Genomic DNA, 252,852 nt, shown 5'->3' on the forward strand with positions numbered 1-252,852 from the left:
GGCCACATCTGGTGCAGAACGTGGACGAGCGCGGGCAGGAGGACGATCAGGAAGACGAGGAGCTCGAGGATTAGCAGGAGGAGTTCGAAGAGTCCGACGAGGAGTTCGAGGATAAGGAGGAGGAAATCTCCTCAGAAGATGGAGCAGATGATATTCATGAACTGGAAGATACGTTTGACGAGCTCGCTCCAATCCTTTAAATAGTTATATTTTTTAGTTGTATTTTGTTCGAGTTAAACAGTCGTGAATTTTGGCATTAATATATTAACGAGAATCTTTTTGGCCAATCGAAGAATACTTTGTTTCTTTTCAACCGCTTATTTCTAGCTGATCTTTGCTTATGCTAATTCACATTTTTCTGAAAACTATCTTTAAAATGCAGCGCACGTACTTGACACTCTTCTACTCTATGGGTATTCATGGGGTGAAAACGAGAGGTTTAAGATTTGTATTTTCCCGAAATAAAATACGAGGAGGGCTTCTACGAGGCTTCTTACGCGTCACAACTTTTATACCCTATACTCAGTAGAACATCTGTACCTTGGTAATTTTTTTTTCAAATTTTAAATTTTACATTTTTTCTACATATGTCATCTACATCTACATCACTTCTCACGCCAACACGCCCTTTAAGCGCGTCCCCTCTCCCCTAGAGCCGCACACTACACGAAGCAGACTGTGGTAAGAGAGTACATATGTGCAAAAAATAAAAAAAACTGTTGGACGGGGTGAGGCTCGCCACTTCAACTTTATCTCTTCATTCTGGCTATAATAATGATCCAATCTGATACCGGTGATCTGAAAGATGTGGTCATTCCCTTCGGAATGGCATTTTTAGTTTTCGTTTATTTTCAAAATTGTGGATACAGCAGATTTTCGACCTTTGTTGCGGTGGAAGAGGGTGGGGCGAAATTTTGAAATACACTTTTAACAGTGTGAGCATAACTTGGTCTGTGGGTACTAGACGCTCAGAAAGACGGACAGACGGACAGTCGGACAGGCGGACGGACAGAATGACATGGCTATATCGACTCGGCTATTGATGCTGATCAAGAATCTATACATACATATGTACATATGTATGTATACTTTGTGGGGTCGGAAACGGTTCCTACTATGTGTTACATTTATTCCCCACAAAAGCCCTATTTACTCTTCGAGTACCGTGTATGAAAAGTCCTGTAGTCAACGAATAAAATAAGACGAACAAAATTTAATGAACATCTCTGAACTCTGCAGGGGAATAGAAAATTGCGGCAATCGAGTGCTTTTGAGTAGTTCTGGAGCATTTTCCATCGAACAGTTTTTTGAAAAACTGTCCTACGCGCGGGCTAAAATGTCCCTCCCAACCAGCGTGAGAGAAAACCAAGTTAAAAGCGTTAACAGAGCGAGAGAAAGTTGAGAGTAACAGAGCCCTTGAGGAGCGAAATGTTATGTACAGGAAAGTTAATGGTAAAACGGCTCACCTCACCTTGGGAACATTCTTAAGCATTTAGGGTATGTTTGGTCCATACCTTATTTTTTTCTCAGCAACATCTAGACATTTGTATGCACCCTATCAGCACCTGCAACATTTGAAAGGCGGTCATATTCGAAAAAACGGCCATGCCGCTCAGCCTCAATAATTATGAAATTGATTGAAAAGTATTTCGGCCAGAGAAGCAATAAGCATTAGCAAATCTTGAATTTGGCGCCTTGTCACTTCTAAATTAAAAGTCGCTTCTAAAATAACATAACATGGGCGCTAAGTTGCCATGCTCTTCCACTGAACGCTAAAATGAGCTTCCTCGCTCTTTTTTCATATCTTCATAGTATATTAAGGACGAGGGTGGGTTTTTTCTGCCATGAGTTGAAATTTTTGGCATGTCTTACGCTTTGTCCAAACCTTTTTTTTGGACTTGTTAGGCAATATGTTTTCCAGCCACATGTGGCCCAGGGACATATTTCAGGGACCAGCAACATTCCAAGGCGGGCGTATTTAAACGAACGGCCTTGCCGCCCCAAAACTCGTAAGATTGAATGAAAGATGTATGGGACATGTCGCCCCAACTCGTGAACATGAATGAACGTGCCGCGGAAAAGGCAAAAACATAGTGTCGAGCTGTTTTCTGAATTCAGAAAAGTCCGTTGAAATACCACACAAAAATATCCATATTGATATTTTTGCAACAACATAAAAGCAGCTAAAATATAGAAAATAAAAAAGTAGATAAATATCAACATTCGATAAATACGGCTACCGGACGCAGCGACGGAGGTTGGCGACAAGAGGCGCTGCGTGGCGTAACGTAAACGAAAATGGTTGTGCTTGTTGTTACGTGAGAACGAGAACGGAACGCTTATTCCCGTTTATTTATGAATCAATTCCTTCGTTCCTTCGTTAGTCCCCGCCCGCCAGTCCTTCGACGGACCGGCCATCGCCTGCCTACTACCACCACCCCCCCGTCCGATACGCACCACGTACAGCGACAATACGCCGGCATTTTGTTGTCTTTTTTGTTACATTTTTTTCGTGTGTGTGGTGTTTCGTTTTAAAACAACAACAAACAACAACAGCGTGTTCAGCAACCACAAATAACTGCAGAACAAATTATTCAAAAAAAGGTCAACAATAATTTACAAAAACACAAATTAAATGTGCGAAATATTTCAACAATCAAAAGTCATTTACAACAAATAATAATTAGGTAAAAAATAATGTTTAAAAGTATCCACACAAAACTGGCGTCTAGAACGGCAACAACAACAACAAAAGCAAACATAAATATTAATTACAGCCGGTTTTTGTCCTTCTTCCCACTCCCCCACCGCGTCCTTCGCTTCTACCTCATTCTTTGTTGTTCTGTGTGTTACGTGTGCATTTACGTTGACGTCGTTTTTTTTAGGATTCTTCTTGGTTTTTCTGCCATTTGGAGCATGGATTGTTTTTCTTACCAATTAGCAGTCGATTTCTATTTTGTTTGTTCTAATAGGAATGATGAAAATCCAACAAAATAGTGCGATAAAACAAATATTCAAGAGTGTGACGGTGAGAGAGAGAGAGAGAGAAAGATGTAGCAGCAGCAGAGATAAGAAGAAGCAGGTTGACAAAAAGCCGCAATAAGTTGCACAAGAGAGCAACCAAGCAGCAGAGAGAGAAGGAGAGAGTACCACAAAGAGAGCGCTCACGTAGCGCAGAACGTGCTAAATGGTTGAACGATTGTCTTGAAAAGAGGGGTCGGGGAGACCGAATAATACGCTAACAAACTCGTGGACAGTATGTATTCTCTCTTGGTGGCTCTCTTGGTTGCTCTCTCACTCTCTCTGTGTGTGTGTGTTTTGGGCGACACATTCATTGATTTTTCGCACTCAAAGGGCAGGGGAAAAATGAAGAAGGCCCAACCTTGCTCGTTGAAAGGGAGCGGAGAGAGGTAGAATGAAATGATGAGCAGAGAGTGTTGTGGAGCGAGGGGATGAAGGAAACCGGCTGAGAGAGTGACTTACAGAGAGTGAGAGAGTGACTTTCGAAAGGAAGCAGCTGAGAGAGAAACAGAGATGATGAAAGGAAGCCAGAGAGCGGGAGAGCGAGGGCCAAAACAAAGGAAAAGCCGTGTGTGCTTGCAATTCATAATTACAGTGGAACACCCCCACCGTACACCGTACAGTACACCGAGCAAACGAACACCCTGCTGCAATTGCAGGTTACGCTCTCCCAGTAATACTATTCGACTCCACCCCCCGCTCTTCAACATACATAGATCTGAAACTGGTTACCCCCCTCCACAGCAAGCGAACCAGCATTCAACTAAAACCTATCCAAAAACGGCAAAAGCAACCACCAAAAGCAGAGCAGCGGCTCTCTCGCTGCCGCCAAGAAATACAACAAACAAAAAGTTCAGCTAAAAAGCAGAACAAAAAAGAAAAACAGTCAGAGGAATAGGGCAAACAGATAAAAAAAACAAAGAAGAGTGAGATAAAACGGAGAGTGGAAACATTGGACAGAGGACAGAAAGAGAGCGAGCGCAAACAGATAAAGTCGGTGAACGCATTTGTCGGAGGGAGACTTATGGTAAAGAACTGCACGTGTTGGAAGAGGGGTCGGGTGTCCATCACACAGGAAGCTGCACTGTGCTCCCTCGCTCTCTCTCAGCGTTTCGCGATCATCATTTTCTCGCTCTATCTAAATTGCATCTTTATTTCGTATTTCGTAACAAGCATTACCAACTGGAGAGGCGCTCCAAAAAACCCAAAGCGCTCTCTCTCTCTCTGTCTCTGCTGACGGCGACGTCAGCGGCATCGACTGTTGGCCGTCGACAAAAATTCGAATTGGAATTTGTTGACGTGCAATTAGTAAAGTGCGCGCCAGGTTGTTAAATGGTTAGCCAATAGCGGTTAGCGGTAAAAAAATAAAACGTGGTAAGAGCGCGAGCTAGTGGCAGCAACGGATAAAACGCGTACTTTCAACGGAGGAAAATCGTAATAATTGTAAACACCTGCTAGACGGAAAATTCGATGTTCCAACTTGATTTTGTATGTCTCTACTTGGTTCTTTTTTTGCGTCTCTGCTTGGATCTTTCTTTACGTGTCTGCTTGGATATTTTTCGTAACGTCTCTGCTTAGCAAAAACCCAACGAAATCGAAAACGTAACAACCAACAGAAACAAAAAGAGAACCGGCCAGTGCAAAGTGTGTTAATTAAAGGTGCACCCTTTCAGTCTCAAACATTTTATTCTAAATTCCGTGCCAGACACGCGGTGAATAAAACAAATGGCGAGACAGAGAATGAGATAGGGACATAGTAAATTGCAAAACAAATATTTAATGAGTGCCTCCACCTGATGTTAACACACCTTGGCAGTGCGAGTTACCAACATTGTGCTGCTTCTGCTTCTGCCAACGTTGCCGTTGCCGTCGCTGCCCCGCGTAACACACGTATGCCACGCCGGTTTTTTTTCTCTCCCATCTTTTCGAGTGTCGTGTTCTTTTTTTTATATACCTGAGTATATTTATTTTTTTTGCTGTTTTTGTTTGTTGTTCACCTACTGTTTTTGTTGGTCTCTCTCTCTCTCCCACTTGCTATTTTTGTTTTGTGTACTGTGAAAAAGTAGTAGCGCTGGAGAATTGAGAATTGCATTCACTGCCGCTCTCAAGCCGCACAGCCCAACAGTGCCAATTACATAAGTCGATCTTCGCGAGAGAGAAACTGCCGCTTTTAAGAGTGTTTCCCCTGAGAGAATTTCTCGTTATCAACGCAAAAGAAAAGTGAAGCAGAGAAAAGCTTAGAAAAGAAATGTCCCAAGTTTATAAATCATGGTCTTTTCACATGTTCACACAAATACATACATATGTTACAACAAATTGATATAATAACACATCGAAGAAAACTTTGATATTCTCTATACTCTCTGTATCAATAAAAAGTTGTTGTTTCACCTTTTTCATGAATTTCATAAAGAAGAAAAACTTGTTGTATGAAGTGCAGATTTTCTAACACAAAAATATTCTTCAAAGTGTCCAAAAACACTTCCTATGCTCTTTACAACGACTTTAGTAAATAGAGCTCTTGTTTTGTTAATAAATGTATTAGAATTCCCATCACACATTTCTCGTGTGTGTGTGTGTGCCTCTCTATATTTGGTTTTGCTTTTAGCATTTCTCTCGAAGGTTTTCCCAGGCTTTTCCTGAGGCCAATGGCCCTACCTTATCGCCGGTGCGTGACGGCAAGAGAGCCACATGAAAAACCTTTTGCCCAAGAACTACTCTTTCATAACGAAATCGATCCACAGATGAGTCAGTGTCAGGGGGAATAAAACAAACATACATAAATTTCTTTACTTTGGTTACTGATCTGAAGAAAAGTTTTGGCAAAAAAGTCTGTGCGGTTCACTAAGAGATACAAAAACGCGTAACAGCAGCAAAAATTATAAATGCACATAAATTCCCCCAGACAATTTTCCACTTTGGCCCAAGGAATGAAAACCGAATGAATAATGGGACTCCCTCCTCACCTCTCCTCACATGCGCCATCGAGCACACGTATTTCCCCTCAGTAAATTTACCCCCCTAAAAACCCTATCCTGCCTCTGATCAAACGAATATTTAGAATGTTTTACTTTCTGGCTCTGACAAATATGAAAACCAAGAAAAATACATGAAAATGAATGTAAAATAGGAATTTCCTTTAATATTCATTACATTTTAATTTCACAAAGCGAATCACGTACAGTGCGTTTCATAGTTGCTATTACAGTCAAACCTGCATAACTTTTTTAAAGTTAAGAGTCTGTACATATGGTTTTTATACCCGGTACTCGAAGAGTAAATAGGGTATATTGTATTTGTGCGAATAACGGTTGTATGCAACGCACAGAAGGAAACGTTTCCGACCCTATAAAGTATATATATTCTTGATCAGCATCAATAGCCGAGTCGATTGAGCCATGTCTGTCTGTCCGTCCGTCCTTCTGTCCGTCCGTCCGTCTTGTTTGTCGGCTAGTTCTCAGAGACTATAAGAGCTAGAGCCACCAAATTTTGGCTCCAGACTGCTGTATGCTCACACTTAAACCAGTGTATTTCAAAAATTAGCCCCGCCCCCTTCCGCTCCCGCAAAAGGGCGAAAACCTCCCAAACCTACAATTTTGAAGATAAAAGAAAATTAAAAACGCCATTCCGTAGGGAATGACCATATCTATCAGATCACCATCTGATCATCCCCACAATCGGATCCGATTGGATCATTATTGTGGCCACAATGAAGAAATTAATTTGCAGTGGCTAAACCCACTCCGTCCCGCAGCTTATATTTGTTTTTTACACATTCTCTCATTCACACTCTGCTTCGCGCATTTTGTGGCCTCTGCCTTTGCCTCGGCCGCGTCTCTGCCTCTGCCTCGGCCGCGTCTCTGCCTCTGCCTCGGCGAGCTAAAGTAGCGTGTTGGCGTGAGTAGTGTTGTTGATGTAGATGACAGAAGAAGAAAAAGTAACCGCTAAGGTGCAGATGTAGTACTGAGTGCCGGGTATAAAAGTTGTGACGCGTAAGAAGTGTCTCAAACGTCCCTTCTCGTTTTTTTTATCAAATGATAGGACATACATACTTTTTATGTTTTTGAATGAAGACAGTTAATTAAATAGAAGCAATATATTATTATCGATTATAGTTAGCTCAGAAAAATATATAAGTACATTAGAAGAATTTTCTAAATCGTTGGCATTCATAAAATCATACAATCGAATGTTATCGATAAGCTTCTTGAATGAATAAAATGTAGGCAAATTCTTGTATAACCCTGCACCGACCGCCCCATAGCTCTGGAAGCCACAGCGGCAGTGTCCCCCAAATAAATTCGCCATAGATCGATATCCTGGATCGAAATTTTTTGCATTTCTTACTCATGAAACCTTTTTTCTCTTTCTCCCTTTTTTGTATGTATGTGTCACCACCAACCACCACAAAAAATCAACCACAGGCGAAACGAATTTGAAACAAATACGAAACTTTGTCGCTCTGTTGTGCAATTAAAAATATAAAAGTTCATAGAAATTAATGTTAAAATAATGGGAATTCGGTGAGAGAAGTGCTTGAAGGCTTGCGGAAAGAGGAGTGTGTGTGTGTGCTGCTCCCTCCTCAATATGTGCCCCAAGAAGTGGAAGCAACAGCAGCAACGACAGCGACAGCCGCAAAGTGCTGCAACCTGATAAATTGGAGAAGTTTTTTTTGCAAAATCAAAATAACAACAAAAATCCAGCCAAAAAAAAAAATATAAATCTAAGAAAATAATATTTAATTTAATACAAAAAAATTGCAACTAATATTTTTGTTTCGTCTCCCCTCCAATTGCCTGGCAATATATCGTAAATTGTTTTTAAATATATATCCTATATAAAGGTATATATACTATATATAGCATTATATGTATTATATATCTGTGCTTCGTGTGTGTGTGCCGTGTATCCATTCGTGTGCATTCCATCCATTAATTTTATAACTCAATCTATGCGACAAAAAAATATCCAAACCTTAACATAAACATAAATTTAAAAAAAAAACCAAAAACAATAATACGCAACGCGCTGTCCATGCGTTAGAAATAATATTGAAAATTATTAAAATCTATAACTAAAATTCAATCAAAACACACAAAACGATAAATCGAATCAATTTAAATCGACAAAAATGGCGGACATCATGCGTCCGCCGTACAGCGAGATCAAGCGGCCCGACGAAATCGTCAGAATGACAACCGCCGACAATCTGAAGTTCGCCGTCCTCATCGGCCTCATCGAGGTGGGGCAGGTCACCAACCGTGAGGTTGTGAATACCGTACTGCATTTGGTAAGTATCATTTACATATATTAATATTGGTATGATGTCGGGGTCACCCCATTTGCAAAAAGACTTGCTTGTCAATTTGTTAATTTTTTAGTAATTTAGATGTTTAATCTGGTCCTTTTTTAATTTTTGGGAGTCACCTCCAAAAGGTTTAACAAATACCAGTTTTCTAACGCAGATAAATTAAACTTTTGCTGTTCCTATTATCATAAATCTAGCATTTTAGTGGTGGATTCCAAATCCACCAACTATTTGATAGGAAATAAATTATACATTTTGTTCGGGGTTTTCATAATCAAGCGGACAATAATTCTATAATTCAGTTAATTTAGCTGAAAATGTATCATTTTGCCCGTCAATTAACAGAAAAAGCTTACCATAATTATATTTAGTTAAAATGAAAATTGAGAAAAACATTTTGAGTATTTCCTGGTACAAATTGTTGCTTTCGTTTAAAGAAAAGAAATTGTCTTTTTAGCGGCTCTGTGCAAAAAAATCTCTGCTTGGAAAAGTAATTTTCCCTTAAACATGCAGCCACACATACCCCTCTGACTGCCCCCTCCCATTAGCAGGAAAATTAACATTTTCCAAGTAAGCCGCAAAATGCAAAGCAAACTCTCGAGAAACGCACAAGAGGGAGGAATGGTTGGTGCGGGCATTATGGCGGGAAGTATGCCAAAAATCTGGTCCTCCTGGCTGTGCTGTGACTGTGATTAGGATCAAAGGACGAGGACAGGACTAAGACAATGACACACACAAGGCACACACCTTTGTAAGGCACCAAAGAAGCGCATTTCTGAAGCCAACCCAAGAAAAACCCCCACTTTTCCATACCACCACAAACCATCCCTCGCTTTCAATGCGAACCCCAGCACCCGTCGCTTTTCAATGCCACCCCTTGGGGGCAGAGACACACACAGAGACACGTATTAATATTATTATTATTATGACATATTTAAATTTCTTGAAGCTTAATGAAAACACGACACCGTCGCTCATCATTACGGAACCCCAACCCCTAAACAAAAGGGAAGAGAACCCCCAACAGATTTCCCACCCAAAAACCGAAGCAAAATCTATCCACTGAAGGTGCCTCTTTTTGTATGAAAATTTCATCAAAAACGAGAAGGGACTTGTGAGACGCTTCTTTCGCGTCACAACCCGGCACTCAGTACTACATCTGCACCTTAGCGGTGTTTTGTCAAATTGACATCTAAAACACTTCTCACACCAACACGCTCCTTTCTCTCGCTCCCCTTCCCTAGACCCACACACTGCAGACTCGCGGCATAGGCAGCGACGCGGCACTGCGCGAAGCAGAGTGTGAATGAGAGAATGTGCAAAAAACAAATATAAGCTGCGGGACGGGGTGGGTTTAGCCACGGCTATGGCAAAGGCGGAGGAACGGCAGGGGCAGACGCCACACAATGCGCGAAGCAGAGTGTGAATGAGAGAATGTGCAAAAAACAAATATAAGCTGCGGGACGGGGTGGGTTTGGCCACTGCTAATTAATTTCTTCATTGTGGCTATAATAATGCTCCAATCGGATCCCAATTTGGTGATCTAATAGATAATGTCATTCCCTACGGAATGGCGTTTTTAGTTTTCTTTTATATTTAATCTTTGTAGATTTGGAAGGTTTTCGCCCTTTTGCTGGGGCGGAAGGGTGTGGGGCTCATTTTTGAAATACACTTGTAACAGTGTGAGCATATAGCAGTCTGGATGCAAAATTTTGTGGCTCTAGCTCTTATAGTCTCTGAGAACTAGCCGACAAACAAGACGGACAGACGGACAGACAGACATGGCTCTATCGACTCGTCTATTGATGCTGATCAAGAATATATATACTTTATGGGGTCGGAAACGTTTCCTACATACAACCGTTATTCCCCACAAATACAATATACCCTATTTACTCTTCGAGTACCGGGTATGAAAAGGATGGCAAAGAGGGGGGTGGAGGAAGGGGAAATAGGAGAGGAAAAAAAGGTTGGGAAAAGGAAATAGGAAAGGGGTAATGTAGGGGAATGAACAGATAAAGAGAGGGAGAGAGCGAGAGAGCGAGAGAGATGGCGGGACCGGTGGTAGGCGATAGGGGAATAAGAAATTGAAAAGAAATTGAATTGAAGTTCGTCATCCGCTCGCTCGCTCGTTGCCATCCCACCGAACCACCCAACCACTGTCTATGGTGCTGGCTTCTCCCTGATAAGATAAGCTCCAAACGGCAGATAAATTGTAGATACAGATACAGGTACAGGTACTATACCCCGCTCTATACACATATTTTTCCCAACGATCTGGAGATAAGCGTAAAAAATGCGTTGACGTGTTCAAATGCAGAGAGAGGCGGCAGCGGCAAAAACGACATCGACGACTCCCCCAAAAAATCAATACGTGTTCGATTAATGATTATGGATATGTAGGGAAAATTTTTAGATAATAGGACCACATATCTGGGATATATGTATGTATTTAGTACTTAGAGTGGTTTTCGTTGCACAGGTTATAAGTTAATGGATGGCACTCTAATGAAATGGAAGAGACATAATGTCTCTACAATGATGCGTGATAAATAAATAAGAGGCATAGCCTTAACTTAAACGTTAACTTTAAATTGTTGGAACTAAATCAAAGTTATTAAGGTTCCAAAACGAATATGAACATTTCCCGCCAAGGGAATTATCGATAGATGTTTTAGTAAAGTTAGCAAAGTCTCTCTGTCCCTCAAGTAATTCCTCAATACCCGAAAGTAGAACTTGAACTAAATCCTTGAGAACTCTGGAGACCTCACCTTAACCCCCACATTAACTGGAACTCAAACTCAAAGTCGGCGCACCCGATTTGCGGGACAGAACTTCCGTCCGTCCGTGGGTCAGTCGACATGCTGGCTTAATCGGTCATTGGGCTTGTTAGACGGCTCAATTATGCCCCGTTTTGCCATGTGGCGCATTTCTCTCTCTTTCTCTCTCTACGCCAAGCCACTCCACTCCACTCACCCTTGCCACCCTTCGATTGCCAACTCCATGGCCTCCGCCTGCCTGTCTACCTTCCTTTCTGCCACATCTGCCTACTGTTAACCCTCTAGGCAGCACGGCACTGCACAGAACTCCCCCGTTGTAGGGCCATGAGCCGTCTGTTGGTGTCACGTGCACAGAGAAAGAGAAAGAGAGATTTAAAAGCCTTTTAATCGATTTGCCTTCATCTCTGTTTGCTTCATCTGCTTCTCCTTTTTTTGCTGCTGTTTCCTTAACTAAACGTTTAATGCAAATCGCTTTTCTTTTGGATGGAAAAACACCCGGACATGATCCACAAACAAGAGGATAACCATAACTGAATTCGTACTTTTTACTGCCTCTGACTTTACAACAGTTTTCTCGTCTCTCTTTTTACCTAAAAGAAAGGAGGCGCCAATTTCCCCTCTCTTCTATCCAACTGATGATTGCTCCCAGACTCGCGACGCACAAGAGAAAAAGTCTTTGAAGATATATGTATGTATGTACATATGTATGTATGTATGTTGTATGCATTATCTAGAGATTTCTTTACTTGTGGATTAAGCAAAGGAAACTTTATTTTTGTGTCTTCGAAATATGGAATGAATGAATTCTGATGGAATTTGGGTTGAATATTGTATCGTTTATTCACGATTGGAAAAGAGATGGACATTTTTGATTTAAACTTTGATTTATGTACATATGTATGTATGCACATATGTATGTATGTACGTACATATGTACATACATACATACATATTTAATTTTTTATTGAAATTAAATTTTAATTTATAGTAGGCTTGTTAAATTATAATTTAAAATGTTTTTAACTAGTTAACTAATTTTTTTTTAACAATAAATATTAAACGGTGGAACGTGCTCTTTTATTTACATACATATGTACATGTATATACATATGTACATACATATATGTACATGTACATATGTATGTACATGTACATATGTATGTACATACATATGTATGTATGTATGTATGTATGTATGTATGTATGTATGTACATATGTATGTATGTATGTATATCTGGACATACAAATAAATGTCTTGTGTATTTTTGAAGTCCCTAAAAAAATATGATGTGTGTTTCATTCCCCATTAAAATACAATACTGACGAATACGAGTGAAAAAAGTATGGGAAAAAGGAGTGAAAAAAAGAAATGGGTATAAATATATTCAAGATAAATATTTACATGCGTTCCGTTCCACAATCAACAATTATTGTTGCAGAAAAAGAGATAGTGAGAGGGAGATGAAGAAAGAAATATTTCGAAAGAGAGAAAAAAGATAAAGAGTGAGGGAAAACGATGCAGAGAAAGAGAGAAGAAAGCTAAATAACCAAATAGAATGAAAGAGAGATTCACAATATTTAGTTAGCCACGGTCTTCACCTGCTGCTCCTCTTCCGACTACGACTCTCCGATAAAGTAATTCCGGTCGCAAAGAGAGCGGTAAAAAAATTTACCAAAAAGTAGTCGAGGGAGAATAGTGCTCAGGAGAATGAGTGCGAGAGGGTGGTAGAGGGGGAGACGTACCTAACTAAATAATTTACGGAACATACTTTGGTACTTTTACTTAATTTAATTAACGGCCTATGTCATGCAACAGCAACAATAGGCTAGGCACCGAAGCACAACCGACAACAAAGTTGACGTCGTCGCCCTGTCAGCTGTTCAAGTGTCAGAAAAGGGAGAATTCGAGTGGAAGGGGGAGTGTAGGGCGAAGGGTAGACAGGAGAGCGGGAGTTGGGGAGAAACAGAATGAGAAAGATGTCGACAAAGAGGAAACAATGAAAATAGGCTTTATATTGTTGGCATCCTGATGAAGGACACGACGCCAAGGCTTGACGGCACACACACATACTATAGTTGCGGAGTGAGTGGTTGAAGGAGTGTGAACGGTCAGGGGGTGCAAGGGATTGGCATTTAGATGGCGGCCGCAAAACAACACCAAAGTCACGAGCGCTGGCTAACGAAAGTGAAATGAAGGGGAAAAACAGAAGCAACGAAGAACAGAAGGCAGTAGAAACAGAAGGCGATCGAACTAGTAAACATTGAAGCCACGAAGATAAAATACCCTGTACTCTGTACTGCAAAACAGGTTTGTAGAACCTCAAACTCAAACGTTTGGCGTATGAGAGTGTCACCACCACAAGCGGAAATTCTGACTCGCTGCAAGAAAAAATCATTGGAGAAGAGGGTATCAAATCAACGTAGACAAGAAGAATCGAATTCGGGCTGTTCCATCTCTCTGTTATCGGCCACAAGCAGCAGCAGCAGACTCCACACGTCAGAGAGACGCAGCAGGCAGCGCAAATGAAACGTCACGTCACGGAGTTTCTCAGCCATGTCCTCTATCTTCTTCGTCTCCGTCTTGTACTTCTTCCTTCATTCCTACCGCTAATACAAAAACAAATACTTGGTGGGATGGCTGCTGCTGGTTGCTCTGCTTTCTTCCATTCTTGCATGAGCAACACAACCTTAAATGGAAAATTAAACAGCAACAAAAACTACCAAGAAAATCTACATAAACGCAAAAACCGGCGGTGGCGGCGGCGTCGCTCTGTCCCATTTCAATTTGCCTACGGCTTTTGGCTCTTTTTTTACCCGGTACTCGAAGAGAAAATGGGGTATGTACATTGTATTTGTGGGGAAAAGTGGATGAACAGAACGCAAAGAAGGAAAAGTTTCCGACCCCATTAGGGATATATATTATTCATCAGCATCAATAGCCGAGTCGATATAGCCATGTCTGTCTGCCCGTCCGTCAGCCCGTCTGTCCGTTCTTATAAGCGCCTAGTAGTCAACCAAGTTTTGCTTCCTGACTTCTGTAGTGATGTAGATGTAGATGAAAGATGTACATAGAAAAAATGTGAAATGTCATATGTAAAATTCGAATTAAAAAACACCGGGTATAAAAGTTGGGTCTCGTAAGAAGCGTCTCACACGTTCCTACTCGTTTATTGTTGCATTTGGATTGTCTTTGCGTTTTTCGCTTTTGCAGTTTCGCCTGCTGCGCTATGCTTTGCCACTGTAACCGCTCGGCCCGCGCGCTGCTACTGCTTGGATATTCCACTGCCATTGCGCTGCCAACGGTCTGCCATTATCACCGCTCTGCTACCGTTCTGCCTACGCTATGCCACAGCCGTTGTTCTTTGTGGTTCTCCCAAACGTCAGAATGAAATCGAACGGTTCTTTTTTCGGCTGTTTTTTCGCGTACTCTCGCCAGCGGGTGACGGAACAGTGGGCATGGACGAACTTTTAATTGCATACAATCTAAGACTAAAACTTTTGCCTCTAGGTAATTCCCTCACTGTGGATGGATTTTCGATTAAAATTTGCACTTGCAAAATTTAATATTAGTACTGAAACTATATCATGTTGTTCCACTGTGCCACACTGACGTGTTTAAGATTCCCATCTACGCTAGGAAAACGTGACTCCCACAGGCCTCTGCACTACTGCTGCTGCTCTGACGAAGTGGTGTGGTGCTAGTGCGGGTGTGCGCTTCAGCAAAACAACACAAGGGTGGGGTCTGTCCCGCTGTGTGTGTGTTCGTGTGAGAGAGTATGTGGATGGATGGTCGGTTGTAGGGGAAATGAGTGTGAGTGGGAGACGGAGAGGCAGAAAACGGAGACACGACAACCGCAAGAGATTTAACGACCAATAAAGAACAACGCAATGTTATTTAAGGACGACTACGTAGAGCAGTCGGCGACTGCTAAAGAGATTCTCGCATGCGCTGCCACCCCCCCACCCGCACACCCACATGCGGCCACCGTTACGGGGCACGTCTAAAACGTACCGCCGTATAACGTTAACATTGGAAGGGGGAACGGAAGCAGGGGGAACGGGAGCAGGCTAACGGACGGACGTACTCGTATTATGTGTAACCGGTAGCCATTTGAACGGTTCTTTGATTGCGTGGCTCGACCATTTCGTTTCAGTCATTCCTACATCATGGCAGACGGGTGTCCACAGTCGGTGAGGGGGACTGTGCGGTGTGTTGATGCGGAGAGCTAGGAGGAGGAGGCGTGACACATTTATGGGCACATTTTGTAACGCAGCGTGGCAAACTGATGAAAACTTCTGTGTGGAAGCAACTGTGGAACTTCATTAACGTCATTATCCCTCCCGCACATGTGTGTGTGTGTGTGTGTGTGTGTGTGTGTGTGCGTGTGTGTGGGTGGTACGCGACGAGAGTGGAAAAGGGGGGAGAACGTGTGAGGTGCATGCCAATGCCATAATCTGATTTTTGGGTTATTTCTGAGTCTTGCAGTCAAGCATCCTTCACAGTTTTCGAGGGTCAAACTTTTAATTCTTCTTTAGAGACACAGATGTACATACATATATATTTCGGGGTACCGTTTTGCGTGCTTTATTCGCACAAAAACGAAGCGCGATGTATGCGCGTCGAGCCGTTCTTTAAATGTATTCGCTTGTTATATTTTGTTGTACTACATATATAATTATTTTTCTAACTTCTAAATTCAAGATTTATAATTATTAAATTAACTTTGATGGGATAGTATGGAGGAAATCATGAGATGTTTTCTCTTCAGATTTTAATAACATTTTGAAGAACGGACAAACACAAAAGCAGTGGGGCCTGGTGCATGGATGTGCTATGGGCGCTATGTGGCAAATTACGTTGACGACAAATGTCGGAAAAAGAAAAGAAATAGAAACAAAAACAAAAACCCCCAAAAAGAATGAGAAAGATAGAAAAAAATCAATAAAATCCAATAGAGGGCGGAAGAGAGAGAGAGAGAGAGAAATGTAGAGGGAGAAAGCGCCAAATGGTTTTATGGTCGAAACGGTTCTCCATATTAGGGATAAAGCGAGCTTGGATCTGTGGCGGAATTAAGGGAGGAAAGGGGGAAGGAAGTATTGAATAAAAAAGGAACACAAATGTATTTTGAAAATGTGTTTCTTCTTCTTTTGTTGTCGTTTTTTTTAATATTGAAATGAGCCCTCAGTCCGCTCCTGGGATGGTGACCCCGACAAGCTGCTGTCGACTCTCCTTATTTATGTATGTGGCAAAGGGAAAGGTCATGCCACATCGAAGAAGGCGTTGACAAGGCGCCATACCCGACTTCCAGCAGCAGCAGCCGCGACTCTCTGACAAGGTCAATAGCTCTATGTGGACCAATTGTTTCCCCTCTTACGCTTTGTGCTTTAATCCGCCTGTCTGCGATTCCTTTTTGCCTTGCCATTTCTCAACGTAAGGGTTGTCAAATCCCCCCGCTGCCGTAACCGTAACCGAAACCGATACAGAAACCATCGAACAAACCATCCCATCCCTCCTTGGACTTGGTCTTTTCCTTTTGCTTTTCTTCCTTTCCGTGTTCCTTTTTTTTCGCTGTGGCATCAACAAACCAGCGCCGCGATGACTCCCCCCTGGAGACACATCCGCAGGACACTTTGGCGCAAAATAAAATTAAGGAATCCGAGAAACCGAATCCAGCTTTTGGGACCAGCAGGGCAGGGTACGGGGAAACGAATTGTCTGCGATTATGTAATTGACGAGAGCTGCGATTGAAAAAAAACGAGAAGGGACGTGTGAGACGCTTCTTACGCGTCACAACTTTTATACCCGGCACTCAGTACTACATCTGCACTTTAGCGGTTATTTGTCCAATTTTACATTTTTTCTTCATCTGTCATCTACATCAACAACACTACTCACGCCAACACGCTCCTTTAGCTCGCCACCCTCCCCTAGAAACACACACTGCAGAGTCAGGGCAGAGGCAGCGGCAGAGGCAGAAGCAGTGACGTGTCAGGGGCCAGGCCATAAACAGCGCGAAGCAGAGTGTGAATGCTGCGGGACGGGGTGGGTTTGGCTACTGCAAATTAATTTCTTCATTGTGGCTATAAAAATGATCCAATCGGATTCCAATTTGGTGATCTGATAGATAAGGTCATTCCCTACGGAATGGCGTTTTTAGTTTTCTGTTATCTTAAAAATTGTAGATTTGGGAGGTTTTTGCCCTGTTGCGGGGGCGGAAGGGGCGGGGCTCATTTTGAAATACACTGGTTTCAGTGTGAGCATACAGCAGTCTGGTGCCAAAATTTGGTGGCTCTAGCTCTTATAGTCTCTGAGAACTAGCCGACAAACAAGACGGACAGACGGACGGACGGACAGACGGACAGACAGACATGGCTCAATCGACTCGGCTATTGATGCTGATCAAGAATATATATACTTTATGGGGTCGGAAACGTTTCCTTCTGTGCGTTACATACAACCGTTATGTGCACAAATACAATATACCCTATTTACTCTTCGAGTACCGGGTATAAAAACTATTCAAGCGGAGATACTAGGGCTGCTGTTTCTCTCTGTTTGCCACACCTTAATTGTGTGTCGCGTAGATTGGAAATTCCAAGAGAATATATTTTTTTTCAAGGATCCTACACTCAATAAGGCTATACGCAAATTTATTTTTTAGAACATTTTTAAGATGGATTTTTTCTAGACACTGAAAACCCGAACCCCTAGTGGCAAAAGGCAAGAGTCCTGTCGCTTACATAGGTGAAACTTTTATAGAGCGTAACCTTGTCCTTCGTAGCCTTACTTGGAAGTGAATTGGGTGCAAAATAATTGTAATCTGTGGAAATGCTCTGCCCAAAAACATTGTCAGGACACTTTTCCTAGTGTTTAACTGCACTTTGATGAAGCTTAAATGCTGTGGAAAATCGATTTAGAATTTCCTTCACTCTCTCTCCATCTCTGTTACAAATGAATATCGTTACATACTTAATTGATTCTATAATACTTTCTGATGATGCACATGCACACACTCACACACAGAGATGGAGAGAGTGTGTGTGTTGGTGGGGGGGGGGGGGGGGGGGGAGGACGAGGAGAAGGAAAAAGCCATTCAAGGACACAATGACACAAGAAGACACACATCTACAGATACATCTACTTCTACATTCACATTCACAGATACAGATTCAGAAAGTCAGGCAGTCAGGGGCTTATGTGTCTCCCAGCAGGACCTGTCCTCTAATGGCGATTCGGTTGCGTCTTTAGGTCTGTCCTCTCTCCTTCTGATGGCTTTTCAAATAAAGTGCAAACATAAAGGCCAGCTGAGTGCAAATAAAAGGGAAAATCTTGCCAATTGAGTTGAACAGATTCTCCAGAGATACTCGCAGAAGGAAGTGGGCTGGGTTGCAGTAGCTGGGGGGCGAGGGTGTGTGTACCACTGGGAAGTCGTGACCCGTTGGATTTCCATTTCCAGGGAATGGGTTTGGACTTAATGATGACACGAGCCGACGGCAAAACAGAGATTTTTGCGGCGTGTAAATCTTTAATGATCTTTGACCTTCTCATCAGACAATCTACTTATTTTATTTACTCACACTCCTATCACTTATTTGAGATTTTGTCCCATCTCTTTCTTTGTCTCTTTTGGGAGTATTTTCACGTCTTCTATTTTCTTTTATTTCGCTCTTTCCACATATGTACATACATATGTATGTACATTATGTCTTTCTGATCTTCTACATCGCTATCTTAAGTATGTACTCGCATCTCTTTCTGCTCTTCGTGCCATCTTTTTCTGCTGCTCTTTCCATCTGTTGTTGCCTTCTATAGCTTCCACTGCACTGCGGACATTTTCATTTTCATTCCGCTGGAAAGGCAAATCGAATCAATCATCAAATCAGTTTGGGTCCGGGGGTTCTTTGGGTTTCTTGGGGTTCGTTCTTGGCAAAATGTTGTTGCATGCATAAAATGAATGGCATATATTTCATATCTCCATCTCCATCTCCACCCATATCTTTTCTTCATGTTTTACTGGCTGCGAAAGTGGAAAAGATGTTGCCTTATTTCTACCCCCCTGCTCGGTCAGAGAGGCTGGCAGGATGGAAGGGCCAATCAATATATGTTTGCACAGGGGAGCGTAAAGGCGTATTGCTGGCATTCCTAGGTGGTGCCGAGATGTCCTGCAATAGTTGGAAGAAAAAAAAATGTCAGAAAGTTATGATCATCATTTATAATGAAAGATGCGATGGAAACGATGCAATGATTATGATATGATGATGATGGTGAAATCTGTAGGCATTTTCATGAAAGGGATTTAACAAGGAAACCTTGATTACAAGAAAAACGATTAGAATTGATGGAAATGGAAAATAATCTGCAGGTGAAGTTTCCCTCAAAGAAGTCTTTCTTTTACCTCGATTTGCCCTTCGGTAGATTATTGCATTTCTCTCTGTTATCTGACGAAGCTTTAACTTTTTAAGAGATAACAAATTATAGGGAAAGACTTTCACGATGCAATTCGCTGTAAAGGCTAAAGTTAAGCAGAATCAACAATGAAGAATTTCCTCACATTATACAATATTCAGGAGATCAGAGATTCATATACTCGTACGAAGAGGATTCGGAGTCCGGAGTCGTCACGTTGTACAATCCCTTTTTCCAAGGACTCTTTTTTTGCGACTCATAATTTATACAACTTTAATGAACAACATTAATATGCGAATTATGACAACGCAGGACAATCCCTGCAGGACATTGGTTCGCACACCCTTCCGATGGAAGGACATGCCACAAGGACAATGTCCCAACCGCCCACATAGTTGCACCAAGCCACGGCAAGCCACCAAGGATGTGTGGCAAAAACAAAACAAAAAATAACTCAAAATAAAACAAAATAAAATTCGAAAAAAAATTCGACAACACTTTTGGGATAACATTGTACATTTTATTATGCTCCACAGAGAGAGAGAGAGGGAGGAGTGGAGGATATAGGATTGTCCTGGGGGGCGATGGACCGGGCACAGGGTTGAAGGTGACTCAGGGATTTGGTGCTGGGGAGAAAAAAAAACTAATTTGTCGGGGCAACTAAATAAAAAAATATGAGTCCATCCGCTGCCATGCCTGTGCATAAGTATATAAATTAGTTAACTGGATCCCGGAGCTTACGCCGAGGATTACAATAGACAAATGGAGGAGCACACGCACACAACTGCATTGGCAACCGAGAGTTGGATAATATTGTACGTGTATGTAAGTGTGCTTGACGACCCGCTTAGTTAAGTGTCCTTCGTACATTCCCTGAAGAGTGTGCTTGTGCTTCCCACGATTGTCATGATGATTGTGGGAACATTTTCTGAATATTGAATAATTTCAATTCCTCTTCAATTCTGTGCTGTGGTAAAAGAAGCAAGCGATAGCCGCATTAATTTTATAAAATATGTTGCGATAACTATCGATTATTGGCAAACAACTCTGCTGCATTTTGTAAAAAACCAATAGAAGATGCGTTAAGTCGATGAATGTGATTTAAAATTGCCTCTTGGATGAATGATAAGAGATCAAAATAGGTGATCCCAAGCAGCTCGATGTAACACATACACCGAAATATACCAATCCCGATTGCGAAGCGCTTTTCGATTTAAAATATTAATGGATTGACCTTTGACCTTTTCCATCTGATGGCACAAAACTAGACTAAAACGAAATTGAACATTTAGCTATTCAAATATTATCACAATGGATGGATGGTCGGAGGTACGACAAACACACAAAACAAGAACGAAACTCATTCAATGTCAAAGAGAGAAGCACTCCCCATTTTTGTGTGTCTGTGTCTGTGGCAGGAATGAGAGAATGTCCAAAAAGGGTTCCAGCTAAAACGAATATGTTTATATGTATGCATGAGGATACCATTTGACAATCAATACATACAATATGTATGAATGTACATATTTCCGCTGCATGTGTCCATCCGTTTGTCAGACAGCAACAACAGCAACAGAAAATGCAACAGGACCACAGCGCGACACAGGGCAACAAAGGAAAGGTGTGTTGGCCAGGTTGATTGTTGGCCATGTCCATCAGTTGTTGCCTCGCGGAGACTGGTTGGGGGTATTGGTAGATTGGGATATACATATGTACATATGTTATGGGGGCATGGGTGCCCCCATAACCATGGCAGGCTATATTTTGTGGCTGCAAACAACGACAAGGATTGGCCGCCACAACAAAGGGTTTTGAAAAACACTCCACCCAACGAGAGACTATGCAATGCCTTTGTTGAACATACAACCCATAGATATTTTTTGGACAAGATTTCATAAGATAATTTCAAGCGAAAGAGAAATGTATCTAGCGGAATATCTTTTCAGTTATCTGTGAAATGTGACACAAATTCACGACTGTTTAATCTTTTTATTTTGCCTCGCTCAATGTTTTTTTCCTTGTTTTTGATTGCTAAACTTGGGCTAAGTTTGGACCTCGTTCAAGTTCCATTCCGTTCCCGTGTTTTTCTCTTGCGAAATTACTCACCAAATTTTAAATGTCTTCTAAATTTGTGCCGCTGCAGGCAGAGGTGCCTAATAGGAGCTTAATTTAAAGGATTGTGTTTCAAATCGGAGTGTGAGATTTTTCGTCGTGTTTAGCCAACTATTCTGCCCATTGTGCTTTGTTCCTGCAGGCAGGCCTTCGAATGCTCTGAGCCCAGTCTATTGTCCTTCTTGATTCTTAACTGATTTGCCGCTTAATTGATTTTAAACTTGATTTAATACCCCTGACACTTGTAGATTGAAAAGGTACATTTGGACTTTCGGAAATTAAACAAATTTCTTCACCCCTAAAGGAAAGAGAATCTTTGCAAATCTTAATATTAATACAACTGTTAATTTAATATTGATTACATTAATTACTGGATAACTTCTAGTCGAGTCACATTTATTGCCTAAGTTTGAACCTTTTGTTAAGTGTTCTCCCTTCCACAGCCTGTACAGGCCAAATCAGGCTCTATTCAATTGTAGCAAAGATAGAGAGATATCGAGACAGAGGGAGAAGACAGGCAGAGAGAGATCGTCTGTACATGAAAGTTTTACTTGTTCTACTATTAATTACATTGAATTAAGTATATGCTGCCGTTCCTTTTGTGCGCAAGTGTGACAAGTGCTCCAAGTTGAAACAAAAATATTTGCTCCACGGGAAAGTTCATCAGCAGGAGCAGACTCTTCCGCCTCTGCTGCCGCATCCTGCGCACCACTGCCACTGCCACTGCCACTTTGCAACAATGTTAATTACAAACTTTCGAGTTGGACACAAAACTAAAACAAATTACATGAGCGTCGACAGCAACGCCAACGCCATCGCCAACGGGTGGCGGCGGTGGGCTTAACTGACAGCAGCACAGCAGCAGCAGATGTTGGTCTCGAACACACACACACACACACACCATCGCAAAAGTAAAGTTAACCCCAAAAACTTAAGGCACAAGTCGAGGCTGAGAATGCTCTCTCAATGGAATAGATACGATAGACCATTTGTGTGGCATTCCACGTAAATACATAAAAAAGTTGTACCCTCATGGAGAACTAACGAAATTGTATATTAATTGTTGCCCTGGCATTGGGTTCTAATAGAAAATAGAGTGCTGTAGGTTTTATGCCATCATTTTCCAGGACATCCTCTTCTCTATCAACACTTTTTGGCGACTAGGATGAGAACCAATCAGATGTCTGTACTCGTTGTTAGAGTATATACGAAATTCTCAATTCGGGACACTGTCTTCACAAATTGTATAGCAATGTAGGAATATTTAGCCAATAGAAAAGTTTGTGGCATAGATTGTTGTGCATGGAGTCTGTGTATGCAATTGTGGCCTGTGTGGCATGGCCTGTGTGCCAGCCCTGCCGTTCGTTCATGCAGTTGTTGCTGTTCCAAATTTTGTCCAATTATGTACCGTAATGCAGCGGCTGCGTTGGTTGGTCATGTTTTACATGCCTACACCATTTTCGGTACTCCACTTTGCTGCTGTTGCTGTGTGTAGAGCTGAATGCGTTCATTGGGTTCATAATAATATCTAATTGACGAATTGCCTGTGCCCTGTGGGCGCTGGAGCTCTGGCCAGCGATCAAGCTGTCGGGGTCACCAGTATGTAAAATGAAACTTTAGATGGATGAGGCATGCATGGCTATGACAGATTTGATTAGGAATATGCATTACCGATTAGCTGAAATGAATTTCACTCTGATGCGGCCAATATGCCTCATGACTTGATGTTGGCATTTATTTGCGGTTAATATTTCCTCTTCAAAGCTTTCTTATGGATAACCCGATAATTGTTTCGAAATTTTCTCGATTGTGGAAGATCACCTTTTCATTTGTGTGAGATGCACCTTTATGTATGTCCACATCTTCTGTTTGATTTGTTGGGGTAAAATCTTAGACAATATTTACGGCAGTTACAAATGGAATAAGTTCCAGGAAAAGGTTATTTAAAAGATAAAAAAACCAAAGATATATGAAATAGATATGAGATGTATCGAAATATTGCCCGAATGAAGTCAATTTGGTTGTAATGTAATTTGTCGGGTTCACCATTTTTGATTTTGCTTAGAGATGCTTAAGTGTTGGTTATAGAAACGATTTATCATTGAGAAGTTGGCCCCAGTAATCTTTATGTTTTGCTATTCATCGTTGGATCTTGACCGTGTAACTTTTGCTGCAGGATAACTTTTCCCAAAATATTTAGTGCTTTAGATTTCTTACTGCTACTCCTGATATGAATGTACATACTCGTATATACATACATATGTATGTATGTATATGTATATTTGGCATACAGTACGTGGCATTTGTTCTGTTTCTTTTTCCGCTTTGGCGCACTTAAAAAGCAATTTAGTCTAATTACATTAAGTAGTAGGAAACAGCCTCGTCCTGCCTCTACCTAACTTGTGCGTGTGTCCATAAACCAAACGCAAAAAGTACTCAAATATGCTACAGTATGTGTTTGTATGTGTGTTGTGGGTGTTCGTGTGTGTGCCTCAGGGAGTCAGAAAGAAAGAAAGAGAAAAAATATTGCGCTTTTAGGCCCATAATTACCTGAGAAGTTTTGCGTTCTTTGCCATCGAAGCTCTCTTCCGTTTGCCATTGTCCTTTGGTCATGCCTTTGGGCATCCTGCCTTGACTCTCGCCAGTCCCTGCTCCTTCTCTTTCCCCTCTCTCTCTGCTCTCTTCATTATTACGCATTATTATTACCCTGCCGCCCCCACCACCCATCGTCATCTCTGTATCTCTTTCCACCCCGAAGGCTCATCTTCCTTTCCTTTGTTTCCCTTGCTGTTGTTTCTTCTTTTGTTTTCAGTAAATAAATCAGCGTTTTCCAAGTAACTTTCTTCTCCCAGAGACGTGGTATACCGCGAGGGGCGTGCAAGAAACTTAGAGGCTGAGAGTAGATCTCTGAGGGAATTTGACTTTGCCTCTTGTTGTGTCGCCTGTTCTCGCATTGATTGGTTAATTATAATGAGCTTAGCCAAGGAAAAATATAAGAGAAAAAATTAAGGCCACTGCAAAGGATAGTCGGAGGAAGAGAAAGAGAGGAATCACTGTAACAATTATAGCGATATGCCCACAAAGATGCCATCAAAAAGTGAACAAGAACCGAAAAAGATTTATGTGTGTGTGCAGAGGAGATGGACAAACAGTAAGTTTCAATACAATAAGAACCAGGGATAAAATACCATCAAAACTTGAACTAATTATGAAAGTTTGTTTAACCTTTGAAAGCACTTCCTTCCGATTGATTATAAACCAAGTGGCAACACTCGAAAATACATGAGTGGCAGCACCATTCTGCTAGCTATCAAAGTTATCAAGTTCTCAAAAGAAGTGGAGAAACTAATTCTATTATTTTTCTGTATTAATAAATAATTGCAATCCATACTCATACCAGATAAATCCCCCACTTTTTCACCCAAAGTCTACCTCTCTCCCTCTCCGAATGTAAATGTACAACCGAAACGCACTGTAAGCTTTGGGTTTCGGTCTGGCCGCAAAATGTAGGCAACGACCGTCGGCTTTGGGTCGTCTCTCGGAGATTTTGATTTGATTTGGTGAAAATTGCCAACACAAAACACACACAAATGGCAAAACAAGAGAAAGGTCTGTCAATGGGATGGAACGGAACGGCGATGGGTGTTGTCGTCGTCGTCGTCGTTGTAGTGGATGTCGGGGGTGTTCGAGGATTGAAAAGAAAACTGGCAAATAAATCAAATGAAATTTGTGTGACAATTTCTTCCACGTCGCCTCCGTCACCGCCTCCACTGGAAAGCGGAGTGGAAAAACAATGCATCTGTGGGTGTCTGTGTCGCCTTCTGTATTTATTTAACGTTATTTTCTCTTGTCAAATAAACACACACACCCACGCACAATGAAAGCTAATTCAATGCGTCACTACCTCTCCTTCTGTTTTTGTTTCGGCTTTCCTTCGACGAAAATTATCCCTTAACAACCAAGAACAACGAAAGAACAGAAACAGTTGCAGAACAGCAGAAGGGCAAAAGGATGACCTGAAAGCAGAACAAAATGTATTACAAATTCAATTATCAAATATGTTCAAGGCTTTTTTGTTTTTTTAGCTGAAACAAAAACAGCATCCCAAAAAGAAAAAAACAACAACAAAAACAAGAACCAAATGAAAGGCGAACCCAATTTGTGTCGAGCTGATGCGATTCTCCTTGAGGCAATGTAGCCATAAGAGTCTTCAAAGAAAGAGCTTGTGCAGCCCAGGAATATTGTAAAAAATACAAAAATTGTCTCCTTTTTTCGTACAATATTATTTCGGTTAAATATCTACTTTGTTTGGCTTTCTCCCTTTCCCGTTATTTATTTTGATATACTTACATACATATGAACGAGTATTTTTCATGTTGTTGGCTAGACAATGCCAACGGAGGAAGAATTCTGTATAATTTTCTTCAGCATTTCTGTATTAAGGAAAAGCTTCTTAAAAATGGTAAATTTGCAATGCGAAAAAATGTCGCATTTTCCATCCAATAAAAGCTACTTTACCGACTATACTTTATGCCTAAAAGTTTTTACAGATTGCTGATGGTCTCTTTTTCTTGAGCGTTGCACAGTCGTTGCGCTTATGCTGCATTTACTTTAATGACAGTATTCAAATAAAATGCATGGCGAGGAAGATACAAACTCTGCGAAAGGTAGCCGAATGAAAACTCTCAAATGTACATATATTTTTTTTTGGGAAAATAACATATAAAAACGAGAAGGGACGTATGAGACGCTTCTTACGCGTCACAACTTTTATACCCGGCACTCAGTACTACATCTGTACATTAGCGGTTATTTGTCAAATTGTATATTTTTTCTTCATCTGTTATCTACATCAACAACACTACTCACGCCAACACGCTCCTTTAGCTCGCCACCCTCCCCTATAGACACACACTGCAGAGTCGTGGCACTGCAAATTAATTTCTTCATTGTGGCTATAATAATGATCCAAGACAATCTGGTGGTGATCTGATAGATATGGTCATTCCCTACGGAATGGCGTTTTTAGTTTTCGTTTATCTTCAAAATTGTAGATTTGGGAGGTTTTCGCCCTTTTGCGGAGGCGGAAGGTGGCGTGGCTCATTTTTGAAATACACTGGTTTCAGTGTGAGCATACAGCAGTCTGGAGCCAAAATTTGGTGGCTCTAGCTCTTATAGTCTCTGAGAACTAGCCGACAAACAAGACGGACAGACGGACAGACGGACGGACGGACAGACAGACATGGCTCAATCGACTCGGCTATTGATGCTGATCAAGAACATATATACTTTATGGGGTCGGAGACGTTTCCTTCTGTGCGTTACATACATTCAATTTGTGCACAAATACAATATACCCTATTTACTCTTCGAGTACCGGGTATAATGACAACACTAGTTTCGATCGTTTCTAGTACGATTAAGGGAATCTCTTTCTGGGTTAATTATCTGTTGAACTTAATTCTGCGAATTTTGTGACCTTCTGTTGTGCTGCTGCATGTGCCTTTCGTCATTTCTAAATTACCGATTCCCCCTATTGCTGCCATTCCTCATCTGCGATGCCCTCTTTTTTGCCTTTACTCATCTGCGATGAGGAAAAGGGAGTCCTTCCTCCCTGCCTTTAGCTATGAGTTATCCCCCTCCCCCATGAAATCGCTGGGACATGGAATAAGCGACATTGAATGGGGGTCACATGCGTTTGGCTGTAGAATAGATGGATATTCCAATCTCATAATGCAAGCATCGCTGCTGAATGATAATGACTTTTGTGGCAGAGGCATGGATGGTGGGCGGGGACTGGGTGGAATGGGGCATGACAAACTTTCCCTTTTCAGCTGTGCCACTCCACTGCCCCTGGCTGCTGCTCGTAGCCCTGCGGCTTATGCAAATCAAAGTGTTGTGCAATTTTAATGAGCCCCCGCATGTCCTGCGCTCCTGGTTGCTGGCTCCAGCTTCGCTTTCTCACTCTGGCTGCCACACCACACCATGAAATTGAGGAAAAACTTGTAAATGACGGCGGGAAAAAGTTAGTTCTTTCACTCACACACACACAGAGAGAAAGAGAGAGAGAGAGAGAGTGAGAGCGAGTGAGAGATTACATACACACATGCAAATGGGATGCCTTGGAATATGCAGTGGAAATTATTGGGCGACACAAAAAAAAGAAAAAACGAGAAGGGACGTGTGAGACGCTTCTTACGCGTCACAACTTGTATACCCGTCACTCAGTACTACATCTGTACATTAGCGGTTATTTGTCAAATTTTAATTTTTTTCTTCATCTGTCATCTACATCTACAACACTACTTACGCCAACGCCTCTTTAGCTCGCCACCCTCCCCTAGAGCAACACACTGCAGACTCACGGCAGAGGCAGAGCCAGCGGCCGGCGGTCAGTGTGCGGCCACTGCGCGAAGCAGAGTGTGAATGGGAGAATATGCAAAAAAACAAATATAAGCTGCGGAACGGGGTGGGTTTGGCCACTGCTAATTAATTTCTTCATTGTGGCTATAATAAAGCTCCAATAATGCCCCAATTTGGTGATCTGATAGATATGGTCATTCCCTACGGAATGGCGTTTTTAGTTTTTTTTTATCTTCAAAATTGTGAGGTTTTCGCCCTTTTGCGGAGGCGGAAGGGGGCGTGGCTAATTTTTGAAATACACTGGTTTCAGTGTGAGCATACAGCAGTCTGGAGCCAAAATTTGGTGGCTCTAGCTTTTATAGTCTCTGAGAACTAGCCGACAAACAAGACGGACAGACGGACGGACGGACGAACAGATATGGCTCAATCGACTCGGCTATTGATGCTGATCAAGAATATATATAATTTATGGGGTCGGAGACGTTTCCTTCTGTGCGTTACATATGTACATTCACTTTGTGCACAAATACAATATACCCTATTTACTCTTCGAGTAACGGGTATAAAAATATAAGACAAATTCCAAGCGAAACAAAGAAAGAAAATAAAAACCAAAATATATTGAGCGGGGTGGGAGAGATGGGCATTGCTCAACGATTGGCTTACCCTCCAGTTCTACCGACAACTATAAACAGTGGGGCCGGGAATTCATGACTTGGCAACAGAAAGAATAAGTCAAGCTAGGGGTCGATCCTATGGATACCCTTTTCAAAGATGATGAAGAGAAGAAGATAAAGTTTTTCCTTTACACTTAGGGGAATACAAATTAGATTTTGTACAACATTTTATTTTGTTTTTGAAATAACTACTAGATTAAAAATTTATAAATTTGCAAATGTATCCGTTCAATTTTGAGATTATGTTTTACTGCTGGCAAAAATCCTAAATTGTCATGTCATATCTCGATTTTTCTCTCTCTGCAAACATCTCCCAGGCATCAGCATACTCCTCTTCTGTCCACAATGGGTACCTAATAAAGAAACAAAGAAGTAGAACAAAAGTAAAACGAAAACTTCATGCGATGGATGATTTTTGATGGCAAATCGAAGAAAAGCAACTCAACTGCGGGGAGGGGGTTTCCAATGGAGAACCATCCTTTATCCTTCCACCATCATCTGCATCATCATCATCTTCTACGTCTTTTATTTTTCGACTGTAAAGTGGGCGTGGCAAGTGGGAGTGTGTGTGTGTGTTTGTGCGTGCGAGGATGCCACGGCAAGCGATTTGCATATAAATGATTACGGAAATAAAAAAGGAAGTTGAAAATAGACAGAACTTCTTCCAGGACAGGCAGAGATGTGTGGATAAGTAGAGAGTCAGTGTGCTTCAGGGAGGTTGGTGGGGTGTTCTAAAAATAAGGCTTAGAAAGGGGTACACAGCACTCCCTTCGCCCTTTAGTTGTCGTCGGAAAGGTTTTTTTGGGGGTTTCCATTCGACTGCCAAATAAGATGTCATTGCAGCACTGGATGAAGAAAAGGGCAGAAAAGGAGGAAAAATGCTGAAGAGTGGGAAAGGGTTAAGGGTGAGTTGTGGCAGGGATTTTCCGAACCCGGGGGCCAGAGTTTGGGTCCAACTTCGAATGCATTTTCGCTCACATTTTTGCAACATTTCTGCTAAAATATTTGTTGCAATGCAGCCAAAACGGTTTCCGAGAGGACAAACCTAAGAGAGCGGAGCCAGGCTGACAGGGAGAGAGGCAGAGAGCGAGAGAGCTAAGAAGGCTAAAAAGAGCTGAGAGCTCTTTGGCTTAGTTGGCACGCTGCCTGCTGTCCTGTCCGTCAGTCCCGCTATCCCGCATAAGTATGCTGTGCAAATGCTTCGGGATCAGCATGAAAAATGTCCCAACCCTCCGCAACCCCCGCCCACCGAGAGACCTCCTTCGCTCATCCAATGAAGAAAATTTACATTTTCGTTGGTCAAAAGAAAATTACTGAAAAAGAAAGAAAATTTTGGAAGCAAAAAACTTGTACTTAAAGTTGCGGCCGTTTTTTCAGCCTGAAATGTAAAGATATCTCTGGAATTGAAGGAGTGCTCCTCAAGACTCCTCATCTCCTCCTATTTTACGCATTTTACGAATTACGCAAATATTAAAGAGATTTCAATCAAAAGAAGCCAAGAACAACACTCTCTCTGTGTGTGTGTCACTGTTTCTCTCTCCTTACTACTTGCCCTTAAGATTGTATGGGAATTTGCTTAGATAGGATCCGGGAAGAGCTTCAGATATCTTATGCAAACGAAAAACGAAGAAAACTTTTCCATTGACCGAAGCCCAAGGGATGAAGCCTAATATAAATTCGCTTTCGCTTTGATTTGCTTACCTTTTGCAAACTAATCCTCCAGCTTCTTCTACTGCCTGTCCGGCTTTTGTTTTGTTGCTCCTTCTGTGCCTGATTTTTCCTTCTATTGAGCGAAACAAAAGCGTAAGAAAATAGAAGTAGAAGCGCAACAACAATGGAGAGATTGGAGATGGAAATGGAGAAAGCAAAACAATGAGACGGAATGACATTGATGAATGATGCCAACGAATGATAGATTGATGGATTGATAGATGCCGCCACGTGTTCTCTCTCTCTTTCTCTCTCTTCCAAAGTGGCCTCCGTGTGGTCTCCCTTCGGCTTCTGTTTATGCTCCTCCTTTTTCTTGGCCGCTCTCTCTTCTGGAATTGATAATGAGAGCAGCTTTTCATCAGTAAAGCTGCGTCTTGGCTTAATTAATTTCCCACCAGTCCACCCCACTAATTAAACTTTTCTTTTTCCTCAGGAGGAGAGCTCTTTCTTCCTCACTCTCTCTCTCTCTCTCTCTCTCTCTCTCTCTCTCTCTCTCTCTCTCTCTCTCTCTCTCTCTCTCCCTCTAGTTTCTATAGGTAGAACAACTTTCAAAAACTTTAACTAATTTCAAATGTGGCCTAGGAATGACGAAGGTGACGATTGACTAACTGACGTATTGCTAGAAAAACAGCAGCAACAAAACAGCGCCAACAAACGGCAGCAGCAGCGACTGTAGTGGGCTTCGGGCATAGGGAAAACTTTTAATTACCAAGCAACAAGGCGGCAATGAGGCACGAGTCCACTCCTAGAACCTGCCACAGCCAGAGTCTTTCAATTACACTGGCTAACCATGCCCGTGGGCGTCCAGCAGGAGCTGGAGCAAGAGCAGCAGCAGCAACAGCAGAAGACCAAGCCACAAACCCAGACAGAAAAGCACAACCGAACAAGTAGAAGGACCCAGAACCAGTGCCAGTTCTCTGGACCAAAGCCCGAGTTGTTTTCAATGTGGCCAAAAACTTATTGTGCCCACGTTCCCCCATCTTTTAGTTCCGTGGTCTGACTCTTCCTCTGTCTCTTTCACCCTAAAACCAGCAAAAGGTAAAGCCCACACAAAAAAGGAGAAAAAAGAACAAAAATATGGGGTAAAATAAAGAAAAAAACCTGGAAAGGCGAGAAAAACAAAGTTTATTTGAGCTGAGTTCTTGTCCAGGCACTATCAATGGGTTAAGGCATTTTGGTTACCCTGTAAGAGGGTTTTCCTGGAATCCAGACTGATGGAAAGACCAACAGAATCTGGAATGGTTATTGATGGAATAAAAAAGAAAGAGGAGTGTTGACTTGTTAAAAACTTCTCTGGGAATCTTATTTTCTTCGAATTTCGTATTAAAAAAGAAATAGTTCTCTTAGGACGGAAAATAACTCAAAAATTGGCACAAACTCTTAAGAAAATTAAGTTTTTATAGACTAAAAAATAAAGGAATAAAAACCAAAGAAAACTCTTCGATTTTCAAACTAACAAAATCCTATGTTAAAACGGAGGCACAACCCCTCGTCCATTATAACCCTGGCTATCCTCTGAGAGTACTTTGCCCCAAGGCAAGATGTTGCCAGAGTGGCAGATAGAGGCGAAAATTGGGGGCAGGCAGGGGATTTTGGTGGATGGAAGGATGGATGGTTGGGTTGAGTTGGGCGGACTACAGGTTGGGGATGTCTGTCAGGCAAAGACCAAAGTTATTTGCGAAGCCAAGGCTGGTTCAAGGCAGCATGAATTCGAAATGAAGCGAATGAACCACCTTTCAATGCTACTACTCCGTCCTCCGCCCAACAACCGCCACTTCTTAGACTTTTCACTCCACTTCCACCTCTCCTTACACTTTTCACCCCACTCCCGCCTCTCCTTAGGCTTCTCCCCCGCTTTCCCACGACTTTTCTTTGGGGCCATGCAACATTTTTATTTGCGCTAAATTAGTCAGAGTAAAAAAAAGACAAAAATAAAGATGTGCAATGCAAAAGAAGAGAGATGAAGTGCGGATGAAAGAAAGAGAAGGAGAGACGAAAAAATTGGGCTCGTCATGTTCACGACATGTTATTTGTTTTTAGAATTCTCTGGCATTCTCTTTTGAACTTTTCGCTTGTGCATCTTGCGAAGAATACATTTCTAAGCAAGCTGGGAGCACTTGGGATCGAGACCCTAACCTTGTTCCCAACAAAGTGTTGAAAGATACATGGAAACATGGTTTAAGCGACTAAACAAAGCTTTAAAAAAGAGATACAAACAGAGAGAGCGAGTGAGTGTCTGGGGTCTAAGGGCGAAACGTTGAATGGCATTTTCCGCATCTCAAAATTCAATATGCACTGCTGCTACGTGAGTGCAAAGACAGCGAGGAAGTTGATGGCTCGAAAGAGTTGAGAGCAGTCCAGCCTCCAGCCAGAAGAGGTTCTCGCTGAATCATACGCTCCACTGACCAACCCACAACACCCACACACATGGGGCTGAGGCTGCTGCAGAGACACAAACATTCGTGAGTGGGTCGGGTAGGTGCGGGCCAGTGGAGGGTCGCAGCAGAGAAATACGGCAAGTGTTCCGAAAGTTTCCCGGCCGAAAAGTCGAGACAGCAAATTGGAAAATTTTATGCCATAGTTTCCGCTCCTCTTAGCCCATTCCTGACCCTACAATCCTTGCTGCTGATGCCCCGGCCAGTCATCCAGCCACTCTTTCCCCTTAGCTTTTTTCTTCCTGTTTTGTGTTATATATTTTTTATTTGTTGCCGCTCATAAAACAGACAACGTGATGGGAACGCTTCGGTTCGCTTCGCTACGGTTTTGGGTCAGTCCCGGACTGTGAGTCCGGACTGTAGGGCCAGAGCAAGAGGTTTATACGATTTCGTGGGTTAAGCTAAAGAGAGCGGATGTGGGTTAAGCGAGAGAGAGAGAGATGAAGAGAGGGCGAGATGGGGGGAGAGCATGGTATGGCCTCAAGGAATGCACTATAGGGAATGTGACCACTTTTTCTAGCAAAAATAAATAACTTCCAACACAAAAAATATTTTTTGATTTAGTTGCTGACACTGCAAGTGTCTCAACTTTGTTATAATTGTACGATTATACACGAATTTAGATAACATGCATTTTTTCTTTCGAATTGTTTCAAGTTTCCCGTGAAATTCTTTAAATTAATAGAAAACTATTAAAAGGTGCCTTCAAAGAGTCTTCAAAGAACCCTTATCCTTCTTAAAAATAATGAAAAGTATTACCACTTAAATGCAATGCAAATTGCATTGTGCGAAGACGCACAGAAAATATAATATACATAGTACATATGATCAAGTATTGAATACTCAACAATATCCATTCAGTTTAATGCTTCCGGGAGCTGTTAGCCTGTATGCCTGTTCTAAGACAAATTTTCGTCACAAACATGTTAAAATACTAGCCATTAAACATATTAAAAATACCTGTCTGAATCGAGCCCATTGTAAAAAATTTACTTAAATTGATCAATTTACCATCTTTTGCAATTTGAACTTCATGAACAAAATTATTTTTCATGGTTCATAACAAAAAGCTGACTTTAACAGCTGTTTTCTCAACAGGGGTGAGCACTGTTAATTTTTTGGGTACGTGACGGTAATAAATGGTGCTATTCTTATGTACATAATTGGTTAAGAAAATATTATTTTTACGACTTTTAAGAAATGAATTTTGGCCAGATTAAGTGTGAAAATGCCCATAGTGCAATGGCTGGAATTCCGAACCTCCGCTGATCTGATTACCCATAGCATATTTTCTCGAGACGCTTCCAGGATGATTCCCTAAGGACCCAGCAGCTTCTGAGAGCATGTTAAATTCAGTACATTGTGGTTCTACTTTCACGCGCTCGAAGTATTCCCTTCCATACATTTTCCCACTACCAGATCAAGGGGAATATTCAAAGGGAAGATTTTTCCAAACATAATTTTCCAATTTTAAATGCACTTTCGCTATCCCTCTCGAAATTTTCACTTCAATATTTATAGATTCCAAATCAATAGATACCCAAAGTCTGCCCTCCATTTTTGCCGCTGTTCTGTCTGTTTTTCTTGGCACTTTTCCTTGCCCTCCGACATTCCGTTTGCATTGGGAGACCCTTTGAAAGTTTTTCTTGCTCTTGTATTATATTTTTTTTGTCCGTTCTTTCGGGGGAAAAAGTTTTGGCTTGATTTGAGGCTGGCTGGATTATGGATTATTTATTCTTTCATAAATTATTTAAAATGCCTTCAATCTGCCCACGAAAAAAGGTTTCGGATTGAAACTTTGTTGCCGCCACCCCCCATACGCCCTTCCAGCACGAACAAAAAAAATAAAGAAAAAACAAAAACCTGTTGCTAAAATATTTAAACTGTCGCAAAAAGGTGCGAGTCGCATTTGGAGTTGTAGTCGGAGTGCTGTGTGTGTGTGTGTTGGCGTGTGTCGTCTCTTAAATATTCAAGGGGAATATTTTCTCCAACTCGGATGGTGTTCCCCCTTTGCTGTGTTGCTGGGGTTTTATATTTATGACTCGGTGTGTAGCCCCCAAGCGGCCCAGCCCTCAGCTTCAGCCAGAAGTCATTAGGAGGCACAACTCCTCCGTGTCTATTTATCTGAACTTAGTCTAGTTTACGTCCTGCCCGTTGCTGCTGTTCCTTGGCTCTCGTGTTGTATACAAGCACTTTGATGTCCCTCGTCCGGGGCTAGTTTTTAAATAATAAATTGCTTTTTGAAGCTTGTGCCCCGAAACTATTGCAACCCGCCCCAACAAGCACCCAAGCACCAAAGCACCAAGCTCCTACAGCCTGTCAGCCTATAAAATTTCATTAAGAATTTAAATCAAGTTTGACCTCTGGCCTCTGGACAACACCAGATGAAAAGGTGTAAAGTTTTGTGTCCTCTTATATGGTACGGATTTGGGTTCCGTTTGAGCCATGCTTTTGGTTACGCCACTTGATATTCAAATGTTTTCATTTAGTCTGGGCAGAGGATTTTCCTTACCCCATTTTTAGGTAACTTTTTGGGCGGTAAATCGCACAAAGTCAAGTTAGATCATCATGGGCGGAAGTTTCTGGCATCCAATGAGAGCAAAGGAAGAACTTTAGTTGCCATAAAATGTGTAATACTGTATTTAAATTATAATTTTGAAAACTAAACTGGGAATAGGGCACATACAAGAAGTTTTCGGTGGATGATTCTTAATCGATTATTGTGCATTTAATTAAGGATCATAACCAGTATTTAATCACTGATAGTATATCATTTGGACATTAAAAGAGCGACATTTCAGATATTTTATTTGTAATTTGTCCACAAGGAAACTGCACAGAAACTTAATCAAAGCAACATCGAATATGTTCCTTCGAAAATAGTTTAACAATGTTTAAGTATAGAGAAAATGTACTCAAATTCCTGCTTAGGTGGTGGCATAACAAACAGACAAAAGGAAAGCCAAGGTACAGTCATGGAAGGGCGATAACTAATTTATTGATAAGGAGTAGTACAACTCTGCCTGTTCCTTTGACTTTTCCTTTGCCGTTGCCCATGCCCATGCTTTTGGGCTATGGCAAAACTATACCCAAATGCCATTTACCATTTTACCTACGTTTGGCTAATTGAGTGACGGCATCTGGCTTTGTTTCAACTTTAGTAATTCAACTTTTCCCGCTGTGTGTCTGTGTGTGTGTGTGGGTGTTTATTGTTGGTGCAACTCATTCGAGAACTCAGGAACCAGGAAAACCCAGGGAAAAGTTGTAGCACACAGTAATTGAAAATATGTTTCGCATAGAAGGCGATTCAATTCACTTGGCTCACAATTCATTCCGTTACCGATTCCGGTTTCCGACTGTACGATATGCATTCGCATTCGGATTCGCTTTTGCAATCCCAAAAACCCAAACCCAAAGCCAAACACATTCCCCTATGCTATGCAATGGCGATGGCTATGCCAACTTTGCAGCATCTCATTTTGACCCAACGCCAGCTAGTCCTTCTGATCTGCCTGCACCCTCTCTCGAGAGAGCAAGGCAATCGGTTTACAGTGGGGTTTATATTGAACATTCCAAACGGGAGCAGATGAGTATTGGATGCTGGAGTGGTGGTGGCAATGTCCAGAGGCAAGCAATAAGTGTTGTAAACCAACTGCATAGAGAACGGAAATTCTCCGGCTTCGTAGCCCTTTTAATATGGGGAGGGGAGGCAAGCAGCAGCAGCAGGAGTAGACGGCGTAGCTGCTCCTCCTCCTACGCATATGACAAAAGTTATGGGAGCTTGAAGAGGCTTTATGAGGAGTTCCTGGAGCTTGGTCAAAAACAAAACTTTGATTTGCACTCAAATGCATCCATCTCCACTCGCCTCTGCCCACTGTGGCGGTGCTTTCACTAACCACAAATGTAGGGAAGGAGGCATGGAGTATGGGGCACGGGACACGGGACACGGGGCACTGGGCACTGGGCATAGGGCACTCACTGTTTGTCAAGTTCTGCTGCTGCACATGGAACCATGAAGCCATGAGGCAAGCCAGTGAGACGCAGGGAGACGGAGAGAGAGAGAAAAAAGGAGAAAGCGGTTCTATTTGCGCTTTGTGGTTAGTTAGCTATGCGTACAGTGCTTCCCAAACCTTGTTGCGGAAGGAAGTGTGCGGAAGAGAGAGAGAGAGAGAGAGAGAGAGAGAGTGAGCGAGAGGAATGGGTGATGTGGTGGGATACAGTCCTGGGTCGGTCCTTGGGTCTTCCATTTTCAGATCGCCAGCGTGTACACAATGCACAAAACTTTATGAAAAATCCAAAGCAATGCATTGCAGGAAGTGGTGCTGCAAAAAAAAACACACACACACAAAAAAATAAAAGGCAAGGACGAAAGCCAGAACTGGATTCAAAAGAGACAAGGGAGACAGCGCAAGCAAGAGATAGAGACAGAGAGAGAGAGAGGAGTATATTCTCGTTAAATTTTTCACATTTTTGTAGATTTTTGGTAAAGGAATCTGTGTGTGTGTGGCTGGTTGTGCCAACAATTTGTAGGGGATTTCGTTCCGGGATTAAGTGTTGGCCAAAAAGTTTCCAATTTTATTTTTATTCCTGTTTTTTTTTTTTTATTTTAAGTTTTTTTTTCTCTCTTTATTTTTGTTCTTTGGGGAAGCTGCATTATGTGCTCGATTAAGGGAGAAATCTGTGCAAATTCGATGGAAAATATTTAAAATGTTGTTGCCTTTTGCCGCAAAGCTAAGAAGATTACACAGATAGAATGGCAGCAAAGAGAGGATGATAAAGGAAAAAGTGTGACAAACGAAATAGTTCTCAGCGGCGGATGAGCCTCAATCGTAGGAATTGCAGTAACCATTTTGTGACAAGCAAATCAATGCAATGAAAATATTCAAAAATATACTAATCTGCACCCACAGTTTTGTTAGCTGCGAAATTGTATAAAATTAGCTGTAGCTGTGTATGCCCGACCGTTTAGGATCTTCCAAATCTCTAGTGAATGGCAGATCCGCCTTCTGACTCCAAAATTTTACAGCAGCAGAAATTGAAGTTTGTTTAAGAGTTCAAGGACAAATTATTGACAAATAAAGTTGTCCGATTGGTTTACGCGTCCAATTAGAGAGAATTGTTTTTTGGGCTATTTTTATATGGATGATTGCAATGTGTGTGTGTGTGGGCAGAACAATACAACAAAATGCTTCGACGCAGAGTTGGATTTATTGCATCGTAAGCGTTGGTTTTAAAATGCAATGCACATATGTACATTGATGTTTAATTGTTCATTGTTTTATCATTATTAAAACAGAATTGTTCTATTGAAAATTCAATACATAGAACCTGCAGTATAGTGTAAATAGCCTTAAACATAAGTAAACGCAGCTGCAAGAGCAATAATTAAAATTTAATTTTTCTCTTGTAATGTTAATCAAATTAAATGCCATTTCGCTTGCGCGAGAGTCATGTGCATACTGAAAACGGCGCCCCCACATGTGGCAACCACATGCACGTCTGCAACTTCTGTACAAATTTGGAGTACCTAGACTTAATTTACACCCCGCAACCAATTCGTAATTAGCTCAGTTAGAGAAACCAAACAGAAACTCAAGTGAATGAAATCTAATTAAAAATGAGACAAAAAAGAAAATGAGACGCCCCCGCCAAAGCCCTCACATTACAAAATGCCAAAAATTAAATTTTCGTTCTTTCTTCTTCGTCTCTTTTCAGGTAAGTTCCACGAAACGAAGACCCAAAAGGAATGTCCCGTTGAGGCATTACCAGCAACAGCCCCAACCCCAGCGCAAGTCCCAATTTGGCCAAAGGCCTTGACATGCCCGCCGGCACAGGTCCCGGGGGCAGTCTGTGCGGGGTGTGCGCTTCGGGGACCTTATCAGCGGACTGAATGATTGAAGGGGCTGCTCAACCGATGTGAGCCAAGTGTGCAAAGTGTGCTGCACATGGATGGTGGGATGGTGTGCAAAGCAAATGAGAATCAATAAAAAATACACACACCCACACACAGCAACGGCATCCCCCAGGTGTACCTACTGCGATTGTACAAGTGTGAAGGTGTGCAGTTGGTGTGAGAGCGTATGTAGGTTAGCCCAAAAAAGTATGCTACAAAAATAGTTCGGTTTCTTTTGGTTTCGCATACCCTTTGACATTGGTTGAGCCAAGACGAATGCCGACAAGGCAACACAATTAACTAATCTCTTGGTGAGCATAAGCTCTGGTGTATTGATGTATCGGAAAAAATGTACACGCAAAGTAATTCTTTTCTGAAGAGAAAACTTTATCGTTTATCGATACAAAAATCATTTCAGATAACTCTTAGAAGGGTATCCACAGGTTCGGCCATTAATGCTGCACCACCTATTAAATTCCTTCTATTTTTTTTTTTTGCTAAGCATCTGACTGGCTCGGGCGCGTCCGACGGTTGGGCGGGAGGGACGACTACGTCCCCGGCAATCAGTGAGAGAGAATTTTGAGTGCCAACGTGTTAAACAATACAGTCAGTGGTGCAGTGGGTGGGTGTGTACCAGATGCCCAGGCAGGTATGTGCCAGCCTGCCTGCTGTGGCAGAGGGGCAGAGAAAGTGTAACAAAATGAAATTTGCAACAAAGGCAACAGAAAAGAAACAAAACAAAAAATCAGAAAAAGGTAACACGGCACACAGAAGGGGCAAAGCAAGAGGCAAGAGGTGCCAGGAATACAAAAAAAAAAGTGAAATTAGTCATTTGTAGCAAGCAGTAGCTAAGGGCGTTGGTGGGTGTGTCATGTGGCATGAGGCATGAGGCACGGTGGGTTATGGGCGGCAGAGACTTATAGACGGACACGGCTGTTGCACATTCTCATCGCATGCAATTTGAGCATGTGACTGGGGGGCAGGAACACAAGGCTTAAACCCTTCCCCTTTCCATCTCCATCCGTCCTCGCTCTGAAGCATTGTGTTTGCCATTGAACACGCACATTGAATGGCTGTAACACGGCCTCTGTCTATGTGTGCGCGTGTGCTTAGAGTGTATAATCGTGTGTGTGTGTGTGCTTAGAGTGAGTTACAGGGTATGTGTGACTGTGTGTGTGAGGCCATTGTTCAGAGACACTAACATACACAAAAAGATACGACACTCAGACACCTCGACATGATGTACAAATGGGCTCACGGGCAATATTCTTGTTGTAATTGTTGCAATTGAGCGTAGTTTTCGGGAACAAAAGATAGATAGAGATAGAGCGAGAGTGAGATAGAGAGAGAGAGAGACACACCCACACACACACACATCTATGTTCCTTTGTGTACATGTAACCCAAAAAAGAAACAACAAGAACCCCCCAAGCACACAATGTGTCACGCCAGGACCATTCGTGTCTCGTTTCACTAATGCTTTTTTGGGGGCTTTCGGTTTTTGTGTGACGCCAGTAAAACGACACATACAAATGGGTGGCAACTATGTCTCTGTCGCTCTCTCTCTCTTTCCCTTCCTCTCTCTCTCTCAATCTTTCTGTCTGTGTGTGTGTGTGCTTCTTCAACACTTGATATCGATAATTGTTGGGAAATGTTCAAAGAATTCCCATTTAAAGCGGAGAGACAGCCACTTGAAAGAATTTCAAGCAAAAAGGAAATCTTTAGATGTTCAAAAGAACAGTTTCAAGTTGCTAAAAATGTATTCCATTTTCGATAGTCGATAACAGTCGATATTTTATTTTGAAAAGCAGTTATGTGCATCATAGCAGAGAGAATAATTTTACACGAATTGGATTCAAAGGTGAGAGCTTTCAATAAATATTATTCAAACGATTTCTGTCTTTGGTTAGTTTCTGCGATAATTAATAGTTGGCTTAGTAAAATATTGTATCGATAACCAAGTGCTAGAAAGAGCCTTTTATTCCAATCCATTTTGCTCTCAAGCCCACTCTTCAAGCTGAATTTTATTTTATTTTTTTCTCTGGCTTTCATCTAAGACTGCATATTCGACACAGATGCCCATGGCCTGAGACATGGGCCAGGGGGCAAGTGCGACAGGTAAAGGAGAGCAGGAGAGCAAGTGCCAGAGCTGGTGTGGAACATGAAGCGAAAGCAAAAGAGAAAGAGAAAGAAGTGTGTTGAATGCGGTTGTGGATAACCTACAAGCAAAGCATAATTTACACGCCAATATCATGTCGTTTCACACTTCGAAACGTATAGTGGTGGGAAATACTTGCACACAGATACTCACCAACACATAAACGCATAAAAATGAGGTCAATAACAGGTAGATTATCAAATAACTATTACACATTGCGTGCTGTGCACGAGACATGAAACTGCTGTACGTCGACAACGAGGAGCCTGAGAAGGCATGAGAGGCTGCATTGAGAACATATTGCCACACACATACACATGTGGCACATCACACTGGCAACCATCTACACTTTGTGGCACATGCTCAAGACCTCATGAGTTGGCTTTGGACGCCTCCCCCCCACTTGCTTTGAGGATTTAGGCAAGTGGCCAGGCCGGCTTATGTGGTTAGCAATCAACGCCTTCGCGACGAGCTGACAGACACACCGACCGACAGACAGACAGACAATCCTCCTTGAGTCTAACCACACAGCAGCCTACCCCCAACGTCACAGTCATTCCCTTTACTGTCTGTCAGCCATGCGTGAAGGTCAATTTATCGCCTAATGATGTTGAACAATGACAAGGGATATACTCTAATACTCATACGCGTAGCTGGTACGCCACTTAAAACTCTTCAAATTAGGGGCAGAGGCAGAGGAGTGAACGGAGAGAGAGAGAGAGATAGAGGCATCATTCAAATGCATTCATCATTACTTAAAATCAATCAATAAAGCTGTCGGATTTGCTTTTTGAGACTGTCAAAGAAAAAAAAACATTCTCTTGCAATCAGCGTTGTGAAATGCTTATAATGGCAAAGATTCAGTGACAGAAAGTGGTAGAAAGTTTCGGGCAACAGAAAAGATTTGGTTTCTTCAATGATTTCTGGCATTTTTAATTGGAGTTATTTATTGAAAAAAAAGGAGAGTACATTACACATTTCTGCATTATGTACTCACGTGTGATGCGGCAGTGCCCATCGATCGCCTTGAAACCAGATTCGAAGACAATCTTTCGTACGGCCACAATTGGTTATTATTTTTGATTTTTTTTTACGTTTGTATCGCCATCATAAAGCTGTGTGCAAATGGTATGTATGTATGTATGTATTTCAATCCATTGAATGTTGTGAGATACATTTCACTGAACATCAATCGGATCAGTGCGGGGCTCTGTGCACCGCTTCGGCTGCATGCAGGGAAACCCAATTCCAAATGAAGCATAATCCCAAGCTTCAGCTACCGGCGCAGCCATAACCAAGTAAACAACATCCTGGCTGCCGTACAGCAGTTTATATTCGTTTAAGTCAGTCTGGAGCAGGAGAGTCTGCAACGACTTTCGACCAAGGATTTTGACTTTTCCAAACTCCCACCCGACGATGAGATGTGATGGCTGTTGCCGGAGTTTTTCGGCTGCCAAAAACAAATACTCCAAAAACTGACAGTACAAACAGAACGACAAAGTCAACAAAAAGGAGAAATAAAAAATGTACAGGGGTAAAGGAAAAGAAGGAAAAAATAGAAAGCACAGAGAGATAGGTAGAGGGAGGGAGAGAGACTTATTGCTCGGCAAAGCGTGAAATGTTTACGAGCGAGTGACGATGGCGACTCAAGTGGAGCAGCAGCAGGAGCCAGCAAGCGAGATGAAGGAACAGAAGGAGGCACCCGTAGAGGGACTTGAGTCATTCCTGACAAATCTTAGTAACACCACCCCAAACCCTCTTTCTCTCTTTCTTTCTTTCTTTCTTTCTCACTCACTCCCTCTGTGCTTGGGCCGTGTGCACAATTGTAAAGAAAATGTTATTAAGGATTTTCTATTATATAACAAAAAGGCATACTAGGCGCATTTGTCCTGCTCCTATTTGCGCGCTCTCTCTATATATATATATTTATGTGCGTGTGTGTCTCTCTTGCTCCCTCTCTTGCGTGTGTGAGTGTGTGTGCGCGCATTAAGCACTTGACATACACATGGTTCTGGGCCTGCAGCCATCGTTCATCATGTGCCTCTCCTGCCTCATCATTATGTTGGGTCTTATATACCCTAACCGGAAAGGTGCGATTCACCAGGGTCAGGTGATCTGTGTACAGATCTTCGACATATTGGGGAACACGAAAATTGTTTGGTAAAGAAGAGACCAAAGAAGCTTTTTATTTCGAATAAGTTTCATACCCATAGTATATCTTACAGATCTATTGGGACTCCATTCTTGCTATTCCATAAGCCAAAAGGATTCGTACTAGAGTATATTTGAAACGTTTTGGCTATGATTGCTTGCTCGCTCTCTTTGGGCATTTGACGGGTTTTCATCTACTTAGTTTTCAATGCCCTCCTACTACTCTCTGTGTGTTTGTGTGTGTGTGAGAGTGTGAGCGTGTTCTGGCTATCGGAAGACGCGGAGCGCTGACAAGTCGATGATGGTTCCGCCTGCGAGTGTGTGTGTGAATGTCTGCTCAAGGTTCCAGCTGCTAAACATTAGTCAAACCCAGCCCAAAATGAGCGACCAAAAGTAGCGCAGTCAAGCAAAAGGCTCTCGTTGCAACGAGTGAATGAATGAGTGAATAAGCAAGCAAGTGAGTGAGCGAGTGAATGAGCGAATGGTAATGCGAACCTAAATGAATGCCAAACGGGCTGCCGTTCTGCCGGACTGCTGGACTGCCTGCCTGCCTGATGGGTGTAAGGCTGTTTGCAGATCCTCCCATGTACGTACATATGTATGTATGTACATACATATATGTAAATGTGGATGATGACTGGTGCCGTCGGACCTATAGCACTTGAATGCAATCCTTGCCATCCTTCGAGACGCCATTCCTAAACGCTTCGCTTCGCTCTGTTACTTTCCATACAGTCCCTAAGGAATGTCACCACATGTCTGCACAGTGGAACAACTGGCTGATTGCTTGGCAAGTGCTAAAATTACGAATGCTCTGTTACGAGTGCCATGGATATATTTTTGCTATCCAACTATTTTTCTTTAAGTTAAACTGTATTTCTCTCCTCTGTAACATCTTCAATTGCATTTTTCTATTTGGCTTTAGCTTCCTTTTTAGCTTTATATTTTGATCCATCTTTCTTTACTGATCTTCTTCGACCGATATATTTTCCTATTTAGTTTTTTCGATTGCTCGATTGTTTTTCGTATTTTTTTTGTTGGATTAAAATCCAATCTTATTTTATTTTCGAGAAAATTCTTGTCTCATTCTCCCTCGACTATTTTCTACTGCATTTGGTGCCACTGTCTGTCTTGAACTCTGAAAGGGACTCCCGACTGAATGGCCACGGAGTTCCCTCCAGCTCCGGAGTTCCCTCCAGCTCCGGAGTTCTGTTCCGTTATAAACATGTTTTCTCGTCTTTCTAGTTTTATTCTTATATGATTTTTCTTCTGTCTCCTTGTGTGCGCAGTTTTTATTTATATTTTTTTTTTATCTGCTATTCTCCTATTCTGCTTATTTTTTATTGCATCTTGCAATGTTGTACTTTGGCTTTAACAATGTCAGCCAGTTTGTTCCTTTGTGACGCTATCGTCGGGGGAACAGCGTGGCAACGGGGGGCGGGCAGAGTGCCATGACAGGACACCCAAGAAACATCAGGAAACAGAATGACTGAAGGCATGGACCAAGGAGTGGGATAGGTGTTTCGATCCACCCCAGACCTCCTTCAATTTATCTTGTGTTCCACTCCGGGGTACGCACTCGTTAATTGAATATTTATCTTTGGAGGAGCTGCTGGCATAGCCATTCATCCATCCATTCATCCCCAACCCCCCTCACCAATTCCAACGCTCAATCCCCCACCCAATCCTGCATCCCATGCCCAATCTCAATTGCAATCTCAGGCAACATGCTAGTGCCTGCATCTTCCACTTATTCTGCTTCTGCTCTTCCACTTTGAAAACCCATTCTTCGCTGAGTGTCTCCTTCGTTTCGTTTCGTTTCGGGTGCAAAACTTGTCTCTTCTCTCTGGCATCGCCGCGCCGCGTGTCCTTGTAATTGCAACTAGAGCAGTGCAGCACGGCACAGCGCCTTATGTCATCCTATGTGTCTACTGCTGCTCCTCCTCCTACTCCTTCGACATTGGTTATGCATTGTTGCATGCAACCATATCCATATCCACATCCCAACTGCCGCTGCTACTGCTGCTTCTGCTGCTGCTGCTGCTGCTGCTGCTTCTGCATATGCAATGCATCTAAATTGCTTTCGAGTTTTGTTTGTTTGTTTGTTGTTTGTGGCTGAGAGTCGTTGCTGCTGCTGCTGCCGCTTTGGCTTTGAGATTTGCAGCTTTGTTGGTTTGCCTGCCGCCTCAATTCATCTCGTCTCATCTTATGCCCCATGCCCCAAACCCCATGCACTATGCACCCAGTCCTGTCCGCCCCTAGCTACCCTCTCCATTCAATTTCTTTTCCACATTAGAGCCATGGAACCTCTTGGGTCGTGTGCATCCTTGCTTTGACATTTTAAATGTTATTTAATGGTCTCCGACCTTCTTTCACGGGCTCCACGCTGCCAGTCGTGTAGCACCGCCTGCTGCACCACCATAAATTCATTATTATTATTTTCCTTTATATACCACCGCCCACAATGAAGGAGGCTCCACCAGGTCGAAGCAGCGGCAGTTTGCACTTGATTTATATTGGCACTTTGTGCGGAATTTATAGTCGTCGGGGCTGGCTGACTGGGTCGGTGACGTTCTAGAAAGTGACCGGGCGGAGATGGTCAAGCACTCTCCTCCTCATTTTGCGTATCTAAGTGGGGCATTTTCTTTATAGACCATATTCTATGGCTCAACATGTTCATCGATATGTTGATTATATGTGGCACAGTTCCCGCTAAGTAGCAGTTTTCTTATTCATTATAATTATACAAAAAATCGCATTGCACATATTGAACTTATTTAAGAAGGCAACACCAGCCGTATTTCAATTAATATTTATGATTTTTAAATATAGAAATTTTTAAATTAAATAGTCTTTAATGTGAAATATTTCAGGTCCTTGTTTCTATATGGAGTTTATCAGCATTAAAAAACGGGAGACGTGATGTTACACCCTCGGTCAAACGATTTGAAAAATGTATTCACAATTTTTCAGCTTTTTTTCCCATCAATTAAGCTGCATTTATTCAAGCGGTGTAACCTTTAAAAAAGCCATAAAAAACATAGAAAAAATTATGTACCGTGTAACCGTGTAATAAAATGTACAACTCGCTTTTCCATTTAAATTTTTGGAATGCAAAAGAAACGAGAAGGGACGTGTGAGACGCTTCTTACGCGTCACAACTTTTATACCCGGCACTCAGCACTACATCTGCACCTTAGCGGTTATTTGTCAAATTTCACATGTCAAAATCACGCTAATTTTTTAAATACACTGGTTTCAGTGTGAGCATACAGCAGTCTGGAGCCAAAATTTGTTGGCTTTAGCTCTTATAGTCTCTGAGAACTAGCCGACAAACAAGACGGACGGACGGACGGTCGGACGGACGGACGGTCAGACGGACGGACGGTCGGACGGACAGACAGACATGGCTCAATCGACTGGGCTATTGATGCTGATCAAGAATATATATATACTTTATGGGGTCGGATACGTTTCCTTCTGTGCGTTACATACAACCGTTATTCGCACAAATACAATATTTACTCTTCGAGTACCGGGTATAAAAAAAAACAATCCATTGAATAGGTGTCCAGCGGTCGCTCTGGCTTTGGCCAACCAATAAATATTTTTCCACGAATCCGTGAGAGTTCTTTTGCTAGGATTTTTATGTCTATTAACATTTGCATTTAAAGGATAAAAAGGTTTTAAGGAAAAAAAAAAACCAGCCAGAAGTCGAAATTTAATTGGAATTGAACCCCCCGACTGGCACTCGCTCATTCTCGCATGTTTTATCTTCATCATCATTAAAGTTGAGCCCGCAGCAGATGCTGCTGCGCCATCGAACTACCGATTTCACCCCCGTCGTTTAGTCCCACACACACACACCCATGCCTCCCACTTCATTCATCTTGAACCCCTCATTTAGTAACCGCAGTTTAGTTCTTTTGCATTTAATTTGCGGTGTTAATGCGCTTTACTTTTTGCTATCGTCAGGTGAACACTCGTGCCGTTTTTTCTTCGCCCATTTTCCTCTGTCCCTCGGTCCCTTTCTGTAGCTATCACAACTCTAATCTGTGACACGATACTGTGGCAACCCTGTCACTCCCCTGGTGCTTATAACAGCTGTTAAGCTCCTTCAGCCGGCGACCCACCCGCACGCAGCGTGTCTCTCGCCTTTCTGTTAGTAAATCAGCAAACAAAAACCGACACACACAAACAAAAAATGGAGAACAAAGTAAATAATTTAAAAAAATAAAAGTTGTACAAATTAGCGATGGGGTCCTTTGGTCCTTTGGCGATGTACGTCCCTTTCGCTCGCTTTGACTGTAATAAAATGTTGTTTATTGACCGTTTCTCCAGCTCATTGTTTCACCCATTCACAGGGTATGCCAGGTTGATTGTTTAAGGCAGGGACACCATCAGAGGATTGACATAATCATTAAAATATTCATTAAAGTGATATCAATTAAAATATGCTTTCCACTTCGACCGTTTATAGTTTTTGTTGTTTTCTTTTAATTTATTATTGAGTTTTCAATGGGGTGATGCCATTTATGAATACTCTATGGGTCATTCGAATGCTTGCTCTGATTTTTTGCTAAATATCCTTCAAGATAACAATATTCCTACTTGGAAAAGTGTCTAAGGGGTATGTTTCTGGTCGTTTTTGAAATGTTTCTTAATTTTCTTGGACGGGTTGTGAAATTAAATTTTTTTTGATGCCAAGACAAACAAATGCGCTCAAAGTATTGCATCCATACGAGTGTGCGTCTAAACAAAAGTACGATTATTATATACGAACATGACAAAAAGAAATTCCAGGTACCACGAAAATTTGAAAAATATGTTGTTTCGGTTGGGACACATGCCCACACACACACACGATGGCAGGACCAGAACACGTCAGGGGTTTACCAACTCTACAAAGGTGGATCTACACATCCGCTTGCCCTTGCGGCATTTCAGCCCCCTTCCTGTCTTTTTATCTAACACGCACTCCAGGGCCACAGAGAAAACGAGGACCAGAGAGAGAAAGAGAGAGAGAGAGAGACACCGGTGCGAAGAGAAAGGTGAATGAAAGGGAAAATTCACTGCAAAAAAATAAAATGCAAAAGAAAATACCATTTCCAACGGGGGTCGAAACTTTTGATACCCTTGCAGAAACGAATGCAAGAAATAAAATAAAAGCAAAAGTCGTTCATTTATGGGAAATTTTATGCAGTGAATTTGCTCGAAGGACTGGCAGAGCTGCTTCCTGCAACATCCAGAAAAACATTTGTTCGAAAATTCACACTCAAAGAAAACTCCTGGAAAAGCGTACGTGGATATGGGAAAAACGAGCGAGAAACGATTGAGGAAAAGGGTGGAACAAAAAAGAGGAATGAATCCAAAAAATACGTAAATTAACAAAACCTGACGCCAATCATGAGTGTGTGTACTGACATTGGCACTTGAAGCACGAGTCAGAGCAGGAGCCACAGCAGGAGCCAGAGCTGGAGATGGAGCTTAACAGGACGGCGCCCTTCGCCTTGATGTGGGGTTAATGTGGAGGGTAAATGGATAAAGAGCTTCTGTAGGAAAGGGTTTCTGGATGTGTTGTGCTCTGCAGAACAAACTGGAAGCGAAAACCATCTCCCAAGAGCATCGAAATACACTTTCGCAGCTAGCGGTAACTGAAGACTTATTGGGGGTAATGGAAAAGAATGCAGTACATGTGAATGTGTAACTAAATGTATGTAAATAAACATGGATAGATAGTGATGCCATCCATTAACCCCTCATTGATTCATTTTGAAAGATGGATGGATTAGTATGGGTCTCAAAAGAATGACTGAAAGGAAAAGTATTTGCAAAAATTAGCAACTATTTGATGCAAGTTTGACTGGGAACCAATGCTAAACACCATGACAGTAAATCAGTTGAATAAATTACATATGTATGTACATATGTACATATGTGTCTAGATTTGTGTTTGAGATAAATAGATGAAAGATAATGATGGATACATCAATGACAAATATTTTTAGGTAATTTTCATATTTGGATAAACCACAAAAAATGTATAATGTAATGAGATTGATAAAATGTATGTCTTGGATGCGTAAGTGAGAGTATCTTCCACTTCGATTTAGCTGATGGACTTCGTGTGGCCTCCTTTGTCGGGATGCCATCTAAGCAGCTCTCCATGAGACAGCAGAAGGACTAACTCCTGCGGCTTGAATGCGTGTTTGAGCCTGTCTCGGTTCTGGTTTCGGCTCTGTTCCGTCTCTGTGTGCGTGCGTGTCTGTGTTTGAGTTTAGGTGGAAATTAGTTTAGGGCAGCGAGGCGCATTTTTCAGATTCATAAACTTGCGTGCGTGTTTACTCTCGAGCACGAGTGCGAATGTGCCAGTGTGTGTTTGTATGAGGAAGGGCAATGTCTGTGTCTCTCTGTTCATGTCCCTGCCTGTTTCTGTGTCCGTGTCTGTTGTGTGTGCTTTGGGGGGAAAAAGTGTGTGTTAATTTCAAGTTGACTCCTCGTCTCACTCGTTTAATTGGCTGACACGCACACACATACACACACCCATCGCAAACTAAACGGAAATTCCTCTCCAACGCCCCCCGAAAATGACTCGTTCAACACGATGGAGAAGGATAGAAAGCAAAGCCTCAAGTGAAATGAGGTTCCTGCTTATGAATTAATGACGCAACAGTGGGGAAACAAAAAATGGTAGACATTAACACAAGGAATACACACACACGCACAGAAGCAGAGGAAAGAAAAGAAGAGAGCCAGAGATAGCAAAAGGTGAGCCTTGGGAAAGGACATGCGACGCTGGTTCATTGAACTTCCTTCATTCAATACCGAAATGGGGGGAGGACGGGAAACCCAAACAAATTTCAATTAATTAACTCATTTCATATTCATCTTCATTAGACAAATGATATGTGGCTTTGGCATTCAATTATTGATGATTAGATAAGTGCAACCAATTTGCGAATATATGAGAATTAACATTTGTATTTAGAGAACATTTTTGCAACGATAAAGAGCGAAAAAGTCGGCCTAAAATCCATAGTAGATTTTATTTAAATTTGTGTATTTTCATATGTAGATTATCTATTGTTACATATTTTTGTAAATTATTTGCAAACGAAACTGAAACTGTTATCAAAACTGTTATTATCTCTGTGCACATTTTTCCCTAATTTTCATCCAAGAAATCTTTTATGTCTTTATTTCTTGGAGTTTCTCGGAAATTTGTTTATAAAAATAGCTACAAACTGCTTTCAATGAAGAAATTTCCAAGAAATTGACAATCAGAAGAGCCATAAAAACCTCATATCCTTCCTTTGAGATATCGACCATAATTCATGGGGAAATCTTTAAATTATACGAGCATTTTACGTACATTTCCCTTGCAAAATTTATGTTTTATACCCATATAATATTTATGAGGCGACACTTAATTAATGCAAAGCAAATATCGTCCACACACACAAACACAATCCTGATTCAGGTGCTGGTCCTCATTTTTCCGGAGTATAAATTGAAGGAAAAACGAACAAAATATTTCCGCTGATGATGTTTAAAAGTCAAAAGGTGATAATTTAATTTACAACTGTCGCACGCAACCTATGTACATACAATTTTATTTTTTTTTTGTATTTTATGTACATTTAATATATGTATGTACATAATTCCCCTTTTTACCTGGCGAAGCATGCCCCATTCTGCTGCTGCTGTGTTTGCTTTGGTCGACGCCAATTTATTGATACCCGCCAAAAGCAAAAGAAAAGTCATGAACGAAGAAAAAACAACAGTGGCACAAGGAAATGCGACGCGCAGCCATAAAAATGAAACTGAAAATGAAGGAAAATTGCCACAAGAGGTGACAGGCGGCACCCAACAGAACGTTGGGTGAGTGGTGCGGTGGAGTCGTTGTACGATGCTTCGGCAAAGGCATTTGTCAACAGAACGCTTGCAATTTTTGTGCTTTTTTATACCCGGTACTCGAAGAGTAAATGGGTATATTGTATTTGTGCACAAAGTGAATGTATGTAACGCACAGAAGGAAACTTCACCGATCCCATAAAGTATATATATTCTTGATCAGCATCAATAGCCGAGTCGATTGAGCCATGTCTGTCTGTCCGTCCGTCCGTCTGTCCGTCTTGTTTGTCGGCTAGTTCTCAGAGACTATAAGAGCTAGAGCCACCAAATTTTGGCACCAGACTGCTGTATGCTCACACTGAAACCAGTGTATTTCAAAAATTAGCCCCGCCCCCTTCCGCAAAAGGGCGAAAACCTCCCAAATCTACAATTTTAAAGATAACAGAAAACTAATAAACCATTCCGTAGGGAATGACCATATATATCAGATCACCAAATTGGGATTCGATTGGATCATTATTATAGCCACAATGCAGAAATTAATTTGCAGTGGCCAAAACCCACCCCGTCCCGCAGCTTATATTTGTTTTTTACACATTCTCTCATTCAAGTTCTGCTTCGCGAGTTCCGGGTATAAAATTTGTGACGCGTAAGAAGCGTCCCTTCTCGTTTATTCTACCATTTTTGCTTTTGCTTAGAGAGTAGCAAAGGGTAAGTCGGGAAGCCGCTCAAAATTGGTTTGAGTAATCCCATAACACGAAGATCCCAGGGTGGAATCCTTAACAAAAAACACTGATAAATCGGAGTACCGATAATTTAGCTAAAGAGTAAAATGCTTAACACGTTTTGTTCTTATTTTTTTTATACCCGGTACTCGAAGAGTAAATAGGGTATATTGTATTTGTGCGAATAACGGTTGTATGTAACGCACAGAAGGAAACGTTTCCGACCCCATAAAGTATATATATTCTTGATCAGCATCAATAGCCGAGTCGATTAAGCCATGTCTGTCTGTCCGTCTGTCCGTCCGTCCGTCTTGTTTGTCGGCTAGTTCTCAGAGACTATAAGAGCTAGAGCCACCAAATTTTGGCACCAGACTGCTGTATGCTCACACTGAAACCAGTGTATTTCAAAAATGAGGCCCGCCCCCTTCCGCCCCCGCAAAAGGGCGAAAACCTCCCAAATCTACAATTTTGAAGATAACAGAAAACTAAACGCCATTCCGTAGGGAATAACCATATCTATCAGATCACCAAATTGGGATCCGATTGGATCATTATTATAGCCACAATACTTTTCAATGGCCAAACCCACCCCGTCGCGCAGCTTATAGCAGAACACTCTGCTTCGCGCAGTTTATGGCCTCTGCCTCTGACACGTCTCTGCCTCTGCCTCTGCCGTGACTCTGCAGTGTGTGTATAGGGGAGGGTGGCGACCTAAAGGAGCGTGTTGGCATGAGTAGTGTTGTTGATGTAGATGACAGATGAAGAAAAAATGTACAATTTGACAAATAACCGCTAAGTTGCAGATGTAGTACTGAGTGCCGGGTGTAAAAGTTGTGACGCGTAAGAAGCGTCTCACACGTCCCTTCTCGTTTCTATAATATACATGGTAGATCCTTGGGTATCATTTAGTATTTAGACTTCCAATTTCCACTGCTTATTTTGAGAGTAAACTCTACAAGCCCTGCCTCTTCCTTGGGAATCTTTTAGTCTCTAAATTTCCAGCTCTCACCTTTATTTTTCTTCTTTATATTTTTTACGTTTGCTTTTTTATAGTTCTTGATTTTATTTACTATTTGCTACGACTGAAGCTCTCGATGGGACCAACCCATGGGGATTGCGGGTAAAGTCAGTCTGATGCCAGGACAAGCTTATCCTTTGGCGCCTTGGCTGCTGATGCTGCCTGCCTTGCCCGTCTAAGTTCCGGTCGACAGAGCTGGGGAACGCTGGGCAACAGCGTAAACTACAAATTGTTTTGTAGCTGGCTCAAATGTTTCTTGTTCTTTTTGTTAGCGAAACAGCAATTGGCTTCATTTTTATTGGCATTTATGGGGCGGCATCAGGTGTGTGTCCCCACATACACACACACAGACAGACACAAGCGCACGCACACGTGGCACATGCCACATGCCGTCTCATGTTGAAGTCGATTGGGGCCACTACGTTACGCTCTTTTTATTTTTATTTTCATTTTATATAATATATAGAAGGGGGTGGGGGGGGAGGAAGGGCGGTGGAGAGGTTGGTTGGTTTCCTTTTTATTCACTTCCATTCCGACTTCCATTTTCTTCGACCTCTTGCGACGGCTGGGCCACCTTTTCTCTCATCTCTCCTCTCCTATTTCGACACGTGGAACGTGTGTTTGCTCACGTAATTCCCTAATTAAATACTTAAATTGTAATTGCTTTCGAACGTTTCGCGTGGCACCAGTAGCAGCAGCCGGCCTTCCTGGCTGTCTCCATCATTAAAACACCCAGAAAGGACTCTCAGAACACTCACACACACAGAAGGCAATGCACACACAGCTCATTGGAAAGAAATAAAGTCCAGTTGTTGGTTTTGGAATTTCTTGTTTTTCGTTCGTTCTCTTGCACGTGGATCCCCACACCACAGCCTCAATTCGTTGCACTTAAAAAATGTATCGCCGCGAGATACCATATCGGAATCGTATTGAAACGAATCTAAAACCCAGCATTCATCGATTCAAAGGAAAGAAAATGGTGATCAGAAGTTAATCATATTAATGACTTTTTATTTTGGTGGGAATAAAGATTAGGAAACAAAATATTATAATAATGTCTAAAAATTAAACCAACAAGAGAATTACTTCTTATTTTTTTATATCAAAGTAGCAGTAAATTTGTGAATATATCCTCAAGTATAGTCTTTGCATGGAATTACATAAAATCTTCCATAAATGGGTAAGTTAAGTGCCAGGTAAAAAATAAGGAATAGTTTTTGGGATTTTGTTGCTTCATCAAGAAAGTTTATTCCGAAAATGATGCATCATTGAACCAAGAAACAATAGCTCCTCGAGCTAAAAGTCAAATAAGTCACTAAAGCATCCGAATCAGAACCCCCACTTGATGTTTGGAAAGCAAATCAAGGACCTGTACTTAACACAGTAAGGAGGCAACATCCATTTACTGCACGTTAAGCCGTATAAGTAAACGCTTTAATTTTAATTGTGCCTCCTACTACTGCTACTCCATATAGATACAAGACCCACTCCGGGGTAGCAGCAGCAGCAGTGTCCGGCAACTTGGACCTGGCCACGTTTTTATGTACTTTTAAGTGTGCAATTAAAGGTCAATTGCCGGTTTGGTCCGAGCACGTCGGAGACGTTCAAGGAGCTGCTGTATCCCATTACAAAAGGAGAGGCAAAAAACAAAACAATATCAAAATTACAAGTTCAAATTTTTGGAAGATGAAGAATCTGATTGAATACAAGGCCGGGCTGATGGTTAGCCGTGACCGTGTGATCGAGCCGGATAGTCGCAAGGGACTGCTCTTTTTGCGTCGCATCGAAGATGAGGTGCACATATGTTGGAAAGATCGTCAGTCGGGCAAAGTCGACATGGACATTGTGGCAGTGCCGGGTGTGCCCCGGTTCCGGCGTGTCATCGAATGCAACACGGGTCGTGTGTTTGTCCTCAGATTCGAGGGCGTCAGGCAGCGTCACTTCTTTTGGATGCAAGAAGCGTATCCCGAACGTGACAATGATTTCTGTCAGCGTTTCAATGAACTGATTATGGCTTCCCAAGAGCCGGAGAAGCCAAAGATCGTTATCTCTGCCGTTGCCACTGAACTGGCCACTGACCGTCCACGCGATGGTGGTGGCAGTGATGTCCCTGCGCCTCCTACGCCTCCTACGCCACCTCCGCCTCCGCCGACACCTGGCAAAGGTGTTACTATGGTGACAAACTTATTGGGGTTCTTCCTCAAAATGGGTCAAAGTATGATCAGTTTGGCCAAAAGTACTCTGTCACCCGAGGGTACGATGCCGCAGCCCTTTCAGGATCCTTACCAGCGGCAGACCAAAAGTCTGGCCACCACGATGCACCATCAAATGAGTACTGTCATTGAATTGAATAACTTTTCGTCGGAGAGCCTGCACCGCCTAGTCGCACGCCTGCCGATGGACCCGGATCGCGAGGAGATTGAGCGCCACACCACGAGTCTGCCTGCCACAGTAGTCGACACCCTGAAGGTGGGCCTTGTGGCGGATCATGTGCGTTCGCCGCAGTTCTACGAGGCTCTTATGGTGTTTCAATATGCTTTTCAGCGATGTCAGCTCTTTGGCAGCCTCCAAGAATTGTCAGTGGGCCCCGAGGCACTGGAGGCGGCACAAGATGGCGATTTTGAGGAATTCCTGTACATCCTGAATAGCCCCGACGCTTATAGGCAATAACAGGAAGGAGTCTGCTAATTGAAAAAAAAAACATCGGATAAAGACCATTGTCATAAATAAGTCAGAGCCAAAAACAGAGAAAAATACACACCCAACAAAAAAAAAAAACAACAAAAATTACAAAGTACAAAATGCAATAAGTGCTTGACTCTCCACTTCGGTCTTCTCCTCTCCCTGTGCCTGCTGGGCGTCCTGGTCGTCCTCGTCGTGCTCGTCTTCCGTCTCAAGTTACGAAGATAAATGAGATGCCATAAGTTAGACGACAACTTGCACAAGGACAAGAGGGAGCAGTAGATATAAGCAGAGAGCAGCAGCATCAGCATCAGCATCAGACACAAAATGCAAGTTCCACCCAAAAAGAAACAAAACAAAAAAGGAAAAAAACACTAAAAATTGATATAAAATACTTGTGCACAAATACTAAAACAACTGCAGGCAGGGTTGGGGCGAAATATATAAAAGAAAGAATAAAAAAAAATAGTTTTAAACTGACATTTTTTCTTCTTTTTCTTTTTGGTGGAGTCTAGGGATTGGGACCCAGCTTAAGAATAGTTTTCCCGCTGCCACAGCAGTAAGAGTTTTTCTTTAGTCTCATTTGTATAGCTCCGCCGGTCTGATCTTCTACGAGCAGTATATCCCAGGCCATGACAACTTTTGCCGCCAGTTGTTTTAATGAATCTAAGTGAGCGGAACCCGAAAAGCGTTGGAAGGGTCAGCAAAACGAGGCAGCAGCGGCGGCAAAGTCGGCTTTTTGCAGATAAATCCCTTCGAAAATGCCACCCAAACAAAAAAAAAACACTCAAATCAAGAGGAAAACTCACCAGAGAAGCAAAACAAAATGTGCGCAAAAAACTGGTTTCCATGTCATGGGGGGGAGTATCATTCTGTGAATCATTTTATATTATCTCTTGGCGATGTTCTCTCTTTTTGTTAGCTTAAAACTTTAATATATAAAAATACGAGTACTGCAAGAAAAAAACGCTTAAATAATAGATCGGAGAAAGATTATTTAACTTTGTATTTACAAATTTCCATTGCTTCACATTGAAATTAATAAAAAGGGTCAGAATAAAGAAACATTTTTGTTGTTCAATTTTTAACTTCTAAATCCATTGACCAGGAATTGTTTCGTATACTTTTAAGTGTGACTGTTCTTGGGTGCTGCTGCAATTAGTTTTGTTCCGGCATTTGCTTCTCTCTGCGCTTCATTCCTAAACAAAAACCAACTCCTGTTTTTATGCACATTTTCATCGTATAAACTTAATGGCAAATGGGCAAACACAAAAAAGAAGAACGAAAGAATGGCTATAAAAATTACTTAAAACCAAACCAACAAGCAGCTTAAATATGCCGCTTATTGGTATAAACCCCTCCACACGCCTGTGCGGAGTCTGCACACACACAAACAAGCACACACACAAGAAAAAACATCACATAAAAGTTAAGCCATAGAGACAGAACGAGACAGCAAACGAGCGTTAAACAGAGAGACAGGGAGAGGGGGTGAGAATGAAAGGCAGTGGCAATGCCATTCCTGCCACTGTGATGCGTGTTGCATACTAATTTCAAAAATTTGCCATTACATTTGTACTTCTGGCACTTCCTTGCATTTCCTCGCACTTGTGCCACCTGCCTCCTGCCTCTCCACGTCTGTTCTCCTGCCTTACCGGATGTTGGTTTGCTGCCATCTTGGATAACACACACACACACACACACACACCCACCCATAGACGGAGAGGGATGTACTCTAGTTTACCTCCATTTTTGCGCTTGATTATCAAACAGCTGAAGCAGTGGAAACTGAAGCTTTCACTTTGCTAAAAGCAGGAGGAGAAGGGGAAAGGGCAGAGAGGTGTGGGGTAATTCACACACAAAATTGTTGGAATATTTTTCGTGTAGTCAAAGGTTAAGCCAAAGCATCTTAACTACACATGCAACGTGCAGCCCACACACACACACACAGGCAGAAGAAAACAGCATTTGTTGCTCAAAGAGAAATTCCAGTCTATTCCGTAGATGTGGGAGAGTAAAAGCAGTTCGAGAGAGAGAGAGGGAGGGCGAAAGAGTGAGACAGCTGAAAATGTAAATAAAAGTTAGATATTTATATGTACTTTTGCCCTTGCAATAGAGATAGAGATTGAGAGAGAGCGAGAGCGAGAGCGAGACACAGGGTACGCGACTGCATACTCGCACTTCAATGAGTGCTCCTCGTTTTGCTGCCAACCTAATTCACTTATACACATTTAAATGATGGATAATTGATTTAAGTAAGAACTGATAACATCTGACCCCATGTCAGGACCCTATGTCACAGTTCAAATACCTTTGACATAGCCTAACACGAGTGCACACACTGAAATGTACCTTAAACATTCCCCTGTCAACAGGGGAACAACAATTAAAATCTATTTTATGTTTTGCATCTGCTATATCTTCATTTATTGGTAAAAAGTTTATTCACATTGAATAAAACTAATTCTAAATATGCACAATACATGGAGAAGAAATACACATTGTGGGTAATTTTCACTCTTTATTAGGAATAACAGAGGGATTGATCCTTGACTCTTGCTTACAGCAGTGGGAGATCGCCTCAGACCAAGTCTCATCTACATGAGAGTACACCCTTCTCCTACACTTCCTCCTCTTACGCTTTTCCTCTGTGGTTTTCCGCAGTGATTTGTCCATCATTTGGACTTCTCTTGAATGCCTTACTGATTTCCTAATCATTATATGAATTCATTATCTGCTGGAAATCCTTCTGTAAGCCTTCTGATGGGTGCTCCAACTACACTACACCGCCTTCTGACATTCGCTGACTGCAGTTTTGGTGGGTTGATTACCTCCCTATGATTACGCAAAGTCAGCATCAAAGGAATGCTCACAAGTTCACACAATGTGCAGGGTATTCCATGGCATCTAGCTGCCTTTTTCTACTCTTAATAAATATTTATTTAAAGTGCTGTTTATTTGTCGGAGACTGACCTCCTGCCATGCCTTTAATTGGCAAGTGTTTGAGCTGTAATCAAACTATGAATTTATTTCGCAATTTAATTAAATCTCAAGTGGAATTTCCAGTGCATTTTGAATCAACAAGCTGCAATAGCAAAGCCTTTCATGCTCAGGTTCAGAGTCGGGCTCAAGTTCAAGATAGACAGACGACTCGGCGCTTCAGTGGAGCTTCTAATGAGGATTTCCGGGAATCCGCCTAGAGACGCAAGTCAAAAGTTTTCTTCGAGCCTTGAGCACGTGTCATAACTGTCAATGTCAAGTGGCTTTAGGCGGTAAATTTATTTATATATACCCGTCCATATACTTACATATGTAGTTATATCTCAGAATTTGAAGTGCTATGCGACAAACGGAAGTCACATAGACTCCAAGAGAGACAGAGAGCGAGATACTGGCGAGAGACTGTGACATTGAGCAAACATTGTCGCATTAAGGAAACGCACTAGCCTCCAGCATATCCTGACCAGAAGCGACACATCCCCAATACACCCAACAATTCCCATACATGCATGCAGTCAAAGAAATTTTAAATAGTAAATTAGGCTAAAAATATTTAAAACAAATATAAGCATACAAAAAGGGTAAAATTAAATGGAAATCGCTTGGAGTTACATCCAAAAAAAAAGGCAAATTTTCTTTTTCCAATCTTTTGGTTTAAATACTCGAATCTAAGTGTAAATGTTAGATTTTCAATATATGTAGTTTCTCTGGGTGTATCTATAAGTATGAGTGTAAGAGTGTCAAACATATCCGCACCGCTCCGCTCTCTCTCACTCTCTTTGCCTCAGGAGACGCCGCAAAAGTACCGAAAATGGTGGGGGCATAAAATGGGAATAAAAATGACGCCAGAACGGGGGACCAGGCAGTGTTGCCAAAAAGGCCAGCGACAGCTTGGCTGGCTACCCTCTCGACCCTCTCTTCACATCACCAATCAGTGGCCTAGTTCGCATTGAAGCCGCAGAGTCCACGAGAGACAATAACTCATGAAATGCGGCAAGAGGAGAGCAGAGCAGAAACCCAAATAAAAATCAAATAATAGCGTAAAAGCTCACATCGGAAAAAAAAGAAACCCCAAACCGAAGAATGGAAGAGTGTAACAGTATGGGAACGAAGCACATGATACCCTGGCTAACGGATACATTTATCTATTTATGGGTATATGTACATACATACATATATCGATTCGTGGGATATACATACACACCCATTGGACTTCGAAAATTCGGATAGTGAGCTAAATTTCAGACGGTAAAGAGTCCGAGCTCACCCCAAAGAGTTAACCCACTTGTAGGCTGCAATGAATACATTTTCGCACTGCAAAATTGGGGAAACGCAGCCAAAAAAAAAATGACGTAAAAAAAAATACTTTAAATAATGCGAAATGCCAGACGAATATTGTTGGAAAAGCGGAAAACCAAACAAGATGCGCAGAAATGGAAAGACAGGAAAGACATGCATACGGAAAGGAAAGAAACGAATAGTGTTCAAATAATGAAATTGCATTAATTGATTTTGGTTGCTGCGAAGGCGAAAGTTGTTGCGACTGCCAGAGAAAATCAGTTTCCGAAGAGAAGGAGAGAGAGGAGAGAAGCAAACATGAATTAATGTTTCAGAGCAAGAAAGAGAAAGAGTGATGGGTCAGGGGTTTTTAACCCAGAGGGACACGATGGGATTCAAGTGGAGGAAACGGAAATTATTCATAGATACAGAAATTGTTGTCGTACTGAAAACTTAAAAATATTTTTATTAGAGTTTATTAGCATAAAAAATGGATAGTTATGTATTTATTGTCAAGAAATCGTATATCTACTTTAAACATTTTTCATTTCCAGCCTTAAAAATATCTTATTTTTTATTGAGTTTCTTTATTGTGCTAAAAAGCTTGACCATTGCACTATGGGTAAAAAAGCACATTTTTTGGCATTCATTTTTTAATACCCGGATATCAAAATAGAATAAAATTAGTTTTAGAAGACAACGTCAGATGATTCAGAGGTGCTTTGCATTGATCAGATGATGTAAATTATTTGTTAATACATATTTTTTTATAGCTCTGTATGTATGTATGTATGTGTTTGTTTTTGAAATATCCAATGTTTTTTTGGCTTTATACAAACACATGTGGGTTCAGCGGAATATTAATTTTGTATAGAAAACCACTTAATCAAGGTTCAAGTTACATATTATTAACCAATTAATACAGCATCAAGTGGTGTGAAATGGCGGAAAATATTAAATTTTGCGGATGCTTATAAGTTCACTTATGCAGCTCTGCTGTAGGTCTGGAGCAACAAAAGTCGCGAAGCAGACGCAATACAATTTTGTACTCTAGAAAGTATTGACGAAAACTGTCAAACTGAAGACAATACCATTGAAATTTCTAAGAAAATTATCAAATTTATTGCTTTGATCAATAAGTACTTGGCGAAATGCATATCAAATCAAATTAAATTCAATTAATCAATCAATCATTTAATCCAGTTAATCATTTAAGTTTAAAGGATCTTTTATCGTCGTTAAGCATTTAAATACATTTTTGTACAATAAACTGTGACAGGAAAGCTTGGTCCAATAGACAAAATTGTTTTTTTTTTTTTTTGAAATTCTACTTTAGTCTAACGAGCATTTGTGCAAATTTGTAGAAGTCTAGCTTTTTTACCCATAGTGCATTGTTACCAGCATTTTCTCAATCCACAAGCATTGTTGCTTTGCTGCTCACTCTCCATGTTGACCCCCATATGCCGTTGTGGGGTTAAGTACCGCCGCTGTCGATGTGCCCATGGGGTGAACCGGACAAAAGTGCATTTAACAAATTAAAATCGCAAAAAACCCCTTCGAACGAGCATTCCACGATACTGACTTTTTCACCAGCATGGTAGTGGCAGTCGCATGAGGGGCATACGAGGCACGTATGGGGGGGGGAAGAGTGTTCGTGGGGCGTGCTGGGGCCATGTCCAATAATGATGTCGTTGCAGCTGCAGCTGCTGGTCGAGTTGGATGGCTGCCGTGCTGCCGGGTTGGCTGGACAGTGCAATGGAAGCCGGAACTGACACGCAGAAAAGGATATGCAACATTCACTAATAAATTTCATATTTATGTACAACACGGAATGCAGCAGCAGCAGCAGCATAACAGAGCGACAGGGAGAGGGAGAGTGTAAATGGGGTTTGAGGGCTGGGGGACTAGTTGTTGTGTGTGTGTGCGGTTCGCAGTGCAAACATTGATAGAGAGACCCAGAGAGAGAGTGAGAGTGAGGGGTAGGGGTAGACTTCATGCCGGATGCCTGAACGGTTGGGTGGGGGGTAGGCTGACAATCACAGCAGAACATAAAAAGGATGCGTTGCAATAAAAACGAACCAGCAACAAACCCAAAACAGGAAGCCACGGCTGACTTTTTCCGTGTGCCTGAAACATTTGATACCCTAGATTTTCAAGTTCGTTGGAGTCTCAGTCCAGCGACAGTTGGATATGCGCTCGGAAAGGCTTCCATCTGCATTAAAAAAATCAAGACAATTACTGTGAGCACAGCTAGAAGGTAGCAGATCCTTCCAAAAGGAAGTCCGAGTAAAACTAAACGACACGGAGCACTCAACCTGGGGCGAGAGTCACGCTCTTGATTAACCATTTTCTCTGCTCCTGTCACAAACCGAAACCTGATTCCAATGCAGAGTGAGGGGTTAACCAGGGGGGATATGGCTACCCCCCTCTCTCTGTCACTACCTCTGTCTGTGCTTTAGTGGTCACAGAGCTGGGAGCTGGCTGTGAGGTTATCCCGCAGAGCAGGAAGCAGGAAGGCCAAAAAGACCAAAGGGGAAACACACACACAACCCGTAACCTGAAACTAGAAAACCAAATCAATTCAAAATCAATTTAATTCATTTGTGCCTCAAACGTAATTCGCACAACAATCGCAAATCAATTTCTAGTGTGGCTTTTGGCCCAGCCGCATCCACTGTGGATTCTGCTGCTGCTGCTGCCAGTGGTGTCCAACGGCTGCAGGGGCGGAGTCAGTGGTGTCCAACGGTTGCGGGGGCGGAGTCAGGGTCAGTGGTGCCCAATTTGCATAACATCAAATTATTAGCAACTGTTCTGAATCGGCCTAAAAACTCCATAAATATTTATATAATTATTATTCATTTATTCATTGCATTTTTTTTGTTCCACTGCATAATTATACGGCGTACGTGAAAAAATATAATTGAACCGAATAACTTCATAAATATTTAATGGTAATAAAAGCTCTCGAATTGTTTAGCATTTATTTGCAATGAGAGATAGAGAGAGAGAGTGAGGGACAGGGAGAGGAGTGCATTCATTATCTAACACCTTTTCTGCTGGTAGCGACAATTTTATATATTTTTTTCCGCTTTGTTTGGTTCTGCATTGTTTTACTTGTGAATATTTAAAGCAGTTTTGTGTGCTATTTGGTTGGAAAATGCTCCACTCGGAATTAATGAAATGTGAAAATCTGTAATTGGCGTTAGAGCATGTAATAAAACGTTTCACTAAAATTCATTTTGGCAGGACAAAACGATGGCAAGCTGGCAATTAAATTACTGCAAGAATAAATGCACAAATTGATAAATATTTTCCGAGAATCAACGCGTAATGCGGCGTCGTCCCTCTGCTGCCGCTGCTGATGATGATGGTGCATTGTCATGGCACGTCCACACACTAATTATTTTATTGCTGTTATTATTGCAGAAATTATTGAATGAAATGCTATAGCACCTTAATGGCTGTCATATGTCATTACATTATTGTTTTCAATCACATTTTGACATAATTAAACAGAGCAATATCTCTTTAGATTCAAAATAAATACAAATATTTAATCGGATTGAGTACTGCATTGGAATAAAATTATAGATAATAAAAGTGTTGTAAAATGTTAATCCTTCATGAAAGAGTTGAGCCACATTTCTCCGAGTGTAATTATCTGTTTAAAGTTGTGCTTTCTGGAATGTGCTCTAGAAATTGCTGCATTAAAATCGTCAAATATTTATTGATGATGCATTTGAATGGATGGATGGTTGTCCCCATGCTGTCTGTGTGAGTGGACCGCCCGTGAGGGATGTTCACTCCTTCCACTTAATATCCTGCTGTGTGTGTGTAGATATATTATTCAATTATTAATTGATGTTTTAAGAAGCAAAACCAAACAGATATCTTTGGTTTGTGTTTGCTTTGTGCATTGCATCCATTCGTTGGACTAGTATTTGCTTTTGCTCCCCAATAGTCGTTGGTTCGTCTCGTTCTGTGTGGGTACTACTGGTGTGTGTGTGTGTGTGTTTGTCAAACCCGAATTCAGGCTTGAGCACTTGACATTTCACGCTTGCCTAGTTGTCACTACGATCCAGTCCTAGACCCCAAAAACCACCCCTCCCTGCCATAGTGCCACTGGCACTCTGTCGCTCTGCAACTCTGCCACACTGCCTTCTCGCTGAGAGCTGATGATGTGCTATTTATTTTCCCAGGTCCGGGCAGTGTCCCTTTTGCTCCCCTCCTCCTCGTGCTGCTGCTGCTGCTGCTGCTGCGTTGATTAAACATTTGTGTTATGAAATATATACACGGGTATATGTACATACATGCATATGTATTCATCTATCTAGTACATATGCCCTCGTGTCCTGTGTCCTGCGTCTGTGTCTGTGGCATCCATCTACTTTATATGCATACAGCGCTTTTGATTGCCATGTTTACCGGCTGCATTGCTGCAGCAGCATCCTTTTGGCTTTGCAGTTTTGATCCTTTAATAGAATATTTAATTTTAATTACAAACATTTGATTTCCCACTTCAGTCATCGTAGAAGTCTACCCCTTTTCTGCCTCTTTAAAAATTCATGACTGCAATGAAACCCAATTGAATGGGAATGCGTGCATGTGGTGTGGTGGTTGCCGGAAAGCATAAGCCATCCAAAACGAGAATGAGCTGGAGAATGAGGTTGTGGCTCTAGGGAGAGAGTAAAGCGACCCCGGAACAAGCCAAGAGCTAGCTCCTGGCCTTTGTCAATGCCAACTGCAGCGACGCGCCACCACCGCCGCGCGCCATAACTTCTCCCGTATTTCAATGCACATTTGTTGATGCCTCTCGTCTTTTGCACACAGGGAGAAAGATTGCCACATGCAATGACCTCCAGTCTCTCCAGTCTGGCTAAGAACCTATTCAAGTGCAGGCCACAGGGTGACAATCTTGAGGATTTCATGAAATTCAAGTTTGCCCAAACGGGACATATTTTGAATTGAAGCCATTACAGCACCTTCGTTGAGTATTAAAGCTCAAACTTATTAATCTCTGATGATATTATCCGGTAAAATGGATTAGACAAGTCAGTTTGGAGGCTGGGAAGTCTTTTGACAAGTTTTAGGGTCACATTTTCATTTAAATTTAGAAGTACGTGCTGATTTTTCGTTACAATTCCACTCCTTTGCCATGGTTAAGCGAGGGGTGCTGCTGATTGACGCTCAAAGTATATATTAATATGTTTAATTAATAAAGATTTATAGTATGGATAAATATTTTCTGCTGAGACTCGGTCACATCTTTTTTATGCCTGTCCACCATTACCCCAAAATCTAAACACATTTCTTTATTTTTGCGCAAAAACTAATCAAAATTTCTTTTTTTTCTTTGCAGGTGAGTGTTATCTGAAAAAAAATATTCAATTTGGATGTATGTAAGTCATCAGAAAGTCGCAAACGAATGTGGAGTTTTTCCTATGCGGAAGGGCTGATCCATCATCAGGGCGCGCCCTTGCACGCCTTTGCCTCAATTGCACGGGCGCTGAACATAATCCCAGGGATTCGTGGCGAGCGCGAGCTCGTTCCATTTGTCAATGTGCAGCACGTACTCAATCTTCTGGCTTGTCAAACTTGCCAATGTTGCAACCGAAATTGTTTGATGTACGTCTTCGTCCTGTCCATGCTGCGGGCTACGGTTTGGGGGGGATGGGCATGGGCATGGGCATGGAAGTCATGTTTGGCTTGTACGTTAAGGGACTGCATTCATGTGTAAGCATTTATCTTTTTTCGGGTGGAAGTTTATGGCGAATGTAGCTGATGCACGGCTCATGGTATTTCCAGTCAAGTACAGTTGCTGCCAGTTAACATAGTTGTGGCGTAGTGTGGGTGAGCGAGTGTAGCTTTAAACTCAAATGGAAATGAAGTACACTTTTGCGGCTTAAACTTATTTTATTGTACAGTTGCCTCTATGGTGCATACAGGTATCCAATACTGAAAGAAGTACAGTTGACTCTTGGTGCAGTTTCATATGTACAGTTGCCTCCGCGCTCATACTGGAAACTGTAAATTACAGTTTGCCTTTTGTCGTAGAAAGTACAGTTGTGTCCCCAGAAGTACTTTTATTTCTCCTGTCAGAAGAGGTACAGTTGCCACCACATACATGAAAGTACAGGAAAGTACTGAATCAATCAATGCAGATTCTTGTCTTCGCTTCCCTCCATTTATGTCGCTCCTGCTGCTGTGATAAATGTAGACTAGATCTACTATGAAATTCTGGTCCTGGTTCCACTTTTATGAGAGCGCTGGCCGTGCAATTTTCAGTCTGTCGTAGCTGTCTGATATCCTGTCGTATCTGTCTGTCAGTGAGTGTACAATGTCTGTATGCAGGCAGCGTGGGAGGGGAACGGGGGCTGATGTGGGTGTGTTCCGAGGACAAATAAATAGTTTCATGTGACATAAATATGTTGAGATGATTCTATTAGCTAAGCAAACACACGATGGCAAGGATCGATGCCTGGGTCCTTATGCACGTAGAATGCACAAGCGGTCTAAAAATATCAATAAATTTTTCATTCCGAAACCCCGCACGAGGCGCGCACACACGAGAGTGGGTCCTTCTCAGTCCTTACATACATGACAAAATTACAAAAACAAACTAAACAAGTTGCCAATAATGTTTGTTGTGTGTGTGCCCTTGTGTGTAGGTGCAGAGAGGACAAAGGATAAAGCGACATGTAGTCGCTGACTATCTAACTGAAGGAAGAGCGAGCCCCAACCCCACCTCGAACTCGGTCAGCTGTCCGAGCCTTGACGGCCATTTGAGCGATACGATGTGCTATCCAATGTGATGTGCTGTGTGTGGGGTTCCACTCCTTTCCACTGCTTTCATAGCTCCGGTCTCTCTTCACAGTTGAGTTGTTCGTTCTACTCGTAATAATGCAAATACACAATAAATAACCAACGTGCACAGTGCATTGAGGAACTTCGAATACTTTGACTAAAACAACTCCACCCGCCCCGCCCCACCTTGGGACTTGACTCACTTTACACCCGAAGAACACTGCTGAAACGTTCTACTCTCTATGACGGGGTCTGGGTCTACTCTGTGTGTGTTGCCCTCAGCAATGCCAATTATTTTCAGGCTTTTAGTCATAATTTACCAAGTGAACGCCTGCACATGACGATGTAGTTGAGGAGGTTGCATTCCGTTTAGCCTATAATATAGATATACGTATGTATGTAAGTATGTATATACAAATAAATGTGAGTCGCAACATGTGCTTGGGTTTCCCATATCCTTGAACGGATAATTGGCTTTGAATTCATTGTTAATGAAGGTAGGGCAAACTACTCTCTAGAGCAAACTCGTGGCCAGTCCGGTAGCCAATTACTGGCATTTTGCTTGGAATTTGTAATCAATAACCATGGGGCGTGTTTCGGCTACCCAGAAATGGTCCTGGAAATGGGCAAATGCTAAGAAATAATATTTATTTGTATAATATGTAAATAAATATTTGTACGTATTATGTTTCCCATTGTTGTATGAAGTTTGACTGCATTCTTTTCTCCGTCTGTACTTATTCTCGTTTATTTGTATTGATTTTCATTGGCACAATTTTTAATATATATCTGCGATTGAACGAAATTAAATTTTCCAAAACGAATTTCGAGTATAATCGAGATTGGCTTATTGTGTGCGCGCCTGCCATTGTTTGTCCTTGTTCCGGAAACAATATACATTGCCACCCCTCCGCCATCATCAAAGGATGTAGAGGCGACTGAGACTGGCTGCTACCCAAGAACAGAACGTGAAAGATATTCGGAACCGATGGCCCCTGCCTTGAGGTGCACAAAAACTCAATCGCAAAAACCCCAGCCATCCTCAAACTGAAAGCCAACGAAATACACCCACCCACCCAACGAAAGAACCTTTATCCCCAACACCAGCCCCATTTCCAAACCAGTGGGGGGCGAATTGGGGGCTGTATGTAAATTTCAGCTTGAGGCCGTGGCGGTTATTGATTTTATTATTTTTTTCTTTCTCCTGTTTGTTGTTGTTTGGCTTTCGCTTGGCCTGCTCTGCAACATTATAATTATTTATAATAAAATCAGCACTAAACGTGAAAACAATGCACAACAAAAGCGAAACACAACAAAAAACCAAAGCTTTCTCAAGAAAATTATCCGTGTCTGTCTACTGGATCGTGGCCTGTCCGATGGTCCATCGTGTGGGTTTTATTAATTATGTTAAAGCAGACGACACTGCAGATTGCTGCCATGGAGCTCATTAAGGCATCACGAAGGACGAGAGGTTGCGTTGGAAGTTGGGTTATGGGGCGGTCGCCATCTCAGTTTCAATAGCTTGAAGGGAAGCACACTCAGGACATACGGGGGCACAGTGGTGTGAACAGACTGAATTATAAATTGATTTGATGTACATTATGGATGTTTTCTGTACGAATTTCCTATAAAATTATAGTTGCATATTGTTTTCGCAGTAACTAGAAGACGATTTTCTGAACAGCAATGTACGCTATGAATTTATAGATTCTCCAGCTTTCACTTTGCCACAATTCGCTAGTGCGTCTGAGTTGTGGAAGAGTAAATCTGGGAGAAGTTGGGGAGCCATGAAGTTTATACAGGCACTGCATAGATTTGTACCCACTGTGAACTGTGGGATTTTGGGTGAAGCAAAAAGGGAGAGATTCCTCTCTATAGTGTAAGTGGAGTGTAGACGGGAGACGGTGCACTATGGTCCAGATGACCACTTTTCTTGGCCAAATTGAATAACTCGCGAACGGAACAAGATTTTTTGATTTAGTCTTTTGATATAAGTTAAGAATAGGGAGAGGAAGGTTTTTTGAAAAAATGGGCGTGGCAGCTCCTTTTTTTAAGGGAAAATCGGTTTTTAATTTTTTTTCTCAAAATGTTAGAAGCAAAAAAAGGATGGGAATATGTTTAGCAGATCAAGATTCTATAAAAAAAAGTCGTAGCACGAGTTAAAACAACCTAAAAATCTAAGATAATCGCATTTTTTCTCCCACAGAGCATGCTCTTCAGCAGTTTCCATTTTAAAACAATATTACCCTGGCTACACTCTAGCCCTCCAAAATAGCTAGTGACTAATACTGTGGCTGAAATGCAATGCAAAATGGTACCCTACTTCGCAATTTTCTTCTGCATTCCGTTCCAAACGGCAAAAAACATTGAAAATTCTCATTTGAGGTTATGATCTATAAATGCAAATTGTAAGAGTTGTGGTCAAATGTGGCATTTGTGACTATATACATTTTAACAATCATTTATTGGTCTACGACACACAATAGGTTTCAAGGTGGGACTAGGTGGCACTCTATTAAAAAAACTTTCTCAAAAATTAGTCTTTACTACTAACTGACACGTATTGAAGGCCTCACTTTGACATACAATTACGAAGACATTGCCAACCACTAGATACCGTTCGCATTACAGAACACGTAGTAAAAACCCTACTGAATAAAATGCATCCAAAAAATTTGATCAGTTAATCGTATTTTTCAATTTATGAGACATTTAAAACAGCAATAAAATTGGTACTTTTTCACTGCACGTGCTTTTCAATAATGACCGCTGGGTTTCACAGCTGATTTTGCGAAGGTGGCGCCATCTATGCAAATTTTTGGTACGCAACTTTGATGGTCACTCTTTTTCTAATGCAGAGCGCCAAAAACCACGTCTTGGTTTTAACTTTTAAAAATTGCCTTTTGGCCAAGAAAAGTGGTCATCTGGACCATAGTGCGGTGGATGGAAGATGGGAGTGTTTGGTATCACAGTTTGCTCCAATTTCAAAGCATTACGCTCATGAGAATTTATGTTATGTGGCAGGACACACACTCACGCATATAAATACATCTATATGTATGCACACTCATATGTATATACATATGTACATATGTATGTATATGTATAAGTATGTATGTCGTTGTGTTTTTTGCGGACAGGACCTGCTGGCGTCCTGCTCCTGCGGGCGCTCCGGTGTCCTTTTAGATGGCTGTTCTCTCTATCTCTGTCTCTTTTAATTCTGATTCCGGTTATGGTTCGAGGTTCAGGTTCAGGTTCTTGCCAGGGAGACCTGCAATTAGTTGGAGCATGATAAAAATGTTGTATGCTGCCAGCAGCGGTGTCGCCGGGGCAGCATCGTTGCCGTTTGTCCTTGCGGGACATGTCCTCGTTCCTGTCCGTGGCCCTCCTTGTGGCGTGTAATATTCATTGCTTGTGCAGTTTTGCCAACTCATTTGGTGCGATTTACCTACAGAGAAAACACGCACACACACATGCACACACACACACACACGACTACACGCATGCATGACGCTCCCTTCGTATTACCGTAATAGAGCCCATCTATTTGCAGCTTTGACTCTGAACTTTTCCTTGCCGCTGCGCTCTCCCGTACCTCCTTCCTTCTCCTTTCCTCCTAATGAAGTTCCAACCCTGCTGCGAAACTTTTTGCTCTTTTTGTTGATTTGTTATTACCACGGAGTGGTCTTGTGGGTGGAAGATGGAGAAAGTAATATGTATAGGGGGCGCAGAGAAAGTTACAAAAAGTATCATGTTGCAATCAATTAATTATGTCATTTCCTAACAACAAAACAACATTCCTGCCTTCACAGTGGCAACAGAAAACAGTTTGGCATGAAAAAAGAGGGTCAGAATTGTTATTTGGATGGTATCGCATTATGTCGCATTTCAATTCGTTGACAGTTTTTTCAACTACATTGCCAACATTTTTGTGCATACACATGTTCCATGCCACGAGCTGGCAGTCTTTCAAATTCAATTGGCCTTTATCTAGACCAAATTTGCAATTGCATATTTTTGTAGACTTTTTTTATTTGAAATTCGAGAATGATATTGGAAGCAAAATGGGTTTGCCTGCTGACTGGCAGCACTTTGCACAGCAACAACAAGTTGTCAATGTGGCACCACAGTGTCTTGTGTTATTAACAAATTTCTCAACATTTTATGAAGACATTTTCTGCAACCAAAAAAAGGCACATCCATGTGGAAGCCAAAAAGTGTGCACATACATGTGGCATGGCTCGTAATAATCTCCAGCTATTATGGGTTCGGTGTGGCGAAAAAATAAGCTTTGTAGCTAGTGATAGCCATCTCCACCTGCCCAACCACAAAATGTATGCAAAACACAAAAGAACAAAAATAAAGAATGAAAAATTGCTGAAAATCTTGCATAAATTGCGGGGCGTACCAAAGTATGCAATAAAAATCACAACAAACATGTGTGTGTGGGTGTGTCCTCTCCCGTATACCCATATCCTACTTTGTTCATTCTTTTGCTACCCTCCCACCGTTTCTTTTTCTTTACATTTTTTGTAGTTGGCAGCGCTTAAACCTTTAATATTATGCAACACTGGCAACCGATTGCTCACGCCACGCCCCGTCTCGCCCTCACTCGATGGGCCATTTGGGCGCCACGCTTCGACGAAGCTGCAAAGCTTTTAATTAAAGCATTTGCATTTTTTATCAGTCGACCAGGAACGCCCACACGCCTACACGCCCACACGCCCTGGAACACCTGTGCGGTTGCTTGGCCAGAAGCGCGCCGCAAGTTATTCAACACTGGCACACAAGAAAAAACGATGTAAAGTAGGAGCGGAAGTGCCTTCCTACACATTCCTCCACATGGCATCCACAAGAAGCGAGCGGCAGACCGGGCAGAGAGCGGAAAGTTTCGGTTTCTTTTCCTCTTGTTTTTGGCGCGCTTTTGTATCTTAATTGATTTCACTATGTGCGAGTATCTGCGAGTGTGTGTGTGTGTGTGTATAAGTGCGCTAATTTGATGATTTGAATAGTGTCCCACCCTCTGGCCCTGCCCTCGGCCCTCCATTGCAATTTGCCTCTGTGCGTAATTCGGTGTGCAATTAAATGAAAAGTGCACACACGCTCACGCACACTCAGACTGGAAATGGCAATTGTATTTGTGTGGCCAACTGTGCGAGGTACAGTCGGTCGCAAATATTTAATGAAGCAAACTCCTGAGAGCTTAGTTTTTATTTCTTTCGTTTTTATAAATGCGATGCAAAGTGCTTTGTGGAATGCTCTTGATTTTCTTAACATAATATGGAGCGAAAAGTTTTTGTTACAATATTATATGTGAACACAGAAAATAGGGATATACATATGTACAAATAGTGATGTATAAATAGTGATGTATGTACATACGTATATCCCTTGTTTCAGGTCATGTTTGTGTTGCATTTTGGTAACTATTTAAGAGAGAAGGCGATGAAAAAGTTGCAGTGTTTCAGGGCTTGTAGGCATATGACATTGTATTCCATTTCTTAAGAGAACTGTTGCTACTTGTGCATTACGTTTATGGGCATTTCGATTAGTGTTTCAAGTGTCAACGATGTTTCAGGGCCTGTGCACCAATAGGACTTAATGTTTGTGCTTTAAATGCAACTGACCCTGTCTGAATTATGTAGTCTTCTTAGTGTTAGACTTATCCCCAGCTTTGGCATTGGTTTTGGCCTTCTCTCTACAATATTCGGCAAATTCGGTCCATGGCGTTGAATTGTACTCAATACGTCCTTGGGTGTCCACAACACCCATCTCCAATATGAACTGTCTGCATTCAAGATAATCGTGAATATTATAGATGCTGAAAGACAGTAAATGAGTAAATAAATAATATATAAAATTAAGCGGAACTACCTACATTTCACAGGAGTTTCTTACCAGCTTCTTGGCATTGAAAGCCTCAAACTTAAACTTTTCCATCGATTCCAGGGCCTGTTCCTTGGCCATGCCAATAGCGCAGTATTGATGAGCGACGACAGTGCCTGATGGCTCCACTGTGTAGAGCTGTGGTTCCAGCAACTTATCCCAACCGGTCAGCAAAATGTCAACCGTAGAAGGATTGGCGATGCTGTGCTGGAAGAACAGTTTGACTATTTTGCTCAAGTGATTGCATAGCTCGGTCATGGTAATGCCACGCCCAAAGAATTGACGCACGGTGGCCTCATAGCCTCAGCCGCGAACCCCAAGGACAGCCATGCCGATGCGGCCATCAATTATGAAAAAGCGTGGACAGTTATCAGGAAAAATGTATGGGCCGACAGTTGAATTCTCAACGGCCACCACAACACAGTCCTTGCAGCAAATTCCAATGGCTGTGCCACCATTCTGCAAGAATCCCCTGTGACCAACTAATCGCAACCATCTTTCTTTTTTTTTAATTAGCGCAGAATATTTATTTTTAGACATTGCTTTGGTTTTCGTTTTTTTTATATTTTTTTTGGTTTGATTTTTTATATTTGTTACGAGAGCTGAGTGCTTTGTAGTGCTTTGCACTGATTATAATACATTTCTTTTGACATCTAACATAAGTCAATGTTTCTTATGTGTAACAAAATATACACAAATAGTGCTAGATTGGGTGGGGAAAATGTTTGACAATTGTCTACAAATCATTTGTATACGAAAATGGCTTTAAGTTGAGTTGCAAATCCTACAGCAATAGTGCCGCAGCGATAGAGCTAATGCCAATTGCTGGGGCAACATTGCTGCTGCAACATATGCAGGACATGTTAGGCATATTGTAGACATAAATGCCAATTCTGCCAGCCCCGACCCCACACCATTAACACGGGAGGTGACTGATTGACTCGGGTTCAGGTGCAGGGGCTTTGACGCTAACTAAACATGTTGTTGCAACTTGTGGCAGGCAGATAGATGTAGGCTGTCTGTGCGGTCTGTCCTGGTGTGTCTGTCCGTTCCAACTTAATTGCAATTGTCCGGGCCCCTGGCATCCTTGGGTTTTAGGGTTTTGTTGCGCCAGTGTTTATGCATATGATATGCAAATATTGTGGTATCACTGTGCACACAGACACACAGACTTAGACAGACAAACACACACGGGGACACATGCACTTAAAGAGAGAGAGTGAGATCTGGGGGGAAAATTGCCTTGCATCTGTTTGTTCTTTTACTTGTAGCTCGTAATTTTTGCTGCCACTTCTGCAGCAGGCGGTTGGCCCAGGGGTGCCTTTGGGCTGCCAGCCAGTGATGCCCATGACTTTCGAAACAACGGCTAAAAATGGCTAAAACGTGAACAAAAAAACCAATTTGTTTTTAAACAGGCAGGCCCTGGTTTTCACTTCGCAAAAGTACGATTTTATTTCTAGTGTCCTGTTGAGAGCAAGATTTAGTGCTGTTAAGCTCAAGCGTTAGTGAATGGCCTCTGTTACGGATAACAGAGATTTTAGGACTATGTTTCGATAACCGAAGCGTTGCATTGTAACATTTTTTAATTTTAAAAATGGTTTGGTAATGAATCGATGGGTCATCTAATATTTTCTTTTTTCAATTTAATTTTATTTTGTTGTATAAAAATGTTGAGGTTGATGCTTGAAATAGTTCAAATATGTATGTATATTATATAGGGGTAGTATAAATTCTAGATATAGCTTTAAGTAAGCCAAAATTACAACACTGGTGCAGAGAGTGCTGAGGGGGTGCAGCAGAGAGTGCGAGCGAAAGAGAGAACAACAGCAGTTTACACAACACATTTGCTTAATTTATATTTATAACTTTAACACAAAGCAAACGATAGAGACTGAGATGAGATGGGAAGGCGAGGGACATGGAGGAGAGACTTTTGTTAGTTTATTTTTTATTTTCTGTATTTGCATAATCGTGCACACACAGAGAGAGTGAGAGAGAGAGAGAGAGAGAGAGAAAATGAGAGAGTAAGAGAGATTGATGTAGCAAAGATGAAAAGAGATGAAGATGGAGAGACCTAGCAGCGTTTCCCTTTTCAAAAGTCTGCCTTTTGTTTGACTTTAACTTTGACATTTACTTTAACATTCACTTTACAGATGAACCTCAATGATGAAAGGGAAAGAGACAGAGGTAGAGATAGAGTTAAATCGTATAAACTCTAGGTAAAAGAGATGATGGGAAATAAGAAGGCTCTCACCAGCATTCAAGCCTCTGTTTGACTTTAAAATAACTTTAAGGAATTTAATGCTGGATAAATTTAGCGTACCGAGGGAAAAACAGCGAAAGAAGAACATACAAATAGGTAAAGAGGGGAACAGAGTAAAAAGGGATTCCTAAAGCGGCACAGGGAGAAAGGAGATGCCTGTAAAGAAATGCCTGCTAATGTCATTCCCTTTAAAATACACTTTAATGTTAACTTTAAAGCTGACTAGACGCCGAACCTCAAGAGCAAGAATGCTTTCCGTCACCCCAAAAGCCCCAAGGCCCAGGTCCCAGCCTTAGCCTCAGTCCCAGCCTCAACCTCATGGCTTCCATTCTATCCATTAGTCATTCAGTTGGTGGCTGAGCTGGCTGGCCCAAAAGGAGTGTGGCATAATGGAGGGGCAGTGGCGGCGGCAGAAGCAGCTGGGAAGCAGACCTAAAGGGTTGCCTCGTCTGCCACTTGAGACGCGCTCAGAGCGGCGCAGCGTCCGGCAACGGCAGCAGCAGTGGCAGTGGAAGCGGCGGCAAATTGCAATTGGTGGCAGGGTCGGCCTGCATTGTTTACGTACCTTTTGCAACCAAAAAAAGCAGGGTAGCAAATGTGTGCTACAATGTTCACGCTATGCCAACAAATTTATAAACAAATTGAATAATTTTTCAGATTCTAAGCCATGGTTGGTTTAAGTCCGAATCATTAAATAAAGAGAAGGAAAGAGGGTACTGCTTATTTCGCAGCACTCCTTTCTTCTTTAAATGATTGAAAAGCCTGAACAAATCTTTTGGTTTTTCCTGATTTGAAGGGTATTCTCTCTGGCGACTCTCCAGCTGACAATATCCGCCATTTTGTGCAATTTTATTGCAAACTTTTTCCCACTTCCTCGCAGCTCCCCCTCTCCCACTACCTCTCTGCCTCTCTCTCTTTGTATTTATTCCACTCCACTCTGGTCTTGCCATTCCATTTTTTCCATTAGAGTGCAAAAATATTGCCTACTTTTTGGGGCCATCTCCCATCTAATGATCCCGAAAAGGGGGTTGGAGAGGGGACGTGTGGCCGAAGACGGACAAGGACGATGATGAAAGAGAAATTTTCCAGCCATACAAAATGTAATTACAGCTGAAAATGCAATACAACAAAAGGCTGCCCCTGCGCACACCCCCTCCCCGACCCACGTTTTCTCAGGAGCCAGGAGCAGGAGCAGGAGTTGCCGCAACTTTTCACAATTTTAACTTCAGTTGCAGCCGCCGCAAAAGGCAAGAGCAACAACAACAACAACAACAGCAAATAAAATGGGGGAGAAAATCAAATTTATTTTTTTTTCTTATATTTTTCTGTGTGCAGTTTTTTTCATATTTTTATTTCCGCTTGTTTTTTGCTCTCTTTTTATCCTGTTTTTTTTTTTGAGGCTGCCATTGTTGTTGCCGGTCGGAAATAAACCACAAAGCGCAGTCATTGCCTGCATCATCCTCAATCGTTCTTCCTCCTTCTCCACAGCCCCCTCAGCCCGTGACCGTACACCCCTCTTGCATGCACCTTTAGTTTATCGTTTTTCATTTTTGTAGTGGACTTTTGGATTTGTGCGCACACTTGAATCTGCATTTGGCCGCAGACCAAAGGGCCAGAGAGTGGGGTCCTGTCCAGGACCAACATACAATGGCAAAAAAAAAGCCGCAACAAAGCGAATGCTTCAGGATATGCAGAAAGGGAACAAACGAAGAGGGGGGATGGCAGGTTTTCCTTGCCCAACTGTTGGGCAACAGTTGAGTGGATCCATCCCCTGTGATTCATGGGATTGGGGGATTCAGAGACCTCAAAAACATTTACGGTAATTTATTGAAACACACAACTTCCTGCCGCACACACGCACCCTCAAATACATGCTGCATGATGCATTCCATACCTACTGCAAGGCAACGTTGTCAAATGCTGCCACATGTGTGGGGTGTGAGGTCTGAGGTATGGGTGTGGCTCTACCGCAAAGAGCCATAATTGAATTTTAGGGCCCATCCGGACACTAAACAGCAGAGAAAACAGCAGCACAGACTGCGACAATAAAATGATTGCAAACAAAAAAACTTATTGTGAAAAAATGTGTGAAAATTAGGAGTCCAAATCTTGTGGGAACTTTTAGTTACATTTGATTAACTAAATATTATGATTGCTTGTGCCTTAGCCAGCAGCCAGAAAAAAAACGAGAAGGGACGTGTGAGACGCTTCTTACGCGTCACAACTTTTATACCCGGCACTCAGTACTACATCTGCACCTTAGCGGTTATTTGTCAAATTTTACATTTTTTCTTCATCTGTCATCTGTCATCTACATCTACATAACTTCTCACGCCAACACGCTATTTTCGCTCCCCCCCTCCCCTAGAGCCGCACACTACAGATCCACGTCAGAGGCAGAGCCGTGGCAGAGGCAGCGGCCAGCGGCAACTGCAGAAGCAGAGTGTGAATGGAGAATGTGAAAAAAAAACAACAAAAGCTGCTGGACAGGGTGGGTTTAGCCACTGTAAATTAATTTCTTCATTGTGGCTATAATAATGATCCAATCGTATCCCAATTTGGTGATCTGATAGATATGGTTCCCTACGGAATGGCGATTTTAGATTTCTTTTATCTTCAAAATTGTAGATTTTTTAGGTTTTCGCCAATTTGCGGGGGCAAAAGGGGGCGGGGCTAATTTTTGAAATACACTGGTTTCAGTGTGAGCATACAGCAGTCTGGAGCCAAAATTTGGTGGCTCTAGCTCTTATAGTCTCTGAGAACTAGCCGACAAACAAGACGGACGGACGGACGGACGGACCAATCGACTCGGCTATTGATGCTGATCAAGAATATATATACTGGGGTCGGAGACGTTTCCTTCTGTGCGTTACATACAACCGTTATTCGCACAAATACAATATACCCTATTTACTCTTCGAGTACCGGGTATAAAAATTTGCATCCACTAGAACTTCAATGACCCCTCATGCTCGTTATGCTTCAAGTAACTTTTCCAACATGGGGAGGAAGAAAATGCATATCCCTATTCAACTTTCGTCAAGGATTAGCTTAGCAGTAATTGGGTGAATTTTCGTGGATGGAATGCACCAAAAGATGGCGCATTACGTACTACTCTCTAAGCTGTTTTGTCTCACTCTTCATTGCTTGCTCTTCATTGAGACTCTTTTGAATTCTAGATAATATTTAAATAATACATTTAAAAAAAATATATATTCTTGCTGCTTTGCTTATTCGTCGCTTTTCCCTATTTGCTTTCCCTGCTAATTTGTGTCACTTTCCAGCAATAATTTGCAGCCACTTATCGGCCACAAAGCAAACTCTAATTAATCTGTTGCGTGCTCTCCTTATAGACCCGTTTTAGTTCATTGGAAATATCGTATCTACATTTATTTAAGGTCAATGTCAATGTACATCTCATTTTCAGGCTGTCGCTCCTCTGTGGCCCCTCTGTTCTGTTCTTGTCTGGTGTCTGTGTGTGTGTGCGTTCTGTTGTCTGTTGTCACTGTCAATTTGTGCTTCTAATTTTCAGGCTGATTTCAATTTGAGAGTAGACCATATTCTCCCTTTTTGTCTCTCTCTCTCTCTCTCTCTCTCTCTCTCTCTCTCTCTCTCTCTCGCTTCCTTCTATATCTCTCTGCGTGTTTTGTCGACCTCTGCAAGTGACATAAACATTTGATGGTGGTGCCCATGGGCCATCACACGACTACATCTGGCTGTGAGGATAATGTCTAATGTGTCTGTATTTGTATTTGTGCTTGTGTCCTCTGTCCCTGTGTCCTCTGTCTCTGTCACTTTCTTTTCAGCATTCTAATTTGTTTCTGTGTTGTTGTTGTGTCTGTTATTTTTTTTCCGCTTCTTTCGATCGTTCCTATGTCGACTTGCGTCACACACAAAATGCAAATGACAAACGAATCCTGGCTATATTTTTGTTCTGCTGTTGTTGTTGTTGCTGCCGTCAGCTAATTAGCTAGCGACATTTGTGGTACGCAAAAAAATATCCTAAATACCACTAGACTTTGCCTCCCACTTCTGCTTTTCCTTCTACTTCTCCTTCCTCCCTTTTCCTTAAACAATTTTTTTGACTTATTTTTTGGGGTTTCTTATTTCGTTTTCATTTGCATTTTCATTACCAATTTCAATTTCAATTTCAATTTCGCGTGATTTAATTAAATGTCAAAATGAATCTTTTTATATGTATTTCTTGCTCTCTTATTTTCTTTTTGGCTTTCGATTTTGCATGATAATTTCTGGCTGCCCCCAAACACGTGGCATGTGGCCTCACCCCCTGATACTGATTTGCATGAACTTTGGCTTTGGTTTTCATTTAGATTTGTATTTCTAGCCGCAATTCGCTAGTGCTTCTAATTGCATTTCGATGCTCTTGACAGGGAGAGAGGAACATGGAGGGTGATATGATGTTTAGGTGCCCAACAACCCTTAAAAAATAATATAATCTACACCTGTGGCTCTTCTGCCATGAAAGTCTTTGGTGATAATCGAAGGACCATACCATAAGAAAGATCTATTCTTGAGGGTATCTAGCGGCAATCGTTTCTGTTCCTTTCACGACTTTGGGGAGCATAATTGTGTAGGTGTTGACAGGAGGCATATCCGCATCCCCTGCATGTAAGAGGCATGGGCAGCAGCATTCCACTGTGCAAGCCTTGAGGTGGTTGCAGGGGTGGCCAGAAATTGCACAAGCTTAAAAGCGCATTAATTTCCACCGCTAGGCCTTCCGCTCACCAACTCGCCACTGGCTTTCGCTTTCCTGTTACCCATTGTCACTGACAGCCGACAAATGTGTCGAAATCGTTTTCTAATTATTTCCCACTGTCGCAAAGACAATCGACATTTTTGTCGCCTGTGTGGCGTTTGTGTTTTTGGGGAATTTGCTACAGCCTGGACCGCCCCCGCAAATCTCATGTGTGTGTGTGGGTGTGTTTGTGGGGTGTGCATTATTTCTAATTAGTAAAGTTTGTCTGTCAGCCGAGTAGAACCGGAGGGGGCGGAGAGCTTTGGTGGCTGGGAGGCTGCTGGCTGCTGGCTGCTGGCTGGGTAAATCCGGACGCTGGATGCCTGTTAGAGACGGCAATGGGAAAACTTCTTTGACTTTTGTCGAAACCCAAACGGGCAAATCAAATTCAAGTAGCGCCAAAATTCCAAATAAAAACGACAGAGCTCTCAAGAGTCGGTCCTCCCATCAAAAAAGGAACATAAAGCCGGAAGAACGGTTGCTGTGTGTGGGGGGGGGGAGGGGGGGATGGGTGGTAAATTTTCTCTGATTTCAACTCTCTTGAAGCGCAATTGAAAAGGAGACGGCGGGAGACAGGACATTGGCAAAGAGAGAGAGAGCGAGTGAGAGAGAGCAAAGCTCGTGACAAAACATTTTCCATGCACAATGGGGCCAAAGTTAATGAGCAATCTCCTTAAGCTCGTGTCTGTGTGTGTGTGTGCCTGTGCGTGTTAGCCCTTTGCCAAATGGCTAACAAACACAAAGGCAAATGTCAAAGCCCATAACTCAAACTCAAACACCGAAGCACAGAGAATGGGAGGGGAGCTTATGATTTGTCGCCGAGTTTTACTCTCGTTTATTCAGTTTTTAGCCATCGCTTCCTTTGCCTTTGCCATTGCCAATTCCTTCTCTTCATTCTATGTATTTTTCGTTTTCTGTTTTTCAATTTATTGCGTTCCATAATTTTGATTATTTTCCATTATGATTTCGTCTTTGAATTCATGATTTACCCTTTGGACATCATTGTCGTTTTTCTGCTTTTTATTCTTCTCCTTTTTTAAATCTCTGGCTTAGATTTATTGGTTTTTGGTAATTATCGACCACTGATATATCTCGATTTATTTGTTGTCTTTTTCACATTGAAACGGTTTAGTTATATTTTATTTTATAGACATAATATTGTGCTGAGTCCCACAAGTTTTACTTTTGTATTATTTTGCCACATCATTCATGCAAATCTTTTCTGCTTATGATCTGTGTATCCCTTTTGGGATACAAATCAAAATATATCGATGCGCATTAGTCATGCATGAATAATGAATTTATTCATGGATAAAGGCAGAGCCAATATAGGCAGAGCCATTATATCAATCTTTCCATGAAGAATAAATCTCTCACTTTCCCTCTCTTACTCCATTGTTCAGCCAGTGGCCATCACTTTCTCTACCACAAAGAAAATACAATACAAAATGCCTATCCAGGTGAATAATATTTCGCATGAAAATGCACGTAATTGGATTTGACAATTAGCATTCAAACTGTTCTGGCAAAGATATTCATTGAACATCATTAACCGAATGATGGGAAAAGTAACACCATTGCAATGAGTAAAATACGAGCTTGTATGCTCTAATAGGGCTCCAACCAAATATGGGATATGGATACAGTTCGGCTTCAATTGGATCAAAATGAGCTTCCAACAGATGTTCACACACAGAACCTGGTTGGGATGGGGGCAACTTTGTGGGGTAGTAGTTATCTTTCGACATTAATGTTTAATGAAGTTTTGCCTGGGAAATTTAGGTTGCCTTGCCGAACTTTTCCATTTCAAAATTTATGAAAGGTTCTGTATTCTGCTCCACCCTGCCTCCCATTTCAATGTATTTCCATTTCGAGTCATAAATATTTTCAGGCTTTATATTTATATATGGATAATTTTTGTGGAGCCCCCTTACCAAAACCCCCTCTGTCTCTCTGTCGCTGTGTCCCTTTGGGTGGAACACACGTTCAAACAGACAATAAAAGTTGTACAAACCACGAAGGACATGCTATTTACATATGTATGTGTATTGGCGTGTGCACGAGTACACAGACAACACATGGAATCGTACTTCGTACTCGTACATGTATTATTTATAGGCTTTTCTATCCTATATGCATAGATATATACACATAGATATCGTGGCGTTTTTCCGCCAGCCATTTGCAAATCCAATTAGCTTAGATTAAACACATAAAATGCAACAACAATATATGTATATAAAATTCTGCACTCGACCGTTGTTGGATCCCTTAGGGGGAGGGTGTGATGGTGGCATTCCGGTGGTCATTGTGGAACGGGTAACATTTCTCCAGTGACTCGCGACAGAGACAATAAATCTTGCATACAATTTATTGACAATGCTTTCGGGCGACGAGCAAACAATGTCCTTCCGGTCTCTAGCAGGAAAAGGGGGTAGGGGAGGGGGCATCAAAAGGATGCATCTCTGTGGCAGCACCGGAAAGCAGCGGAGACATAGAGAGATGAGCGGTGAAAGCGCTTGTATTTTACTTTATTTTGTTTGCTATTATTAACAATTAACGCAACAGAGGAACCGGGGAATAGATTTATGGGGCAATCACAGCATTTAATATACGTGCTATATATTCAAACGCTTTTCGCTTTGAATTTATACTCAGGGTACTTTTAATCCTTTAAAGAATGTCAAAATTGTGCAAAAAAAGTGAATTTCCAACACTCCAAACTCCCAAAATAAAGCGTACAAAAATATTGAAGACATTTCGGATGATTTTCTATGCAAAAAATATTCATCTATAAATTGTGACTGATCCTCAACAAGATAGCGAAATCACTGCAACATTGTTGTGGTGCTACTGGGGTTACCAGAGGATGAAAGAACCAGACGAAAGAAGATCTTTCATTGCATTCTACATACGTTTTACATTAATTGTACACTTGACATTTTACATATTTTGCATGAATTTTACATTATTTTTACATGGAATTAAGCTCATACTTTGAATTTATTTGTAATAAAGCTTTTTCGTGCGAAAAGCTTGTATCGTTGTCCTGCAAGCTTATGCGATAAAAGCTTGCACTCGTAAATCTTCAGTTGGTCCTGTAAGCTTTTGCCATACGTCTTTTTCCATAAGCATTTTATGGCAAGAGCCCCATCCAGCGGAATATTTGATAAGCTAGCTGGAAATATAGAGGAAAGAGAAAAAGTGAAGGCTAAAAGAGACGGGGGCAGTGAGAGAGAGCGCGGAGAAATTTGGGCAAGCAGAAATGATCTAAATGAATGACTCCCGCAAGGCAGGAAAACGCCAACAGAATTTGAATTGGAACACGAGGCATGATTCAATTTTGAGGAGACTGCTCCGCCTTTGTTTGCCCCTCCTCCGTCGCCCAAAGCCGGGTTGTCACCACATACAGAGGGCGCGGGGTGCCTGCTGCTTTAAAGATAAAGTTTGCTTTTGGCTAATAAATTCCGGCACTAACTATTGGAATATTTTGTTGAAATTATTTGTTGCAATTTCTCTCAAAACTATTTATATTGTTTTCTACAGTTTTTATGGTTTTCTTTGTGGGAGTTTGTGTATCTCTTTTGCGAGTACTTTTGGAGTTGTTATGTATGTATGTTGTATGTACATATGTATATCCCGTTATGTGCTGCAAATGTAGTTCTCTAGCTGCCGTTGCTGCTGTTTTTGCTGCTGCTGACAAGCCATAAATAAAATTCTTGGTATGTTTTAAATTTGTTGCAGTTGTTTCTGGCTGGTGTTTTTGCTGTTTTTGGCCAGGGCCAAAACGCTTCTGTTTTTGTCAGTTTTATGCTGCTGGTACCGAATGTTGTTGTGGCTACTTCCTGGCCCCAGACAACTGACATACAAAATTTAACACTGCGGCGACACTGTTGTTGCAGCTGTTTGCTGCAACTTCTACTGTTCTTGCTACTGTTGCTGCTGAGCTCTTACTGCCACTACCACTGCCACTGCTGCTGCTGCTGCTGCTGCTGCTGCAGTGTTATGGTCCACAACCCAAAAATGTGGGTCACTGCGGTAATGTTCTGTCGAGGTTTTTAGCACTCTCCCACCCCTCCGGTCCGCTCGAGTGCCTGTTGTTGATTTTTTGGCTATGGCTTTGGCTTTTGCTTTGGGGCCAAAATATCTTAAGCACTTGGCCTCCTAATTTCTCAATTGCTGCGATTGCCAGTGCAATTATGTTTGGAGATTTCTCATCGATGCAGCAGCAGAAGCAGCAAGAGTACAGGAAAAACGGGACACACACCATTTTTAGCATACTTTGCAGCGTCACTTTGCGCTCTCTCTTTATCGCACTACCCAGATACATACGTAAACACACAGCCATGGCAGAGAGAAGGAGCAATGGATGGGAGGGCGTTAGGGTGGCTTTGGATGGCTGTGGAGTTTTATGGAGTTTAGGGCGTTGGGCACAAAAACTTTGTGCATATATGTATGTATGTACATTTATCAAATTGTTGTTGCATTTGGAGCGCAAATAAGTGGTTTATGATGAACCCCCAAGCGCCGAGCAGCAACCCCAACCCTGCTATGCTGCCTCTTCCATGCTGCAAACACTCTGTGTACACTGTGGCCCACAGCCCACGTACACCTCTTCCCTGATGCTGTTGCTCCTGTCACTGCCAGCCATTGGGTTTTGCCCTGAGAGAGGGTATTACGGGCATCCCTAGATGATCCATGCATACAGTGATCTGAAAACTTTATATATAAGATCTCCTTGAAGGTAGAGCTTTCTTTTTCTATGATTATTTTGAATATTCATATATGTTTATATTATTATTATTAATTAAGAGAAGCGCAGGCGTCGAGGCTTCTTTAGAGCCAAACAAAGCCAAACAAATGTTGGATAACTTCTCACATAAATTCATTCGCTTATACGAAATTTGTACAGCGAATCTGCGATTGTTTCCTATCTGCCAGGGTATAAAAGGCTTAGACTTTCTCTTTTGTTGCTGCCGCTGCTGCTGCTAGTATTGTGTCTATCCCGGATGTTGCTGCTCCTGCCCCTGCTGCCTCCTGCCTCCTACCGCTGCTTCATTTTGCATTTTTACGAGCATTTGCAATGTCCGTGTTGTTGCTAGTGTCGATGTTGCTGCTGTTGCTGTGGCAGTTGTTGGGCGAGTGGCGCTATAAATTGTTTATACGGTTCACTTGGCTTTGGGGCCATTTGGGATCACAACGCACACACACATACAGATCTGTGTGTGTGTGTGTGTGCGAGGAAAACAAATTTTCATTGGACGTGCTTGAAAATCTATTAAGCGTTGATAATTCAGCGCTTTCTGGCTTTTTTGGGGCGGTGCAATGGATGGTTGGAGGGTCCGAACAATAAATGGACAACACACAGATACAAGTGGCTCACTGTGTGTGTGTGAGTGCGTGTTTGCTCATGTGCGCTTATTTAATTGAAAATGAGACAAAAAACAACAAACTTTGAAGCAGGGGTGGGAAACACACATAAAGCTGATTTAAGGCCACTAAAAAAATTCAATTAAGCGCAATTATCAAACGGAAAATACATATAAAAGTATATAAATACATATATGTACACATGCATGTACATACGTACATATAATTAGGCAACAAAGAGATATTGAAATAACAAAATGAAACAACACAAAAGAAATATTTGTATGTGCACAAATGTAAATAAATGGAATAATTATACGCTAGCCAGAGAGAATCTGCAAAAATCTTCCACAGATATTTCTGTTTCATTCCGAAGGTACTTAATGTGAATCCAATCCGCCAGTGTACGAACATATGTAAGTATACATATTTGTACAACTATTTGGATAAAAATGTAGTGGAAAAAATCTATCAAGTTTCAACCACTAAGTGAATAATTTAATTCGACTGAATTTATTTACTCGAATGAGGCAAAAACTATCGTAAAATCTGCTTTAGCGATATTCCCTTAAAATTCGAGATTTTCGCTCTCAACTGCTTTCATCGCTGGAAATGCTGAAAAATAAAATGCCCCGAGATTTGGCAAATGTATGCTAAATTTCAGTTTCACTGCTGCTGGATTGCCTCAAAATTCCAAAACCCGGAAATCTCTTCTCCAGAGTATCAAAAGCTTCTACTTGTATCCCTCTTTTTTCGATTTTACATGGCATTTCGTTCTCTCCGTCTGTCCCTCTGTTAATCGTTCGCTTAATTGCATTTGGAAGTCAGGCGTAAAGAAATTTGAATTATCGACTACAAAGGAATGACAAAGAATAAGCTATAATGTACAACAAACGCACCAACACAATCACAGAACCAATACATACATACAATACAAAAATTGCAAACAAATGTCCGCAATAAATTCAATTAAATCTCCCATAAGAGTTGATAATCAAATTTCCATTGCTGTGGCGCAATTGCAAAATTAACCAGATGAATGAAAAATATTGTGAAATTAATAAAACAAAATGAAATCACAAACAATCACAAAAATCGTTTCGATTGTTTCGATATTGTCGCACACAATTCAATTTTGACTAAAATATGCAATAATCAGCTGATGGCCGGAATTGTATCCTGAATGTTAATCGAACTTACTACGAGCCCTGGTGGTGGACTGTACCAAAAGGCCAGAAAATGCTCAGACTAACTTTTATTGGATAATCACTGCTGCCTGCCACACACACACACACTCGCACACTCTTATTGCAGCAGGCAAAACGGGGGAGGAGGGGCACAGCACAGAGAGATGCAAAACCTATTCATGTTCGACCTCGGGGTAGCCATTTTGTTTTATTTGTGCTAGTTGGCTCCTCCTGCTTTGTGTTTCATCTGCCTTCTGCTGCGGGTTTTGATGATGCCGCCGCAACTGATTGTCCCCGCCACGACATTTCGTGCTGTGTGACAATTGTTTTTACCCCCAAAGAACAGCAGCAGAAGAGGAACAACAACTAACATGAACTACAATGACAAGCACAACACGAAGGAAAGGATAACAAAAGGCAAAGAGTCGAAGAATTAATGCTCTTTGGCATACCAAAAACATAACATAAATTTTAATAAATAACATAAAATTAAAATACAATTCCCAAAAAATACCCAATATACAAGTTTATGCAAATGGTTGTATTCAATTAACTGTGTTTGAATGTAATTAGCTGTGCAATTAGCGGCCATTGTGTGCGTAATTCGCTGTGACTGCATGTAATAAGATGTGTAAGAGTCTGCAATAAGGTGTGGCTGCATGTAATTGGCAGTGTGGTTGCATGTAATTAACTGGGTCTGTATGTTGTGAGCATACCAAAATTCGTTGTCGCCATCTGCTGTGTGATGCCAAAAAAGCTCATCGAAAGGGTATGCACAATACAGAGAATTCTGTGCTCTTCTCTTTGGTTTTCTCTGTGCTGGCAGTGTTCTTCTCTGTTGAATGGTAGCAGCACCGCGAGGCACAAAAATGCTTAACCATGCCACATGAAATATGGTTGAGCTTGAGGTTGTAGCGTGTGTGTGGTATGGTAAGGATTTGCTTGCAGGCAAGGACTCACGGCGACTTGAATTATAAGACGTTGTCCTTCTGCCTTTAGTCTTTGTGTCGTCGTTTTTATATGTGTGTGTGTTGTGGGATGGGCTCCCCCTACTGGGGATGCTACTTCTACAGCTACTGCTGCTCTTTTATGCCTTTTGCCATATAATTTATATACGCTCAAATATAAATAACAATGAAAAGTGCCATGGCACGGCAGCGGCAGCGGCGGGAAGCATGAAAATGCGTCGCATTCTGGCTCTTTGTTTTTCTCCGTTCTCATTTTATTTTTAGCGGTTTGTTTGCTTTCGTCAGATGGGTCTTCAAATGGCTCCTCCGCCGCCGCACTTTCACCCACTCTCGCTCTCGTTCTCGTTCTCGTTCTCGCTCTCGGGTTTGAACTAATTAGAAGCCAAAGCAGAGACAACTGAAACAAGAGAAACATTTTTCATAAGCAATTTTTTAAGGGAAAAAACAACGCCAGAACGCAAACAAAATTTAAGGCTATGAAGAGACGAGACATCACTTGACAGAACCAAACCGCACAGATTATAAGATGCTTCTGCACCCACTATCTGGCCTGCCTGCCTGTCTGTCTATGGCAATCGTCGCACCGAATGAACTCTTCGAAGGGATTTTTTTCACTCTCTGAAAATTGGAGATAAAAATGCTTGAAAACTAACTGAACGGAGAGAAGGGTAAAGGATGAAGGGAGAGCAGGAACAACCCAAGATGCTCGAGTGACTCAAAAAAAAAATAGAGAAAACTACAAGGAAGAAGTTTTCTATGTGCAGCCGCTTAACAGTTAACCGTTGTAGCCATCAGAGGCGGTTGGGAGTCCGAAATAACAATACTAGGGTAGGGAGTTGGTGGGGCCATCATATTGTCTATCAGCTCTGTCCAAGAGAGACAGCGATAGAGAGGGATAGTGAGAGACAGTCTTGGGAGTCAAGTGTTTGGTCTCTAATAAGTTAACTGGTCTGTAAATTGTCTGGGTATGTCGGTGTCCTCATCCTCGTTAGCCAAGTTGCCTCCTGCTATCCTTCCGTTAGTATGGTCGCTTCCTTGGTTTTCCTTCGGGGTCATATTTATTACGTTATGGTCATCAGTGGAATTAAGAATGCGGCAGCCACAGTAAACTCTGGCATCTTGTGTATATACTTAGTAGATATATTGAATCGTACTGTTCGACTGACACGCTGATTAAACTACAGATTAAACCACAGAACACGAGCATGGCTATGGCTTATATTCTTTATCTGGCAGTGCCTTGCTCTCAGATACATTACAAACTGACAGTTGGGGCTCACCTCCTCTTCTCAGTACTTGCTTCGATTGGCCTCAATTTATCGACACCATTTGTATACCCAAGAAAAACATTCAATCCGCAAAGCCCACCCATTCAATTTGTTCCCGTTTTAATTAGCTTTGCAACTTCTGTTCCTAGATAAAACAAAATTACACAAAATACAACAAAATACGGAAAGGTGTTGAAATTAAGACTCCAAATAAAGACATTATTAATACCCATTGCGAGATAGATTTTGTAGATTTCATTAGCTAAAGATTTTGCTTGATTTTGTAATGAACTTACTTATGCCACATTTGTACAAAGATTCTACTTAAAGATTCGGCTGAAAGAAATCAAAATCTTGCCTACGAATTGTTTCTTTTCTGGGACACAGGGTATGGTGGAGCCAGCCGCATCCTTACTGGACCTATTGAGACCACGCCCCGCCATCGAACATCGAGTGGTACAGCTGCTCTCTGCTGGGCTCTCAATATATACATATGTACATATAAAAAGTTTCTGTTGCAGTTGTGCCCTGTACATAATTGGCAGTCGTTACAAATTTCTATAACTGAATTGAATGTTCGATGCAGTCGAGCGTGAGGCGTAATCAATTAATTAACTACCAAATCGCAGTCGACGTTAATGAAGTTGCGGCCTGGCACGGCCACTAAAACAGAGGAGGTGGAACAATAAAATACACACATAAATCAGAAACAGAATCTAACACAAAAAAATGTTCGAAACAGAAACAGAAGCAGCCGCAACATCGGTAATACCAAAATCAATTGAGTTGGATTACGATTACTATTTGCATTTTGCAGTTGAGTTGCGAGCGGAAGGATGTCGATGTGGGTGTGGTGTGGTGTGCTGATTGAGTGGGTTAATTAGAGATTTTTGAACGGATGGTTGAATTAATGGAAATGTTGAATTATGCAAGTAAAAGCGTTACTCATTCAAATGAAAAATCCTACTAAATTAGGCATAGAAGTGAGGGAAGGGAAAAATACAACTACAAAAAGCAAAGAGATTGATGCATGGATGGTATAAAAAAGAGGAATGAAAATTCATCATGATTAACTGAAGAAGAGTCGATACAAATTGAATGCTGTAAATAATTTTAAATCAATTTAAGATGTTGAAACACTTGCATTTAAAACAAAGGAAGCGATTTACAAAATTTGTTACATTCCAATGTTCAATTCGCTATTTAAGTTCCTCAGAATTTAACGGATACATTCTATAATAAAAAAAATACGAGAAGGGACGTGTGAGACGCTTCTTACGCGTCACAACTTTTATACCCGGCACTCAGTACTACATCTGCACTTTAGCGGTTATTTGTCCAATTTTACATTTTTTCTTCATCTGTCATCTACATCAACAACACTACTCACGCCAACACGCTCCTTTAGCTCGCCACCCTCCCCTATAGACACACACTGCAGAGTCGCGGCAGAGTCAGCGGCAGAGGAAGCGGCAGAGGCAGCGGCAGAGGCAGAGGCAGTGACGTGTCAGGGGCCAGGCCATAAACAGCCTGAAGCAGAGTGTGAATGCTGCGGGACGGGGTGGGTTTGGCTACTGCAAATTAATTTCTTCATTGTGGCTATAATAATGATCCAATCGTATCCCATTTGGTGATCTGATAGATATGGTCATTCCCTACGGAATGGCGTTTTTAGTTTTCTGCTATCTTCAAAATTGTAGATTTGGGAGGTTTTCGCCCTTTTGCGGAGGCGGAAGGGGGCGTGGCTCATTTTTGAAATACACTTGTAACAGTGTGAGCATACAGAAGTCTGGATGCAAAATTTTGTGGCTCTAGCTCTTATAGTCTCTGAGTACTAGGCGCTCATCAGGACGGACAGACGGACAGACGGACAGACGGACAGACGGACAGACGGACAGACAGACAGACAGACAGAGACTCGGCTATTGATGCTGATCAAGAATATATATACTTTATGGGGTCGGAAACGTTTCCTTCTGTGCGTTACATACAACCGTTATGTGCACAAATACAATATACCCTATTTACTCTTCGAGTACCGGGTATAAAAATATCAAATAAAAGCCAAGGAAAAAGGGCAAGTAAAACCAAGAAAAAAACATTTTCCTTCCAGACATTTTTTGCGGCTACAAAAAACCCATCGAGTTGCACCGAAATGTATCTGTGTGTTCTGTGATATTTTATTAGACACGACCGCATTCGCTGACATCCTTAATTCTCATCGACACACACCCAAGTTGGAATCTCATTCAAGTTCCTGTGCTGTCCTGTCCCGACCTGTTCTGTCCGCTCATTTGGCGTCAACTCCAAATGAGATTCTCGAGTGCCACAAAAATGTTGCAAGCGCAGTGCAATGCGTGTGCAAGTCCATGATGCTATTCATGCTCTATTAAGTTGTAATGAGATTAGGTAATTGATTGAAGAGCGACACGCGGGAGGTTGTTGTTGACAAAAACCGCATGCGAAAAGACAAACACTTGGCAGTCCTTTTGATGGACAACAGTAACAGCAGGATGCCCCACAAGGCCAGCAACAGCAGGGAGCAGCACGAGGCAGTGTCGAATAACCTCTTGAAAGTTTCAAATTGATTGAGTGGCATGCAGCGCAATTGCCACACATGTCGCTCGCGTGGCCGCTGCAAATAAACAGATTTTTCACATTGAAATTCAAATTGCGAGTTTCAGTTGTAGTTTCAGATTTTCCTTTAAGGCTTTTTGTGCCCCCATTTGCCAGCAGTGCGACGACACGGCTATTCGCTAATTTGTGCAACTCAGTTTTGCATGCTAATGGCTGCACGGTGGCTGCGGGATTCGGGCATGCTATGCTGGGTGCCGCTGCTGTTTTTCTGCGTTGCAAATGCACGAAAATCTCTTTTCAGCTTTCGCTTCTCTTTTTTTTTTTTTTTTGCAGCCACAAAATCACAAAGCCACACAAAAACGTATGGCAAAAAAGGAAGAGTTGGTGGAACAGGTGAAATATAGCAGGGCATTCATGCTGAATGCGCGTATACCCTGACAGATGGGGAGTGCACTCAACAAAGAAAAAAGAGTGCCAGAAATAAACGTAAGAATGTATATTTTGGCAAATTAGGTGTGACAAAAACCACACGAAAATAAAAACCTTCAAAACGAAGCATTTTGCTATGCCCTCGTTGTCCTTCTCGAAGCCAATATCCGTCTCAAACTTGTATAAAATATCCCATGCCTACTCACAGTATTTCGGAAAAGTTTAACAAAATTACAAAAAGTAAAAAATTAAGAAAAATAACCTTTGAAAAATACACTGCAGGAAGATACCGCCTTCGGGTTGCTGGATACCTGATCGTAGCCATAGCCATGGATTGGTTGTCCATTCCTGTAGCCGTGTCTGTTTTGTGTTCCTCCGTATTTTGTGGCCAAGAGTAGGTTTATGTATGTATGTATGTATGTTTGGTGATTTTGTGCTGTTAACTGTTTGCTTCAGCAGATGCTGCCACGCTCTTGACCTTCACGGATACACTGCAGAGAAGATCAAGATGCCAATAAGTATTGGAAAGAGAGGAAGATCAAAGCTTTAGTACCACCGGCTGCACCCATTTGCTGTTCTACAATCAAGCTACCCCACAACCACCCAATGTTGGTTGGCTGCATGTTTATGCCCACAAGTGTTTCATCGTCTCCACTCGGAATTATTTGTCGATGCTTTATTTTATGTACAAAATATAGTGATGTCCATGTTATATATTTTGAAATGATATTATATATTTTGTATTCCACATTTCATTGGTTTTGTTCTATTCTAAAAATGATGACCATGTTACAGCCATTTTTGCTGCTTGAATTCTCATCTTCTTTGCTGCAAATACCCCGGGATTCTTTTAGTCACATTCTGCCATTAATTTCCATATTCTCTTGCTCTCACGCTCTCTAGATTTTCCTCTGTTACTATTTGTGGCAGCCACAAAAATCCCCGACAGTCAACTGTAAACATTTGTGTTGCCCATGCAACGTCGCACATTCTCCTGTCATATCCTTCACCTAATTTGGGCAATGCTGTCCGTCTGTGTCCGGGTCGCATCGGACCGCCATGCAAACTAGATTATGGTCAACTTTGTGTGTGCTGCCGCTGCTGTTGCTACCTTTATGTATGCACGACTACACACCAGTACATACACTCGCTCGTATCTATACTGCCCTTTTTTGTGGGTTTTCCTCTTTATTTTTTTTGTGGTCAACAGTGTTTCAGCTTCTGAGGCTTTTCTGTGCCAAAGTCAAAAAACGTTCCAGTTGCAATTAAAATCGTACAACAAAAATCTAAGCGGCAAATAAGAGAGAAACAAAATGAAGGCACAAAGAGTAAAAGGTGGGCTAAGTTATATTTGTTTGAAAGAGTCGATATTCACATCTCTGTGATCGTGAAGACAACAGGGAAATTTTAAGGTATTGTGATGGTGGAAAATTCCACCATTCCACCTTTTGCTTATGGTAAATTTGTGCAGCAAAACCATGCGTTTTTTGTGGCCTCTGTCTTTCGATAGAGGGTCCTTAATTTTTTGATGATTTTGTACTATATTTTCAACTCTCTTTATTATTTTTTCTCTATTCTCTCTCACACTATTATTCCCTTCCGACAATTCTCTCTCTTTTGGGGTTGGCACTTTTTTTTTGCTTGTGTATGTGTATTTGTTGTCTTTATGGTCTAATTATCTCTATTTATTTATGCTACTGCCAAGCAATTTTCGCTTGCTCTGCCGCTATCTCTTCCTCCTTTTCGCCATCTTTATTTTCCTGTTCTCTCTTCGCCTCCCTCTGTTTTTTGTTGTTGTTGTCGTTTGTTTGGTTTTACTGTTGCTGTCCCCCAATCTCTTTTCTCTTTTCGGTTTTTTTGTGTGTTTGGTCTTTTGGTAGTTTCTTTGTTTTATTTTTGATAGCTTTTACTTCTGTGAAATCCCACACACCCAAACACACAGATGTACATACGCGCCCATACACACGAGCGCAGAGAAAGACAAATGGAGAGGGACGTTGGAGATTACCTTTGCTTTTAAGGCCCCAGACATTTTGTTGGCCATTATGTTATTACAGCTGCCTCTCTGACCATTTCTCTTCTTTACCTCTGGATCCCGCACCTTTGGTGCTACACCCTCTCGCCACCAAGCTTCCCATGTGACTAGTGGAAATGGATTTGGACTGTAAAAATGCAGATAATGGGCGGCCCACAGACTCAAGTGGGGTGCAGTTTTTAAGCCAGACCGTCTCTCTCACTCTTTTTTTTCAGTCTTTTATCCTCTTTACTTTGTATGTGTATCTTTTCTGTGTGCATGTGTGTGTGTGCAATTAAGAAAACAACTTTCGAAGGAGGCAAACGGTCATGCGAGGCGTATGCGTAATCTGGCAAATGTGTTTGGCTTTTAACTGAAGCTCTGCCCTCCACACCATAGCACTTTCTGGCTTATCCTCTCTTGTTACGCCTGCATTCAACGCTCTCTTTCGCCATCAGATTTCTTCCTACTTTCTCCACCCACTGCTTTCCCACTCTCTTTGTGTGTGCTTGTGTTTTTTTTTGCTGCTGCTTTAATGAGTAGTTGAAGCTTTTGAAGAGCAGCAAATTTACAGTCAATTAAATGTGAACCCCACAGGAGCTAACTGCCATAACCTACCACTGCCCACTGCCCCCACAGCCACCAATCAGCGAAAAAGAGAAAAGCTGAGAAAGTGGAGAAGAGACCAAATTATGCCTAATGAGCTGATGCCTCTCCCTCTACGCCGAATCAACGAAGCAACAGGAGAGGAACCCCAGAGCACCCAGAGTCCAAGAATCCAATGGGAGCAGGAGATTGAAGGACTGTTGCCACGAAAGAGAGAGAGAGAGAGAGAGAGAGAGAGCAAGCAAATGCCCCTCCAGTCACGAATACATAATTACAATTGAAAATGCTTTTCATTAATTTCAAGTGCTCTTGAGGCCAGCAACAACAGGCCAAAAAAAAAAAACAAAAATAATACATTAAAATGAAGGGCTGGCCAATGGATGAGCGCAGCTTTTGATACACTTTAAGATAAAAAAAACAGATCGAGCTCATTATAGTTATTAAAATAAAGATATTAGCCTTGAGGCTTTCGTTGGACGCGATCGAATATATAAAGTCCCCTTCTGTGGATTTAGTTTATGGATTTGATTTGTTTACAACGCCATTTTTATATTATTTTCGCTATTTGGAAAACATCAGAAATCTTTTTTATTTATTTTGGAAGATTCTCTCCCTGAATTATCTGCTGAAAATCTTAGCACCTGGTTGAGCGGGTAGGGTCTTTGCAAAATTTGTTATAATAATAATAATCTCGTGTAATATTAATTTGAAATACTTATTTTTTGCCTCTCGCCTGCGTTTCTCTCTTTCCCACTGTTTTTGCGTATTTTTTCTGGGTCAAAGTTGGAGCTGGAGCACGTACCCCAAACTAAAGAGAGAGAGAGGAAGGGAGGGGGCTGCAGGAGACACAGATCTGCAAAATATAAATAAAAGTGTGAGAGGAAACAGGTGGCCTAACCAGGGAGAGGCAGCGGTAGCGGCAGCTGGCGGCGTTCCCCAAAAATGGGGTTAAGAGCAGGGCATTAGTTAAACGGTTTAAGAATTTCTCCAGAATTCACAGCGAAAAAGGAAGTGAGGGAAAAAAAAAAGCAACAGTAGATGTAGCTGCAGCTGTGAATTCGGAAAAGAGGAATGTTAATTTGTGCATCCCCAGGTTGCAAGTTGCAGGTTTTCCCTGTTGCAAACTACGCCCCAGATTAGGAAAAATGCTTTCAGAATATAAATCCTAACTTATGGAACTACCAGCCACTACCAACATCATGGAAGCCGTGAAACCTGGAGATCAAAATGGAAAAAAGAATAAAGTTTTACACTATTGGAGTATTATTCCGGGCAATAAATTGTGTTTATATTGTAATACTAAGAAAACAAATAATATAATGTAAAGCTTTACACAAAATTGATTAAAGTTCTATGGGAATGCATCCGGTGTATAAATGGTTATCACAGCAGCATTTTTGCCCACGCATTTAAGGCGATGAATAATTTTGATATATCAAACGATCTTTAAATGCCAACAAAATGTTTAATTATTATGTTTGAGAATTAGTATCGAAGGTTTCGGGTGCCCTTGCCACACAAATCTCTGTCCGAAATCTCGCTCATAATCTAAGAAGCCTTTCAATTTGTTTGCAACTTTCAAGTTATCACAGGGCCAATTACTACCCGAGGAGGCGCTTCATCCAGTGGGAGCATCTCTGGCTCATAATTTGCCCCAAAAGTCCACGAAGATAGTAGGGCCTCCGCTCGAATGTATTGCGGCCCGAAAAGGGAAAAGTTTCTAATTGTTTTTTAAGTTTCTCCTGCGGGCAAATTAAGCCGCAGAAATATGCAACTAACCTGCAAAAAAAGCACCACCACCATCAACAAAATCTTCAAAGTTTAGAGACAGCAAGGAGCAGAAGTAGAAGGAGGGTAAGTGGTTGGGCAGGAGGGTGGGGGATGTTAGCCAGTTAGCAATTTAGCAATAAACTTTTATTTAATCGATTTTAACACTTGACTGGCAATCGGGGGGACTGGCTTGGGCTCACCCGGCCTTGCCTGCTCTGGGATGAAGATGAAGTCGAAGTTGAAGATACTTGTACATCCTCATTTCCCCTTTCCCCCTCTCTCTGTGTCTGTATTTCTCTCAGGTTGCCAAAAGGATTTGTCTGTTGGGCTGGGTCTGTGCCAAAAGAAATTCCAATTCCAGTCACAAACAACTTTTTCGTCGCCAGCATCGAAACCTGCTGCTTCTCTGCTCATGGCCGAGCCGAACTGAAGCGAAACCCTCCTTGTGGCATGCGACATAATGAATTTTTACAGTTAGTTGGCTCGTGATTCATTTTCTTGAAGGCCATCCGCATCCACATCAAAAGGAGCAAAAGTTGTGTCCTGCTCATAGTTTATTCCACTTTGCTTCGGCAATTAGAGAATTCTCGTGACATGAGCCATGGAAGGAGGGTGGCTCTTGGACCAGAGCTTTAAGCAGGTGTATGCCCCATAAATTCTGTCTGGCCGCCAGACAACAGAGAAACCCCCCAAAAAATTGGGTTTATTGAGACATCATCAATCTAACTTTAGTCAATTGCCTTTTGTGTCTGCCAATGGCGTTCACTTTTTCTTCTCGAAGGAAATTCTAAAATTTCTGTGCCGTACCCACAAAAGTGGACAATTTTTGATTTTGGGGTTGATATTGAGGTAGTCTTGAAGTTAAATGGGGAAATTCCATTTTGACTAAATAGCAGAATTGGCTTGTGATTGTCGAGCATCTATGTATGTAGGAACAGTAGTTTGGAGCATATTGGAATTGGATATACTCTTCGTAAGATCTTTTTCTTGATGTGGTGGTACTCAAAATCACTAAAGATACAGATGCTTTAACCCCAAACGATATTATTTTCTCTGTATTTTGCATTGGGAATCATGCATCGAGTGGATTTTCGTCTTTGAAAAGGGTTTTCTGTCATAAGTTAAGAAGCTAGAGCTGTAAACCATCCTTAAGTCCTTCTCTAACACTTAACTTTTAGCATTACTGCCATTTCTCTTCTTCTACTGAAGCAATTTGTTCCATAAAATACTTAAAGAAAATAAACGAGAAGGGACGTGTGAGACGCTTCTTACGCGTCACAACTTTTATACCCGGCACTCAGTACTACATCTGCACTTTAGCGGTTACTTTTCAAATTTTACATTTTTTCTTCGTCTGTCATCTACATCAACAACACTGCTCACGCCAACACGCTCCTTTAGCTCGCCACCCTCCCCTATAGACACACACTGCAGAGTCGCGGCAGAGTCAGAGGCAGAGACGTGTCAGGGGCAGAGGCCATAAACAGCGCGAAGCAGAGTGTGAATGCTGCGGGGTGGGGTGGGTTTGGCCACTGCAAATTAATTTCTTCATTGTGGCTATAATAATGATCCAATCGTATTCCAATTTGGTCATCTGATAGATATGGCGTTTTTAGTTTTCTGCTATCTTCAAAATTGTAGATTTGGGAGGTTTTCGCCCCTTTGCGGAGGCGGAAGGGGGCGTGGCTCATTTTTGAAATACACTTGTAACAGTGTGATCATACAGAAGTCTGGATGCAAAATTTGGTGGCTCTAGCTCTTATAGTCTCTGAGTACTAGGCGCTCATCAGGACGGACAGAAGGACAGACGGACAGACAGACATAGACTCGGCTATTGATGCTGATCAAGAATATATATACTTTATGGGGTCGGAAACGTTTCCTTCTGTGCGTTACATACAACCGTTATTCGCACAAATACAATATACCCTATTTACTCTTCGAGTACCGGGTATAAAAACAGAATATATGAAACAGAATATTGCACTTTACTCATATCAAAGTGGTTTCGTTCCTTCCCCCTTTCTTTTCTCTCGTTTTTTTTGTGTTTGAATGGTGGAATTGTCTAAAAGAAATACAAACTCGTACATAAACAAATACATTAAACATATAAAATAAAAATATAAACGACAACTTTTCTTTACTTGACTATCGTTCTCCTTTCCATCGCACTCTCTCATTCTTTTTCTTTGGTTTCCTTTTCAGGTGAGTAAACGCAATTTTCTTGGGGTTGACACACGAATGGAGCGAGAATGATGGCCTGAAAAGGTAGGTGCGGGTGTGGCCAAAGGGAAGTGAAGGGAAGGACACACTGATGTGTAAAAGTGAAATCCCCTTTGATGTTACTCTTCCGCCGCATTATCCGTGCTCTTCATGCGGTTTAACCCGCCCCTCCACCTCCCGAAAGTAAGTGGAATCTATTAATATATGTATGTACTAGTACTGGTAGTGTGTGTCTCTGATTTAGGGTCTGAGGGATCTTTTTGGTGCACTCACGCCATGTGCAGCGGAAGGTTCTCGGATATACATATGTATGGCCCAAACAGGAAACGGAAATCGAGAGCAGGAGCAGGAGCTAGAGCAGATGTGATACATCTGATTGGTTCTAGGGGAAGGGGATCGGGAGCAGCTGCATGGCCAAAATCCTGGTAATTGCTTCATTAAATGTTTGCCTAATTTCGTTCGAATTAGCTGGGATCCCTCCCTCAATAGAATCTGAAGTGAGGTTGTGGGGTAGGCTTAATGACCGACACTACAATGTTCCCATGCTACATGCCACAGACATACCATGCCCCAGTATATGAACTCAGTCACCCTTTTCCTTACGTTTCTTCTTCGACTTTTAACGGCTGCTTTTTCTGGATGGGGTGCAAAGCTCGGCCACAGATGGCGCCGCTGCTGCCAAAACTCACCACAGAGAGAGTGAGAGAAGGATGCGTGTGTGGTGTGTTCTCCTTTTAAGAGAGTCCATAATATTGTTGTTTGTTTTAAATGTTTTTAAATGTTTTTTTTAAGGTTGAGTCTGAAACTAAATCAAGTTATAAGAGATCTCTGGGAGGCATCAATGGATTTAATTGAAAGTATTGTAGAATAATGCCATTGATGTCCGGCCATAGATGCGGCATCTCGCTTAAAGTATGTAGAGCAAAGTGAATCTCAAATTTAGAGGTTCTCCTGTTTACCCCTATTCGTAATTTTGTCACAATAGTGTACTTTTGTTATCGTTCTCTGTTCTCTGTTCTCTGTTCTCATCCAAATTCCTCGTTTCCTTCACAATATCTTCGCCCAGTGCATCTACAAACCCCTCTCCTCTTTTCAACACGACAAATCTATGTCTTTTCGCTCTTCAGCCGCCCATTGAGTGCATGATCGTTCATGTTCACTTTATTGAAAGAGACTACTTCACTCATGCTCATGCTCCCACTCATGGTGACACTATTGAAAGCTTTTCACCACCAAAGAGCGTGCAAGAGTGGCAGAGGGAGTGCGAAGCCAATGAGCGAAGGAGCGTTGCTTCGGCAAAAGAAGCAGCAGCAGCAGCAGCACATAAAGAAGTGGAACAGAAAGGACAAAAACAAAAACCACAGGCAGCAGAAAAGTTACGCGCCAACCAGCCTCCAGACTTCGCTTTAGCTCGGCTCTCGCTCGGTGTTCGGCTTTCCCTCGGTAGCAGCAGCAGCGGTAGCTGCAGCAGGCACAGATATCTTCTTTCACGGGATAAATCTCGATGCTGCTGATGGGCGCCGCAGTCTGTTTCCAAAGCGGGCGTCTAACGGTCGTCGTGCGCGGGTAACGGCAAACGGTAACACGGGGCTCCTCAACATTGACAGTTAACAGTTGCAACAGCAGCCGCAGTAGCGGCAGCAACGAAAAGAGAGACAGAAGCCGACAGAAATAGCGAAGTGAAGAGCATGCGGCAAATGCAAACAAGAAGAACGGCAGCAGCTGCAGAAGATTAGAATGAAGTTGAAGTTGAAAAATAGCCAAAGCCACAGCAAAGCGAAGAGAAGAGAACGAAGTTTAGGTAGAAGCGAAAGAACAAGATTAGCACAAGGAAGAGTAGAAGAACGGAAACAAGCCTCAACAAAATAAACAATAATAAAAACGAGTGAAGCATAAACAAAATTCCGAAAATATAATTGAAGATAAGAATAAAGTGCACATCAAACCACCAAAAAAATAAAAAACCAAACCAAACAATTAGAAAAAAGAGTAAACGAACGAACAAATAAAACAAGCAAAAAACGGCTAAAAGAAAACGCACGCAAAAAAGCCTCATCCGTTAACGCGCGCTTAAAAAACAACAACAACAACAACACCTGTGCTAAACAAAATACCGCAAAAAGAAAAAAATAGGTTTTTTTTCGTTGCATTCAAAAATGTTTTTTTCTCACATTTTTTTTTGCTGTTCAATATTTAATGTGATCAAGGAAGTGCTGCAAAAAATACTTATAAATGTCGAAAATAAATTAAAGCAAAAAAAAAAAATCTTAAGAAACGGGAAAAGGGTGTGTGTGTGTGTGTCTGTGTGTTTATTTGTTTGCTTGATTGTGTTTTACGTGTACGTGTGTGTGAGTGGGAGTGAATGTGCCATCGAGCATAAAAACAACAATAAAAAATAAACATACAACAAATAAAAGAAACAGAAAAACGCTAGACACAAAAAAAAAACACAACATAAAAAAAAAGCAGAGGCAAATAGAGACAACAACACACAAACAAAAAGAGGGAAAAACAAGAAAGGAGAGCGAAACAAGAAATGAAATGAACAAGAAGAAATGTGGGGAAGGGGAATGACACATACAAAAATGCGTGGTGGAAGCGGGCGGACGCTATAGCAATTGCAATAAAAAAAACAGCATCAACAGCAACAGCAACAACAAGAACAAAACTTAAATGTGTGCGTGTGTGTGTGATATCGTCATCCACATCATTATCAATGATTATCCATAGCCCCATAATCGAGGCCCATTTGTTATGTTAGAAATTGAATTCATTTCTCCCCACTCTCATTTCTCTCAGGAATTTTGAAGGACTATTTCTTGGCTCTCTGTCTTTTGAAACAAGCCTTTGGCAAAATCTAAAAATAGTCACATAGAACAGAGGTATATTTTTACACTTCTAAAACTTATTTTTAGTTAGATTAGAAGATTCATCTGATGGAAGCCTACTTCTTCCAAATTTAAGCCAAATTCTTGGAAATTTTTTGGACTTTAGCATATCCGTCTGTAACTCTCCATTTCATTTTTTCGTGCCAGTGTAATTCTTCTGGCATTATGGAAATGATAAGAACATTCAAGAAACAACTTAGCTCGCAGTAACTTTCGCAAATCCAGGAATTCTGCAACTGAAATTATTTTCTTATTAAAATGATCTTGACTTTTATCAATCGACTGGAGTTCCCTTCTAAGATAGATTTATGCACATGCATAATTAGATCAGTTGACAATTAAAAAGAAAGCTCTCCCTTTTTTCTCAACTTATTCTTTTGATTTCTTTTTTGATATTCAGATTTTGATTGATTCCTGCACTCCTGCAGATTGAAGAACTTACACCAAGAGCGAGAGAGAGAGAGAGACAGACAGAAGCACACTGCCTGAGATTAGTGCTCGCATTGTTCTGAGTATTGAAGGATTGCAGCCATAATTTAATCACTGCTTCAATTGAAACATCATCTCATCATCATGTTGCATACGCCATTCTCATATATCATTGTGTGTATTACAAAGCGAGTTCGGTTCTAATTTGTAATCCGACTTCTTGGAGTCCCCAGTTAGCAGAATCCATGTTTCGATTAATTGTGCATATGATTTCGGGGCTGTTGTTGTTTGCAACATCTCTTGTGTGGCATCAATGGACTCACCCCCCCGAGTCTGTTTTCTGGGATATGCAAATCCCTCTAATTTAATAAACGCACACAAACACACACAGAGCATGGCACTGCACGGACACTGGCATTATGACGTTAAGACACTCACAAATACACTCACAGAAATAAAAATACACCCACAAAATGCAGGGTATACAGGTTGGAAATGGCATTGTTCTCACAGTTCACAGTTCATTTGAGTGGGTATGGTCAATATTTTGTGCCTATACAGCATATTCGGAGTGATTTTAGTTTAGAAGTGGAGATTTATTGCATAATCCACAGAATTTCTTGTTCCCAATTGATTTTGGCGGGGGAAACACACAGGAAAAATAGAAAACTAAAACCACAAAGAAAATTCTTTAGACATGCGACTTTTTTTATACCCGGTACTCGAAGAGTAAATAGGGTATATTGTATTTGTGCGAATAACGGTTGTATGTAACGCACAGAAGGAAATGTTTCCGACCCCATAAAGTATATATATTCTTGATCAGCATCAATAGCCGAGTCTATGTCTGTCTGTCTGTCCGTCTGTCCGTCCTGATGACCGCCTAGTACTCAGAGACTATAAGAGCTAGAGCCACCAAATTTTGCATCCAGACTTCTGTATGATCACACTGTTACAAGTGTATTTCAAAAATGAGCCACGCCCCCTTCCGCCTCCGCAAAGGGCGGAAACCTCCGAAACTAAAAACGCCATTCCGTAGGGAATGACCATATCTATCAGATCACCAAATTGGGATACGATTGGATCAATATTATAGCCCCAATGAAGAAATTAATTTGCAGTGTCCAAACCCACCGCGTCCCGCAGCATTCACACTCTGCTTCAGGCTGTTTATGGCCTCTACCCCTGACACGTCTCTGCCTATGCCTATTGACAAATAACCGCTAAAGTGCAGATGCAGTACTGAGTGCCGGGTATAAAAGTTGTGATGCGTAAGAAGCGTCTCACACGTCCCTTCTCGTTTTTTGTAAGATCTGCAAGAAATATGTATTTTTCGTTTTCTTAAAGAAGGATTGTTCCAACAGATAATTTCGTTGTAGTTGTAATCATTAGCATGTACTTATGCTTAAATGTATCTAATGTTTTGCTGAAATCTAGCATTTATTCATTTGAAAATCTCCGCAGATGTTACGTATCTTTGAGATACTTATCCCAAAGAAAATCTGGCAACGGTTTGGATATGTTTGCGCCTAGTTTCGATTGCAATTGCATTGATTTGTGGCCGTACACGTCGCAAAGGCGACTGTAAAAGTGCTTCAATCACTGCACGGGTGGGTCCTGGCCCTCTTCGCCAGTTTGGCAGCAGATTTTCTTTGTACCCCAAGCATTTCTTTTTGTGTTGATGTATGGGGCGGAGCAGAAGTGTAAATAAAGGCAAAGTCGTGCCCGTTGTGCAAGCACTCAAAAGTGGATGGTGGCTGCCACACACGCACACGCACACCTCGGACGCTGCCGCACCCTCTTCTCCACCTGCAGTTTGTGGCACGTTCCTCTTGGGCTCCCTTTTGGGGTTTCTTTTTCTTTGGCTCTTTACTTGATTTACTCTGCTTTTCGCTCTCCCTTTCTTTCTCTTGCTCCTCTTCCACGTGCTATGTCATCGATGTTTGCACGTTTCGCTTTATTTATTTGGAAATCTTTTTTTATTCCGTCTCTCGTGTATCTCTCTGCCCCTATTTTCTTATGCGCTCACAAAGTGTATTTGTATTTGCTTAAAAATCAATTACGTCATCATTGTAAAATGCGAATTGGAGGATATATGCATGTATGTATTTATGTATAACGATGGCAATTCTGGCAACTGTCGGTTGGGCACAGGAGTGTGGAGCGTTGAGTGTGGGAACCCTGCTTGTCTCTCGTTCTGCACTCTTTCACATTTGTTTGCTACACCGTCACTCCATTGGGTCCTTCCACTTGTGTCAATACTTATCCCAGGACGATATTAAACCCCTCCATCTGTCTCCTCCTCCTCCTTCTCCTTCCCCATGACCCACTCACCTGCGGGGCACATCTGTTTCTGTCACATGTCTCGCCCGAAACAACCATCGGCGAAGAAGCAGCATCATTGTTTGCACGATATTTTATTTATATTTTGTCAATTTTTGTGCAACTTTTGCTCATCCGCACCCCTTAACCATTGTGTGTGTGAGTGTATGTGTGTGTTTGTGTGTGTGTGTGTGTGTGTGTGTCAGTGGGGTTGGACAAGGACCAAAGGTCCTTCATCTTCAATGGCAAATATAATAACGCTGCAGATTTAACAGCAGCTTCTCCGCTCCTCTGGGCCATTTCATTTTGTGGCAACCATTTTTCAATGGCCGTCAAATAATGCAGCAGCTGACCTGACACTGAAATGTGTCTTTGTGTATGTGCATCTGTATGTGCTTGTGTATGTGTGGATTAAAGGGAAAAGGTGGGAAAATTGGGATCTGTGAAAATTCCATTCAATTAAACTACTCGAAAAAATCGAACTTTTATTTTCCGCTTCGAGCCAAACCAACTATTTCTGATAGACTGTGGGCTTTCATTTTTTTTAAAGAACGAATTTTTAAAGTTTGATATTTATTTGTAACGGTTATTTTATACGTACTGCTTCCTTTCTTCACATAACCTCAATATCTTACATCTGGTTGTAATGAACTTGGCCATTCTATAAAGCTGATAAATGCATCTATAGTTTATGGCTAAACACTTTGTGGTTTGAGCTTACCGCTTTAATATTAATTAATTAAATATTAATCTATGAAGTGCAAAAATGTTTTTTTTTTTTAGCTAAATTTTACATTTTGACTTTAAAAACTCAGGAAAAGCCGAAAAATAGTATATCCTGTGTTCTCTTATATTTTGTGTATACGTGCATTACTTAGGCGTTGCAAAATCGTGTTGAGTAGGGTTATTGGTGCTTTGTGTAAACGGTTTGTCTCCGTCGTTTGGTCATAAATAGATTTTTAATTCGAACTTATTGGGCGCTGAGCAATAAATATTTGTGTGCGTGATTTTCAAATCAATTGATAAATTAGCTATAATTGGTTGGTAAATTATAGTTATTTTGAGAGGAAAACGTCTGAGTAGCTTTCGCAATATTTTTTTCTGATTAAATTTGATCGATAAATATTTTTGGAATGGTCGGTAAATTACAGAAAATGTCCATGCCACCAGATGTCTGATCAAAAAATTAAAAATAATGTTCTGAAAATGTATACATAAAGAATATATGTAAATAGAATATATTTTTGTATCGATTACACAAAGATTGGCAGAGGAGTTCTCATCAGGGAAACGAAAGAAATGAACAGAGTACCAGATCCGATCCGACCCACTAAAAAATTCGACAGACGATTGTCGTTCGTGCCCCCATCAGCGCCACCGGCAAATGGCGGACAAAAGAAAGGCCAAATGAATTGGCTGTGGATGTCGCCTGCCGACGAGTCCAGGGCCGCGTTTCGCTCATCGGGAATATTGAAACGCATGAATCCGGCAAAACACACACATTTATGCCTTACCCATTTGAAGTCCGTCGAGGACTCATACTCTTGGCCAGCAGCTGTCGCCTTGCCTGCCTGGCTGTCCGTCTGTTTGTCTGTGTGTGCTGGCCATTCAATTCAAACAGATTTCCCGATGAAAACGATGTAAAAAAAAAAAGAAAAACTGTAATTCATTTAAGTGTTCTTTTGAGCGTATGGGTGGCCGCATGGCAGCATGCTACATGCTGCATGTGTGCTCTGTGTGCCCACATGAAATTTCATATTTTTAATGACCAACGGGTGAAAGAATGAATGGAATGGAAAGAAAGAAAGTGCGCAAAGTTCGGGAGGCGAGGCGAGGCAAGCCATGGCAAGCGATGCAAGAAACTCAAAAGCAAACATCACTGGGATCTGGCAGCAGGACCTGCTGCTTCAGAAGCTAGGCCGGCAGAGGATGGGAGAGGGTGCGAGTGGATGGGAAATAAAATAAAATCCATATATGCATACTTTGCATTTATTAAAAAGAGAGAAGAGTGAAAGCGAGGGGAAATGGGAGAGGAGCGTATGGAATTTGAATTCAAAGGATATGGATATATTGCATGAAAAAGAAAGGAAAATATGCAACATGCAACATGCAGCACATTCCATTCTCCGGCTTAAAGAGCGCTTTCTCTCTCCCTCTCTCTGCCTCTTTCGCTTTTTGGTTAATTTTTTATTATTCCGAGAGATGAGAGAAAAATCACAGCGGGGCAGCGGCTGCCGCGGGCGGCACTTGAAGATAAGCTCTTCGTGTGCCTCGTCCTGCGGCTCCTCATGGTGCAGCTCCTCGTGGTGGTGCTGCTGCGGCTGCTTCTGTGGAGATGTTCTTAATGGTTCAGTTGTTTGGTTAGCAAATTGAACGAAAACAAACTTGAAAAGTTCTTAGCAGCATCCGCAGCCTCAGCCCGATGATGGAATGGAAAGGGGAAATGGGAATAGTTATGCAGATGCAGTTCCCTTCCCTTCCATCAGAATATTCCTTTTTAAAGTTCTTTGCCTGCGATTAGTTTTTTCCGATTTTGCCATAATTTGAGTCGAATGTCACGGGGCGGGCATATCGATTCGATTCATAATCCCTCCCTCAACGACAGCATTTAACGGGGGGAAAATCGGATGCCAGGATCCCCTGGAATGCCCTGCAACTGGTACTGGGCCTGGGGTGGGATGGGAGGCTTTTGTGAATAATTCAATTCAATGAATTTGACACTGCCAGTGCCACTGGCACTTGCACCGCCGCCCTTCAGCGTCATCCCTGTAAGCTGCATTGGCATTCAATTGAATACCAAACAGATGAACAGATGATAGATAGATATATTCATGACTCGACTCGTGCCCCCAGGACCTGCGATGACCGCTGAGTGCGTGGCATAATGATCATGTTTCCGTTGGTTTCTGTGGTCCACTCGTGAATGTAAATTACAGAAATTACAGTTTCAGGACACACCAGTGGGCCCCCCTCCATCCCCCTCCAGTGCCATATCTCTCCAGTTCAATTTATTCTGTTTCATTGAGTTTGTTGTAATTGTTTCAAAATTGTTACAATTGCCGATACTGGCTGTGCGGCGTGTGGCATGTGGCAAGTGGCAAGGGCAAGGTTGCTGCTGCAGGCTAGGAAAAGGGGTGGGGAAGCGTTTAAAAATTGATGTTGCAACAGCCGTAGATTGCAGATGCAGATGCAGAGGAAGTGGAAGAGGCACAGTAAAAAGGAGGTTAACATGACCTGTCCTCGGCCTTAGGTCCATGTCCGTATGCCCCATGCCCCCTTGTGCATCCCCTTCCCGACCATAACAATAACGAACGACGCAACACTTATGTTGGTTTACTTTTTGTTGCTGCCACCACCACCACCACCACCACCACCACCCCTTGCAGCACACTCTCCTGGATGGCTGCCGCACAATGAAGTGGAAGTGGCAGTGGCAGTATCCTAGGACCAGCAATAGCCGTAAAGAAAGTACTGCCACTGCCAGTACTGCAGCCACATTCCACATTCCATATGGTACGACTCGTTAATGCTACATGCTGCATGCTACATGACAGTTGCTGTTGAAATATAACCTTCACTTGCAGCAGCCATCTGCAGCAGCAGGTCAAAGCCTCAACGTGGTTTGGTTTCTTGTTTTTTTTTTTGTCTTTGCTTTCTTTCTTTCTTTTTTAAGGCCAAACCCAGTGGCAAAACCAGGGAAACCGTGCAGAAAATGTGAGGCAGGATGAAGAGATAAGTAAGAAACATTTATGCCAGAAATGTCTATTTGTTGCAAAAAATATTCAAAAATGCAGAAAAAGCTTCGAGTCGCAGTTACCCCATGCACACTTGAGCATGGGTTTTGATCCACAGTTTGATCTACAGCTTGAGCTGTACATTTATGAAGTTTTATTTTGCGCTTTTAGCTGCAAATTGTGATATCGTTTTGCCCGGAATAATCGGACAATCAGTGATGAAAAACCTTCGCCATTCGGGAATGAAATTAATGGCTACTTCCTCTCCTTATTTCTGTCTTCTTCAGCGACCATAATCAGAGTTGAGTGTAGCGAGAGAGAAAGTGGATGGGGGGCAATTACAGCAGCAGAATGTAGTGTATAGATAGAGAGAGAGAGAGAGAGACAGTTGTGGGGAAAGTTCTGCCGTTTAGGCGGGAAAAAATGTAGGGTTTATATATATATTTTTTTTAATGGCTTTCAATGATTAAATTGCTGATAACAATTTTAAGCTGCACTTCCTTTCTTTGCCGCTCTGCCCAAGACTCTTTTGTGTTACGCTCGTTAGCATCTTGTTGTTGTTTTTGACCAACTTTCCACAGAGGGAAAAACACAGACACGAAGGCTGCAAGCTGGAAGGCTGTTGGTTGGGGAGGAGTTCCATGTAAACTTTAACGTGGGCATAACAATGTGCCCTTAACTTGGCCCAGACACTGCTGCTGCAGTTCTTTCCTTCTCTCCTACGCTCTCTTTCTTTCGTCTCCGCTCTTCTGTCTTCTGTCTGCTCTCTGCACACTCTTCTTCTGTCTCTGTCAATTTCAATGTGCAATTACTTGGAATTTGTTTGAAGTTTGTAAAGCAGAAGCAGCAGCAGCAAAAGTTTTTTCATTCCTTCAGGGTCTCCTTCTCGTCCTTCCTCTCTTCCTTCTTCGTGTTACACGCACACACACATTAAAAATTTAATTACGATTCCATGGACATCCCACAAATCGAAATGAGAAATTTATTCAAGCAAAAAAATACATTTGGAGTTCTTAAGCATCCACTGAAAAAACGAATTCAATCCAACGAATTTATTCGCGCACATCTTTACACATTGTGTGGATGCCACAGGCTTTGTGGCATTTTCGAGCATTCAACTAATCGTGTAACACTTTTTTTTTTAGAAAATGGAATCCATGGTTAAATAACGAATAATTGTTTTCTTTCTGTTGGAAAACTTTAGAAATTTATGGTTACAAAATGCTCATTCCTTCCCTCAACTATTTCCTCCAAATTTAATTACGCGATAGTTTGGATTTTTTTTTTATTTATTACGGTTGTAAGTGTCTTTTAAGTGTATTTCTGATCCGAAGACTTAAATATTGCGAGGCCTCCGTGTCCATTGTTGATGCATTGTTTTCCTTATGAATCCGTTTCGCGGCTTATGCCACTGCTGGTGTCCATTTCGAATCTTGAAACCAGGGACTTCGCCACGGCACATGGCATGGGGAATAAATTAGGACACGTTGTGCATTTTGATGGGGTGAAAAAAGGCTGAGGATGGGAATAAGTAGGATATTGAGCTAGAGCAGGTCTCTGTTTTGCCCTTTTTCGCGTCATTGCCTCCTCCTTTGGCTCCGCACAAAAATGAGGTGGCAAGAAAATATATAAAATGGGTGTGCGTGCGGATGCGGAGCCAGAGGGTTGCCTTCACGAAAAGCGCTCGGTTTTTCCACCCTTTTATGACTGTTTTATTTTATGATTATTATGACTTTTGATGTCAGTCAAATGGCTGTAAATATCAATCGGGGTCAGAGGTTAAAAATCTGTGTAAAACACACAAACCCACACCCACAAAACTGCTTGCTTCGTTGCAGTTTCCATTGCCATTTCCATTTTCACTTCGATTTCGATTTAGTTTTTATGGCTGGCGGTTTATCAAAAATGTCGACAGTGAAGCAACTCGAAACTCAAAACTATTTCAATTCCCCAATGCATACGGATATGTGTGCAACATACAATAAATAAATATCTCTGCCACACGGCCAGCCAGACAGCCAGCCATCAGTAGGGGCAGGGCCAGACAATAATCGTAATAATAATGACAGCAACACCGATGTACCAATCGATGCGCAAGAAGCCAAGGCAATGGCTGTAAACAATCTGTGGAAAAGGATGTAGGACGGGGGAGGAGTAGCAGGAGACTGAAAAAGCCAATCAAAGGATGAGAAAACAGAGAAAAAGAGAGATAGGAGAGAAAAATAGTATACAATTTTCAATGCATAAGCAAACTCCAACCAACACCAACTTCACATTTTTTCCCATGAATAACGAATGAGCTGCCAATTTTCGGAATGTTTTTGCTGTTATTCCTGCCTTGGCCAGAGCTGCCAGACTGGTGTTTATCGATTATTTATCGATAGAAGAGAACCATGGATTAGTATGCTTTAAGAGGCAAATAACAAATAACTCGAGGGAAACTATCTGGATACAAGTTTCCAATGGAAAATTGTGTGTGTTTACAGAAGGATTTTTGTATGTATATACCAAATTGAATCCCACATGTGGCATAAAGTTTACTTTTCTATATTTCTGGTTGAATGAGTCACCTTGGAAGCCTTTTGCTGTCTCTACTTCCTACTTCATCCTGTCAAAAGATGTTCATCTCGGATTTCTGTGTTTATTTTAAGATTTTTCTCTCTCTTTTGTTGTGGTCATTTTCTTGGGCTTGGTTATATGTTTGTTTTATGAATATCATTCAATTTATTTCTCTAACAAAAAACCAATGCAAATGCCAAACACACGCACACACAAACTCTTGATAGAAGAAACACGCTATACGCACGCAAATAAGACAAAAAAAAAGAAAATAAGAACGAATATAAAGCCACCGCTTCTTCCAGCCAGAGAGATCTGCTCTGTATATAGAATATAGTATTTGTTGTATATCGTTATGTACCCCACTGTATTTCTGTGTATGTGTATGTGTCTTTCAATGTATGTGCGCTTGTGCCTTTAACTGTACCAATGTTCCATTCCGTTTCGTTTCTTTTTCAAAACACACGCACACGCTATAAAAATAAACAAAAAAAATATATAGAAAAAGTTGCTTTAAAAATTAAAAAAAAAAACTAATGAGAACGATGAAAGGGAAAAAGCCTTTCCGTTTAACTTTATGCAAATGAAATGAAAAATTACGCACAAAAAAACCAAATGCAAAAGAAAAAACCAAACAAAAATGATAAAAAGACGACAAGAAACAAATTCGAAATTAATTTGGATTGAATAACAAAAGAGTCTCTGCCTTGGCCAAGGCCTCTCTTCACACAGTTTCAGTTTCAATTTCAATTTCAGTCAAGGATAAAGCGACAAACGGCAAACAACGACAAACCAAAAATAAAAGATAAAGAGAACGAGAACTAGCAAAGGAGCAAATGTAAAGCAACAAATGAATATAAAATGAAGTGCCAAAGTGTTAAAAGCAACAAAATTCAATTTAAGAACGAAATCTAAACAGAAAAAGACAAGCGAAATAGAGCAAGAGACAGAGAGAGAGAGAGAGAGAGAAAGCGAGTGACTTTAAAACGGTAATCGTTTCGGTTTCGTTTCGTTTCGTTTCGCGCGATTTGCGGTGTTTCGTTCTTCTTTGGTGCGTGCTTTGCGTTACGTTCCGTTCAGTTTCCGTGTTTCCTCTCCTGTATATCTATCATTTTTTTCCGCTGTCGGGCTCTCTCCAAATGGGTTTCAATTCCTGATGATGGAGACATTTCTTGTCCTGGGCCTGTGTTTTATCCTGTACGAAGCATTGGATTTCTTTCAAGGCTGCATCCACAGCAACACCCCAACGCCGAGCGACCAGATCGAGGCCTATCGCCGCGAACTCGACGAACAGCGCCAGCAGCAGCAGCAGGAACAGTTCCTAGCGGGTCTAACGCCCCTGCTGGGTGCCCAATTTGCTGCCGCCGCCGCCGCTGCCGCTGCAGCAGCCTCCTCAGGCTCTCAGTCGACGCTGGGCAGCACCACAGCCACGCCCACAGCCTCAACGGCGAGCGTCATTAGCGATTCGTACGACCAGGACACACATTCCCATTCACAGGAGGTCGCCTCACAACAGCAGCAGCAGCACTCCCTGAGTACACCCGGACTTTTCCGTCCTGCTGCATTGGGTTACTACGATCCGGAGGATCCGCTGCATGCCACATCGTCGCTGCCACGTGATTTTTACTACCTGCAGCAGCAGCAGCTGAAGAACAAGGCCAGCGCCAAGTCGCTGCTCTCAAAGTTCTCGTCCACGAACTCGGACAATCGCATCTACCCCGAGGCCGGGGCCAGCACGGGGCACAGTCTGCTCGGTGGAGGAGTCATCACCCATCAGCCACTGCCCGTGGTGCCACCCACTGAGGCATCATCCTCGAGCCTCTTTGACTGCCAGCCACCGGCTGTGGCACCGCACCAGCTGCAGGCGCCCTCGCCGTTGCTCCTGGAACTGAAGCGTGCAATAATCAGCCATCAGTCGCACGCACACACCGTGTTGGACGAGGACGACGAGGAGCTGATCAGCAGCGACAACGGTTGTCCACAGTGCGAGGAGGAAGAGCAACAGCAGCACCAGCGGCGCCAGGAAGAGCTCTACGACAACGAAGTCGAGGACGAGGAGGAGGAGGACGACGATCTCTCCTACAACAGCAACAGTCCACCATCCTCCAACCGCGGAACGACGACCACGGTGCACAGCAGTGAGCCGAATATCAGCGCCTTGCTGCCACGCATCCATCACATAGCCATCGACGACCTTGGCACAGCGTCGGGGACGTCGGCCTCAACCAACGGACACTCGGACTCCATTTCTGGCTGCGGCCTAGCGGCCACATCACACGCCGACTTCCGGGAGATCGAGTGCGAGCGTCTGCGACGCAAGTGCGTGAGCGTAAAGCGCATCTATAGCATATCGGAGAAATTCTAAATCAAAACATACTCGAAATTCGCTATTCGATAAACAACTAACTGTCTCATTAACACCTGTACAAAGCAATCGATCAAAAAAAAAAAGCTCAGTAAAAAACTCACCATTGCACCACCCGCACCGCCAAAAACCAAAAAAGAAATCATCGCTCAAAAAAGAATCGCAAAATCAAAAATCAACATTATCAAAACAAAAGCAAATATCAATCGAAAATCTCAAAAATCAATTTGAAAAAAAAGAACCAAAATCCAAATGCAACCAAAATCACAACAAAATTGCCCACAAAAGCGAAACACCCCACACCACAAGGTTAGCAAAAAGAAAATATGCAAGCAAGAAAAACCCATCGAAAATTCACCATACAAATCTGGAGATTCATAGATCCGAGGATCCATGCCATACAATCAGCACGACAGACATAAAAAATCTGAGAAAAATCCAACACGAAAAAAAAATATATATATTACAATAACAATTATTGTTGTCCCCCACAAAAGAATTTGCACATCTTGAAGAATTTACCTTTTGTTTTTCCAGTCGGTTTCTGATTTTGTAGCCTCGCACACACAAACACACTGCCGTTTGCCTGCCACAAGATGCAGCCAGCACCATCACCCGAAGCCCAGCATACGGGATCAGCCTTTCACTCAAGCCACCTTTCACTTGAATCACTCAATCACCAATCAATCACTGGCTCGTTCTAACGCTTTCTATTTCTCGCTCTCACTCTCACTCTCGCTCTCAATCGCAAGGCATCGCATCGCATTGCATCACACACTTTTCACTTGAGTTTTCCATTACAGCACCTCTTGGTAGCACCCACCGAACCACCCAACCAACCACCAACCATACACTTTTCTTACAACATATAGTCCTGTTCATGGATAACAATCACATCGAGAAAAGGATACTAGAATATTACAAATAACATCCTTTATGCCGCGATCTCCGCCCTTTTTATTTGTTCCCTTTGTTCCCTTAAACAAAAACATGTATTTATTATCTCTTAGTTATTTATTAAGCGTATTTCAGCAGCAAAATGCTAGAGATATTCATCGATTTCGTTAGGGAAAAAGTTAGACTTTTCCCTGATTAATTGTCTTTGGATATACATATTTCCATAGAAAATCAACAATCTTTCCTTTTCGGTCTCTTTCTCCCATTCACTCTCTTTCAATCTGCTCCCTCGACACCTTTGTTCTCATTCTAGCTCTCTGTTTTGAGCCACAATTCATTTGAATATCTGGACCACATTTGTAGTACATTGGTTGCACTCGTCATCAGATGAAGCCTTTTGCATTTCGAATAATTTTCAAAAAACGTTCTACAGCAAAGTTGACCAAAAGCCAAAAGCAATCTCACTCCTTGTCTGGTGTAGAAAAAAATGCCAGTAAGAGAAACAGAGAGAGAGAGATGGAGATATGATATTTAAATAGATTTTTGCATACGATTATTGCCAAGAGAAGCAGATGGAGGAGCAGAACCAGTGGCAGAAGGGAGCAAAAGTTGTTTCAAATTTTGTGTTGTACATATATTTTTTTAGGTGTGGGCGGGGGGTGGGGGTGGTTTGCGGTAAGGCTCAGATTTATGCGTGTGTTTATCCATTGGAGTCACGAAAGGTTGGGGAACCATACTCTCTCTCCTTCTCTCGATTTTTCTCTCTATTTTTCATTCCGGCCACAGCTTAAATTTTCCTGCCATCAGGAACTTTTTGTATTTTTGTTTAGATATTTTTTGTGTTGGTTAACTTTTTGGCTCTGTTGAATTTACTCGGGGAATTCTTATGGGTAGAACTTTTATGCGGGTGGGGAGGAGGGGTTTTGGTAGACCAGAGTACGAGAGTACCAAAGGACCAAAGGACCCCAGGAACAACAAATATGCTAACTAGTTGCTGGCTATTGCCATGGACTTGTGCTGTGCTGATGGCTTTAAACCTCTGCTCTGCTCTGGAGTGTTATGCAAAGTAAATTGTACATAATTGTCAGGACTAGGACACACAGCAGAAAGCGAGCGAGAAGGCGGGACAGAGGACACACGCACGCATATACATACATATGTATGCAAATGGCAGTAGCAGTAGCAGTAGTAGGAGCAGTAGCCCAGGACAATGACTAATTTTGCCATCATTGTTGGTGGCATAACACACAGAAAAAGTGAGGACGCACACACAAACACACACGTACACAAAAAAGAGAGGAAGGATGTGGCATTACTATCATAGCTAACAAATTGTCGCAGCAGCCAGGATGACTGTCTCTCACAATTTTTGGCCATATCCTTTCAATTATTCTATATATGGCGCTACGAATTCTGCTTCGATTTCATTTCTCGTTACCGAGTGCCATTCCCATAGATACGCAAACACAAAGACGCATGGATGTACATACATATGTACAAATGTATGTAGGTATGTGTGTGTGTATGTATGTGCCAGCTGTCCGTTTATCTGCCTGTGTGTCTGTGTGTGTGTGTGTGTGTATCCTTGGCCCGCATTTTTCCTTTACTACTGTTTCGTATCCATCCCTCTGGTGATTCTTCTTTTGTGTCCAGCAAGAGAGAGAGAGAGAGAGAGAGTGGGAGAGAGCAAGAGAGAGACAGAGCGAGCAGCAGCAGCATTCAACGTTCAACGGTTTTGTTGTAATCTTTTGGTCTTTTCTTCATCATCGTTTAGCTTGATGTGGTTTTCCCTTCGACTTAATCAGTTTTGCTATTGTTTGTTTTCCCTCTGTTCTCTGTTCTTTTCTCTGTTCTGCCACACACACAAAAACACACATGTATGTATCCCCCATTTGCCAACCCCACCCTCTCGGTTTCCACTCTGTTTCTCTGTCTGTCAAAATGCGAATACGGATGCCGGATCCTTTGGCCATTCATTTCTTTGTTGCTTTTCGTCGAAGGATGCCCAGAAAAGTATGCTACGATGTTGGTTGCAATTATAATAAGCAGAGGCAGAGAGAGCGGGAGAAAGCATAGATGTCCATCCTTTCCCCAAGGACATGGCATTCAAGGGTAATATTCCTTCTACATCATTAGGCCACCGCCCTCCGTTGCCATGCCTTAACAATCAGTCATGGGTTAAGAGCTTAACCCATTCAACCCAACAGCAACAACATCATTTTCTGTATGGCAAACATTTTTTGACCAAAAATCAAAATCCGCACATGGGAAAGTTATTTCATTTTAACGAAATTTAAGTTACATAAATAAATCCTCCCCCCACTCCCTCCATATAATCCATGTCCCCCCACTGCTACTGTTCTTTGCCACTGTGCCACACACTTATCTAGCGTTAGGTTAATACCCAAAAGAGACATATTAGCAACAGACTTAGGCTGAAAGCAGAGCCATGCTTCAACTCAATTAATCTCCACAAACTTTGAATTTACACAAAAAAACACTCAATTGGTTGGTGAGAGAGGGAACTTTTTTGCCTGCTCTTCGGCTCGGGGTGGCAGTGTGCTTTGAGGGTAGCTGTCAGAATTATACTCCCTTTCTTCAGTCTAGATTTTCCATATATTTTGGCTTCTAAATTAATCGAAATGCTTAATATTTGTGTCGCTTCACTTATGGAAAATTTGTGCAACGCATAAGCCGTTCCTGTGCCTTCTACCACATAAGTAATCCTCGATTATGTTATTCACTACGCAATTCCCATTAGTGTATCTACTCCCCGGGCCAACTTTTACAGCCATCAACGAACCGAACTGAAGAAATTTCCACTAACATGCCTGTCCCCAACAGAGGAATGCATGTTTTTGCCGCATCAAAGTTTCCTTTTAGTTGCCATGCGGATTCCGCTTTGGAATGCATTTTATCATCAGTAATTTTTTTGCTTTAGTTTTGTGGATTTAATGAGAGCCTTTCCCTCCGCCGCACTGTTTCTGTGGCAACTTGTTGAGTCCCTGCCACTGACAGGATATAGATGGATTTCCCCCGGGAAATTCGTTTTGCAACAAAAAGTTTCACAACCGCAGAGTATGCTTCAAGTTTTAGTTCGTGGTATTCTCTCTCATACATTTCGGAGGTCAAATTCAGCCCCATGTGGACTGCACAGATATAGGAGCGTCGCCTGCTGGACCGCGCCGGAATATGACGCTCATTAGGAGCGCAAGAATCTCGAGAACAACAACAGCAACTGGGGCACCGTCAAGCAGAAGGATGCGATCCTCGATCGCGAAAAAAAAAACCCAACTGAATCCATCGATAATTCTTGATATTTACTATGGTCACTCTTCACTATATATTTCCATGGTAAAAAAGTGGCTGGAGTCCTAAAGTTTTAATGTTGGTCCAATCCCAGAGATCCAATCCAATCCCACTCAAGCAATTCGTGGATCTGCCATAGAAATTGGTGATGTTTGTGAAGGTGCATTAAGCTGATGAAACATTTTTTTCTTCTGCAAGTGAAGCTCTTTATCTGCAATCTCCTGTGAACGTTTACTCCTTTCTCCAGACTATCGGTATATATGTATATCAGACGTCTGTACCAAAAACCTGTTGCCATTACTTTCCATCTGGAATAACAGCTTTCGCCTTTTTGGTGGCGAGTAAGCCAATAAGCCTGAATACAGTGGTGTACCTATGTATCATTCACAGCTATGATTCGGCGCCAAAACTCTGATTAATTACCCGTAAGCATCTCGAAGAGAGACTTGCAACAGCTCCTTCGAACACAAAGGTCATCAAAAGTGAGCATATCTAACTCGTGTTTCAGAATAGGTAAATGCGGTTTCTAGACACCTTGGTGACCTATCTCTTTAAGTTTGATTTAACGGTCGTCCACAACAATTTTGTGAGATTTGGCTATGTTTTTGTCATTGGTCCCAGGTTTTGGGTATCTCATCTTCTTAGCTCGTACGTCCGCTCTTAGATTCAGCAGCCCGAAACTTTACAGCTGTAAATGATATGGCATAACCCCCATAGACATCGTCCATCTCGATTTTGATTTGTGAAGGCCGAACAATATTCATATTTTTCCATTTTTATATGATGATTATCGAATGGAGGAAGCTGAAATTTTGTCGCGAGCATATTAAGAGATTCCTTATCACAGTAGCCAGTAGTTTGGTTAACGTAGACGGTCGTCTTCGTTGTCAGTCCAGAAACTTATCGGACAGCCCTCGCATGTTGACAAATAAAAAGAAAAGAAAATATTTAAAAATCATTTTTTATTTATAGGTAGGCCGACTGCTTTTCAGCCCGCCCGCTTATACGTATGCCTGTGTGTGTCTGTGTGTTTTAGTGCCATATGTCATCTTCATATGTGTGGATGTGTGCATGTGTTTGGCGAGGACTTTTGTGGTTATAATTGAGTGTAGTGTGTGGTGTGCTGTGGCAGAAGCTTAAGTCATCTCTGCCCCCAGCTTCTTGTGTGCCGCACTCGCCACACGACCCTTCAACGTGTTGAGTTCTCGACCCGGCAAACATCCGCGCTTGGTCAGATCATCCAGCTTCACGGCAATCACCGTATCGATCTCTGTCTGGCGTTGCATTTCCGCGGCGCGTGCCTTTTCAAACTCCATACGTTCGGCGGCCAGTTCACGGCGACGCGCCCTTTCGCGCTGCTCCATCTGGCAGGCGACGCCCAAGCGGAGATTATTCCGCTTCACCTTGTCCGCGGCGGCCTCAACTTTACGCTGCTCCGCCTCCTCGGCGCGGAGCTGCATCATGACCCTGTTGTCGCGCTCCCGTTGCGTGTAGTAGCAGGCCTTCATCTGACTGAGGCGATCGAGCTGCTCGAGATTCCCCTTGCGGAGCTCGTCGGCGATGCGGCGCTCCTTTTCGGCGGCCTGGCGCTCAGCCTCGCGATACTTGCGCTCGAGGCGCTCGTGCTCGGCTATGAAGCGCATCTCGTCCTGGTTGTCCTTGGCATTCATCATCTTCTCCTGAACGACAAACAGAGCGTCTCGCTGGCGCTTCACCTCAGCCTGCTGGGCCTTCCTCTCGGCTAGCTCCTGTCGCAGCTTGGCCTCCTTCTGCAGCAGGTAGTCGTAGGCGCGCTGCTCGTCACTCTGATCCTGCTGGCACATCATGCGCACAAACTCGCGATGCATCTTTGAGTACTTGTCCAGCTCCTGGCGATAGCTCTGCTTCCCCTTGGAGACGGCCTGGACGTGGTGGGCCTCCGCTTTCTTGAATTCATCGACAGCGACTCGCATCTCGTGTGCCTCCTGCTGCTGCCGGTCCTGGGCGGTGTACCGCATCTTTTCGCGATCGAGGATCTGCTGGCGGACATCCGCACCATACTGGCGGCGCTTGATCTCATCGGTCGCATCCTTCTGCTTGTCGGTGCCCCACTTACTGTTGTTGTACTCGAGATTCTTGCGCGCCTGATGGGCGTCACATTCTGCCTGGGCGCGGTCAAGCAAACGACGCTCTTGTACCTGTGCGGTCCAAACGGCGCTGCATTTGGCCTCCGAAATGGCCTTGGTGGCCTCCCGCACTCGCTCATCCATTTCGTATCTGACATTCAGCGAATGCTGCAACACCTTGAGGCGGTTCGCCTCCGCTCGCTGCTCCTCGTCGACGTCGGCCGCCTCCATATCCTGCTGGCGCTGGAGTTCCTTCTCGCGCCGCTGCCCGTCAATGGCACGGAAATAGTTGCGTATCCGTTCGGTCTCTTCCGTCTGTTGGCGCTGCTCTTCCTGCTTCATGGCGTGCTCGGCCCGCTTCTCGTCGGCGGTCTTTGGACGACCCGACCGCATTCGCTCCAGCTCAATGGGAGTGAGCTCGGCAAAGCCCTTCGACTCCCACGACTGGCCCTGCACATGGAAGAACGTAGCCTTGCCGGACTCGGCACGCTTCTCGCTGGGCGTCGGTTTGTTGCCGCCGACGCGACGCGCCATGGCTGCCAAGGCACCTGGGACACGTCCCGGTGGACGTGTGCCCGGCGGCAGCATGCGCTTGCCATTGGCGTCCTTGGTCTTCACCGCCCTGTCCTTGCGCACGCCACATGGGATTTCCTGCTGCTGCAACATCCCAGCAGCTGCATTCTCGTAATACACCAACTTTCCGCTGCGATCAAAGCAATCGGGCGACAGCCGCGCCCGTGATGCCCGCGGCTCGCATGGAATTTTTTCCTTTAGCATCTTTCGAGCGAGTAATTTTTCCATCCGAAAATAAGTTCCTACAGTCTGTCTATGCTGGTTTAGTGTGGATGGGGGACGGGGGCAGTACGCAATCTCTGACAGTATGATCGAGGCCTGCTTTTTGCACCCTTGGAAAAACAAGTGGAGGCGTGGAGTCCTGCGTTTACTTCCGCCTGCTTTGAGTCGACATTTTTGGAGGCGTTGATGCTTGGCCCAGCCACAGAGCCATTTGCCCATTCTTCTGTATTCAGTCAGTGGTCCATGCAGCAGCCCCTCCACCCACTTGCTGCACGCTTCTTTGGCTTCTCTCTATGCCGCAGCAGCGGCAGCTGCAGGTGGCATGAAAATTTAATTACACGCCTCGCTGAGATGCTGCTGCGGACGGTGCTGCCAGTGCCACAAGAAAAATTCTGGGATAAACGACGGGGAAATTGTTGAACAATTTCATGACAAATTGAGTTGTGGCTTAGCTTAAGTTTCCACAGTCTCCACTAGGGAAGGGGCGATGTGCGTGGGCAGATTATGTTGCAAGGAATGTTGTTGCAAGTCAAAGAATTCATAAATCAAGAAAATACACTTTGCAGCTTAACGTTCTCCATTGGAAAAATATGAAATTTCCAGAATGGAAAGTATATGTCGCCACTAAGCTGAAGAATTTTGTTAATTTTTGAAATTAACTGAATATTTTTGAGCTTTCAGTTTTCACTTCCTTAGACTGCAAATTGTGTGCCCCAAGCACATTTCTAGAAAATCTTTAGACCTGAAGAATAAACCTTGTTCCGCTCCGCTCATGAAATTCCACTCTGTTCCCTTTTTTAATCAATTCCCAACCACTATGTGCCTCTCTTGAATTAATTCCCTTTTTCAGAATTTTAAGTTTCCTTTAAATATGAATTATTTCTACTACATGCACTACGCATACGCCTCGTGGTCGTCTGGTCCACTCTGGTCTGCTCGGGTCTGTCCTGTTGTGGTCGCTTGGCCTCTTATTTTTCTGAACACACAACAAAAACTTTTGCACATTTCAATGGCAATAAAAGTGATTTAATAAGGCACGAAAGCCAACGAAACGAAAGGCGAAAAGCGAAGGAAGCCCAGAAATGAAAGAAAACAAAAACAAAACAAAACAAAAAATCCAGAGTGAAATCAATTTGATTTGTCGCCACAGACGATTGTTGTTGGCGGGGCATAGACAGAGAGGAAGAGAAAGAGAGAGGCTGGGCCACGCCCAGTGCGTGTGATTAAGTGCGCGTTTAATGTGCACGCCATGGCCATAAAACAAATTGTATGCAATGCCAACAAAAACGGAGACGGAGTCGAAGAGAACCCCGTGGACCCCACTCAATCCTTCAGCTTAAACTTTTGTTGTGTTCGACTGTGCGGCTGTTCGCCTGCTCGCCTGGATCTGTGGGCTTTGAAATGTAAATACAGCTCATTATTTCCAATGCCCTGCCATTCATTTGCAAAGTTTCCATTCGGCTCACAGACTCTCACTTGCCAACCACTCGTGGCAGTCGCTCCTGCCACATCGAACACTGGCCTGACGCTGCAATCGTCAAGTGCTGTAGCTAAAGATTTTCCCTATATTTTTAGCACATCTTTCGATAGATTTAATTTTTTTTTTTTTTTTTTTGATATTTAATCGCTACAGCGAAATTGGTTGGTCGCAGAGATGAGTCCGCATTGACCAGGTACTTCAGTTTTGTGTTGAATATTATAAAAAGTTGCGATAGATTTAATGATGCACAAGTTTTGACCTAACAATCGATATGTCCATAAGTTATCGATAAAAACAACACTCATCGATAACACAACTCCAAGTGTAATTATTTGAGAGAGAGCTCCCTTCGAAAGTTCTATTCCAATTTCACTAAATTGTCTCTAGTTTCCGGCCCAGTGTGTCATGTGTGGGACAAGAACTGTGAGTGGGTTGGGGGAAGTGGTTCTTGGGTCACCTTTAATTAACTGTAATGCCAGCTGGTGGCAATGCCAGTGGCAGTGTGGCAACTTGGCCAACGTGTGTGTAATGGTCTCTCCTTGCCACAGGATATGTGTGTGTGTGTGACCCGCTCCAAGGGTTTATTATTTTCACTTAATTTTTGCTTGAATTCCCCCTTGATTTTTGTTTTCTTTTTTTCTGGGTCTGTTTTTGTTTGGTTGTTGATGTTTTTTTTCTTCTCTGCTGTGCTGCTGCTGCCCCGAACTTTGGTCTTTTGCTTTGCTTGTCTATTCAATTTACGTGCCACAGAAGGAGGCAGGAGGCTGAGGTCGATGCAGAGGCAGAGGCGAATCAAATGGCGAATCATCACAGCTAGGCAGAAAAAAGAAAACAGACAACAGAAAAGAAGAAAACGGAACCCAAAAGAATGGATTCTCTTGTTTGTCCGGGCGGGCCTAAGGATGGCAACAAAATGCCGCTCAAATTGACTTGGCCCGGTCCCAAAAGGTAGGGGCAGGATGACTCGACGCACACCCACACAGACACACACAGACAGACAGGTGATGCTAAAAAGGATCTCTGGATCGTACGTCCTTCCTCTGCGAAGAAGGCAAAAGTCAGAGGCAACTTCCTGTCCTGGTGCTGGTCCTGGCTTGGTCCTGGCCCTGGCGACAAAGGCATGTTTCGCCTGCTGCACAATGGCAAATAATTCATAACTTGGCTCAAAAGTTTGATTTAGCTGCAGTTAATACACTGTTTGTATTTGTGTATGTGTGTGTGTGTGTGTGCCACCCAAAGGACAACCCACACACACCGGCCCTGCCCTTAGAAATTCTCGACAGTCAGTCCTTTTCCCACAAACAAAACTCTTGGCATATTTCTGCTTCTCATCCTGTTGGCCATACGTCGGTTTGCATAAATTGTACCAAGCCACAGCCCTTTGCCCCCGTAGTAGCAGTAGGCAGAAAGGACGCACGCTCCTCTGCCTGGCTCCTGTTGACAGCAACGTTTCTCCTTTTCTCTGTGTCTCTCTCTAGGGCAGCAGCAACAGCAGCAGCAGATAAATTACGCTTGAAGCGCCTGGGCCAATGGAAGCGGAAGAGCCAACGGATGATGGCAGCCAAAGCCAAAGCTAAAGCCAGAGACAGAGATACAGCAAGAGCAAGAGCCCACAGGCCAAGGACTGTATGCTTATTTTTCTTCAACTGTAACTGCTGCTAGAACCGTAAAAGATGAGCTAGAGAAATGTGCGGGGTACAGGGGGGCATTGGAGTGTGGGGCATGGTGGCATCAGGGCACACATGAGGCCAGCTTTGGGCGACAGGCGACAAAAGTTTAACAGCGATTCGTTTTTTACTTGCTTTTCTGCAGAGTTAAAGCTTAAATTTTAATATTTTGTGAGTTATCGGTTAATTATCGATAATATAAATCGATAATTCATGATAATTCATTAAACTGGGAAGTTTAATCGAAAAGATCACTCATGGAAAATAATTGTAAAGCGTTTAAATAAGAATTTACAGAGCAAAAATGAAGAAATATTTATTTCTGACATTCCTAAAATCGCGAGAACCAAACGATAACCAAATGGGTCTCAAATGCTTCGATATTTTCTTGAATTTTCAACGAAGATGTTTTTAAACTTATTTTCAAAGGTAAAACTTGACGATTTATTATCCTGTGGAATGCCTGAATGCCACAATACTTTGTCAGCTTTTGACTTCCGCTTCCTGGCGTCTTCCTTATCCTGGCATTTGCCTATCTCTTTTGCAATGTCTTCGGCGGCCTCGTGCAACACGAATACTGGATGATGCCTGGAGCGGTTATAGTCTGCTATAAATTTTTAACAACCATTTAACTTGAATTTTATTAGTCCCCAGCCAGCGGTCAGCACAGCACAGAATGATGGAGCGACATGGCCTCTGTCATGTTTGCTTCTGCTGCTGCTGCTATTTCAGCTGTTTGTGTTGCTTCTGTTTCTGCCTCGTATATTTTTGATCCAACAATGTGGCAAAAGCCGATGCCGATGCCGCACAATGTCGCACATCATACTGTGACATTTTGCATTTTGCAGTTCATCTTTGGGACATTCCAGTGTCATTTTTATGGGGCCCACTTCTTAGTTATTGATAGTGTTCCAAGCTGCCACACTTGCCTCACTGTGTGGCCCATAAATTTTACAATAGGCTGGCTGTGACAGTGACTGTTGCAGGCTAACAGCTGAAATAACAGTCACTGGAATGGACACTGTAGGCAGCCTCAGTCGGGACTCTCGTGCATCTCCCAGTTGTGCGCCCGATGTCGGCCGATAATCATCTCTGGCAAATCAACCAAAAAATAATCCAGTCTCCAACTCTTTCTTTCTCCTGTTATTTATTATTTCGTTTTAATCTTGATTTTCTATGACTTTTCTTTATTTTTTGGCAAATTCTTTTTGCGAGTTTTTTCCCTTTTCGAATTTCAGTCGAGTGTGTTGGCTTTTTTTGTTTGTTTTTGTATCGTTTTCCTTCCGCTTTTTGGTGAAACGAAAACGAAAAAAAAACACAAATTTTTTCAGTTGAATAAAATGTGTGATGCAAGAGGAGATAATCGAAGAAGAACCACCATTAAAAATTACCAAAGCAACAACAACAAAAATAAATACAAAAGTGAAAACTAAACGAAAAACTCAACCAGAAAAGAAAAGAATAACACCCACAAAATCGTAAACTCAAAACGAAACTAAAAAAAAGCAAAGAAATCAAAAACACACGAAATCATTCGAATCAAATCGAATCGAAACCAAACAATCAACCATAAGCCGTTAGCGTTATCGATAACGATATCGATAAACCGCTAGAGAACCTAAACAATAATTATGGACTCCTTGGAGCGGCTAATGCGTGCCGCACCGCTGCCACGGATGCTGACGAGCGGCGTGGTGGCCACAGCGGCAGCAGCAGCAGCCACAGCTGCCGCTGCTGCCAGCGGGGGCAAGGGCAGCGCTGGCATCGAGCAGCGTGCCCTGGTGCATGCCTCACTGGCGGCGGCCACAGTGGGACGGAAGGGCCGCCACCTAACAGGCACCTTCTGCCTCACCGGCGACACCATGGAGGGCATTATACAGTGTTTGGTATTTCTCAAAGCATTCTCGGTAAGTCGGGAAAAGAAAGAATACAAAAAAAACCCTACACACGAAAAGAAAAGAGAGAGAGTGGGAGAGTGTAGTCAGTTTTCCCCATTACCATCATCCCATACCCACCATATGTACATATTCCCATTCACATCATTATCATTGCCCTCTGCGAAATTGAATTTAGTTTTCTGTTTGCGCTCGACTAAGTTTCCAACAATTTTCCATTTCTTTTTTTTTCGTTTTCGTTTAGCTGGGACTTGGGTTTTAGGCCATCAAAATGTGCAATAGGCTGTAAATAGGCAAATACATTTTCCACACACACACGTAGATTGGGGAGGGCGGAGTGTGTGGAAAGCTGATTTTGGGATTTTATAACTACATTTTGTACGTGGAGGGAGAGAGAGACCTCTGACCCACTTTATGGCACAGTCAACCGACCATAAGCCATTCCACAGAGACACACACGGCAGCAGCAGCATCCCAGCATCTGTGCATAAAGATTGTCACATATTTTCCCGAAACACACACACAAAACTTATATATTTTCAAACGCATTTTGCTAACACAACGTTCCCTTTTTTTCTCTTTGCAGGTGAGTCTTGAGCTGTTGAAGAGCAAAGCACTCCAGCATCAACAGATTTGTGAATCAAAAACATAAACATAAAGGTCATAGGTACAGATCTCCACCAGGTATCAAGATAGTCATCAGGGGGTAGGTGCGGCCAGAGGGTCTATATTTTGTATTGATGCACTCCGCGTGCCGAGTGCCATGATGTTGATTCGGTTATGCTTCAATCCATGGCCCCCCGAGCGACAGGGGCAATGCCTTACTGATCGAATGAACGAACAGGACAGCACAATCAGCGATTACACTTGTTATTTCATTATTTGTCATTCATTTTACTCGCGCGGTTAAAATAATTAATCACAAAAACGTTTTAAAATCGATTCAAGTGAAAAGTGTGTGCGGCCTTTTCTGTTTTTTGTTTTTATTTTTTTTATACCCGGTACTCGAAGAGTAAATAGGGTATATTGTATTTGTGCCAATAGCGGTTGTATGTAACGCACAGAAGGTAACGTTTCCGACCCCATAAAGTATATATATTCTTGATCAGCATCAATAGACGAGTCAATAGAGCCATGTCTGTCTGTCCGTCTGTCCGTCCTGATGAGCGCCTAGTACTCAGAGACTATAAGACCTAGAGCCACAAAATTTTGCATCCAGACTTCTGTATGCTCACATTGTTACAAGTGTATTTCAAAAATGAGCCACGCCCCCTTCCGCCCCCGCAAAAGGGAGCCAAAACGCTATTCCGTAGAGAATGACCATATCTATCAGATCACCAAATTGGGATCCGATTGGATCATTATTATAGCCACAATGAAGAAATTAATTTGCAGTGGTCAAACCCACCCCGTCCCGCAGCTTATATTCGTTTTTTACACATTCTCTCATTCACACTCTGCTTCGCGCAGTTTATGGCCTCTGCCCCGACACGTCTCTGCCGCTGCCTCTGCCGCGACTCTGCCCTGACTCTGCAGTGTGTGTCTCTAGGGGAGGGTGGCGAGCTAAAGGAGCGTGTTGGCGAGAGTAGTGTTGTTGATGTAGATGACAGATGAAGAAAAAATGTAAAATTTGACAAATAACCGCTAAGTTGCAGATGTAGTGCTGAGTGCCGGGTATAAAAGTTGTGACGCGTAAGAAGCGTCTCACACGTCCCTTCTCGTTTTTGCTAGTTTTGTGGTTTGCAGCCTATGAAAATTTTCAATCGATACAAAATTGTGTGTTTAATTGGATTATTCTTACATGGTCATTCAAATGGAAGGGGAAATCGATATGCGGCTGCAATACTTGTTTAAATAAATTGAATTGGTAAATTGCATTTTAGGACTTTCGTTTTATGTGCGTTTATTTGGTTTGTAATACAAGTTCTGTGAGAAAACGATTAATAATCGATTTTTTAACGTTATGTGTGGCATGTAGTGATTGCAAATCGATAAAATTGTCTTTCTTTCTGGCCCCACAAACATTTCATAGCTGATTCGCCCGCAAACCGTTCTTTGAGCATTCGATAATCGAAGTAATCGTAGTCAAAGCCAGCATTACCATTCATTTGATATTCCATCAAAGCGAACCACCGACAAAGGCTAAAAGGCACATTGAAGGGATTTTTTCTATTAAATGGAGTTAACGGGAGAACGTACACGAAGCGTATACATACATACGTATGTGTAATATTAAACCAATTAGTCGTTTGCCTCTTCGCTGTCCGCATGCCTGTTTGCCTGCCTACCGCTGACCAATTGAATTAATCTTACGGTCGGAGCTTACAGCTCCAATTAGCTGGCACTCGCATTTCCAGTCTAAATAATTCCATTTCCTGTAGGATGGATCATGGTTTTTGTCTGGCCCAACCTTTACTATGGTTTATCTCGGACTTTATTTATGGATGGAGTCGTTAGCCTATCCGTATTCCGATCTCAGTTGCATGTAAATTACGTTGCTCAGTGCCCCCACTACGGGGGTGGTGTCTCGTGGTTTAATTGAGAGTCCTGGCCCGTATCCGGGTCCTTTTGGCTGTAAATGCACTTAACACCCAATCGGTTCCACCAATATCTTTTCCCCTGAGACGGGGGATAGACAGGCAGGCAGACAGACAGTCGGGAGTAGGCAGGGATTTAGATGGAGACCAACATCGAGCATCGCGCGACTGCCTGCGGCAATTGCAGGCCCATTAAAACTGACACATTGCGATTGCTTCTCCCACTTTTTCCCCTTTTTTTTTGTGTTCGTTCGTTGCCAGACACCAACAAACAAAAAGAGTGGGGAAAAAGAGAGAACAAGTGAGATGGAAAGAAGTAAAAGGAAGCAGCGTAGGATGAAAAAAGGCAAAAATACACAGAACACACCCAGGGGCGGGCGTCGATGTCTGTTCTGTCGCATCTCACAATCAGCCATAAACAAAGTACAGAGGATACAGGCAGGCAGGCGGGCAGACAGGGAGGATGGCTGATCAATCTGTATTCGACGGCCACATACCCATTAAAGCGAACCGCGCACCTGTAAGCCATGGCTGCAGGGGCATGCCCCATTTGAGGCGTTGATGAAGGCGAAGGCGTAAGCGACTTTTTACGCATCGTTAATTTTGTCCCTGCGGCCTCCACTCATTCTGTTAGTCTGCGATTCAGTCATTCATTCAGCCTGTCACTCAGGCAGTCAACCAGTCAGTCAGTCAGGCATTCAGTCATTCAGTCAGTCAGTCAGCCAGTCAGTCGGTCTTTCATTCAATCAGCCTTTGGGGGGAAGGTTGGGGATGGCTGTGCCTATCGTTATAATGATGTTGCTGGAGTCTCTTCCCCCAGCTCGGTGCCTTTGACATCAACACCATCCACCAAATGCGGCCGTGAGTCGTGATTTACTTACCGCCAAACCCCACCATAGCCCCGTTTGCCACCCACTCAGCTGTCATCCGCTTATATACGGACTCTCGGCTCTGGGCAATGGGATCTGTTTGTGTGTTTGTGCGTTTGTGAGCGTGTGTAAATTTAAATGATGCACAAATATGAAAAGCAATTTACATAATATCCTGCCAAGTGTAAAATGATTGTCAATTCTGTCTGCCACTGAAGCAGAGCGAACGATGGAGCCAAGTGAATGGAACGAAATGGAATGGAATGGAATGGGGCTGGGATTGGGACTGCCAAGTGGGAGTGGAAGTCGTGATGGCAAGGGGAATGGCAGAAACGGAACCGCATTAGCCGCCGTAGAAATTGTGGGTTGGGTTGGGCCTTAAATCGATTCGATTTACTTTTTTTCCCACATGATTTTCTTCTTTCCAATTATCGATGGGTTGCCACAGATAAAACATGAGGAAATACTATTTCCCACTGATTGCAGTTGTCGTTAAAGAAAATGGCCATCGATAGTGTCACTATCGATTGCAAACGATGAGTAATTAAAGCCTAAAACTACGGGAAAAAATACATTTCAATGGGGTTGAGATTTTTTATTCGAATAATGAATATTCATTTATTCAGTTGAAAATATAATGAAAACTCGATTAATTTGGAATGAAGAATAATTGCACATGTTTAATATATCGATATTTTTCGATACACTGATGAAAAAAAATAACCAAAATATATTAAATAATCTCAAAATGTTGATATTTTCTTTTCGAAATTAATAATTTAATAATAATTAATAATATCATTGTCGATAACTTATCGATGACCCATTTCTCGATTGAAATGCAATTTCTTTGTCCAGCCCAAAAAATATATTTTTTGGAATTTTAATCGATTTGCAACCACTCCCTCTGTCCCCCACTCTCCGCGTCAGCAAAAGCCCCACGCCTTTGTGGCTGCGCGTCAAAAATGTTTGAAATTGATGATGTCGCCGCACGTTATGAGGTTTAATATCCCGGATAATGACGACAAATTGCGCAATATTTGTGCACCAGAGAGTGGAGTGGTGTGGCATGGTGCGGACGGAATGTTTGGTATTGTGCTTGTGATTGTGGGTGTTGATTCCTTAAGTGTCTTTGGCCGCCGCCGTCGCTGTATCTGCCTTTGCGGTCAAACATGATTGATGAACGCTAATTAATGTGGCTGGGGCTGGCGTCTTCTGGCAGCCCACGTCTGGCCCTTCCGCCCCCAGTCGTTTCGATTTGCTCACAATTTGTGTAATTAATTCCCATCTCAAGTGCGTTTATAATTATGATGCGCACTGTGTTCGCGACAGCTTCAAACTACCACAAACCGCTCAACAGCTCAACCCGCTGAACCCACTGAACCGTTCAACCCGCTGTAGCAGCAAAGTTTTCCCTTTGCCAACCACTCGAGTGCGACAGCAGCCACAGCAACAATATTGTGTGCATCTTATGTAGCACTCAGTGTTGCTGCCACTTGAGGCAGCGCCCAAAAAACAAGCACACTGAATACTCTTTCCGGGTTGCCTTTCACTTGGTGGAAACTTCTACAGTCAGACAGAGAGAGGGGACGCTACCGGACGGGACTCGTGTCGCTGCTTTAATGGTGGACACAAGTGGCTGTCTCAAGGCTCAAGATACAGTGGGACTTGTAACTTAGGACGCTATTCCAGGCATAATATTGAGTGCAAATAAGAATTATCAATTATTCTGTTTAAGATTCCAGTACACTCGTCTGATGATCCTATGGTACCCTTAAAATATTGATAGTAAGTGCCCTTAGTGTCCTTATTTTTGTAATTTGTGTGTCAATTATTGCAAAATGTTCGCGAAAAATCGATTATTAACCAGCTTTACTTTTTGGTTTGAAGCCTTTTTGGGCAATTTGTAAACCCGTCGCCTCCACCATCCACATCCGGCCACTCCTCTCTCTATCTCTCTCTCTCGCCTTCGTTGTGCAGGTGAGACGCGAACGTGATGCTTCAATCTATGCAAATTTGCGTACACTTTTGCAGGAGCGGAGCGGAGTGGAGCGGCACAAACATGCACAAACACGTCGTGCAGTCGAACAGTTGCATCCCACCACCACACCGATGCCACACATGCCCCTAGCCCTTGCCGCAGCTTCTAGCCCCAGCCGCAGCCCCATCTGCAGCCCCAGCTCTTAGTCAAACAGAATCGTTGAGGTGGGTTTTTGTGCCACTCATGGATGCTGTTGTTGCTGTTGTTTGCTTTGGGAGGCAAGGCCCTTCAAGCACTTGCTTATTATGCAGTCGTGTGTGTGTTGGTGTCTGCCTGCTGCATTTCAGAAAACTTAAACAGTTTATTAAGCGCAAACTAAACCCAAATACAAATACAAAGGCACAAACACACGCACAGGCACAGGCACACAGATGCATACATTTTCATAGCACTCACACTCACATGGCCACACGGAATACAGTTAGTTAGTCGCTTTGTTGGTTTGTATTTTCTGTGTGCTTAGATTAGATTTATTACACGATGACACGGACACATGAGTGAGAGAGACACTCGACTCGGTCAACACTCGTCTTTGTCTGTCTGCGTGTCTCTCTGTCTCCCTGTCTGCGAGTGTCCTGTCTTGCTCCTCTCTCTCTCTGTATGTCTCTCTGTCTTTTACTTTCTTTTACGTATGTTTTTGCCAGTTTTTCGTTTTTGTATGTCACTTTGCGGTCAGCTTTCAGTTTTCATTTCAATTATGAAGCAACAACATACAAACCCTGCCACTGTGCCACTGCTACTGCTGCTCCTGCTCCTGCTGTTGCACACACAAGTGGCTGTCCAGATGTGGATTTGCATTTGAATTTGCAATTTGCTCGCCAAGTAAAAGCCGCAGAATACTAAACAGCTAAGAGATACCACACATAGAGGTGGAGACAGAGAGATAGAGAGACCAAGAGTAGCATCATCCATTTCCATGATTTTTGAGTAGCCTGCCCCACTGAGTGGCTGTACTTTGAATGCATCCCAGTACCGAGAATATTCTGAATTCTCAATGACACTCGCCAACCCATTCCTTGCTGAATTCAGCCTGAATCCTAGTTGACATAACCGATTCAATTCACGCTGCCAAAAATACCTTACATTTTGGCAATTCAAATGCATTGTCTGTCTGCACAGAGAGAGAGAGAGAGAGGAAAAGAGACAGATGGAAATGCTTCGCTAGTTTACAGTCTCGGTCTTCCTTGTTAAATCTGAAGAGAGTGAAGGAGAGGGAGAGCATCAACACAGGCAGAGGCAAAGACAGCGACACCGACAGAGCCAGGTGGGAAGGGTCCTGTTTCCTTTCGTTATTTTGCTCTATCATCCATCTAAATGGATATCTCGCGGACCTTCTAGCTATCCATCTCTGTCTTCTCGGCCTCTCTATCTCGCTCTCTCTCTCCCTTTTCGTGGCGTGTTGTATTGTTGTTGCACGTACATGTCGTAGACTTTGTCTTTTGGATAAAACTTCACTAAAAAATGAGCATGGCATGGCGTTGAGCATTTAAACTAGCTACAAAAATACCAGCCACACCATGCCCCCCACCACGCTACGTGAGTGGCATGCAGAACGTGGACACGTGTGTGCTTGCTGCTCCTGCTTGCTGGTATTGTTGTTGGTATTGGTATATGTGGTTGCCAAGACAAAATGTGGCTAATGTCCTTTTTCTCCTTATTTGTTGTTGTCGCTTGCTGCTCCTCACCAACCGTAGTATTTCCATGCCATTTCTCCTCTTTTTCTCTCACTTTTCGCTCGCTTTTATTTTCTCTTTTATTCTTTTTTCCTATATTTTTCGGTACGGTTTAGATTTAAAATGGCAGCGCATTATTTGTGCTTTGTGTGGATACAAGTATTATGGCATCACAGCATCATGTACACATTCGTAACTATGAAGGAGTGTACGCATAGTCGCCATCCATCCACTTGTAAGCAAGTGGCCAAAAATTGCTCTTCCTTGCCAACAGAAAAGATCTCTACACATTGGGACAGTGAAATCCAAGACTGTGAAGTCTTAGCTGCTATAAGAACTGCGGATTTTGGCTTAGAATGTGTGGCTATGGCTTGTGGGTGGATTTACGAGAATGTTTTTAGGTCCAAAATATGTTCAGTTTTTGGAATCTTTAAGTGAGTGACATTTAAAGCTTAGCCAAGAGTTGTATTTGTGAAAACTGAATTCAAAAGTAATATATCCATAAGCTGTTCTGCTTATGCAGAAACACCTCAATCTTTTTATGTTTTCTCCTGTTTAACCCTGTAAATGATTTCCAGAAATGCCAAAGAGAGAGAGACAGAGAGTGGTAGGGAGAGCTGCTTACAGAAATGTGGCAAACTTATTTTGCTGTTGTCGACAACGACGTGGTGATGCCATCCAGCGCATAACAATTGCCTATTTCGCCTGTAGGACGACTCCTTGCAGCACTAATTGGCAGGCACATTCCTGTTTTGCCCTGCAAGGTTTTTGGTTTCGGGGGTTTGTCGGCAATTAGCAAAAGTTTCACTTACAATTTGAGGGCAACCCTGTGTGTGTGTATGTTCGTGTGCGTGTGTTTGTGAAATGTGATTGAAAATGTTGAGTTTGGATTCGGTTACACATTTGTGGTATGGGAATTAGCTTCATTTTCTTTGCGTGAACATAAAGAAAAAACATTGTTTAATGTCTGACCGGGCATTCCCTGCCTCTAGGATTTTTCTTCTTTTTTTTCTGCTCGCTGCCAAAAGAATTTCTCCGCCAGCCTTAAAATGAAACTTTATCGCAAGAAATTATTGGCGAGAAAGAACAACGAAAGTAAATTATGACGCATAGTTTTTGACATTTATGTTGTGTACAGGAGAAAGGCTAACAGGGAGAGAGCGAAATGCTGGGGTGAAACTTATGCCAATTCATTAATTAGTCTGCCACTTGCCATGGCACCGAAAAATGCGACAGCGACAACGACAGCGACAGCTTGACAAACTTTCAGCTTTCCTTCTTCTCTCTTAACACACACAGACACATTACATGCCACATGGTTTGACTCTCTCTCTCCCTGTCTGCCACAAAGTGTGTAACTTGATATGAACTTCTACTTAATAAAAGACTCTTCATGTAGGAGTCTTTCCCACACCGCAGCACTGGATATGACGGACTCCTTGTTGTTGTTACAGCTACAGATTCCCCTATTCTTCCCCTTCTACTTCTTCTATTATTTGCTTCGCTTTTTTTCCTTCTTTCCCTTCTTTTGGCATATTCTGTATTCAATACGCGTGACCAGCATCCAGCGGCGTCGTCTTTTTGGCCACACAGGACACTGTTTGCTGTTTGCTTGTGCCTCGTCGCCTCGTTTCTGTTTTATTTGATTACTATGTGTGCGTGTACAAGTGTATGTGTTGTGTGTGTGTGTGTGTGTGTGTGTGTGTGTGTGTATTGGCAATAAAGTTCTAGCAGCTGCAAATATGGCAAACAATTTCACAAAGTGGCCAAAAATGCCAAAAGTTTTCCTACAGCGCCCTGCCCCTGCCACCCTGCCCTGCCCTGGCCATCCTCACCGACTGACCAAATCGTCTTATTAGCTAATCGCTGAATTTTTGTGCAGTCACCCACCCCGACTTACCTTCTCCCTGACACTCTCCTGCTCCCCTCTCTCTCATCCACATTTGGCTCCTAATTAGTTGGACTTGTCCGTGCCGGAATCCTGGCATAGGGCAAAAAAGAAACAAATGAATTGAAGCCAAATTCCTATTGGAAGCCATTCAATTAGTGTGGAATTTCTGGCAGAGAATTCTCCAGAGAACTCTTTTTATGGCAACTCTCTCTCTCTCTCTCTCTCTCTCTCTCTCTCAGAGCACAATTCTTTCTCTGATGGAAAAGTGATTATATCCCTCTGAGGAGATTGCTCTCCATTGACTTTAGGGAAGCCTTTCTGTATTATGACCTTATCGCAGCAGCACCATCTCCGTCTTCCTCATCTATGGGACATGTCTCAAAGGAAGGGTGTAGTGTAGCTGGGAATCCGCTCTTATCTGTAGCAACATATCGCAGTCGTGTCCTCCACAAGGATGCCTCCAAAACACAGCGTTCGAGCCATTTTTTTTCTTTCGTTTTTGAGCCTTCCTTGAGGATATTTTCTTTCTTTGGCTTTTCATTAAAAAGTCTACGGCTATCAGACCGTGTAGATCTTTTAGCTACGAAAATTCCTAGTCGCTCTTTCTCTCTCTCTCCATCTGCCTCTTACTCTCTCTCTCTCTCTCTCTCTCTCTCTCTCTCTCTCTCTTGGTGGAGGTTACCCTCTTGTTACCTTTTGTCTAGAGCAAAATTGTCGAGTTGTGCAGAAAATTTTATTGCTGAAAGGTGCTAAAATGAAAAGTGCTGATGCCAAATGCTGATGATGCCCCACGATGTGGAAGATACGAGCTGCTCCAAAGGAGTGTAAAGTGTTGCAAGAAGAAAAAAGGAAAGGAAAGGGAAGCAAAGGGTCTAAGGATCTAAGGTGATGGCGGAAGCCAAAGCCAAGCCAAAGCCCCGGCCGGCATCTGTCTCCATATTCGTCTTCTAGGGCTCTTTCTTGGCACCATTTTCTTTAATAATTTAAATTAAAAATTGCCACAACTTTGTGTGTGTGTGTGTGTGTCTGTGTGTTTGTGACATGAAGTGTCGACTGGAGCCGCCACTTGGCACAGTTTTCAATCTCTCCCACCGCCCACCGCCCAACGTTGAACCCCTTCCACCCCATTCATCCCATCCACTTGCACCACAACGTAACGGGCGCGTTTAATTAAGCAAAGTGGCAGTGGCAGGCGCCCCACTGCCCCACCGACCCTTCGCCTCATCCGCCCCAGCCTACCGCCTTCTGTGGGTTTTTGGCTTTTCAAGAGTTTGTCTCCTGTCTTCCCTTCGGGAAAGCGTCGTTTCCCACTGCTTTTATTTTCTTTTTTTTTTGCTAATTTTGTCTAATTTTTGCACACAAAAAAATAGATGGCGGAAAAAACTTGCAGGGGGAAGAAGGTGTTGTCAGGCCGTTGGCTTTTCCACAAATAGGAAAAACAAGGAAGAAGGGAGAAAATATTTCTTGCAATTTCTTTTGTCTTTTACCTGTGCCAAAACGAAGGGGCAGCCACAGCCCACTGCACACTGCAGCAAGAAGGAAGTTGCAAAGTGCTCGCCACACTTTGGTCGAGTGGTGTGCGACGATACTATTTCGCCTTTACTCGTTGTCGGTGTTTGCTTGTGCAACAAAACGTGGCAACATTTTTCGAGAGAAACGAATGAGAGCAGAAGAAAAATGCAGTGAAAAATGAATGAGATGAGTGGAAGGTGTGCAGCTGCAGCTAAATGCAAAAGATACAGCAATGCCAGACTGCAGCAATAAACTGCAGAAAAACAGGCAAAAGAAACATTGCCAAAGTCAAGTTAGAGCATAGCCAGACTTGGCATTTTAGATATCGGGAGGATCATGTGAGTGGGGAGGGAATCACTTTAACGTATCACTGCCAGCGGCAAATGTATAGAAACCCAAATGGAAACGAACAGAGTAGCACTGCCAGAGGGGACAGTGACTGCTCGAACAATGGGAGCCAGGGAGTCCAGCAACCAGAAACCGAGGTAAGCCTTAAGCCGTTCATCAATAATCCTTCCTCATGGTCGAACGAATGCCAGATTAATATCCCATCATCTAATTTGTTGCAATCCAATCACAGCCATCAGGCAAGCCATCTCTTCGGTGCACAGCAACATCTTGATGAATTGAGGTTGCAATAGCGGGTGTGGCAACAATACGTCACGGGGCAGACAAATGCAACCCACAGTCGAATGGCCAAAGGGTCGCTGGCTGCGGCTGAAGCTGAATAAAGCCCTTAGCCAGCTTTTCGCTGATTTCTTCCGGCTTTTCCATTTCTTTTATTATTTCTTAATTTTTCATTTTGTTGTTTCTTCTTTGCCTGTGCTTGTATGTGTCTCTCTCTCTCTCTCTCTCTCTCTCTCTCTCTCTCTCTCTCACACTCTCTTTTGCTGTGTTGCCTTTTTGTGAAGATTGAAAAGCGCAGTCAAGCAGCCCTTATCCAACCCCCACGCCCCTTGCACATTTCCCAAATTGAACTCTGCGGCTAGCGGTCTTGCCATGGTGAATGGGGGTTGGGGGTTGAGGGTTGGGTGCTGGTGAAAATGAACAGGTTTTTCCGACAAGAGCATGGGGTTTTTTCTTTTTCCCTCCACCCATTATTATCCCAGACAGCAATCAAGACAAGTGCAGGAGGTGCTCTCCAGCTCAATTCTATTTTCGCGGCACACACCAAAGGGGAATTCCCATTCCCTTTGCTTTTTTATCTTCTTATATATTTTCTTTGCTCTTTGCTATTTTTTCTGCTATTTTGTCTTTTTTTAAAATCATATTTTACGCTCAATTATTGACGTTCAAAGTCGAGGATGTCGCAGACAATGACAAACTAATGGCCGCCCTGTGAGGTGGGAGGTGGAAGGGAGACCTCGTCTGATGCCTGGTAACGTTGGTAGCTTGGTAGGCGGAAGAGCAGTCAAGTCAATGTCAAAGGACGAACGGAGGACTGTCATTTGGCACTTAATAACTCTCAGCGGTGCTCCCTTCCGCTGCTCTCTTCCTTTTTTGCCTTGGCTCAAATGACAATTTGTAAGGCTTTCAATGAGAAAGGCGGCCTATAAAATACACGACAAGTATCTACGGGCACTTGACGATGCTGATGATAATGATGATGCTGATGATGATGCCTCCTTCCAGAGGCATCAGAGAAGTGGCAGACGTTGCCAGGGCATGGGGAAGATGCTCTGTGTCTCGCCTCGTAATCAATCACTCAATCAATCAGCAAATAATATGCAATGCAATTTCTCGCCCCGCAAAATGTTTGCCAGTCACAAAACTTCCGAAGACGCGTCGTCGTTGTCTATGGGTGTGGGTGGTGGGGTGGGTGGGTAAATCTGTGTGGCGTCGTTTACTGGGGATGTTGATTGGGTGTCCAATCATGTAAGAGGAAATAATTGTAAGCCTCGAAACGCAAATAAACTCAAGCGAAGGCAAACCAAAATGTAGGCCAATGGGCGGGGAGATATTCGGTTGATTTTTCTGTGGCACCTTTATTTCATTTTATTTTTTTTGAAATTTCATACCAAGAAGCGATGCTGCATGACGGGCTCTACGACTTGTACAATAATTATCTACTTGACATTTTGTGATTGAAACAAGACAAGACTTCAAAGTAAAATCAACATGGGAGGAGTGTTTTATGTTTTATTGTATTTCGTTTGCATGAGTTTAAGACTCACAGAAAAAAGGTTTAAATTTCATAAAGTAACGTAAAAGTTATAAAACTGTTATCAAAGGCAGAAAGTGTACAGCTTAGGCTGCTGCAATAATAATCATTTGCTTATGTGCATAATTTGTTTGCAAATCTCTTCAAAACCATCGGCACTGGCTATAATTTCTGATTTTAATTGCTTTGTTTACGCACCGTGCTGCCATCAATAATAAGTTCCACTGAAAGAGTAAAACTATAACTCATTGGCCAAAAGTATTTTGCTCATTTGTTTAATTTTCTAATGTGACTTTCCGTTTGATTTCTATCTTCGAATTTAAGTTGGATTTTCCAATTTTGTGTTTGTTCTTTTTTCTGTGTGTTTCTGTAAAATAAATTTTGCAATGACCGAGCAGGTTTTGTGTGGCAGCCACCCCGAAACTTTCGATGATTAACTTTTTCGATTAACTGAAAAACTCACACAGATGCAGCACACACACACAGCTAACCATGCAGTGAAAAGTATGCAATGGGAAAAATAGGAAAACGAACAGCAGAAGGAAATAAAAGGAAAGGAAGGGACGAAAGGCGAAGTCTGAAAACTTTTTGGATGGCGATAAACAATTTTCAGGCATTTTCCATGTTGAGTCCACCGCCTCCTATAGTACCAAATGTCTGTGTGTGTGTGTGTGTGTGTGGATTTTTATGGCATAAATTTATTTTAATGTCTATGCTTAACCATTTTCCCGTGGCAGCCAAGCCCCCACCAAACTCCACTCCGCCCCTCATCGACTATGTACTCAATCAGCCTCTGCCTAGCCAAAAGTTTCGCAGCTTGCCACATGCCCCGCTCCACGTTGCACGTTCCGCGCAAAGCGTGGCTCACGCTCATTTCTTTTCCTTGAGCCGTAGCAGAAGTTTTGCATATTGATAAGGATAGCCGAGCAAAAGCTCGGGCAGAGCTCGTAGATAAAATAGATTAAAGACAGGAGAGAACAGCAACAACAAATGTCGAAATTTCGTGAGGGCTGGTGGGGGTAGAGAGGGAGAAGGGAAACATCTATACATGTCCCTAACGTTCTTTGTTTACTGTTTTTTCCACTGTTTGTTGTTGCCTTGCCATCGCCACTCCTTCTTTGTGCCCCAAAAGCATCTCTGATTGATGTCTGTCAGTAATGTGTGTGTGTGTGTGTGTGTGGCAGGGAATCCTTTCATCAATCTGAAGGAACAAAACAGGACACGGAGCAGAGAGAGAGCGAGAGAGAGTTGGGGGACAGGCAGAAGAGCAATAATTATAGGCGAATATTTAAGCCAAGAGCAATTGTTCGTGATGATAAATGATGATGGGAGTAGGAAGAGCAGATATCCCCCTCTCTACCTCCACCTCTCTTTATCTCTCTCTGTGTTTGTGTGTATGTGGGGATGTGGATCCATCAATAATTCCTCAACCAAAAAGGGAGCCCTGTCCCCCAGCCTAATGAGGCCATCAGGCAATAGCCCGAGCCGCAATGCCAATGGCAGCTTTAAAATATTCAAATAGAACAATCAAAAGTAATCTCCCAAGTTCCTTTCGGCTTCCTATGCGCCAAAGGAAAGCCCCCAAAGAGGTGCCAAAAAAAAAATAAAAATAAAAAGCAGAAAGAAAAGTAAAACAATAAAAAGTTGAGCAAGAAAATTTCCCCAACGAGCAATTCTTTTATTTCTTCTCTCTTGGCCAAAGGAAAAGTAAAACAGAAATTGAGCCAAACCCACACACACACACACAAGGAAAAGCCAAGAAACGAAACGAAACCCAAAACCAAAACCAAAACTAAAAAGTAAGCAACAAAAAACCAAAAAAGAAAGCATAACAGAACAGAACAGAAATTGTGGCAACAATTTTTACGCATGATAAGAAGGAGCTAAAGACAAGGGCAGAAGACAGGGCACAGGGACAGGGACAGGGACAGGAACGGGACCAGATATCCAGTGGATGGAGCAACGGCAACCCAAAAGCCTCTGTGTACTTTTCAAAACTGTTTTAAAAGCTTAACCACGAGAAAACTGTGCATATTCCCTAATGACAGAGAGGCGGCAACGGCAGCACCACAGCTCCATCGCTCCGTCCCATCGTGGCATGGTGTCGGGAAGAGTGGGAGAGTTGAAAGCCAGAAAATTCGGCACAAAGTCGAGGGGGTGTGGAGAGGAATCACGGGTAAATGTGAGTAGGCTGTGGAAAGGTTTTTTTTACTTTGCCTCTAAGAACATTCCCTTGGCTTTTTTCTCTATGGAATGGGACTCTCTCTCTCTCTCTCTCTCTCGAGTGATAATAAAGGCCTCGTTTTGGGGTTCTGGGCGGAACGGGCATTAGTCTGTGGCAAGAATACCCATTCAACATTCACTCAATTGCTGGGAATCTCCTTCTCTCACCAGAGATAGGCATAGGCGTAATCAAAGTTATTCGGCGACACGGAAATGGCAATTTGTATGAGGGGAAAATAATGTGGATGTGATAGGAGAGAATGCAGATTATTTCTGGGTAAGATCAACACTCAAATGGGACGAGTAGCTCTATGGACAATGCATTTCTTTAAACCTAATTAGCGACTGATTTATTTAACAATGAAATAAATATGCTAACTGCTTTGCATTGGATTTGATTTTTATTCAAAGCGATTAGCTGGAAATTTCCATTTTAAATGCATTCCATGTGCTTAAAATGAATTCAATTCCTGTTTTAATCGAGTATCCATTTGTTTGATGACACAAAGAATAGTCATAGCTAAGACAACACACAGAATGAAACGAAATCCGTAATTTTTGGTTCTTTGGACACCTGTTATTAGAGCAATCAAAATGCTAGAGCAACTCACTTTTCGGAATTAAATTTCGACTGGTTTACATTATAGTTAAAAAATGCCATACAAATTGTAGATATACAAAATTAATGAAGTGAAAACAAGTAACAGACAAAGACAAAAACGTGTGAAAAGTCGAAAACAAAAGGAGAAGGAAGAACAATTCTCGGTCTCTCCCCGCTCTATCCAATCGCTGCCACCCACTCATTCGTGCCAATCGCTTTTCACTCACCCACTGACATTTCCATTGCCATACTTGCCCCACCCCACACCAGGCCACATCTCGAGGGACCCACAAAACGCTGCCACTTGAGGAACTTTTAGTGCGTCTCAATGCGCATTTTAAATAAAATAGAAATTCAATTTACTTTAAATAAGCGACAAGGAGTGGCAGCCAAGCAGGTGCTGTGTGTGCTGGTGGGTGCTGGTGTGGTGGGGATAACAAGGTGACAAGCAGGCGACACGTCAATGCCAGAGTTTCCACAGCACAAATGAAACGAAGAAACTCTAAAGCAGCAGCAGCAACGGCAAAAAGTACAAAAAAAGTAAAGCGAGTAAAAAGCGAGCAAGAGCGAAGCGGCACCAAAGAAATATAAAAGTAAAAACTTTTTCAAAATGAACTTAAAATTGACTAAATGTTCTAGAAAAAAAAGGTGCGAAGCAGAAGCTCCCAGGGGAAATGTAGGTGGGGCAGAGGGGGAGAGGCTTTTCAGCGGATAAGAACAAGCGACGAATATAATTAAGCGGCGTTTAAAATGCTTGTACTAATACCCAAGCCAACCCTCCCTCCGCATGGCATGGCTGGGCACGGGGAATGCCCGCCCTAATTGGGGGGCAGTCAGTGGATGTCGGATGAATGGGATGGACGTATGGAATGGAAGTCGTAGTCGGAGAGCCACCACCGCCACGACAAAACTTTTCCACAAAGTTTAATTTAAATATGAATGAGCATTTTTCCCACCCTCACAGTACTTGCCTTTCGTTGGATGCTGATTATTATGGGGCTCGGTTTAAAGTTTTCCACGACATCTTTGGGGTATACATAATCGGAATTTGTTTGCTCTGAATTTGTGTAAAATTACTTCGCTGTAAAAAGGTTTCTTTGGTGGGAATCTCTTTGGCTTTGAAGATTCTCGATGCCGAAGCTCATCGCATGGCAGTAACATATGAATATTGTGAATATTGTCGCACCGAAAAACGTTTCGAAATGGGAATGTGAGTTTGGAAATGTTTGAAAGTATTTCGTGAAACGCCTTGGAATCATTTCAGTAGAGTTTTCATTTAAATCAAAGGGAAAAGACATTTCTGAAGCCCAATCTGCAGATTGAAAATGGAGAGTGGAGGATTGTAGCAGGCTACTCCATGCTGTAGGGAGTCCATTATAAATTTCTCCCTAATCCAAGGCTTAGAGATCCTTTGCTTGTTTTCATTGCCATCGGATGATGCAGGAGAGGCGAGAAGTGTTTCCTCGGCTTTGATTTTGCGCCCCGCAACACAGATTGTTGGCCATATTGTTGCCAGTTTTTGCAGGAGCTTTTCCAGCTGCCAATGATTTTTGTTGCCAGGTGATAAGGCAAATCGCATTGCCGCTGGTCGTGGCCGTAAGCCACAGAAAGGGATCAGGCGGCGACCAGGCGACCAGAGGGAGCAAAGCCGGGTAGCACTAAGCGGGAAGAGAAACCCGTGCCACATAATTATAAACAAGCTCAAGTGCACTCACACAACATAAAGCTGTGGCACGCAGAGCACGAGAGCGAAAGAGAGCGAAAAAGGGCGAGAGAGCTACGTCTACATTGAAATCCTGGCGCCATGTTGGCGGACGCCGTGCCCCCCATGACAAAAAAGGGAAAACTCCTTACGAAAAAAAACGAAGGAAGAGGAAAAGAAAAAGAAAAGCGAGAAAAACAAACAAAAATAGACATAAATACAGTTGGAGATTTTTGTCTATGAGCGCAAAGGAGAGCCACTTGTAACACTTGCGTGTGAGGGAGAGAACGAGAGAGAGAGAGAGAGAGACAGTCTCTGCCTCTCTGTATCTGCCATTTCTCTCTAATCAATTTATTGAATTTATTTTGCTGATTTTATTAAAGCGCGCAAAAAGCATTCGGCAGAAAAGTGGAAGCGCAAAAAGAAAAACCATTTTTCGACAGACAAAATATCTATTGACAGCCCATCGAGCGGGGCGTGGCCATGAAAATGTCCTTGATGATGGGGCTGGTGGCAAGTAGATTTCGCTGGCGCCTGGCATAATTAAGTTAGAACCTTTTTTTGCGCCGCCATCTCAGTCGCCCTGCGTTTGTGACGTGATTCCGGCTCAACCACCCATGCCACATGCCACAAGCCACCAGGCACCACCACCCATCATCCTACTCCCTCCTGCTCTTGACTGTCGATTGTTATTGTTGCCGCTGCTGAAAGGGCACTCTGATTGCTCTCTGCCACAAGGATGTGTCTAGGACACGCTCAAGCAGTTAACACACTCCATCTGTACTTAGACTAAGCCCACGAAAAACTAAACAGAATGAGAGCTCGAGAGAGAAAGAGAGAGAGAGAGTGAGTGTGGGAGTGGAATTGGAGAAAGGTGGTGTGGGAAAGATGGAGAGGCTTTACCCGAAAACAGCCTTGATGTAAGCAAATGGTTCGCTAAATGATAATCCCTTCTTCCTTCGCCCTCTAACATCTCGACTCCCATTCTACCCATCCTCGGGGGCTGAAACCCAAGAGGTTTGGTGTTAAAGCGATGCTTCAGCGTGGGTAATGGAAATGGTGGGGCAGGCGTTTTCCATAAATAGAGTCATGAAAGTCAGCTGATTACCCATCGTACAGATTTTAGGTTGAGAGCAGAAAAACCAATTCGGAATTTTTCCTCATAAATGCCACTTGGAACAATGAGAATAAAACATTTGACACAAATTATGCGAACTGAAAAGCTTATCGTCTGGGAACAGGGGGATGCACATTGGAATTGAATCTTGAAACTAATTTATTCTCTCTTATTAATTCTCTCGAGGCACATGGGCTTCGATAGAAATAGGAACGAATGGAATGAAACGCTGTACAGCTCCCACAAATTTGTTTGGCATCTATTCCTATCGGTGTGCAGTGTTCATACATTGTTACGAAAGCGCTCTGCATGGCCCAACCCTCGAGAGGAACTTTTGTTGAGCTGAAAATGTGATTCATACACGCCGAGTGGCGTGGAGTGGAGTGGGTTGGGCGACGAGGCCCGCTCCTCCTGGTAGCCTGAAACAAACATTATTTTCAATTGAAAACTTTAGCAATTACAAATCTGCTGCTGCTGCTTTTTGTTATAGTATTTTCCAGCCGAGCGAGAGAGAGAGATACAGATAAAAAAGATAAAAGGAAAACATGATTATATTCAAAATTGTTTAAATTGATATTTTGCTGTGGCACTAATTGTTGAAAACAGTTGTATCAACATTTTCCAGCGTATCTACATACAGTTTTACCCACATGAATATTTTTATTCATTTCTTTATCTCATTTTTTTCCAGTTGGTCGGCGGTGAATTCGATATGGAATTGAATTTTGTGATACAGGATGCGCAGAATATCAAACATATGCTGGAGCTCTTGGATCATTGTCCGCCCAATTTGCAGGTGAGTGTCTGTCTATGTATACCCCTCTCCCCATTGCCCCATTTTGCCAGATTGAGTTTCGGATGAAATTGTATTTTATTTTCAAAAAATACTTTTATCTCTTTTCCCCTGTGTGTGTGTGTGTGCTGTGTGTCTTTGCATGTATTCGTTTATTTTCGGGTGACTTTTATAATAGAATTTAATTCAATTCGCGCTGCGGCATCAAAGAAAATTAACAGCCGGCAGAAGCAGAAGCAGCAGCAGGAGCCAGCAGGACTTGGGGGCGTTGCTGCCAAAATTGCGCGAAATGAAAACGCAACATCAGCATGAAATGGCTTTCAACTGCTGCTGCTGCTGCTCCTGCTCCTTCTCTTGCTTCTGCCCCTACATTGTGCTCTTGCCTGGTGCTGTCTTTTTTATGCCCTTACGTTGCTGTCGAAGCTGCAATTGGAGCAACGATGGATTCTGCCAAAGGGGTGTCCAAAGACCTAGTAGTAGCTGTAGCACTATCTACACCTGACATAGTCGAGTTGTCCTCGTTGTGCCATCAAATTATTACCATGAATGCTGGCAAAAAGGATCCGCTAACTTTTCAACTATACGAGTACATGTCTCTGTGTGTGTTAGTGTGTTTGTGTGTTCTGCCACGCAGTGAGTCGCTGTGGAGTGTCATCCCAGGAGAGCAGCAGACTTCCATCGGATGTTGAGAGGAGTAACCGTGTCACAACGACAACAAATCGCAACAAAGTTGTTGCTTAATGAGTTTTCATTTCATTAGTTCTTTGACCCCAAAATACCCCACACCCCACGCGCCACTCTGTTGTGCTTTTTCCATGGGAAAACTACTCAAAAAGTTATGCTAGAATAAATGCCATCGGAAGACAAAAGGCTGTGCTGTCCTGGAAACTAAGAGTAAAAACAAAAAAAAACACAACATCTAACATGAAAGCTGCTTGGTAGGAGCTTTCCCCCTGTATGTTTTTCCAAGTAAGAGTAGAATGTTTGCCCCTTTTTATAGCATTACCGAAATGCAGAAAAACCTCTTACCGAACCAAAAGTCATCATCAGTTGAAGGCCTTTTTCCACTCCCATTAAAGGCTGCAAAATGTTACAGAAATTCTTTTTCATTTTGTAAGTCAACCAAAATATATGAGCATTTCCATACATATTTTAATTCTGCGAAATATAAACATTTTATTCGTTTGAATTTTCCGAGCATTTTGCCACAACTCTTTGTGGACGGGTGGTGGCAGGTGACGGGTGACTTTGTGGCGGCATGGTGGCTCTGGAGCTGCTTGAAATCTGATTGTTGTGGGCGGTTGGACAGGTGGTTGGTTGGTTGGTTGGTTGGTTGTCTTCGGTTAAAGCGCGTGTGGGTGTGACGGCGCCACACCTGCTGGCGCTGCCTTGCTGGTTTCCACCCCTTTTTTCACTGCTTATTTCACTCCTTCTTTCACCGTTTTTTCTTATTCTTTCTTATTCCAAACCACTCCTAAATGATATTCAAGTGCGTGCGTCAAGAGGGTATCCAGCTTCGAAACAGTTTGCAGAGTTGAAGTGCTTCATTTATGCCAGAGGGAAGCATAAAGCTAATGAATAAATAAAACATATGAACGATCCAGGTTCTTGTGGACATATCTGCTACCATCTTAAATATATGGACAGATCAAACATGAATAAATTATTTCTGCAGCTTATATGTATATTGGATCTAAAAGGGTACATCGCCAGCCTGTCATTTTTTTCCTTTCTATCAACAAATATGTGCGTGTCTTTGCGGTTGAATGCTGCCAAAATTTATTTGCCTTTTTAAATTAATGAAAATTGTCAGTGACAAATTTGTGCCATCCTCCCATACCTCGCCCCCACACTGTCTGTCTCTCTCTCTCTCTCAGAGAAAGAGAGAGAGTTCCCTCTGTTCCCTGTGTTTTCGTTAGCATGTGTCGTCCCCTGGATGGGATGGCATGGCATGGCATGTCTGCTGCCATATGTAAAACAAGCATCAAATATGCATCATTTGTGCGTGGGGGAGCCAAGGCTGAAGGCTGTTCTGTTGCTGTGGCTGTGGCTGCTGCTGTGCTGCTCTCAAAGATCTCTTTAGTTCATTTGGCATGCGTGGCAGGTGCGAGTCCCCCCACAGTCCCCTGTCACGAATTTACAAGAATTTTATGGCCAGGAAGGAGTACACCAATACCCAGGCCCAGGCCCAACGCCAACCCCAACCCAAACATTTGAGTAAACATTTTGCATAGAAACGGGAGGAGTCACGAGGAGGAGCTGTGTACTGCGGGTTGAGACTTAAATGATTTATGTGTAACTACAGCACTGGTCTCCTACTACACTGTGCCAACGTTTAATGGTTGCCCCATTTTAGAGCACAGCACAGCGCTCTCTTCTCGACCCTGCCCCACTGACAATCCTCAGTGGAGGGGTGGTGGCGCAGTGGCACAGCCGTCACTCAATTGATTCGGCACGTAACCGGCACATTCGGGGGCAAGTGCAAATAACTGTTTTAGCCGCTGGTTCCGCAGGTGGTACTCCTTTCATGGCCATAACATTTTATACTTGACAATAAATCGCAAACGCCCTTTGGTTCGCTGCCCTTTGCCCTCTCCCGTGCCCTTGCCCCTGCCATTGCCACCTGCCCCCTCCTTGGGATGGTAAATCAAAGCTTCTTTTGAAAATTAAGGCCGTAATACGGCCTACCCATGCCCATGCCCCGACCCCTCATTTCGAGACGTTTCCCCTTCCGTAGTTAACCGCATATTTGTCGTGGCTCGTCGCCTTGTGCCCCATGCTCCCAATGCTTCATGCTTCGTGTATGCTCAATAAAATTTTACAACCGTTGCCGCCAGCTCAGCAATTTGCGTAACTCTTGCCACAGTAGAGCATCGCAGGAGGCAGGCAGCAGCGGACAGCGGCCCGGTGAACAAGGGGTTGAGGGGGCGAGAGAATCAACAGCCCAACACCTTTCACCTTTCGTCGAATTGGATTCACGTTCTTTTTTCTTCCCTTTTTTTGCATTTCCTTTTCTTTTCCCTTTTTGGCTTTTTGTTTGTCCTTTCCGGAGGAAAGCCCCTGCACACCTTTCGCTCTTTGCTTTCTTTTGGGGGGCGAAGCGTCGCACCTGGCGGGCAGCTGCTGTAAATAACATTGTTAGGGCTGCAAACATTTGCAGATGAAAAACCCCATCGATGACCAAGGGCTGGACAGGGACAGGGACATGGACTGAGACTGAGACTGTACACACACACACACACACACTGTAGGGCAAATATCTGCTCGAAAATGGAATGCGGAAACCCTATTAGACAGAGCCGGAGGGGAAATGCGATTCTCAATGCGATGAAAATAAAGCACTTTTAAGCCAGAACAAGAAGAGAAAGCTGAAGCCGGAGAAGGCATTGCAAAACATTTGCGAGCTCCTCTCTGGCAAGTATCTGGAAAGTTGTGCACCTTATCGCCATTCGAACAAAATCCCCCGTTCGCGTCCCCGTCCCTGCCCGTGTCCTGCAGTCTCCTTTGGATGGTGGCGAAGCTGCACGGCGGATTAACCTGTGATTATGTAGCCTCAGCCAGTAACAACTCCAAAATGCCAGTTGGCAGCCAAGAGCCAACATCCAACAGCCAGCTGCCAGCTCCTTTCTAACGGGCAAAAAACTTTCCATCGACTTTACAGCGGCTTAGCCGCTTCGCTCCCCTTACTGAAAGTCTAGACCATCGGCGTAATTATCTGGAGTACGAGTACGAGAGTGTATCGTGTCGGTGTCTGTAGTGTAAATCATCAACTTCGTACCGAAACCAATGCCAAAGTCAAGCAGAGATATGCAGATATCCTTTTATCTATCAAGAGGTAGAGAGGAAACGGGTGGGGAGGCCACAGCAACGGCAAAACAACATGCCATAAAATAGAAAGCAGCCAAAGGCTATGGCTATACAACCAATTTATTCATGAATCGAATTTGTATTCCTTGCAGATATTTTATAAGTTCCCCACCCCCATTTATATTCTCTGCGGCTGTGCGGCTTCTTCTTCGTTCTCTGGTCTATTCTATGTGTCCTTGCACACTGTATAATTTGTAGTGTGACCATAAAGTGGCAAAAATAACCCACAAACAAATGAATCTATTGAATGTTGATTGTCGTTGCATTTAATTTGCATTGTTTTCAATGAACTTCATTGTAGACCTTGTTCAGCAATGAATGCATCAAATTCATTTCAGAGATACGTGGGCACATTTTAGCAGAGTGTTAACTGTACATCAGGGCGTGCATAACTAATTATTCTTTTTTTGCTAACACTGTTCACACTCGCTCTCTCTTCTGCTATTCTGACCACACTGTCACATTTTATATTCTCCACCAGCCCTGATCCATGGACAATGTCCGACAAAGAGGAAAATTAAAATGCAAGGCGCCAGAATGCTGAATGGCAACTGCATGGGGGACACTAGCAAAGTCAAGGCTTTGTCGCTGGCCACTGGGAGAAAGCCACTGCAGGAGCAGAAGGAATCGAACTGGGCATTAAATATGAATTGTGATTGGCCCAGTCAATGGGCAACCAACCGACCGTCCGATGGAGAAGCGAATTGAAATGCACACAAGAATAACAAAAGTTTTTTCTTCTTGTACGTGGGGGACACATCGACATCGACATGGGGCAAGAGTTCTATGGGAGGGTGGGGTCGAGAAGGTTTCGAGTGGAAGGAAGGACACACTTTGAAATGGGTTCAACATTAGCCAGGACCAAGGACCTCGCATTTGTATTGACAACGCTGCCTTTTGTGTGTGTGTTTTTGGCCTTTTGATGCCTTCTTTTATTACATTTGTGTTCCCCTCTCTCTCTCTCTCTCTCTCTTTGCTTTGCTCCTCTCGTTCCTTCTATGTTTATGTAAGTCGGTATGTTCCCTTTTTGAATTCTCTTCTTGGTGGAAAGTTTTTTTCATGGTATTGGCAGCACTCGTCACGTAGGGGACAACGACAACGACAACGGCGACAGTCAAACACATTGAAATGACCCAAACCTGACCCCCGATGGCTGACGCCAGACCTCCGACACCCAGACCTCCTCCCTTGGACTATGGAAGCTGTTCCTGCCCCACGAGGCCACCCATTGAGTTTAAAGTATTGTCTGCCATGTGCAAAAGGTCATTTAATTTCTTTTTGATTTGTTTTTTGGCTGCGCGGCTGCCACTGCCACTGCCACATTGCGGGCGCCCCGTCATTAAAGTGTAAATGTATTTTTAAGTAGACGCCTCCAAAAAGCGGAAAGCCAAAGCTTTCAGCCACCCAGGCATTCAGGCATTCAGGCATCGAGGCAACCACGCTCCAAAGGACAAAATAGAATTACCCCGAAAAAAGGCGGCAAGGCTGAAAAGCCAAAAAGCCGCACAAGTTTCAATATAATATTGTTGTGTGTGTTTCTTCTTCGAAATGCTCTCCTCCCTCGCAGTTAATAGCATTTTAAGTACAGCACATGAACACACAGAGGGTGGGTGTCGGGACATAGATTTGGGCAGCAGAACGTTGAGAATGTTCCATGCAAAAGGCAGGGAAAAGGGCAATCCAAGATCTTTTTTAAATAGCCATATCAAATCGCCAATCGAACTTGAAAGTTAATTTCAATTGAAATTAAAAGCACATTATTGTGCCGAAAGGAGAGGTAAGGAGAGAGTGGTGATGGTTGAATGCGATATAGAAAATTGGGCCTACTTTAACCTTGAATATCAAGCGGATATTCTTGGTGAAAATTAGTTCCGAATTTCAGTTGGCTCTGGTTTCTTATACATAATATCTAAATTCATTTCCCTTTTGGGAGCCGTGGCCATGGCCAGGACAAATCCCAGTTCAAATGCCAATTAGACTGCATTTCCCTGGGAAATCTGCGACTACAAGCGCCAACCGCATAACAATGGAAATTTTTGTTCTGCATATCCTGCATGTTTTTTTTTCTCTATTTTTTGTTTCTTTCAGCATTTTTGGTGCCCGTTTTTATTTCAGCTTTGCTCCCATCTGTTTTTATTCGTGCCATGAAAAATGTATAAAGTTTTCAACTGCTTTAAGGGCGACATGCAGGCCTAAGGACACACGCACCACAGCATATGGGCGTGGCTGATCGGTGGGTGGGCCATAGAACGATGGGTTTTTGTGGGGAGGGGGGACAGGATTTGCTGGTTGCTGTGTGAAAAAACTGTTTCGAATCCTCGTTCGTTTTCCGAGCTGCTTTGCATTTTTCGTGGCTTGGGGGGCTTAGAGGAGGCTCCACCGTACCACTGCCACAGCGACGGCTCCGCAAAAGTGTTTCTGTATAGAGGGTTGGGTATGGCGGGTAGGCTGGTTGTTGGCTACCCCTAATGCCACACACATGAGTTTTGTCATTCAATTTTGACACACGGTGCGTGGGACGCCCATCACTCCAGGGCACGGGTGCACAGAGTTCCCCTCAAGTTAGATTTTAGATTTCAGATTTTCCATTTTCTTGTCCCCCACCCACCAGATATCCATCCAGATAACCCACTCATGCCTGCTCCTCCCCCCTTTGACGGACGGCTCTCTCGCTCATTCTCTCATCAATATGCAAAAAGGCAACTTGGACGCAGAGCAAAAGCAGGGCAAAAAGGGCTAGCGGCAGCGACGTCGGTCAAGGGAGAGTGTCAGTGTGGCAAAATGGGAGTATGGGAATGTGTGGCCTCTTCCGCTCATCCGCCCACTTCCGGTAGCCAGTCGTGCGTCAAAAGCAATGCAAAGTTTTTGCGGCTAAAAAAAGAAATCAAAATAAAAAAAATCACACCGAAAGAGTGGAGTGAAATGGGAAAAGAATGAAAAGAAAATTATTATGGAAATGTCAACGTGAAAGTTTTGCACAAATGCACGGGAGGATTCCGTCCGCTTAGCGCCGTGCTCTGTACATCAGAAGACACAATCCACTGCCCCGAAAATCCCCAACGAATTCTGGAATCTCTGAGTCGCATATGCTACCCAGGACACCCACACACACTTGTGCATACATATATGTACATATATACCAAGCACAAAAAACACAATTGAATTTCATGTTTGACATGGCCCCTCCCCGCCACAACAATCCCACCGCCCCACGCACTAGCCACCTAGACGAAAGGAAAAAGAGTTTTTCCTCTTGTTTTGCAGCATCGCGATTTATGCGGGAAATTTTAATGCGATTTCCATTGGCTTCGCAAGAGAATCGGGTTTTGGGAATCCGAGCTCTGATGAGAAGGGGCTTGGGGAACACAGCGAGTGGGTGTGGCTGAGAGCGATATTTGCATAAGAATTAATTAGAGAACCGCACGCGCGACTGGAAACGCCCACCAGGCGGGCGATTTAAAGCGCGCCACACGAGAAATTATTGAAAAGCGAATCCTTTAGCACAACAAACGAGTCTTCTCCAGAAGCTTTCTTATATTTTTTATTTTTTTATTTTTCTGTTTGTGCAGAGTGTCCTTCAGTGGGGCAAAGGCAAAGTATGAGAGAGAGGGAGAGACAGGCGGCCCTGTTGACTCTGGCGACACCTTTTCTCCTTTGTGCATAATTCAATTTGCGGCACTTGACAGCATCAAAAGGTTGACATAATTCGCTTTTTACCCCAAACCCGCTGCCATGGCTCTGCCACCCCTTTTCCTTTTTTTATTTATTTTTGGTGTTGTTGGGGCATCAAGCGTCAGTGATTGTGTGCGCGACTTTAAGCGCGTCGTTGCCAACAAGCAGAGCGTTTTTAACAGCTCGCTTTCAATTTGTGACACCTTAATGGGCAACTGAACACGGACAACGGACAAAGGGCATTGGGGCAAAGGGGCAAACACGGAGTCCCAGAGACCCGTCGTAGTCACTGCACCCGGAATCGGTTTCGGTCGATTCTTAATTACAAGTACAGTTAATATTATACTTCTCTTTCTCCCTTCTCCTTTACCCTTTCGCGTTCTCTTTAATGTAATTCAACGATGAGAAAACTGAAAATTGCTCTCAATTAACTTGTTAGTGGGTTGTTGTCCCCCAGAAAAAAACCCTCCACGAAAAAGAGGACGAAAGAAGAGAAAAGAAAAGGTTGAATCCATTAGGTGACTTCTTCATCTCATGGGAACCCCTGGCCAAAAACTGTCAGGCGGCAAAACTTTTCTTCCAACGCTAGAAAAGGGACAATTTTTTATGAAAAAAAAAACATGAGAACCCATTAGGAATGACCACACCGTAGACACAACACAAGCGAACAGAAGTGAAAGCCTAACAACGAAGTTTTCGATACCCTTAAAAAAGGATTAAACTTACACCAAGTTATTGCATCGGGATTGTATCAACTTCCATTTAACTTTGGCTTCGACGCTTTTGGTACCTGCACGCGATGTATGTACCTGCACTTCAATTCTCTTTTGGGCTAACCTTCGCGTCGGACCGCGGCCCGCTGCCTGCTCGGCTTTGTCTGTTCAGCAATGCATTGGGCAGCCTGAGTGTGTCCCGGAATCGTTGTCAGTCTTTGGAGGGACGCAAGACTTGCAATTTGTTATTGTATCCGCACACGGTCGGCATGAAGCCCAGAGAATAAAACCCCAACGTCCACCCATTGCCTACAAAAAACGACGCTTGAGCAGCTTTTTGCAATATAATTGCTAAGTCATTTTATTATATTAGACGAAATTTAACAGCCATCGACTAAGGAGCAAATAATCCCGGCAGCCAATGGATCAGTGATGGTCATGCAGCTCACTGTGAAAGATTTGCCGCAGGCGCAGCCGAGTTCCTGCATGGAGCCAGAAAAGACCAGCACCTCCACCTTCTTCGACTTGGCCTTCTTCTCAATTTCGGCCTTCATTCCGACGTTGGTGTCGTCGGCGATGATCACCAGTTTGGCCATCCCCTTGCGCATAGCCTTCAGGGTCTCGTTGAAGCCCACGAAGTACTCTCCAGAATTGGTCACCTCAGCTAGACGTGCGTTGAAAATATCCATCTTGATTGTAATTTGTCGTAGTTGTCGACTGCCAAGAGGGGAATCAATATTAGTTAATGCACAAGATTATGATATTTTTTGCACTTCTACGAACCTCTTTGAATTGTTTTTCTTTTGACGAAATATATAAATTTGATGCGTTTGCTCTTGCTCCGATCCGAACAGTATAGTTACTTCTGCTAGAATAAAGTTCTGGCAATGAATTACTCAATAAGTAAAGTCTAAGTGAAAATCAACGCCTGCTTGTTCGTTAAATGGTTCCAGTTTAAGTTGGGAACACTGTTGGTTCTTTGTTATTTAATAAATTTAAATGCAATGCCATGAAAAAATATTTAATGTAAATTACGGCCGAGCTCAAATCAGCGAAAATAGTGAGACCAAATATACATACATGCATGTATACGGCTACACTGTTTGTTTTACATAAAAGGTTGAAGGGTTATTAATCGGTATTACAAACGGAAAATTGTTCCCATCTTGCGTTGCTAAAATCTTTAAAATAATGAAAATACCCATTGGCACAGCTAGAGAAATATAAAATAAACATACTGTGAGAGAGGTGGGGGGAGAGAGAGGGAGGAGGAGGCGTGTGGGTAAAAACAAATAATTAAACTCGAACTTTTTCAACCCACATAAACAGACAGAGAGACAGACAGAAAGAGAGACAGGCAGACAAACAGACATCCAGAGAGCGAGAGACAGACAGACAATACAAATATTAACAAAGGGAAAATGCACAAAATTTATTTTACTTGTCATTAAAAGAATGCCACGCCCCCACCGCAGGAGCACTGGTAGCAGCAGCACCAGCAGCAGCAGCTTCAGTAGCAACCCTTTTTTGCAGGACTAAAATTAATTAAATAAATTAGAAGTTTGCCCAGAAATAAATTGAAATGGAACGCTTTGGCAGTGCAGGCAGGCAGCACCAGTCAGCAGTCGGAGTAGTCAAGAAGCCGCTTTCCAAGCGGTGTAATTAACTTGAAAGACGACAAGGAACCAGAGAATCCCCACCCCCCCTTAGAGTGGCACTGCCATTCGCATTTACAAAGCGGAAGCGGATGGAGTGGTTGGTCGGAGGAGGAGGAGGAGCAGTAGTAGTTGCAAAAGAGTGGGGGGGGTGACAGGTCATGGCTTGGCATCGGTCACAAGTGATTGCCCTTTGTCAGAAGGCACTTGAGTAGCGGCGGCAGGCGCCAGCTTTGTCGTTGCAACGTGGGTAAGGGAACACCACAGAAGCGGAAGAAGCGAATGACAAGCAGCACGACATCCATTAAAGCAAAAGGCAATCTATTTGTATGCGGCCGAATCACAGGCGACAAATGTGTCGCTACGGCAGTGTCTGAAGAATCACAGAACAATAAGAAGGCCCTCTTCCCTAGGAAATATATACATATCTAGCAGGGATATCCCTTTGAGACAAAAATCTTAATAGTTTTCTTGTGATTTTTAGACGAATATAAATATTTATAAATATTCTCTTGATACGCCATTTATGTGCACCACTTTTGACATTTTGGTCGCCTGTTTCTACGCTTAGATGACTCACCCATTGGGTACCCAATCTCCGCCAGCCGTTTGTGTCATTTGGCCATCATTTGGCTCCTCCTTCAGCTGCTGCTGCCAGTGCACTTTGTGTCAATGTTATGCACATCAGCCGGTGCAGCCGGGCAAAGAGATGGCACACCATCAATGGCAGTCACTCGTCAGTCAGTGTCTTCGCCATCCGACATTCTCTTAGACTCTCAGAGTCAGAGTCAGAGTCAGCCTAGAGAGGAGCTCTGCCCTGCTCTGATCTGCTCTGGCATACGCTACTTAGCCCACAAAATTGCCGACTCTGGCATTTTCCGTGTGCGTGTCTCTGACTCTGCTCCTCAATCCGCCTGCTCTGTTCTGCTCCTGGGGCTTCCACTGGCAGGCAAACCTTCGTTTGCAACCAGTTGTTTGCATTGCAGCGGCAGATGCTGTCAATAATAAATTTCCGCTTGAGCCGCAGCAGATTGGGTGCTGGAAGATGAAACGAACCCAGTTGGCTCCACTGGCGGCACGTAGCCAAGTCTGATGAGATGCTGGGGGGTGCAGAGTGGCAGAGTGGTGGCAGGAAGGAAGCACATAAGCGCATTGCGCCCGAGACAAGACGGCTGAGGCGAAGAAGGACCGAGAGCAGAGGGGAATCTGAGAGGAAGTACAAGTAGATTGCAGCACGGCACTAAAAAGATGACATAAAGATAGAGGCGGGCGGGTGCTGAAATTGAATAGGGGTAACGAAGCACAGAGGGAGAGAGAGTGGAAAAGCGGGGAGCGACTGCATCTGGCTTGGTGGGTGGGTGAGTGTCAGAAGGATGCAGGCATTCAAACGATGCGATGCGCTGTCGCCAGATAAAGTATACGACCGATTGCCCGTTTCTGCTAGACGAAGCTCTGCAAAAAGGAAGAGTCGAAGGCGTTCAACGACACCAGGATGGGATGCAAATGGGAAATGGCTTTGCCAAGATCCAGCAGAAAGCGCATACGAAAGCGACAGAGGGGAGGAACAGAGGCAGAGACAAAAAAAGAACTCAGCAGGCGACACGTTGATAAATTTATTGAAATTCTATTGAAACGAAACGATTTGACTGCGGCTCCCAAGAACCAGGGACTAGGGACCAGAACAGACTTGGGAACCAGCACCATGGACCAGCAAAAGACACACAAATCGCTGATAAATTGGAAAATGAGGGAAAACAAAAGGACAAAAAAAAAGTCTCGTAGTAAATTGCAAATAAATTGCAGCTTTTCGTAAGGAAAAGCCATCACATGCTCACCATCGACTCCGCCAGAAACTCCTCCCCTGTTTTCCCTACTGGCAATTAAACTTTGGCCATTGCATAAATTTGATCAGGTTCCTCCGTTCCATTTCGTTCCATTTAGGGGTATATTTTATGAATATTGTATGGTACATACATATGTATATATCAAATCTCGGGGAAACTTTGCGCTTAATTTTTAATTTTCTTTCATTTGGCCTTTGACCTGGCCAGGCCAGCGCTGGACAAGCGATGCTCAATTTACCTTGGGGCCCCCGCGGCACACGCTTCACTGGGTTCCTCAAAGGAGGCAAAAGAAACTCTCGAGTCCGTACACCCCACCCCCCACTGTTTCTTTGGGCATACTTAAGGGCAAGCCCAAAGGAGAAGAGGCAAAGAGGAGAGGAAACAGATAAGTAAAGAAAAAAATATAACAGAGTAACAGGAGACTGAGAAAAGGCCAAATTTAATTTGTGTTCAGTGGCTGTGGCATCTTTTGGCCTGCTCCGGCTCCTCCTCAATTTCCTTCTCCGTCTCCGGCTCATGCGTCCTGCATCCTGCATCCCTTGGTTGCTGGTTTGCTCTGTTGTGCCATGAAGAAATTGCTACCCAATTACGTAATAAAATCTGACTGAAGTTTCTACTCTTATTATTTAATTTTTGCTTTATCTCCCGCTGCCTCCACCTCCTGCTCTCCAGCCACCCCTGCCCTGCCCTGCCCCACCCTGTCTGAAACGGCACACAAATTGTTCAAGGGGATTTGCCGGGCGAATAAAAGTTGAGCAAATGGCGGAAGCACGACGACGACAACGACGTCGACGAGGCCGTTTGGCGCTTATTAAGAAATAATGCTGTAAAAACAAAACGCAATGGCGTCAAATCAACTTTGTTTTCTTACCATCAGCAACATTAAATGGAATCAAATAATAAAAAAAAAAAGGAAAATGCTCACAAATATGTAACACACACACAAAGAAAAAAAGACGGACACAGAGGCCAGTCGTGACGCATCTCTGGAGATCATTCATCAGGCAGAGGAATAATTACAAAGCGCAAAGAGCAAACAGTTTCGCTTTAGCAAAAGCCTTCGAGAAATTAAAGCTTTAAGAAATAAAGAACTGTTAAAACAGCCGTCAAAATATTTGTCGTCATTTTATTCTATTGATTATTTGGTTGAAGACGCTAACATTTGGTTAACAGCCATCGACCAAGGAGCAAATAATCCCGGCAGCCAATGGATCAGTGATGGTCATGCAGCTCACTGTGAAAGATTTGCCGCAGGCGCGGCCGAGTTCCAGCATGGTGCCAGCAAAGACCAGGACCTGCACCATCTTCGATTTTGCCTGCTTCTCGATGTCGGCCTTCATTCCGACGTTGGTGTCGTCGGCGATGATCACCAGTTTGGCCATCCCCTTGCGCATAGCCTTCAGGGTCTCGTTGAAGCCCACGAAGTACTCCCCAGAATTGGTCACCTCAGCTAGACGTGCGTTGAAAATATCCATCTTGATTGTAATTTGTCGTAGTTGTCGACTGCCAAAAGGGGAATCAATATTAGTTAATGCACAAGATTATGGTATTTTTTGCACTTCTACGAACCTAATTGAATTCCTTTTGCTTCTGACGAAATATATAAATTTGCTGATCCGAACAATGTAGTAACTTCTGATAAACTAAATTTTGAGAAGTTAATTACTCAATGAGTAAAGTATACGGAAATATCAACGCCTGCTTGTACTTAAATTGTTTCCCGATTAGTTTTTTTTAGTGTTGGCTAACAAATATTTAGTGTAAACAAGTCGACGGCAGTGTTGCCTAGAAATCCATTGCTGGTGTTTGATTAAGTTTAAATAAATCATCTGCGCGGGCAAGGCAATTCTGCCATCTGACTGCTAAGCAAGCAATAATAAGATATAAGTAAATGAATTGTGGCTGGGGAAACGTTGGAAAAGCAGAAAAAAGCCAAGGCATGACTGAGGGAGAGCAGGGTGCTGGGCATTATGTCGAGCGTAATAAGTGCCCTGTGGTGCAGCTTATGAACAATGCGAATGGAATCTTCGAGCCCTTGCCTCACCCACACATAATATTCATATATGTATGTGCGAGTATGTCTGTGTTTTTTTTTGGTGTTTTGAAATTTAAGGATATTTTATGTGTTGAACCGCCATTGGCTTTGCTCCGCAAGCAGACAACACAGGTGTGCTGCCGCTCCATGAGTGAATTTGCGGTTGGCAATTTATGAATCGACGAATTAAATTATGTGCGCAGTACATACATTAGAATAACAAAAACAGGAAGAGGCGAAGTCGTAGGCGACAGGAAGCGACAGGGAAAGCGGTAAAAGTACCCGCCTAGAAACAAAATGAAGCGTGAAACGAGTCGAGACATAGATAAAAAATTGAATGGACTAAGACTACCGGTAGGCGTTATCATGGGGAGATTGTGAGATTAAGGAGCGACAAAACTGAACAGTACAGAATTCATTCGAATTCTCCAAATATTTTAGCAGTTTTTAACTGACTTCCTGCACGTCCATACATATATTTATTCACTTAGCTGATGAACATACCTAAAAGGGATCATTAGCGTCCAAAGCGAGCCTCACACCTAAGCCCATAATTTTTACGCCATTCTGCGAACTCCTTTCCAGACATTTTCCCCATGTCCATTTCATTTCTCATTACACAAAAAGGGAAGAGCAAACGCAAATAAAATAAAACATACAAACAGCTAAAGTCACTTTTCCATAGCGTGGACGACGCTTTGTATACACTTCCATAAGGTTTAGCTTATTGCAATTTATTTGCAAAAATGTTTGAAATAATATGATAAGAAATAATTATCGTTTAGCTGAAAACTTGCCATAGTTCTAATAAATGTGCAAACGCTTAACTTTTTCTGTGTGACAAAGTTTTTATTAAAATGGGAAATACCCTCAAATGGTAGGGTGCACATCTATAAGTATTCAAAATGATATTCGCTTTGCTTCCTCGCTTTCTGCAATGCCCAATCAATGTGCAATCTTCTCTTCCTCGCTCTCGCTCTCCCTCTTTTATCTCTGACTGCTGTGTATATATGTGTGTGTGAAAGGGCAATAATCATAAAAAACCGTCAAACGCTTTGTTTTTTTGTTCTTGAGAATTGAGGCAATAATGCCGAAACGAAGGAGCCGGCTGGAGGAGGAGCAGAAGGAGAAATGTTGGAGGGAAGGAAGAAGGAAGGCAAACTCTGTCTTTGGCTTGCGATTATTTTGCCATTACTTTCCATTATTTTACTTTACTTCAATGACTGTTTACATTAGACACACGCACACAGAGGCACACTCATACACGTACACATAGACTCACACAGCAGCATGCTGCAGCAGTAGGAGAACGAGGCACAGCAGATAAGTGTTGCATACTTTTGAGCGCGTGAGCTGCTTATTTCGGTCTTTTCGTTTTTTCCTTTTGTTTGCTCTGCCTCAGAGAGAAGTTGTGTGTGTGTTTGTGTGTGAGAGAGAGTATTTATCCGTGCATCTGTGTGGAGCACCACTTCACTTTGGTTATTGAGCAGCAGCAGCAACGGCAGCAGCAATCATCCTGAGAAAGAAAAACTTTTGATACTTTGATTTCCTAATACATTTTCCCTTTCTTGGATTTTTGGATTTTTCTCTTCCCTTGAAAAATGCTGTAACTGTAACTGTAACTGTGTATCTGTGTTCTTTCTGTTTGCAGGCGGAAATCTGGAGTGTATTCATAGCGATTCTGCGTAAGAGCGTCCGCAATCTGCAGGCCTGCACAGATGTTGGCCTTATCGAGCATGTCCTCGTCCGGCTGCAGCGCTCCGAAACGGTTGTGGCAGGTAAGTGATGCACACACTCACATACACATGTACACATATCCCTGCTCAGCCATACAGCAGAAGTTCTCTCGTTGTTGTGGGGAAGTCTTTTTCAAGAGTTTTGTTGATGGTTTAACAATGGGCGAACGAGAGTTTTCCTTCTTCTTTTTGCACTCATATTTCAGGTACACTTTTAAGTAGCCAGTGGTCTACAGATGGCATTTCTTCGGCTCATTTTCTTACCCTTTCACCCTCTGGAAACATATGTATGTATCCAGAGACATATTGTAGGCGGGGTCTACAGTTAGCTTTGACCCCCGATCTGGCTTTGCTTCTCGATTAATTTCACGCTTGTCAGCAGCACTGACACGCCCAGTCCACAGTCCCCACCAAACACTAAGCACAAGGAGAACACACAGTGGGGGATGGGCACCCTGAGAGAGTTACGAGATACGACTAGAGAGAGAGAGAGACACACAGAAAGGGAGTGGGAGTATGGGGTAAAACAAGCAGCTCGGCAAATTTGCTGTTCATTAGCGAGCCACGGATACCACACACTCAACACACACACACACACACCCGTCCCGCTTTCTCTCTACTCCAACAATCTTGGCTTTTCCTACCCCCACCCCATAATCCTCCTGCTACCCCGCAACATTCTGCTCTTGCTTCTCTGCCTTGAGGCATGTGCGTGCCTTTGGCTTTGATTTTGATTTTATTAAGTCAATGACACATCTGCGGTCTCCCAGAGCTACCACCCAACCAACACACCCACGAACCCTCTCTCTCTCCCTCTCTCTATATCTCTCTCACTTCGTGGCAGCTGCTGGCCCCAAGCCCCCTGGTTCATGCGGCATTTAACGAACTGTAACTGCTGTCAATTTGCAGTCGCTGACTTTTGAGCTTCATGTGCGGAGTAGACACGACAGATAGAGAGACAGACAGAGAGACAAAGTTGGAGCTGGGGTATGCCACAAACAAAGACATAATTTCATACATATGAGATGTCTGTCTGTCTATCCTCCTCTCTATCCATCTCTCTCCCACTCTGCCACGCCCTCACCTGACAAATGCCAAAACGTGACACTTGCCAAGAAATTAGATAAGTTAAAAGTTCGTTCGTTCGTCTCTGTCCCTGTCCCTGTCTCTGTCTCGGTCTCGGTCTCTGTGTCAGTCTCGGCCGAAAGTTGAACTTAGAGCTAAACTTTTACAAGTGTGGTTTTCCATCCACGATATGTGTGGGGGAGAAGAAGAGCAGGAAAGGGGATACAGAGAACGAAGAGAAGAGAAAGGAGAGACAGAGAATGATGAGCAGAAAAAGGAACAGCAGAGAAAGGAGAAACAGCAATTAATCCTCAGATTTCCACTCCAATCCAAAACAACAAAAAATGGGAGGGTGAAAATATGCATTAAAACTACAAACTGTGTTGTCTAATTGAAAAGTATTCTTTTGTGAAATCAAGTCCGTCGTTAACAGAATTGAAATATTGCCAAAACTTTTCTGTGAAATTTCTTTGGTACCAGGCGAAATTCTCGATGTTTTGCAATTATTTTTAATTGCCTTGAACCATTATTAGGGGGCTAACAAAGAGCAATCAGGCTTATCCATGAGTTAATTTAATTTTGACTTTTTTTCAACACTTGAAATGGTTAAAATGTGTTTGATAGTTCATCTGATAGATCTGTTGGTTGGTATTACATATCCATACACGCATATGAATGTACCCTCTTCAAAGAGTATCCCTAAATATGACGATAAGTAAAATTGTTGCACTTAGCGCTCTGTGTTTAGCTCGGCTCCGAGTTGACAATGTTCACACCCATTTATGGCTTGGATGCTGCTCCCCAATGATGGCTTTGATGATGGCGGGGGGACGGAGAATGGGGTGATGGCAGCAGTAAAAACTTTGGCATGCCAAAAGAAAATGTAATTAAATGCTGATGAAGCGATGCTGCTGGCTGCCAGACACTGCTGGAACCTCAACTGGGGAGCAACTGGGGCGACATTGTCGTCTTGGGAATGTCGCCTCGGGGCCCACGGCGGCACGGAGCCATGGAGCAAAGCAGCAGCTTCAAGGAGAGTGTGGAGTTCGGTTCAGTTCGGTTCGGGTCCAGTTCGTAAGCCCCTAAAGGTACTACTACCTCCCTATAGCCCCACAGGCTGTCTGTGGCTTCATGTTACTCAATTTCTTAATTTACGCAACCCGAAACGTGTTTATGGAGTGTGAGTGGGTGGGTGAGTGTGCGGGTGTTCGGGTGCGTGGGTGTGGCAACTTCTTGGCGGCAAAACCACGGGGCCAGGGGGCCATGGAGGCGAGGGCAACAGTCCAAGCATTAAAACGGCCCGAGCGTCCCATTTCAATTAGTGTGCATTACAAATGAAGTTTGGGAATAGCGCCGCAGAGGCAGTGGCAGTGGCAGAGGTTTTGGCAGCGGCAGAGATGGAGCCGGGCCCCGAGGGCGTGTTGCAAAGTTGGCAAAGTGTTCGTGGAACTGCGTTGGTGGCGGTGGCAGTGAAGCTCTGTAGGTGAACCACCGTCGAAGTGTGGGGCAGGCGGGGAGTGCGCTCTGTGGCAATCAGCTTGAACTCAGAATTAATAACTATTTGGCCAAGCTTTTCGGCCAAAGTTGATTGAAAATGCAGCAGGGGAAGACTTAAACTTTGGCAACATCATCATCATCATCATCCGAATCCTCATCATCTTTCCCGTGGTGGCTGATGGAAGACAAAGATGGATGATGCTGCTTCCATTCCTTCTGTTCGTAATTTGTGTGGCAGCAGAGCAGGAACGTTCTCTGAGCCTTTTAAGAATTCCAAACCATAAATGAACTTGCAGTTTTCTAACTATCCATCCACCGATGTACATTCCCTTCGCTGGCTTTTATTTGGCATAAGAAAGCCATTTCTTGACTGTTTCTTGACAATGCCAGGGATCCACGGCAGCAGCAGCAGCAACGCCTCTTGTCAGTCTCTAAGAGCATGTCCTTGTCGCTGTGCCTGGCTGTATGTGCAACTGACATGGACATCGGCTGAGTTACATCCAGGTGGCGGGGCGACACTCTTCGCGCACTCGCATCACGCGTTGCAAGAAGAAGGCCTGGCTTGGCAGGGAACTCGCAGTGCACTCTTGGAAGCAGGTTTCCTTTTCTGCTCAGTGCACAGAGAGAGAGTTCTGTCGCTGCCCCAGCCAGCGTATGTAGCATCGCCGACTGCAGCATCCCGGCCATATCCATATCCATTAGGAGTTTGCCGTCAGCCGGAAACGGCCGCCATAATGGCAGCCACAACCCCACACCATCACATATGTACATTTATGTACCTAGCATTAATTCTCGTCTCCTCCTTCTCTTTTTGCAGATCTGCTCATCGAGATGCTGGGCGTATTGGCCAGCTATAGCATAACGGTCAAGGAGCTGAAGCTGCTCTTTGGTACGATGAAGGCAACGAATGGCAAGTGGCCGCGGCACTCGGCCAAATTGTTGAATGTCCTGCGCCAAATGCCGCACCGCAACGGGCCCGATGTGTTCTTTAGCTTTCCGGGCCGCAAGGGATCGGTGAGTACAAAAACAAAACAACAACTAAACCAAAAACATTCGAAAATCTATATATTTATGACGGTATTGAAAACAATGGATTGAAATTATTCGTTGGCATCCGCCAACAAGCGCAGCATATCCTGCGAGACCTTCACGTCGGTAATGACCACTGTGCCCACATTGAAGTACTTGCCAATGGCATTGCCCAGATCAAAGTTGTTGCCGCTGAAGCAAATCACTTGCGTCTTGGTCTCGGCGGCGTATTTCTCCATCTCTGACTGCATTTGGTCCGGTATGTTTTTGGCCAGGATCACCAGCTTGGCACCGCCACCACGCAGAGTCTTCAGCGCCTCCTTGTACCCGATGACGTACTTTCCCTCCTCCAGTGCCACCTCCAGGCAGGCAGACATGTAATTCATTGTTGCTGACTCTGTAAACCAAAACAAAAGAGAAAGATAACAATTTACGAATCTGCACAAACTGTTAACCATTTTCTTTCCACACTTACTCAAACCTTTTTCTCTTCGAAGCGAAATTAAAATTACAGTCGTACTTTAGACGTGTTACAAAATTACTGAGAAATGCCAATGCATAGACAGAAAAAGCGATTGACAAGTGTTGAACAACGTTCAAGTGTTGGCAAACGTAGGTTCCAGGTTACAGTTGGTTTTGTGTCAAAAGTAGAGAGGTAAAAAAATGCCTTATGGAATACAGCTGGTGGGGGCTAGGAATCGATACACATATTCGTATTCGAATGATGTCCCCAGGGCACACTGGGCGGGACGGGGCGGTGCGGTGCCACGCGTGGGGGCTTTTATTTTATTGCTTGGCACTTAAAACGAATTCGAAATGTGGAAATGTTCCCGGGGTTCGGTTTTTTTCTATTGTATTCCATTCCATTCTACTCCTCTAACGGACAGCTAATGGGTGAGTGTCCAGGGACACGGACACAGACTCTATCGATGTGTCCATCTGCCCATAAACACATAAAAAATGCCATAAAGTGAATTGGAAGTCAAATTCGAGAACGAACGAAACATCAGAGGAGCAAAACAGAGCGGCGGAGCAATACCAATCGCAATTGTCGCACAAAATGTTCAATAAGCAGGGGAGAAACCATCATCATCCGAGCTCCAACCATCATCATCATCATCGAAGTCCACACACACACACACATGCTGGTGGTTCCTGGTTTCCCCTGGTTGTCCACTTCATTGCTTTTTGGGCGAGGACTTTTCACGCTTTTCGTTTGGGCTGGGGCTTTTTTTCTTTTTAATTTTTCGTTTATCCTGCAAGCCCGACACTGTCCAGGCACCGACTGGTACCCACTTAACCACCGATCAGCGATCCACAGGCCGTGGCCCCGCCCCTGCCCCCCGACTAATGCCATTGATGACGGCGCTGATTGCAATGCAATGGCAGGCGACATCGAGGCCAGAGATTCGATTCGAATAATGAGATTTTGTCAGAGACCAAAGCTACACTGCTCCGCTGCAGCATACCACTGCCACCACACTTGCGATGGCATATCCGGTGCCCTGTTTCCGCTGTCTGATATAGTGCGAGGAGAAAGCGCGTCTGCAGGTTGAAGGGGGTGACACTTTGGCAGCGTAACCGCAGCACAGCTCTAACAATGTCAGGTCTTTGTCACGTCCGCCTGGCCTTAACCCATTTAGGGCACCGAAAGAGAGAGCTAAAGCCAAAGCCAAAGCTGAACTGTGTGAGAATTGAGAGACCGCAAGTTCGTTTGGTCCATAGTTCTGTGATATGTGACCTTCTCTGACATCACTTGCTGTTCAGTGCCAATACAGAGAAGAAAACACTTGAATTTAAATGGCAATTAATGTCAACTAGTGGTATTAATCCAATGCAATCTACACATACAGATATACAGAAATCATGAGGCAATGGTCAATAATCAAGTGTCCAAGTGTTCAGCAAGCGACGAGAAGATTGTATATCATTGGCAATCATTTAATCGACTTGACTTGAATCCCAGCTGCAGTCCGGGTGGCCTCGGGCAATTTATGAGCTCCTTTTGAAAGGGAAATACTAAAGTCTCTGCCACAGTCTAACTGCATTGTCTGTCCGATAAACCACAGAATTCATTTCCTTATAATTTGCAATTCAGTTGGCATTGCGCTTGCGAATTTTGTAGCCACAGGACTCAAAGGGGGTGTGTTTGTGTGTATATCTGTGTGGAATGCCACAAGTAACCCAAGCCATAGTCCATTCAAAAATGTACAGCTAACTTTGATTTATATCTTCAGACTTGAACGGAAATTGCCATTGGAATTGGCATCGGCATTGGGCTACAGAAAACTCTCAACTCAACTTAATTTTGAAACTCAATCCCAAACTCAACTGCTGTTGAGAGTTTACTCTCTATCTACCACTCTCTGCCTCTGTCTCTGCCTTTGTCTCTGTTTGAACGATGCAAATTATGTGGATTATTTGACTTATTGCTGGTGAAATGTTGGCCAAGAAAGCGAGTTCATAATTGGTATTTAACCGACTGTGCAGCAGCAGCAATCGAAGCCTATTTGAAATCAGTACTCTAATGTGCATTTTCCTTGGTATTGTTTTGCAGGCCATGGTACTGCCGCCGTTGGCCAAGTGGCCGTATGAGAATGGATTTACCTTCACCACATGGTTTCGCCTGGATCCCATAAATTCGGTGAATATTGAGCGCGAGAAGCCCTACCTTTATTGGTAAGTACCATCATTTTCATCATATAAATCCTTTGGTATTTGAATTACTTGATTTTTGTGCAGCTTTAAGACCTCCAAGGGCGTGGGCTACACGGCGCACTTTGTGGGCAATTGTCTGGTGCTCACATCCATGAAGGTGAAGGGCAAGGGCTTTCAGCATTGTGTCAAATATGAGTTCCAGCCGCGAAAGGTACGAAATATCTTTGCCATCATTTACCATCTGCCATGATTATTATAATTGTTTCCTTTTTGTAGTGGTATATGATTGCCATTGTGTATATATACAATCGTTGGACGAAAAGCGAAATCAAGTGCCTCGTTAATGGACAGCTGGCCTCTTCGACCGAAATGGCCTGGTTTGTTTCCACAAACGATGTGAGTAGATCCTATCCTGCATCGAAATCTGAATCATTTACATTTTTAAACTTATATTTGAATCCCTGGTGCAGCCCTTTGACAAGTGCTATATTGGCGCCACACCGGAGCTGGATGAGGAGCGTGTCTTTTGTGGCCAAATGTCAGCCATTTATTTGTTCAGCGAAGCGCTGACCACACAACAGATCTGTGCCATGCATCGCCTGGGGCCGGGCTATAAGGTATGATACCCCCCCACGAGTCATAAACCCTCATTGAGAACCTCCCCCCTTTGGCACAACTGCACCCCATGAAGCACTCCAACCACTTTGCTTTTGCGCAGCAAGCAAATGTCCTTGTCCTTGTCCATGTTCATGTACAGAAGAATAATGTAATTTGATTTCAATTCTTTTTCTTTTTGCTCTACTCTTTCTCTCTCTTTCTCTTCTGTGTGTCTCTCTTTCTGCCGCACACTCGCTAATACTTGCACCAATCACCAAAACCGAAAATCGACCATCGACCATCGACTATCGAACAAAAAACAGTCGCAATTTCGCTTCGATAATGAATGCTATCTGAATCTGCCGGACAATCACAAGCGGGTGAGTCACTTTCAACTGTTGCCAGCCACGTCGCTGATGGTGGCAGGGGCAGGACTGGGCGTTGGCAGTAGTGGGAGCGGCAGTGGAGCGGCCAGTGGCGGTGCCATCGATGCCGCTGCGGCAGCCGCCAGTGGCCAACAGCAGCTGCAGTTACAGTTTCAGACACTGGCCGCTGAGCAGGAGGCTCGGGCCATTGACTGGTCGGACGAGCGGCTCGATCTGAATGCCGCTTTCGTAAAGATTCGAGCAGTGCTGACCGCACGCAATGCCGTGACGCTGGCCGCGCTACCTGGGGCAGGAGTTGTAGCAGTTGCAGGAGGAGGCACTGCTGCAACAGCCACTGGCGCAGGAGCAGCAGCAGCAGGAGTCAACGACAGCAGCAACAACATCCACGAGGGGGAAGGCCAAGGCCACCCAATCCCAGGCCAGGGACCCACTGGGCCCGCAGCGGACGATCCGCTCGGCCATTTGCACACTGGAAATGCTTCTTTTGGTATTTATATTCACTTTATGATTTGCTTTGTTTTGCTTAATTCTGATTTTCTGATTTCCCAATTTTCCAAATTTTCATTTTGTTGTCGTGTCGTCGTGTCGTGTCGTGCAGACCAATTGCGTCGCATGTCGGTCAGCGTGAGCAGCCAGAGCTCTGGCCAAGCGGCAGGCGGTGCCGACACCGAGGAGGTCAACCAGCTGAAAGCTGTAAGCGAACTTTTATTTTTGCCTTTTTATTTATTATTTCCCATTTTTGTTAAATTCTTGTTAGTTATTTAAGTTGTTTTCTGGCTGTGCCAGTAAGACAAGAAGTTTCTGGGATACACCTACGCCCACACCTAGTGCCAGAGCAATTAAGAATTTATTGGCAGTTTTATGGGGAAAGGGCAGGGGGCAAAGGGCAAGGGAAGCAATCAAATCGATATGAATTTGCTACAAAAGTTTTCGTTTTTGTTGCTGTTTCAGTTTCAGTTTCAGCTTCAGTTTCAGTTTAGCAGTTTTGAAGCATTTTTCTTAGAAGAGAGAGAAACATTTTCATTTTGTGTTAACGGCTTTTTAAAGTTTCCTTCAAGAGGGGGGAATTTTATGGCTCCAAGAATGCCTCGAGATGGAAGTAAATGTAGCGTAGACTTTCGCAGGTGCACGGCACTCCCTCCCTCCCGCTCGCTCGCTCGCTCGTAGACAAAGCCAAATGTAAGGCGCTCTCCCTCCCTCTGTATTCTCTACACTCCTAGTAGATTGTTTGGGAAATCTTTTGGGCGCGCATGTTCCATATTCCGTGGCACACACAGAGCGAGAACAGTGCCCCACACATTTGTATGCCTTGTTCCACATTCACGGCCCGAAACAGAGTCGTTCTGTGCCGTGTCGTTGCCATTAAACCAACACAACGCACGAGCCCACCTACCTGCCTGGGCAGGGGCATTATGCCATTTGCTACCTTTCAACGTGTGGAGTGTTGGGAAGTGTTGGGAGCAAGGAGGAGTGTTGGGAAGTGTTGCGAGTGCGGGGAGTACTTTAGTTATTTTGAATGTTGAGTTAATGGAATGGGAAAACACACACAAACACACACACACACAGAAGAGTACACAAATTGCGCTTTTAACGGGAAGTACCATGTAGCATGGAAGTACTTCCATGTCGGGGAGGGGTTCTAAGTAAAGCTTCAATTTATAGTGGTTTCAACATGAAGGGACATGCCATCAGAACAGGGGCAAACTTGCAGATGTTTTTAGATTGATACTCATTATGTTTTTGCCTTGTATTTGCTTATTATTTTTGGCTTGGTTCTGTCGCTTCTGTGTTCCCCTTCATGTTGCTTGGTTAATTTCTGTTTCCCGTTTCCGTTTCGCAAAAAGAAGTATTTTTAGCAGCCAAATCCAGCAAATCCAACCAAGCCAGCCAGCAAATATAATAACTATAACTATAGTACATACAACATGCATAAATACATATACATATATGTATAATGAATATAAATAATAATAATGCCACACACGAGCACCAGCTTACCATCACCCGCGCACACAAAACCACCAAGCCACCAAACCACACACCATGCCTCTGGCCTATGGACGGTCTGTGGCTCATGGCACCCAAAGAAAAAATAGAAGAAGAAGGCCGTAATGCACCAGCAACAGAAAAAGCAAGAGGAAAAATCAAAGAGAAAAAACTCAACGAGTTCGAGCAAGTGGAGTAAATGCATCGATGCGTGTTGTAAATAAATAGAAATACAAACATATATAAATGTGTACAAGGAGTAGTATATTTATATGTACATACAGTACATAGTACTGTACAGTGCCGTCCATTTGTATATGTAAAGCTATAGACAAAGCCCAAGTAAAGCACAGTGCCATGACCAGACCAAGCCCCACCACACCACAGAGCATATCTTCTCGCGTGGGTGGGAAGAGGAGCAGTGGCTGGTCGTGGTGGGTCGTGTCCTAGTCCTAGTCCAAATGCTCGACGGAGCACTGTCCACTCAATACATTTTACTGAAGGCCATTCTAATCCCTCCCCCTCTCCACTCTCCACTCTCCCCTCTCCCCTCTCCCGCACAGGTGCTGTACGATGGAAAACTATCGAATGCCATTGTCTTCATGTACAATCCAGTGGCTACCGATGGCCAGCTCTGTTTGCAGTCATCCCCCAAGGGAAATGTATCATATTTTGTCCACACGCCGCATGCGCTGATGCTGCAGGTAAGTAAACACAGAGTGCCACACCGGACAGGGACTGTTGCGGATACGGATTGGAGGGGCAAGTTGTCCGTCCGTCCATCCTCCGTCCTCCGTAAACATAAATTCCATGCAGAACATTTTACGACACGAGCGCATGCCTTGGCATTTCTTATTAGCTTTGGGTCATGGCTCTAGTGGGCTGCCCTCTAAGCTTCCTGTAGTTCCTGCAGGACACGGCAGTCCGTTGGGCGGACACAAAATTATTCAATAAATTTTGTAGTAATTTCCTGCACAAACAAACTCGAGTCATAAGACATAAGGCCCAGGTAGGACAGGGCCAATCGATGAACGAGGAACGGAGAACGTGTCGCCGACCCCATATCTGGGTGGACGACAGCTTAGGCGATTACCGGGGGCGACCAGACTAACCATATTTACCGGGTGACAAGTGACCGGCCGGGGAGGCAGGTGCAAAGGCGGATGATTAAATTGAAATTTGCTTTTGCAGGACGTTAAGGCGGTGGTCACGCACTCGATACACTGCACCCTTAACTCGATTGGCGGCATCCAGGTGCTGTTCCCGCTGTTCTCGCAGCTGGATATGGCCCACGAGGGCATCGGGGACATCAAGCGGGATCCCTCTCTATGGTGAGTAATCGACACGAACTCTGAACGAAAGCATGCAATGCCCCTAACTACTCTACACAGCTCCAAGCTGCTGGGTTTCATCTGCGAACTGGTGGAGACATCGCAGACGGTGCAGCAACATATGATCCAGAATCGTGGCTTTCTGGTCATCTCGTTCATGCTGCAGCGCTCCTCCCGTGAGCATCTCACGCTGGAGGTGCTCGGCTCGTTCCTCAATTTGACCAAATATCTGGTCACGTGCCTGTCGGCCAACAGCGATCTGCTGCTCAAGCAGGTAAGAGCCTCCGCGCCCGTCCAAGCAACAATCAACAACCCCGCAACCATCTCTCATGACTCTCACCCTTATTCCATTTGTATTACGTATCTATAATTTTAAATATTTTGCCTGCGTATGTTAGAACATAAGAAGGGATCCAATCAATCAATCACAGCCAGAACGCGCGCTCTATCAACTATTAATGGACCACGCTGCATATGCCCAATGCGTTTGCCAGAGCATGTTTACTGATAACTGATACTGTTGAATGTCGTTTAATGTCGTTTAAGGACTATCATTACTATATTATGTCTTTATGATGTACAAATATCTACACCTAAGTTCGATCTAAGTTGAGCGTGGGATGGGGGTTAGCATGTGAAGAGCCCCCAACTTTGAGCCACCGAATGATGTTTGATGATGTTTTGCGCATTTGAATTGAACATTATGTTATATGTTTTTTCCCATACACACACACACACAACCCAAGCCGTTAACCCGTTAACCCGTTAACCTATTGCCCCTGCCCATACCGAACCCATTCGAATGCTTGGCGAATGAATAACAACTCGAAATGATATGCCAATTCTGCTTTCTATTTTTACATATTTATTTATGTGTATTTAAACATGATATCTATCTATATTATGATACTACTTATCTCTATCTATTGCACTCACTGTGTTTTGCCTTTTGTTGATGATGATAATGATGATGATGGTGATGATGATGATGGTTATTGATGATAATGATAATGATGGCGCACACAGTTGAACACAGGCCTGCGTAATCCTTTCAAAAAAGTAAACACAACCGTAAACAAATGCTCACATTTCTCGTTTTATAAGTAACTGCACTTGAAAATCTCTTAAGCAAATAACCCTCTCCACTATACCACTCTCTGTATACTCTTTTATACACACACATACCCTAGGCCAGCTTACCCTGCCTCGTATACTACTTAAACCACTATATGTTTAATGTTTGCTTTGCGCCTTTGTCTGGCTGTGTATTGGCTGGTACAATGTTGGGGGAAGCTGCTCAAGTGTGGGTTAATCCGCAATCCGCATCTGCTACGACTTAACCCGATTTCTGCCCAAAACAAAGAGGCATAGAAACACAGACAGGCACAGGCGCAGGCAACCGTCTCTCTGCTAGGAGAACGCATATCCTTATGGCCTCGTTTACTTCCACTGCAAAGTGGGAAGCGGCACAGAGTCGGTTGTTTCAACTTTTTAATTTTATTTTGAGTTTACCAGCACTTACCACCAACACTGTTTTAACGCTTTCCAGCACTACTTTGCATGACTTTCGCATGCTTTTATCGCGCACTGCTTGAGCTTGAGAGTTCGCCTCTCTTCTCGTTCCATCTTGAATTGGCTACAAAACTGCTACTCATTCTTTCGTTACAATTTCGATTGTGTAATTTGTGTTCCATTCCATGGCGTTCTGCTTGCTTGTGCTTGCATTATCGCTTCGCTTTCAGATTAATCCAAATTGAATACTTCTCTTAGCCAAAATCAGCAATCAGGCAACAAACCCAATGCTAGAAGATAAAAAAGAAAACAAATAGCAAAAATAATAAAAATGAACGTGCAACATTAATATGAATAAACTACAATTTAAATGTCTTCTTCTACTTTTGTCTGCTCTCTCTCTCTCTCTCTCTCTCTCTCTCACTTTCACACTCTCTCTTTCTCTCTCTCTCTCTCCCTGCGCTGTTTTTCACGCTCTTCGCCACCGCCTACACGACCCCACCAACACACAAACACACACAAACACATTCACGAATCGCTTGCTCATTGCGCAAAAACCCGTTTCCATAACCCACTTTGCCACTTCGTTTGTGGTGTAATCGCTTATCGATCAATACAAACTTTCGATTCGCATCAACAAAACACACACACGTATTAATAATTTCAATTGCAACAACTACAACTGATCTAAACTATAAATAAACTACAACATCAACATGAACAACAACCAGTTCTACCAGGTGAAGCTCAACTCTCGATTTCTGTCTACCAAGAATTGCCTTTGAAAACTATATCGAATGTTTCTATTTTCTGTTTTCCGTTTCCGTTCCACCGTTCATTCCGTTTCGTATCCGTTTCATTTTGTTCGTGTACTGCGTGTCTGTTGTTAACGTAATTTGTTGAACATCATTTGTATAGCTCCGCACACACAGACACACTTCACCGCCACCATATCACATTTCATTCGTGTATCGTGTGCATCTCGTGGAGAGTGTCTGTATCTTCCCCAATGAGATGCATTAGCGTCCATGTGTGTATTATATAGCCAACTCATTTCATTCGATTACGTATACTTTCCTCATTCCTTACACCTCGCTTCTTACCCAACCCGTGCCCAAGTCAATGTCGAATCACAGTGCCACAGGAAAAACCACATAATCTTATCAACTGAGAGGGATAACCTCAGGTTTAAACCTCAACCGCAGACTCTCAACTCTCCATCCATCTGTAGCCGCAGCTTATTCGCAAACCCACCCAACACCACCCAACCCCACCCGTAGCATATTCCCGTCATTCTCCCACGTCCCTTAGTCAATTTGCTCAATGTGTCATTTGGATAATTGAGAGAAGAGTTGTGTTCAGGCACCGCATCGCACCATCCTAATTGATCCACCATCAATCCACTCACCCCATCCGTACTACAACTCGTTTATCTGTTCATCCTATCGACCCACATCCACAGACAATCCCTTTGCCAACACAAAATGAATAATACAATAAACAGAGAAAAAAGAAAACTGTACTGAATATTGCACTCGTACTAGTACTTACATATATTTTTCCGTGGCACCTTTCGAGCTGAAAATAAAAACTCTACATTCGGTGCAGAGCTTTTTAATTGGGAAACTTCTGTTGCTGCCGTCCGTAACGTACACGTGAGCGGGTTGACAGCAGGAGGGGGGCGAATGGGGGCTGGGATAGTGGATTTTTCGGAAGGGCCCTGATGTTGCATTGTGGTCTGAGCCATGGCAACAGCTGTAGCCGGGTGCTGTAGCTGTAGCTGTAGCTGAAGCCGGGACGAACATTGTTTTTGACAATCCAACAAGTTGAAGCGAGAGCTTAACAAGTTTTGTTTGCAGCTGAAGCTCCGGGGCCGAAGCTGATAAATGAAATTAAAGGGTAAAAGTTGCCTTAATTGTACGGATTAACCCCCTCAGATATTCGACTTACTTTAATGCACTTTATTGAGTGAACTTTTATTTTTGATACAAAAAGCTGAGCTGCTTAAATGGGGAAAACTTCCTTATCTATTAATTATCGACTGAGTTTGCAAGGCTGTACGTTTGGGAGTTTGTGAGAGCCATTAATTTCCATCATTTCATCATCATACTGTAGCAGAACAAACTCCAATCTCTGTGAATCCCCAATGCCTCGATACATTAATGGGCTAATAAACGATTTAGTCTTACATTTTAGCTCTACATTAGCTTTAATGTTAGCTTTAGCTTTAGCCTTAGCCTTAGCTTAGTTTTAACCCTACAATCCTTGAATTTAACTTACAACTTGAAATCCTAATCAAAAGAAATATTTTTAAACTACTGGAATGCCCAATTGTTTCGTTTCGTTTCATTTCGTTCCGTTGCGTTGCGTTCCATTCCGTTCGGTTGCGTTGGACTTGATTTCGTGTCCAACTTTCGTTTTATGTTCGTTCGTTGATTGATTGCCCGTGTTTGCTGCATGTGTTATCCAAACAATATGTTGTCCATCCTACTACTACTACTCCCCCTTAAAATATAAACCCCCCAATCAACATCAACAACAACTCAACAACAACAACTATGACTACAACAACAACGACAACCAAATAAAAATATATATTAAAAAAACCCAAACCGAAACTCATGTTAACCGTATGTATACCAATGAAAAAAAAAACCAAAAATAAATTTAACTCATAATCTCTAAACGCACCCATAAACTATCCCATATGATCCACACCTCTCTTTTGAAACCTATCCTTTGTGTGTATTTTACATCCTAACTACTTATTCGTAACATGCATTTTGTTGTAACTCTCGTAACACTCGCTCGTCTTACTCGCATTTCTTACTTTCTGAGCAAAACTCTGTTTTGTACTCGCTGTACTCGCTGTTCTCTCTGTGTTAACGATGTGCAACGAGTACTATCGATTACTCAAAACGATTATCCATACGATGCGAGGGCAGCATTAGTTACTTGACTAATTTTGCGCAGTTGTTCTGTTTCTCGTTTCTCACGTGGCAGCTGCTCGACCACGTGCTGTTCAACCCAGCACTGTGGATCTACACGCCGGCGAATGTGCAGGCGCGACTGTACTCCTATCTGGCCACCGAGTTCCTCAGCGACACTCAAATCTACAGCAATGTGAGACGCGTGAGCACCGTACTGCAGACAGTGCACACACTCAAATACTACTACTGGGTGGTGAATCCACGTGCCAAGAGCGGTATCATACCCAAGGGTCTAGGTGAGTTTTGGATCAGACACACACAGAGCGACAGAACCCTTAGGGAATGTTGTTGTTTCATGCAATTTTTTAGATGGACCGCGTCCCGCGCAGAAGGATATACTGGCCATCCGTGCCTACATCCTGCTGTTCCTCAAGCAACTGATAATGATCGGCAACGGGGTCAAGGAGGATGAACTGCAGAGCATACTCAACTATTTGACCACAATGCATGAGGTGAATAAAACCTTGGGTGGGAAATTTACATGGACAACTGAGTAATATTCTGTTGACCTTAGGATGAAAACCTGCACGATGTGCTGCAGATGCTCATCTCATTGATGTCGGAGCATCCCAGCTCTATGGTACCTGCCTTCGATGTGAAGCACGGTGTTCGCAGCATCTTCAAGCTGCTGGCGGCCGAAAGTCAATTGATACGCCTGCAGGCCCTCAAGCTCCTTGGGTTCTTCCTGTCGCGCAGCACACACAAGTAAGTGGATGGGAATGGGGAACTGGGAAAGGGGAACACAACAGATAGGGACAATTATGTGTCAGGGTCCAGTGTCCAGTGTCCAGTGTCCGATACAGTTAATCGTTGGAGTGTCTCCCTACACAATTTCCCATGCATAAATGTACCGATTACTGTATCGAGCAATCGTGTTTCTGCCTTATCCCTTATCCTAAGCGTAAACTCTTCCTCCCTGGCTAGGCGCAAGTACGATGTGATGTCGCCCCACAATCTCTACACGCTGCTGGCCGAACGGCTGCTCCTCTACGAGGAGTCACTGTCCCTGCCCACCTACAATGTCCTCTACGAGATCATGACGGAGCACATATCGCAGCAGATTCTGTACACGCGCCACCCAGAACCAGAGAGTCATTATCGCCTCGAGAATCCAAGTAAGTACTTAGCCCTAGGTACCCCCGAATCGCATTGCCATCCCCCAATTCGTTGATTGTATAACCAAACCACAAACACTTTCCAAAATCCAGTGATACTGAAGGTGGTGGCCACACTGATACGACAGTCGAAGCAGACCGAGTCGCTAATCGATGTGAAGAAGTTGTTCCTGCAGGACATGACGCTGCTGTGCAACAGCAATCGGGAGAACCGTCGCACAGTGCTGCAGATGTCCGTGTGGCAGGAGTGGCTCATCGCGATGGCCTACATCCATCCAAAGAACAGCGAGGAGCAAAAGATCAGCGACATGGTCTACTCGCTCTTCCGCATGCTTCTGCACCATGCGATCAAGCACGAGTATGGCGGCTGGCGCGTCTGGGTGGACACTCTGGCCATCGTCCATTCGAAGGTCTCGTACGAGGAGTTCAAGCTGCAGTTTGCCCAGATGTACGAGCACTATGAGCGCCAGCGCACGGACAACATTACAGATCCGGCCCTGCGCCAAGCCCGTCCAATCAGCACGATCAGCGGCTGGGAGCGCGAGGAGCTGCAGCAGCAGCAGAACGGAGGCGGAGCTGGAGCACCTGTGGCTGCCATTCAGAGCCAGGCTGGAAGCACGGTACCAGCTGTGAAGGGTGCCGTGTCTATAGCCTCGCTGGAGGATGTGGCCGCTGTCGTCGAGGAGGAGGACGAGATGGAGGAGGAGACCGTCGAGGAGCTGGAGAGCTTTGAGCTGCCTGTCGATGAGGAAGCAGATACCCAGGACACCGCAGATCCCGAAGGTGAACGCGAACGTGATTCCTCTCTCCGCCCCGGCAGCGCTGACGGAGCTGAGGCTCCAACGGCGGAACAGGAGCTGCCAGCAATGGCACCGAGCACCAAGTCGGTCATTGCCAACATTTCCGATGTGTACAACGAGCAAATCAAAACGGACGAAGCGCTCCAGGCCACGGCCACGGCCACGTCCACGTCCACGTCCACTCTGGCGCCAGCGCCAACCTGCAATGGCAGCCTCGAGACGGAACAGGACTCGGAGTCTGACCAAGTTCAGGTAAAGTTGCAGGAGAAGCCACAGTCAGAGCTGGAACCTGCGATGGGTGGCCAGGCGGCGCTCAGGGAAGCCCTGCAGCTTGGCGATGACATGGATGTGGAGGAGCTGGAGCTGGCCACGGCCAGGGATTCACTCGATGTGGAGCAGCATGTTGCACATGTTATGCAGTCCTCCGAGGCGGCGCTCAACGACTGCAAGCTGGTCATGGACGAGGCGCTGCAGGAGGCCTCCTCCGTGTTGAAAGACGAGGAGATTGAGCTGGCCGTCAACGAGGTTGTCCAGGGTGTACTCAACAACGAGAAGAAGTCCCAGGAGCAGCAGAAGCAGCAGCAGCAAGAGCAGCAGGTGCCGGTGGAGCCGCAGGATAATGTCAGTCTGCTGAATAGCAAGAATTTGCTCAACAACAATTACAACAACAACAACAATCCCAGTCCCAGCGAAGAAGAGATCAACACAACCACCACCACCAGCACCACCACCACCACCAGAGTCGCAGCGGATGGCGAGGCGGATGGGGAGGCTGCGACGGAAGCGGAGGTCAATGCCAACGAGATCAGCACAGCCACGCCTCTCCAGCCGAGCGAGTGTCCTGCTGCAGATAAAGCGAAAACGGTAACGGTAACGGAAACGGAAGTGGCAGCCGCCAGTCCGAGCCCCACGCTAGAAGCAACCAATCAAAAGACTGAAGAAGCAGCCAACAAGCTGAACAATAACGAGAAAGTCGAGCAGCCAGAGAGCAGCCAGGAGAGCAGCTCCACGCCAGAGATCAGCGTCAGTCCGGACACGGACACCACCACAGAGCCGGAGATCGAGGAGAACAATCTCCTGTTGCAGTTGGCTGAGCCCGAGGCGGAGTCCGTGTCCGATCGAGTGACAGCTGCCGAGCCAAGTGACGATCTGGTGGAGCTGGCAGTGCGCGACATTGTGGAGCAGCTGATCGAGCAGGTGATCGATGCCACAGCAGCGGCAACAGATGCAACAGATGCGAGAGATGCTCCAGTCAAAACCAAAACCGAGACGGAGACCAACAACAACGAGCTGCCAGCCGCCAAAGAAGCGGCAGGGGAAGCGGAATCGCAAGCCACCGCCATCCAGGCCGTGCCTCAGGAGGAGAAACCCCAGGCGGAGGAGTCCGCCGAGAGTGTGGCTGCTGCCGCCGAAGAGATTGTCCACGAGGTGGTGGAGGCTGCGCTATTCCTGGCCCAGGAAACCCAGCAGGCAATCCCTGAAGAAGCAGCTGCACCCGAAATAGAAATTAAAATGGAAATCGAATCGAAGGAGCATGTAACGGCCATTGTCAGCGAGGTGCTGGACACACTGGTCGAGGAGACTGTGAAGGCGGTGGGCGAGACCTTCAATGTTAATGTCAACGTCAACGTGAGCAAGGTGGAGGCCTCAGAGCAGACGACCCAAACCTCGCCGGCACCGCCAGAGGAGCAGCCCGAGGAACAGCAGCAGCAGCAGGCCGCAGCAACAGTAGCACCCACGCCCGCACGGGTCAAGCCCATGGAGGTGGACTCGACAACACAGACAACGCCAAAGAATGAGGCTGGGGTGGGAGTCAGCAGCAACGCTGCGCTGTTGGCCCAGGAGGAGGTGCAGCTGCAGGAGGAGGAATCCCAGACCGGGGAGCAGGTGGAGGACTGTGAGGAGCAGTCGTCGGGAATCGACGGAAATGCACAGTCTCTCGAGTCCAGTCACTACGGTAAGTGGGAGATTGGTCCTATCCTTTGCACCTCATACTATATTTCCCTCTTCCCTCTTGTAACTCAGCGAATCCAGCCAGTGGAGAGGCAAAGCTGCAACAGCAGCAGCAACCGCAACAGCAACAACAGCAGCAACAACAGCAGCAGCAGCAGCAGCAGCCGCGCTCAAAGTCGGGATCGACACGGCCGATGTTCAGTCCCGGACCGACGCGACCGCCTTTCCGTATACCGGAATTCAAGTGGTCGTACATCCATCAGCGTCTGCTCAGTGATGTGCTCTTCTCGCTGGAGACCGACATTCAGGTGTGGCGCAGCCACTCCACCAAGAGCGTCCTCGACTTTGTCAACTCCAGCGAGAATGCCATCTTTGTGGTGAACACGGTGCATTTGATCTCCCAGCTGGCCGACAATCTGATCATCGCCTGTGGCGGCCTGTTGCCTCTTTTGGCCAGTGCCACATCCCCGAATGTAAGTGGAAACATAAACATAAACATAAACCCAAACCGTTCCCGCGAACTGATTGCCAACGAATTGTTTGCAGTCGGAGCTGGATGTGCTGGAGCCGACGCAGGGAATGCCCCTGGAGGTGGCCGTCTCCTTCTTGCAGCGTCTGGTGAACATGGCCGATGTCCTGATCTTTGCCACCTCGCTGAACTTTGGCGAACTGGAGGCCGAGAAGAACATGTCCAGCGGCGGCATACTGCGCCAGTGTCTGCGCCTTGTCTGCACCTGTGCCGTGCGCAACTGCCTAGAGTGCAAGGAGCGCACCCGCTACAATGTGGGCGCCCTAGCGCGTGATGTGCCCGGTGCGGCGCATCTGCAGGCGCTCATTCGTGGTGCTCAGGCATCGCCAAAGGTGAGTACTCCGCGCTACAACAAGTGAGCGAGAGAGAGAGAGAACTAATACTAATACTAATACTAATCGGTGTCATTGCACCACACAGAACATTGTGGAATCAATCACTGGTCAATTATCGCCCGTCAAGGATCCCGAGAAGCTGTTGCAGGACATGGACGTGAATCGCTTGAGGGCCGTCATCTACCGTGATGTGGTAAGTGGAGACACACACTCACGACGCACCACGATAACCATGACCCCCCATTGTATTGTGGCTTTGTTCCTTTCCCTTTTGTGCAGGAGGAGACAAAGCAAGCGCAGTTCCTCTCCCTGGCCATTGTCTACTTTATCTCCGTGCTGATGGTGTCCAAGTATCGTGACATTCTGGAACCACCAGCTGAGCCACAGATCCAGCGGCAGTCGCCGGTGCTGCAGCGCACCTCTGGAGGCGGTAAGTCACCCATAACCCCGACCACCACAAATAGGGCTATACAAATAGTATAAATACTCCATGGCCCATAAAGACTACTATCAAATATTCTGCCATAGGTGGGATGTCCTACCTGCCAGTGTGGAGAAGTGTGGGGACCTCAAACTGAAACTGTTTTCATTTCCGTCTCATTTCATGTTCGTTTTCGTTTTCCTTTCTTTTTCGTTGCGTAACACTTGTGTTGTCTTCGGTTGCGTCTCTTGCCTCGTTTCCTCTTCATTTTCCATTCGTTTCGTTTCCGATTTTGCTGCACCAAAAACTTCACTCGTTTATTGTTTTCTACTTTCGATATCTGTACAAAAAATCCAACCATAATCTAATCTAATGTCTCTCTCTACTCATATATATATATATACATATATCTGGCTCTGTTTCGATTCGGCATTACTTTCGTTTCGTTCCTCTCGTATCATTTGGTTGCGGCTTGTTTCGCTTTGGTTTCTGTGCGTTTCCTTTTTACCGTTTTTGTTTGGTTTTGTGAACAGCTAAACGAACGTTTATTCTGGTAGATGCCACATGACCTATGAAAATATGTTAGCCACCCACCCAACCACTCCTTCTGAAGCACATAAAGACCGCACCGCACCGCACATTGTCCACGGTCCACAAACCTCCCACCCAGACACCCAGAGAGAGCCCCCCCTATGATGTGCGTGTGTGTGTGTGTGTGTGTGTGTTAGTCCAATCCATCCACAATCAACCAAAATCCTTCCACTTAGGAGCACTCCCTGCGACGAAACATTCCTTATCCCAAGCCACCCACCCATCCATACTTTTTTAAGCCTCTCTCTCTCTCTATATATATATACATATATATCTACATACATACATATATAATCACCTAGTCGTTAAGCATACACATTCGTTGATTAGCCAGCCCTATGTCGACCCACCCAAAAAAAAAAAAGCAACGAGAACTCATATCTGTCCATTGTTGGAGATACTATTCGGTTTTATGTTTCCTTTTCTTTGTTCCGTTTTCCGATGATTTCATTTCACGCTGCTTTTTCGGATTTATTGTACCAAAAAACAAACAAAACAATCAAATAAAAAAACAAACAATAAATAAAAACAAAAAAATGGAATAACAACAACAAAAATTATTTATAAAAAAAAACAATACAAAAACATCATTGCCCGGCCTCTCGCCGCTTCTACAAAAACACGCAAAATCCGTATCCCTGCCCGCCATTCCCTCCCACAAAATGTGTGTGTGTGTAAATAAACAACAACGATATTTAATCACGATTACCATAACGATAACCGATAATCGATAGAAGCCGCCAGTGCGCGTCCTCTGTTTCCGCAATGGTCGCACCATGTCTACCCGCAATTCCTGCCCGAATCGCATCAGAATCATGTTGCTCCCGCCTCCAACATGCAACACCAGCAGCAGCAACAACAGCAGCAACAGCAACAGCAACAGCAGCAACACTACTACCACCAGCAGCAGCAGCAACAGCTGCAGCAACAACAGCAGACAAGCCATAACCATAGCCACCATCACACGAGTATGACGGCTGCCTACTACCAGCAACAGCAGCAGCAGCAGCAGCACACAGCAGCAACACAGCAGCAGCAGCAGCTTGGTGGAAACATCTCGCCCACACCCTTGGCCACGCACTCGAGCAGCTCGTCCGCAAGCTCGACGGCCACCTCGCAGCCGGCCTCAAGCTCATCGCTCTCCTCGCTGGCCTCCCAAAGCCATCAGCAGACGCACCGGCAGCTCCACAAGCAGCAGCAGCAACACTACCATCCACACCAGCAACAGTCCCACTATGGACTGATCAATGGTCACCAGCAGCAACAGCAACAGCAACAGCAGCAGCAGTTGAATGGGAAGCTGTACGGAGAGAATGGATCGACAGCTGGACATTATTCGCATCCGCATCCTCATCCGCATTCGCACGCTTACGGCATGCGCAACGGAGAGACAGCCACACAGCAGAATGGATTGACGGAGTACCAGATGCCTGGAGGAGCTGCAGCTGCAGCAGTTGGAGGACAGTTGGTGAATGGCCATGCCACGACTGGTGGCAACAACAATAATGCCAACATGATGAACAACATGCGGAATCTGAGAAACGGCCACAGTGCTGCGGCCACACCATCTGCTACTGCTGCGGCTGGAGCTGGTGCTGTGGTTGGGGCAGGAACTGGAGCTGGAGGCGGTAACATGAGCAACATGAATATGAACATGGGCATGGGAATGGGCATAGGCATGGGAATGGGAGGAGATGGTGGTGTTGGCGTAGGCGTAGGCGTAGGCGGAGGCGTGGCGTATAAGACAAACGCCATAAACAATAATTACCGCTACAATGGACAACGCACCAACGCATCCGTTTCCGGCTCTGGAACAGGTATCGCTCGCTCGAGTGTTTTGTAGAGTAGTTTGTAATGTCACGCTCTCTCGACTCTCTCTCTCTCCCTCTGTATCTCTCTCTGTATCTTTATCTATGTAACTGTATCTTGTATTTTGTATCTCTATCATTAAACTACAATTACCCGTCGCCCCCTATTATTTAGTATTTAGATTGTAGCGAGTAATTTTCATTTAGATTTCCGTTCAGTTCTACTGCGTTCCGTTTCTTTCCTCACCTTAGCTGCCTTATCGTTTCCTTATCGCTAATCCTTATCGTTTCTGTGTTTTGTGTCTAGCCAATGTTCCGTTCCTTCGGTTATCCGTAGTCCGTTATATCCGTAGTCCGTATCTACTAGTAGTTATTCGTAGCTCTTTTGTGTGTGTCTCCTCTGTAGTCTCAATCTTTTTTCTGCCAATTCTGTTTTACAATTGTGTGTGTGTGCTAGCACCCGTTATGTGTATGTGTGTTTGCGAGTGTGGGTTGTGGGTTTTTTACGCATTTCTTGTACATAATATCTCAGAGATAATTTTTATTTTCATTTGTGTGGAGTGTTTTTTTGTCTGTTCTGTTCTTAGTTATCGCTCTCTCCCGCTCTCTATCGCAAGCTCTGCTAATAACATCTCCCCTGCCTTAGCAATTCCCCCCGGCGCTCATTCAGTGGCATTCCTCAGACCCCAAGGCGCATTAAATATTGAATTATTTCCGTGGTTGATCAACCCCAGCCAACATCCCCTACCTTGAATTAATTTAACCTTCGATGGCCCCCTTTTATTATTAACATTATTATCGCTCTTAAGCATATTTAAGTGCATAATCCATCTCGTTTTGACCTGAGGACTGCTGAATGGGGGGAGCTCACATTTAAACCCCACAATTTTTCCCCGTGACTCTTCCGGCTTAATCAGAGTGTTTTTTCCCTACCCCTCAGCTTGGTCTTTTGTCTTCTTGCTTGCAGCTTTTCTCGGTTTCTCGCATTCTTCGATTTTTGCCGGGGGTTTTTCTCTCAGATTTCCCCTGTGGTTGCACCTTACTACATATTCGTACATACATTTTCTTTTATTGAAATTCGGACACTTTTTCAGCTTGAAGATGGAAGTGAAGTCTAGTCCTCGTTTTTGGTATTTATCGTTTGTCTAAAAAACTATTTACAGCTTTTAGCTTGTGGGAAAACTTCTTCTAATTGAAATAATGTAGTGTGTATGTGTGTGCATGTGTGTTTGTGCAATGTAATGCTCTGCTGTGGCAGCTTCATGTGGGATAGAAATAGGCAAAAGGGAAACAGGCTAGGGGCTAAGGGGGATACGTTATCCAAATTTGCTTTTAAAAACTGCAATCTATCTTTGTAACACCCCAACACATACACATACGCACACACCCACATATCAGACTAGAAGTTTTTACCAGTCTCTCTCTCTCTCTCTCTCATTCTCTATTTCTATCCATCTTTCCATCTCTTTGTTTCGCTCTGTCTGGCCTTCTTTCTACTCTGTTGGCTCGTCATTTTCATGCTGTCAGCGGACATTTTATTTCATTTATCTTCATTTGCAACATACGCACACACACACCCACACACACACACACACATGCACACATACAATCGGGTTGGGAGCAGACTCAGAGGCCATCGGGGGCCACTCTGATAATGTTTCGCACTCTCGCTCCACCCACATCAAAATTATCCGCCGCCCCGCGCCCGGTCCCATCAGCACTGGCAATGAAACAGAATTCGTTAATTTTACATTTTATGAAAATGAATTACATGAAAATTATACAATTTTCCCATTCAGACCAGCGACCGTGTGTGCTAGTATGGGGCTTGTATGTTTTTGTGTGTGTTTGTGTGTATGTGTGTGTGGCTGGGCGCATAAAACATTTCGCAGGCAGGCCATAAAATGGTATTCGGCACGCCTGCATTTTAAAAATTGCCATTGGACATGGTCCGAGCCACGCAAATGGAAAAGGGACAACCAAATCCCCCACCAAACCCCCGCCACAGCAGAAAACAGAGCATCAAAAAATATGGAGAAGGTGCGGCGAGCAAGAGGCTAAACGGACAAGGGAGTACCCTGTAGCATCAGAGATTATTGCATCTTGATAGAAAGAATACTCAGATGCAAGTATTTTATTTAATACATTAATCATTGCTTTCGGATGAGCGCTCGAGCATGCATTTCAGAATTTGCACATTGATCGATCAATCGACCGCTCAAGCACGAATGAAATGGGTTCGATAGCAAACCCAAGAAAGGAATAGATAGCCTGGAAATCTCATTCTAGGGTAGCAACACCAACACGAACAGCAACAGCATTCCCATTACGTTTTTGATGGCAGCGACAAAAATGTAAATTAGTCGCGCCAAAAAACAGGAAAAACGAGCGAAAAAAGCAGCCACGGCAACAACAATAACAGAATGGGGGAAAAACTTTTGGGATAATTTATGAAAGCAGAAAACGAGAGAACAAAGCGTAGGGGAAAAAATGAAAATGAAATGCGACGAAGAACCAAATTAAGAAAAAAAATATGTATGAACTGCGAAGGAAAACAGTTTGTACAACTGCTGGAACCGATAACACGTTCGGAGTTCTGTTCAAAAGTAATTTGTGGCCAGCACTCTGCCTGTATGTGTGGGCGTGGCGGTGCATGAAAATAATTGCAAAATTAAACGAACGAAAAAATAATAAGTAGAAGCAGGAGGTGGAGATGGAATTATGGAGGAGCCGAGACATAATGGATAGAGCGGCCAGCGCGAGTGCAGAAAAGTGTAGCATACTTAATGGGCATTGCAGAGTGCGAAGAGGGACAGGGAAACGGACAGGAACAGGGACTGGCGCCGACAGGAGCACGTGTTACATGGCGACCATTCGCATGTCAGGGACCATCATAAATTTCAATTAAGCCCGGATCAGATCAGACCAGAGCCAACTGTTAAACAAGGTTAATTTGTAGATAAAACCCAGGCAGCCAGGCACAAGTCAGCTGCCGGCAGTCGGCTGCTCCAAAGGGAAAGGAGTTTCACACTTCGCACACTCGAAGTCAGAGATTAGCAAAAACATCCCACAGCCCACACTCTCAGGAAAATTATGAAAGGAGGGAGCACTTTTCGTGGCTAATTCATGCAAATGCTTCCTGCAAATACTTCGCCTCCGCTCTGCTGTACTCTTCCCTCTACCCTATGCCCTGTTCTGCTCTTCCCTGTGTGTGTGTGTGTGTGTGTGTGTGTGTGTGTGAGCCTGTGACTGTGTATTGTGAGTGTCTGCAGAGTGTCTACCTCTTGAGTTCTCCTTGTGTTCTGCTTTTTTTTTGTGTTCTGTGGATTTTTATTCCGTTTGTTCATTTTCCCACCGTACACTTTTACCATTGGAGTTTTCGTGTTGAGTTCTTAGAGTTTCCATTTTGCGTTTCAGTTTTCCTACAGCCTCTCGTGCTACAGTAAATTCTACAGATTTCTACTTTTAGTGATTGTAATCTGATTGTAATCGAATAATCGAAGCAAATACACAAGAAACAGTCTACACACAGCCACAGACACTTTTGTAACTGTTTTGTGGCATGCAACTAATCGTTCCACTCTCTCTCTCTTTTCTCTCTTTCTGTAATTGTGTGCTCGGTCTCTGTAGGTGGACGTCAGATCCAGGACAGCGACTATGAAATTATTGTCGTGGATGAGAACAATCCGTCGGTGCTGGCGGATAATGATTCGCACTCGAGTGGACCGCCATCGATCAAGGTGAGTTTTGTAAGCGGAAATATAATTGAATGAATGACAGAGTGAAAGAATGAATGCTTGATGGAGTGCCTGATTGAGTGCCAGTGCCACAAAGAGGGAGATCAGTCGCATGACTCTACTTTGATGCATGCCACATGTGTCTGTGTGTGCGTGTGCGTGTGCGTGTGTGTATGGCTGTGTGACAGAATATGCTGCGTCGTAAGGATTGTATATTTATAAGAAAAAACAAAAACCAAACTAAACTTCATTTGCATGTGCAACGAAATCGCAACAAACGAAAACCAAAATTATCAAAAATACAAATCGAAAATGTCACAGGCCAACAACCAGACAACAACAACAACAACAGCCCATAATATTAACAACAACAACACTAAGACAACAACAACAACAACAAAAAGTACTACCATTCCGACAGCAGCAGCCGCTGCAACAACAACCACAACAACAACAATTAAAATCCAACAACAACCATTGTCACCACCAAAGCCAATGGTGCCACAGAAATTACCAAAGGTAACGATGAACAACAACACACAAAAAAAAAAGCAAAACAGTCACAAGAAGTACAGTCCACAGCCACAAAACAACTGCAACAAAAAACCATAGCTTTTGACCGTCTGTAAAATCACCCAAAAATACACTCACTCACCCAGCCACGCACCACTTACTCACCAACTCACCCCGTACTGCCACAGCCACATGCCACTTGCCACATGGCCCACAAACAATTTGAAGCACTGCTACTGTTACTGCCACTAAAGTTCGTCATTGAACCTTGCATTATTATTTTGGTTTTAATTCATTTCATTTCGTTTCGTTTCGTTTCATTGAGTGCTTTAATTAGTGCCGCACACACACACCCACACACACCCACAAACATTCATTCATCTGTAAATGTATTGATACTGATAGATACTCATAAATATTAATATAGCATATTGTATATATTTTTATTTGCATCAAAAATAAATTGCAATTGATGGTTTCCATTTGAAATGTAGGAGCCGGACTGGCTGCAGCCATAAACCTCGAGCTTCTACTTCGATAGTGCATTTTTCCTAGTACCCTTTAGACTGTTGCAAAAAAGATTGTAAAATTCGCACATATTCAGAGAACGAAAAGAAACTGAGTTTCCATTGAAAAATAATTATGAACCCTTTTGAGATGTGTAAAAATGAATTTCCCGGCAAAGAATTTGCCCCTTTGTTCGTTTTGTTTTTCGATTATCTCTGATTTCATTGGAAATTGGTTTTTGGTGGTTGAATGTACTTGCTCATGAGCTTGCAATTAAATTAAATTCTCTTTTCATTTTGCCATCTCAATCAAGGAATCATTTCACCCATTCACACACCCATACAGCACACTCACACCCGAAGCACACCGCACTCGAGTAGAGGAGCAGGACCCACCGGGCACCGGGCACCACCCAACCATGTCCAGAGCATCCACACTACCACGCAATGGTGTCCGGTGGGGGATGCCCACTGGTCATGTATGTTGTTAGTCAACCGCTGATGTATCCTCATTCTCATCCTAGTTTTTGTTTGTTTTTCTCTGTATATGTCTATGTCTATGTATGAAAGTGTGTCTGTATACATATGTAAGTGTATGTCTGTCTGTATGTATATCCCGTGCAATTAGTGATACATGACTGTGTGTGTGTGTGTGCCACACACTTCTTGGCTTTTACGTATCACATTTTTCGGTAGCCATTGCTTAATGAACTAATACTCACGCATAATTTATTCCCCCCACCCACCACCCCACCACCCATGCGTGTGTCTGGGCTAGTACTAAGTGCAATGCTTTCCCCCTGTCTCTCTCTCTCTCTCTCTCTGCGTCTCTCTGTCTGCAACTACACGCTCCATGCTCAATGGATGCGTGCATACATATATCACAGTTGACAGGAAGAGATAAGAGCTTGCATAGGGACTTGGATCTGGTCTGCGTGGATTGGCGTCCAGTGGATTTTGTATGGGTTTTCGAATTGAATATGGGGCTGTGTTTGTAGTGGTAGGCAGGACATATGGACACACTGTTACGGACATGACGCACACACACTTTTGAGGGCAAACAAAGACGACGATTGATTTCGTGTTGATGACATGCTGCACGCACCACTCTCACTGCCACACGCAACGGAACACAGCAGCAGCAGCAGCAGCAACAGCAACAGCTGACGCAACATGGATATGGGTGTCATGGGCCTCACATTTCCACATTTCACATTCAATCCGACAAAATACCCACCTCCACCTACCCCACTTACATTTTGTGGGGGCATGCGACGTGCGTGTGCAGCGCGTGCCGCTGACATTCTGTTGTATTTGACAGTTGACATTTGTCAAACGCTTTACAAAATTTGTCACATGCCCCACTCCCATCCGTTCCAACTCATGCGTGATCCATTCCGGGCATTCCGCCACGTTCCCATTGCCATTCGGATGAGTCGAATTTCGAGGTAATGGTTCGGGTTTTTTTGGGTTGTCGGTGCGAAATCTGGACTACTTTTATGCAAATCAGTTTGACAAACTGTCACCGCCAATGCCCGGGACAAGGAGTGGCCGCAAGGCAGGCAGGCAGCCAGCAGTAAGGGGAGGATGTATAAGGCGACGGGAGATATCTGAGCACTACTGGGACTGAGTCGATGACAAATGCATGTGTTGACCAAACCGAAGAAACGGGGGAAGGGCAAGTGAAGGGAGACAGGCTCGAGAATTTTGATTTATAGTTCACTATGCATAATTAATGTGCAAATGATAGGCATACATCAAAACCCACGCACACACACACCCACACAGCCTTTTAATGTATTCAAACCCACACACACACACACACACACACACACACACACAGAGAGAGTAAGAGAGTATAAGGAGAGAAAGGTCAAAGAGCAAAGCGTAGAATAACCACATCCAAGGGTTGCCCAATCCAGCTTGCTCCTGTGCTGACCCATCCCCCCACACCACTGCCCCCAAGCGAGCAGCCGTAAATTTATGCAATTTTTGATTACCTACTTATTTCTCATCTATTCCCCCTCCCAAAACCTCCCACACACCCGACAGAGTGTCGACTCGGATGTGGGCTCCCTGAATATGAACTCAACCGAGAACGAAGTTCCTGAGGTGGAGTCCTCTAGCGAGATCCTGATCGATGACCACCACAAGCCCAGCCACTCGAACGACGAGAGTTGGACGGATGTGAATCTGAATGAGGATGCCGCCGTTCAAGCGGCGAGCGCTGGCATGGTCGTTGGACTCGTCGATGCTGGCGACAAGCACGATGCCAGTCATCCTCATGGACAGCATGGACAGCAGACAGGCGGCACAGGAGCAGGAGGAGTGCCACAGCAGCAGCAACAGCATCAGCAGCAGCATCAACAGCAACATGGATCGATGGGGCATGGCATCATGGGGGCAGAGCGGGGCGACAAGCCCGACTCGGAGATCTCTGTGGTGCGTGTCCCCGATGGCTATGGCAGTGGCTCAACAGGGTCGGCCTCCGGTGCGCCTGTGGGACCCGGACAGGGCGTCGGCGGTGGCCAACGTCCGCGGCCCGAGGAGCTGCCAATGAAGGCGCCGGCACTCGTAGCCCAGCTGCCGCTGACGACGCCCTCCCGGGAGGCGAGTCTTACCCAGAAGCTGGAGATTGCCCTGGGACCGGTGTGTCCGCTGCTGCGCGAGATTATGGTGGACTTTGCGCCGTTCCTCTCCAAGACACTGGTCGGCTCGCATGGCCAGGAGCTGCTGATGGAGGGCAAGGGGTTGACCACGTTCAAGAACTCGCACTCGGTGGTAGAGCTGGTGATGCTCCTCTGCTCGCAGGAATGGCAGAACAGCCTCCAGAAGCACGCCGGCCTCGCCTTCATCGAGCTGATCAACGAGGGACGCCTCCTCTCGCACGCCATGAAGGATCACATTGTGCGCGTGGCCAACGAGGCTGAGTTCATCCTCAATCGGATGCGGGCCGACGATGTGTTGAAGCACGCCGACTTCGAGTCCCAATGCGCCCAGACGCTGCTGGAGCGGCGTGAGGAGGAGCGCATGTGCGACCACCTCATCACCGCTGCCCGTCGCCGCGACAATGTCATCGCCAGTCGCCTCCTTGAGAAGGTGCGCAACATAATGTGCAATCGCCATGGGGCCTGGGGCGATGTCAGTGGCGTCGGTGCGAGTGCGGGTGTGGGTGTGGGGACAGTTGCTGTCCAAAAGGGCACCTACTGGAAGCTGGATGCCTGGGAGGATGATGCCCGCCGGCGCAAGCGGATGGTGCAGAATCCACGCGGCTCCTCCCATCCGCAGGCCACGCTGAAGGCGGCCCTGGAGAATGGGGGCCCCGAGGATGCCATCCTGCAGACGCGTGACGAATTCCACACTCAGATCGCCGTCTCGCGATCCCATCCGTCGGCCCAGCACAACGGGGAGCTGCTGGACGATGCCGAGCTGCTGATCGAGGACCGGGAACTGGACTTGGATCTCACGGGACCGGTGAATATCAGCACGAAGGCGCGTCTGATTGCGCCCGGACTGGTGGCACCCGGCACCGTGTCCATCACCAGCACGGAGATGTTCTTCGAGGTGGACGAGGAGCATCCAGAGTTCCAGAAGATCGATGGGGAGGTGCTCAAGTACTGTGACCATCTGCACGGCAAATGGTACTTCTCGGAGGTGCGTGCGATCTTCTCGCGCCGCTACCTGCTGCAGAACGTCGCCCTGGAGATATTCCTCGCGAGCCGCACCTCCATCCTGTTCGCCTTCCCCGACCAGCACACCGTCAAGAAGGTGATTAAGGCCCTGCCACGTGTCGGCGTCGGCATCAAGTACGGCATACCGCAGACTCGTCGCGCCTCAATGATGTCACCGCGTCAGCTGATGCGCAATTCGAACATGACGCAGAAATGGCAGCGGCGCGAGATCTCCAACTTTGAGTATTTGATGTTCCTCAATACGATCGCGGGGCGGACGTACAACGACCTCAATCAGTACCCGATCTTCCCCTGGGTGCTGACCAACTACGAGTCGAAGGACCTGGACCTCAGCCTGCCCTCCAACTACAGGGATCTCTCGAAGCCGATCGGTGCGCTGAATCCATCGCGTCGCGCCTACTTCGAGGAGCGATACGAGAGCTGGGACAGCGACACCATTCCGCCCTTCCACTACGGCACCCACTACTCGACGGCGGCCTTCACCCTCAACTGGCTGGTGCGCGTGGAGCCCTTCACGACCATGTTCCTGGCGCTGCAGGGCGGCAAGTTCGACTATCCCGACAGGCTGTTCTCGTCCGTGTCGTTGTCGTGGAAGAACTGCCAGCGGGACACGTCCGATGTGAAGGAGCTGATACCCGAGTGGTACTTCCTGCCAGAGATGTTCTACAATGCGTCCGGCTATAGGCTGGGACACCGCGAGGATGGGGCCCTGGTGGACGACATCGAGCTACCGCCGTGGGCCAAGAGCCCCGAGGAGTTTGTGCGCATCAATCGCATGGCATTGGAGTCGGAGTTCGTCTCCTGCCAGCTGCACCAGTGGATCGATCTGATATTCGGCTACAAGCAGCGCGGACCGGAGGCCATTCGGGCCACCAATGTCTTCTACTATCTGACCTACGAGGGTAGCGTCGATCTTGACGGCATCCTCGATCCGGTGATGCGCGAGGCTGTCGAAAATCAGATCCGCAACTTTGGGCAGACGCCCAGCCAGCTGCTGATGGAGCCCCATCCGCCGCGCAGCTCTGCCATGCATCTCTCCCCGATGATGTTCAGCGCCATGCCCGAGGATCTGTGCCAAATGCTCAAGTTCTACCAGAACTCGCCCGTCATCCACATCTCGGCCAACACGTATCCACAGCTGTCGCTGCCCTCTGTCGTCACGGTGACCGCCGGCCATCAGTTTGCGGTCAATCGCTGGAACTGCAACTACACCGCATCCGTCCAGAGTCCCAGCTATGCTGAGTCACCCCAATCGCCCGGTTCCAACCAGCCGCTGACCATCGATCCGGTTCTGGGTGAGTACCACTCGCTACACTTGAAGCCAGGCTGGCACTTTATCATCCCTATTATCCCTATATCCCTCCCCCTATTCTGTAGCTGTTCATGGAGCCAATAACAATAGCAATGCGGTGAGCCGACGCCACTTGGGCGACAACTTTAGCCAAATGCTAAAAATCCGCTCCAACTGCTTTGTCACCACGGTGGACAGCCGTTTCCTGATTGCCTGCGGCTTCTGGGACAACAGTTTCCGCGTCTTTGCCACCGAAACGGGTAAGCCATTGGCATACCTTTCCCTACAGAGAGCGAACCAAAACTGTGCCTCTGTTCCCTCTGTCTCTTTCTTCTAGCGAAAATCGTGCAGATTGTGTTCGGACACTTTGGCGTGGTCACTTGCATGGCCCGGTCGGAGTGCAACATCACATCGGACTGCTACATTGCCTCGGGATCGGCGGACTGCACGGTGCTGCTGTGGCACTGGAATGCCCGCACCCAGAGCATTGTGGGCGAGGGCGATGTGCCCACACCGCGTGCCACGCTAACGGGCCACGAGCAGGCCGTCACCTCGGTGGTGATTAGCGCCGAGCTGGGTCTAGTCGTCTCTGGTTCATCGAGTGAGTATTACATGAGGAGGAGTACGTCTGCCAGAATGCAATCTTAACTATTTCCTTCACCTCTTCCTTTAGATGGTCCCGTGCTAATACACACGACATTTGGGGATTTGCTGCGTTCGCTGGATCCGCCATCGGAGTTCCATTCCCCGGAGCTGATCACCATGTCCCGCGAGGGCTTTATTGTGATCAACTACGACAAGGGAAATGTGGCCGCCTACACCATCAATGGCAAGAAGTTGCGCCATGAGACGCACAACGACAATCTGCAGGTACCATCTGCATATATCATAATATATCTATCACTTTTAGCTCTATAAAATCGTTATCTATTTGTTATACTGATCACATCACTTGATTATTCTTTCTCTCTCTTAAAGTGCATGCTGCTGTCGCGCGATGGCGAATACCTGATGACAGCCGGCGATCGTGGCATTGTGGAGGTGTGGCGCACCTTTAACCTAGCACCACTCTATGCCTTCCCCGCATGCAATGCGGGCATACGATCCCTGGCCTTGACACACGATCAAAAGTGAGTACTAGAAAACACCCAATTCAAATAAGAGCTAAGCATCGACAAGACCTTCAATTTCATTACTTAATTGCTTATTTTCCATGCAATTTTCCACTCTATTTCCACCTTGATTTGAATGTGTTTAGATACCTGCTGGCTGGACTCTCCACGGGCTCCATCATTGTATTCCACATCGACTTCAATCGCTGGCACCACGAGTACCAGCAGCGCTACTAATAATCCCAGTCACTGACATTCCAATTCCTGGAGAGCAAACAATCGAAGATCCCCGCAAAGGAGAAAGTAAATGAATGCTGAAAGATGAACTTAAAGAAATATGATGAATGGAGGATGGGTGATGGATGCAGAGAGCGAGAGCAGCAGCGTGAGATGATCGTTTTTTTTTCTATAGACCTTTACAAACTTTAGGCTAGTAAGCAAACACTATGGTTTTTTTTGTCTAGTAATAATTGTGCGTTGGTCGAAAACAAAAAAGAAAATTACAAAAAAAAAAAAAAAAATAACTACAGATAACATTTTTTTTACTAGAATTACGAATTGTATGTTAAGTTATGGCAATGGAAATGGCGACAGAGAGTATAGAGGGGGGAAAGGAGAGACGCAGAAGAAGAGGGAAAGGATAAAGGATAAAGGAGCTAGGAGATGCTTAGAATGCGGAGGCGGCTTAAGTAAGTAGTTGAAATAAGACAAATGAAGTTAGTGTTTATAAAACGCAATAAGCAGTTAATAAAATAAAAATATATAAAATCTACAAGTAAATCTACAGCTAATTCCCCACATGCATTACCATAATAACAACTAATGTAGCAAAAGTTCGCAAGAAAAATAAAAACAAAGTAAATCGATAACAAACAAAACCTAAAAAACGCAATTAGAGAAGGAAGAGAAGCCGAATCGGAAGCGGAAGAGGAAGCGGAAGGAAGTGGAAAGGGAAGCGTAAGGAAAGCGGAAAAATAGAATGAAACTAAAGCGGCCAAAAGTAGGAATGCGGGAATCGAGGAGCAAAGAGCTAAGAGCAAGGAAATAAAGCCAATTTTTAATTATAGCGTTAGTTCTCTGAGCCACACACACACACACAAAGACATACCCACAGACATACTAGACAAATACATCTACAAGCAGCTAGTATGGGCGATAACTAAGAAAGGAGGAGCTTAGGAAGTGCAGCGCATAGCCATTGCCATTGAGACAGAGTGAAATAATAAAGAGCGAAATTTTAATAACACACCCACGCACACATACACACTGACACACGTATAGGTATTTGTAGCTAAACTAAAACTAATTCTTAGCTCCGCAAAACTAAATCTAAAAATCCCCTAAATTATCACAGCACTGCTAAAAACGAGCCACACATAAATATACATACATGAATATAAATAAATAAATTATACGCATACATTTATCCAACCGAATGGCACACATTTTGTTCTGGTTCTACCTACAAACGAAAATATCACGCATACGCCAAGAAGCACGCCACTCGCTTGTCTTAAAATAAAGGGGGGGACAAAACCACGGGGAAATACGAGAAGGAAAGCTCGATTGATTAGTAGTAATAAGAGCAGGTCATTATTTTATCTAATTCTACTTGATTCCGCAGTTGTTTTAGGTACAAGTGAAAGAGAGAGGGAGAAACATGTGTAATATCGTCCAAAATTAGCTTAGCCCCTCCTCCCACACACACACTCAATTGGCTTTCCCTCCCCGCCACAATCATGTACGTCCAGAACAAAGTTTTTTTTATATTGTTAGTAGACTACTTACCATATTTGTATTTGTATTTTTGTGAGACTCTTTGGGTCACGATTGTCTGGAAGACAAGCCATTGTTTGACTCTTGTTTGCTTTGGCCATTGATTTTCGAACCAAAATAAAACTAAAACCAAAACCGCAATCCATCCACGGCGCACCACTCTGGCACTTACCGAATAGATTTGTATATATAATAATAATAATAATAATTATCGATGATGGAAAGGATTACTACGAGTATAATAATGATAGTACTTCAAGTATGCAAATGAATAGAGATTAATGGAACACGAAACACGTTCGTTCGGTTGTAAAAGGGCAAAAAGCGAAATTGAATCAAGTCCAGCAATAAAACAAAACCCTCCCTCCCTATGCAATATGCAATAATATTTTTTTTGATTTGACTGTTTTCGATCCGTCTAAAGGAAAAGTTGTGCACTTTAAGTGAAGTGCTCAAACTTGCTTTAAGATCGTCAAAAAGGAGCAAGAGCGGAGCATAATTTTCTGCTTCAAGTAATTTATTCACTTTTACAACTGTTGTGTGTGTGTTTGTATGATTTTCTGTGCTTGTGGGTGAGTGTCGAGAACTTAACTTTATTTTTGGCATAAGCGAAATCAAGCAATTCACAAATGCATCCCACAAATGGAATATTTTAATCCTTAAATATGGCAGAGAACACACGAAATGAATACTCGATATTCCGTTCTTGTTTGTTCTCTTGATGTGTGCTTGTGTGTGTTTGTGTACATACTCGTATTTAAGGAGCCTACCATTTATGCAAATACCAGATGAAAGGACTACAATGATATACATACATTAAATCGTAATCCAAACGGCAGGCAAACCAATTGTTGCTTTGTTCTTTATTCACATTTCGCATTTTCGTTTCGTTGTTCGTTTCGTATGCGTTGAATAAAATATTGAGCTGGAAAATTACAACTATTAGTAATTTAAATGTTGTACATAAACCCACAAAACGAACCTAGCCTAAAGGTATGTATTTTTAAACGAGCAGCAGCAGCCAAAAGAAGACAGAGGAATAGACGGACAGAAGCAGACGGCAGATGCCAGAGGAGGAGTATGAATTCAAATCAAATTAAAGAATAGAATAATACATGAAATGAAATGAAAAGAAAACGCTGTGTGGGGGGAATACACTGATGGCTAACAGCAACGCTGAGCAGCAACTAGCTTTTTTTTCGTGTGTATGTGCACACAGATGCGCATCCTTGTGCGTATGTACACGTAATATATACATTAATATATGTACTTAAATGTATCTGATATCTGATATGAGATATGAGCGCTAGACTCTAAGCTATTAACTCATGCGACAGACGATAGAAAACAAATGACAGATAGGCGGACAGACAGACGAAAGTATATTAGCTGCGAAAGCCAACAATTTTTAATTATGCACTTTTTATAGAACTTAGCGATGAGAGAGAAAGAGAGAAAGAAATGGTCGAGCGACCATTTCGAGCACGGGGGAATATTGGAGCATCAAAATGAGAGCAAATGATAATTGATAACGGATAATAGATATCGGATAAAGGATTACGATACGAGTTAGTCGTGTTCAACCTAAACATTAAATTTACATAAATTACATAATGTTTTTATTAAAAGAACAAACAACAAAATGGCTGACAATTTTAAATTTATACAAAATGCGAAAAGGCAAAAACTGCAAATGAGAGATGAGAAAACCCAACCCAAAAGCCTAAACAAAATGAAAAAAAAATAATATAATACTTACAACAGGATATTTAAGAATTAACGAGTACTCATGCACGGGCAAGGATTATTTCATATAATTATTTACACATTTACACATAACGAAGGAAGGATATGATGGCATGGGATGGAAAATATTGAAAGGCATTTTAACAAATTAGTCAATAAATTAATGAAAATCGCAAAGCAAAACAAAGCAAAAAAAAACATAAAGGTTAACGGTTAAAGCTAACACAGAAACACACAGACTCACTCACATGCAGAGGGAGATTCTAATCGCATTACACACACACACACACACCCACAAATACTACATAAATATATGTGTATGTGTACAAGCATCGTATATACATACATATATATATATATTTTGTCAACATTGTTAAATAGCAGACTTACAAAAAAGAAATGAAAGCCAAACTCGAGGACAGAAACTACAATTTAATGATTATTCAGCGACATTCAGCGAAACAAAGAAAAAACCAACAAAATACGAATTACACAAATGGAAAATGCTAAAATAAAATAAATGTTCATTAATATTGCTAAACGAAACAATTTATATAAATATTTAAAGATAAATCTAAATCAAAGTTTTTTTTTTTTGCAAAAATTGCGCGGCATATTGAATGCCAGAACAAGCAACAAATAAAAAGAGAAAAGTGCACATTAATTAAGGATTGAGAAGAGATTGAGCTTCAGAGAGTGAAAGTGACTGGAAAGAAGAGAGGATGAGTGCATGGGGTCGATAGAAAGATAGAAAACAAACAAAAAGAAGAGCGATGGGTAAAAACCACAATTTATGCATATTAAAATTAAATTTACAAGTACGCTACAATTCTAACAAAATAAGTTTACACCCACACACAGACGAACACACACTTACACACATACGCCAGAAGAAAAACTAAAATTATAAATTAAAGAACAACTAGAATTCCACAAACGGAAATTTCGGTCGGGCGAAAATTTCAAATTAAATTTAAGCTACAACAAAATAAAATCCAACCAGAAGCGAAAGTGAGCAAGCATTAAAACGAGAAACTTAACAGAACAAAAACAACAAATTATTATGTTCAATAAAAACAGCAAAAAACAAAAGAGTAAAAAATACAAAATAAAACAAATGAAATCTTACAAAAACAATATTTCGCTTTTTGCGAATCTTTTCATTTCGCGTGGCCCAGAGCCACAGCCGAATTTTTGTTTGCTGCTGGAGCAGTCAGCAGCACTCCACTGCAGCAGTGGCAAATCAATTCATCTTGGCTAAATCCTCTTTTTCATCTGTGACCTGATTCCACGCTGCCATCACACGCCCATACCCACCCACATCGTGCCCTTCTCCTCCGTGCCGTTCCCACACTCGCACCCTACTCGGCAAACTGCTTTTCTGCTGGCTTGCAATAATTTCATTTTCCCAACAATTGAACAGGCAAAAAGGGAAGCCCCTCACTGCTAAAAAAGAGGAAAACATGCGGGGCCCACAGAGCGTCAGACAAGGGGAAGCAGAGAAAAAATATAGGGCCAGCGGTGGTGTTGATGGGGGAACGTACCATGAGCTACACGATACCTCATCCACCACACAAATTCATGAAAAATGAGCAATGAAAACTCTAAAATATTGTCGGTAGAAAACGTATCGTTTAGCAGAAGGTACGTATAGAGATTCACACTCCTCCTCGTCGTTCGCGTTCGTTCTGTGCCACGCTCCAATTGCGTTTTCAGTTTGCCGCTGCATTTGGCGAGAGCGGTGGATGGAGTGACAGAAAAGAAGGATGGGTGGGTGGGTGAGTGTGGGGGGAAGATAAGATAAAAGGGAAAACACCGAAGAAAAGGTGAGTGCAAGCGGTAAGGACGACACCGAGGACAACTTTTGAGGCAGCTGTCTAAACACGGAAAATGCATCAAATTGCAACAGGAGCAACGACAGAGGCAAAAGAAGCAACAACAGCGGCAGTGGCAGTGGCAGTGGCAAATCATCAAAAGTCATATCTCTTTCATATTATGCCAGCCGCCGCACCCTTAACAGACACCACACCCCTGGTGCTTTCTGGAGCGTGTAATATCCGTTTCCTGCATTTCCGGTTGCAGGCAGCCAACGCGTTGCAACGCCACGAATGCAAAGGACAAACGGCGGAGGAAAGCTGTCTGAAAATTGCTAGCGGAAATGCTGCAAAATTAACGAGCAACGCGGTTAGGGGAGGTGTGTCGGAGTGTCGTCATGGATCCAGGTGGCAGTCAACAGGCAGGCGCCGCCACGAGTACCATTTACTATTTGCTAAGAACCACGACCAGGACCAGAACCCAAACCCAAACCCAAAGTTAATGCAAACAATTTTTTTGCGCTTCAAGCAGCATTTGTGTTGTTTTTCTTTCGTTGTTTTTGTTGTTGTTATATTCCATCTTTTAGCATTTTTCTAACGGGCTTCGGGCTGTGCAAAATGCAAATTCTGTCGCGGCGCCAGAGCAGAGCCAGAGTCTGAGCTGGTGACGAAGTCAGAGTCCAGCTGGGAGGCAAAAGCAGCAGCAGGAGCAGCGGCAGCAGCTGCAAATTAGACGCATCGCTTAACCAGCAATGACATAAAGCAGCCAAGTGGCAACACAAGAGCTAACAACGTCCTGGAGTCATCATCATCATCATGATAGTCGTCGTCTTCGTCGTCGTCGTCGTTCCCAGTCGTCATCATATCCCGGCTCAAATCGGCACAAAATATGTAGCGAATTCAAGCTGCTGGAAGCGATACATTTGATACCCTTGAAAATTGATAGATTTTTAGCTTTTTCGGCTGGTTGAGTTGAATCTACAGTGATTGAATCATCTATCATAGTTTTTCGATGCTGATCCAGAATGGAATATTCCCAATCTTCCAGCTTGCAGAGGGTAAAATTAAGCCAATCGAAAACTTTGTTTGGACAGGAGGGACAGTGTAAAGTGGAGAAAGAAACAGGTACAAGAGATAGCAAGAGATGCATGGGCAAAGAGAGTAAAACGTTCTCTCTCTCTATCTATCTCTAATAGAGAGAGAGAGAGAGAAAGAGAGAATGGTGTCCCTATCCGTTGAAGGCAAATAAAGCATATGAAATTAATGAGCTCGTCACGTTTTGCGTTTGGCCAACTGATTCGGGGTCACCTTAATTATGGCCACAATTAACAGTTTCACCCGGCTCCTGCTCCCTCAAAGGGCATGACACACAGCGACAGCGACAAAGGTAGAGAGAGAGAGAGAACAGGCAAAGACTGTGTGTGAGAGTGAGATGGTGCGGTATGGTATACTGCCACACATTTCATTTGGCAGGCCTGGCGACCATATCTCTCTGTCCTGTGGCTCCGGCTGTGGTTCTGTGTGGAATCTCATTACAAATTCAAATGCTTTGCATGAGCGCTGTCCTCCTTACCCGGTTGCCCTCTTGCCTTGTCCACAGCTGCCACCTCTTTCGCTCTCTCCCGCTCTAGCTCTTACTCCCTGCGCTAGCCACCACTTGACGCTGTCCGCATGGCAAATGTTTCAGACCACGTTGTCACTCAATTATGTGCCAGGTGCGCAAAGCGTAGCATACTTTTCAGCACCCGTCGCAGCGTACCACCCAGTCCCCTGCAACCCAACACTGTCCACTCTGGCACCAGCGCACGATGGTCCAGATTACCACTTTTCTTGGCCAAATTGAATAACTCGCGAACGGAACAAGATTTTTTGATTTTGTCTTTTGATATAAGTTAAGAATAGGGAGAGGAAGGTTTTTTGAAAAAATGGGCGTGGCAGCTCCTTTTTTTAAGGGAAAATCGGTTTTTAATTTTTTTTCTCAAAAAGTTAGAAGCAAAAAAAGGATGGGAATATGTTAAGCAAATCAAGATTCTATACAAAAAAGTCGTAGCACGAGTTAAAACAACCTAAAAATCTAAGATAATCGCATTTTTTCTGAAACAGAGCATGCTCTTCAGCAGTTTCCATTATAAAACAATATTATCCTGGCTACACTCTAGCTCTCCAAAATAGCTAGTGATTAGTACTGTGGCTTAAATGCAATGCAAAATGGTACCCTACTTCACAATTTTCTTCTTCATTGTGTTCCAAAGGGCAAAAAACATTGAAAATTCTCATTTGAGGTTATGATCTATAAATGCAAATTGTAAGAGTTGTGGTCAAATGTGGCATTTGTGACTATATACATTTTAACAATCATTTATTGGTCTACGACACACAATAGGTTTCAAGGTGGGACTAGGTGACACTCTATTAAAAAAACTTTCTCAAAAATTAGTCTTTACTACGAACTGACACGTATTGAAGGCCTCACTTTGACATACAATTACGAAAACATCGCCAACCACTAGATACCGTTCGCATTACAGAACACGTAGTAAAAACCCTACTGAATAAAATGCTTCCAAAAAATTGGATCAGTTAATCGTATTTTTCAATTTATGAGACATTTAAAACAGCAATAAAATTGGTACTTTTTCACTGCACATGCTGTGCAAAAATGACCGCTGGGTTTCACAGCTGATTTTGCGAAGGTGGCGCCATCTATGCAAATTTCTGGTACGCAACTTTGATGGTCACTCTTTTTCTAATACGGAGTGCTTTTAGTGGAGTGGTTTTAACTTTTAAAAATTGCCTTTTGGACAAGAAAAGTGGTCATCTGGACCATAGTGCAGCGACTACATTTACTGCCCAAAAAAGAAGCCGCCACATACCGACAAAGCAGTGATCCTTAATGTTACTTAGTGCAAAGTTTAACAGAGTGCACCACTGTTAAGTTGCCAGCTAAAAAACACAGCGCACACCACTGTTAAGTTGTAAGTTTTATAACAGAGCTGTTAGCTAGCGAGAGGCACATGCTGTTTTCAATTTTTCCTTCAACATGGAAGGCTTGCTGCTTGCTAATGTGTTTTAGTCTAACATTGCTCATCGTAACTGCTCATCGCTAAACAAGTATTCATTTGTAATGAAAATTCGTATACACAATTTGCGGTTTTACTTACCGCATTTCCTGCTTCAACCCAATCTCTGCCTGCAATTCCCACTGGTGTTAATCAAAGCATCTAAGCTCAGCGTCTAATTTGAAAATGACTTTGCTGTCATCAATTGGTGGCCCATCAATCACTGGGCAACGAGTGAAAGGGTGCATGGCCATATTCTGATAGATGCTGTAATGGCTGAACAAGCATGTAAAGGCTGATCGAAAGTTCAGTCTACGTGCTGGTCTACGTGCAGCCTAAAATGCTGTGGGGTTATTACAGCAATTTCTCTTACGAGGTAATGATTAAAATAAATTATTGTAATTCATTTGAACAAAGGAAATATCGCACCCAAGAAGTTTGTTGGCCACCAAGTGGCTGGTTGCCTTGTCCAGTGCATACCAATGGACTCAAAAATTGGTCATAGGTTCCACAGTGCAGTGTAAACATCCTCGCACTGGCACCGCCCCACAGGGAGGGCGGCTGAGAGGTTGCGGTAGAGCCACGAGCGAGAGACAGTTTTGGTGCAGCTGACCAGGTGACATAAATAGGATAGGATTTCCGTGTGTGTGTACCATAAGCAGAATATGGAATACCCTATACGAACTTCTGCAATGTTTACCAACACTGCACGGAGTCAGCAACATGAACATCAAGTAGGCATTGGCATTGTGATCATTTGTAACGAATGCTATACTTCATTGAAAAATCATTTGATTGCAAATTATTCGGACTTTCACATCCCATTAAGAAAATGGGAACAAAAAAGCAAAAAAGAAAGAACTCTAAGTAAGTTAATGCGTAAATTAGTTAAAATTAGTGTATTAGTTTCCCGTTTCGTTGATAGAAAAGCGGTGGCGCGCCCTCCAATGCCACCAAAAAGTTCCACCAACAAGGAAATCAAGAAGAAACCGATTGGGAATCGAAAGAATTGTATGTAGAATGGAAATACTCCTAAGGCTTTGTTAAAATTGTTTCCATTTGCAGCCGAAAGCTGCAATTTGGTGCGTGATAATATTCGCATTTCCGTGAAGGTGAACTGCTCTGAGGTGTTTCGCAGCTACAATAACTTGATGTGGAGCATTCGCGAGCACCATTCCAAGGTGGTCGTCGTCACTTGCACGACACCCAAGCAGAAGCAAGCTGAGATTTATCAGTACGCCGAGCGAGCCAAAATACCAGTCATTAAGTACCCTCGCCCCTATATTGAGTGCTCGAATGCGTGCGGCAAAGTGTTCCGCCTGCCCATCGTGGCCCTGACCACGCCCCAGGATGCCAACAACATCCGCAGGCTGGGCAATAAGCTGACGTCTGGCATCGCTCTGTTCCTAGATGGCCGAGACTTGAAAATATAATTCAATTGTCAAAATAAATGTATACACAGAAATGAATCCCAAATAATTCCAGGGTGTTTTTAATTAAATATTACGAGAGCTCGTCTAGCTCGGCTACTCTGTAAAAAACTGGGTTGGATGGCAAAGGTGATTATCGTTGAGCTGTTGGAACTTCCATTTGCTCATCCCTGCTCGGTTTTGCTCTGCTCTCCTTTCATTTCCTGTGGATGCTGCAGTTTGACGAACTGTGCCACCCGATAAATAATGCAATTTGTAATTAAGTCAGTCAACCAGTTAGTCGATGCGGCGGCCAGATAAGTGGCAGGTAGTGTCAGGGCCAGGGATACTCGCATGTGGCATCTAGGCATCTGTCTGGTTGTGTGTGTGCGTGTGTGTGGCGGGTAATTACAAATCGTTGCCAAACAACACCTAAAGCGAAAGATCCAAAGCGAAATTTGTACTCAGAGTGCAGCACATCTGAATATCTGCTTAACTTTTACCACCAAGTGAGTCTTGCGTACAAAAAGGATTGTAAGGAGAGAGCATTTGAAGGATGATGTGCTTGTGAGGGGTCCTCGTCGTAGTGCGTGCATGGAACTGAATGGAATGTTTGATTAACGAAATATCTAGCGTGTTAATTAAGGTAAATGGGGTTGGCCACAAGAGGCAAAGTGGCATACGCTTCGCAGATTGCTGATGATATTAGCACATACAGACAGACATTCAGACACAGACAGACACAATCGCGCGGATTACACCCACAGCTTACACGCAGTCACAGGCGCACACACCATGTACATATGTATGTACATATGTATGTACATATGTATGTTTATGTGTGTGTGTATATAGTTTTATGCGCAGTAATTGTAAACTAGCAGAGGGTAGATTGACAGTCTTGGATATGTAAAAAGGCAGCTACAAGAAAATAAGAACGGAGGCTGGCTAAAAGTTTTTGCGAAAAAACAGTTCCCGCTTTAAGTTTAGATCGAGATTATTTTATACCAACAGCAATAGGTATCCCTGTGTCCATACGGCACGTTCCCTATGTAACGGCATTCGTTTTGGGGAAACTGTCAACGCCCGCAAATTGTCATTGTCCTGCAGGGACGTTTGCTCGATTCCCATTGTTAGTGCCTGTACTCTCTCACTCATTTGTTACAGCTTACGCTTAATGCACCAAACAGACGAGACCAGACACACACACGTACACTAGCAAAACCGACCCATGAGCCTCCTCTTTAGCTCCCGCTATGTTCTGCCATTCGCTTGCAAGGAAGATGCATGGAAATTTCGGAGCGGAGCGGAGGGGAGTGAAATGGACTACAAACTGCCGCTCCGACTATTACGCAACATGTAAGCGTATTTGCGCAAAATTAATTCTTTATCTCTTACCCCTGACTCTCAATCTATCTTTTGTTGCCTTTGTGCGGGCAACCCATAGTCCAACGCTCCAACATGTGAAAACAATGCAGGATGGCAAAAAAAAGACAAAAAGCGAAGTAACCGAAAGGGAAGATAGGGGTAGCCAAAGCTACCAAGTTTCGGTTACCCTTATTGCAGATACCCCACTGCTCTTGGCTGCCCAAAGATACAAATGCCCACAAATGTTCCTCAGGAATGAATCTTTTGATGAAGTCGAAAGTGCTTAGACCTATGGAAATGCGATTGCCAAGCACTAAGACAAATATAAGCTGCTGGACGGGGTGTGTTTAGCCAATGCAAATTAATTTCTTCATTGTGGCTATAATAATGATCCAATCGGATCCCAATTTGGTGTTCTGATAGATCTTCAAAATTGTAGCTTTGGGAGGTTTTCGCTCTTTTGTGTGGCCGGAGGGGGGGCGGGGCTCATTTTTCAAATACACTTGTAACAGTGGGAGCATACAGAAGTCTGGATGCAAAATTTGGTGGCTATAGCTTTTATGTTCTCTGAGATCCAGGCGCTCATCAGGACGGACAGACGGACGGACAGACAGACAGACATGGCTCAATCGACTCGGCTATTGATGCTGATCAATAATATATACATACATATACTTTATAGGGTCGGAAACGTTTCCTTCTATGTGTTTCATACATCCACTTTTGTGCACGAATACAATATACCCGATTTACTCTTTGAGTAGCGGGTATAAAAATCAGTTGGCAATGAAGCAAGAGCGAGCGAAAAGCAACCATCGAGCAATGGTAACAATGTTTTAAATATATTTATCTGCAAAACAAATCAAAGGAATATTATTTGTCACGAGTTACTCTGGTAGTTTTTTTGCCTAATAAAATACTCAAAAAGTGGTTGGTACTTCGGTGCTTCATTGCAATTTTGTTGCAGCGCCATCAAATGGTTAATGAGTGCAAAATAGTGGAAGGAGTGGCGGAGGGAGACAGGGACAGAGGAGGAGGGAGTAGTGGGTATTGCGGATGTGGAAGGGAAATGCCACTTTGCGGTCAACAGGAACAGCACGACACGTCGGCCGACAGGGCCACGCCCTGCACGGCACTGCCCACCTGTCCGCAGTCGCCGCCACACTCCCTTGACACACGCTCTTCCCCTCACTCGTGCTCGCTCCCCCTCACCCTCTCTCTCTCCTGTTGCGCTCTCCCTTTTAGACTGTGTCCATTTGCCCAGTGGGTGCGAGACACGTTTCATTCAATTTATTTGCCATTTCCCATTTCAATTCGTTTCGGGCCGCCAATTATCCAGCATAGGGTCCATGGCCGCTACCGTCCCCGGGTCACTATCCTCTACCCTCTCCCTCTTTCTTTCTCTCTCACTCTTCTCTGCACATCATCTTCCAGGCTGTCGTCCATTGTGACCATCCGGGGCATCCTTTCCCTGACACAGTATGTGTGTGTGTGTGTGTGTGTGTGTGTGTGTAGCCTAGCTTGGAGCCTTTTCACGCAGCGATGTTGCAAAACCCAAGCTACAGGAGAAAAGCGATAGAAAGTGAAGTGATAGAAACAGAGAGAAAGAGACAAAGAGACAAAGCAGCAGCAGCAGCGACAGAGGGGAGGACAGTGGATTGGAGGGTTGCGGCGGCACTGCCGGCAGTGCCACATCATCATTAGCATATTGACATGTGGCCAAATTTGGTCACGTTCCATTTCATTTCAATTCATTTCGACATCTCGAGCGGAGCTCAAATCAATTTCCCTTCTCTATTGTTTCGAGCAGCATCCCCAAACCCCCCCTTCTCTTCTCTCACACTTATTCGCTCTCTCTCTCTATCTCTCTCTCTCTCTCTCTCTCTCTCGGTCTGCTCTGTGGGTTAATGCAGATAAGTCAAGAACCACACTTGGCTCAAAGTAGAGAAAGGAGCAAACGGCCAAGGAGTGCCGAGAAGGATGGAGTGCAGCCAGCGAAGTGCGTAAGAGACTAATTGGTGTTTGTGTCTGCCACACTGCGAGAAATAGCGGAGCAGTAATCACTCCTCTAATGCAATTTATTTAAGCAAAATTGCTCCCAAGGAGAAAGAATTTACAATTTGAAATTGTAGCACTTCTCCAGCACATGCACCGCAGATAAATTAATGTTTCCAAACAACTTTCTACTGGAAAATTCATTTAAATTTGCAACAATATTGGCTTGAAAATTTTTCTAAAATGTCAGAGTCTTACTTCTATTTAAGTATCCACAATATAAACACGATTCAAATGCGAGATAAGATGGAGTTCTGTTGGGACGGGTCCATTTTCTGTTTGAAAGTTTCCCATCAGTTAGGCAAATTCCTGGCTGCAACGGCAGCTTCCGTTCGATCTTCGATGGACGGAATCTTGCCTGAAATATTTTCTCTGTTTTTCCGCTATCTCGGTTCTCATTGAGCTGCCAGGAATGGCAACAGCAGCAATTGCAAAAGCAGCAAAAGCAGCAGGAATCGCAGGCAACCAGCAACATCACAAACAGGAAGCATCAGCACTCAACGGACTCGAAGAGGACTCCCAGGGAGAGATAGATACTCGCAGCAGATAGGAGAACTATTTGCGCAACATAGGGATTGGCAAAGGGATTGGGATTGGGATTGGCAGAGGGATTGGCGGAGCCCTGCGTCTAATGCCAGCTAAGAAGTCGGCCAGTGCCTTTGACAGGCTTTTGCTGCCACACCCAATACCCCAACGCCACTCCCCCCACATTCGATAAGGGAAAAGTTGAAGGAGAAACGGGAAACGAGAGAATGTGTAGCCGTCTTCGATAAGTTCTCCTTCTGGCAGGCAATGAGCTCAGCTCTTACATTTTCTTCTATTTTTCATTTTGATTGTCTCGAGCAGCAACTTTTCTTACGCTCCATTATAAAATGTGAGTGAAGTGGAAGATGGCGGAGGAGTGTAGGGAGAGGAAGAGGGAGAGGGAGAGGGGAGGGGAGTACGACTTTGGTTTGGGGTTGGGACTTTTGGCACGAAATAATATTTGCATAATAGCAAACAGAACAAACTGCAGGTCGCCGGTTTGGGTTCTGGTCTCAGTGCCGTTCCTGGTACTTGGCCAAAAGATGACAAATGACATTAAGAAGGCTTAGCGCTTGCGTTTTTGCCGCTTTATCAACTGCCCCAGAGAGAAAGAGAGCGAGTCTGAGGGAAGGGCGAGAAAGAGAGGAGCGAGGGTTACCCACCTCCCCCGTCATCTCCATCATCATCGCATTTGAAATTTGACTTTCAAAACGAAATGCAGTCAGTCACCAGTGCCTCGTTCCATCCCAGTCCCATCCCAGCTCTCTGCTCCTCCAGGCAGCATGCTGGCTGGCAACGCACACTTGTGCATCCGGCGACCTCGTCCTTTGCCACCGAAGGAGACCCTCAGCCACGAGGCCTGCTCCTCCTCCTTTCTACATCTGCAGACTGCAATTATTTTTTGCGCAATAGCACGGGGAAAGTGGAACAGGGAACGGTGACAGGGGAACGTTCGCACGCGAACGTCGCAGCGTCACAGCGTCGGAACGTGCAGCGCTCTTTGATCCTCTTTGGCCATATATTTGCTAACGACAATGACAACGATGTCTACCAAAGATTCAGGTGTACATACTCGTACATACATATGTATACTATATCTTTATATATAAATAGATATATTTCCCCTCTATACGTGTGTGTGTGTGTTCTGCTGCTGCTGCTGGTAGTATTTGTTTTATGGCCACGCCCGCCACTTGGGCCAAGTGCAACTGCAGCCAACTTTTTGCACGCCGCTCAGGCAACACTTGAAACTTCTCAATGGCACTCGGTGTGGCATCACCTAACCCTCGCCCTCTCACCCATACCCTCACCCACACCCACACACCCATTACTACCCAAAGTCCGCCCTCTGCCTATCTATATTTTAAGCACCAACCCCGCCCCGCCAAAACGGAGTAAAAGTCATTCCTAATTCCGGGTCTTGCGCTTCCTCGTCCGAGCACTTTTGGCGGGTAGGCGGCGTCTACGGGAGGTGAGGCAGTTGCATATTTTTAGTGCTAAGCACGTCAATGGCTGCCAAATTAGAGACAAAAATGGTGGTTGGTGCCGTGGCGGCTATCGATTCGATTGGACATGCCATTGGATTCCACACCCAAATTGTGCGACGCTTTAAGAGTTGACAATTGTTCAGCGAGTCGCAGTAGTCTCAACTATTAAAGCTATCAAATGAATATTAACTTATAGTCTTAAATAAAAGAAGGGCACCATCATGTCCCCTTGGATTATGCTTCTAATAATTACACTCTCGAAGCGAGAGTACATTTTGTAGCCACTTTTCGATTGGCTGCTGACGATCCCACTTTAGTGGTGCACTCTTATCACAAAATGCCCGAATCACCGCCACCAATGCACCGACGAAAAGAAACCTCAAGTACCCATATCGGATGGCTCCCATAAGCACAAGTTCCAAACAAAAAAACCAAACACTTGATGCGCTTGATAAATGTGTAAGTATATTTAGGAGTATTCCATAAGAGCATTTAAAGTTACTTTTCGTTTGCTAAGTTTTGCTCTTCGCACTCTCCCGATGGTGTCCATTGGGCAATGCGTTCTCCCATTGTGGATGGATGGGTTGTCATTGGAGTGGGGCAAAGAATTTTCAATTCGCATTCTGTGAAATTCGAATCGTCTTCGGCCATTGGCCATTTGGGATGCTCGTTATCAAAATGTCAGCCAGTTTTATTGCTGTTCCTGTTGCTGCCTCCGCTGCTGCCTCTGCCGCTGTCATTGTCAACGCTTCACGTTGCACGCTCTCCACGCTGAATGCCATGAAAGATTGCGTTGCATCTTCGGCACGTCTGCTGCTGCCCTCTAGCCACCCCCCATTATGACTCCAACTTTTCCCCTGTCCACGGTCGCCCCTGGTTGTTGCTGGCGTGCAACCTGTCCAGGTTTTCGGTAGATGCTGGATGCTGGATGCAATTTTCCCATTTTCCCCCTTGCGACTACTACCGACTTTGGCAGCAAGTAAAAGGCAGAAATGGAAGAAATATGGCAGCAAAATTGCAGGAGTAGCTGCTGCTGCTGCAAGAAAAAAAAAGAAAGAGAAAAACGTAGAAGAAAAACTGAAACCCAAGCGTAGTGAAAAGGAAAACAAAATCAAAAAGCACTCACATATTTTCCAATTTGGTGAGAAGGAAAACGACGATGACGGCATCATCTCTACTCCGTCTTGCTACTGTTGCTGCTCCTTGTGCTCCTTGTGCTCCTTCTGCTTCTGTTGTTCCTTCTTCAGTCGCTGATGTGCATGCAATTGGCAAACCGAATGTCACATGGCCACAGTCCACAGGTCCACAGGTCCACACAGGAGGCCCCACGACGGGCTAACGGGGTGATGCAGCAAGTTGCCATTTTTCATCTGGCATTGCTCCGTACGGTCCAGTACGGTCCCGTACGGTCCAGTCCAGTCTAGTTCGTTCTGTTGTTGCATGGTCATTACCAGGCCAAGCTAGTTGCAGCATCCATCCAACCACACATTCGTAGCAATGCCAAGGATCGAGGACAGTCGCCCATTCATCATCGTTTGGCCAGCAACAGCAACGGCAGCAGCAAAAAGTGTGGGACAACATTTATAAATGCTCACCCCGAAGTTGGAATCCCCTTCCAGTCAACAAATCAATCAACTTGTCCATGGACAATACACCAGTTTTGGGATGGAACGACTGGGATACGTAGGGTATGCCACCCAGGAATCCTGAGTCCCCGTGGAGTGCTCGCAGGACATTCCATTCGTACTGGGCTCGTTCCGTTCGTAGGCTTTGGCTCTGTCAGGAGCATCAACAGCATACGAAAGCAAGCAGCATCCACGGAGTGCTGCAATTCATCTTTTGGGGAAGCAACAAATGGGCAACACAACACAAAGAAAAATACTTAAAACTTAGTACTTGCACTATCACTGGGACCTGGTCATACTTGTAAGACTTTCACAAATGTTGGAACTGAGTTGGAGCAAAGAACAGATCCGAACAGGGCTGACGGCAATAACATTCTCTCTATACGGAAATAAAAGTCCAGCCAGTAGCAGGAACAAAACCACCTCAATCTCCGGCTGCTTCCCCAACTGATTCACCTCCAACTGCTGCTCCTCCTCCCATCGATGTATGTACTTATGTACGTACATACATATGTCCCATGTCTGGCCATGGCATCCTTGTCCATCATGTAAATTCATATGCATCAAGAGCATCATCTCCCATCAATCCACACTCCAGCCCCAACCCAACCCAACCGTCACCTAACATGGCCACACGCTGGGTGCGGCCACCGCTTCAAGGCCGCTGGCATTACGGTAATTGCAGGGATTTGTCACAGTCCCAAAACAACAACAAAAAACATACACAGCTTAAAACATGAAATAATAAAAATGAATAGAAAAATAAAGAGGGAAAGGAGTGAAGAGAAAGGGTGCGGGTGTGGGTGAGGGCGAGGGCGAGGGTGCGGGTGTGCTGCGGTGTGGTTCTCTGTATGCTGTGTGTAGGGTGCAGGGTGCAGGGGGTGGCCTCTGTCCACAGGCTGCTGGCGGCTCAAATGCAAATATTTGTTTAATCAATTCTATATGCGGATGCAACCACAACACCCATGCACATACACACAGAAAGAAGCACACAGCGTACAGTGCGTGCCATAGCTTTAAAGCTTAATTGCTGACACAATAAGCTGTGCTCCAGGTGGGTGCTTACTGACAAGGAAATAGTAGAATAGCTGGTAATGAATGTATCAAATGTGAACACTTTTCGGTGTTCAGCGATACATTTTCAAGATAAATCGGAACGCTAATCGAGTGCACTCGGAGTGGAACTCATTTTCGACGAGGAAAATGGCAAAGGAATCGCCTGAATGATTAACTTATCGAGAGATGCAATCATGAATGGTCATAACTATTTCTTTGTCTACGAGTGTGCCCTGCTGCTGTCCAGAGAGACTAACAGCAGGTAAATGCTTGTCCTTTGGGTACATTTACAGTCGCGAATCGCACTGCCTGCCGCTTCCCGCAGTGCTGCCAAATAACATGAATGCATACAAGTGCACATTCGAGTACACACATATGTACATACATATGTACGTATATTGATAAACGAACATGTGTACGAGTGTGTGTGTGTGTGTAGACGCATAAGGACGCTTGTACAGGTTATGTGCATATCAATGTTCGCCTCAATGCCTGCGGCCAATTTGCATGTGGTGGAAGGACGGGTGGAGGCACATTCACCGGTCGGAGGGAGGCGGAAGGACGAGGTTCTTATTCAGTGTGGGGTGGGGTGTGCTTTTTTTTTTTTTTTTTTTTTTTTTTTGGCCTCCACGCCTTTTGCCGCTGCTCTATTTGTGGCAGTGGCAGGGCGAATTCTGCGGTGCAATTGTGAAAATGCAAGCAAATTGGATTTGCCATTGCGGAAAAGAGCAAAATGGGAAGGAAGGAATTGAAAAGAAAGAGAAAACTTAAAGGAAAACCAACCACAAAACACTAATACATATTTACATTTGTATATTTATATTTATATTTATATTTTTTTTGTTTTTGCATTTGGCGATATGCATCTCCAGTGTCTGGCTTTAAGTTATTTCTTCTAATTGAATCAAAGTAACGCGAACATACATATGTTCGAGCATCAGTGAACGGGGGGGATCCGCACTGCTTGAAATAATTGCCAAAATTGTAATATTGTGTGGGTTAGCCTTTCCCCACAATCGAGTAGGAAAGACCTGCTAAGAGGTTTTCTTTACCCCAAGTGCAGACACGTTCTCCCAAATTACTCGACTCTCAGATACATTGACAACTTCTTTATACCACAAGACAATACGCTCATCAATGGAAATATTTGAATAGATCCGACTTGAATCCTCTTCCGAAATGGGATTTCTCACCACCTTCACGCACTCTCTCCCCCTATCATTCTGAATAATTTTCATTGTGAACTTCATCAGGCAATCGGATTTGTTTTCACAAAGCATCAGGCATCAGGCATCAGATATCAGGCAAGACCCTCTCCAGTCCAGTCCTTCTCCACGCCCACAGGCTCCTGCCATCCGCCTACATTACTGCTATTCTGTGCAAATTAAGCTATTGCATACCAAGCATATTGTGTTGGCGAAAGGAGGTGCTGTCGGTGTAGAGTGTAGCCCCCACTCTACCAAAGGGGCTATAATTACGGACAGGTACAAAAGACAGCAGCAGTACAAGTACGAGCAGTAGTAGTGGTCCGTGCAGCCCCTGGACATCATTTTGCTGCAAAATATCAAAAAATACCAGTGCCAGCAGAGGCCTGCGATATGTGGGTTTGTCGTTGCCATGGGTACTAGTGTCACATTTTGAGAGATTGACATGCCAGTACATAGCTGCCCCGGAGTCTTCTATGGCTGCTTGCTGCTCTTTGATGCAAGGTTCTTGGTATGCAAGTCAGATCTATACACCCATCCATGCGTTGTTCTCGAGGCTACAATGCTTCCACTTTCTCTCTCTCTCTCTGTCTCTCTCTCTCTCTCTGCCTCTCTGGAAGGTTTATTAGCTACTCAGAAGCAGTTTCCTGCCAGTTGCTGAAGGTGGAAATCCGAAGAATAGCAAATGCATTCGAAATGTTTCCACAAAGATGTTTATTCTCGCAGTGTATTCGATTGATCGGTTATATCTTCTGGTGTGCATGGATTTGGGGTGTGTGTTTTTTTTTGGTTTAGCTAACAAAGCATATTGCATCCACATTGCCACATACACGTGTAGACAGCCACGGGGTGTGGGCTCCAGTTCCTTTATGGCAACGCCTGCTCTGAGCTCCTCCTGCCCCCCTGTCAGGCTTAAATTATGCGACAACAACAGTTGCAATTGCAGCGCACGATAACAGGCGGCAACAGCAACAGCAACATTGAAGCGGATTGTAGGTGTCAATGCCCATCGGGCGGACAACGGCAACAGGAGCTGTATGTAGAGCAGGAGCAGGAGCAGGATCAGCAGGAGCAGGCAACTGGTTGTCAGCGACACCAGAATGACGGGCCCTGAAGCAACTCCAGCAGACAGACCACCACCCGGATCACAATACAGGATGGGTTTTGCAATCCGATTTCACTGAGAGAAATCCCATGGCTGAGCAGTCGGTTTACAGGTAAAAATTCCAATCCAAGCCAAGCTGCTTACAAAATCTCAGCAGGTGAGGGTTGGGCATTCCTCAGTTGATTTCAGAAGAACCAACGAGCCTCAGATGCGATTTCCAGAGCTACAAATGTGCCTCAAACAATGTGGAAACTATCGCCACGAGAACAATGTTTTATTTTTCGCAATTCAAAGCTCTCGTATTCCCCCCATGAACAAAATTTCTCTGCGTGCTGTGTGGTTGCTTCGATTGTGGCATGGGGGGGAGAGGCGGGAATGGAGATGTCGATTTAGGCCATGCCCATACAATCGACCCCCACGGCTAGAAGCTCCATGTTCCATGCTCCATGCTGGTCCGTACCCATACCCATACCAGCGAGAAGAGTTGATTTTTTTCCAATGCAAAAGCCAGCTGGATGACTGGCTCCCTGTTGCTGTTGAACAAAATGTCAGCTTCTGCGAATTTTGCAATTTGAAAGCCACACAAATCACAACAGCAATAACGACAGCAACAACGAAAACAACAATAACAGCAACACACTCAACGCACGCACGAGAAAAAGTGAAGCAAAAAATAAAAGAGAGAAGAATGAATAGGGGATGTGAAGGAGTTTACCATACCCCTTGCCGGCTCCATTTCCCTAATCAATTCATTGGAGTGCAGCTACACGGATAGAGTTGTCCGATTTTGTTCAAATTGAATTGGAATTGTGTGGAATTACAATTCGCACAATGTTGCTGCATCGATGAAGTATTTGTATTTGTTTGGTTTAGCTGCAAATACGCCCATGTTCATGATGGACTCTGCTCTAAGCGCTCCCAAAATTAAATCCACAGGGGTCCATGGGCGAACAGAGTATTACGAAAAGACTAATGGAGTTTCCCGTAAAACTTTATATGGTAAGAAAAGACCAACTGTTGGACAGCTCCATCAATCCAATCCCCTTGGAGGGTTTCGAGAAGAAACAAATTTTCATGCAAATGTTTCCAATTTTTTTGCTCCACTGCACCCCTGGACCCCCAGCTGGCAAAGAGCAGAGAAATAGAGAGGAGAGAGAGTGAGAGAGAAACTCAGGAAGAGCAGGAAGCTGGTTGAGTGCTGGAATATTGTGTGCTGCAGCCAGATAGACAGGAGGATGGCAAACGAGATCCTGGACTGTCCAGGGTCCAGAGTCCAGAGTTAAAGTCAGAGAACGGCCGTGAACGGGCGTGAAAAATCGTTTGCTTCTGTCTCCTCTTTGTTTTTACTCTTGAAAGGTTTGCCCAGAGAAGAAGCAAGAACTCTATTGGCAGACCCTTGAAACTATCCCAACAGCAAATGGCGGGATTCCTTCTTAATGGAGCTCCATCGGCCTTAAAGTTCCCACTACCCATGGGCGAGTAGTGGCGGAAGCATCCTTCCTCAGCTGCTGCTGCTGCCAGCTCATCTGGACCAATTAAATATTGTATTTATCTTAATAACCTTTTTGTGTAATAAACTCCTCGCCAAGACTCTGCTCTGCTCTGCGCTCTCTTAGCCAGCGGGTTCCCTCTTTATGGCCATGGACCCCAAACGCAGGAGGCATGGAACGCTTTTGGTACCCTGTAGAGGGGAAGAACTATACAATTTGCAGTGGATGTAGACATCCCATAAATGCTTCAGCTTCCACAGACACCGAGGGTATCTTAAGCCCTTTGCCTTGCCCTCTCCTGTTTCCTATTTCCCATTTCCTTTTTTGTTTTTGTGCTCTCCTGCCTTATCCTTCTCATGACGCTTTTCCTCGATTGTTTTACTGGGGTGTTGTCTGTCCCTCATTAGCGCATAGCTGTTGCTGCTTCTTGCCGGCTGCCGCTTGCCGCTTGCCACATGCCAAATGCCCCACCCACTCGCCCAATCCTCTCCTAATCGTCACCGTCAGTTGTTTTCCTACACAGCTTTTCCTTGCGTTTCCCTAGCCATTTTCCCTTGTATTTTTTCCTCGCCGCACTTTGCAATTTGATTAATTCATGCTTCCTTGATGCTTGATGCCCCGGGTCAGGGCATTAAGCACATCTCCAGGTCTCCCTAGTCGTCCCAGTCCCGGTCGCCTCCTGCAGTGGCAATTAAACGGGGTTTTTGGTGTTGGATTGCCGGCGTTTCCCCAACCCCCCCCAACCACCCCGAGGCAAATGGTTGCTATATCCCCCACCCCAACCCTCTCTAGATATCACCCCTAGATATGGTGTTGTGTAATCGATAGCTGAAAGCTTCCCATTTGCGCCGCTACTTGAGCTGTCATCAAAAGCTGCTCAATTTTTGATTTCGATTTTGATTTTGGTTATTGTACGTCCGCCCCACTTTCCTCCATGTCTCCACCCCCCTCTTCCATGTACATTCCCCCCATGGCAGAGTTTTGATTGCGCTCTCTCTCCATGAAGAGCAACAACATTTCCCCTTTGCGCGTTTATCAATTTCCGTCATCGGCAGACTGGCAGAGGCAGAGGCAGGAGGCAGCAGGCAGGACTCAGGGCAGGGCTGGAGGCAGCTTCGATGGCAACTAGGAATGGGACCCCATCAAACGGAACTTGAAGACTCCACTTGAATGTGTGTGTGTGTGTGTGTGTGTGTGTGCGCGAGTGTTTCGGGTGCGAGTCTCGGTAGTGCGGCCGTTTCCATCCATATTTCCCTTCTGTATTTTGTTTGTCCTTCGCACCATTGCCATTTCTTTGCTGGCTCCTGTCGCTCTCCCTGTGTCTCACCAGTCGTCTTGTTTCAATATCTGGAAACAGAAGTTCCCTTTAACCATTTCCCATTGGCATTTCCAGTCCTCTGCCATTCCGCAGGCCCCTTTGCGGTGCCCACTATTAGCCCATGCTTTAGCATAGATCGATCCTGTGGGAGCTCTTAAAATGGTTTGCATGTTTTACCCATCTTCCCCCATACCATCTCCCTTCTCCCATCTCCCATTCCCCATGCTCTGTCTGTGGCTGTGTCCTCTGGCGGGGTGCGGCGTCATTTCTGCATGTTTGTTCGTTTGTATGACGCTTTATGCTTTATCCACTTGAACTCTTTCTGTTTTTTATCTATTAAATCATGATTGGCTACTATTTACACAAGTGGGCGACGTCCTCGGCCTCAGCCTCCTGCTTCGGCTGCTTCTCCGCTTCTTAAAGCGCTTCAACATGAAGTTGCAACTCCAGCTGAAGTTTGCCCCTTAAGCTCTTGCCCTTACCCTTACCCTTCCCCTTACCCACACTCACATTCTTGTGCCTCAGAATCGCCCTCGGCTATGTGCTTCAAATGGGATGGATACTGGAGTCGGGGGCTTAGTTTTCCTGAAGTTTTGTCATATCATGTCTTGGGAGCTCCGGCCAGAAAAAAAAAGGTAATTCATTTTTGCAATTGAATTCTTAAGGACTCTGCTACCACGTGCAAGGATTCATTACGGGACTCTTAATAGGGGAACAGCGAAAAGTAAAGGAGACGTCTGGCACTTGACAATTGAAAGTTCAGTTCAAGAATCATTTTTAGAATCAATAATTGTTCAGATATTCCCACACGAAATGCTTCAATAAGTTGCGGTCGAAATCCGGAACAAGACTCAGGGAACTCTTCCTAAAAAACTATGAAATGGGGAAATATGGTTACATATTTCCCTAGCTGATAATCTATTGTTATGGAGCTGCGAATGCTGATAGGAATAAAGCATTATGCGAGTATGATTTAAAGCAAAAGTAAACCACTTTCCCAGATGAACTAAATCCCCTCCACCTAGTCCACGTCGGCCACACACACACACATCCTCAGAGAGGCATAGAGACTCCCATAAAGCAGTCATCAGATCGGAGCGAAGCTGCCAAAGGGTCGACTCTGAGCCCCATAAAGTGCCCATATACCCGTATTTTCCGTATTTCCTTGTGGCGCCCGCTCAGTTTTTCTTCTGCCTCTGCTGCTGCTGCTCTCTTTTTGGCGCATTTTATTACATATTCGGTTTCAGTCATGCGTTGTCCCCATCGTCGTCTTGCGTTATTCATTTTTTGGCTTCGACTTCAACGACTACGACAAGGAGAACGACGAACGACCAACGACAACCGGTCTGGGGCTCATTGAAATGCCAGTGCAAGGGGTTCCATTTGGTTGCTTTGATTGGTTTCGAGCATGTAGTTACCAAAAATTCCAGTGCCAGCGGTTGTTGTGGCCCCACGCCATGGCCCCTGCCTGGCTAGAGCCTCCCACTAGCATTCGTTACTGCCTGCCGCTTCCTGTGGCGCCCGACGCTGCTCTGTCGTGAAAATTGCAGCTGTTGGCAATTTCCATCATCAGGACACACACAAGGATGGCTGCGACTGTGTGTCAATATTAAAGTGCTATTAGGTGGAGACGAGACGACACATCTCTGAGCTGCGATTCATCTTGGCGAAAATATGCTGCCAAAGAAGCTGGCATCCAAACAAAAATTGGATTGGAGTTTTGGCTCTATTACTCGTACGAATGCGTCAATTATCCCTCACTGGATCTAATGGGGACCCAAGGAACTAGTGCAGCCATTGATCTGTGTGGCAACTGCATGGGACACCCTGTTTAATTTTTCTACATATCTGAGAAAGGGAGGAGCAGAGCTGAAGAGTACAAAGTCCTAGTCCTGCTTCCGGTGCGAGCACAACGAAAATGGCTCAAGTGCTCGAGTGCTGCAGCTAGACTGTTGCCATAAATATTGAAGCGCCACAGACCGTTGCACAATCTACATATACATAAATATAATATATTCATAGTATATAAAGACATACAGACAAATAAATGTATGTCCCATTTAGGTAGACATTTCGGTTTCCGTTGATTTTCTTCTCTTTATTTCAAGGTACAAGGCATTTCAGCTGGAATTTCCACATGTAAAATCCTTGAGGGTGGTTAAGAAGAACACAAAAGTCGCCATAGTTCGCCTCTAAGGCCATTGATCCGACTCCATTAATTCCAAATGAAGGCCTTGCATCAATGAAAGTCTCTGCCAATATGGATTGCTTTACCAACTTCCAACTAAACTAATTCCAATGGTATGCCAACAGATCGCTCCATGGTGGTTTCTATTTCAAAATGAAACCACAACATGTGCACATATTTATGTATGTACATATGTACAATATGTATGTGTAAGTTTGTTCCAATTGAGAGGATGGCTGGCCAAAAGGTGAATGCAAATTTCAGCTTATTTCAGGTGGAGTGAAATGCTCCCCAAGCAGAGGTAAATTGAAAGCTCAATCAGATTTTAGATGCCAATGTACATAAAATATAATATTTATAAACATATACATACATACGAGTATGTACATACATGCACGAAAATATGTATATTTGTTGCATGGCTGGGTGCATGTTTCTGGTGAGTGAAATCAAATTGCAAATCGCATCTTGCGATGTAAAATGTATTAAAGCGGAAATTATTCATTGCACGATCGAATGAGTTTTATGATTGCCCGCCTGCCACGACCTCGACACACACACATGACATTAATATTTGATTGATATTCATGCTGAGAGCATAAATTTGTTGTTGTGTCGTAATTAGCTTTTACTCGGACCATAAACAGCGAAGGAGCGAACCCAAGCGAAAACAAGAAAACGATGCAACTCAATGCTGACCGAAGCTGTGGATACACTTTGGGGGATATTTAAATTGCCAAGACATAAACGGATAACCGAGGAGTATGACTTCTAGCAGGGTATATAAATAAGTGACGGAAGAGCCACTGGCTGGCTGGCAAACGCAATTTGATTTTGATTTTATTCATTTTATGCATATGAAAATGAACGATTTGTCCGAGCTCCGCGGGTTGCAAGAACAGTGGAGCAAGGGGGCAGTCACTGAACACTGTTCCAATGAAGATGGGACTCAGTGCAAATATGAATATGTACGGGGTGGGTGAAGGCTGGGTGGCATTCTTTTCCAAAAGAGTGGGTGAAGGTTGAAGGTTGATTTTAACCGCCTTTCAGTTGTCAGCTTCCGTTTGCGGCGATTTTAATTAATAAAAATTGACATTTTGTCCGAACCAGCAACGAACCAGAAATTAAATTGCAAAATAAAAATAAATACAATATCCAGCATGAAATAATATTAATAATAATAAAATGCATCGGGAAAAAAGAGTTGCTGCGAGAGGGAGAGGGACAGTGTGTGTGTGCGCGTTTGTGGAAGAGAGAAGGAGGTAAATGACGGCCTGTCGCTGGCTATAAATATTTAATATTTAGTGGCTTTCATTGTTCAGAGAATGAATACCTTTAGTGGTGAGGTGCGGGGGCGGCGGTGGTTCGATTCCCCTTGCGCCACTATAACAATGCCAAATGACACGAGAGTGACAGCACTGGGAAATGGAATGAAATGGTACGGAATGGAATGAAATGGAATGGAATGAAACGTGAAGACATAGAATTGTGGTTGACATTATTAATACAAGGACTCAGCCATAAACCAATATCTCTATCTCTCTCTCTTACTCTTTTAGCCGATTCTCCGATCCTGCGGTCGTCAGTTTCAATTAGACTGAACTCACATCAGCCACATCCGCACATTCTAGCATGCACATCAATTCTCTCTCTCTCCCCATATATAAATATATGTATATAAATGCATATGCAGGCAATGGTTAACCTGATACCACCCGACTGACGATGTCGCCCCGACTAACCCGCGCAGCATTGGCAAGCAGAGTTGTTCGATGTTGCAGATGTTGCAACAAAAACCGAAAACTGTCCAACTGAAAATCTGTTTAATGAAGTTTATTGAGTGCGAAAAGCATTCCACATGTGGATTTTCGCCACGTTTTGTTAAGAGAAACAGAGAGAGAGGGAGAAAGAGAGAGAGAGAGATGGAAAATTGTTAATTTAAATTCGATTTACTCCGTTTCGTCCATTATCGATTTTCGGTTGCGGGGAAGGGCAGCTTACTATTTTGGCCCATATTCCGTGTGGGACATGGAATTAAGCCGAATCGGTTGAGGGATTACATGGCGCTGCATAATTTATTTGCGTACATTTACACATACTCCACGATTCACATCATGATCGACAATAAATTATACCCTGATCTCACCTTACAATATTAAACGAGAAGGGACGTGTGAGACGCTTCTTACGCGTCACAACTTTTATACCCGGCACTCAGTACTACATCTGCAACTTAGCAGTTATTTGTCAAATTTTACATTTTTTCTTCATCTGTCATCTACATCAACAACACTACTCACGCCAACACGCTCCTTTAGCTCGCCACCCTCCCCTATAGACACACACTGCAGAGTCACGGCAGAGGCAGAGACGTGAGGGGCAGAGGCCATAAACTGCGCGAAGCAGAGTGTGCTGCTATAAGCTGCGGTACGGGGTGGGTTTGGCCACTGAAAATTAATTTCTTCATTGTGGCCATAAAAATGATCCAATCGGATCCCAATTTGGTGATCGGATAGATATGGTCATTCCCTACGGAATGGCGTGTTTAGTTTTCTGTTATCTTCAAAATTGGGAGGTTTTCGCCCTTTTGCGGGGGCGGAAGGGGGCGGGGCTCATTTTTGAAATACACTGGTTTCAGTGTGAGCATACAGCAGTCTGGTGCCAAAATTTGGCTCTAGCTCTCATAGTCTCTGAGAACTAGCCGACAAACAAGACGGACAGACGGACGGACGGACAGACGGACAGACAGACATGGCTCAATCGACTCGGCTTTTGATGCTGATCAAGAATATATATACTTTATGGGGTCGGAAACGTTTCACCTGACACCCCTTCATTGGCGAACCCCACTGCACATATTTATCAGCGATGAGCCCCAGGAACCATCCGTTACCCCACAGCAAAGTGAAATAAATGAGGCAAATTAACTGGTCACTGACCAGGGGGCATGCCACACCCAATGCCAAGTGCAGACCACCCCTTTTCGCAAGGGGCGGGCGCAGTGTCAATATTAATGCAAAAGTTTAAGTGTTCCAAATGACGTTGATAATGTGGCCATAAGGGAGAGGAGGATTGCGGCATGGCTGTGAGGCAGTTGTCCTTGTTGTTGCACCATCCGCTGGCTTGGTCATGGTCTGGTGGCTGATGCTGCTGCGGGTTCTCCTGCTGCTGCTGCTGCTTCTAGGGGAAAGGAACGAAGCTTAATATGTAATTTATATTTTTGATTGTGCTGCCAGCGTTGACATCGAAGTAAGCTTCGCTGCTGCTGCCAGCAGTGCGCTTAATCCGTGCAGAAAAATGTAAGTGCCCCCCAAATGTGTTGCCACAGTGGTGTCCAACCAAGAGTGCTGAAAAACCAACTAAAAGAATACGTCTTTTACCACAAATTAGACTAAAGATATGGTGGAGTCTCCAGGCTCTGGAGTAATGGGTAATTTGGAAGCTCCAATTGACGTAAACTTTACCAGAAGATCCCTGTACTTACTCTCTGAAAAATAGAATTGTGGGACGACAGATTGTGGGGCGCGGGAGTGATAACTAAGAATCTAATGCCGCTCGAGAGAGCCGTGTGGATCGTGAGAGCGAACACTTACAGTGCGCTGTTAATGGAGATCGTTCCTGGCGAGCTGTAACACGCTGTTACAGTCTGCGCTGTTAACAGTTCTGTTTTTCTGTGGTGTTAACTGCACTTATCGTCTGTGGTGTTAACAGCGCTCTTCACTTTTGGCATTAACAGCGTTGTTTATCTGTAATGTTAACAGTGCTATTGATATGTTTATGCTACAGCGGCCCTGCACATGTGCCATTGATATGCAGAGAAATTCGAGAAGTATTTTTCTCAAAGTAGACCACTGTGTCGCTTCCCTTTTCTCGCTCCTCTTCATCACCCCTTTTGAAGTGTTTGCATTAGCCAGAGATAAAGAGTGAGGGGGAAAAGCGTGGTGTGTGGCGGGGTGGAGAGCAGGCGGCGGGTGTGCGTCAGAAATTAATGGAGCGTAATTTATGAAAATTATACAATTGCCAGACTGGCCACGCCTCCAACGGCCCCACACCAACACACACACACACACACACACACACGGAGCTGCATTATAGCCACGGTTGGGGCAGGGTTGGGAGGGTGTAACTCAACAAAAATTTCATCAAGCCGAAGCAGCAGCAGCAGCAGCTGAAGGATGTGGCAGGATGAGGATGCGGCAGGGCAGGAGTCGTGAAACAGAAGCTGGCATCTTCCTCTGCTTACTTTGCCGAAAACTTTATATGAACAAAGTTTAAGCCAAGTTTGTGGATGGGTGCCGAGGGGAGTGTAGGAGAGTAAGAGAAAGCCAAAGGGAATGGAGGTGGAGGAGCAATAGTAGCAGGAGGGAGGATGGGTGGTGTACACCAGGTGCCGGGGCCGGAGAGGGCTCAAAATATTTTATTAACAGACATCGTCTATGAAAAGCTTAAAAAACAAAAATTAATTTAAATTACATATTTGCCCACAAAACAATGGCGGGGAGAGCGAGAGAACGAAAGGAGAAAGAATAGAGCTATGGAGTGAAGAGAGAGTATGGGCGAGGAAAGCGTTGACAGAGGGGTGGGTACTTCGGGGACAGGGAGAGATTTTCTAGCAGATGGAGGATGCATACCACGCCCTTGTTGTTGGACCGCTGCTGCTGTTGTTTGGCAAAGAAGAAAACCTCAAATTACACACAAATTTACGATGTTTTTCTAACCTCTCTCCCTCGCTCACTCTCACCGTGTCTCCCTCTCTCTGGTTCTTTCTCACACTCTCTCCCTGGCGCTGTGCCAAAAAGCAGAGCCAACAATAATAACCAAATTACAACAACAACAAGAAGAAATGGTGACAAACAAAGTAAAAAATTGTAATAATAAAATTTCAAGCTGATCACGAAATTTGAATGCATTACAAAAGTTAAAAAAGAAAAAAGATTGATTCATCGAATTCGAATAGAAATATAAAACCAACAAGTGATTGATACACCCACTGTGCGATGAGAGATTAAATCGTTGAAGCCAGTTCACAGCCCCGTGTAATAATCTATTTCTGGTATTACACCGTCCTGCCCTCTACATCCACTTACACCCTGGTGTGGCATCTGCGCTGCCTAAACTGAAATGCCTCAATCGCAGAGTGCTGCTGCTGCTCCTGCTACGGCTCCTGCTCCTGCTTGTGGTAGGTGGCAGCGGATGAAACAAAAGCAAAAGCCAAAAAAAAAACAAAAGAGAAAAGAGGAAGCGGAAACACGGAAATGTTTTACATGCACGCGCATAACGAGCGTACACCCAGAGGTGGTTGGAGCTGCGGAACTTTTCCGGGGGTTTGTGCCATCCCCTGCTCTGCTCTGGGATGATGGAGCAGAATGGTGGGCGGACAGAGCAGGAGCAAGATGAACGCGCTTTAGCACCAAAAGTCAGCTACTCGTCCCCCACCCCCTCCCCACCATTGTACTCACCCAATGCCACGCGTGGAGGTGGAACAACCGAAGCGCCGCTGCAAAGTATGCAATGGAAAACATCATTTACGCACCTATTAGCTCCCATATCTCTGTGTGTGTGAGTGCCCCCTATGTGCGTGTGCGTCTGTGTGTGTGTTTGTAAGTCTCCTAATTAGAGATTATGCAAACATACACACACACACACAGCTGCAACTCTGTTTCCTCTCTCCTCCCTCCGGTACAGTCACGCTTGCTTTTTCCAGTATTTTTTTTTTGCTCCTCTCTGATTTTTTGTTCGTACTAGAACAAATTTTTGGCGAGCGCCACAGCAACCACACAGGACACGGACACGGAGCACACGGAGAAACACGAACGAACAATACCAAAATACACAACTTTATGACTATTATTTACCCAAATCTAAGACCAAGTCTGCCGGCAAGGGGGTGGAAAAACAGGTGCCAGGGGGCGCTTGCGGAAGAGGAGCGCTACCCTCCCCGCTTGCCTGTGTGTCAGTTAATTAGTTCATAAAATATGCAGAATGGCGAGCAATTCGCACCTTTAGACAGGAAAGTGCTTCTAAAGGCTGAAAGCCAAAATGGCTGTTGCCAGCGGCTGGTGGCAGGGGGGGCTACAGCTAGAAGCGGGTACAAATGGGTGTTACCAGTAGCTATTATATGGGCATGTGACTATAGGACAGTGTTAGGCATACACACCGACAAAAGAAATGATAACGAAAGTAAACGAACAGTCTAGGGTCTAGGATGTCCTTTTACAGAGAAAAAAAACCATAAAAAACGAAAAGAGATAAACGTCCCATAAATTAAATAGTGCCGCAGATTCATTTGAAAGGGACGGGATGAAACACTTGCTTGAGGGATGTTTGACCAGATTCATTTGAAAGGGGCTGGATGAAACACTTGCTTGAGGGATGTTTGAATCGTTGTAGGGACCCAAATCACATAAGCAGGGAGAGAGAGATAGTTGTTTGATGCTTGCAGGTAACCAATCATATAAGCAGAGAGAGATGGATAGTTGTTTGATGGTTGCTGTCCAGGATTATTGATCATGGATTTTTGACAAAGTTAGTTCACATTTTGTCCGCTAGGGGCGCCACAAAAGTAGTAGGGATTTAGGGGGTTGGTACCCAAGGTAAAATTCTCACCAGGGGGCGCCACATCGGAAAAGTGGTTCATGAACGCGATATTCGAGTAAATTCTCACCAGGGGCTCCACATCGGTGAAAGTGGTTTATGATCTCGATATTCGAGTGCATTCTCACTACTTGGCGCTAGTGTTTGCCTGCTATGGGATATTCTGCTTAGCAAGGATCGTAACTACCATTAACATTCCTATTAAGAAATAAATTCTTATAGGATCTGTTACTTACATGATCATGCTAAAATACATACTTTTAGGATATTTATTAACATTACATTGTGAATATATGTAAATGCTTTCTGGATCTAATATTTAGCCAAGCATATGGAAATATTGCATGGTAAGAGCTCACAACAAGAATGGAGTCATAAAGGATGAGAAGACAAAAATTAATTAATTCGACTTATAGTAAATATACTACACTCCTATATCGAATGCTACTTTGTGGCGAGTCTAAACCAATCCCCTAAATCCCTACTACTTTTTGTGGCGCCCCCTAGCGGACAAAATGTGAACTAACTTTGTCAAAAATCCATGATCAATAATCCTGGACAGCAACCATCAAACAACTATCCATCTCTCTCTGCTTATATGATTGGTTACCTGCAAGCATCAAACAACTATCTCTCTCCCCTGCTTATGTGATTTGGGTCCCTACAACGATTCAAACATCCCTCAAGCAAGTGTTTCATCCAGCCCCTTTCAAATGAATCTGGTCAAACATCCCTCAAGCAAGTGTTTCATCCCGTCCCTTTCAAATGAATCTGCGGCACTATTTAATTTATGGGACGTTTATCTCTTTTCGTTTTTTATGGTTTTTTTCTCTGTAAAAGGACATCCTAGACCCTAGCAATCCCCTAAATCCCTACTACTTTTGTGGCGCCCCCTAGCGGACAAAATGTGAACTAACTTTGTCAAAAATCCATGATCAATAATCCTGGACAGCAACCATCAAACAACTATCCATCTCTCTCTGCTTATATGATTGGTTACCTGCAAGCATCAAACAACTATCCCTCTCCCCTGCTTATGTGATTTGGGTCCCTACAACGATTCAAACATCCCTCAAGCAAGTGTTTCATCCAGCCCCTTTCAAATGAATCTGGTCAAACATCCCTCAAGCAAGTGTTTCATCCCGTCCCTTTCAAATGAATCTGCGGCACTATTTAATTTATGGGACGTTTATCTCTTTTCGTTTTTTATGGTTTTTTTCTCTGTAAAAGGACATCCTAGACCCTAGACTGTTCGTTTACTTTCGTTATCATTTCTTTTGTCGGTGTGTATGCCTAACACTGTCCTATAGTCACATGCCCATATAATAGCTACTCACAGCTACAAGCCTTATCATAAACTATTGGATTCTAAACTAAGATGGACGACCTCGAAATTATTTTTATAAACTCGCAACCTGAGGCAGCTATAGATCTGGACACCCAGCCCGACTCCGTGGACCTTTCGCAGATATTCGGAATTAAAACGCAAGAATATATAATGCAAGGGAACGTCTTAAGTGATATTGTATGGGATGATAGTCTCGATGACCTAATGACTGCTGCTCCGATTGACGAAATTCAAACATTCAACTTCCCGGATGATGACAGTATATTCGATTTGGTCGATGATAATGACGAAGGGGCAAAAACGATTCGAGGAACTTCTTCGCGACGAAGATAATGCCGATTTAATAGCTGCGGTAGAAAGAGCCGAAACGAAATTTTAATAATATTCTTATTTATGTTTAATACAATTAATTTATGTATTTTTCTACAAATAATATATAATAAATACAATATAAATTTAAAACAATATTTATTTTCAATGGATAGTTTTTTTTTTACTTTGATTGGTGCAAATTTCACTCTAACAAGAGACTCATAGGATTCGTTTCCAACATGGTTTTTCTAATAGAGGATTCCACAAAAAAGAAGAAGTAGATTTTAGGTAGAATGCCGGGGAGGTTTTGAAACAGGTTTGGAAAAGATAACAGAACCTTTGTTCATTCAACGGTCAAGTGAGTGCCAGATAAATAGAACCTCATGGATGCACAAATCCCTTAGTCCTATTCTAATAGTGAAAGTGGTTGCAAGTGGTTAGTGATACAAAAAAAATAAAAAAACTAAAATGGAATCTAAAATTGTGTGTGATCAATGCTCTAAGTCCTTTAAATTAAAAGAATGGTATGCTCATTATGAGGAATGCTCGAACCGTTTAAATGCTTTTGAAGTACTTATGACCAAAGGGTCAAGCGATCAAGAAGCATCAACGTCAGGCGCATCAAAACGTCGTAGATTGGAGACTTCTATTGAAAAACCCACTATCACCTGTACAACTTGCGGTGAAAGTTACCCAACGTCCAGGGAAATGCGTCATATAATGTCAGAAAAACATAAGAATGCAACAGCAGCGCAACTCGAAGATAATGAAAATGTTATCGTAATTTCAACAGAGTCACGATTTCCGTTAAAATCATATCGTGTTCGCTCTGATAAAAGTGACCGGCTCGATTTAAAAGAATTTTATAATGATTGCAAAGCGGACTTAACCAAATTAGTGCGTTACTGTATGAGTGAGTACGGGTCGGCTAAGTTCAATCTAAAAGTATATGGACTGTATGTCAAACAAACAGATGATGAAACCTTATCGGAAACGATGAAGCATTTCGTGACATCATATAAGTCTATATATGCAAATGATGAGATTGATGAACATCTAAATGAGGCCGTTGACCTTTTAATCACTCTAAGTAGTGAATTCCAGGAGAAGGATTCAGGTTGGGCAATAAAAAATTTGAATATTTTGAGCTGACAATAATTAAATTGGAGCATATCGCTGTAAATAGATTTATACCAGCTCCCAATAAAATAAAATCTCGAAATGCATTAATAAATGTTAAAAAATGAAGATGATTATTGCTTCAAGTGGTCAATTTTTTAGCATCATTTGCATATAGGCGGCACTTGAGCACTACATTCTCAACTGCAAACCAAAAAAAAAAAAAAGAGATAAGTTAACAAACCCTTCATATTATCGAATGATAGACATCAGACAAGACATAATTTGCTATGACGGAGTGAGACTGGATTTTTCTGGGATTGAGTTTCCAATCACAAACAAAGGAATAAAGAGATTTGAATTATCCAATCCTAATATTAGCATAAATGTGTATGAAATCGATGACAATGGAAAGAACGTAGTAGGACCAACAGTGAGGACTAAAGGAATTCGAGGACATCACATCAACCTATTAGGAATTAATAATGACTCTTTGCAAATGATGCATTATGCCTATATAACGTGCGTGAAAAAAAATTATGCTATTCTCAACATAATAAATCCCATTGCTCTGCATATTTTTGTGAAAATTGTTTACAATTTTATACTACCACAAATACCACCCATGACAATAAAGAGTGCGGAAAAGTTGCTGCACAATATCCTACTCCAAATACCAAAACGGTTTTAAAAGTTTCATCAAAAACTATCTCCCCTGTGGTCATTTATGCTGATATCGAAGCTGTATTGGAAAGTTTTCATAGGAATCTGAATGATCCCTTAAAATCATCTACCACTATGGCTCAGAAGCATACGGCATGTGCAGTGTCATTTTATGTTGTACATAACTATAATCATCATTTAAATGAGATGTGGACATATGAAGGTAAATATTATCATAATCTAAAGGTAGTAAAACAGTTAAAACATTAAGATTTACGCTATTTCAGGACCAGATTGTATCGATCAATTCTGCCAAGTGCTTCGATCGAAAACCATGGGACTTTATGAGAAGTACTGGTTATCCGCTAAAAAACCAATCTACGAGTTCAACATTTGGGATGAGGACTATCAGGAACATGGAGAGTGCTATGCCTGTGATGAGCCCATTTCGACTGACGACCGGGAGAAGTTTTTTAACCAATTCACAGGCCAATATGTAGGTCCTATTCATAAGGTTTGTAAGCAAACATTTAAACTAAGCGATCCTTTTTTTTCCGGTAGTTTTTCATAACTTGTCTCGTTATGATATTCATTTATTTGTAACATCAATAAAAGATGAACTTAAGCCCATACCGTGTAACAAAGAGTTATACATTGCGCTAACTCAAATTGTTGAGATTGATTTTTCAAATCATCAACATTATAAAATAAGATACATAGATTCAAATAGATTTTTAAATTCGAGCTTAGAAAAACTTGCTAGTTATATGGATCCATCAAATTTTAAAATTTTAAAAAACAAGTATCAAGGGGAAAAATTTGATATGCTAAGGCGAAAAGGAGTATTTCCATATGAATATTTAGATAGCTTTAACAAATTTGATGAACCCCAACTACCTTCGAGAGAATTTTTTTTCAACTCACTGAGTGATGAGGAGTGTAGTTTAGAAGACTATAATTTTGCTCAGAAGGTTTGGAGAACATTTAATTGCTGCAGTATTCGAGATTATTTGAAATTATACTTAGAAAGCGATGTTTTAATTCTTGCTGATGTGTTTGAAAACTTTAGGAGTATTTGCTCACGAATATATAAGTTAGACCCAATAAATTATGTTACTGCTCCTTCTGTTTCATGGGATGCAATGCTTAAATATACAAAGATAGAATTGGAGCTAGTTAGTGATCCTGATATATATAACTTTTTGAAAACTTCAGTACGCGGAGGGTTAACTCAATGCACTCAACGGTTAGCTACGGCAAATAATAAATATTTAAATGAAAGATTCAGGGCTAGTGAACCTATAAACTATCTAGCGTACATTGATGCTAACAATTTATATGGTTGGGCAATGAGTCAGCCACTTCCGTATTCCAATTTCAAATTTCTAAGTAACGATGAAATTCAATCTTTCAACGCTCTAAGTATATCTGCTTGCGGGGATGTAGGATACATCTTAGAAGTAGATCTGAAATATCCTGATTCTATACACAATAAACATAATAGTTTACCATTCTGCCCCGAAAACAAGATTCCTCCAGGCGGAAAACAATCAAAATTGATAGCGGACTTATCTGATAAAAAGAATTATATATTACATATAAAACAGTTACAGTTATGCATAGAACAAGGGATGATTTTAGAAAAAATATCGCGAGTATTATCTTTTAAGCAATCATGTTGGCTTAAACCCTATATTGATCTAAATACATCCCATAGAAAAGTAGCTAAGAATGAGTTTGAGATAAACTTTTATAAATTAATGGTTAATGCTGTCTACGGTAAAACGATGGAGAATGTAGAAAAGCGACGTGAGGTCGCATTAATTAAACATTATAATTCAAGACAAAATTCCGCAGGGTTTAGACAACGCATAGCTAGACATAATTTTTTCACAGTGTTGAAATCTTTGGTGAAAATTTAGCTGCCATTGAGTCCACTAAATCAAGAATTTTCTATGATAAACCCATATACATTGGAGTTTGTGTACTAGAACTTTCAAAATGGTTAATGTATGACTATTTCTATAATTTTCATTCTATAAAATGCCCATCATCAAAAATACTCTACATGGATACAGATTCATTTATTATATCATCAAAAGAAGATTTTTATCAATTAATTAAAGACAATCCTAGTCGCTTTGATACCTCAAATTACCAAGAGTCAAACATTTTCGGGATAAATCGGGCCAATAACAAAGAACTAGGATTAATGAAAGACGAAAATGCGGGTCGAATAATGACCTCATTTGCAGGGTTAAAAGCGAAAGCATACTCTTATTTAGTTGCCAAAGATAATAGCACTGACCATAACGTCAAAAAGATTAAAGGAGTAAAAAGTCGGTAGTTAAAAGATTATCACATGCTCAGTATATTGAATGCATTAAACATAAAAAAACATATTATGGACAGCAGAGAGTAATCAGAAGTAGAGGTCATAAAATTTACACTGAAATTGTAAATAAGATAAGTCTAAATTATAAGGATGACAAAAGATTTATATTATCCGATAATATTTCAACGTTAGCACATAATCACTTTGAAATTGTAAATATTATAGATCCTAGTAATAATGAGCATATATTATAGAAAAATTTAAATTATAAATATTTATAAATATTATGTTTTTTAAACTATTTTGTATATTAAAAAAATAAAACGAGATAAAAAAAAAATGTTTTCTTTCTATTCAATTATTTTAATATACTTTTTTTATCTATCCAGGAATTATGTGTTTCATCAAACCCTAACCATTTAACAAAAACTTGATCCTTCTTTCGTCGGATTATTTTTTCCACTAAGAAAGCATTTTCATCTTTCACTTTTTTTTTTTTTTTTTCATAAAATGATCCTTTAATCATTTCCCCCATATAGTCTTCCAGTTCATATGTTGCTGGACTGGTAGACTTTACTTTTGAAATTTTAAAAACCTCGGTTGTCCAGTTAGGTTCATATCCCTTTGTAAAAATACCCTTATATTTACTTATTCTAACAGGATCACCAATGGAAAACTTATGTTTAGGGAAAACCTTGCAAATATTATAAGCTGTTTTCAATATAAACTCCTCATTTTGTTTGTTGACATCTACAGGATTCATTTTTATGGTTCGATGATATGAATTATTGTAATCATTCACTAGATCTTTCAAGTTATGAATCCAGGTATGATTTCCCTGCATACTAAACATTTTCCACATACGATTTTTTAATGTTCTATTAAAACGCTCGCAAATAGATGCTTTTAGGTGTGTATATGTATGGTAATGGTTTATGTTATTTGTTTTCATAAGCTCAGTGAAGGAAGCATTAAAAAACTCCTTTCCTTGATCAGATTGAATATTTTTAGGTTTATGGTTAGATAGTTTTAATATTTTTTTCATTGCTGATAGCACATCTAATGCTGTTTTCGACTTAACGGGAGCTGCATATGCATACTTTGAGAATGTATCAATCACGGTTAGCAAATATCTAAATCCTTTATTTTCCTTACAATAGGGTATCATTTCAACTAAGTCGATTTGCCAAGTATCATTAATGCCCATCTGAACGAATTTACGTCGGATAAAGTTTTTTCTGGCAGGCTTATGTATTTCATTCACAACTTGTTGTTTACTCATTTTTATTTTTATTTTTTATTATTGTTTCTGGATGATTGCGTATTCAAAAGTGATTGATTATACTCAAGAACATCGCGTTTTATTTGAATATACATTTTTTTTTGAAATTTCAAAGCATAAACGCGTTAAATCTATTTGAACATTTTTATCATAAGTACCATCCAAGTCAGAGAGTTGAATATCAAATTTTTGTAAAAGCAGCACATTTAGGAATAATATTATTATAGTACAGGAATGTAATTTGTTGTTTAAGTATCGTATTCCAACATAAAAATGTTGTAAAAAATATACCTAATCTTAAAAATGATCTCCAGGACTCGCTATCAAATTCAATCTTATTTCCAAACTGATTTATTATAAAAACATACTGCTTATCGGATTTTCTGAATCTAAAATTACATTTAATAGTGGTCAATAGGGGATGATCTATAATTGTATCAGGCATCAAGAAATCATACTGATCAAGTTTTAATTGAATATACTCCTTGTAGGTAATCAACTGCATCCATTCATCTTTGTCCAGTCCAATGAAATTGTTTTTGCTTTGTTGCATCCAGATCATTGGTGTGAATTTTCGTGTAGTTGAAAAGCCGCATTTTAGTTTTAAATTATGTACTACATAATATTCGAGCCCGAAAATGACTTCGTGGTCTTGCTTCTTTCTGGTGGACCTAATTCTTTTTGATTGCAGCGTGTCCATTAGGGTTGAATGATTTTTTAAACTAAGAACTCTTTGCGGAATTGGGTGGTATATAAAAAGGGGAAAGATATCACTGATTCATTCAGTTTCTTAAAAAATCTTAAGCCGACATGAACTCGATCGACAGGAATTCAAGCGTGATAGTTGATTTTCAATATCTCTTTGGGAATAATAAACAACTTTTATTAAAGAATTGGCGTTTATGCAAACCGGATCAGTAACGCCAAACTTCTTTCATTTCAAACCACCATATCATCTAAATGAATTGGATCATGAAATGATTAAACAGCAGAACATGCACCGTCAGACCATAAATGGATTGGACTGGTCAGATGGTGAAATATCGTATTTAAGTTTAGGTGAAATACTATCACCACTTAACAGATTTAGCACCGTAATAGTACGTGGTGGAATTAAGAAGAAGTTCTTGTCTAAGTATTTAACAAATACCATTATTGATATTGATATAGGAAAAAGTCTGACCTTATTTCCAAATTATTATACCAACTGTAGAATTCACAAAAAGTTCCTCTTAGATGTGCACTAAATAATGTATTCAAGCTTTTGTTTTCTTGGAAAATTCGAACTATGATGTATACTGTAATGGTGAAACATATGTATAGAATATAAAATCCCAGTATGGAATAAGCGCTTGCATAAAGTAGTTGTTTAAAATGGACTTCTTTAAGCGTATGTTTGGAAGTGATCAACGCAACAGAGGATACACAGAACTTGTTTACTGCAATTATTGCGGTTCTGATACTCATTACGAAAAGAACTGTCACAAAAAACGCGATCAGGAGAAACCTAAATAAATTGTTTTAAAGGATAGAAAATATTATATAAATTTTCAATAAATAAAACTTATTAAAAAAAAACATCAGCTATGTTTAAACAATTTATACATCCTTTTACAATGCTAATTTGTGGTCCTTCAGGGTCTGGAAAGACAACGTTTTTAGAAAATTTAATAAACAATAGGAATGAAATGCTAAGTATTTCAATTGATCGAATACTGTGGTGTTATGGTGAGGAACACGCTAAGCCAAATTTCAATAACATCGAATACTATAAAGGAATTCCTGAACAAATTGAAAATGAAGCGAATGAACCCATTCTTTTAATATTAGATGACTTGATGATGGGGGCATTTAATAAAAATGTATGCGAGCTTTTCACGAGAGGATCTCACCACAGGAACTTATCTGTAATAGTAGTTACACAAAACATCTTTCATAAATCATCACATACGCGAGATATTTCTCTAAACACAAAATACATCGTTGCATTCAAAAACCCCAGAGATAAACTGCAATTTCAATGCTTGGCAAGACAAATTTATCCTGAGAACTCTCAGGAGCTATTTAGAATATATAAGGAGGTCACAGATGAGCCACATGGTTATTTACTTATTGACCTTACTCAGGGAATAAATGATCTCCTGAGATTTCGAACAGATATTTTTAATTCTGTGTACACCATTTGCTTTGCTGATGAAAATGGTTTACAAAAAGAATCTAAATCGATTGAAAGCGAACAAACATTTATTGTATGTGCTCAAAAGGGCCAACCACAAACTTCGAAATGCAATTATAGGTAATTGTGATATTGAGTTGGTGAAAGCATTAGTGGAAATAGTGTTGAACACATTACAAGGAAATCATAAGATATCAAAATCTCAACTATATGCTCTCAAAAGTATAAAAAATGCATTACGTTATATTTCATGTCCAAAACGTTCAATCAATTCCAAGAGAAAAGTTCTAATCCAAAAGGGAGGATTTTTACCAATTCTAATCAGTTCATTGCTCTCGGGGATTTTTGAAAAAATATTAAACAATGCTTAGAAATACGCATCAATTAAGCAAAGTAATTTTAATGCGTCCGAATGCTTATCAAAAACTAATAAAAGGTGGAAATGAAAACGATTTAATAAATATAACATTTTTACCTATTTTAAATGATAAGAAAACTAGTGACTATAATAAATGGATCAAAATACGTCAAGAATTGTGTTACTATCAAAATAAAAAAGAAATAAGACAATGGATGTACGACCTAGTCTAAAAACATCACATCCATCATCTAAAACCACTGGAACACAAACACAAGACGACTCAGTCGGGTTTGATGTAATGCCAACAACTGATATTCTTTACAATAAAAATAATGTTAATCCAAAAAAGGAACTCTCAATAGATAATGAGTCCCATGATTTACCTAATCTCAGCGACGATGAAGATTTAATGCCTGAAAAAACTTTTAAGTCAACGCATAATAAACGTAAAGTAAAGGACACATCATTTTTAGATACTCCATTTGTAGACACTCAAGTATCAAAAATACAAGCAGTGTCTAAAGTAAAGCTTACCGATAAGCAGCAAAAACTAAGAGCAAAACTTAAGAGGGATAAAAGTGAACAAAAACCATTACAAGACTTGAAATACGTAAGCGGACGGGAAAAGTTGAGTAGATCTGTTAGAAACAGAGAACCTTTGCAAATTGGAAAAACAAAATTAATTGGGTTTCCTACAATTAATAAACGGAGAAGAACATAAAACCAAAATGACATTTACAACACAGTTTTTCGTTACATTACTCAGTAATGATTCATTAAATGTCTTTAATGATAACGTTAAGTGTGCATTTACAAACATTGTAAATATTCCTGAAAACATGAATGACGAATGGGAAGTTGGAATCACAGACTTATATCTTAATAAATGTGCACCAGACAATCATAATAATTCATCGATTATGTCTGCAGAAACAACAGAATTCGTTATTAGCTTAGTAAATGGGGAAACATTTAGATATGAAAATGAATCAATTGAGTCTGAAGTTTTTGAAAATGGATTAATTTTTGTTTACACTGACATTATTAAGCCAAGATGTGTTGGAAACAAGAGACCCCGATGTCTTCGAGTATTATATTTCAATGGAAAAGAGCAACTCATACAATTCAAAAAATATTGAATATTATCCTATTGAAATATGGTCACCAAAGGAAATTTCAATATTAATTACTGATTCCAAAGGATATAAAGTACCATTTGAATCTTCAACAGTTCCAATATTTATTACTCTACACTTCAGAAAACGAATCGAAATGCTATAAATAAAACAGTACAAATCTTAATTAGTTCAGAGTAGAAATAGTCATCATGACGAGATCTTATCAACAATATTATTTAAATCAATGCGGTGGTGGGTTAAATCATATAGGAAGTCTATATGTGACACCCAGAGTTATCCAACAAGGTAGAGGAATTGGAAATTTCTTTAGTGGTCTTTTAATTATATAAAACCACTATTCCTTTCGGGGATAAACGCTATTAAAAAATCAAGCCTCTGAAACTGGAAAGGCTGTAATAAATGAGTTTGGTCGAAAACCTTTAAGAAACATTATCCAAGAACAAAGCAAAATTGCACTGCAAAATCTATCAAATAAAGCAATAAATAAATTTACACGATTCCAAAATGGTGAAGGTAAAAAGAATAAAAAGGAAGGTCTAGGAAAAAACGAGCTCATTTTTATCATCTAAACAAGGACGCAAACATACGCAGTCGAGATCAATAAAGAAAAAATCATCCAAGAAATTAAACATAAAAGATATTTTTTCGAAATCAAAATGACCACCCATATAGAATGTATGAAAAGCGAATTGGATCTGTTTGAACCACATCCCACACAAAGTTCTATTCTGAGAACTGAAGAAGTTTCATACAACCCCATAGCATCGTTGGACAGTGCTTCTTCAATTGAATTCGTGTGCTTAGGAAATGGTGAAACATATAGAGACCTGTCAAGTGTTTACTTAAGACTTGTTGTACAGCTAAGAAAAAATGATAATGGTGTCATTGAAGGAAACAATGTTGGAGTAGTTAATAATATTTTGCATTCAATGTTCAGAAGTTCATCAGTCTACTTAAATAATATATTGGTTTCTCAGAGCGATAATAACTATCATTATAGATCGTATTTGCAAACGATTTTAAACTATGGCAGTGATGCCAGTGAAAGTCACTTAGCTACTCAAGGGTATTATCCTAATTATGGAAAATTAATATCTGGTCAATATGTTAACACCGATGGGAACATTCTGCTCAAAAATATATTTCAAAACAGTAATAAGGTTGAACTGTTCGGAAAAGTTCATGGAGATATATTTAATCAGCCAAAATTACTCATAAATAATGTTGATTTGAGGATAACTTTTAACATTGAAAAACAGCATTTTATTTGATGGAAACTGATACTGAGTCAAGTCTTAAGATATTGGAAGCGCAACTTTTCATGAATCACATAACTATTAATCCAAGCATTTTATTGGCCCATCATCATGTTTTACAAACTAAAAATGCCATTTATCCATACAGCAAAGTTCAAGTAAAATCATTTACAATATATCCAGGAAATAATACGCTATCAATTGACAACGCAGTTATTGGACAGCTTCCTAATTTCTTAGCTTTTTGCATGGTAAAAAACAAATCATATTCAGGAAATCGGACATTAAATCCATTCAACTTTGATCATTTTAAAATTCAACGCTTTAATCTAATGGTAAATGGTGTGCAAGTACCATCGCAGGCACTTGAATTTGATTTCTCGAATTCCGAAAATGCTCAAAGCTCTAGAGGATATAATATGTTATTCAGATCAAGTGGCATAAGACATTATGATCGAGGCTTGCAAATCACAAAGGAAATGTTTGATAAAAACAGTTTTATATTAGCATTTGACTTAACTGCAGATCATCATAATTCAACTGTATGCTCAAATTTGATTTCTCAAGGATCCATCCGAATTGAAGGACGTTTTTCTGAGCCTCTTACAGAAGCAGTTACTTGTCTGGTGTACTGTGAATATGACTCAATGATTGATATTGATAAACATCGAAATATACGTGTTCTTCTGTAAAAATGAATACATTGCAAATCGATAATTTGCTCTCCAAGCATTCAAAAACAAAAACAATTTTTAAAGGCGTTTATCCCTCTGATAGGCTCCCAAAAAAGTAATTTCTAAATATCCTGCTTTAATAATAGCTAACACAGATTCTTCAAACCGTCCAGGAACGCATTGGGTTGCATTTTACTTTGATAGTAAGCATTCAGCTGAATTTTTTGACTCCTATGGTCAATATCCTCAGAAGAAAGAATTTTTAAAATTATTAAGGAATAATTCATTAAAGTTTACATTCAATAAACAACTACTTCAAGGATATTTTTCAAGTACATGTGGTCATTACTGTATCCTATATGGAATTTTTAAAAGCAAAAAGAAAACCTTAAATTTTTTTTTTTTTTAATTTAAGAAAAATGATTTAAATTATAATGATAAGCTAATAATGAAAATGTTTAAAAAATTAGCTTTAAAATAAAAAAAAAAAAACAACGTATTTATATTTTCAAGTAAATATTTTATTTTTTGGAGTGGGATTCATTCTGTTATTTAATCTATAATATTTAAGCATAAGGTCTATAGCTTGGGCTTTCTTTGCCGGTAACGTATGACAAAGGCATGTATCAGGTCCATCGGTAGCATCGTCGTCGCTCCAGGGGCACAGCTTATAGTGAAACCCGAACTTGGAGTATTGGAGCTCCTTTTCCTCCAGATCCTCCAAAATAAGCATGAGGTTTTCCAGGATTTTTAAATGCTCATCGAAAATCATCTCTTCGAATTGAATAAGAAAAAGTTTTATTTGATGGGCGTGCATGATTCAGCTGGCTTCTTGTAACTGATACTGATGATCGTTCAAGGAGCGCGGTTCTTTTATATCCATGCCTTTACTCCATTTATCTCTTTCTAACTCGCAAATGTATTTATGTTTTAACCTGTTGTCTAATTTTTTTATTTACATGAATATCTAGTTGTCTCTTTTCTCTTATGTATAAGAGAGGCAATCCCTTAATTCTTTATTTATTCTTTACATAAAAATTGGAAATGAGGAGTGCTATATCTAGTCATCTCTTTTCCTTTATATATAAGATGTGAAATTCCATGCTCCTTTAGCATCTTAAAGGGTGTTTTTGTAGAAAATTTGGTTACATAACTTTTAGGTAAAAATATCCAAAGCGGTTCATTGTCCTTATTACTTAAATAGAGGACTACCTTTGTTCCAAATGATGTTTTTTTAAGTTTACATCCATTGATCTTGTACGCAAATCCTATGCATAGATCTTCAACCTTGGTGTATCCAATCGCAGGTTTTATCTCGTTAAGTGAATCTAGGAACGCCTATGCATGTACATGTTTCACGAAGATTTGATTATCCTTTTATTTATCAAAATAAACAAAATTCTTACATACCATTATAAAATGAAACTATTCAAACTACACAATGTTTTATACTAAATTATTTAATCATGAATACATGATCTTATATACTCTCATTCGTCTTTTCTTTCTAAAATGAGATCTATGCTGATTGGTTGTTGCGCTAGGTATATAGTTGTACATACATACATGTAAAAGCCAGATGTGAGAATAGGATTTCAAATATTATATTTCCTGTCTTTATATACGTACATACATATGTACATGTAAACGTATGTACATAAACCATTGAAATGAAAACATTATATACATATATATAAAAAATGGGCCGTGTGCTAGGGTTTACATTTTACATATGCTCATACATAACTCGAAACCCTATATAAGAACATCTAACACTTAAGATACTTTAGTTCATTTTCTATTCGAAATGAGTGAATTTCATTGTGAGTTGTGTTATATGAAAAGAAGTTTTAGGTCCCGCAATGGACTAAAACATCACGTATTAAAAGTTCATAACTTCAGTTATCAAAAATCAAAATCATCATTTTACCAATGTTACTTATGTCCCGGCGCTATAAAGTTTTGGCTGAGATTTGACCTCAATATGCATGTTTTATTAAAGCATAACGAATATTTAAAACAATTACACAATAAATTAAATATTAAGAAATAAAATAAATATGTCCATTTCACTTGACTTTTCACGATGTTTTAATATGATGTGAAATTCAACCAATAAATACATTCAATAGTGCCTGCATTCTACCTAAAATCTACTTCTTCTTTTTGTGGAATCCTCTATTAGAAAAAACCATGTTGGAAACGAATCCTATGAGTCTCTTGGTAGAGTGAAATTTGCACCAATCAAAGTAAAAAAAAAAAAAAACTATCCATTGAAAATAAATATTGTTTTAAATTTATATTGTATTTATTATATATTATTTGTAGAAAAATACATAAATTAATTGTATTAAACATAAATAAGAATATTATTAAAATTTCGTTTCGGCTCTTTCTACCGCAGCTATTAAATCGGCATTATCTTCCTCGCGAAGAAGTTCCTCGAATCGTTTTTTTGTCCCCTTCGTCATTATCATCGACCAAATCGAATATACTGTCATCATCCGGGAAGTTGAATGTTTGAATTTCGTCAATCGGAGCAGCAGTCATTAGGTCATCGAGACTATCATCCCATACAATATCACTTAAGACGTTCCCTTGCATTATATATTCTTGCGTTTTAATTCCGAATATCTGCGAAAGGTCCACGGAGTCGGGCTGGGTGTCCTGATCTATAGTTGCCTCAGGTTGCGAGTTTATAAAAATAATTTCGAGGTCGTCCATCTTAGTTTAGAATCCAATAGTTTATGATAAGGCTTGTAGCTGTGAGTAGCTATTATATGGGCATGTGACTATAGGACAGTGTTAGGCATACACACCGACAAAAGAAATGATAACGAAAGTAAACGAACAGTCTAGGGTCTAGGATGTCCTTTTACAGAGAAAAAAAACCATAAAAAAACGAAAAGAGATAAACGTCCCATAAATTAAATAGTGCCGCAGATTCATTTGAAAGGGACGGGATGAAACACTTGCTTGAGGGATGTTTGACCAGATTCATTTGAAAGGGGCTGGATGAAACACTTGCTTGAGGGATGTTTGAATCGTTGTAGGGACCCAAATCACATAAGCAGGGAGAGAGATAGTTGTTTGATGCTTGCAGGTAACCAATCATATAAGCAGAGAGAGATGGATAGTTGTTTGATGGTTGCTGTCCAGGATTATTGATCATGGATTTTTGACAAAGTTAGTTCACATTTTGTCCGCTAGGGGCGCCACAAAAGTAGTAGGGATTTAGGGGATTGGTTTAGACTCGCCACAAAGTAGCATTCGATATAGGAGTGTAGTATATTTACTATAAGTCGAATTAATTAATTTTTGTCTTCTCATCCTTTATGACTCCATTCTTGTTGTGAGCTCTTACCATGCAATATTTCCATATGCTTGGCTAAATATTAGATCCAGAAAGCATTTACATATATTCACAATGTAATGTTAATAAATATCCTAAAAGTATGTATTTTAGCATGATCATGTAAGTAACAGATCCTATAAGAATTTATTTCTTAATAGGAATGTTAATGGTAGTTACGATCCTTGCTAAGCAGAATATCCCATAGCAGGCAACACTAGCGCCAAGTAGTGAGAATGCACTCGAATATCGAGATCATAAACCACTTTCACCGATGTGGAGCCCCCTGGTGAGAATTTACTCGAATATCGCGTTCATGAACCACTTTTCCGATGTGGCGCCCCCTGGTGAGAATTTTACCTTGGGTACCAACCCCCTAAATCCCTACTACTTTTGTGGCGCCCCCTAGCGGACAAAATGTGAACTAACTTTGTCAAAAATCCATGATCAATAATCCTGGACAGCAACCATCAAACAACTATCCATCTCTCTCTGCTTATATGATTGGTTACCTGCAAGCATCAAACAACTATCTCTCTCTCCCTGCTTATGTGATTTGGGTCCCTACAACGATTCAAACATCCCTCAAGCAAGTGTTTCATCCAGCCCCTTTCAAATGAATCTGGTCAAACATCCCTCAAGCAAGTGTTTCATCCCGTCCCTTTCAAATGAATCTGCGGCACTATTTAATTTATGGGACGTTTATCTCTTTTCGTTTTTTATGGTTTTTTTTCTCTGTAAAAGGACATCCTAGACCCTAGACTGTTCGTTTACTTTCGTTATCATTTCTTTTGTCGGTGTGTATGCCTAACACTGTCCTATAGTCACATGCCCATATAATAGCTACTGTTACCAAATGAAATAATTGAGTGCCAAAGCAGCAACAAGGAATCTACTCCAATGGGTAACCAACGCACCGGTCAATGCCCTAACCCAAAAAAAAGCATTTTCCATTCAATCTTTTCAATGCTTAAGTTTAAATGTAAAAATACAAAAGATATAACATTATTGTTTATGCTTTATCTGTAGCATAGTTAATGCTCTCATCTGCCAAAGAACATGGCTGGAAAGTTTCCGTATACCAAGGATTCTTTTGATATTCAAGCTACTATCTTCATTTTGACAAACTCTTTTGAAGTATCAATCATTCCTCAACAAACTGATCTGAACTAAATAGCCCAATCAAGGGATAGCTTCAACTTTTTCGCTTCTGAAGCTTCTCCGCTCATCTCGCTATTCAACTGTTTGCTCAAATCGATATGAGAAATTACCCTATACCCTAGAACAGGAAAGACAAAAAGACAAATGTCGACACGGGCTTGAAAGTCTTCCGAGAGGTTGTGTGTGGTGGCGGAGGGGGTTTGACTTTCATTCTTATTGCTGCTGTGTCAGTTGCTCCTTGAGTTCGTGTTTCTGTTATTATTGCTGTTGTTGCTTTTGTTGCTTTTGCTGCTGGTCATGTATGGCAGCGTGGAGCGTTTCGTGAAGTTTATGAACTCTGTAATTACACACTTTATTAATTTATGCGCTGCGGGGCCAAGAACGCGAAAACTTTCAGCGATGAAATGTTGTGTGCGCGAGAGCGGTGGTAAATATGGTTAAGAACTGTGGGACAGCAGAGAGAACGAGAGAGAGCAGAGCAAAGGCAATGCCAAAGGACAACGTGTTAATGCTTTATGAGCCAGCGAATGGGATACGTATGGCATATACCCCAAAACGATGACAGACTCCTGGATCCCAACCTCCACCCTCCACCAGAAGTCAGCCAAATTAGGCAACATTTTTTGCTAGTTGGGCTCCCTTCCCTTTCCCGTTCCCTGGCCAACCTTTCCTCCTAAATTGGCTCATTTCTCTTACCAAAAATTAACGAAACAGCAACGAAAATGTTGCCCCAAAAAGTTAAAAACCTCAACAGAAAAAAAAACATCCTGCCCCACCAAAATAGAAGAAGGAAAATAGAAAAATCGAAAGAGAAGGCAAAAGAGAAGGCAGAAGGAAAGTGTTTGGCTTTGAATTTTGAATGGGAATGTTTTGAAATTTTAATTTGAGAACGTGACTGACCAATTTAGGAGGGGACGGTTGAATGGAGGATGCTGGGGGCACAGACCCCCAAGGGAACACAGGATGGCGGTGCTACTATGCCTCCTCGCTGTGGGTGAGACTTGTTTCTGTGGCAGATGGAAAGCTAATCGATCTTAAATGGCGGCAATTGGAATCAGAAGAGTTCAAGTAGCTCAAGTGGAGAGTTTTCTTGAAGTGGGGAATTCAGACACATCGAAGCATTCTTTCAGCAAGTCCTAAATCATTATAGCACCTGAGAAAAGGCTTGTCGGGTTGCCGGGACATAATTCTTCACCATCCAAGGGGCCCGTGGGCTGGGCGACAACCCTACGATAGCCGAGAGTTGCCAGAGCACGTGCCAAGCTGCGGACATGACGCTCATGAACAGGCAGGGACTGCGGAAGCATTTCCCAACCCATAGATTGGTGGTCCAAGGCAGCAGTCAGAGAGATACATATCCATGTTTTTACAGACATTTACATGTCGTTTGTTCACGTGTGTGTCTGTGCATAATCCGAGCTCGGAGCTCCCCTGCACACAAACGACAACTAAAAGCAAATATTACGCATACGCAGCAGAGGCAGCAGCAGCGTGTGCATCGCTATTTTGTCCATTTGTCCGTTTGTCCATCACACTCTCTGTGTCTCTATCTTTTTTTTTTGGCAGCTTTGCACTTTAATTAAATTGTAAATATTTCATTCGGGATTTTTATGTCCATCATTGCCACTGCCACGTGCTGCTGTTGCTGCTGCTGAACCACAAAAAATGGAAATTTATAAATGAAAACCGAATCAATTTCAATTTAAATATTTTGCATCGCAATTCTGTTGCCCTTTTCGTGCTCGAGTTCCCTCACCAAATTAGGTGTAATTATATTACAGCAGTTGGAAAAATAAATCAGGTCTTTACAATGCATTTATTAAGCTTATTTTGTTGTTTTTCCCCATGATTCCCATGGTTGGGCTTGTTTTGGAAGTAAATCCAAGGAATGCCAAAAGAGCACAAAAACAAATATTATTTACTGTGAGCTCGTCACTAATTAGCGTTAGACAGCAGCAAAGTAAAATTCAGTTTATTCGGAGATTTTCATTTAAGAAAATGATGGCAAAAGATGCCAATTCAAGTGGTCCTTAAGCCTAAGCTTATTGATTTCGTTTAAAGATTCAACTTAATTACTTCTCGAGCATTGATTTCAATTATTTTAATTATTTGCAGAGCATTTATTTCATTCGATGTAATCACTCGAAGAACTATGCATTACTGATAACGATGAAGGCAGTTATAGATACGAATATATTTTTGCAAAGCACTTGAGCCCATAAAGATATAAAATAAGTCTGGTGAATATCAGTGAATCCACAAATTTGAACAAATTTCTGTTATTTCTGTTATTTCTGTTATTTCTGTTATTTTGGTATTCTCATAATAATAACAACTACTCTGAGGAGCGTTTTAAGGGACAGCTTCCGTTCCAAAAGAAAGAGCGAAACATTTGCTCTGGATGAGGATTAGTGTCCATCTTCTGGCTCTGTTCGGATCGTTGGAGCTTGACCCCCATCGGACAGCGTCTCATGTGCCGCGACTGCCTCCATGAATTTCAGCGCCTCCTTCCTCTGCCGCTCGTCTCTCTCATTTATGTGACAGTCCGGATGATGGAGTCTTACCTTCTGGTGGAATGCCATCTTAATCACATCGCCGGGAGCATTGCGTCCCACACCCAGTATCTTGCAGCAGCGCAGAAACTCCAGGTCTTGGCCGGCATCGGGCTTCGAATTTCTGAGGTGTCCTTCAGCTGGAGGGCCTTCTCAAAGTCGCCGACTGCCTCCTGGTACATCTTCAGCCTACTGTGGCACTGCCCACGCAGCACGAGCGCCTTCCGACACTGGCCATTCAGGGACAGAGCAAGGTTGCAATCCTCCACGGCGCTCTTGAAGCATCCAAGGCGAACATGGATCAGTGCTCGAGCTTCGCGTTTATCGGCCTGTTGCCGACATCGATCGCCAGGGCGTCCGTGTAGAGGATATACGCCTCCCGAAAGCGGCACATCTGGAACAGCCGATCGCCCTTGAGCTGTTTGGCCTTGGCGAGCGGCTGCTTGGACTTCTGGTGGGCGGACTGGCAGTGCAGGATGCAGCTGTCCACATTGTCAGTGTAGTACAGGCCGCGCACAAAGACTGCGTCCGTCGAGACTGAATCCTGCTTCATGGCCATTTGCAGGGCCTCCGGACACCGATTCAAATGGGCCAGACATTCAGCCATCAGCACGCGATACTCAACCGAAGCTGGGGCAATTTTCAACACGAAATCCAGGTATGTAGGTCCTCATGGCGGTAAAGACCTTGCGATCGTAGCTCGACCTAATGAAGGGCGCCATTCGTGCTGTGTTTTCAGGATTCCTCTCCCATGCCTTCTTCACGGCCTTCCCCATGCCGAAGATGTCGCCCAGCACACGGTCCGGGCACGGATGGATGGCCTTGGGGTCTGACTTTAGAGCCGCCTCGTATTTGTAGAGGCTGCTGCCTGGAGTCGTCTTCGGTTGAGCCACGAACCTCGCATCCTTGGGCTCATCCATCGTGAATCTGTACGGGTATTATTGACAATAGAAAAGTTTGTTTCCATTTCAACTAGAATGCTCAGATTCCCTCTGCTTACTGTGCGCTCCTAGGATCATGGGAGCAAGAAAACATCAATGCTTCGATCTCTACGCTCTGTCGGGTAATTGGGTCAGCATGGGGAGGAGCGTCCCCTCCTGAATGACACTCAATCGCTCTCGATGTGTCGATGTCAGTGCAAACAGAAATTTAAATGCGTCAGCATATGGGGGGACAAAGAGTCAGGCAGTCAAACAGTCAAGCCGGGATGTTCCATGGAAGGACAAGCAGAAGGGGTACATACCCCTGCAGTCAGCAGAATCAGAAGATTTCCCAGTAATAAGTCAATGGAGACCAGGAGTGGAAAGTGCGAAAGCGAGAAGGCAGCAGCGACACGCACAGACATCTCAGGCAGCAGCAGTAGCAGCAGGAGCAACAACAACAACAACAACATCCACAATTTGTTGTCAAACAACAAAAGTGACAAAATAAATTAAATTGACTTGCCTTTTGTCTATCGCCGTCTCTGTCAATGCCACGCTCGCTATCTCTTTCCCACATGTCTGCTTGTGCATGAGAGTGTATGTGTGTGTGTATGTGTGCGTGAGCGTCTCCTGCGGTGGCAGCGGGTTGACATTTACCCCTAGTTATTTTTTCTACATTTCTTCTTTCCCTTTTTGTTACCCTTCTTTGCTTTTACAACACTGACATTACCAATGCTATTCCTTTACCACACTGCCTTATGCATGTGTATTTTATGCCTGCCATTGAGGCAATGCATCCGCAAGGGTATCCAAAGTCTCGGCTTTCGGGACTTTCCCTCCCTATTGTTTTCTGTTTTTCTTTTCCTACTGCCTTTTGTTGTGCCCCATCATACCAAACGCAGAAAAACTTGCCACAGCATCAGCAACAACAACAACAACAACAATAGCGACGACTACGACGTCACAATGAAAAGAGACAATTGAGCGTGCCGGGGAGAAGCGATAGAGAGCCAGAAGACTGGGTGCTGGTTCCTGCTGGATGGTGGATGGTGGCTGGAGGAGGTGGTACAATAGAGTAGAGAGATGAAGACCATGATGAAGACATCAACATAGTCAAACGTCGGGACATGGGAGCACGAGCATTGCCGTCACGTACACGTACTCGGAGCTGTCAGTGGCACGGCCAGTGCACGGACGGAGTTCCCTCCACTCGCAGCTCCAACTCATTTGAGTCATGGCCTGGCTGGCTGGCGGGCTGACAGACTAACAGACTGACTCAGTGAACTAAAAGTCAGCAAAAGCTGCAAAACTAAATTAAAAAGAAAGAGCACCCGGCACCCGCAGCATCAGCAGCAGCAACAGCAGCAGCAAGTGGTGCAAAGAAGAAGTTTCTGCAGAGGAGAGAAAAGGACACACACTTCACTTTACTTGACTTCACATCACTTCACTTTATTCATGTGCAGACGTCACGAAAGAATGCGGGAAGGTGACTTAGATCAGCTGTTCTCATCGCAAAGGTGAATTCATTTCAGATTTAATCTTAATTTTGGATAGATCCTTGATGAAATCTTCTTCAGAATTTCCACCGTAAAAGTTCTAAGCCCTCCTTTAGTTTTCTATAAAGTTTAAACTTTAAAGTGATGTTTTGTTTGTCTGTTGGTTGCCTGGCAATTTGCAATATGCCTAAGAGTATTTGTTTTCTGCTCATTTATTTACAATTTATTTTCCGAAGATTTAATCTTTGCCTTCATTGCCAGTTTAGTATGTATTTATGTATGTATGTACAGTTGCGAAAAAAATAATAGCACCACTACAACACATTTTGTTCTTGAACAAAAAAAAAGCAATTACTGTTGCGATTTTTTTAAATTTTTAGATTTTTCATATAGTTAAGTATTCCCCATTAACAAACAAAGTGTTGCCTTTCTTCAAAATTCTGTCTTTATATTTTTTTTTTTTTTGAACTTTAAGAAAAAATACCACGAATATGGCGAAAAAAATAATAGCACCGTTAGCACTATTTGAAGTGAATATCCGTAATTTCGCGGAATTGACTTTGTATAAACCACGTATTTATTAGTTTTAACTAATATTTCATTGTTTCTATCATAAAAGCTAATAATAATCATTACAATAATACGTGGAAAGCTCTGAAATGCGAAAAAGCGCGACCCTTGCAAAAAATTTATGTTTGACGTAAAAACTACAGAGAATTTGGTCAATTGGTAGGCAGTTTCAATAAAATGATTAAAAACGCCTTAAACTATGAAGAAAAGTGTAAAACACGTGGATGAAAACGATCTATGACCCCTTTTAGGGTCAAAAGGCTGATTCGCGAGAGCAAGAAGGTTCCCTTCAAGCCTGCTATCGAGCTTAAAAAAAGAGCTTAAAATAAAAGCGACGGGCTAGAAAGTTTGGAAATATCTTAGACAACATAGCCTAAAAGCCTGCTGCCCAAAAAAAATCGCACTTTTAAACGCCAGACAAATTACTAAGCACATGATGTTTGCAAGGGAGCATGCCAATTGGACATCCCTATAATGGAGCATAAATTTTAATGTCAGATGAGTAAAAAGTGTTTTATTTACTGAAAAGGGATCTCGATCATACTTAAGACGTTCAAGGAACACCAGTACACCAAAGAAAACCATTAAAAATAAAATGTTGAATTTAATGGTATGGGCCTGCTTCTCTTACTATGAAGTAGGGCCAATACATTGACTATAAACCATCATGGATCAGCAAGTGTCCTTGAATTTCATGGAGACAGTAATGCTACCCTTTGCAGAATACGAAATTCCACTCGTATGGGTCTTTTAAACGGAAAATAGCCCCAGCATGAAAGCAAAGGAATGGTTCGGGGCCAACACTGAACGTGTTAAAGTGGCCTGCACAGTCGCCTGAAATAAAACCGATCGAAAATCTGTGGTCCGACGTCCAGAAGGCAGTTGCTGATTCCAAACCAACCACTGTCGGATCACTTTGAGAACAAATTCAAGAGTCCTGGTCCAAAGCTCCCCAAAAGCTATGCCTGGACTTAGTGGATTCCATGCCAGGACGCTGCGCAGCTGATGTTGCCAAAATAGGACACTGAACTAAATCTTGAATGATAAATATTGATTTAGAATTAATAGTTCAAAAGTGTTAACTAAGAAATTCATTACTTGTTGGTCATTTTTTAAATTTTAAATCCATTTTTCAAAAGTGGTGCTATTATTTTTTTCGCCTAATTTTACGAGTTTCTCTAAAGTTCCTTAAATAACTTAAAAGCCTTACAAAAAAGGTGCTTTTTTTTGTTGTTCCCAGATTTGTAAGAGTCTTCCCTTTCTAAAAATGTGCTTAAAGTTTCCTTAAAGTTTAAAATGTGAGTTGGGCAACTATTTAAAAATTGCTTGTGGTGGTGGTGCTATTATTTTTTTCACAGCTGTACATAAATATATGCAGTTTACAAACATACTATGTACATACGTACATACATATATGTAAATGTATGTATTTAGCCAATTTATAAATAGCTTTAGGGCAAAGTCTGTTTATTGTACAAATAATCTGAGCAAAAATAGTGCTGCTTCAGCTAGTAAATTAATCCAAAGAAAATCCAAATCGCTTTCAGAAATTTGTGGCATTGTCTTGGTCTGCATATGCATAAATCCTGTAATCCTATTCAAACGACAGGTATTCTAGCGGCATTTTCAGCTACTTACAGACAGTTGTGGGGGATGCTCTGAACAGTTAGCTCTTGTAAAATGCCTTCACTGAAAAGTGTCGTTTAACTTCAACTCTTTGCAGCTGCCTTCTGCTTCTGGGAGCGAAAATTTACTGCGATTTAGGAAAACACTTTCCACATGCAGTGCACTTGCACATTGCCAGCTAAATATGTAACGTCAAAATAGAATTAAATAAATGAAAAGACTTTCAAAAAGTTACCACCCGACAGGAGCAGAAGATCGACATTCTCACCAAGAAATTGTTGTTTTGCCAGCCAGTGTTTATTGGAGACAGGAAAGGAGTCTGGAACAGCTTACTCTCCCTGCAATATGTATGCACATGTATGTATGTATGTATGTGTGTATGTATGTATGTATGTATGTATGTACCATGAGTCTGTAGAAAGTTTCTTCAATTGTGTTCGCTTTCCCCACTTTCGCTCTCTCTCTATCTGCGTATTTGTGTATTTGTGGCTGGCTTTCCGTTACTTTTCTTTGACTTCCTGCAACAGCAAAGGCAGTCTCAGTGGCAACAAACATTTCCACGCTCTGCTTGATTTGCATGAAAAGGACTGCAGACATCTCATCTCTTCTTTACTTACACCATCACACATCAGTTGCTCCTCCCCTCCTCTTTCGCCTGCAATGCGTCTCCCCGCCTGCATGGCCTTAGCTGCCAGCTAAACAATGGCGCCGCTATGTGAAGTCCCTTGAATACTCTTCCACAGGATAACACCATCACCAAGGGGAGTCACTGTAAACATCATTAAAGAGTGCAGTCCAAAATAGAACTCTGCCTGAATCTATGGCAGAGCCCGACAGCAGAGGCCATGTGCATAGGCAACGATCTCGGGCAGCGCAGTCACCATACGCACAGCGTCGAAGCTTCGTTTGGCTTCGGCTCGTTCACAGAGAGCCGCCGCGGCGGCAGAGACACAACTTCGCATATGGCCTATGCATAATTGCTCGGTGGCCGCAGCGGCAGAGAAGCAAGAAACGTTTTTGGGCTTCGTGTCTGTCGTAGAAGTGAAGAATGAATGAAGAAAGAAAGAAGTTTCACCACATCATAGCGTTCAAAGAAAATGTTGTAATGAGGAAATTTGAACTGTTACTCAGTAGAATGTGATGAAAATTTAATGAAAATTCAATGAAAACTTGCAGCCAGAGAACTGCTGTTAAGCGCAAGGGTATTAAAATCTGCGGCGACCCCAAAAGCTACTTAACTTTGCTTTCGTGTCACAGCTTGATGCTTAGACACACAGCGCGACAGAAAGAGAAACAAAAAGAGAGTGAGAGAGCGGCGAAGAATGAGTGAGTGAGTGAGAGAGAGAGAGAGAGAGAGAGTGAGTGAGAGTGCCGTTCCATTCAAGTTGTTACTTTGCGCGTCTTTGCTGCTGACAACTGACATCGAGTGGCCATATACGAGTGTGAGGGAGTGAGCGAATGGCTGTATGTTTATTGCTCCTGCTTCTGCTTTTGCTTTTGCTTGCTGCTCTTATGTGCTCCTGCTTCGTGCCATTCATGTTGTTCTTATTGTTGTTATTGCTGTGCTTATTGTCGCATCACAAAAGCTGACGCGCCATCATTATCTTAGGGCAACCGAGTATTGCCTTGTCCCGATGGCAAACTAACGTTTTGTTCTACTGCTTAGGAAGTACAGTAAAACCATCCACTGTACCTGCCACGCAACCGTAAATGCCAGACACCTTTCACTGTACCTGCCACGCAACCATTTGAGGCATCAAAGCAAACAAGATTTCCATTTTCCAGCTGATTACCAAACAAAAGCAATGCCGAACCAGCTCTAAACAACAGTAAGCACTCGCAAATGCATACTAGAAAAAAAGCAAACTTTCATGCAATAAAATTAGAGTACAATTCTAAAAGGTATCCCCATGGCCCAAACCCAGATCCCCTTTTGTTAAAGAAACACAATTGCCAAGCAGACATCGCTGCCCAGTACCCACTGTACCCAAAGAGAGACAGAGAGAGAGAGAGAGAGTGGAGTGCAACTTTTCAGCTGACGCTTCATTTTCGAAACTTAATTTGCACCTAATGCAGCGTTGCCCCTGCCGTGCCCCACCAGATGCTGCCGCTGCTGCTGTGCTTCATTATATTCTCAAAACTTGATACTTCTCGCTCGCCCATCAATTTACCCTACCAGAGAGTCGTGTGACTCGTTCATCAATTGAGTAACGCATTTAAAAAGAAAGCATACCTATAGTTTCTTTGATCTCTAAGTATTTATCTCCAACATGCCAAGAGAGTGTATTTTCGACTTCGTCTCCTGAATGTATTGTGTTAGCTCTGCGTTGGTGCAAAACTTCGAGTTGAACGCCTCGCTGTCATTGTCATTGCCAGAGATTTCCCTGACTCCCCCTTCCAACACACATTCACATGTCTTTGTATCTGTTTCTACATCTGTGTGTGCCTGTGCCTGTCTAGCAAACGGCTGACAACAATAGCAACTATCCTGCTCAGTGTGTGCTGCTTGTGTGTGCTGCTGCACATTTATTTGTTCAGTTCTGCTCTGTTCTGTTCTGTGTCAGTTTCGGTTACGTAAGTAAATTAATTAATTTTCAATTGCTTTAAATAAACAAACAGCTTTCTAAAAGCAAACAACTTTGAGCAGCAGCAACATCAAACATAATGAACAACCTCCAGGACGTTGGGCCTGCGCCTGGGCCTGGGCCTGGTGCTGGTGCTGTGGGGGCTTTTAGCTGGTGCTTGGTGCTGCTGCTTGGGGTACGGCGGCAGATTGGTCAGGCCGAGATTACGCCAGCGATAACGATTGCAATTACGCTGGCAACGTCGCATCACTTGGGCAAACAGCATTGTTGCCACGTTGCCGCACTTCAGACGCGTCGCGCCGCGCCGCCCCACGACACGGCGTTGCGCTTAATTGAAAAACGGCGGAAGGGGCCATCCCTTAGATACCCCCAGCATAATGCATCAATGGAACAACTTTGAAATCAGCCAAAAACAAACTCGTACGTGGCAACTTTTCCATCTGCAACTAAATGAAACTTCAGGCCATAATTTGTTGCTCCATGAGCGGAGTACTTACGAGTATGTCTGCCATTTCCGGAGTAGTTTTCGCGAAGGAAATGTCGGCTCATCCGCTCTGCATATTGAACTTCGAACATTGCATTGAGCGTGAAACATAGATGAAACAATTGAAATACAGTGAATCCTTTTCCAGCTTTACTGAGACCAAAGAGTCTCAGACTAATTGGATCTCCAAAGAAAACTGAAAATAGCTTTGCATAATTCGTGTTGACTTCAAAGCATTTGCAATGTTCCGGTTAAAATAATAATAGCATGGCCCCCCGCCAGAGTGAGGCATCAATAATCTGCTTAAATCTGGTATTGAAGACCTTTGGCTTAATCTGCTTACCATCCACCAGCGCAGAATGCCACCCTTAATCGACTGCAGCAACTTAATCTCTGTTGTGGCATGCCGCAGTCGGACAAGTACAGTAAGCACTCGACACACGGCAAGAGCGTAATCGAACAAGCTGAAAAGTTGTTGTAGAAAAGTAAGCATGATGCCGCACTCTTGTTCCATCTTGTTTGGGGCTGTACTTTTCTGTGCGAGAACTTTAGAGTGCCGTCGAGTGGATATCTCTGGCAGAGCTGCCCACCTATTTATGGTTTGGGGGGTATGGGGTTGGGTGTATGGGCACACACAATTTGGTCCGACTGGCAGGGCCTTCAATCGTGGTGGGCGAGTCGGTGCGGGCTGGGAGCGGGGGGCACATGGCAATTAGCAGGATAAACAGGGGAGCATGAGGAGGGGCGTTGCTTTTGAAAATAATCCACGCAAGGAATTTAATTCTTCGAATGCTTCTGCATCGGTTGCGGTGCTCTTCCCACTCAAGAGAAAATTCTGTTTAATTAGCAAATAAAGCGTAAATCGTGATGCTCTTAATGATGAAAGCTTTGCCACCCCCAAAATCCCCAATGCAGAGCTTTTCACCACGCCCACTGCGCACACTCGCTCTTAGTGAGCGTCCGCCCCCCATCGAATCTCCTCTTCCTTTTTCGGGCGCTCTTTCATCTGGATGCCACAACAGATGCATGCGGCAAAGACAAGTCAAGTTGCCTTCGCCTTTAAATGGCGGCGGCGGCGGCGACGGCGGCTCCTTGGCTCTTTGTTGTAATTGTCTTACCCACAAAGCTGAGGCTGATGCAGTGGCAGTGGCAGCAGTACTGCGTGGTAACGGGCAGACAGGGTGTAGAAAGGGTTGCAAGTGGGTCACTGGGGCAGCAGCAGCAGCAGCGTGGCAGCGGCAATCAACAGAAACAAAAAAATAAAAGAAGAATCAACACGCAGCGAATTGAAATGAAGACTTCCTGCCGTGCTGACGTCAACCATAAGGGATCTCCCCCCCGTAGCTCCATTGGCCCATTAAAGTAACATCTTTAAGGGGAAGC

At 43.0% G+C, this 252,852-nt stretch overlaps 6 protein-coding genes and 3 long non-coding RNA genes across 32 annotated transcripts; 6 read left to right on the forward strand and 3 right to left on the reverse strand.

The window, feature by feature from the left end:
• Nucleotides 1–426: 426 nt before the first annotated feature.
• LOC117900768 lies at nucleotides 427–6,105 on the forward strand. The gene is made up of 3 exons (XR_004649296.1): nucleotides 427–437; nucleotides 3,034–3,053; nucleotides 4,779–6,105. It is a non-coding gene; the product is annotated as an uncharacterized LOC117900768 (long non-coding RNA).
• Nucleotides 6,106–7,771: 1,666 nt separating this feature from the next.
• Nucleotides 7,772–192,991, forward strand: LOC117900589 (neurobeachin). 22 transcript variants are annotated; one of them, XM_034811052.1, is made up of 33 exons: nucleotides 7,772–8,311; nucleotides 143,158–143,262; nucleotides 158,697–158,823; nucleotides 162,161–162,357; nucleotides 164,930–165,051; nucleotides 165,115–165,241; nucleotides 165,307–165,426; nucleotides 165,501–165,647; nucleotides 165,951–166,500; nucleotides 166,612–166,706; nucleotides 168,563–168,703; nucleotides 169,191–169,330; nucleotides 169,391–169,604; nucleotides 170,357–170,389; nucleotides 171,574–171,582; nucleotides 173,816–174,068; nucleotides 174,142–174,284; nucleotides 174,347–174,537; nucleotides 174,733–174,947; nucleotides 175,041–177,704; nucleotides 177,773–178,173; nucleotides 178,247–178,561; nucleotides 178,650–178,757; nucleotides 178,844–178,994; nucleotides 180,311–181,393; nucleotides 185,015–185,124; nucleotides 185,443–185,640; nucleotides 188,193–191,127; nucleotides 191,210–191,383; nucleotides 191,461–191,724; nucleotides 191,797–191,993; nucleotides 192,102–192,253; nucleotides 192,382–192,991. In XM_034811052.1, the coding sequence occupies exons 1-33, from the start codon at nucleotides 8,153–8,155 to the stop codon at nucleotides 192,470–192,472; spliced, it is 11,931 nt and encodes a 3,976-aa protein (XP_034666943.1). In that variant the 5' UTR covers nucleotides 7,772–8,152; the 3' UTR covers nucleotides 192,473–192,991. The 22 variants fall into 22 exon arrangements, with proteins under 22 accessions (XP_034666943.1, XP_034667014.1, XP_034667022.1 ...); XM_034811002.1 differs by lacking the exon at nucleotides 7,772–8,311 and adding an exon at nucleotides 123,836–124,151; XM_034811010.1 differs by lacking the exon at nucleotides 7,772–8,311 and adding an exon at nucleotides 123,837–124,151 and having other exon boundaries at nucleotides 174,757–174,947.
• Nucleotides 53,899–55,388, forward strand: LOC117900729 (proteasomal ubiquitin receptor ADRM1 homolog). The gene is made up of 2 exons (XM_034811207.1): nucleotides 53,899–53,996; nucleotides 54,089–55,388. The coding sequence occupies exons 1-2, from the start codon at nucleotides 53,959–53,961 to the stop codon at nucleotides 55,281–55,283; spliced, it is 1,233 nt and encodes a 410-aa protein (XP_034667098.1). The 5' UTR covers nucleotides 53,899–53,958; the 3' UTR covers nucleotides 55,284–55,388.
• Nucleotides 65,790–69,072, reverse strand: LOC117900761. The gene is made up of 3 exons (XR_004649295.1): nucleotides 68,970–69,072; nucleotides 66,367–66,372; nucleotides 65,790–65,800 (listed from the first exon to the last, which is right to left on the reverse strand). It is a non-coding gene; the product is annotated as an uncharacterized LOC117900761 (long non-coding RNA).
• Nucleotides 110,707–123,700, forward strand: LOC117900739. 2 transcript variants are annotated; one of them, XM_034811227.1, is made up of 2 exons: nucleotides 110,707–111,945; nucleotides 123,576–123,700. In XM_034811227.1, exons 1-2 carry the CDS (start codon nucleotides 110,783–110,785, stop codon nucleotides 123,577–123,579), a joined length of 1,167 nt encoding a protein of 388 aa, XP_034667118.1. In that variant the 5' UTR covers nucleotides 110,707–110,782; the 3' UTR covers nucleotides 123,580–123,700. The 2 variants fall into 2 exon arrangements, with proteins under 2 accessions (XP_034667118.1, XP_034667110.1); XM_034811219.1 differs by lacking the exon at nucleotides 123,576–123,700 and having other exon boundaries at nucleotides 110,708–112,167.
• LOC117900717 (trichohyalin) lies at nucleotides 117,265–119,156 on the reverse strand. 2 transcript variants are annotated; one of them, XM_034811194.1, is made up of 2 exons: nucleotides 118,868–119,156; nucleotides 117,265–118,810 (listed from the first exon to the last, which is right to left on the reverse strand). In XM_034811194.1, the coding sequence occupies exons 1-2, from the start codon at nucleotides 119,101–119,103 to the stop codon at nucleotides 117,334–117,336; spliced, it is 1,713 nt and encodes a 570-aa protein (XP_034667085.1). In that variant the 5' UTR covers nucleotides 119,104–119,156; the 3' UTR covers nucleotides 117,265–117,333. The 2 variants fall into 2 exon arrangements, with proteins under 2 accessions (XP_034667085.1, XP_034667076.1); XM_034811185.1 differs by having other exon boundaries at nucleotides 117,265–119,155.
• LOC117900753 (60S ribosomal protein L30-like) lies at nucleotides 162,438–162,910 on the reverse strand. Its single transcript, XM_034811236.1, has 2 exons — nucleotides 162,848–162,910; nucleotides 162,438–162,769 (listed from the first exon to the last, which is right to left on the reverse strand). Exon 2 carries the CDS (start codon nucleotides 162,756–162,758, stop codon nucleotides 162,444–162,446), a length of 315 nt encoding a protein of 104 aa, XP_034667127.1. The 5' UTR covers nucleotides 162,759–162,769; nucleotides 162,848–162,910; the 3' UTR covers nucleotides 162,438–162,443.
• Nucleotides 192,992–201,380: 8,389 nt separating the features above from the next.
• Nucleotides 201,381–202,063, forward strand: LOC117892481. The gene is made up of 3 exons (XM_034798738.1): nucleotides 201,381–201,497; nucleotides 201,556–201,641; nucleotides 201,696–202,063. The coding sequence occupies exons 1-3, from the start codon at nucleotides 201,397–201,399 to the stop codon at nucleotides 202,061–202,063; spliced, it is 555 nt and encodes a 184-aa protein (XP_034654629.1). The 5' UTR covers nucleotides 201,381–201,396.
• Nucleotides 202,064–235,353: 33,290 nt separating this feature from the next.
• On the forward strand, nucleotides 235,354–236,741 carry LOC117903160. The gene is made up of 2 exons (XR_004649486.1): nucleotides 235,354–235,729; nucleotides 235,791–236,741. It is a non-coding gene; the product is annotated as an uncharacterized LOC117903160 (long non-coding RNA).
• Nucleotides 236,742–252,852: the final 16,111 nt, after the last annotated feature.

The sequence above is a fragment of the Drosophila subobscura genome, chromosome A, assembly GCF_008121235.1.
Source record: "Drosophila subobscura isolate 14011-0131.10 chromosome A, UCBerk_Dsub_1.0, whole genome shotgun sequence".
In the NCBI taxonomy this organism is placed as follows: Eukaryota; Metazoa; Arthropoda; class Insecta; order Diptera; family Drosophilidae; genus Drosophila; species Drosophila subobscura.

Excerpts from the sequence above, each read along its gene's own strand:
- LOC117900729 (XM_034811207.1), top strand. The coding sequence starts at position 53,959 with ATGTTTGGAAAGCAAATCAAGGACCTGTACTTAACACA. Across the intron at positions 53,997-54,088 it reads AAGGACCTGTACTTAACACA|ATACAAGACCCACTCCGGGG; the intron begins GTAAGGAGGCAA and ends TACTCCATATAG.
- LOC117900739 (XM_034811219.1), top strand. The coding sequence starts at position 110,783 with ATGATGGAGACATTTCTTGTCCTGGGCCTGTGTTTTATCCTGTACGAA.
- LOC117900717 (XM_034811185.1), bottom strand. The coding sequence starts at position 119,103 with ATGGAAAAATTACTCGCTCGAAAGATGCTAAAGGAAAAAATTCCATGC.
- LOC117900589 (XM_034811002.1), top strand. The coding sequence starts at position 123,876 with ATGGACTCCTTGGAGCGGCTAATGCGTGCCGCACCGCTGCCACGGATG. Across the intron at positions 169,331-169,390 it reads AAGCGGGATCCCTCTCTATG|CTCCAAGCTGCTGGGTTTCA; the intron begins GTGAGTAATCGA and ends TACTCTACACAG. Across the intron at positions 192,254-192,381 it reads GCCTTGACACACGATCAAAA|ATACCTGCTGGCTGGACTCT; the intron begins GTGAGTACTAGA and ends GAATGTGTTTAG.
- LOC117900753 (XM_034811236.1), bottom strand. The coding sequence starts at position 162,758 with ATGAATTACATGTCTGCCTGCCTGGAGGTGGCACTGGAGGAGGGAAAG.
- LOC117892481 (XM_034798738.1), top strand. The coding sequence starts at position 201,397 with ATGCTATACTTCATTGAAAAATCATTTGATTGCAAATTATTCGGACTT. Across the intron at positions 201,498-201,555 it reads CAAAAAAGAAAGAACTCTAA|AAAAGCGGTGGCGCGCCCTC; the intron begins GTAAGTTAATGC and ends TTTCGTTGATAG. Across the intron at positions 201,642-201,695 it reads GATTGGGAATCGAAAGAATT|CCGAAAGCTGCAATTTGGTG; the intron begins GTATGTAGAATG and ends TTCCATTTGCAG.